Source organism: Cavia porcellus, unplaced genomic scaffold (assembly GCF_034190915.1).
Source record: "Cavia porcellus strain 051 isolate PalLab524CR breed Dunkin Hartley unplaced genomic scaffold, mCavPor4.1 scaffold_17, whole genome shotgun sequence".
NCBI lineage: Eukaryota > Metazoa > Chordata > Mammalia > Rodentia > Caviidae > Cavia > Cavia porcellus.
The window spans coordinates 73,989,444-74,234,145 of NW_026947500.1; the positions used below are offsets into that span (position 1 = coordinate 73,989,444).

The following is a 244,702-nucleotide window of genomic DNA, read 5'->3' on the forward strand; positions in this document are numbered from 1 at the left end:
TTCAGGGCCAGCCTGAATTACATAGCAAGAGCAGCCTAATCAATCAACCAATCAAGGGAGCGTGATTTCTCTGGCGGGCCCCACGAGCCTCGGAACTTTTGTGTTCTCACTCGTTATTCATCTGATTCTGTTGAGATCTCTGGTTCTGAAAGGCTGGAGAGCCCTTTGGCACGAGAGGAACGTTTGTCCAAAACGGATACAGAGACTACTGAGAATGAGAAAGCTCCTGCTGGGTCTGGGTTCTGTCCAAATCTAGGTCCAAACTCCATTACCCACACAAGGAAACGGAGAAACAGATAGGAAAAGACTCTAAGGGCTCCATGCAGGACTCTGACCCTGAAATGAAATCAGCCTCAGTTTCTCCGTCAACTCAATGGGACTAATGTTGCCTCTTGGCTTCGAACACCCATTCATAAAGCACAGCAGGGCTGGCCCTAGAAACTTAAATGCAACCAAGACTACAAAATCGCTCGGGCGGCTCCACCAACCTAAGAATAAATCCCCAACACCTACTCTACCGCTTCTCTAGGCCTCTAGTTCTGAAGGTCCCGCCTCCGATATGGGGCGGGAATGGAGTGGGGCGGGGCGTCATTACGAATGGCTGCAAACCCCGCCAATCGAATTTTTGCCTCCTCTTATTGGCCAGCGCCTCTCTCACTTCTGTTTCAATAGCACGCTCTTTTCCTCGTGCGTCATGGACGCTGCGCTGTTTATGTGCGCTTCCGCGTAGAAAGACAGTCCCTGCCGCTCTCCCATTTCTTCGCCGATAGATCTCCGCTGAGTGGGCGCACCCGTAGATTCTCGGCGCCTCAAGACTGAAAAGTACTCTACCCGGGGCTCGGGAGCCGGAGGCGTGAGTCCGAGCCTCTCAGGGCCTCGCGGACGTGGCGGAGGGATCCGCGACGCACGGCCGGGCGGGGCACGGAGGCGGTGCAGACTGATGGAGGCGGGGCCTGCGCGGGGCGGGGCCTTGCGGGCGGCGCGGGGCGGGGGGCGGAACATGTCTCCCGCCGCAGGAAGATGAGGCAGCGGCGGCGGTCGCGGGCGTAGCGGGCCGGAGCGGAGCCGGACCCGTCGCGGGCGGCGGGCACCGCGGGGAACCGCACGCCGCTGCCCCAGCACCCCGGCCGGCCGTGTTCAGAGTGGACAACGCGACGGCGGGGTAGGGGGGGGCCTGGCCACGAGCGCCGCCGCCCACGCGCGACCCTCGGGGACCCGGCCGCGACGCCCCTTTGTACGGGGGGGCCCCGTTCATGCCGCCGCCTCCCGCGCGCCGCGTGCCGGGCCGCACCGAGCAGGTAACGCACGGGGCCAGGGCCGGGGCGGGGACCGCGCCCTCGACCCCCCGCGCTTTGTGCGAAGTTGACCCCGGGCCCGCAAGGAGGAGCCGGGGCGGGCGGGCGCGGGGCGCGGGGCGCGGACGCGGGCGGCATTGTTCTCCAACTTTGCGCGCCGGAGGGGGGCGCCGACGTGGAGGGGCCCGCGCGCCCCCCGCCGCCCGCACTCGGGAAACTTTGCGCGGCGCGGGGGGCGCGCGCGAGGTCGCCCAACTTTTGCAGCGGGGGGTGGGATCCCCAGCGCCCTAGTGGGAGTCGAGGGTGTCCCCGGGGCGCCCCCTCCCCAGGGAGGAGCTCGGCCGGGGCTGGAGTTTGGAGCGGGAGCGAGGGAGGAGGAGAGGCCTTTTGTCTACGCGGGGAAGGCGCCGCTGCTGCCGCGCGCTCCGCAGGCGCGGGGTACAAGGCCGGGCCGGAGGAACCGGCGGGGAGCCGGGGGACCCCGGGCGGGGTCATCTGCTCCGCGTGAATGCGGGGCGCGGCGGCGTGGGGCCGAGGACACCGCGGGGGGCACGGCAAGCTTCAAAGGGCTCCCTGGACGCACCGGCTGCTGGGGAAAGAGGGGGGGTCTCCCCCAATTAAAGACACCTCAGGTTGGACCCGTAAAGTGGTTTCAGACCTGACTCAAGTTTGTTATCTCCTCCAAAGTTTTCATAATCCCCCAGAAATCTTTCAAAGACCATGCACCATTATGTTTTAACCCTCCCCTAGTCAGCCTGAAAATCGGTTTCAGCTACCCCACAAAAAAGTGCGGTTTCATACAACTCAGAAAAAAAAGTCAGTTTCACACGCCCTGCGAAAAGGAAGAAAAGAAAAAGTAGCAAGGTCGGAGGGGGAGTTGCACCGGGGCGTCTGTTTCACACCCTGGTGTTGGAATTGGCGAACGGGGCTTCCGATGCTTCTGAAGTTGGGCTCCCTCGCCCTCGGAACCCCCTCCCCTCCCCCAGCCGCTGCGGTTTCTCGGGCCGCCCCCGCCTGGGGAAGCCTGGAAAAGCTTTTCGGGAGGGAGGCCTCGCTTTTCTCCCTTTGCTGGGGTGGGATAGAGTTTGGCAGGTGGCTGTCCCCCTTCCCTGCTCTAGGATGGAGCGCCTCCGCCTCGACCTCCAGGGGAACCCCTGGACCCCCCACTCCTCCCAGGGGCGGGAAGAGGAGAGGAATGTTTTTCAAAGTTGTATAAAAATAATTCCCGGATATACCATGACAATAAAACAACCTCGCTTTTTTTTTTTTTTTTTTTTTTCCTGAACTCAGTCGGATATTTGGGGGGTGGGCAGGAGGAGGAGGGGCGGAAGACAGAGGGAAGTTTTTGCCGGGGAGGGGGGCAGCCAAGGCCTCTCCCCGCTCTTCTCAGTGAAGCCTGCCCTGGCAAGGGGGCTTTGCAACCCTTGGACCTGTGGATTTCTTTGACTTGGGATTTGGGGGTGTGGGCCTTCAGAGTGCTGTGACACACACCTGTTGGGGGTCCACCATATTTCCCTCAGGGCAGGCTCCGCGGCCAGCAGTCCCCTGGGAGTGGGTGGCTTTCTGGTCAGTTGGAACCCAGAGGTTGTGGGCCCCAGCTCGATGGTCGTTGTGAGCCAGGGTGGGGGAGCTGGTGTTTATATCTTAGAACTCCAACCTGGGCACCCCACCTTCCCTGTATCCTCCCAGGTCAGGAGGGGGCCTGGTTTGGGGAAGAGCCCCCAGGCCCCCACTTTTCCCAGACCCTCTGCCTCCCGCCTCCAGCCTTGTCCACTGGGGCCACATTCCTCAAATCCTTTTTTTTTTTTTTTTTTGTCTTTTTCCTTTTTATCGGTACCAGGGATCGAACTCACGACTGCCTGCTTGCAAGGCAGGTACTTATGCCGCTGAGCTCAATCCCCAGCCCCCTCAAATCCCTTTTTTCTCCCTGTTTTTGTAAGTGTGTCCCTGCCACATTACTGCATGTCCCCATGTGTGCCCTGTCCCTGTCACCATACAGGGCTGTGTCTAGGCCTGGGGGCCACCTTGGTTCCTGCCAGAGAATGAGTCAGCCCCAGAGGATGGCGGCCGTGGGCACTGACAAGGAGCTGAGTGACCTCCTGGACTTCAGCATGGTGAGCCCCCCCTTCATTCGTTCTCTCTCTCTCTCTCTCTCTCTCTGTCTGTCTGTCTGTCTGTCTGTCTTTCACTGTTTCCCCTTTGCCTCAGATGTCTTTGGTGTTAGGTATACACAACCATCGCTTTTGGCATAATTCCTCCTGTTGGTGAGGTAGTTTGATTCCTTTTATTTTTTTCCCATTTCCCTCTGGTTCCTTCGTTTTTTCTGTGTGTAATTTTTGGTACTGAGGATCAGACCTACGGCCTTCACACTCCACTGAATTCCCAGTTTTTGTTTATTTTGAGACAGGGCTCCCTGAGTTTGGTTAGGCTGGGCTGAAACTTGGGATCCTCCTGCCTCAGCCTCCCAGAGCCCTGGGATGACAGGTGTGCATCATCAGGCCTGTCTTTTTTACTTTTTTTTTTTTATTCTGGTTTGCGCATTCTAGGAAAGCAGGCCCCACTGTGCTACATGCCCCCCCAGCCTGCTGAGCAGGTTTTTAAGGGGAAAGCAGTGTCTTTCAGAAGCACCCCGTGGGGCTGGCAAGTCCTCAGCTTTGGGGATGGGAGGTCCCAGGGTAGGGTTGGGGGAGCTGGGCCATTTCTGTGGGAGTGTTCAAGAGCACAGTTTTGCTCGGCCGCAGAATGCGTCCTGGGACTTTACAGATGGGGAGATGGAGGCCTAGAAAAAGAGGAGCTACGCCCCGCTCTTCCAAGGGCCAAACCCCTGCCTGGCTGTGTGGACTCTGGCACCCCGACCCGCAGAACAAGTGCAGCTGGGGTCCCTCGGTGAGGGGCAGTGCGCCCTGCACTCTGGGCAGGGGTTGGAGGAGATGGGGTGATCCCGTGTGCCACGTGTGCTGGCAGCTGGGAGCTCAGATGGTAGGGGCCCTAGCCTGGAGACTGGCAGGCTGGGGGACGCTGGGCTGCCCCCTCCGTGATAGCCCCTGTCCCGCGTAGACATGGCTACCGTGTGTGCTGGCTCTCGGGAAGCTGAGACCCTGGAGCCCCCATGGGTGCCGGGCAGCTGGGGACTTGTGGATTCCCAGGCCCCTCAGTTTACCTGCCTGAGCCTTGGGGCCCTGGCCGTGGGATCCGTCCCTGAGAAACCCGAGAAGTGCAGTTTCCCTTCTGACTCAGACCGCCGATCTCTTCCATCCCATCCATGTGCCCTGGCCCAGCCGCTGGGGTCTGGGGCCCGGGCCACTTCCTGCCTGAGCAGGGCTGCCGCAGCCTGAGGCCCCCACCGAAACCCCACGAGCAGCACGGCGGCCAGCTCCGCACTCCGGAAGGGCCGCGCTGATATTTTTGAAGCCCCATTTTATTTTTGCCTCCCCGGCTGAGTAACCTGGGCACTGTTGGGGTGTTTTTTTTGTTAAACTGACAGTCACAGTCTACTGGGCCGGAACGAACCAGTTTAGGGGGCCGAGGAGTTCATCCTGCAGCTCCCACTGTCCCTCCCGGTCTGCCCAGAGGATCCTCTGCCATCCCAGACCCTGCCTGGGCCAGAGCTGGCAGCTCACTGCACCCAGGGGAAACTGAGGCCAGCACTTCCATGTGCCCTGCTCTGGGCTGTTACAAGGAGGAACCTTCCTGGCCAGGTCAGGGAGTAGGGGATGCCCCCCCTTTCTGCTCAGGTCCCCATCTGCCTGTCCTCTGCCCCCTGCCCCAGGGACAGTGGCCTGAGTTCCTTCATGGGATTGGTCCTTTGGTCTGAGGCGGCAGGATGGGAGAGGGGCCACGGAGGTTCAGGGCAGCCCCGGCAACTGAGTGAGACCTTGTCTCAAAATAGGAATAAAGGGCTGGGGGTTTAGCTCAGTGGCTTAAGCACCAGCCTGGCAGGTGTGAGATGTGAGTTCAATCCCTGGTACCAAAAATAAATAAGGAATAAAACCCCAAAAGCTGGGAGTGTCACGCAGCGTGGAGGCCTTAGGTTCCATTCCCACTGCCACCAAAGCTGGGCAGGGCCCACAGGTCATGGCCCAGCACCCCCGCCCCACCCCTACCCTCACCCTGCAACAAATGCCAGGTCAGCAGAGTGTCTGCCACCGTGGAGGACTCGGGGACCCATCCGCTTTCCTGAGGGCTCTGGGGGCTTCAGTTCGGACCCTCCCCAAAGCTGGCCCGAGGGTCTGCAGTGGGAGAGCAGGACTGGGGGACCTGGGCAGCTCCCACCTGACCCATGCACACTATCGGGTGCACGAGAGGGGACCACAGAACCAGCCTGGGGACCCAGAGCGGGCTTGTCCTCCCCTCCTGGAGAGGGTGGCACCCACCTCTGGGGCTTCCTGAGTCCTAGGGGAGGACATTGGGCCTGTCCTGTGTCTCAGGCAGCCCTCGCCCAAGCTGGCCCAGTGACCGCTGGGGCCCTGAGCACCTTGAGCCTCTGAAACCATCCCTGGGCCAGGCCGCCAGGTTTGTTTTTTCCTTGGTGTAAGGGTTTGTTGATGTGGGGACTTTCCGCTTAATGCCACTCTAAGCTGTTAATCTTCAGGGACTTAGCGCCCCAGGACGTGTGAGCCAGAGGGAGGGGGCAGGTGGCTGGTGCCAGGCCCACATCCTTAGCCACCAGGCGGGGTACCGCCCTCCTGGGTGCCGGGCTCCATCCCCAGCCCGCTGCCTTCAGTCTGGGGTCCCCGTATGTGTGACACACAGCCCGCCTCTGAGCTGGTGGGGTGCAGCTTGCATGCCAAAGCCCGCCCAGGACAGCTGACCTGTAACCATCTTCCTTGGGCCCCAGGGTCCCTGTCTGTACCCATCTTTGGACTTGGCACCTGCTCTCCTAAGCTGGGAAAGAAGAGGGTGGCCGCCTAGTGCCCCCCCCCCCCAATGGCCATGGAGAACCTCTGCACCTTCTTTTTTTCTCCCTGGATTTGGACTCAGGGCCTTGGGGCTGAGCTATACCCCTCACCCGATTTATTTTGGAGACAGAGTGTTGCTAAACTGTGCATATTGGGCTGAAACTCATAACCTTCCTGCCTCAGCTTCCCAGAGTGCTTGGGGTGACAGGTGTGTGCCACTGTGGCTGTCTCCCGCAGTCTCTTTGTTGTTGTTTTGAGACAGGGTCTCACGTGCATCCAGGCTTCCTGTAAACTCAGTGTCACCCAGTCTGGCATCAGTGCTGCCTCGGCCTCCAGAGTGCTGGGATGACAGGCATGGATGGCTGAGGCCACACTTGGTAGCTGTGGGTGGCTGGGGTGGACACACGGATCGTGTCCTAGAACCGTGGTGGCGTCCCTGGCTGGAGGATTTCCGGCATGTCAGTACCCCATTAGGGAAAGGCAGTCTGGGAGCCCAGGTAGAGTCTCAGCTGGGGTGTGCCCTGCCGTCCCCTCCGCCCCTGCTCACTGCTGTCCTGCTCTGTCCCCGCAGATGTTCCCGCTGCCTGTGGCTAACGGGAAGGGCCGGCCCACCTCCCTGGCTGGAGCCCAGTTTGGAGGTTCAGGTAGGACCGAGGGCCCTGGGCATCACGGTGTGCTGTGGAGGGGCTGGGCTCACAGGAGGTGGCCTGGTAGATGAGCCCCGCCGACGCAGTGTCTCCTCGTTCCGGTCTGGCCAGAGTAGCTTTCCTCTCAGAAGCCCTGCGGTTCCTGGCTTCCCTGAGACTCTGCCTGCCCCCCAATACTGGCAGTGGAACCCAGGGCCCTTGCACTGAGTTACAACTGCCTCCCGCGCCTGTTTTTTTTTTTGTTTGTTTGTTTTTTTTGTTTTTTTAATTTTAAGACAGGGTCTCACTAAGTTGCCAGGTCTAGGCTCAAACTTGCTACCCTCCTGCCTCAGCCTCCCAGGAGTACTGGGGTGACAGGGATGCATCACCGTGCCTCGCTTCCCTGGCTATTTAATTTTGTTTGCTTTTCCACTTTTTTGCACAGTAGTTTAGGCTGGCCCTGAACTGGTGTTGCTTCTCCTGCCTCAGCCTCCGGAATGCGGACATCCTGGCTGTCTTTTGTCAATGAGTGTGTAAGGTGCTTGTCCTGTGCAGGGCCCAGCCTGTGGGTGACCAGCCATCCCATTCCCACAGTTGAGGGGGCTTCCTGAGGCCCGGAGCTTGGAGCCCTGAAACAGGAAGCTTGCTGGGTGGACGCAGCATGTCAGTGAGCCCAGCTGCTGACCGGCAGTGGGCAGGGCTGAGGGCCAGAGAGCTGGTGACGGGATGGCAGGACTCACTCGTGCTGGGGAACAGGGGCTGCAGGCTGCTCAGGGCGGGCCTGGGGCAGGTCAAGGGAGCGGGCAGAGGCTGGCAGTTCCTGTGTGTGCGAGGGCAGGGTCCCCAGGCAGGGGAGCATGAGCGGGCCCGGGGCAGCCCGAGCCCGCAGGAGGGAGCCGCTGGCCTGGGAGGTGGGGAGCAGAGGGTGGGAAGCAGGCATCGGGGTGCAGGTGGAGGGGCGGGGACAGGTGTGTCCTGAGGCCTCAGTCCAGTCTCAGGCACTTTGGCCCCTTTGGGGCCTGAGCAGCTTCCTGGGGCTCGGCCTTCCCATCTCCAGGATGGGCTGGGAACCCCGACTGAGACTCCTGGGCTCACTGGAGGCCTCTGGTGGGAGGGCAGGTTTCCTGAGAGTGTAGAGGGGTCTTGTGCATTTGTACCCCCACCAGAGGGCTGTGGCAGTGCCAGCCCTTGCTGGCCTTCCGCTCTGGCTGAGGAAGTGGCCTCATGCTGGCCAGGCGCTCCCCAGGACATGGAAATCCCCGAGGCCCCTGCACCCCGGAAGTGGCCCTCGGGACAGAGGGACGATGCTTCCTGGTGAGGGCAGAGGGTCAGCTGGGGGCTTGGGGCTGCGCGCTGTCCTCCTCGTCCCCCGGCTGACTGCAGCTATCCCCGCTCCTCCCCTCTGGGCCTCCCACCAGTCACCAGCGGCCAGAGCCATAGGGTGGATGCTCAGGACGCCCTGGGAACCCTGCTGCCCGGCTCCCACTCAGCCTCTCCCAGATGCCTGTCGTGGCGTGGTCAGGGGCCCTGTGGACACATGTGGGCTGACCCGGTGGCTCCTGGCCTCGACCCTGTGGTGCAGCAGACCTGAGAGTCCAGGGACTCCCCTCCCGCCCCCGCTCCCCAATTCACCCTGTAGGCGACAGGAAACTTGGAGCCTTAAGACCTGAACTGAGCAGCACCCTCTCACCACTGTTCCCTGCCGGGTGACCCAAGTCACCTCGTCTAAAGGGGGTGTGGGTCCGGTCCCCAGGCTGAGCCCCGGTCCCCTTTCTGCCCTCAAGGAGCAAAGATTCCAAGTGGGGAGCGCTTGGGAGGGCGGGGCCTGGGGGTGGCCATTGTCCTCCGGGAGGTCCCTGGGCCGGTCCATTCCTGCAGCCGTGGTGCTCTGGTGAGCCTTCCCTCAGGGCGACATCTCCCCTCACCTCACTGCCCAGTCCACAGTGATGTCGAGGTCTCCGTACCCCGCCCAGCCCCGTGCAGGTGCCAGCAGGCAGGGCCGTGGCCCCTCACCCCACACCGCCACTGTCCCCTCCCTTGTCCATGCCGTCCGATCTGTCCTCCGTCTGCCACGTGGGTGGACTCAGGCCGGGGGGACACAGCTCAGTGGCACAGCGTCTGCCTGGCAACTCGAGGTCATGAGCTTGGTTCCCAGTGCCAGCAAAAAGACGGCACGTGTCCCCAGATCGCGCAGCCGACGCTCAGGGTGTGTCCCAGGAGAACCCAGGTCGAGTGCTGACTCAGTGCTGTGTTCCTTCCTGTTTGCTTTGCATTACTGCATATTGAAAATGACCTATGGGCTGATGGGTTGATTTTTGTGTGTGTGTCTAATATTGGGGTGGAGCCCAGGGGCCCTGCTCCACCCAGCTATCCCCTCAGCCCTTTGTACTTCTTATTTCCAGGCAGAGTTTTGCTCAGGTGCCTACACAGGGCTCAGATTGGAGATCCTCCTGCCTCAGCCTCCCGCACTGCTGGAGTGGCAGCCAGCAGGCATCCCTGTGACCAGCAGTTGGCTCCCTTTTGTTGTGGTGTGATCAGCTGTTTAACAACCATGAAATAGAGACCAGCAGGTCCACCGTGCGTCATGGAGTGTGTGCGCCTTCCGAGCAGGGGGTCTTGGCAGGAGGCTGAGGCAGGAGGGTTGCAAGTTCCAGCCAAACCCAAGCAATTTAGCAAAAACCAGTCTCAGAAGCAAAAGCAGGGGCCAGGGGTTTAGCTCAGTGGCTCGAGCGCTTGCCTCGAGCTTGCCTGGTAAGCACAAGGTCATGAGTTCGATCCTTGGTACCAAAAAAAAGCAAAAGCAGAACAACGTGAGTCAGCATTTCTCAGGCTGTGCCCGTCTCACGCCAGCCTCGTGAGTGACACAGGTGTGCGTGTCCCTGTCACGCTGGCAAGCTGACAGTTGTGCCTGTTGGTGGACTGGCACCCTTGGCAGGGGCATTCAGCTCTGTTCCTGGAGCTCTGTGGGTTTTGGTTCTTGTTTGCAGACAGAGACCTCAAACATGCAGTCCTCCTGCCTCAGCCTCCTCTGCAGCCGGGGTTACACGCGGGTGGCGTGGTGCGCAGCTCGTCTTGTTTGTCTTTTTGTCCTGGGGTCCTGGGGACGGGACCTGGGGCCGGTGTGTGTAGGGCCAGTGCTTCCCACTCAGCCCTCAGAGTCCTGCCGGGTGCCCAGTCTCGTGGTTTGTGGGTGTTGTGGTGGCTGCAGAGGTGTCTTTTGGCATTGATGTGGTGCCCAGTCAGGGCCTTCTGTCTACCTTGGGTGGCATCACAGTCCCCTGCATCCAGCCCCTGTGATTCTGAGGTGACTCTGGGACCCCTTCCTGGGTCCCCTGGCTTGCTGGCAGCTCTGCCAGGCCTTTCGCAAGCCCGGTGCGGGCTGTGGATGGCAGGTCAGCTTTCTGTCTGTTACCTCAGGCGGGCCAGCCGCGGACACAGCTGACACCCTGCACTCCCGGGTCCTGCAGACACCGCCTCCCGAGGACCTCTGTCGCCCCCTCTAGCATTTTCTTGTTTTGGTACCAGAAAGCAAACTCAAGAGCTCACACTTGGTGGCATGTGCTGTGCCACTACGCCATGTCCCCAGCCTCTGGCATTTTCTTAAGGTGCCAGCAGAACCTGAGCTCAAGCCTGGCGTGGCGGTGTGTACTGTCATCTTAGTTACTCAGGAGGCCGAGGCAGGAGGGTTGCAGGTTTGGGACCAACCTGAGCCAGCTTAGCAAGGTCCTGCTACAGAGAATGAGACAGAACTCATTCCTTTTAGCCACATTTGAGAACGCAGACGCGAACTCCTAGTCCGGGGAGGCTGGGCTGGGCGTCCGTGCCCTCCGTCCCTTTGCCCTTGGGGGCGGCCACCTGCGTTATCTGTTCTATTGATTTTCCTTGCCAGGACGCAGCCTGATTGGGGAACCGATATTTTTCCATTGACTGCCTGCCCTCCCTCTTCTGCTTTGATCTTAACCGCTCCTCCTCCTCCTCAGGTTTTTTTTCCATCCCCGATCCAGACTGAAATTGAAGACCTGGTTTTTTTTACTCTGTTCTCTTTTATTTAGTAAGTAGGGTGCCGAGGGTGACAAATTTTCCTCTTGAGTCCCAGTGGCCGGACCCCCTGGGTGTAGTGTGTGGTCTCCGTCTATGGTAGCTACTTAGGTAATTTAAAAATCTCTTTTCCCTGGAGTTGTTTTATTGGACATTTATGAATTCCACATTGCAGGCGGAGAGTTGGTTTCTTTGTTTGGTTTATTTTTTGAGACAGCTCAGGCTGGCCTTTCATGCAGCTCAGGCTGGCCTTGCACCCACTACGGGGCCCAGGCTGGCCTCCAGCTCACAGCGATCCTCCTGCCTCAGCCTCCCAGATAGCAGGGAAGGCAGCCATCTGCCTCGGGGCCTGGCGCTGCTCAGTGTTTCAGGAGGCATCATGGTGTGTGGTGGTGGCGTCGGCAGTGGTTGTAATCACTGCTGATTGGTCCCAGGATCCCCAGGGACACCAATGACTATGGGCGCCCCTGACCCCTGTGTAAAATGGCCTGGCATTTGTGTTGGAGCTGCCCCTTCACCCACAGCCCGTGAGTCCTCCTGGGGACCCCTTGGCCCTCGCCCGTGCGGCACTGGGTACACAGCTGCTGTGTGGATGCTACAGATGGCCCACTGAGGCGATTGTGGTCCCGGGTACTTGGGAGACTGAGGCAGAAGATCGAAGCTCCCAAGACCAAAGCCAGCCTGGGCAATTTTAGTGACCTTGGTTGGGGGTGTACTGGGGATCAAACGCATGACCTGGTGCTTGCTTGGCAGGCACTTGTGCTGCTGAGCTAAACCCCAGCTGTGACCTTGGTTGTTTTTTTTTGTTTGTTTTTTGTTTTTGAGGCAAGGACACACTGTGTAGATCAAGCTGATTTTTAACTATGTAGCCCACGCCGGCCTCAAGCTTGCAGTGATCCTCCTGCCTCAGCTTCCCTAGTGCTGGGATGGCAGGCCTGCACTGAGATGCCCAGCCCTGTCTCAACTTTTTAAAAAAGGGCCAGGGATGCAGCTCTGTAGTACAGACAGGGCCGGCTCAGGTGTCGGAGGGAGGAGGGAGTGGGGTGAGGGTCAGGTCTTCTGTTAAGAGCTTGGGGAGCCGTGGGGGGCTGCAGAGGGGAGGGCGCTTCAGGCTTCTGTGGGCAGCATCAGCGGGACCTGGCTGGAGGGCCAGTAGCTGTCAGAAGTTTGAGACTGGGTGTCCAGGTGGAAAGGACAGGGTGGGGCTGGAGGTGGCCGAGCGCAGTCCTGCTCCTCCATAGGGCACCGCAGCCTCCATGCCGAGGCTGCTGTCTCCCGACGGGCCCTACTGTTCATTTCATTGCGTGGTGGGGACATCTGCACAGTGACTCAGTTCCACCATTGTCTCAACTGCATGGGTCGCGGCCAGGAGCGCTGTCTCCCCTTCACTGTGCTGGGGTGGAACCCGGGTCATCACCCTGATTTGCGTCCTGTCCCCTTTTTGCTTTCTAAGTTTTGCCTTTGAGATGTGGTCCTGCTGATGCGCTGAGTGGCCCTGGCTAGGTTTGAACCGGTGCCGGTCCTCCTGCCTCAGCCTCTTAGGCCTACCGGGATGTCAGGTGTACCCCAGAAACCTGACAGGTGCACCCTGAACTGGTGGTTGCTGAGGGCTCTTTTAGGAAGGGGACATTGGCTGAGCTGGCTGGGATCACAGGAGGAGGCGACCCCGAGGGACACAGGGGAGCCTCCAGCTGCTGCAGCTAGTTCTCGTAGCCAGCTGGGCATGTGGGCAGCTCTATCCCCCTAGAACAGGGACCTGAGTCCTCGGGGTGAGCCAGGCCTCGGGTCCCCACACGAGGGCGGCTCTCTGAGCTGCCATCTTCACTTTCCCTGCACTTACCGGTACCCAGCCCGATGAGCTAGTCTGTCAGGGCACAGGACAGGTGGCCTGGTGAATGCTCATGGTGGGTTGGTTTTTAAAAAGTGTGCTCAATCAATGCGGGTTTAGTGTCTGAACTAGTGGGTGGGGGAGGGTCTCTCATTCTGTCCTTTTCAGAAGGGGGACAGGCTGGCCCAGGATCCTGTCAAAGGGCGTCTTAGGCCCTCTCAGAGGGGCAGCTCCTCCCGTGGCTGACCTGGGGGCTCCAGGCCCGGCCCGAGCCTCTGCCTTGCTCCAGGGTGTCCAAGGGGGCTGTGGCCAGCGGAGGGGGCGGGTCAGGAGTCTAAAGGGACACAAGAGTCACCCAGCCCATATGCCCCTGCCTCCCCAGGAACCTGAGAGGGGGTCTGGGGTCATGAGGCGCAGGTACCCCCAAACTGGATGCCAGAGGGCTGGTGGGTCCGGCTCCTGAGGGTCCCTGCTCTCAGGCAGGCTCCTAGTCCCCACCCGAAATCAGGCTGGAAATTTTGATTTGGAAACAGAAATCTAAAGGAGAGGTGAATATTCACTAGGCCTGGAGATTAATATGCATAATCATGCAAATCAGCCAGCAGTTAAACACTGGGTCTTCTGGGAGGATGACTAACTGGAGGGCTGGGGTGGTAGGTGTGAGGGGTGGGCAGTGAGGGAGCTTGGGGCAGTCGCCCGTCCTGTGAGGTCTGTTTACTGAGGGGCCTCTGGGTGCACTTGGGGGCCGCCGTGCTCCTGCCCTGCAGAGAACAGCACCCTCCGCCCCAAAAGGAGGGGGTGAGGGGGGGCGAGTGAGACAGCGGGCCTTGGGGGCTTTGGGGGCCCAGCCGTTGCCTGCGCTGCTGTGCCTGTTCCCCGAGATAAGGCCCCGCCCGCCCTGCCCTGCTCCTTGGGTCGACCTTGTCCCCTGGGGCGGGGTACAGCCACCCTGGGGCCTGCTTCTCTTTCCTTCCAGCTGTCTAGCGGGGTGGCCCTGTACTTCTGAAGACAACAGTGGGTTGGTGGGGGGAACAACACACCCTGCTTTCTCGTGACTGGAGTTCATTGTTCGTTCCCCATCCTTTGAAGCTCTTTTGAGCCTTTCTCGAAAGATCAACACAGCGTGCCTGAAAGACATGCCCCATCCCTGTGTGATCAGGGTCAGACCTGAGCGAGAATCCCAGTATGGGAGTAGGGCTGTCCGCAGGGTGGTCACAGTGGGTGGGACTTTGACAGGTGGATAAGAGTTGCCCTTAAATTCAGCTGGAGGGCAAGTTACTATGCCGCAGGCCTGCAGATATGATCTGGGATGTCTGGGACCCCGGTGTGGTACCAGCTGGCTCGGTCTTGCTGGGCTAGGGCTGCACAGGGCTTCAGGTGGCTCTCATGGTTCCTTTCGCCCTGCAGGTCTCGAGGACCGCCCCAGCTCAGGATCCTGGGGCCCCAGCGAGCAGAACAATTCCTCTTTCGACCCAAGCCGGGTGAGGAGTGGGCTCCCCTTCCTAGGAGGGGGTAGGAAGGTCGAGGAACCGTGGCCTGGGCCTGGCACTCACACCCCGCCGTCTCCCCAGTCCTACGGCGAAGGCACCCACTTCAGTGATTCGCACGGTGGCCTCTCAGCGTCGGCATTCCTGGGATCCGGGCTCGGAGGTGAGTGTGGCCCAGCTGTAGCAGGGTGCCGAGGTGCTGGCCATCTTTTGGGTGCCAGATACTTAGTCTTCCTGTCTGTGTGGGCCTGGTGAGGGCCCCGGCAGCCCAGGTGGCGGAGCTTCTAGTGGGTCAGCTCCTTGCCAAGTCAGCACTTGGCTCTGTCCACTTCCGAGCCTCAGTTTCCCCGCCTGTGGGATGGGATCCCCCGAATTTCCTAGTCCCCAGCATTACCACCCCACTTACCTACCCACAGAGTCACACAGCAGGTCACAGTGGCCCCGCTGAGGCTGATGGGAAGGGCCGCAGCCTGCACCTGCGTCCTCCTGCCAGGCCCCAAAGTGTGTCCTGGCGACACAGCCAAGGCCAAGAACCCTGAATGCACCACTGGGTTTAGCCACCGATGCTGGCCACGGACTATGTGTCAGTGGGGAAACTGAGGCCTGGGGGATCACTGGGGTAGCCTAAGCCTGACCAGCATCATGGCCCGAGTGCAAAGCGTTGCAGCGGGGAGCTTGGCCCTGCCCACCTGCCCTGGGTCAGCAGGGCCAGGAGAGGTGGCAGCAGCCGATTCCAGCCGTGTTGTTCTGGGCCTCTGGCGCTTTCAGAATAGCGATCCTTGGGGTTGGCCATGTGTTTTTAAACAGTCTTCTTTTTGAGGCAGAATCCTGTTAAATTGCCCAGGCTGGGCTGGGCTGAAGCTCTTCCCAGTTCCCCCTTTCCTTTCCCTGCTCTGGGGTGCAGCGGGCTCCCAGGTGAGCCGCGCCGTGGGCCGTTGCGCGTCTTCAGCTGAGCACTGCGTGCGCCTCGGATCGCACTTCAGGGTCCGGGCTATAAGTGGGGGGCCTGATTGTCCCGTGTGCCCCGTATGTTCCTGGCCGTAACCCTTCGTCTGAGGCCCAGCTGGCGAACACTTCTGTCCATAGCTGGGCAGTGTCCTCCCTCTGGTGGTGTTCTCTCTGGCCGTGTGGTAAGGTGCGGCCCTGTCGCTGACTTCGTGACGGCTCCTGCGCCGTTGGGGTCTGCTCTGCGGCCTTTGCCTACGCCAGTGTCTTCAGGAGTGCTGCCCGACCTGTCTGCCAGCAGAGCCAACGTTTCTGTTTAATACTGAGGTCTTCGATCCAGCTCCTGTTTAGTTCAGTGCACGGTGAAAGATAGGGGTCTGACTTTATTTTGTTTTATTGGTGCCAGGGATTGAACTCATGACCTTGCACTTGCCAGGCAGGGACCTGTGCCACTGCGCTAAACCCCCGGCCAGGGCCTAATGTTAACCTTGGGCCTGTGGAGACCCAGGTTTTCCCAGAGCCGTTCAGCTTTCTTCCAATGAACCTGTTCGGCACCTTTGTCAAAGAGAAGGCGGCAGAGTGTGTCTACATCTTCTGATCTGTTCCATTGAACCTTAGGTTGGGTTTAAACTTTCGATCCTCCTGCCTCAGCTTCCCAGCATGCGGGGCCCGGCTAAGAGCTCTAGTGTTTGTTCAAACGACAGGGTCTGCCGTCCAGCGCTCCACCCACGACAGGGCTTGTTTACCATCCAATTTTCCTTAAGCTTAATGTTACTGTTTTTTCTTTTAAATTTAAAAAATCTTGAGGTTTATGTATTTACTTTTTTCTTTTTCTTTTTGAGACTCACTGTACAGTTCGGGCTGGCCTTGAGCTCGCTTTGTAGCCCAAGCTGGTCTCGGACTCTCAACTATCCTCCTGCCTCAGCCTCCCAGAGCTGAGATGACAGATGTGCACCACCACGCCCAGCCTGTGCATTTTCTTTGGAGACAGGCCCTCACTGTGTAGTTCAGGCTGCCCCTGAACTACTCACAGCAAAGTCCAGGCTGCCCTTGAATTTGCAGCAGTCCTCCTGCCTCAGCCTCCCCCGGGTCTTGAGACTACGGGCCTGCACCACTCTGCCCTGTCCTAGTCCTAAGGAGGCTGATGGCTGAGGTACCAAGCAACCTAAGCACCTGTGCTGGATCCCAGCGTCCTGCAGTGACAGGGGTCTGTCCACACAGATGTCCCCCACAGCCACACACCTTGCCTGCTCCTCCTGCCCAGTGGTTGGAGGCACTACACAGGTGCCCGTGCTTACACGGGTGTGGGTCAGGTCACGGAGTGACTGCTGCCCTGGGAGTTGGGGTGCCGCGTCCCTCACCCAGGCCCTGGGCTGGGAGCGAGCTTGTGGGACAGGGGCTTGCGCACCCGGCCCCTGTGGGCACAGCGCAGGCTTCTAGGGTTCCGCTAGGGACTCGGGCCCCATCTCTGAGGCAGGAAGCAGACCAGGCGAGGGCAGGGCATGTTTCTGGGGTGCCCAGGCTTGCAGACAGTGCTGTGTCCAGCTGATCCCAATGACCGAGGGATGCCGGGGTCCCTGCCGCTCCAGGTGGCGGGAGGCTCCCGAGCAGGCAGGGCCGCGTGGCATCCATCCCTGTCTCCCATGTGTCGTGCGTGCCTGTTGCGCGGGCCCCTCTAGGTCTGCTTAGTGTCCTCTTCCTTCCCTCTAGGCAAGGGCAGCGAGCGGGGCGCGTACCCCACCTTCGGGAGAGAAGCAGGGCCCGGCCTGACGCAGGTGAGTGTGCTGCTAGCCCACGGGCACTCTACCCCACTTCCTATACCCCAGGATTGAACCCGGGGCCTGCTTGGAGACCTGTCCTGAGCCCTTCATATCTGCATTATGAGATGGGGTCTGAGTTGCCCCGGCCAGACTGGGCTGTGCCACCCCCCTGCCTCAGCCTCAGCGCTGGCCACTGCCAGGCTGGGCCGTTTCTGCCGTCCTTATGTAGACGACGGCGTGGCTTGAGCTCCATAGTGCTATGGATCCCAGAACAGGGCTGGCTTTGTGGAAGCTACGTCCCAGGCAGGCAGAAGGGACACCTTCGTCCAGTCACCTTGAGAAACGCCCAAGCACCCTGAGCTCTGCGGGCGGGGGGGTTATAAGCCAGTGGGTCAGCCGGCGCCCCATGACCTGTCCTCCCCCAGGCTGGCTTCCTGCCAGGAGAGCTGGCCCTGAGCAGCCCCGGGCCGCTGTCCCCCTCAGGCGTCAAGGGCAGCTCATCATATTACCCTGCCTTCCCCAGCAACCCCCGACGAAGGGCCGCGGACGGTGGCCTGGGTGAGTGGGGATCCTGGATGAGTGGGGCCAGGGCTGTGAGTCTTCCTGGTAGCCAAAGACACAGGGTGGGGTGGCCGCCCACATTGCCTTGTGGTCCTGGCTGGTCCCAGGCGGGAGGGACGGGAGCAGATACCACTCAACCTCGTGGTCCCCAGTGCCCCAACCTGTTGCTCCCGGGAGATCCTGGGTTGGGCACCTGGGAGCGGCTTTGCTGTCAGTGGCCCAGACACCGGCCCTAGCTCTGTGTCCCCGAACCCTGAGACTGGGCCAGCAGCACTGTCATATGTGGGGTCCCTGTCAGGGCCTGGCAGCCTCTTTGTGCCACTGAGGGGCTCTGCACCCTGGGCAGTTATAGCTGCGAGGTCCCCGAGGGAAAGTGAGGGACCCTGGATGGGTGCGGTCCAGCCTCATGACATCAGGCACTCACTGCCCTGCTGTGCCTGGCCCCGAGTGCTGGGGAGGGGGCTGCTGACGCCAGCTCAGGGTCACCAGTGTGCTGGGACCTCATGGACTGGCAGGGCCAGGGGTGACGTTGGGTGACTGCAGACCTGTCCCTGGGCCCCATTGGGAGGCTCCAGGCGTTCAGTAGTTGTGCCGCATGGCAGGTATGAGAGTTCCCGAGGGTAGCGCAGGGACCGCAGTGACCTTACCTCTTCTTCCTTCCACAGACTCGCAGCCCAAGAAGGGCCGCAAGGTCCCGCCCGGCCTTCCTTCCTCGGTGAGTGGGGGCCTGGGGACACCTGCACCGCACCCTCAGGGCCGGGCTGAGCCTCCCTGTGGAGGGCGCCCACCCAGGGCCCGACCCGGCCTTAGCTTGGGCCCGGCCTCCTCCTCACTGTGGCCACTCTGGATGGGGCCACGGGGCTCACAGGCCAGGTGTCCTGAGGACACCGCGGTGCGACCCCTCTGCCTCTGGCTAGAGCACTGTCCCCACCTTCCGCTGGGTCAGGTCAGGGTGGCGCCTGGGCTGATTTAGGACTCACCTTGTCATGACCCCAGCCGTCTCCCTGCCGCCCTCAGCTCTGCCGAGGCAGCCCATCTGGTGTAAAACCGTCTTCCAGCCTGGACTCCAGGTGGCGGCAGCCCCTCCAAGTTGGCCCTGACCAGGGGTGCCCTCTGACCCACCTTGGGCCAGCCACAGTCAGGCATTACTTCCGGGCTCTGCCTGAGACCCCAAGTCTGTGACTGGGGCTTGAGGCCAGGGGAGGATCTGAGCCAGGACAGTAAGGGAGAGCTGAGGGTATTGGAGCTGGGACTTTGATGGGTTTATAGCAGTTTGCCGGATGAAGGAAGAACAAGCCATTGTAGGTGGAAACCAGTATCAGAAGCCACAGATGCAGGAGGCTGGAACTGAAGGACGGGAGGCAGGAAGAAACGGGTGGAAAAGTCGGAGAGGGACACGGAAGCCAGCAGCACCTCTGTCTCGGGCGGGGGCTGGGGCAGGAAGGGCTGTAGACTGTCACTTGGTGGGGGCGGGGACATGGCGGGCACAGGGCTGGCTGTGGCCCCGCCTGAGAGCACCCCTGCCCACCTGCAGGTGTACCCCCCCAGCTCAGGTGATGACTACGGCAGGGATGCTGCCTACCCCTCTGATAAGACCCCTGGCAGCAGCTACCCCAGCCCCTTCTACATGGCGGACGGCAGCCTGCACCCCTCAGCAGAGCTCTGGAGCACCCCCGGCCAGGCAGGCTTCGGGCCCATGCTGGGCGGCGCCTCCTCCCCGCTGTCCCTAGCCCCCAGCTCGAGCAGCTCCGTGGGTGGCAGTGCATTTGGTGGCCTCCAGCAACCTGAGCGCATGGTAGGCTGGGTGGGGGCAGCTGGGGGGTTCTCGCTTCTGCTGCGTGATCCCCACTTCCTGACCAATCCCTGCCTGCACAGGGCTACCAGCTGCACGGGGCTGAGGGGAACGGTGCACTCCCCACTGTGACCACCTTCTCGGGTCCTGGAGCCGCCTACAGCAGTGTCCCCAGCCACACACCACCTGTCACTGGGGCCGACAGCCTCCTAGGTACGGACAGACGGATGGAGGGCTGGAGGAGGTGCTGGGCATGCACTGGGCCTCCCTGCTGTCACCTGAGGACCCCAACAGTCCCCAGTGCCTGGTTCCAGCAGCCACCAGAACTGGGCAGGCACCCCTCCCTGGTGCCGGCCCGGGCTGCTGTGTCCAGGCTGGGTCCCAACAGTGATCCTGCACGCAGGCAGCTCACCTCTGTCCACCCACAGGCTCCCGTGGGACCTCAGCCGGCAGCTCCGGGGATGCCCTTGGGAAGGCGCTGGCCTCGGTGAGGCAGGGTCCCGGGGGCTGCAGGGGGCTGTGACCCCTTGTACACTGGCCCTAACTACCACCCTGTGCCGCCCCCGTGCAGATCTACAGCCCGGACCACTCCAGCAGTAACTTCTCACCCAGCCCCTCTACCCCCACGGGCTCCCCACATGGCCTGACTGGTAAGTGGGCACCCGGGTCCTGTGCGGTGAGCTCAGGCCCTCCTGGGCCATGTGGGCAGGCTCTGGGGGAAGGCCGCCTGGGCTGTTCTCATCTGGCAGATCCCTGTGTCTGGGTTAAGAATGACCCTGGGGAGCCGGGCGTGGTGGCTCACGCCTGTCATCCCAGCACTTGTGAGGCTGAGGCAGGAGGATCGCTACGAGTTCCAGACCAGCCTGGGCTAGAGTGAGCTCAAGGCCAGCCTGAACTGCATAGAGACCCTGTTTCAAAAAAAGAAAAGAATGACCCTGGACACAAGCAGGGGTGTGGCCCACACCTATCCCCCAGCACTGAGCTGAGTCTGGAGGGTCCAGATCCCGTGCAGCTCTTGTAAACCCCTCCCTCCCTGCCTCTGTGCCCGCACCCCCTCCGCTCAGCCCCTCCTGCTTCCTCCAGGGACCTCACAGTGGCCTCGAGCAGGAGCCCCCGGTGCCTTATCGCCCAGCTACGACGGGGGACTCCATGGCCTGGTGAGCTGCTCTGCCCGATGGAGCCTGGGGGGTCCGAGGTGTCTGCCGCGCTCAGGAGGCCACCCTTTGGGCCCCATGACAGCAGAGTTGCCATGGGACAGGTGGCCTTTGACGGGATGACTAGAAAAGGTGGGGTACGCTTGCCATCTCAGCTCCCTGGACACTGAGGCAGGAGGACCCCGAGTTCAGGCGAGCGGCCATCCTGGCCCAGTTGAGGGGGAGCCATGCCAAGGAAGCTGGAAACCTTCGGCAGCCAGAGGTTGCCAGCTGTGTGCAGGGGGGCTGTGCGTGTGTGTGCGCCTGCATGAGGCCTTGGGCCCGGGCCTCACTGCCCGTCGTGCACCTGCAGAGCAAGATGGAGGACCACCTGGATGAGGCCATCCACGTGCTCCGCAGCCACGCCGTGGGCACCGCTGGCGACGTGCACAGCCTGCTGCCCAGCCACGGCGCTCTGGCCTCCAGCTTCGCCAGTCCCATGCCAGTGGGCGGGCGCCACACAGGCCTGGTGAGTGTTGGGGCCGAGGGGGCCGGAGGCTGGGCCACACCCGGCTCCGCCACCTCACAGCCCCCGCCCCTGCTCCCACAGGTTGGGAGCAGCCACCCTGAGGATGGGCTCTCGGGCGGTGCTGGCCTCCTGCACAGTCACGCGGCCATCCCCAGCCAGCCTGGGACCTTACCCGACCTCACTCGGCCGCCGGAGTCCTACAGCGGTGAGTCCCACGCCGCCAGCTTCCGCCCTCATGGAGCCTGCATGCTTGGAGCTACAGCAGGGGAGACTGAGGCACAGGAGCACAGCAGGGCGGGAAGGGCCAGCTCACCAGGGGAGCTGAGGCGAGGAACTGTAACTGTGTTCCCTTTTGGGGGTGCCAGTGACACAGATGGCAGTGTTCGGGGCGCAAGCAGACAGCAGGCCTGGCGTTCACCTCTTGAGCTCCCCGGGCTGTGCCTGTGCGCTCATCCTCTGCATGACGTGGCTCCGTGTGCTGGCACTGAGTGGGCACTGGGAAGTGAAAGGGGTAGGGGCTGGGCATGGCCGTGCCTTGTCATCCCCACACACTGCAAGGCTGAGGCTCGAGTGCCAGGTTTGAGCCAGCCTGGGCATTTAAGTGACTAAGCGAAGTTCTGTGTCAAAATAAAAAGGGCTGGGGGTACAGCTCAGTGTAAGGCCCTGTTGAAATGAGGGCAGGGGGGCAGGCTGCTTAGCTTTGGTGCTGTCTGGGTAACAAGGGAATGTTCGGCACAGCCTGGGAGGGGGTGAGAATGGACAGGTAGCAAGGGAAGAGTCCCAAGCAGTGAGCATGGCCTGTGCAAAGGCCCCGGGGCAGGACAGGCTGGTGTGCTAGGGACCTAGATAGCTGGAGCAGTGGGTGCAGTGGACGTGGAGAGGGGCTGTGCACTACAGGCGGGTCCTGCAGGGCTATGCAGGCTGCAGGGAGGTCACCAGCTTTGGCCCTGAAGGAGAGGAGAGCCTTGGAGGCTGCAGGTGGAAAAGCTGCCTCCTGGGTGCCCTCCAGCAGCTGTCTTGAATGCATGGGGATTGCTTGGAGACGTGCAGCTTCCAGCATGGAGGCTTAGAGGTCAGAGGCGCTGCCCACATCCCTGCAGTGTCCTGAGCAACTCAGCCCCAAATGCCAGCAGTAACAAAGAGTCTCGGGCCTTAGTCTGTACTCACGATGCCCCTGGCCCCTGCTTTGCCCCCTGCTGCTTGTCTATTGCAACCTGGGCTGGGCCCACGGCTGGCACATTGCAGACTGTGTCTGAGGGCTGGATTCAGTGTGGCCGAGTCTGCGGCCATACGCTTCCTACTTCGAGGGTGCTGTAAGCAATCGGGGCCTCCAGGGGCATGGGTGCACTGCCCTCGGCTTCCCTGGGCTCTGTGCTGGTGTGTGACCCCGGCCACCTGCAGGGTGTGCTCTGGGCGCAGGGGAAGGGGCCCTGAGCTGCACCTGAAGTGGCCAGGCCACTTCTGAGCCAGCTGTGGGCTTTGAAGCAGTTGTCCGCCGTGCCCTGCTTTGCGTTTCTCCGGTGTCTGGATGTGCCCAGGGTCTCTGCTCTCCGCGCAGCTTCCTTGGGGTGCCCCCCTCCGCCGCCCTGGGTTTTCTGTGAATCTGCTCTTGCACCCGTGTGAAGTCCTTTGCATATTCTCCATGTGAATCCCGGCCCAGGCTGGGCCACATACTGAATCCTACAGCATGGCTGGGGATTTAGCTCAGTGGCACAAGCGCCAGCCTGGCGAGCCCGAGGCCATGAGTTTGACCCCCCGGACCCCGGTACCAAAAAAAAAAAGAAAATGAATTTAAGGCTAGCTCCAACATACAATGAGACGCTGTCAACAAAACAAAACAAAAAAACCCATAAGCTCCGGGCTGTAGCTGAGTGCGGCGGTCCGGGTTCCGGTCGGCGGAGTACCGATGCCGCCAGGGTCTTACCAGGCCGGGCCGGGCGCTGTTCGCGGCGAGGAGTAGGCGGCGGCCCCTGACCCAGCGCTCCTTGCAGGCCTGGGCCGGGCGGGCGCCGTGGTGGGCGCGGGCGAGATCAAGCGGGAGGAGAAGGAGGACGAGGAGAACGCGGCTGCCGCCGCAGACCCAGCCGAGGAGGACAAGAAGGAGCTGAAGGCGCCGCGCGCGCGCACCAGGTGCCAGCCCCCCGCGCCCCCGCCTGCGCCCCGCACCCCCAGCCACCGCCCCGCCTCACTGTCTCCCTTGGCCCCCGGCCCCCCTCCCCCGTAGCCCAGACGAGGACGAGGACGACCTTCTCCCCCCAGAGCAGAAGGCCGAGAGGGAGAAGGAGCGCCGGGTGGCCAATAATGCCCGCGAGCGGCTGCGGGTGCGGGACATCAATGAGGCCTTTAAGGAGCTGGGGCGCATGTGCCAGCTGCACCTCAACAGCGAGAAGCCCCAGACCAAGCTGCTCATCCTGCACCAGGCCGTGTCGGTCATCCTGAGCCTCGAGCAGCAAGTGCGAGGTCAGTGGGCGCCGCTGGCGGCGTCCGCACCCCTGTTCTGCTGCCTCCCTGCTTCCCAGCCACCCCGTGACTGGCCCCGCCCACGGACGGACCGCACCCTGCCCACTGACTGGCCACGCCTCCTTGCGGGGCGGGGCTGCTGTGTTGACCACACCCCTAAAGCCCTCATGTTGGACTTTCCTGAAGTGACTCCTCCCAGTGACGGCTGCCTCTTTCTCCATGCGCATGCGCGCACAGGCGCATGGTCACTAGTGACAGTCCTGACCCGTGCCCCTACCACCCCTATCGTCCTCCCACCTGAGGACCGACTATTTCCTCCCTCACCACTGACGGTCAACCCTTCTCCCTTCCTGGCCTCAGGGATCCTTCCACTTGGCTTGCCTCACCTGCATCCCTGGACCCAGGTCCCTGCCCCCTGCTCCTGCTTCTTGGGTACTAGTGTTCCCAAGATCCCAGAGCGGCAAACTGCTGTCTGAGCTTCCTGGTCTGCGCTCCTTACTCAGTGTTCCCTGCAAGCGGGGGTTTTTGTTTCGTTCCGGGTTTTATCATTTTGCGGTGACAGGTTGGGACTCCGGCCTCGCGCATGCGCCCGGGTCTTCCCCCACCCCCCACCCCCGTACAGGGCCAGGTGGGGATGGACAGTGAGGCCCCGCCCTGGACTGGCTGCCCCTCCCTGCTGGCCACTGCTTTTTTAATCCGCTCCTGCGCGCCCCTTAACCTTTCTCTCCCACAGCCACTGCCACCCTGGCTTGGAGGTGACCGCGTCGCCTGTGCGGCACGTGTGTCCTGCCGCGTCCCCGCGCCTCCTCTCTGCTCTCTTCCTGTCGCTCCCTGCGCCGCCGCCTCCGCCTGCACGGCGGTCCCCCACCTCGCACTTGCTGCCAGGCTCCTCGGGGCCCCTCCCCCAGGTCCCCAGGCCTGGGGGGAAGGACAGCACCCGCACAGCCGGCCTCGGGGTCTCAGTTTGGTCTGCGCGCTTGTCCTGGGCTCCAGCCGTCCCGAGAGTAGGCTGGGCACACGGAGCGTGGGGTCGGTGGCCCTCGGCGCTGGGCGCCAGCTCTGCCCAGGGGGTAACCAAGGCAGGGGAACGAAACACTGGGGACTGTAAAACCCTGCGGCCGAGGTAGGGCCTGTGTCCCCGGGCAGGGAAGGACTGCACCTTGTTGCTGTTCCCCAAAGGGCAGGTCCAGCACCACGTGCTCTGTGGCCCCCTGGCTCTTGCAGGGGACGCCCTTAAGGCCCGGACAGTGAGGGTCCTGGATGTGAAGGGAGCCTCGCTCCCACCCAGGGCCCGGGGAGCGGAAGAACTCTCCCTGGCTAACCATCCCAGGCCGCCGGACCCGGGTTCAGAGACCCAGCTGCTTTCAGCAGGGCAGGTCATCTTGTACTGTCACCCGCACGCTCTGTCCCTCAGGGGTGCTCTGGAGAGGGAAGGTCGTCGCATAGGCGGGGCGCAGGTCCCCATGAGGTCACATCCTCCCTTCCCGGGGCGGGGAGCAGGCAGGCCGGGTCTGTCTCCCGAGCAGATGCCATCCCGCGGGTCTGGGTTCCCTGACCTCTGCGGGCCACGTCCAGAGCAAGTGTACGGTGGTCACCACGGGTCACAGTGCCATAACCACCAGCACCCACCGCGCCCCATGCTGCCACCATCTGTCTCTCACAGAGCCGCACACCAAATACCAGTTGCCACCCACACCCAGCGTCTCTCATAGTGCTGCACCCAACACTAGCTCTTGCCCACCCTGCCACCCACCCTGGTGTCACCCACGTCCGTGGACACCCTTCCATACCCCGCCCCGCCTGTCACTAACGGAGGCCCGGTGCTGTGACCCAGCAGTACGGAAGAGGTGCTGTCCTTGGAGGAGAAGGACCTGAGGGACCGGGAGAGGCGCATGGCCAATAACGCGCGGGAGCGGGTGCGCGTGCGCGACATAAACGAGGCCTTCCGGGAGCTGGGGCGCATGTGCCAGCTGCACCTCAAGTCCGACAAGGCGCAGACCAAGCTGCTGATCCTGCAGCAGGCTGTGCAGGTCATCCTGGGCCTGGAGCAGCAGGTGCGAGGTAGGGTCCCCGGCCAGCGCGGGCGGACGCCCCCATCCCGCGGCCCCAGGCTCTGCGCCAGCCCAGCAGCCGCGGGACCCGTGGACCAGAGCGGCCCCGCCGGCCCCTGCCCTCCTTGCGTGCCGCCCCTGGCGGGCTCCTTCCAGGGACCCAGCCCCACGCCACTCTCCCTTCCCCCCAGAGCGCAACCTGAACCCCAAAGCAGCCTGCCTGAAGCGACGAGAAGAGGAGAAGGTTTCGGGTGTGGTCGGGGACCCCCAAATGGTGCTTCCGGCTGCCCATCCGGGCCTCAACGACACCCACAATCCTGCCGGGCACATGTGACAGGGACGCAACGAGGGACCAGTCTCGCTCCAGGACCCCTGTGCTCGGATGTCGGCGGAAGGGTCCGCACAGAGGGCTGCCCGGCACTGACCAGCCCCCGAGGCGCCCGGAGACCGGCCTGAAGGGGACCGAGGGGTCCAGGCGACCTGACTCACCTCCACCAGCACTAGCCACTGGCCCTCGGAGCGTGACCTGCGTCTTGGCCCCGGGGACCAGGCTGGAAGGAGTGTTTTTCCTTTTTTTTTTTTTTTTTTGAAGGGGGGGGTGTTATAAAACCAGACCAGAAACCAACAAACATACCCTTTGTCAGAAGAAAATGCCTTAAGTATATAAAGAGGAGGACTCGATACATCACCCCGGAGGAGGGTGACCCTGCAAAGCTGGCATCTTTGAAAGCCGCCAGCAAATCGTGCCTAAGCGTATTTTTTTTAAGAAGAATAAAAAGAACATTAGTTACGAGGGTTTTTTTCTAATGTAGAAGAGAAAAAATTAGCAAAGATGTTGCCTTCGGTCTTTTTTTTTTTTAAGCTTTCTTTTGCATATGTTTTATAAGCAACAAACTTTTTGTATGAAAGTCTCGTGTCTCTTGCTGTTTCTAGAAGTCAGCGTGCATTTCATGGTCAGCCAGATTATTAAAAGTATTCAAAAGATCCAATGTCGGCCTCAGGCCCTCCTCCCGACGCTCGGTGCCCTGGAAGCTGCGCCAACAGCCCGGTGGCCGCGTCCCCTCCTGTGGGCCGAAGTGGCAGGGCTTTGCCCTCTTCCTTGTAGGCAGTGATGGCTGGGATTTCCCTGGGAGGCCCTCCCCAGCTTGTCCCTTTCTCAGGGATGGCACCCTCAAACGTTTCTGAACCCCTGACTTGGAAACAGGTCAAAGCCCCAACATCCCCGCAAAGCACCTGTCCCTCCTGGTCTCCCGCCCCAGGATACCGAACTAGTTCCCCCGTGAGCCTAGCATGGTGCCACAGCTCTGGCTCAAACTTGGGGCATGCATGGAGGAGCAGTGGCTCAAGAGACCAATGCAGGACACTGCCCCACCCACTTTGGAGGCTGAAGCAGGAGGATCCCCATGTCCAAAACTCAGCAGTGGAAATAGAACCCTGTCTGGGAGACAGGGTCCACTCCTGGAATGCCGCCTGGGACTGGGGATGGAGTGAGATGGACACTGCAGGGGGGCTGGGTCCTCTGCCCCAGGGCTGCAGAGCTCAGAAGTCTGCACTGTTGCCAGCCTCTGAGGTTCCCTGCTCTCTGCTGGAGCCTAAGTCTGGGCACGCTGCTCTGTACCAAACCACCCATGGCTCCCTTCCGCGGAGGGCGTCGCCTTCCTACTCCCAAGAAGTCTGCTAGGAACTGCTGCAAAACCACACCTCTGCTAACCCAGGGCACAGGTGCTGCTCGGGACCTGGGGTCTCCTGTATGCAGGAATCACAGCTGGGCTCGGGCTTGGCCTCCCCTTTCAGGAGTGGGATCATTCCTTGCTACTCAAAGTCAATGGTGCTGCTGCCAGGGGCAGATGGGGCCACGGGGCACCCTGGCCCTCCCCAACTCCTCATGTCTGAAGTAATGCTGGAAGCCAAGCCTGGGGATGCACGTGTCATTCACACACTCAGGCTGAGGCAGGGACAATGAAAGTTGGAGCTCAGGTAGCCGGGCGTGGTGGCCCAGCCTGTCATCCCAGCACTCGGGAGGCTGAGGCGGGAGGATTATTGGGAGTTTGAGACCAGCCTGGGCTACAAAGTGGGCTCAAGGGCAGCCTGAACTGCATGGGGAGACCTTGTCTCAAAAAGCCAAAATTGGAGTCCAGCCTGGAAAATTCAGTCATTTTAACGAAATCCTGTTTGAAAGAGGAAGAAGGAAAAAGGGCTGAGGATGTAGCTTAGTGTGAAGGCTCTGGACCCAACTCCTGTTAATGAATGAAATAACATAAGTGCTAGAAAATAATTCTCTTCCCTCAGTGACTCATAGCCACGTAGACAGAACATGATTGGTAGAAAGTGTTGTAGTTGCAAACAAAAAAATGAGATAGGGTTGCTGGGCGTGGTGCCACACACACACACAGCAGCATTGTGCAAAAGCACAAGCAACAGGGTCAGGGGGCTTCAGGAACTGCTGGATCCAGCCAGGGCCTTAAGCCTGTCCCCATCTCTCTTCTCCCTCCAGGAGACTTTTTCTCTCTTTTTTTTTTTTTTTTTTTTGTCTTTTCCCTTTTTATCAGTACCAGGGATCGAACTCACAACTGCCTGCTTGCAAGGCAGGTGCTTATGCCGCTGAGCTAAATCCCCAGCCCCTCTTTCTCTTCTTTATAGCCTTCGTGACACTTTCTGCATCCTGCTTTTAAAATTTCCACCAAGAGTTATCCCAAAGCCCCAACACCTCAGGACACCTAGAAAGATCTAGGGACAACATCCAGCATAGTAGCAGTAAGCAACCTTGGTACCCACACTGCTGCCTGTACACTGGGCATTGGCTAGGGACCACGCAGGTGGGACCCAGCTGACCCTGGAGCCCTGTAGAAGAGCTGTCACCACTGGAAAAGCAAACCTACTTCGCTATCCCTTACCACCAGGCCTACTTGTGATGCTACCCAAATCCTCTAGATAAAGACCCCACCTTCCACCTTTTATCTCCCATCCCCATATTGGGGGCTGAATTTAGGCCCTTTGCACTAGGCTACATTCCTAGCCTTTTTTTAATTTTTAAAAATATTTTGTTTGTTTTTGGAGACAGTTTTGCTATACAGTTCAGGCTGGCTTTGAACTGACTTTGTAGCCCAGGTAGACCTTGAATTCACAGCAATCCTCTTGCCTCAGCCTCCTGAGCGGTGAGTTTATGCGTGTGCCACCACATCTAGTTTCTAAATTTTGAGACAAGGTTTTGCCGACTTGCCCAGGCTGAGTTCTAACTGGTGACCTCCTACCTCTGCTTCTCACGCGAGTGCTGAGATGACAGGCACTCGCTGTGACCTTCAGCCCCGGAGGGCTGCCTGAGGGCGGTCCACTGGCTGGAAATGAAAATGCACACTGGTAGGCAGGCAGCTAGCCATCTGGAAGCTGGTCGCTCTTTTCAGCGCACACCTGCCGTGCGCGAGAGCTGAGGCTGGCAGCCGGGGCTTTACTGAGCTACATGACAAGCTCAGGAGATGGGAGGAGGCTTGGATGGACCAAGACGTGCCCCGCGCAGTAAGAGGAAGCCGCGATTTGAATTCCCAGGGATTTGGCAGGCGCGGGGCTCCCGAGAGGCCTGTCTCCCTCTGCTGCCGGCTGAGGGAATCGCCGGCGCTCTCTTACGAAAATGTGCAGATTTATATGACCGGGCCTTCAAGCACTCAGGGATGAGCTGACTGAGGCACCGCCGCTTGCCTACAATCCCGCGGCGAGTTCGTGATAAACCACGCCGCCTACCCTACACACACAAGTGGCTTCAAATTCCAGCCCTTGCCTTCCGCGTGATTCGGGACAAGTGCCTTCCCCATTTGCCTGCGTTCTCTTCGCTGAAGATAACGCTGGCATTAAGTGCTGAGATGACAGGCGGCGGCCACCGCAGCCAGCTAGACTGTCACCTTCCCATGCACGCTGCCCGGACGCCCAGCGGCTAAGCAACCCCGGAAGGCCGCCTGCACCCCCTGGGTGGCAAATGACTACAGTACAAAGTCACAGCTCAGTTGTTCTGGGTCATCCTGAGTTAGCTGCAGGCGACAGCGCAGGCGGGAGCACTCTGACACGCAGAAGAGACCCCAGCCTCCGCAACACGTGTTCGCCCCATCCACCCACCAACAACTCAACCACTAACGAGTTCCGGCCACGCCCGGAAATGACCGTCCATGCTTCCGGAACTGCGCGCGCAGCCGTCCGGCGGGAGCCGCGCAGGGCCTTTGATGCGCATGCGTGCGGCGTCTGCGCTTGCGCAGTGCGGCCGGGGCTCCGGACAGGGTGACCCCGGTTCGCGGACGGAGGTGCGATGTTGACCAGGTTCCTGGGCCCTCGCTACCAGCAGCTGGCTAAGAACTGGTGAGGACGCCGCCCGCAGCCCCATCCCCGCGCCGCCTCGGACGCCGGTCCGGGGTCCCCTCTTGGGCCCGCTGACGGAGGAAGACACAGGCGAACGCTCCGTTCCAATGCGCGCAGAGGTGGCGGACTCGAGGGTAGACCTGGCTCCCTCGCCCAGTGCCTTGGCCTCCGAGCCTCAGTTTCCCCATCAAGGCCCCGGCTCTCCCGGCACCTGAAACAACAAGCCCGACACCAGTTTGCACTGTTTTATGTTTAGTTTGAGACAAGGTCTCGCTGAGTTTTTGCAATCCTCTTGCCTCAGTCTCCTAGAGCACAGGGATTACAGATGTGTTCCACCACATCTGGTTGATTGTTCTGTTTTAATTTGCTTGAGACAGGATCTTGTGCTGTAATTCAAACTGGCCTTGAATTCACTGTGTAGTCCAGGCTGGCCTCAAACTCGTGACAATCCTCCTGCCTCAGTCTTCCTAGTGCTGGGAGGATAGGTGTGTGCTCCCACGCTGGGCATTAAATTGTCTTTAACAAGGTGCATGAAACCGATTCCCTTTTGGGAGCCAGGGTCAGATGCATGTGACCCTTCGTGGGAGCCAGGATGGGAGTGACCTCAGAGATCACCTACTGACCACACAGTATGCTAAGAAACCGGTGCTTATCCTGGAAGGGCAGTCGTGTCTGGCCAGTGGAGCTGGTCGGTGACCTTTGAGTTAGGCATTCCCAGAGAGCCGGCTGCAAGAGCCCAGAATCCCTGCCAGAGGAGATCTGGCTTTGGGGGGCCAGGAAGCAGGTCTTTGCAGGAGGCAGTGTGTGCTTGTGTCTGGGAACATGGAGGTGGGGTTTTGTTGGGTGGTCAGAGTGGCCTTTATTTGTGTCCTTCCTTGATACCTACTGGAGTCAGGGGAAGGCCAGTCGCCTTGGCATGTTCATGTAAAAGCAAATGATAAGTAACTGTTGCCTGATGGGCAAAGATGCCACTGTGTTGCCATGGCAGCAACCACGAGAGACTTGCGGGGGCCATAAGGGGTGAGCAGAGATCTCGCCTGTGCACAAGAGTTGCTGCAGCGAGGTGGCTGGGTCAGAGGTGATGCATCCCTTGTCACTCAGGGAGAAGTTTCTGACGTGCAGGCTTGCTTTGCTATGAGCCAGGGAGGTGGAGGCTGAGGCTGAGGATTGCCTCCCTGGGCACAGGGCAGCAGCTTCAAACAGGAATGCTTGCTGATGCTGTAGTGCACACGTATAATCCCAGCTATTGGGGAGGCTGAGGCTGGAGGATTGCAAATTCGAGGGCAGAACAGCCTGGTCAATTTAAGGAGATCCTGTCTCAAAATAGACCTGGGGATATAGCTGGTGTGAAGCCCCTGGCTCCTTAGTATTTTTTAAAGAGTTAAAAAGGCAGGGGGTGTCATTCAGTGGGTTCCACCCCCAGTTGTTCTTTTTTTTTTTTTTTTTTTTTTTTTTTTTTGTCTTTTTCTTCTTTATCGGTACTCACGACCACCTGTTTGCAAGGCAGGTGCTTATGCCGCTGAGCTAAATCCCCAGCCCCTCCACCCCCAGTTCTTAAGCAGAACCCCCAAAAGCAAGCAGATCAGGGTGGCGGGGCCTAGTGACCTACATGTGTTCAAAGCCCCCCAAGGCCGGGCAGCTTGGGTTAGAGGAGATGGTCACCCTCCCTGTTTCTATCCTGTATGTCCCTTGGCATTGGGCAGGGGCCAGGCCCACGTTGGTGTCTGACAGCTCAGGGTCAGGGCCTCGCAGGTGTGAGGACAGCACAGGGTCCTGGAATAATTGTCCGAGCAGGCCTGACTGTCACTGTCCTCCCAGGCTCCCGACAGCCAGCATGTGGGGCGCCGTGGGTGCCGTGGGGCTGGTGTGGGCCACCGACTGGCGGTTGATCCTGGACTGGGTACCATACATCAACGGCAAGTTTAAGAAGGATTAGCTGGCCGCCACTCTTGGACCCCTCGGTGAGTCTCGACGGGCTGGAGGCCCTGGGCCCAGTCTGGTGGCCTCAGTGGGGCCAGTGGTGGTGGCTGGAGGGAGAAGAGCAGGGGTCTGCAGGGTACAGGGATGGCTCACCCTGGGGAGTCTGGAAAGAGGTTGAACTCAGAGCCCGGCACCATGTGCACACCCGTCATCCTGGTTACTTGGGAGGCTGAGGCAGGAGAATCCCAAGTTGGAGCCCAGTTCAAGTCCTGCTCCATTTAGAAAAGATAAAAGGGCTGGGGTTATAAGTCAGTGGTGAGTGTTTGGTAACATCTGCAAGGCCCAGGGTAAAAGGTGGCACTCGGACACCTTCTGTTGTCCCCAAAGAGCTAGGTGCAAGGATGGGATGTGACTGGGCACCCCCAGAGTCCTAGAGCTAAGCAGTGCTTGCAGCCCTGTCTGGCAGGACCAGGATGCCCATTGTATAGCAGGGTAAGTCGAGCTGACCCTCGGCTGCTGGGCATTAGGGAAGACCCCAGGCTCCCCTCCAACCGTGTCCTAAGCTCATCACACTCGTGGAATTCCTGGATGGACCCCACTTCCATCCTGTCTAACAGAGGGGGACCTCAGCCCCATGCCCCTCATTTGAGGCCAGGCCACCGTCTGGCTCCTGGCCATCCACCTCTGCCCCCGCTGGCCAGTGCCCCTCTCTGTGGCTGTGGGCCCTGGCTGCTTGTGCGGGGACCCTCTGCTTACCCTGCCTTGTCCCCTCCCCAGGTGTCCAGTGGTATGAGGTCCCCCCACTGCGTGCAGAGAACCCCAAGGATGGACGCCACAAAAGCCCACGGCGCAGCCTGGGATGCTTTCTCATATTGAACAGTTTGGAGATTTTAATGCGCGGAGCATTAAACCTCACTTGCAAACCTGCCTGGATCTCCTTGATTGTGAAGCTTCAGCTTCCCTAGTGCTGCCAGCGAGGTTTGGGTGACCCCAGGCTCCCTTCAGCTTCCACAAGTTTGCAAACCAGGAGGGTTTTTCCACTGGCTGGCACAAATTGATTAAGGGTTTGAAATACTAACAGATGGGCCCGGTATGGTGGCGCACGCCTATCATCCTAGCACTGTGGGAGGCTGAGGCAGGGGGATCACAGGTTCTAGCCCAGCCTGGGCAACTGAGACTTTAGTGAAGCACTTAGGATGTAGATCAGCTGGGGTCACATCTGCAGTGGCACAGGCACAGGCAGATGGCAGGATGGCTGCAGCGTGTTCACCCACTTCTGAGTGACCGTGAGCCCACGTCTGCAGCCATGTTGCAGAGCAGATGGTCACCGTGTGAAGTTTCCCCTGGTCAGGGATTCGGAGGGAAGTGGCTGGTTTCAGCTCCAGGTCTCTCCGGAGGTGGTGTGGAGGGGACCGGTGGCTGTGCAGGGGCCCTGAGCCTCCTTGGGGAGGCACTGACCTCCCCACAGAGAGAGAAGAAGCCGAAGTGCTTTTATGGCCCAAGCCCGGAAGTCTCGTGACGTCATTTCCTTCCCATCGAAGTCCAGCCCACACTCAAAAGAGGAGGTCTGGGGTCTTTTTTCCTTTTGTAGTGCTGGGGATGGAACTCAGGGCCTCTCGCAGGCGAAAGCACACCCGGCCTTAGATACTTCGCAGTGTGGGTAGTGGAGCCCCAGCTGGCCAGGAGCCCCCCCCTGTGAACTGCACGTGTTCGCACGTGTCCTGGGGGCAGGGGTTCTTTTTGGTATTGAGGACTGAACCCAGGGCCTTTGCACTGATCTGTATCCTCAGCACCTGCCTGGCAAGTGTGAGGTCACGAGTTCAATTCCCAGTACCAAAAAAAAATTTTTTTTAAGACAGGCTCTTCCTAAGTCTGTAAATTGTTCAGGCTGGGTTTGAATTCCTGCTGCCTGGGCCTCAGCCTCTGGGAGTGCCGGACAGATGTGTACCATCACACGCAGCTTGCATTTATTTTTTATTGTGTAGTTCAGGCTAACCTGGCATTCACAGTGACCTTCCTGCTTCAGCCTCCCAAAGTAGTACAGGCACAGACTGCCACACCCAGCCTGGAAGGTGGCCAAACTGATCCAGAGCCTCAAAACCATCTGGGTGCTTAACGTAGAAGAGAATCAAACAAGCACTGGTGAGGACACGGGCGAAGAGCCCTGTGGCACTGGGGATAGGAGTGTTAGATGGTGACCGATCTTCAGGTGGCAGATGGTTACGCACAAGAGTTACCAAAGAATCCAGCAGTGTCAGGACCCTCCAGACCCCAAAGCTGACCCTAAGGCTGTGCTGCTCAAGGGTCGGAGCCGGGCACACCCTGCAGGTCGCACTCCTAGGACGGCCCAGTGTGGTCAGAACCACAAAGACAGACAGGAGGACAGTGGTGCCGGGCAGGGGAGCGGACAGAGCAGAAGGTCCTAGAGGTGAGTGGACCAAACGGCATGCGTGGCCAAGGGCGGTGCTTAAGTGCACACGCCACAACTGTGCAGTGAAAACCCCGCAGCTGAGCCCCTCTGCAGGCTCCCACAGCTCCAGCAGGGAGGGCCTTGCCGGCTGTTTCTGCACATAGACAGTCCTACACAGGAAGCACAGAGCTTGCTGTGTGACCCCTAAAATCCACAAGAACCCAGTGGCACTAGTGAGCCCAGCAGGTGGTGGGGTCAGAGGTCCCTTTCTATTTAGCCACAGCCTGGGCAGCCAGAGCTGCCCTCTCTCCACCAGTCTCCCACTCAGTAACTGGTCCATAGTCACAGCCACCGTTACCACCATTCTCCAGGGTGTAAACCATCTCTTCCATTATGTTGCTCTAATTGTCCTGTTTGGCCACCGGAGCCCCTTCCAGTGGGACCCGGCACCTGACTGAGGCACACCTCCATCATCTTTTAGAATTAATGTAAATTTCACATAACAGCCAGGTGTGGTCACGCATGGGGTCATCCCAGTATTCTGGGAGGCTGAGTCAGGAGGATCACAAATTTAATTGGTAGGGGCTGGGGATTTAGCTCAGTGGCACAAGCGCCTGCCTTGGAAGCAGGCAGTCGTGAGTTCAATCCCTGGTACTGATAAAAAGACAAAAAAAAAAAAAAAAAAAAACGTCTGATAAACAAATTTAATCGGTAGCTCAGTGTGAAGGCCTTGGGTTTTTTGTTTGTTTTTTGAAACAGGATCTCACTATTCAGGCTGGCCTTGAGCTCACTTTGAGGTCCAGGCTGGTCGTGAACTCTCAAAAATCCTCCTGCCTCAGCCTCCTAAATGCTGGGATTGCAGGCGTGCACCACCACACCCGACAGGCCCTGGGTTTAATCCCCAGTTCCCGTCCCCCCCAACTTCCCTTTCAGATAAGACAGATCCACGGCTCATCTCACCAAATTCCATGCCCTGCCCATCATTCACTGAGCAACCTCCTGCACCTGCTTATCTACTTCCAGCTTCTGGTGTCCAGAGTCTGGGGGTCAGCAGAATGGTGCCCCTCAAATGGCCCTTGCCCTGGTCCCCAGAACCTGGGGATGGCTCACCTTCCAGGGACCCAAAGGATTCTGCAGTCGGGATTAAGGACTCTGAGGCTGGGGATGATCTGGATTAGTGCTGAATCGAATGTGCAGATGGTCACTGGTTTAGACCGCACTCTCAGCACCAGGCCCACAGGCCAGAACAACATGGACTCAGGCTAACAGTTCCAGGGCACCACCGCGTGAAACCAGGTTTATCTGCTCAGTCATCAAAGGAGAGGGTTTTAGCTGGCTGCACAGGGAAATCCCCTCTGCTCCAAGCAGTCCAGGCAAAAGGAACTTTGAAATGACCGTCGTTTCTGCTTTCTCAAACCTTCTGCTGTGTACAAAGTCAGATTCTCTGTTCACCCCAAGGGACACCTTTTCTATCTGACAGAGGAGGTGATTGTAGCACGTAAAAACCAATTAAGATTTCACACCAAATGTGTTGTAATTTCGTCTTTGGCCCGTGGGGGGGAGGGGGGTGTCGGGCGCAGGGCTTCTTAAACCTGGGGACCACTGGGGTAGTGCTTCATGCTTGCCTGTTATCCCAGCACCCTGGGAGGCTGAGGCAGGAAAATCACAAATTAAGTCTAAATTAAGTGACTAAAAGTCACTTAGCAAAGACACTTGTCTCAGAATTAAAAGATAAGCCAGGCATGGTGGTGCACACGTGTAAACCTTGCACTCTGAAAGCTAAGGCAGGAGGATCCCTGCAAATTGCAGGCCAACCTGAGTTACAAAGTAGTTCGAGGGCAGCCTGAACTGCATGAGATCATATCTCCGAAAGACAAAAGTAAACAGTAACCCCACCCTGGGGCTGGAGGATCCACACCAAAGGCAGGCAATCTTGATTTTTTTTTTTTTTTTTTTTGTATTGGGGGTTGAAACCCAAGGCTTTGGCACCTAAGTACATTCTAGATCTTTTCATATTTTGAAACAGTTTCGCTAAATTGCCCATCCTGGGCTCAGACTTGGCGATCCTTCTGCCTCAGCCTCACAGCGTGGTGCTGGGCTGACAAGCGCACCCCAAGCCTGGCCGGATTCCAGGACTGAGATAGCAGCGCAGTGCTTGCCTAACGTGCGCGGTCACCTGGGTTGGATCTTCAGCGGCCTAAATAAAATTTTAAAAAATGTGTTGGTTAGGACTTAGGGCATGGCGGGCGGTGGCTGCCCACAGCCCACGGGGCTGGGATCCCAGGGGACAGGGCAATCGAGGTCTTGGCGCGGGACTGGGACCCCAGTGTCCTGTGGAAGAAGTGCCAAGCCAGGCACGTGGCGCAAGGATTCAAAAGCCAGGCGCACTCGCGGCAAGGACACCGGTCGCCGAAGGAGCCCTCAACCGGTGTGAGGAGACCTGGCAAGGAGCTGGGAGAGCCGCAGCAGCTGCTTCGCGGGCCACACTGTGCGGAGAGGACTCGGAAGCCCCGGCTGAGGAAGCCGGGTCCAGCCTGGCCAGCACGTGAAGGAGCAGAGCGCACGCGCACCCAGCCTGGGGGCCCCGCCCTCTTGGAACGCGGTGATTGGCGTTCCCGCCACTAGGGCGGGTCCTGCGCGCATGCGGGGGAGAGTCTTAAGCCGCGGCTGCGCAGATGGGGCCCCGCGCGGGCGGGTGGGCGGAGCGGCCCCCCGAGCGGGGGCTGGCGAGCGCGGGGAGGGGGCCGAGAGGGCGGCAAAGCCGGCGCGCGCCTGGCTGGGGGCGGAGGGCGGGGGTCCGAGGGCCGGAACAGCCGCGGTAAGTGGCGGTGACGGAGGCAGCTGAAGCGGCGGCGGTGGCAAGCGGGGGTCGCAGCGGCGGCGGCGGGCCCAGACCCGGGCCGAGGAGCCGGGCGCGATGGAGCGGAAGAGGTGGGAGTGCCCGGCGCTCCCGCAGGGCTGGGAGAGGGAAGAAGTGCCCAGAAGGTCGGGGCTGTCGGCCGGCCACAGGGATGTCTTTTACTATAGGTGAATGAGCGCGCCGGCCGCGCAGGGCCCCAACGGGTGCCTCCCAGCGGCCTCTGCGGTGGCCTGGGCGCCCCTGTCCCGGGCTGCGGCCTGGGCCGTGCGTCGTGCGTGCGAGTGTGCGTGGTGCGTGCGAGCGTGCCTGCCCTGCGCGCGGCGACTCAGTGCGCGTGCGCCGCGCATGGCACGCATCCGCAGCCCTGGTGCTGGCTGCTGCGGAGGTCTTTGTCCCGGCGCCCGCAAGGAACGCTCGCGCTGGGCTAGGGGCGCTCGGCTGCGGCCAGACGCTGCTGGGAGGCAGGGGTGGGGGCTGGACTCTCCCTTTGGTGTCCCAGTGGGGAACTTCCCGGATTGTGCGGGGTTTGGGGCGGGTGGCCAAGCTAGCGTTCGGGGGAGCAAGGCTCATTGCGGGGGACCGCAGAGGTCGACCTTAAAATGTGAACACCCAGGCCCATTACAGTCGTGGGAACGGGCTTATCAGGGTGTATTTTAAGGGACACCTCCTTCGTGGGTATGTTCCAACGACTCTGTCCCCTCGTTGGTCACCTGCCTCTAGACTGTCAGAGCCCCGTGAACATTAGCCTTTGCGTTGATGCTGTTGAGGCTTTCAGAGTCCGCCTTACCCCAAATTGGCTGGTCTTGGCTTAGGAAGAATGGCAAGGCGGAACAAAGAGTTGCCGGCTCGCGCGTCCCAGCCCAGACAGCCAGCCACCTGCTGTTTGTCACCCCACCTCCTTGTCAAAGTCCTCCCCCTCCCCATTGGTGCTGGCTATGGAACCCAGGGACTTTACGCTGGCCTCTGAGTGCCATCCTCAAGCCCTGAAGGTTCTTTTGATTCTGAGCCGGCTTCTCATTGCTTCATTGTGAGGGCACCTGCCCAGGGCTCGGGGTGCAGCCGAGACTGGGGGAGAAGGCGTGGGTCTGCGCACCGCTGTGGTCTTGGTTATTTGTTGTCCCGGTTTGGGGCGATAGAGTGAGAGCGGCTTCCTTTTGAAGTGTGGCTTGTCCAGCAGGCTCAGGTTTTGGTTAAGACAAACCCAGGAGCAGCGAGGGGAAGCAGTACTGATTGTCCCTAAAGCTGTGTTGGCCTGGATCCTGTCGGGTCCTTCGGTGAAGAGTGAGGCTGGAAGCACTTTGCCTTGAGGACACGCTGCTTTCCCTTCACTGCCCTGTGCCTCCCTCCCGGCGCTTCGGAAAGCTGACAGCTGACAGCTGGAGGCGCTGCCTTCCAGGCTGGAGTCTCAGAACCAGCCTCATCCTGGCTTCAGTCTTCCTTGTGGACCTGAGTCCTTTCTGTCACTCTGTCTATCCTTTATCAGTTTTCTTGTTTTGTGTTTTTGAGACAAGGTCTGTGTGGTTTATGTAGTTTAGGCTGGCCTTGAACTCACTGTGTAGCCCGAACTGGCCTTGAGCTCGAGGTGATCCTCCTGCTGCAGCCTCTTAATGATGGGATGTCTCACATGCACCCCCATGCCTGGCTTTTGTTTAATTAACAAGTCCCTCTACAGTGCTATATGCTGAGCTCAAGGCCAGCCTGAGCTGTGGGCACTGCTGGCACCGTGGCCGTTCAGTGGGTATTGAGAGTGTCCCTCTCCTGGAGACAGCAGCTGTCTCCCTGTGCATGGAGGGTGCTAGGATGGGGGACAATAACAGGGTGTCTGGCAAAGGAGATCTGGGAGTGCCCCTCTGGGGAGGTGACTTTGGAGCAGCAAGGAGCTGTCTGGGCAGTGGTACCTGCCTGTGCAGATATCCCGGGGAGGCTGAGGCTGCAGCCCAGAAGCAGAGTCAAGACCCAGATGGCTAAGGATCTGAGCTGTCATCCGCTCCTTGTCCCCACCTGCCCTGGACCTTCTCTCTCGGCTGTCAGGGCCCCCGGGGGGCTGGCAGTGGGAAAAATGCACCTGCAGCCCCACCCCCATAGGAGGAACCAGCTAGTCCCAAAGTGTCCTAGAGGTGGAGGCCTAGGATTCCTTATCAGGGCTTTGAATTCTGGGTGTCTGCATTCCTCAGGAGGTAGGAGAACTCCGGCTACAGCTAGTTGTATTAAATGTTACGTTTTTCACTCAATAAAATATGAGGGGGATCTTTTTGTGACAATACACCTTCATAACCCTTTTCAAAAGTTCAGATATGACCAGACATGAAGGAGTGGCACAACCCTTCAGTCCCAGCACCTAGGGGCTGAGGTAAGGGGATCACCACAAATTCGAGGCCAGCCTGGGCTATACAGTGAGTTCCAGGCCGGGCTGGACGACATAGTGAGAACATGTCTTGCAAACAAAACTGATATAATTAACGTTTCATAAATCATCCTTTTTTTGCGACCAACACGGTGGTTTTTCGTACATTCACACACCGTTATCGTTTTTTTGTTGTTGTTGTTGTTGTTTTTGTCTTTTTCCTTTTTATCGGTACCAGGGATTGAACTCACGACTGCTTGCTTGCAAGGCAGGCGCTTATGCTGTTGAGCTAAATCCCCAGGCCCCTCACCATTATCTTTTTCAGATGATCTCATCACCCCAAAACCCCTGTTGCTATGACCTGTCGCCCCCTGGCTCCCCCTGCTCCTTTTATCCAGCCACCATTAAAGTGTCTGGCAGTTAAGTTTGTTTTTTGTTCTTTTGAGGCAGGTTCTCACTGTGTAGCCCAGGCTGGGCTCATATGTGAAGCCATCCCGCGTCAGCCTCTGGAGTGCGGGATTACAGCTGTGCACACCAGCCCAGCTGGCATTTTTTAAAAAGACATTTTTACTGCTACATGTTCACTCACTTGACGTATACTGAACCGTGGTTTTTAGCATATTCTTGAATTATGAGATCTTTATTTACTCTTTGAGGCAGGGTCTCAACTATGTAGCTCAGGCTGACCTTGAGCTCAGCATGGAGCCCAGGCTGGTCTGGAATTTTCAGTGATCCTCCTGCCTCGGCCTCCTGAGTGCTGGAATGACAGGCGTGCACCACCTCACCCACGGTAGATTCTGTTTTAGAATATTCTTAAGTCCAGAAAGAAAACCTAGAGCCTTTTGTTTTTTTGAGTTGCCCAGGTGGGGGTCAAGACTGATCCCCACTCTCTCAGCTTGCTGGAGTACTAGGATGACAGGAAAGTGCCACTAAGCCAGCATCCCTGGCCCTTTACATCTCCTGTGTCCCCTCGGCTAAGCAAGTTTCGTGAGTGTGTGTGTGTGTGTGTGTGTGTGTGTGGCCTGTCTGTGTGTCTGTCTGACTGTGGACTGTGACAGGAGGGAAAGCCCTGCTGGCGAGTGTTCCAAGGTGTCCCTCCTCGTGCCTGTGTTGGGAGCCAAGTCAGGGCCTCTAGGTCCTTCCGGCACCCTGGGGGTGTGGCTGCCGTGTGCATGGGTGGTTTTGGTGTGCTAGATTGAGCCAGCATCTTCACACCGAGCTCCCCCAGCTGCTGTTGCTGCTGCTGCTTTTCTTCAATGTGACACTGCGGACGCGCACTCTGTAGGAGACATTTGGGAGCCAGGGTCTGTTTTCTCAGGCCTGTACTGAAATGTAAGCGAAGTCACAACCCAGGTTTGTGCACTGCGGAGCAGACCCCACCCTGTCCCACCTTGGTCACTGTGACCATCCAAAGAAGCATTTTTTTGATCCACAGGTCTGCATAACCCGGAAAAATATCCCCTCGGGCTCCCTACAGTCCCCTGGAGCAGCTGCACATCCCCCTGTTGTCACCTCACATGGGGCCAAAGCAGCCAAAGGTGTCAAAGGGTTTGGCTCAGTGGTGTCCAGGTCCGCAAGGACTCACCCCCCCCCAAGCACTTCGGGCCCTGACCCAGAGAGGCACCTGCCATTCGATTAATCCCTGGGGCCCTCAGTGTCCACCTCTGCAGCACTGGTGACAACCCCGATGGCCAGGCAGGAGTGGCAGTTCTTCCCCTAAAAATGCTGCCTAGGTTTTGGCACCTCCTGGATCCCCAGGGGTCAGTGGCACAGTTTGGCAGCCAGAGCTGTGTGGTGAGGAAGGCCATGGCCGGCTGTCCGCAGCTGCCTGCACCTGCGAGCCCATTTTTTATTTTGAGGCAGGGTCTTGCTAAGTTGCCCAAGCTGTGCTGGAGCTAGAAATTCTTCTGCCTCAGCCTTTCAGAGTGCAGAGATTACGCGTGTGCATTGTCACCCCCAGCTGATGGGCTCAGCACTGACATCAGTCTGGAGCCTGAAAGGGCGGAGGACTCTTCCAGAGCTCCCTCTGCCTTCGCAGCCTGGGCGCCAGCGCGGCAATGCACACCTGTGGTCCTCGGCACAGGAAAAACTTAGATTGTGGAGTAGCTTGTTTTGCGAGTGTTTCGCAAGACAGCAAACATTTCTAACAAACTTTAACTCGATAAAGGACCTACGTTTTGCAGTGCGAGTAGCACCTGATACCGAGAGTCACATGATCACAACTGAGCCCAAGGTCCGAGTTCCTGCCTTCCCACCCAGGTGCCACAGGTGGCGCGCACACACATGCACACGCTGCAGGACCGCAGGCCGTCGTCTATGCCCCGGTGCTCAGTCTTAGGTTTCGATGGTCTGCGGAAATTAGTGATTGTTTGAGAAAGTTAGAAGGGCCCACAGCTCACACAGGCGTGTGCTTTATTCCTTCAGAGCACCTATGGAGAGTCCTTGGAGTTTAGCAGCCAGGTGCGCTGGCTCTCACCTGTCATCCTGGCACGCAGGAGGATCGCTGTGAATTCAAAGCCAGCCTAGGGTACCTAGCCAGACCCTGTCTCAAAACCCAGGGGTTTTTCTTTGGAAAAGAGTAAGCTCAGGAATACTTTGCTTCCTGCAGATATAGACCTTTTGCTGCCTTATTTCCAGTTACATTAATAGGCCAGAGTTTATTAACCGTGCACTGCGGCCAGCGGGACATACGGTGCCCTCGTGCAGAAAGGCTGGGAAGGCCGTGAGGTGGCAGCGGCGGTGGAATTAAGGAAATCAAGAAAAAGTATGAACGAGCTGTGTGAGGGCTCATGCTGCCAGACACCAAGTCTGCTTGAGGCGTCCTAGAAGAAAGAAAGAAGGGGTTCCCCAATAGCAAAGCAGCAGCCATGTGCCCCAGAGGTGGAGGAAGTCACCCGTAGTTTGAATAAATGAGCAAAGAGCAGGTGACACCGTGACAGAGGGTGTGCGACTGTGAGGAGGCTGCCGGGTGCACAGGGCGCAGCAGGAGGGACGGCGGGCTTCTAGGCTTGCAGGATTTGTTTCCCTGGCATTGGGGGAGGGGGAGTGGCTTCCACACTGTGGGAGGCACTGGGAGGCCGCGCGTTTGGACACTGAGGTAGCTGAGGCGTTTGCTCCTGAGCTTGAGAAGCTCCCACTTCGTAAGTTTTACCTCCCAGAGCAAGGGATGGCTTTTTTGTTTGTTTGTTTTTGTTTCTTTTTTGGCACTGGGGATCGAACTCACCACCTTGCACTTGCCAAATAGGCGCTGTGCTGCTGAGCTAAATCCCCCAACTCCTGGCCCTGGAGCAAGTTTTTAACTGTGACGAGAGGGGCTTTTAGGAATAAGATGCCAAAGAGGACCCAGAGTACAGGAGGAGACACCAAAGCGCCTGGTCACCAGCCTGCGGAAGACCGTCTCGCCCTCATTTTATGCTACCGAAAGCGGGGATTTCAAAGCCAGGCCCCTGCCCAGGAATCCTCCCAAGAACCCACCGAGCATCTTGGATGCCAGGTGCAGCCGAGCCAGTTGAGCAGCACGCCACTGAGCCCTTGCGGGTTATAGATGATGCTCCTGCTCATGCCCCAGGCTTGCGGGATGACTTACTGGAGGACGTGAGTTCAGTGGGGTCGGGTTCCCCACCACCACCACCACCACACTGCCCTGGCCTCCAACCTGTGGAGCAGCGGGTCATTGGAAGCGTACAGAGCTTCACCCCAAAGTGCTATGTAGCCCTGCTTCGAGGAGGCCAGAAGAACAAACCTTATCCTCTGAGAGTTCTGGAAAAATCCTCACTGCACTGCACCACGAACTGCCTCGAAATCATCAGCAAAGCCTGGCGTGGGGGTCTCCAAGAGAACCCTCAGTTTCGCTTAGAGAAAATCATGGCCCGCTTGGGTATGACAGAGAGAGGCTTCTGATGGAGGAGACCTCAGGAGCTGGTGGAGGAGGGATCCCAGCACCAAGGGAGGCCAGGCAAGCATTACAAGTTGGATGCCAACCTGAACTGCACAGTGAGACCCTGTCTCAGAAAGACAGAAAAACTAAAACAACAGACTCACAAGATGTGGGAGATTTGATAGAGCTGGGCGTAGTGGCAAACACCTAGCACTCGGAGGCTGAGGCAGGAGGATCGCTGTGAGTTTGAGACCAGCCTGGGCTACAAAGTGAGCTCAAGGCCAGCCTGGACTGCATAGCCAGACCCTGTCTCAAAAAGACAAAAAAGATTTGGGAGATTCAGAAAATGTGGAAAACTGCAAAATTTTATAGAAATACCTGAATAAGGCTAGCAGTGTGAGCGAGGAATCTGTCGAATGCTAATCCAGTGTCGCATTTCCAGGAAACCCTTAAGAGGAGGTATAAGCAAGTGTCGCTGGCTAGGTAGGTCCCTTGTTAAGGCTGTACAGAAAGAGAAGGATTCCCGGGGCCGGATGTAGCTCAGCAGTACAGGTCTTGACTTTGGTTCCAGTACCGAAAATAAAGATCCCACTGAGCCAGTGGACAGCAGCGGTTCCCTTAGTGACGGTGGAAGTCACCTGCCTGTCTCTCCTCCTCACACCAGCCGGAAAGGTTCTCAGAGTAAGCGCCAGGGGGTTGGGGATCGCAGCTGCGTGGCACAGGGCCTGTGAGTTAGATACCTGGGACCCCCCCCCCAAAAAAAAGGCTCAGGTCAGTTAGTTGATTTTCCTTTATATTTTGTATTTTCTTATTTTACAGTATTGGTTTACAACATTTACTACTGTGTTACTTAGTTTTACAGTATTACCGTACTGCAATCATTTTACGAGTGTTTTTGGTTGTGGAAGGAATCGTCTGAGTTTTCATTGTTTCTTGTGGGTTAGCTTGTTTTGATACACCAGCGTTTCTGGATTACAAGCATCTTTCCACAAACCAAGGCAGTACTGAACTTGGGAGGCTGAGGCAGGAGGAGCCCTGCCTGTGCAAATGAGTCAAGACCTCCTCTCGGGGCTGTAGAACACTTGCTTAGCACCTGCGAGACCCCGGGCTCCATCCCCAGCACCACACCCCCCCCCACAAAAGCACCCCCACCAGCATGTTGCATTGTAGCACGCCTGTCCAGGTTCCCCCAAGCCTCGTACCCAGGTCTGCCCCAGCCAGGGTGTGAGGCGAGCACAGGGGCCAGCTGCCTGTGCCTAGCAGTGAGGCGCTTGGGGTCCTGGGCTCCCGAGTCCCTGCTAACTACCTACAGTGACATCACTGGGATGGTGCCGTGCGCCCCAGGGGAGGCCCGGCCTGGGGCTCCTGTCCGCGGGGTTCCCGCTGTGTGGCCTTGGGCGCGTGCTCGCAGCCTCTGCTGTCCTGGCTGTGCGGTGGCTGTGCGGTACGGGGCCAGGTTCGGGGAGGAGCGGAATCACCGGGCACACAGGGCGCCCACCCCCGTACCCGACCCACTGCCCCCTTGGCGGGGTCCCCAAGCTCTGGGGCGGGGAGTCGCGGGACGTGGGCGCCCCGCTGAGCCCCGCACCGACCCGCCTGCGCCCGCAGCCCCAGCGGGAAGAAGTTTCGCAGCAAGCCGCAGCTGGCGCGCTACCTGGGCGGCTCCATGGACCTGAGCACCTTCGACTTCCGCACCGGCAAGATGCTGATGAGCAAGATGAACAAGAGCCGCCAGCGCGTGCGCTACGACTCCTCCAACCAGGTCAAGGTGAGCGCTGACGTCGGCGGGGCCCGCCCAGGCGCGGCGGAGGCGGGCAGGTGGGCGGGGGTCCGCTCCCACCGGCGGCCATGGCGCGCACGCGGCCCCCGGGCCTCCCCGCGCCGCTGCTCTGCCCGCCCGGACCCCCAGCCGCGCCCTGCCCCACGCCCCACCCCGGCCCTCTGCTGGGGACCCCCGGCGCCCCGGCCCGCCGCAGCGCCTTGTTCCCGCAGGGCAAGCCCGACCTCAACACGGCGCTCCCGGTGCGGCAGACGGCGTCCATCTTCAAGCAGCCGGTCACCAAGATCACCAACCACCCCAGCAACAAGGTCAAGAGCGACCCGCAGAAGGCGGTGGACCAGCCGCGGCAGGTGAGTGCCCGCCCCGATCTTGAGGCTGTGCCTGGCTCAGCCACTCTGGGTGACTGATGGTCCCTGATATAAGTGCGAGGTGAAGCCCCCCCCCATCTGGAGCGGATGGTGGGGTTTGCAGACAGGTAGTTTAAATAAGGTGCAGCACTCGGAAGGCTGAGGCAGGAGGATCGCCACCAGCATAAGGCCAGCCTAGACGACATACAGAGACTCAGATATTCGGGGTTTGGGGGAATAAAAGTGGGTGCAGTGGGCCATGAGCCTGGCTCCCTACCCAGTATGCAGGAGATACTGGGTCCTGCTTTCAGCTCTGCCAAAAAAGAAAGTGTGGTGCACAGATGAATGGAACTCTGAGGGTCTCCAGGTGCGGTGGGTGCTGGGGCAGTGCCCGCCTCCCCACTGTGGGATGGGGGGAGGCGCTGCACAGTGGCCTGGAAGACCCCCGGTACCCTTGTCTGGCCGCAGCTGTTCTGGGAGAAGAAGCTAAGTGGACTGAGCGCCTTCGACATCGCAGAGGAGTTGGTCAGAACCATGGACCTGCCCAAGGGGCTGCAGGGTGAGTGTCCCCGTGGGCTTCTGCCCGGGGCGGAACCCGGAGGCCCCTAGGTGGAGTCACATGGCATATACTTGACCTTGGAGCAGAGAGCCCGAGGCGTGGGGCAGGTCTGGAGACCTTGAGGCTGGAGGAAGGGCCAGGCCCGGGCAGGGCTCAGTGTGGCTCCTGCCCGCCCGCTAGGGTGTTTGGTTTTGTTGCGGCCCAAATCCCTAGAGCTCCCCCAGAGCCCGGCTCCTGGCTTCCCTGTTGTGTAGCTAGGCTGGCGCCAAGCCCAGGCCCACAGGGAGAGGCAGGTCCCGGGAGCTGAGGCGGCCCCTGCCCGCAGGCGTGGGCCCCGGCTGCACCGACGAGACGCTGCTCTCCGCCATCGCCAGCGCGCTGCACACCAGCACCATGCCCATCACGGGCCAGCTCTCGGCCGCGGTGGAGAAGAACCCCGGCGTGTGGCTGAACACCACGCAGCCCCTGTGCAAGGCCTTCATGGTGACCGACGAGGACATCAGGTAGCCTGAGCTGTGGAAACGGACCCCGTAGGGCACGTGGGGCTGGGCTGGCCGCCAGGTACCTGGTCAGAAGACTCGGGGAGGTGTCCCATGGCCGCAGCAGGGGTCCAGCCTGCGGGCTCACGTGGTAGCCGGGATGTGGCCGTTGGCTGAAGTGCTCGGGAACGCACTGCCTGGCAGTGGCCCTCACAGCCATGGGCAGCCGGCGGGAGCCCTGGCTGGCCGGGCAGGAGGCTTGGCTCGGGAGACATGGGCGGATGTGGTGGGCCAGGTCTGCACCCGGGTCCCTCAGATGTCCCTGTGTCCCCAGGAAGCAGGAGGAGCTGGTACAGCAGGTACGGAAGCGGCTGGAGGAGGCGCTGATGGCCGACATGCTGGCGCATGTGGAGGAGCTGGCCCGTGACGAGGCACCCCCAGATAAGGCCTGCGCCGATGAGGACGACGAGGACGAGGAGGAGGAGGAGGACGAGGAGCCTGAGCCAGACCCGGAGCTGGAGCACGTCTAGAGCAGGTGCCGCGAGGACGGAGCCTGCCGGAGCATCTGCACTGTCCCCGCCTGGGGCTCACGGGGTCCCCTCTGCTCCTCTGCAGGTGCCTGCCCACCCCGCTCCGCCCCTGCACCTGGCCCTGTGCAGGGCGGCGAGGACTCAGCCGGGCTCCCCATCCGGGTGCCCTCCAGCCTCGGGGTGTGGCCGAGGTCACCGCCCCATGGACCTGGGCCTGTGGCATGTCCACCTCGGGCCAGCGGGACAGGAGGCCCTGCCACATAGGACTCGGGCCGAGGCGAGCAGGACAACGCCCATGGGCTCGCCCAATCCCCCATGCTGTGAGGCCGGCCCTGCCAAGCTGCCACGAACTGGAGAACATTCTGGAAACAGTAACCCAGCCCTGCGTCAAGGAACGCAGTCCCCAGCTAGCAGGCCAGCCCCTCGGGACCCCATTGCCACAGCCCCACAGAGGGCAGAGGTGGTGGCCCCCAAAAGGCACCTATGCCATGGACCCTGGAAGCGGATTTCTTTGAATAAACGGATGCCATGAGTGCGGCTGGCCCCTGGCATCACTGACCTTGGCACCCACGCCTCAGTCTCCCCCTGGACTTTGCAGCCTGCTCCACAATGCCAGGCGTCAGTCTCCCCTCTGGAGCCTCCAGTGTGCCCCTGGGTGGCAGCCCTGTCCTGGCCCACCTCTTGTCCCTGTGCCCAGGGACAGTACATCAGAGAACGCTGGGCCCTGGTGCTCAGCCTTCACTGCCACTGTCACCAGCAACAGACACAGGCCGGCCTTACCCCACACCCCCGACCCAGGGTGCTGGGCGTCCACCTCACTGCGCCTGGGTTCCTGCAGGATGGTTTGAGGACCCTTGCTGTGGCCCCAAGGAAGGCCTGAGTTCGGCCAGGCCCTCAGCCAGGTCACCCAGCCCCAGGCTCCGGGCTGCAGGACCCCACGTGATGGCACAAGGCGCCCTGGACTGCAGCGTGAGTGCCCGGCCAGCCCAGAATGTGGAGTAGGAGCCGGTACAGGGTGCGCGGAGGTGCAGGCCACCCTGCTGAGGGCGCCCTTGGGATGCAGTGCTCACACCAGTTCCAGACTGCAGCTCCAGGCTCGAAGGGCACTCCTGGCCACTCGCACGCCCCCTGCCCCACTGCCAAGCCCAGGGAAGGGGCCAGGCTGGCCACCACCCTGCTGTCCCCCCACCTGCCAGGCTTGGGGCTCCTGGACCCCTCTCATGACTGCCTACCCTGTGCCACAAGAGGCCCTGGGGTGTCACCTTGTCCTCAGAAGGTCCCTGTAGCCCTGAAACAAGGCTGACACCTCCCATCCCTTGCCAGGCAAGGGCCCAGTGGGCCTCAGTGACACCCTGGGAACACAGTGGGCTTGGCACAGGGACAAAGCCCTGGCTGGGATGGGCTCCAGCAGGCACAGAGGCCCCACGCCACACCTGCCCTGCCGGCTGGGACCCCAGGCACCCTCAGCCCTGCTGCAGCCAGTCCTGATGGCTCAGGGCAGTGACTACACCCCAGTTTCCCCTGCACCCCCCCCCATCCTCGGGGCTAAGACACAGGGAGACACTGGAGCACCCCTTCCCCTCAGCTGAGACTCCCAGCACCCCCGTCTCTGGGTCCAGCTTTACCTGCACCTACCCCCGACAAGTGGGAGCAGCTCCCCCGCCCCATGCCCTGTACCCCAGGTCCCCCAGGAGGGGCCTGCTTGTATCTTCTGCCTGATTTACTGTAGACATGGGATGCAGGCAGAGCTCCTCTGGAGTGTCACTCAGCCAGGGACCCTCAGGCTTTGGGTAGAGGGGTGGATAATCACCCCGGAAGACCCTGGTTAACATGGTCAAGATTCAAGGGGCTCCTCCCAGGCACAGTGACACATGCCTATAATTTCAGCCAGGGAGGCTGAGGCTGAGGCAGGAGGATCCTAAGTTTGATAATAAGCTGAGGGGCCAGGAGTATAGCTCAGTGGCACATCATCTGACTGGCAAGTTCAAGGTCATGAGTTAGATTCCTGGTATCAAAAAATTTAAAAAAATCCAAAAAAATTAAAACTCGTCAACTTAACAATTTACTAAGACCCTCAGGGGGAAAAAAGCCATCCCTGCTGTGGAATACTACTCAGCCAGGAAAACGAGCAAGGTTGTGTCACCACAGTGTGATGGATTTTGAGGACTCAGTGCTCAGTGAGACACGCCACACATAGGGAACACAGCGTGGGCTCCATGGATAGGAAACGTGCAGGACCGGGAGTGGACTTGGAGCCGCGAGGCTGGGGAGCAGAGGAGCGGGGCTTCCTTCTGGTGTGATAAAGATGGCCTAGCACTGATAGGGTGACTGCTTTGACTTTTTAAATTGTTTTATTGCAGGACCAGAGGGAAGTCAGGGCTGCCCATGCTGGCTGCCCACACACCCCTGGCCCGCACCACCCTGACAGTGGTGATGGCTGCACGGGTCTTGAGTGTCCTGCCCTGGCCAGGCACCAAGGTGCACACCTGCAATTGCAGCAGGGCCGGGGAGGCTGAGGCAGGAGGATCCCAAATTGGAGCACAGTCTCAGCAATTTAGCAAGACCAAGTCTCAAAAAAGGGCTGGCACTGTAGCTCAGTGGGAAGCGACAGTCTGGGTCCAGTCTCAGCTCTAAAAAGGAAGGGGGAGGAAGGGAAAAAGGACCCAGACCGTGGGAAAGTAAAAAGGGAAGGGGAGGAGAGAAAAGACAGAACAGCCTGGGAGCGGCCCCCAGGTGCCTGCCCCAAGCCAGCCAGCCTGGGTTCTGGAAGGAAAAGAAAAACCACTCACCACCACCGTGGCTACGACATCGGGGTAATTTTGAACCAAAAAAAGCAAGGGGGAGCCAGGTGTGGTGGCGCACGCCTGTCATCCCAGCACTCGGGAGGCTGAGGCAGGAGGATCATCGCGAGTTCGAAACCAGCCTGGGCTACAAAGCGAGCTCAAGGCCAGCCTGAACTGCACAGTAAGACCCCATCTCAAAAAAAAAAAAAAAAGTGTTGGGGGGAGCCAGGTGTGTGGTACACACCTGTAATTCTAGGATTTGCGAGGCTGAGGCAGGAGGACCTCCATGGGGCCTGAGGACAACCTGGGTTGGGAGTTCAAGGGCAGCCTTGACCCTATCACAAAAGATAAAAAGGTAATTTTTTATGTAAATGAGTCATTTACCCATGAACACAAGATATCGGGACAGAAAATCTGGGCTGGTGGCTAGTGGCACAGTTTGGAGGGAGGTGGAGCCCCCAGGAGGCCAAACGGAAGAGCAGCCCGGGTGCCCAGCAAGGGTGCCAGGGGGCCTTCGGGAAGGGGCGCGGCTATTCCCAGCGCAGGGGCCTCGGCTTTTGGGTCCAGTTCCGGTGGACGCAGTGGCAGGGACGCAGACTGATCTAGGCTGGATGCTGGAGGGGAGGGGCCTTCAGTCATCCCCAAGCCTCCTGGCCCAGGGGAAAGGCATGAGAAAGAATTCCAGATGCACTGGCCATGGTGGCTCATGGCTAGACCCAGGCACTCCAGGAGCCAGAGGCAGGAGGACCACAAGTTCAAGCCCGGCCTGGGCAACTTAGCAGTTCAGCGATACCCTGTCTCCGAATAAAAAGGGCCTGGACGAAGCTCAGTGTGAAGACGCTGAGTTTAATCCCCAGTACTGAAAAGAAGAAAATAAAAAGACCCAAGAGGCAAATGAGGCTGGATGTCCCTTGGGAGGCAATGTCAGGAAGGACATTTTGGGATGGGCCGGGCCCTGGGCAGAGAAACCAACCCAGGGACATATGAGGACCTTGTGACCATTACTCCTGGGGAGTCAGCTTGACTGGGGGTAAGAAACCCCTAGCAGAAATTGGCCGGCTGGGCATGGTGGCTCACCCCTGTCATCCCAGCACTCGGGAGGCTGAGGCAGGAGGACTGTTGGGAGTTTGAGAGCAGCCTGGGCTACACAGTGAGCTCAAGACCAGCCTGAAATGCATAGTGTCCCTGAACCTCTGTCTGGGGCTGGTTCCCTTCTCTGTTTCCGGGCTGCCCTATACTGAACCCTCTAACCTCTACCACACCCCTGGAGCTACCAACTATGGACTCAGTCCCCCAAGAACCAGGAGCCACACGGAAGTCTTATCCAATAAGCTGTCTAGATGCGACATCCCAGCCCGCAGAGAACTGGCCCGATATCACCTGGGCGGGACTCCTGGCAGTAATGGACAGCCCAGCTGTGGCTGACAGGCCAGAGGGAACGGAGGCTGGGGCTCCAGCAGGCCTGAGTCTGGCAGAGTAGATGGTAAGGGAATGCCACCGCCTCTGCGGCCCAACCTGAGCTGGTCTGAGTTTGCTCAGCCAGCCAGGGTGGGGTACGCCCTGCTCCATACCTGCAAAGGGCTCTGCGGGGGTAGTGGTACCCAGAGCTGCTGGGGCAAGTGGCTCTGGGGTGGACCCCAGGTCCCTTCCTGTGCACCCCAGAAGAGGGTAGGAAGCTGCCCACCCCAAGAAGCTTCACCCTGAAGCTGCACTGGGTTCTAGGTACACGGAGACCCCCCCAGCTCCCAAGTATGGGCTCAGGGGAAGAAGCCCTCACTGTACTTGTTTCTGGTACCCGGAATTCTAGTACTCAGGACCTTGTGCTTACCAGGCAAACGCTTGTGCCGCTGAGCTACATCCCCAAGCCCTGGACCCTGTTCGGGGTTTTGTTTTTTGTTTTTTGTTTTTTTTGTCTTTTTCGTTTTTATCGGTACCAGGGATCGAACCCACGACTGCCTGCTTGCAAGGCAGGCGCTTATGCCTCTGAGCTAAATCCCCAGCCCCATCGGTTGTTTTTTGAGACAAGGCCTTGTTCTGTCATTAACCTGTGGCAACCCTTCTGCCTCAGCCTCCTGAGTGTTGGGTTGACAGATGTGCCCACCATGCTCTGCTTGGGGGACCTCATTTTAAAGTCCAGCAAAATCACATTATCCGAGCAGAGGGACTCCAGGCCCAGTGCGCTCACAGAAGGGGGGTCCCTGGTGTAGGAAGGCCAGGGCAGGGTGGGGGACCCCAAACTCGGAGAGGGAGTCCCTGACACAGGAAGGCAGGGTCAGAGTGGAGACAGGGGCTGGCCTGGGCATCCCCAGGTCCGAGGAGCCTGAAGGGGGGAGGCCCCGGAGGCAAGGGCTGGGGGAGCGGGCACGATCGCGAGGGTGCTTGGGCCTGCAGGACTTTGGGGTCAGACTCCCTCTCCCACCCGCCTCAGGCCCTACTTTGAAGTTGGATGGGGGTTCCGCCATCAGGCTCTTTAATTGTCGCCAGGTGTCCCCGCCCCTCGCTATACTCACTGGCGCTGGGGTCCCTGGCAGCAAGGAATGGGGGAGGGGCTAACCTCGGAAGCCCCGCGCCATCGCGGTCGCTGTTCGCACAGAGGAACCGCGAGTCCAGGGCGCGAAAAGGGGCCTCCTCCGCCGGAGGATGTAGGGACACGTTCAGGGGCGCTCGGGCAGGGGGTCCCTAGGTCCCAGGGCGCACACACTGGGGATAGAGAGTCCCAATCCCAGCCTCCACGCAGCAGCCACTCGCGCCGCTCTCGCACGTGCAAATGCGCCGGGTCCGCGCCCACGGCGGGGTGGGGAGTGGCCACGTGACCCAGGCCCCGCCCCGGGCCGCCCCGCGCCTGCGCACTGCGGGCGCCCATTGTTGGCGGCGCTGACGTCGCGGGGCGGGGCCGGGGCGGGGCCGGCGGCCCGGGAGGCAGGCGGGCGGCAGGGCGGCGGGAGGGCACGAGCGTCCCGCGCCGCCGCCGCCCCCTCGGCCACCAGGAGTCGCCGCAGCCGCGGAGCAGCAGAGTAGCGGCCGCCCCCGGCCCGCCCGGCCCGAGCAGCCCCGCGCCGCCCCCGCCTGCCCCGCCCCGCCGCTGGATGCCGGCGGCCGGCGGCCGAGCTCGCAGAGGCGGAGGGCGGCGCGGGCCCGAGCGCTAGCGCCGGCCATGCCCGGCTCCCCCGGCCGCTCCGATGGCGGCGGCGGGGGCGCGGGCGGCGAGTCGGGGGCGGCGGCGGCGGCCACCGGCGGAGACCCTGCCACGCGCGCCCTGGGCCCGGGCGCCGAGGAGGCCGCGCCCCGGCCGTCGCCCGAGCCCGACGACGCGACCGCCGCGCTGCGCCTGGCGCTGGATCAGCTGTCGGCGCTCGGGCTCGGGCGCGCGGGGGCCCCGGGCCCCGACGGCCCGGACGGCGGGGAGCCTGAGCCCACGCCCCCCGACGGGCCCGAGGCGCCGCCGCAGCGCGTGGAGCCGGACGGGAGCCCCCCCGCGCCCCCGGCGCCGCCCGCGCCCGACGTGTTCGCCGGCTTCGCGCCGCACCCCGCCGCCCTGGGCGCCCCGGCGCTTCTCGCCGAGCCGCTGAGCGTGATCGGCAGCCGCAAGAAGAGCGTGAACATGACCGAGTGCGTGCCGGTGCCCAGCTCCGAGCACGTCGCCGAGATCGTGGGGCGCCAGGGTGAGTGGCCGCCGTCGGGGAGGGCGGGGCGCGCGCTCCGGGCCCCTCGCACCCCGCGACTGGGGCGCCCGGGCTGCCCCCGGTGCTAGCCGCGGCGGGACTCCGCGCGCGGGACCCCGGCCACGCCTCGCGTGGGCCCGGTTAGGCGGCCGCCTTTGTCCGGCCGCGGGAGAAAGTTGCGCGCCGCCCGCGCTCCGCCCCGCGAGCGCCGCCCGCCGTCGCCTTTGTCTGCGCCGAGGCTCCGGTTGTCCGGGTCCCCGTGGGGTTAGCGAGGACGCCCCAGAGAGGGAGCTGAACCTGGGGCACTGGCTGGGCGGCGGGCGCTCCACCCCCACAACAGGCATGGGCGGGGCGAGCTCAAGTTCGGGGGTGGCTTCGGGAGGGCGTCTGCGGGCTGAGGATCGAAGTCTGGGTTCGGGGAACACAAAGAGGGCGGGCGACAGTGCGCTGGTTCGTGGTCCCCATGGGTGGGGGGCACCCCGTGCCGTGCCCCAGCCAGGGGTCTGGGGCTGGTGGAAGCGATCCCTGCCGAAGCTGCTTTGGGGCGCACCCCTTGTCTCTCCATGACAACCGGCCCCAGGCTGACCCGGGGCGCGGGGGTCCCCGGCAGCGGCATTGTCAGAGTAGCCCCCGTGGCCCGCCCCATTGTTCTCTTTGTTAGAGAGCCAGGCTGAGATTCGTAGGGTGACATCAGGCTGGCCGATGCTCATTGGCCCTGGAGCTGCTGGGCGGGCGAGTGGGTGGTGGGCAATGCCCATCCCAGCACACACCCACCGCCCCGTTCACCCTGCAGCTCGCCCCGCGAGCCCCAACTTTCTTCTGCCCTCACCCCCGCCCCTCCCTGCCCCATCTCCGCTGACCACCTGTGATCTACAGGGCTCTAAAACTTGGGGTGGAGCCCGGGCAGGGCGGGAGGTGGAGCTGCAGAGACTCGGCTGGGGGAGGGGACCGGTCTCTGGACCCTCAGGAGCCTCGGAAGGAAGTACGTGGGGTATTGGAACCACCGCAAGGTCGCCTGTCACCCTGGAGGCAGGCAGGGATGCAGGTCTCACTGACACCCAGCTCCAGGTGGGTGGGGCAGTTGGCCAGCCCAGCCCTTGCTCTGCCAGTCCCTCATTTGTCCACGCAGGGGTCACAGGGAAGGCTGGCATCCTGCTGGCCTGGGAATGCACCCTGAGCAGCTGAAGTTGGCCCTCTTGACCCTGGTTCAGACAGCTCTCTCCCTCCACCACCCTCTTGCCGGCTTTCGGTTGGGTCCCCACCAGAGTGAAGCACAGGACAGCGGGCTGGGGGGCTGTGTACTGAAGCCGTGGGACCAGAGGCGCAGACCAAAGCTTGGGGTCTTTTCCCCAAAGTCCCCAGACCCAGGCTGTGGGTAGAAGAGTGGGTGGAGAGTGGGTTCCTTGGTTCCCTGAGTCCTGAGACCTGCAGCCCCCTGAGGTAGTGACAGGGGTCAGGGTGAGGGCCTGTGGCCTCCACTGAGTGTGGTCCCCTGGGTGTGTCTTTGCCACCACTTGGTTGGGTGACCAGCTGGAGTCTCCCAGGCCCCAGTGGCGCCATGATCCTGAGCAAGTGGCAGCCACTCTGAGGTGTGACAGCGTTTCCCTCTGGGTTGTTTTGAGGACACTCAAGATGCTGGCTTCAACCCCGGCTCCATGCATGGTACAGGGTGTTTGCTCCCGGGAGGGTAGGGGACATGCAGTTGTTCCCTCCCCCTCCAGCTGTGCACCCTAGCCCTGCTGCCGCCTTTCCTGTTCCTGGAGCCAGGAGTTCACCGGGGCCGCTTTCCCTTACACCCGTGGTTCTCCACCCAAGCGGCCTGGGGTGCTGCAGCCCCCATGAGTGCTCTCAAGCCAGGGAGGCCCATAGGTGCTGTGGCTGGGAACCTTCGCCCCTTCACCCTCTTGCTGGGTGTTTGGATTTTGGCTCAAGTGATGGAGCCGTGGCCAGTGCTCACTACCGCGTCTGTGTCTAGGTCTTTACTTTTTTGTTTGCTTCTTTGTTTTGGTTTTGATTTTTTGAGACAGGGTCTTGTGGCGTCATCCAGGTTGGCCTTGAGCTTTCCCCCATTCCCCAGCCCTCCTTCCCCTCATTGCCACCTCCAGGGGGTCCTAGGAGCTCAAAGGGTGACCTTGAGCTCCTTCCTCAGTTTATTTTATATTATTATTTGCCTTTTTTTGAGACAGGGTCTCGCTATGCAGTCCAGGCTGGCCTTGAGCTCCCTTTGTAGCCCAGGCTGGTCTCGAACTCCTGGTGATCCTCCTGCCTCAGCCTCCTGAGTGCTGGGATCACAGTGTGCACCATTCACTCTTGCCTATCTGGCAGGGCTGTTGCAGACTCACTTATGGAGCCCTGGTTACGTGGGCCAGGTGTCATCCTGGGACCCTAGACCCAGAAGTCCAAGCTGGGCTGACTTGGGGCTCACAGCTCAGCCCCCTCCCCAGTGCCCCCACCCCCCTTTGTCACCTCATTCAATTCAGGGGGTGGGAGGATCCCATGTCAGGACACCCCACCCTGGCAGCTTCTGCTGGCTGCTGGGCAGGTCATGGAGTGAGTGCTGGGGGGTTGGGTAACAGATGTCAGCTCCATCCAACACTGGAACCTCAAAACTGGGGAGGACTAGGGATATGGCGGGAACAGCCAGCTCCCCGAGAGGGCAGGAAGGTGCCACCTTGCTAAGACATGGGAGACTGTCAACCCAGCCCTGCTCAGAGCCCTCATTGAGAGGGTTCCTGGGGTGTCTGCCCTGCCTCTGTCGCCTACTGACCCTGTGCTGAGCCCTTGGGAGCATCCCGTCTTCCTGGTCCATGCTCCGTGACCTCTCCTCTGTCAAAAGTGCTGGTCAGTGAAGCTGGCTGTGGTGGTGCACATCTGTAATCCCAGCACTCTGGGAGGCTGAGGCAGGAGGATGAAAATTTTGAGCCCAACATGGGGAACTCAGCAACTTGGTGAGATCTTGTCTCAAAATGAAAAATAAACAAAAGAGCTGGGGTGTGGCTCTGGAGGCCCTGGGTTCTGGCGCCACTACTGCAGGGAAAATGCCCCTGCTGCTCTGTTTTCTGCCTCTGGAGACACCTGCGACATGTCAGCCTCTCACCCACTCTGCCCCGTGGGCGCAGAGCCCAGGTGCCGTTGGTGTTCGGTCCTCGGTCCCGAGGCCACGTGGATTCCTGGCGCAGCTCTGCCTGGGGATTGGGGACCAGGGTGGGCAGAGGCATGGGGCCCTTCCTACAGATCTGGCATCTTTGAGGGTCCCTGGCTCTGTCAGTCTGTCTGTCTGTCTTCTCCCACCCCACTTGGTGGTAGTGTGGGCTGAATCCAGGGTGCTCCTACATTTTCAGTCCTCTTTTAATTTTTTCTTTTATTTTATTATTTAATTTTTTACTTGATGGAGTCTGGCTAAATTGTCCAGGCTGGGCTCAAACTTCTGATCCTCCTGCCTCTGCCTCCCAGAGCACAGGAATGACAGTCCTGGGCCACCACACCAGCTAGATGGCCCCATTTGTGTGTCCTCACCCTGAGGAGTGGGGAAGCCACCCCGGGCGCCTGTCTTACCCGGGCACTGGTGGCATTCAAGAGGGCGCCGGCGCCTGTCTGACTTTCCCAAGACCTCAGCATTTACTCCTGTCACATCCGAGTCACTGCCTGCTTGGAACCCGGGGAGTCGGGGACCACATCCATGTCCTCTGACCGTAGTGGTCACGTCCTGAAGTTCCAGCTGGATGTGAATTGTGGGGCACCCACCCAGGGGCCCCGAGGCTTTGCTGTTCCTTGGGGTCCGGACAGTAAACTGAGACTCCGGGTAGGAGGAGAAGCAGCTGGGGTCTCTGGGCTGGGGGGCCCACTGGCCTGCAGCGGTCGTCCTGTCCCGGGCAGGGGGTCAGCGTGTCCCCCACCTTCCCCCCACAGGCTGCAAGATCAAAGCCCTGCGCGCCAAGACCAACACCTACATCAAGACGCCGGTGCGCGGGGAGGAGCCCGTGTTCATCGTGACGGGCCGCAAGGAGGACGTGGAGATGGCCAAGCGCGAGATCCTGTCCGCGGCCGAGCACTTTTCCCTTATCCGGGCCTCGCGGGGCAAGGCCGGGGGGCTGCCGGGCTCGGCCCCAGGCCCACCTAACCTGCCAGGCCAGACCACCATCCAGGTGCGCGTGCCCTACCGCGTGGTGGGGCTGGTGGTGGGGCCCAAGGGCGCCACCATCAAGCGCATCCAGCAGCGGACACACACGTACATCGTGACACCCGGGCGTGACAAGGAGCCCGTGTTCGCGGTGACCGGGATGCCCGAGAACGTGGACCGGGCGCGCGAGGAAATCGAGGCGCACATCACCCTGCGCACCGGCGCCTTCGCCGACTCGGGCCCCGACAGCGACTTCCACGCCAACGGCACCGACGTCTGCCTGGACCTGCTGGGCGCGGCCGCCGGACTCTGGGCCAAGGCCCCGCACCCGGGGCGCCGGCCACCCACCGCCTCGGCCGGTGCCAGCCTCCGCGGGGACAGCGCCCTGGGCGCCCCTGACTTCTTCGCCAGCAGCCGCGCCGGGCCCCCAGGGCCGGACCCGGGCCCCGCCAGCCCCTACGGCAGCACCGGCAACGGGGCCTTCACGTTTGGCGGGGACAGCACGGGGACACCGGCACCCGAGGACTGCGACTTCGGCTTCGACTTCCTGGCCCTGGACCTCTCCGTGCCCACCGCGGCCACCATCTGGGCGCCGTTCGAGCGCGCGGCGCCCCCGCTGCCCACCTTCGGCGGCGCGGTCAATGGGACTCCGGGGACGGCCGCGGGCGCCGCGCGCCGGGGCAGCGGGACGGCCACCCCGCGCCACTCGCCCACGCTGCCCGAGCCCGGCCCGGGCCCCGGCCTGGGCCTGGAGCTGCCCCTGGCCCGCAGGGCCGCCCCGGACCCGGCGGGCGCGCTGCCCTGGCGGCCCCCGCACGGCGCGCTGCCGCCCTTCCCCAGCGGCGCCGGCTTCCCCGCCGCCCCCGCGCTGGACACCGGCGCCCCCGACGGCACCCGCAAGGCCCCGGCCGCGGCCACCGCCTCCGCCTCCGCCTCCGCGCCCGCGGCCCCCGGGCCGCCCGCCGCCCTGGCGCGCGAGTGCGTGGTCTGCGCCGACGGCGAGGCCATGGCCGCGCTGGTGCCCTGCGGCCACAACCTCTTCTGCATGGACTGCGCCGTGCGCATCTGCGGCCGCAGCCAGCCCGAGTGCCCCGCCTGCCGCACGCCGGCCACGCAGGCCATCCATATCTTTTCCTAAGGCGGGGGGCGGGGGGGCAGCGGGCTGCGGGGTCACCGGGCCACCCGGGCCAGCAGAGTCGCAAAGGCTTTAACTCCGCAGCCAGGCGTGGGTATGGCCAGCCAGGAGCCGGGCGGCGACACCTGCGTTCCCGACCCATGACAGTGTTGAGCGAACAGATGACCGAGAGAGGGGGTCTCCTGCACTTTGTACTTGGGGCACCCCCGCCCCAGGGCGACCTGCAAAACGAGTAAAAAACAGAAAAAAAGTTTTTACAACTTTCCTGTCTTCCCTTTGTATGTGGCGGTTTTAGGTTTGGCAGTGTGTTCCTGGGGTCCCCAACGACCCGGACGGGCAAGTTTGGAAAGAGGATGGCATTTTTAACTTTTTTGGGGTTCACGGTTCTCGTTTTGTACACAGCCACCCGGCAGTCGCCACTGGGGGCGGGGGCGGGGTCATGGTCTCCGGCTCATTTTCTCCCTAATTATGGGGTCCCCCCCTCATTGTTTGGGTTCTTTTTTTAAGAAAATTTTTTTAAACCAGTTTTTTTTTTTTTTTTTTTTTTGGTTTTGTTTTTTTAAAAACATTTACTTTTTACCTCTTGTGTATATGTAGGGAATTTATAGGGAAATGTGTACTTTATGGAATAAATTTTAAGAACTAAAATATATTTTATTTTAAATAAAAGTAACGGACCTTTAATCTTCCACAGCTAAATTACTGATTATATATTTGCTGAGCTGATTTAAGGGTTAAAAAAATTGTATCAAGAGTTTTATTTTTTGACTTCAAAGCCTTCTTAATAAAGTCTTTTTACTACACGACAGCCCTCGGTGTCCCTGTGGGGTGGGGTGGGTGGCACTGGCTCGTTCCAGAGGAGGGGCCAGGGATGAGGGGTGCAGTGAGCACCCCGTTTTTCCCGGGGCCTGGGTACCCCTCACCCCAGTGGGCGTCCATCCCTAGGACAGCTGTGGCTCCCACAGTGGGAATGGAGGCCAGTTGTCCCAGGAGGAGTCTGCCCAGGCTCATGGTAGGTGTCACAGCCACTCCACTGCAGATGGGGAAACTGAGGCCTGGGACCCCCCCCCCTTCCAGATCGTCCCAAGGACAAGCCACAGCTCTACAGAGCCAGAGCTGCTAATCCCTGGGCGGGGGTGGGGGAAGATTCCAGGGTGGACACTGGCCCTCAGCCGCTGCTGCTGATTGCAAAGGACCAGGAGGACCAGGCCAGCCCGTGGGACAGGGCGTCTGGTGGCTCTAGGGGCTGGGCAGGCACCCACAGCCTGTGGAGAGGTCTGGGGAGCTGCCGAGGGCGGACCGGACACCACGCCACAGGAAGGACAAGTAGCCCGGGGCTGGAACCCAGCGCTGCCGGGGCCCTGGCCTGGCTCCATCTCCATCCAGGCTGGAGCTCTGGGGCACTTGGGGCTGCAGGGGTCAAATGGTGTCACCTGGAAGCCTGTAACTGGCCTAGGCCTTGAGCCTTGGGGATGATGTGGGGCTTACTGTGCGTCCGAGGACACTGGTGCTGGAGCCCACACCCTGCTCCAACTTGGAATTTGTAGCCTCTGTGTCCTGGGGAGTCCCCGGGAGGCAACCAGGGCTGGGCGCTATCAGCGAGAGACCCTGGATCCACCTGTGCCTGAAGGAGGATCTTCCTGGCTTTCCCACCAGGAGACCCAGCCACCACTGCTCTGTCCTCTGAAGCCCGGAAAGCTGAGGTAAGTGACCCGGATGTGTTTTCTAGAAGGGCTGGGCAGCAAACGCTAAGTGAGAGGCTGGTGCCACTGGCCTCTCTGGGTCTGGGCACAGCCAGGGGAGAAGGCTGAGGTCCGTCCTGAGGCCTCCACCCCGAGTCTCATCACCACTGACCCTTGTGGCCCAGGCACAGGGCACGTTGGTGACCCCAGTCCAGTGCCTGTGGGAACCTCCATTCTGATCCCATCAGTGGGAACCTGGCGTCTTAGGTGTGGGCTCCAGGAAGGGGGACACCACCTTGCCACCCGTGCAGGTCAGGGTCCCTCGAGACGGCAGCCCCTTGTCAGTGGCCCCAACTGCACCCAGCCACCCCCCTCCGCCTCAGCCTCCACACCCAGCACAGGGCTCGGCCTCGGGGAGGCTCGGGGGGCCACAGCAGCTGGGCGTAGAGCATGATACATGGGGCGCAGCGAACAGCAGAGCCCCCGGCCTCCGTCATGGCCCGCAGACGCCAGTGCTCCAGGTGGACGGGTGGTGGGTGGACGGACAGACAGATGGAGGGCAGATGGGTGGGTGGATGGGCAGATGGGTGTATGGACAGACGGGTGGGTGGGCAGATGGGCAGATGGATGGGAGGATGGACAGAGATGGACAGGTACGTGGATGGATGGATGGATGGACAAATGAAAGGCTGGACAGATGGGGGGATGGGTGAGGGGATGGGCAGGTGGGCACATGGCTGGTGGCAGGGTGGGTACACAGATGACACAGAGCCCGAGAGATGGGTTATGGCTGTTGATGAAAGTTCCTGCTTCGACCCCGCACACCTCACCACCCAACAACCACATCAGCCCCAGCTGACCTCGGGCCAACAGAATCTGAATCGGAGCCGACATCTTCACGTGGGGCTGGGCACTATCCTGCCGGCTCTTTCTAGAATCTTCTAGAACGTTCCAGCCCAGCAGCGCCCAACAAAACACAGGGATGGGCTGTGCCAACCACAGGCACCTCAGGCACACACAAGGGTCCAGCCCTCGGTGGGGACAGAACAACTGGGAAACTGAAATTTTTATTTTATTGAGCTTTAATTGAATTGTAAATAGCCAGAGAGAGAGAGAGACAGAGAGATAGAGAGACTGTTCTTGCTGTGCAGACTCCAAAAGACTTTTAAAGCAACTTGTAGTGGAGAGAATTTGAAAAGGAAGCCCATGCATGGTGACCCAGGCCTGTAATTCCAGCACACAGGAGGCTGAGGCAGGAGAACCACTGTGAGCTCAAGACCAGCCTGAACTGCATTAAAAAAAAAGAGAGCCTGCGTTAAAAAAAACAAACAACAACAACAACAACAACAAAAAAACCAACAGTGAAGTCAGGTGTTGTGACACATTTCTGTCATCACAGCACTGAGGGAGGCTGAGGCAGGAGGATCTCAAGTTGGAGCCCAACCAGGACAATTTATTGAGAAGCCCTGTCTCAAAATAGCAATACCAAGGGCCGGCTGGGGATGGCGCTCAGCCGGAAAGGTCCCTGGGTTCAGTCCCTGTGTGTTCCCAGAATTGCATGGAATATTCTTACTTTGTTATTCCTCTGAAATTCAAATGTAATGGGCCGTTGTATGTACCCTCTTCGATTTTTTGTGGAGCTGAGATTGAACCCAGATCTCACCAGGTTGCTCAGGCTGCTCTGGAGCTGGGGATCCTCCTGCTTCAGCCTCCTGAGCTGCTCAGATGACGGGCGTGTGGCCTCGCAGGCGCTCTGAGCGCTCAGAGTGACGTTTCTCCGGGAAGGGAGGTGGCCCAGGTTCCCGGGAACAGTTCGAGGTCACAGCGGTGGTTTGGGGGGACACATCAGGATCGCTCTTCCTGGTGCTTATCGGTACTGAGTGCCCCCGTTCTCCCAGCCCGCCCGGAGACCTAGAGGCCCCGCCACAGGGACAGCCGTGCTCTGTCGCCCCGGTGTGGCCAGAGCCGCGTATGACGCCCTGGGTGGAGCCGAGTGTGGGGGGTGATGGTGGTTTCATTGTGGAAAATGGAAACTGACATCCCTTTGCCCCCTCACACGAGGGACCATGCGCCTCCCCACAAGGGCACAAGGGGATCCCTCCTCCCCTTTCCCCTCCTTGGATGACTCTCGCCCAGCAGCTCAGTGCTGGAGGTACACAACAGCTGCTCTACAAGTACTTGGTGTTTAGTTTTGTTCCATTTTTGTTCTGAGATGGGGTCTTGCTATATCGTTCACTCTAGCTTCGAACTCATGATGTAGCCCAGGCTGGCCTTAACTCACTGTGATCCTCCTGCCTCAGCCTCCTAAGCGCTAGGATTCAGATGTGCACCACCGTCCCCAGTTCAGTGTTTGTTGATTGAATGACTCACTGGCATGACAAAGAACCAGGGCTCTTGGTTTTCCCAAAGCAGGTCAGGCTTCTCCCTGGCTGGGCCTGGTGCCTCACACCACACCCCACTCTGTGACAAGTGGGCCACCAACTCTAAGGGCAGAAAGGACCCCAGCTTCCAGGTTTTTGGAATTCACACCTTTGTCTCCTGAGTGGTGGGGAACATTTTGCCCCCTCCTGCAGCTGAGGATGCACAGTGAGCCACTAGAAAGCCGTGTGTGGTGTGCAATCCTGTCTCCTCACCACTCTGGGAGGCTGAGGCAGGAGGGTCCCAGCTTCAAACCCAGCCTGGGCTACGTAGTGAGATCCTGTCTCAAAAATAATAAGGGGCTGGGGATGTAGCTTAGTGCAAAGGCCCTGGGTACCACACACACATCAAAACCATCACCGTGGTGAATAAGAATGCAGCGATATTGATTCATATGGGAACAGACACAAGCTGTTCATAAGAGGGGAAACTGAGGACTTGGGGGCCCATAGCCGCTCTATTATCTACTGAGTTGTATAAATTTAAAAAAAAAAATTTTTTTTGAGACAGAGTCTCCCTGTGTAGCCTGGGCTGGCCTCAACTCTCTGGGATCCTCCTGCCTCAGCCTCCCAGAATGCTTGTGTGCTGGGCATGGGCTTTCATACCTGGTTTTCTTAATACATTTTTAAAGTTAAAAATATTTGAAAGTAAAAACCAAAATGACAGATGGAACATGGGCCACAGCACCCACATTGTGGCTACGATTAACTGGATCTGGTTTTCTGTGCTGAGAGCAGTTTTTCCTCGACTCCCGCAGGCCTCACTGGGGCGTGGGTGGCCTGGGTTTTACCACAGGCTGGACTGCACCCACCGTCTCTGAAGTTCTCTTTTTCTTTGTAGGGCTGGGGATGGAACCCAGGGCCTCACACGAGCTAGGCAGGCACTCATCTCTGAGCGCCAACCTCCGCCTTTGAATTTTTAAATATTTATTTACCAGGAACTGAACTCACGACCTTGCGCTTTCCAGGCGGGGGCTGCACTGCCGCCGGCTGTCTCCCCAGCCCTGGTTTTATTCTTTGAGACAGGGCCTCTCTAAGTTGCTCAGGCTGGACTCTGGAACAGGCGATTCTCCTGCCTCAGCCTCCCAAGTAGCCGAGCTCACCTCGATCTCGAGGCCACCACGATCAGCTGGGGTTTTTTAGTTTTGCCCATCGTGGGTGCCCTGGGAGCGGCTGGGCGTGGACTGACATGTGGGGGGCCCTGCAAAGGCTCGAGGTGGGGCCAGCTTGGCCTGTTGGAGGCGCGCCAGGTACCCCGGGACTCCCCGGGGACACGTCTGGGAAGCCTAGTGCATTCACTTGGCCTACACAGCTACCTCGACCTCCGCAGCGAAGCCCTTCTGCGCTCAGGGCCGGGCCACAGCCCCCTGCCCAGCTATTTAAGAGCGTGAGGCAGGAGGATCCCGAATGCAAGCCCGGCCTGTGCAGAAAAATAAAAAATAAAAAGGGTGGGGTGGGGCCGGTAGGGGGCGCCCGCCCAGCACCCGTGAGGGGCTGCCAATGGAGGGCCTCAGGCCGGCTCTGGGAGCGCAGTTCTGTCTTTTTTTTCTGTTACTTGGGTCAGTTGCAGGGACCCGGGCGCTGGGCACTCTGGGGGGGCCCGAGCGGCCTCTCCACCTCTGCCCAGACGCTGCCCGGCGCTTATCCCAGGGCATCCTCGGGGGAGGCTCAGTCCCCTCAGTGGGACCCCCCTCCATTAAGGGGAACCCCTCAGTCCCTCAACCCGCATTTTAGCCCGGAACTGCCCTGGTCCAACCTTTGCACGGAGCTCTATCACCGGTCCTATTTAGTTATTGATTTATTCGGTACCAGGAATTGAACTCAGGACCTTTCACTGCTGAGTTATATCCCTGGCCCCACCCTTTTTATCTTTAAATTTTTAAAAAAATTTTTCTTGGGGGTTTTTAAGGCAGGGTCCTACTATGCAGCCCAGGCTGGCCTTGAGCTCACAGCGATCCTCCTGTCTCAGCCTCCTGAGTGCTGGGATGACAGGCATGCGCCACCATACCCTGCAAACGCGTCTTTCTGAACCCTTCGGACTCTGAAGCTGATCCGTTGTATTAGGCTCATAAAGCTTAGGACAGAAAAGTGTTTCCAGCATTTGGAATAAATGACCATGGTACCAGCATACAATGAGGTCCTCTCCACACTGGGGTGTCACTTGGCCAGGACAGGAGTGAGGCTGTGATCCTGGCCACAGCATGGAGGGCCCTCGAGGACACCGTGCTTAGTGAGAGATGCCAGACACAGAGGACACAGGGCGTGGGCTTCATGGACAGGAGTGCCCAGGACAGGGGACTCAGAGACAAAGTGGCCCTGGGGGTGCGGGGCTGGGAGGGGAGGCTGACTGCTGATGGGATTTGATGTTTGCAGAATGTGATAAAATAGGAAACCATCGCAGCACAGCAGGAGGCTGAGGCCAGGAGGATTGCAAATTGCAGCCCAGCATGGGCAAAACCTAGTAACTTAGTGAGGCCCTGTCCCCAAAATAAGTGCAGGGGCCTTAGCTTCCAACCCTGCGTACAGGAAAAAACCCTAAAAGCCCTGATGGGGGTGGGGAGCCACGGATTTCCTGTTGGCAGCCTCAGTCTCCTTAGCCTTTCTTGTCACCTGTGTGCCCCCCACTTCCCCACACTTGACCACACCCCAAAAGGCAGGGTCAGGTATATTTTCTGGATCCTTAACTCAGGTTATCCCCCCAAGTTTTGTTTCTTTGAGACAGTCTCACTATGGGGTTCAGGCTGGCCGTGAATTCCGGTGACCTTCCTGCCTCAGCCTCCCCAAGCATGGAGCCTGCTTAGGCTCCTCCAACTCTACCCCTAAAAGGGGCAGAAGGCAGATTCCAGAGCCAGGCTGTCTGTAACGGGGAAGGCAAGGAGCCCTGGCCAGGCTTCCATGGGAGCTGTCAGGGCCTGAAAGACCACGGGAAACGGGAATTCTGAGACGCGATGTGTGCAGCAGAGCGCTGATTTATTTTATTTGAGATTTTCACACTTAAGTAAGAGCTGCCCCATGCTGGTGCCATCAGAGAGGAGGGTTCACCTCTACCCAGCACTTCCGAGTAGTTCACAGCTGCACGCGGTGACACACACGCCTGATTCCAGGTCCTCAGGAGGCCAAGGCAGGAAGCTTGCAAGCTGGAACCCAGCCCGGGTTGATTTAACAAGACCCTGTCTCCAAAGTCAAAAGTCTTTTTTAGGAAGCGCGGGGGTGCTGGTCCACGGGGAGCACCTGCCCAGCATGCAGGAGAGCACCGAGACCAGCACCGCAAGGATCAAAAGCAAAACCCAGAAGCCAAAGGGAGGGTGTGGGGAGGAGCAGGCCCTCGGGGTGCTGCCCCGAGCTGGGGTCTGGGGCAACCCTGGGAGCAGGCCAGGAGGTGGACAGAGGCTGTGGGAGGGAGGGCAGAGGGCTCGAGCTGCGGGGAACAGAGTCCCCTCAGTTTCCTGGGTCTCCTCCAGCTCGGCCTCCTGAGGAGCCCCTGGCACACCCAGAGGGTCTCGGCGAGGACAGGAAACCAAAGCCTGGGCTGGGCCAGGTCCCTACCCTCAGGGCCGGAGTCCAGGCACTGCGGAAACCTCCTGATGGCAGCCTCTACTTCCAGCCGTGGGCTCCCCTCAGGGTCTGGGGGGACAGAGCAATCTGGAGGGTCCATAGGCCTGGGTTCCCACCAAGATGACTCCTTCAACCAGCTCCTCTGGACTCCTGCACCCCACCTTCTAATTTTTTCTTTTGAGACAGGGTCTCACTGAATTGCATAGGCTGGGGGCCAGGGATTTATTTAGCTCAGTAGCTTAAGCGCCTGCCTGGCAAGCCCAAGGTTGTGAGTTTAGTCCCTGGTATCCCCCACCAGCAAAACCTACATAGACTGGGCTTGAACTTGTGATCCTCCTGCCTCAGCCTCCAGCCAGGAAATCTTTTTATTTTTATTTATTTTTTTGAGACAGAGTCTTGCTGCATAGTCCAGACTGGCCCTGACCACACTGTGTAGCCCAGTCTAGACTTGAACTTGCAGTGATCCTCCCGCCTCAGCCTCCTGAGTGGTAGGATCACAGGTGCGTGCCACCGCACACCCGCACATGGGGGACTTTAGAGGGTCTCTGTCCTCCCTTCACTCTCCCCACTGGTCCACTCCATAGGGTCTGGTTCCAGCCTCTCTGCTCCTGGGCCTGAGTTCTCTTTGGGGGTGAAGGGACCTGAAGGGGAACAGGTTTTTGGGACAGAGCCAGGGCCTCCTGCAGAGGGGAGGCACCCACCCCCCAGCCCCCCACTGCCAGTGCGGGGTGCACTACTTACGGGGAAGCCGGCATTCAGCGAGCAGCAGCCGGCCCACCTTCCGGAGGAGGCCATCCAGAGACGGGGGGACTGCAAAGTTGGGGGGACTGTGGCAGGAATGGGGTGGCAGGCGCTCTGGGGTGAAGCCCTTCCGAAAGAGATATTTGGGGTCGGCCCCTGCTCTGTGGGACCAGCTCCCCATCATCTGCTCTGCTGGACAGAAGGGGACCCAGGCCGCAGGCAGGCTAGGGCAGCCCACCTGGGTGAAGAAGGCGTCCTGGAGCAGCTGGTCCAGGGTGGGCCGTTCGGCCGGGTTGGGCGCCAGCAGGCGGGCAATGAGCTGGCGCGCGCTGGGCGACAGGTGGGCGGGCTCCGGGTAGCGGGCGGCACGGATGTTCTGGTACAGCTCGGAGAGGGGCGTCTCCGGGAAAGGGGGGCTGCCGGTGAGCGCCGTGTACCTGGGCAGCCGCGGGTGGCGGCGAAGTGCAGTGGGCATGCCAGGTTTGCTCGCCTTTCCCGCCCCGCCCGCCCGCAGGGCTCCCAGCCGCCCTCCTGCTGGCCGCACCTGGCCGCAGCACCTGGCCGCAGCACCTGGCCGCCCATCTGTGCCGCCCACCTGCGTCCGCCCAGGTGTGGCTGAGACACATGCTGAATGTTTGGATTTTCAAAATGGGTCACAGTAAAGGCCCTGTGGCCGTGAATCCTCCTCCAAATTCTCTCCCCCACGTCTGGCACCCTTAGCCCGTCACTGGCCGCTTTCTGAAGCAGCTCTGGAGAGCTCTTTCCTGAGTGTCTTCAGTTTTGTTGTCCTGGCTGCCTCTGTGTCCGAATGGATAAAAAACGTTTTCCCTTCCTGGTTATTTGGGCTTTGAGAGATGACCACAAGTCTCATGGCGCAGAATCCTGTGAGTAAGGGGATGGAGGCGGGGTCCTGTTTTTAGGAGCTGCCTTTCCACTGGATGGCGCTCCGCAGCGGAGTTCACCAGTTTTTGATCACACCTCTTATAAAGCAATAAGTCACAGATCCAGAGTCCCTATGGTGCAAGCGATCATTATGTATATTTAAGATGTACCAATAAGCTTACTTAATAATAATTTGTATTTTATTTTTATTTTTTGGTGTCAAGAATCAAAGGTGAGAATTTTTTTAAAAGATACTCAGTTGCCAGGGATGTAGCTCAGTGGTATAATCACCTGCCCGGCAAGTGCAAGATCGTGAGTTCAATTCCTGGTAGCAAAATAAATAAGTAAAAATTTAAAAAATAGGCCGGTGTGGTGGCGCATGCCTGTAATTCCAACACTTCGAGGCTGAGGCAGGAGGATCACTGAGAGTTTGAGACCAGCCGGGGCTACACAGTGAGCTCAAGGTCAGCCTGAACCGCATAGTGAGACCCTGTCTCAAAAAGACCAAAATAATAATAATAAATAAATTAAATAAAATAAAAAATATAAAAAATAATAAGACAAAAACAATTTAACAGACCCTCAGGAAAGAGGACTCCAGAGCTGCTGCAGAAAGCTGCCAGGGCCAGGGCTTATACACGCTGGAAGTGAGGATTTAATGGGAGTTCATAACCAGCTGTCTTTTCCTGTGACGCCTTTTAAACATTTAAATATGAACTGCACATTCCGGTCCCCACATGTCCTGCTCATCCCTGCCCATAACAGCTGTGTGTCTCCAGCTGCCGGCGCCTCCACACACCCGCCCCATCCGGGCTTCCCTGTGGGGGCTCCTGCCCCTACTGCCCCTGCCCTGAGTGCCAGGACTCCACTCACAGGGCACAGCCCAGGGCCCAGATGTCAGACTGGCACGTGTGCCCGTGCCGGGACACCACCTCCGGGGCCAGGAAGTTTGGGGTTCCGCAGAGTACCCTGGGAGGGAAAGAGTGAAGGTGTGGGAAAGCGCGGCCTTCGTCCCAAACCTGGCCCCCCCAGAGGGACCCCCAGAGCTCCACTCACCTGTGGCAGCGGCCCCCTGGCCCTACCCTGGCGGCCAGGCCCAGGTCTCCGATCTTCACCTCCATGTTGCTGTTTAGGAAGAAGTTACCTGTGGATGGGGGGGGCAGAGGGTGAGGAGGGTGGGACAGGCCTCCAGCTCCCTCGGGACCCCTCCCCTCCCCTCCCCCCCCCCGCCCCTGTCCTCCCCTCCCCCTCCAACTCACTGAGCTTCAGGTCCCGGTGCACAATGCGCTGCTGGTGCAGGTAGCGCAGGCCGCTGACCACGCCCCGCAGGTAATAGCGCACCTCGGGCTCCGTCAAGGTCTGCCTGGCTTTGAGCACGTGGGCCAGCGACTGCAGGTGGCACAGAGGAGAACCAGACCCCACAGGGACGGGCGAGAGCAGAGCCAGCCCAGGGGACCCAAGGGACCCACCCAAGGAGACAAGGTAAGAGCCAGTTGGCAGAAGTGGCACGGCTGGCTGTGGGTGGGGACCGGCGGGCTCGGGTGGGAATAGATACATTTCAGTGCAAAAAGCAAGTTCAAGGGGTCTCAGCTGGAGCAGCACAGTCCCACTGGGAAGCAGCAGGAGGGTCTCAGGTTAGCTGGGGAAGTTCAGGGAAGCCAGGTGCGGTGCCACACTGTGTCACCCCAGCACTCTGGGAAGCTGAGACAGGAGGATTGTAGGTCTGAGCCTAGCCTAGGCAACTTAGCAATTTAGTAATTTAGCAACACTGTCTCAGAATAAAAACTGCAGAGGACCTGAGGATGTAGCTCAGTGCAGAGGCCAGGGGTTCAACCCCCAGAACCACAAAAAAAAGAAAAAAAAAACGTTCAGAGGAGCCTGGTGGCCGCAGGTGACATGCTCTGACGCTGGGCAAGGGAGATGGGACTGGACCTGTGCCCCCATGCGCACCTGGCGGCCGCAGTACTCCAGCACCATGTACACGTGGTCGCGGTCGGCGAAGTGACCGTGGAGGGCCACGATGTTGCGGTGGCGGAGGCCGCTGTGCAGGGCGATCTCACGCTCCACCTGTGGGCACCGGCCACGCGTGGGGACACCAGGGAACCCGCAGGTGCAGACCCCCTTCTCCCCCAAGCTGCTCCCATGCACCGCACCCACCGCAGGGTGGGGACCAGGGCCTGGCCCTACCTTCCCCGAGGGGCGCAAACGCCCCACTCCGCCCCCGCCGCGCGGCACCACCTTGAGCGCAAACACGACGCTGGTGGACAGGTCGGTGAGCTTGTAGCAGCGGCTGAAGGCGCCCTGTGGAGACGATGGGAACACGCGGGTGTGCAGACGCGGGGCCTCGGGTGTGCAAGCCAGGGTGTGCACAGGGCCTGCCTCTTCACACCCATGTGGATGCACAAGCATGCACGGCTCACACTGGGAGACATACACCACACACACGACCTGACCGACAGACCACGGCACCGGGACACACGGCCTGTGGACCTCACAGCACTGGGCCGGGACACACACTGCCAGCCAGGGACTCGGCACACAGCCGCGCACACACGGGACACATCTGGACACAAATCATAAAAATACACACAACACCCAGGCACCAACAATGGACACACGGCCCAAGACAACACTCAGAAATGTGACCCGTAGACTCTCAGATACACAGCACAGGGCAGCACTGACCAGGACACACCCAACTCACTCCACGGGTGCCCGGTTACACAGCCCACGGTGGGAGCTCGAAAACCTCCCAGGGACACGGGACAGGCAGGGAGACCTCGCCAGGCCCAGAGGCAGGAGCATAGGGATCGGTGCAGGAGCTGGACACAGAATACCACGGGACACAGGGGGATCTGGACACAGGACACACCCCGGGCCATGTGTGTTCCAGACAAACGACCAGCACAGGACACAGAGCTGAAGTGGACACACGCGTGACAGGCACACACAGCGGGAGGGACCCACGAAAAAACGCGGGGCGCGTGTCACGCGCGCACACACACACACACACGCAGAGATCGCGCCCCACACATGGCTTCCCGCCACCCACCCGCGGACGCCCAGCCATGCAAACGCTGCGCTGGACTCCAAACTCTCAGGAACGCGCGACGTGCGCAGGGACGAAGCCAAGCGCACTGGCGCGCCACACTCGGCGCGGGTCACTGCGCGCACCCCCGGCCCCACCGCGCTCCGCCCCGGCCGGGACCCCTTGGGCCCTCCCGGCCCCTCTCGGGGGACTCCATCGGGGTGGGAGGACCCCACCTGGCCGATGAGCTTCCCGCGCCGGTAGACGCGCCCCGAGCCGGGGTCGCGCAGGAAGGCGGCCACCAGCTGGCGACTCCGGCTCTGGCGCCTGGCCGCGGGCTCCATCTGCGCTGCGCTCTGGGTCCCGCGCAGCAGCCGGGGTGCTTCTTATTGGTGTGGGGGGCGGAGGGAGGCGGAGAGAGGCGGAGCCCGGGCGCTCCAGGGACAGGAACGCGGGGAACAAGAATCTGGCGCGCAGGACGCCCTGGCCACAAGGTCTGGCAGTCGCAGACTGATAGTCCGGCGCCAGGGCACGCACACAAGGCCCGCGAGGTCGTTAAGTGCTGCACTCGGGGAGCTCACCGCGCCCATTCCACGGAGCAGGAAACTGAGGCTGGCGTCCTTGATTGGTTCTCTCCGAAGACCTCCCAGGGGACAGGGATACGTGTGGGGCACTCGTGGGGCTCTTCCCAGAGTAGGCCTAGGGATCAGAAAGTAACCGTGGATCCTCTCTGCCCCTGAGCCCTTAGCTTTCCTTGATTCCTTGGGGCCCTGAGGCGCCGTGGCAGGATGCAGCTGGAGAGAAGCCCAGAACTGCTCTGCTGTGGCCGGCAGAGCATGGAATGAGGGCTCACGCGGAAAACACCCAAGCAGGTCTGGGGTTGCGGGGACCCCAGGGGTCGGCGCGATGAAGAGTGCGGAGTCGGCAGTGATGGCACACACGTCACCCCATACCCTGGGAGGCCGAGGCAGGAGGATGGCAGTTTCTAGTCTCACCTGAACAACTTAGCAAGACTTCTCTCAGAGCTAAAATCACACCTTAAGAGGGGCTAGGGATGCAGCTCAGTGCCAAGGCCCTGGGTTCAGGCCCTAGCACTGCCAGAGGAACACAAAAGGGGACAGAAGAATGCACTGTGCGGGTGTAACCTGTGCCCCCGGGGGGGGGCAGGGTGATGTCCTTGCCTGAGTGACAGAGCGCTGGACCCCTTCCCCACCCCGTCCCATCCCCATTACAGGTGAGGCCCAGGGACCCCTGGATGGGACCCGGGCGGCCACTTCTGGACAGCTCAGGTTTAATCCCCGACTGTTACATAACACCGTGCGTGGGGAGGGGCTAGCAGGGCTCCTGTGGCAGGAATCAGGCCTTGGAATTTTCCAGAGACAGATTTCAGGGCCCAGCACCTGTGGCTCCAGGAGACACTGTTGTTGGGGTCACGCATCCACTTGGTGTGTCAGAGCAGGGCATTGGGGGTGTCAGGGATCCCCAGGCACAGTGCATTTGATGGAGCAAGATTGAGGTTCCTCCTCCTAGCTCAGTATGATGGCACAGGTCTATAGTCCTAACCCCAGCACTTAGGAGGCTGAGGCAGGAGGATCACCACAAGTTTGAGGCCGGCCCTGGCTACATAGAGAGTTCAAGGCTACCCTGAATTACACAGCAAGACCCTGTTTCAAGATTAAAAAACTAAAAGGGGAGGCATGAATTGGATCCCTGGTTCCAAAAAAGAAAGAAAATCAGTTTCACCTGTGCACTGCCCTCCCCTGTGGTGGCTGAGGTACTTATTAAGCGCCTACTGCATGCAGGCTCCTTTCAATCATTTGTGAAATGCCACGGTTTACACAAGGTATCTCAAGGAGATGGTGAAGATTCAGCCAAGTTGGGGCTCAGGGAAGTTGTGGGGGGCACCACCAGGTAGTCAGGCCCTTTCCAGACAGCAGCTGGCCCCTGAGTTTGCGTTATTCTTAGCCCCAAGTGACAAAGAGAAAGAACCAGGCTCAGAGGCCCTGTGAGCTCCTGGTCACCAGGCAGGACTGTCCGTGGCCAAACCCTGCTTGGGCCCTGGGTGAGGTGGCCTCGGATTCCTGTCCCTGCCATATGGTCCCCCTAGCTCCCTCCCAGGCAGCCCCAGGGAGTGTTGCCGGGCCTGGCCCTGGAGCTGGGCAGGTGGCCGAGAAGCATGGGGGTGATGGGACAGAAACCAGCAATCCTGGCTGGCAGTCCTGCAGCCGACTGTCAGCTGACACTGCACACAACCGGCTCCCCTGTCCCCTGGCCGCCCGCTGGGCTTCTCTGGCCCAGCCTCTGCCTCGCAGCGGGCCTCTGGGTGGCAGCCCCACCCCTGTGATCGGGGACCCTGGTCTCTTTGGCCAGCTGCCCATGGTCCTGTGCTCGCTGCCCGCTGCAGCCCGGCCAGGCCTTCAGGGTGCAGCTGGGGGTGGGTCCCCCAGGGAACCTTACTGAAGGCCTCCCGCAGGTCTCAGGAGCCGGGGGTGTCTGCTGCGGGCCCAGGGTACAGTACAGGTCCCAGGACGGCTCACAGGCAGGGGCCGCGGGGCAGGCTCGGGATGCAAATCTCTTCTCCCTTCAAGGAAAGAAGAAAATGGAACTGGAGGGCTGGACATGGGGTCCGGGAGAAGGTGTCCCGCAGACGGGCTCCCCAATGACCCCGGAAATGAAGCTCAGGCTGCCTGCACCTCCAAAAGAAAGAGGGGGTCACAGTGGGCACCACAGAGGGGAAACAGGCTGTTCAATTCTCTTCCTTTCTCTCTTTGCATTTTTATTTTTTTATTTTGAGCCAGGGTCTTGCTTAGACACTGAGTTGCCCAGGTTGCCCAGGCTCAGACTTACAATCCTCCTGCCTCAGCTTGCCCAGTAACTGGGGTAACAGGTGTGCACCGCCACCCCCAGATCATTTTCGTTTCTTGAAATCCATACTTGAGAATGAAGTAGACTTTATAACCAGTGAGCAACAGAGACCTTTACGTTATTGGCTGCTTTACGGCAGCCAAAAGTATAAACCCTGAGCAGGAAGAGCCCTGTGAGTTCGAGGCCAGCCTGGGCTACAAAGTGAGCTCAAGGGGCTGGGGATTTAGCTCAGCGGCATAAGCACCTGCCTTGCAAGCAGGCGGTCCTGAGTTCAATCCCCAGTACCGATAAAAAATAAAAATTAAAAAAAAAAAAGTTTAAAAAAAAAACAAAGTGAGCTCAAGGCCAGCCTGAACTGCAGAGCGAGACCCTGCCTCAAAAAGATGGACAGAGGGACACAGCAAGGTCATCCCCCGCCAGGACATCACTGAGTCAGGAGGCTGTGATCCTCCTCACTGCATGGAAGGACCTGGAGGACTCTGTGCTCAGTGGGAGACGCCAGACACAGAGGACACGGCTTGGGCTCCACACACAGGAAACGCCCAGGACGGGCGGCTCTGGAGACAGGAAGTGGAATTGGGTGCCGGGCTGGGAGGGGACGGGTGACTGCTGAGGGGCCTGATGGGGATGCTCTGGAAGTGGCCGGTGGTGATGGCTGCACAGCCATGTGAATCCTTTCCCTCTCTGCATCACCATGGAGCTCAGCTGGCCCCCCACTAGCAGCAATCCTCCTGCCTCAGCCTCCTGGGTGCTGAGATTACAGATATGCACCACCACGCGTGATCACTAAGACCCCAGTCTTACAGAAGGAGAAACTGAGGCAGATGGATGTGCTGGGTCCAGGGGTGCTGTTTGTAAAGGGTCAGGCTGGGCCTGAGGTGGGAGACTGTCTGACCCTACCTGTTCCCACTACTGCCCTGGGCCTGTGTGAGCCCAGGTTCCCCGGAACCTCCCTTCTCTCGCTGACCTGAGATGACTCCCCAGACTCAGCAGATTTCTGGGAAGCAGTGCCTGGAAGCTTGGCTCAAAATACCTGCGGCAGGTGGAGGCGGCTGCTGAGCCAGCGGGTACCGGGTCCCCCGAGGCCCGGAGGCTCACGGGGCCAGCATGGGGTCCCAGCACCTGCCTCCTCTCACAAGGCACCAGGACGGTGGCGTCAGCGACAGCTCCCCGGTCGGCACTGGTCTCCTGGCCTTTAGCAAGCACTCGTGATGCCCCAGGGCCAGGACTCGTGAGCCTCAACTGCCACCACTGTCCCCACGGAACAGCACCCCAGGAGCTGAGGAGCCCCAGCCCAGGGGCAGAGGGAACCCACCCTGGGACTGGCGGCCAGGTCCTCTGAGCTCCGGGGCCGAAGCTGCCCCTGCAGCTCAGCTTCTCAGCACCCTGGGTGCCAGCCCCTGTGAAAGTTTCGTCTTCTCCCATCCTCCCCATCTTGCGGCCAAGTCATCCAGTCCTCCTGAAAGCCCTCCTGTTCCCTAGCTGGCATGGTGACACACCTGTCAGAGCTCAGTCCTCCAGGAGGCCAAGGCAGGAGGCTTGCAAGTTGAAACTCAGGCCGGGGAATTTAACAATTGAACCACACAACTATCTCAGAATTTTTAAAGTAAGGCAGTGCAAAGGCCCTGGGTTCAATTTCCCGGGGGGAGGGGGGGAGCGGTGTCCTTCCGGTTCCCTTTCTGATACTGGGACTCCCCTTCTTCACTTCCTCTGGCCAACCTCATCCAGGCAGCTCACTAATTTAGCACCCACTGCAGGGATGTGGGTGCTGAGAGTGGGTTTGGAGAACAGGGTAGGGACTGGTGACCATCCGGCTCCTTGAAGCCCAACCCATCCTGAGATAACCATGCAGGCTGACCATGCTGTCACATCCCCCTGGGGGGGGACAGAGTGTGGCCCTCATGGCCTCCAGCCCACTCTTTCCTTTCCCACCCTGACTGCTGCAGCCTACTCCAAGCTGCTTCTACCTCAGGGTCTTTGCATGTGCTATCCTTCTTCTCAGAGTCCTCCTCGCCCCTGAGTACTTGCCTGCTGCTCCTGGTCACTTATTTTTATTATTATTTTTTTTTTAATTTTTGATCGGTACCAGGGATTGAACTCACGACCGCCTGCTTGCAAGACAGGTGCTTATGCCACTGAGCTAAATCCCCAGCTCCTCCTGGTCACTTATGAGGAATCAAGCAGACAGGAATCACTTTATTCCAGAGGCCACCCACGATGCCCTAGCTCTGTCTGACCTGTGTCTGTTTATGTCACAGTCCCATAAAATTTTGATTTTTTTCAAAATGATGTGCTGGTTTTTTGTCCTACTAGACTAGGAGGAGCTCTCTCTACTCTCTGTCACTATTGTGTCCCCAGCAGTCAAGCCTGAGCTGCCCAAGTCCCTGCTGACACAGCAGGCACCCTCACGGCCCGGTACCACCTTGACGACGTGGCCCCTGCAGGCACAGCTCCAGTGGGAGGATTCCTCTCCTGTGTCCTCTTTCCCCTTGGACCAGCACTGATCTCAGGTCAGGGACATTGACCAATTGTAGCAGCATCCGGGGGCTGCGTGGGCACCGGAACAATGCATCTTTCATTTGTGTGAGTCCTTTTAGTAATTACGACAGAAGGGACTCAGTGTAGTAGGGATCCTGAGTCAGGAAAGGACATCGGGTTTAAAAAACTGAAAAACCGTTGAAACCCAAACAAAACGTGGACTGAATAGTAACAAACAGCAACAATAACGACTACGGGTACTATTATCGCAGTGCTGGAGATGGAACCCAGGACCTTTGCAGTGACCTACACACCCAGCCCTTTTCAAAGGTTGCTAAGCAGAAAAAAAAAGAAAAGAAAAAAAAAGAAAAGAAAGAAAGAAGCCAAGGATTTTTTTTTAAGACAGGCTTTCATTGGGCCACCTGGGTCACGTGTTTATCTCCCAGCCTCCGACTGTGGCTGGGAGAGAGTTTTTGATTGGCTCCCCGGGGATCATTTGTTACACTGGAAAGGGCAGGCCACGCCCACTGACCACCCGGGACCTGACAGACCCTTAGGATTCAGCCTGGGGGGGCGGGTTTGTGGGGCAGCATTGGAGGCCTGAGGCAGACGGAGCGGGAGGAGCCGTCTCCGTGGCGAATTCTGGGTTTCCACGGGGTGGCCCTGGAGGTGGTGGATCCTCATTCCCGGGCTGCCCATGCTGTAAAATGGGGACCTAGTGGCCAAACCCAAAGGATTATGGGAGACAGTGGAGAGTTGCCGGCACAGATGCCACTGAGGGACCCCAGAGCTTTAAAAAATGTAACTAATTAACTAATTAATTTTCTGTGGTACCAAGGATGGAACCCGGGGCCTTCCCGCTGAGCTGCGTCTGCTCTCCTCCAGCCCTTCTGATTCATTTCTCTTCGTTTTCACACCAGGTCTCTGAGTGGCCTAAATGGCTATCAAACTTGCAACCCTCCTGCCTCAGCCTCCCTCACTGCTGAGCTTAGGGGTGTGTGTCACCGCGCCCGACTAAATTTAATTTACTGTTAAGCATGGCTTTACTGGGGCTCAGTGAGGAGCGCTTGCCTAAAAGGCACCAGGCCTGGGTTCATCCCCCACACAGCAAAAACTAAAAGCACAAACAGAAACACAAAGGAACATTAGTTTAAAAAATTTATGTGAAGGGACTGGGGATTTAGCTCAGCCGCATAAGCACCTGCCTTGCAAGCACGGTCATGAGATCGATCCCCGGTACCGATAAAAAAAAAAATTATGTGAGCAAAACTGAAGAATTGCACACCTACAGTGCATGCTGTGTGACGAGTGTGGACAGCCACCAAGTCTGTGTGGTGCCATAACCTGTCCACCAAAACCCAAACCTGTGTCTCTTTGGTTTTGTTGACTTGTGGTAAGCATTTTTACCATGGCCAGGCATGGTGGCGCACTCCTGTAATCCCAGCTGTGGGAAGGCTGAGGCAGGAGGATCGCTGTGAACACGGGGCCAGCCTGAGCGACACAACGCCAGCTCTTTTTTTGGTCAAACTCACAGCAATGCTCCTGCCTCAGCCTCCCGAGTGCTGCAATCAGAGGCACTGCTCACCGCACCCGGCTAGGTGAGCTGTTCGGAAGCCCCAGGCCCTGAGACGCAGAGGCAGCTCGAACCAGGCTGAATAACGGGCTGGGAGCTGAGCCAGGTCACACATCCCCTGCTCCCTCCTGGATGGCGGAGCTGGGGCAGGGTGAGGCTCAGAGTGAGGGCCCTGGCCTGGCTGAGCCCTGGGCTGGGGGGCTGGGGTGCTGGAGAAGGCGGGGTGCAACCACCCCTCCACTGCATCAGGTGTGCTTGCTGACCCTCGGCCTTCCCTTCCCACGGGACTGGGGTCCCCACTGGGAGGACCAGCCCTGGGAGGACCAGAGCACAGCTCACCCTGCACGAGCTAGGCCCCTACACGGGGTGCTGCGCCCCCTGCACACAGTGCTGCTGGAAGGACAGTACTTGTTCTTAGTTGTTCTGGTTGATGGGGGTACTGAGTCACCAGGCAACCGAGGGCAACAAGCTCTAGCTTGCGCAACCGATGCCAGACAGAACTGTGGCAGACAACACCTTCTCATCCAGACGTGTCCGGAACCGATTCTGCGCGCTGCAGAGCTGCTGGATTTCGGGTGTGATCCTGCAACTCCCAGGTGCTGGGCAGCTACCCTGCACCCCATGGGGCCTGCTGTGTGCCTTCCCGGCAGGCAGGGAGCAGGGGCCTAGGCCTGCAGGACTGGGGTGCATCTGGGGGAGACGGGACGGTCCACCTGACAGAGTTCACGTCTCAGTTATTCCCGAAGCTCCTGGGCGCCAAGCCGCAGGCCTGCACCCAGTTGATGCCCTATAAAGGGTCCCTACCTTGGCTGTCCGCAGGTCCTCTCCTCCCTGTCCCACCCCACCTGCCCCCGCGGTGGCGTTTGCCAAGGCCCAGGCAGAAGACCCCCCCAGACCGCCCCCGGGCTGGTTTAGGCCCCGCCCTGCCCCCACCTCCAGCCCCAGGCCCTCCCCCCCACCCGGCGCGGACTCCAGCCTCCCAGGCTCTGTCCGTGCGCCTTTCCTGTCCCAGGCTGCCCTTCTCTTTGACCTTTGTGACAGTCACCTCCACAGCGAGCGCCTCCTTGCCCCTTGCCCTGAGCAGGGAGGGCGGTGAGACACTACTAAATCCCTAAGCTGCCCAGGCTGGCTTGCATCTGGGATTGTCCTGCATCAGCCTCCCAGACTGCTGGGATGACAAGCGCGTGCCACCAAGCTGGGCTCAAGCTGGTCATCTGGAAACCGAGGGCAGGGAGGCGGAGCCTCGGGGGCTGGAGAAGCCCACCCCTGCGTGCCGCGTCTTCCAGGGGTCGCCTAAGGGCCGCCAGAAGCGGGTGGGTGCACCAGAGCGCCGACCCAGTCCCTCAGTGGGTGGGGGGCGGGGCTCAGACCTGGGCCCGGGACAGGGTGGGGTGGGGGAGGCTTAGGGTCGGGGTTCCCAGTCACTGTGCGTCGGTGCAAATCGCTGAAGCGCAGTGGGAAGATTCACTGTAGAGACCCCCGCCGACCCCATTGCGCAGATGGGGAAACTGAGGTCAGAGAAGGTGGGGGCCGCGAGGCGAGGACTTCGGGGACCTGGTCCGGCGGGCAGGCGGCTGGGCAGGGCGGGCGTAGGCGGGGTGGGGCGCGTCCCAGTGACAGCAGCGCCCGGGAATGCGGCTGGGAGGGTCTCTCCGCCCCCCACCCCTGTGCGCCGCCAGTGCGGGGCGCAGCCGCTCCCCAGGGCTCGGGGGGCCCTGCTGGGGGGCGGGGCGCGGGCCAGGGCGGGAAGCCTTGGGATCCTGGGGCGCCAGACCCGCGGCTGTGGCCTCCCGTCCGGGACAGCCCCGCGGGCAGGGGCTGCCGGAAGATCTGGACGAGGACCCCAGGGGCGCCCCCCCCCCCCCGACCTGGGCTCCGGGGACGCGCAGACCCGGGGCGTGGCGACCTGGGTCGCGCACATTCCCGGGCCCTGAGCTCCGCGCTCGGAATAGCAGCCCGGGGTGGCGGGTGGCGGCGCCCAGTCCCAAGGTCACCGGCACCCACGGGCGGGGACACCGCGCGGGGGCGCACGGGGGCCGCTCCGCTCCCCAGAGCGCTCCGCGCCCGCCGCTTCCGCTCGCTGGGGCGCCCAGAGCCCGCTGCCGGTAAGTCCCGCTTCCATCCGCCCCGCGGGCGACACGGGAGCCACCCCCAGCGTAGGAGTGAACTCCGTGCTCCGCCTTTCCGGGGGAAACTGAGGCCCGAGGGTAACTTGCCCTGAGCTAGCTCTGTCAGTCACAGGGTGCAGCCGGCATGGGGTGGGATCTCCTTGTCCACTGGGGAGCAAGTTTCTTTCTTGAAGTGCCAAGGACTGAACCCAGGGCCTTTGCACTGAGCGACATCCCCTCCCGTTTTGGGACAGGGTCTCCCTGAGTCACTAAATTGCCAGGCTGGGCTGAACCGTGGGATCCTCCTGACTCAGCCTCCCCGAGTGCTAGGATGCCAGGTGTGCCCACCATGACCAGCCTGGGGAGACCAGGCCTTCAGAGCAGTGGGAAGGGAAGTTCCCCATTTTCCACCACCCAGACCCCCCCACACCCCAGCACTTGGCGGCCTTTGGGGATTTGCTGTGAAGGTCACGCTCCCCCTCCCCCCCCCCCCCAGCTTAGGGCTCAGTTCAGGATTCAGTCCTCTTCCTGCTTCCTGGAGCCCAGAGGGGTGGAGATGCCGTGGTCACACAGCTGTGGTCACAGAGGGAGATTCCAGGCCTATTCCTGGACTGGCTCTGAGGGCCACCTCGGGGCCCAGGGTGCAGAGATCGGAATGTTAGGGCCAGATGGGCTGAGAGCTGGGGAAACTGAGGCTCAGAGGATGGGCTGTGTGTCCTCTTGGAGCCCAGGCCTGGAAGGGGCCAGAGAGGACTGTGTGTGACCTTGCTGCCTGTCAGGTCACAGGCAATGACCAGGAGGGCGGCATGCGTGGTGGCAAGTGACATCTTGCCCCTCCTGACAGACGGGGAACTGAGTCCCACTCCTGTATGGCCCCCCTCCCCTTTCCCCTGCAGCCCCCCTGGCTCTGCGCCACTCCCCTCGGATGAGGCCAGACGGCGCCAGTTGGATCCCAGCCAGGTCACCCCTCCCTGCTGCGCCCTGACTGGGGGGCTCCCTAGTGCTGGGAGGGTCTGGGAACTGAGAAGTCGGGATGCAGCTGAAGGGTCCCCCGGCTCCTGACCCGGCCCCCATGGCCACACCATCTGCAGGGTCTCATAGAATCATGGACTGAGCCTGGCTGGCCCTAGCAGCAGATGGGGAAACTGAGGCCTGGGAAAGTGGAGTGGCGGGCCTCTGGCTACACAGGAAGGTGGAAGCCATGACGACCTGGGAAGTGGTGAGGGGTCCTCAACCCTGGAGCCCCAAATAATCTCTCAATCACCAGACCCAGACATTTATTGAGCACCTACTATGTGCACCATATGCTAATGAGCAACCAGTAGCAATAACACATAGAAATGTGCGTGTGTGCGTGTGCCTGTGTGTATGTGTGTGTGCTGGCCCGGGGGATTGAACCTCACCCCAAACTACATCCCCAGCCCTTTTAATTAATTAATTAATTTATTTATGGATTTGAGACAGACTCTCCCTAAATCACTCAACTGCTTAGGCTAGACTCAAATTCATGACCCCCTGCCTCAGGCTCCCAGCGTGCTGGGATTACAGACCCGCACCAGCAGGCCTGCTTTAGAGGAGGTCTGGAGTGCCCTGGAGACCCGCCCTGATCGAACCATTCCTGAAATCTTCCCGGTGTGTGGAGTCCCAGGATTACTTCTGTGCCCCCGCCCCCCCACAGAGACCAGAAGGGCTCAGAGAGCTTGGATTCATCCCACGCCAAAGTCGCAGAGCCAGCTAGGGCAGCGATGGGGCTCAGCCCCTGTCCTGCGGGTGCCCGCTGCCTGGGCCTCCTCTGCTCCCCCAGACCCCGGCCCCTGCAGAATCTCCTGCTCTTGCTAGGGACCCTGCTGAGCTGCGGCTTGGGGGGCAGTGCTCAGGTAAGAGGGCCGGAGGGACTGCGAGGCGGCCGGCGGTGCAGCGTCCTCAGCTGCCCTCCAGGCTGACCCGACCCTGTCTCCCCAAGTAGGGTCCTGGAGAGTGGACGCCATGGGGGTCCTGGACCCTCTGCTCCAGCTCTTGCGGTCGGGGCGTCTCAGTGCGCAGCCGCCGCTGCATCCGGTGAGGGGGGGTTGGATGAGGAGGGGATGTGGGCGGGGCCAAACTGGCAGTCCGGACCTCCCTCCGGCCACGCCCAGTTCTGGCCACGCCTCCCGACCGCCCACACAGGCCGTGCCCTTTAATCCCGAGGATCCAGCTGGAATGCGGGTGGGGCTGTGGGGGCAGGGTGGACGGGATAGCGCAGGGAGGGAGTCCCTGGGTGTTCCGACCACACTCAGGTTGCCCACTTCCGGCCAGGTTTCCAGGGGAAGAACCATGCTCAGGGGACAGCCACGAATACCGCGTCTGCCAGCTGCCCGTAAGCTCTGACCCCGTCCATGAGTCTGCCCTGAAGCTCCTTGTCCTGCCTGAGGCCCCAAACGTGGGCAGCACACATGATGGGCAATGATGTCTGGGGTTCATTCATTGTCTCTGCCCTCAGGACTGCTCACCAGGAGCCGTGCCCTTCCGAGACCTTCAATGTGCCCTCTACAATGGCCGCCCTGTCCTGGGCACCCAGGAAACCTACCAATGGGTACCCTTCCATGGGGGTGAGTAGTGATCCAGATATACAGAACGCAACCCATTTCCTATGGAGAGAAGAACAGGACTTGGAAGATGTCACAGAGGAAGGGCATTAATGCCAGGGCTTTGACGGATATGTAAGAGTTTTGAAGTACCACATAAAGCAGTGGCAAAAGGAAGCAGGGTCCATTCTGCACAGGATAAAACCACAGGCTGATTGACTGTCTGTAGAGGGCCATGGTGCTCAAACTTATGCGAGTAACGGGAAATGTTGCTGCACTGAGCCGAAAATAGTGAGTTATATAATAACTGTGTGCCCGGGGCAGCACGCCTCCAGAGTTTAGGAAGACAGGCAGCCTCAGTCACCACGGCACTGTGAAGACACGCAGATAAAAACCTGAAGTGGTAAAAAAAAAAAAAAAAAGCCCTCTGTCAGCTTTGTGGGCTGGTTTGCTTGGTTTCTTTCTCCTAGTGGTAACTGCATCCCCACAGAGGCCCCCCTGAGGGCCAGCTTGGCTCTGTTCCAGGCAGGGTCTGCCGGCCAGACTGTGCAGGGATCCAGGGGGCCAGGACAGAGCTCAGGGATGTTTGCTTATAGTATGATCCGCTGATGCAGCCGAAGGGGAAACTGAGGCCCAGGGGACTCCATATTGGACATTTTTTTTTTGAGACACTATCTCATTATTAGTTTAACTGACCTTGAACTCAGTGTAATCCAGGCTGGACTCCAATTCGCGGACCCTCCTAAGTGCCAGGATCGTAGGCTGCATGCACCACCTTGCCCGGCTCCTACTGGACACTTTTTTTTTTTTTGGTACCAGGAATTGAACTCAGGCCTTGCACTTGCAAGGCAAGCGCTGTGCCGCTGAGCTGTATCCCCGGCCTATACCGGACACTTTTTATGGGGCCAGGAGCCGAGTGAGTTCAGCCTGGTACTGCAAACCCTGGCACTCAGTGGTTCTAGGAAATCATGAGTGCTTAAAGCCAGGGCTCTGGAAGACTGAGGCAGGAAGATTGCAAGTGTGAGCCCGGTCTGGACAACGCAGTGATTTAGCAAGGCCTTGTCTCAAAATAAAAATGAAGGGTCAGGACCAGAAATAAGTGCAAAACTCCTGAGTTTCATCCTCGGTACTGCAGGGAGGGAGACAAAGAAAATAAGACTACCTCAGTGAGTGTTTAGAATGCATGCAAGAAGGAAGGAAGGGGCGTGGGTCCTCATAGCAAGCATCAGCTTTGATGTCAGGCGCTGGCTCAATGCCAGGGCCCATCTAGCCGCAGGGATGGCCACCCCACTCACACACTGCAGGATGGGCTGAGCTCTCACCGAGGGCCCCAGCACTGTCTCTCCCTGTGCGTAGCGCCCAACCAGTGCGACCTCAACTGCCTGGCCGATGGGCAAGCCTTCTACCACAGCTTTGGCCGCGTACTGGACGGTACGCCCTGCAGCCCGGGAGCCCAGGGCCTCTGTGTGGCTGGCCGCTGCTTGGTGAGAACTTGCCAGGCCCCGCCCCTCTCAGGCCCTCCCCTAGCCCCAGGCTCCGCCCCTCCCAGGTCCCGCCTCGCCCATCCTCCTACAGCCGAGACCCAGGGCCCCTCCCCATTGTTTATTTCAGACCCGTCCCTCCGCCCAGGTTTGGGTTCCACCTCTTCTTAATCTCCACCCCAGTCACTTCCCTCCAGAGCCAGCTCTTTTTTTTTTTTTTTGTCTTTTTCCTTTTTATCGGTACCGGGGATCGAACTCTCGACTGCCTGCTTGCAAGGCAGGCGCTTATGCCGCTGAGCTAAATCCCCAGCCCCTAGAGCCAGCTCTTAATTCTCAGGCCCCGTCCCTGGGTCGCCATCACTTATTTCCAGCTGCCTCTCTGAGCCACACTAGCCCTCACGGGTCCCATCCCTGCTAGGCTGCGCCCAGCCTTCTCCCTCCAGGGCCCGCCCCGGCCGGGCCCCGCCCCTCTATCAGGCCCCGCCCATAGGCCGAGGCCACGCCTCCACAGGTCACCAACACACGAACACATACAGGCTCCTTCCTTGGTTGCTCCCTTTAACTCTCGCCCCCATCCCTAGGTCCTTACTTCAGACCCAACCTGTACCTTTAGGCTCCGCCCCTCTGAGATGCACCCCATCCTCCTTCCTCCAGGGCGTAACCTTTTACTCAGACCTGCCTTCAGGCCACGCCTCTCAAGCACCACCCTACTTAGGCTCCACCCCCTGGCTCCCTCCCGGGCCTTTTCCTCCAGGCCCCGCCCCCTAAGCTCCGCCCCAAGTCCCCCTACTCCAGTCCTACCGCCTCTTGCTTCCAGGCCCCGCCCTTTTGCCAGCCCGTGTCCCTCCCCGATCCGTAACTTCGCGCGTATCCATCACTCCTGTAGAGCGCTGGCTGTGACGGCGTGCTGGGCTCCGGCGCCCTCGAGGACCGCTGTGGCCGCTGCGGCGGCACCAACGACACATGTCTCTTCGTGCAGCGCGTGTTCCGTGACGCTGGTGACCACCCTCCCCGTCCTCCCTGCACGCATTTCTGGAACCGGGTCTTTAACTAACCGTAGACTCGGAGGCGAACCCCCATTCTGATTGGGCCATCTGCGGCCCAACCTCTCTAGCCCTTCATTCTGATTGGCCACTGGCAGATTGTCCCACCCTCCCCAAAACATGGGTTTTAACGCTTTCCTGTTGCACTTTCCAAACACTCTCGGAGCGATTTATTTTGTTTTGCTTTCCCCCACTGGGCACCAACACACTGATGGATTCCCTCCCCGCAGCATTTTATTTAATCCTCAAGTCACCACTCATGCACCCCCCGCCGGCACCCCAATACCTTCCTATCCTCCCGCCTAGGTGCCTTTGCTGGGTACTGGAACGTGACCCTGATTCCCGTGGGCGCCAGACACATTCGCGTGGTGCAGCGGAGCCGGAACCACCTGGGTACCAAGGGTCAGAGGGTGGAGGCGCCAGGCCAGCAGGAGTCCCACACTTCACAGCTGGGGAGCCTGAGGCGGGTGGGGAGCCTGCTCCAGGAGGGCAGTGGGCCGGCTCCGGGATCCCGGCTGAGCTTTCCTTTGCAGCGCTGATGGGCGGTGACGGGCGCTACGTGCTCAATGGGAACTGGGCGGTGAGCCCTCCGGGCACCTACGAGGCTGCAGGCACCCAAGTGGTCTACACCCGCGCCGCGGGGCTGGAGGAGACGCTGCAGGCGGCCGGGCCCACCACACGAGACCTACTCCTGCAGGTGTGCGCGGCTTCCGAGAGAGAGAGAGAGAGAGAGAGAGAGAGAGAGAGAGAGAGAGGCTGCAGGGGAGGCTGCAGGGGAGGCCGCAGGGGAGGCGGGGGCGGGGCAGACCCTGCTGCCCTGTAGCTCCCGTCCCCCTCCCCCCAGGTCCTCCTGCGGGAGCCCAACCCCGGCGTGCAGTTTGAGTTCTGGCTTCCTCGCGAGCGCTACGCCCCCTTCCAGGCGCAGGCGCAGGTCCTGGGCTGGGCCCTGCGGCAGCCGCAACCCCGGGAGGTGGAGCCTCTGCCGGCTCAGTCCCTTGAAGCCTCCGCGGCCCGCAGCCCGACCCGGGCCCCAGGTAAGGCAAACACGCCAGGATGGGGCGGGCGATGGCGAGGCCTGTGCCCCTCACAACACTGCCCCCCACAGAGCCCTGCCCACCCTGTCCTGACACCCGTGGTCGCGCCCACCGGTTGCTACACTACTGCGGAAGCGACTTTGGTGAGAACCAGCCCTAGGGCCGTTTGGGGGGAGGCGGAGAGACAGGGTCCCCCTAATATAGTTAGGGCCAGCCTTAAACTCACTGTGTAGTCTGACTGGCCTCAAACTGGCAGTGATCCTCCTGCCTCAGCCTTCCAAATGCTGGGATGACAGGTGCCCACCCTGACACCCGCTCCCAGAGCTTTCTTAGGTCCCACTGGGGCCTTGTTTTTCTCTTTCGGCAATGGCCGGTATGGGTAGGCACAGGCGGGGGTCTCCAGCGACCTCAGCGCCCACCCCACCTCCAGTGTTTCAGGCCCGAGTGCTCGGCAGCCACCGCCAGGCCCAGGAGATCCGCTATGAGGTGCGAATTCTGCTCATTTATAAGAACCGCTCGCCACTGCGCACGCGCGAGTATGTGTGGGCTGCCGGGCCCTGCCCCTGCCCACCTCTGGCTCCACATCGTGAGTACCTGCTGGCAGTCCGGCGCCTCGTCAGCCCTGATGGCACCCAGGACCGGCTGCTGCTGCCCCACGCTGGCTATGCCCGGCCCTGGAGCCCTGCAGAAGACAGCCGGGCCCGTCTGGTTGCCAGGCGCTGCCCTGTCTGAGTTCCTGGGAGAGGCACCTACCCTGCAAGACACACCTCACTGGGCTCAAACAGCGTATTTCTTCTCTCATCCTGGTGTCCAGGAAGCTCAAAAGTATCTCCCACTTGCAACTATGTGATTCCCTGTCCCACCATGGGCACCTCTGCATATAGTCGGATCCACTGTCAGGAGCAGGCAGGAGCAGGCAGGCACTGCTGAGGACACATAGAGACAGAGCAGATGCTGACGTGTATTTCCCCTCTCACCCTGGCTACCAGGAGGCTCATGGTTGTTTTCCACTCAGAAATTCTGTGTCTGCTTTCATTCATCTCACATTGCATTCACATGGTTAACAATACTGTCACAAAGAAGCATGTCCCAGAGGGACACATGCCTGGTGGAATATTGCAATGAGTCAGTTTCCCCTCTTTCCCTGGGTACCAGGAAGCTCCTCTGTGTTTACCTCCCTGACTCTATCTGTGCTCATCCTCAGTTTTTGTCACTCACAACCCACCCCCGTGTATTTAGAGACACTCACCAACAGGTATGTAACTTTGAAGAAATGCATAATTAGGCCCTATCAACTACTGATTTCCCCTTTTGCCTTGGTTACTAGGAAGCTCAAACCTCACACTGGTTGAGTTTCAGTTAACAGATTGCTGCCCATAACTGTTGTTATTCCTATTTAATTAATCTTTACAAGCACAAAAACAAAAAGAAAACAAGCCAGGTATGTTGGCACATGCCTGTCATTGCACCACTTGGGAGGCTGAGGCAGGAGGATCATCACGCATTCAAGGTCATAGTGAGTTCAAATCCAGCCTCAACTGCATAGTAAGACCCTGTCTGAAAACACCAAGCCAAAAGAATCTGAGTACCCAGTCACATACTCAGCCAGACTCGGGGACAATCTGGTAGAATCACATGGCCGTGGTCCTGAAGCCCCACTTACCCCCAGCATCTCTGGCTCTCTGGCAAGGGGTGAACAATTGAGGGCTGCAGAGTGGGCCCTGCCCCTCCCACCGCGCGTCCCCAGCTGCACCCACGGGCCGGCTCACTGGCCTGGACCGAGATTTATTGAGCAACTAGTGTATGACAAGGACCAGCCACTCAGTGGTCCCTGGAATGACCCTGGCAGGCCTAGCCTGGGGGTGGGGGAAGCCATGATCGCTTCCTGACTTTCTGTAATGGTCCTCGGTGACCTGTCCGCGCGGGAAAGCCCAGGACCCCCACACCTCCAGCAAGGTGAAGGTGGGGTGGGGAATGTGCAGGGATCGGGCGCCCCCTGGCGGTGATAGGGGTCGATGCACCCGGCCAACATCAGGATCCCCCTGGGGGCCTCTCTGGCGTACGCTGTTGTTCCCCCTTTTCTGGTACCCAAGACAGTGCCCTCTGCCCTGTGCCAGGTAGAGGGGGATGCGACGGGAGAGTCCACATGACACTTGGAGGGTCGCGTGTGGGGTCTGCTCTGGCTTGGACCCTGCATGGTGACTAGATGTCCATGACAGAGTAGAGTGCAGGGGCCACCCACACAGCCATCCCCACGCCAGGTGTGTGGGGACAAATGTCCCCAGGCCACATGGGTGGGGATTGCTGTACAGCCCTCAGGGCTGCTCCAGTAGCATTGGCTGGAATGGAGCCCAGGGCCACCCCCATGCCGGGCACATGCCACCCGAGCCCTCCCTTGGTGTTTATTTTGAGGCAGGATCACACTAAGCCACTGTGGTGCCCAGGTTGGGCTCCGACTTGGGATCCTCCCGCCTCAGCCTCCTGGGTGCTGGGATTACAGGTGTGTGCCACCATGCCTGGCTTGGAAATGTTAATTCTCTACGGACAGCACATGCCCTGTCACCTGCCTGGGGCTGACCCTCAGCCCTGACCTCCCACCCAAGCCCCAGGAAGCCGAGCCAGGGTGGACCCCAGGGCCCCAGCAGCGGGCCACAGCCAGCCTCTGGGCTGAGGGGCCCAGCAGGCAGGCAGGCCACAGGTGCTAAGGCTGGTGCATGTGCTGGCAGAAAGGTTGGAGCCAGTCCCAGTGGTACCCGTCTGTCAACCCAGGGCTCTGGGAGGCTGAGGCAGGAGGATCTCAACTTGGAGCCCAACTTGGGCAACTTAGACTCTGCCCCAAATAAAAACAAACAAAAACAATCCAAGCCACCTGGGATGTAGGGGCAGAGCCAGGCCTGCTTACCCAGGGAGTGGGTACTGAGGGTGGCACTGGGGTCACTCACACTAGGCAGGCACTCACTCCTGAGCATGTCTAAATTTAGGATCCTCTTGCCTCAGCCTCCTACACAGCGGGAATCACAAGCCAATGCCACACACAAGCCTTAGGGCAAAGGTGAGGGGTGCATGCGAGCCAGCTTGCCCTCCTCTCCCAGGGACCATGGCAGAAGCCTCCTCTACAACTGCTGGGCCAGGCAGCAACAGCTGGAGAGGCCAAGGACCCTGGGTGGGGCTCATTAGTGGTTACCCACAAGTCTTCCACACCCTCTGATAACACCTACTTCCTGGGTGAAAGCCCAAGTTCTCCCCAGCCCCCGAAGGGCACCGCCAGGACTCCCAGGACTCTGGCCTCCCTCCCAGTTCCTCCTCCCAGCTGCCTGCCCAATTCCCCAGACTAAGTCCTGCCCCAGGGCCTTTGAACTTTCAGTCCCTGGCTCTGCAGACCCAGACCCCAACTCCCAGCAGGTTCCCTGCTCCTCCGTGCTATTTCTGTACCCCTGACCTATTTATCACCTCAACTTTCCCCTCCCCAGCTGTGAGCCCGTGGCCAGGCCTGCAATCCCACTCAGGAGTAGGCTGAAGCAGGAGGAATTCAAATTTGAGGGCAGCCTGGGGAGCTTGGCAAGAACTTGTCTCAAAATAAAATTGTATTTTTAAAAGGGTTTGGATGGCTAGGTGTGGCGGCACACTCAGCAGTCCCAGCAGGGAAGCTGAGGCGGGAGGATCGCTGCAAGCTCCAGGCCAGCCTGGGCTACATAGCGAGTTTCAGGGCAGCCTGAACTGTCTCAGAAACAAAACAAAACAAGAAAAGCCAGGAAGCTGGGATGTAGCCTCAAACAAAGCAAAACCAAAAGCAAGTCGCAGCGTGCAGGAGACCCCGCCAGTGACCGCTGACAGCGTTGCAATGTTAGGGGGACCGGCGAGACTTGAGGGCTCCCGGCGGCAGACTCTGTTCAGACCCAGACCCAATTCGCACCACGGGGGCGTGGCCTGAATTAGATCCGCCCTCTACACTACCGGAGCGGAGCCTTAAGCCCCGCCCACAATGGACCACGGCCCCAGGCCACCTCTGGTAGAAGAGGTCTCAAGTGTCGCTGGCTTTGCTACGACCCCTACTGTGGCATCCTGATCTTTCCAGCTCCATCTCCGTTCCCTGCCAGAGTTTTCTGGGGTCCCCTTAAGGGCTCTCAAACTCCAGTGCTGTAGTTCTGTTCTACCTTCTGGGGGCCTCAGTGAGCTGAAAGGGATGGTCTCTTTTCCCTTTTCTGCAAGAGTTTTTTTTTTTTTTCCTTTTCTTTGTTTTGGTGAGGGGATGAACTCACAGCCTCGGGCTTACCAGGCAGGCGCTCGGGCCACTGAGCTAAATCCCCAGCCCTCTGCAAGACTTTGTTTTTTAAAAGAAAGGGGTTTGAGCCAGGCATGCTGACACACACCTGTCACCCAAGTACTCTGCCGGGCTGGAGATGCCACGCCCCAGGGGGTCGGGCGTGTCTCTCCACTCTCGCATTTCCAAAATAAAGGTTACTTATATTTTATACTTCTTATCTTTTCAGCCGCCGCCATCCTCCTCATCTTTCTCCCCTCTACAGTTCTATCAAAAAACAAGGCCTGGAGCGTGTCTGACCCCAAGGCCAGCAGAGGAGGGGGACTTGAGGGGGAGCGTCCTGCTTTGCCCTGGCCGGATGACTGCTCTCCGGGCCTCTGTTTCCCACTCTGGGAAGCCAAGCCAGGCTGGATGCTCACAGCCAGCACAGATGACTCGTGGGTCTGGGCGGCTGTTTTATTGTACATTCAACTGGCCCGGTGTTGCAGGGGGCCTGGGGGGCCAGAAGAAGAGAGGGCTCTAGCAGGCCAAGTGCTCCAGCAGCCAGCAGTGCCGTGGGCACCTCAGCCGAGGTCTGTAGCACGGCCAGCCGTAGGTGACCTCGGTGGGGAACTCGGACGGGGAGTCCAGGGAGGACTCTGAGGGGCTGGGGTCATTTGGCTCAGGCCCTGAGGAGCTGTCGGCTGGCTGCGTGGCCCCTGCCTCCTGGGGCTGACTGCTGGTTCCGGCGCCAGGGTTGCTGAGTTCACTGCGGGGCTGGGCCTGGCTGGGGGCACCACCAGGAGGCTGGGTGGGTGCAGGCTCCAGGATGGAGGTGGCTGGGGAAGAGGGCCTTGGAGGGGAATCAGACACCCCAGGGATTTTCCCAGCTTGGCTAGAGTGCCTGGCCTGGTTAGAGTTCCTGGCTTGGTTAGAGTTCCTGGCTTGGTTAGAGTTCCCGGCTTGGTTAGAGTTCCCAGCCTGGTTAGAGTTCCCGGCTTGGTTAGAGTTCCTGGCCTGGTTAGAGTTCCCGGCCTGGTTAGAGTTCCTGGCTTGGTTAGAGTTCCCGGCCTGGTTAGAGTTCCCGGCCTGGTTAGGCTGCCTGGCCTGGTTAGGCTGCCTGGCCAGGTAAGGGTACCTGGCCAGGTTAGGGTGCTTAGTCTGGTTAGTGTTGCCTGGCCCCCGAGCTGGGCCCTGGGCCTTCCTGGGCGGCTGGCGGCCCATGGCAGAGCGGGAAGCCAGCTGGCCCCGGAATGCCGGGCCTGGCCTGGTCAGAGACTTGGCTTGGCCTAAGGCTACATGGGACTCGGGCTTGACCAGGTTGGAGTGGCTGGGCTGGGCCCTTGTGGGGGAGGTGGTGGAGTCCTCCGCTGCAGACAGCTGGGAGCTGGTGGTGCGCCCCTTCTCACCAGCTGGGGTGTCTATGCTAGAGCTGGAGGTCATCTTCACTTGTTCTTCTGTGGGGGACTCAGGCTTGGAGGAGCTGTAGAGAGAGGGCAGGTGGCAGTGTGAGGCCGGTGGTCGCCGGAGCAGCTCTGGGACCCTGAGCAGCTGCGGAACGGGGTTTGAGCCACTGGGGCCGAGCACGGGTCAGCAGCAGGTGGGGTGGCATGAAGGACAGGGATCACCGTGCACATGAATGATTGCACACGTGTGCACATGTGCACGCTCACAGGGCATCCACACACATGGTGTCACATTTACACATACAAACAATCACATGCATACACATTCACACCTGTGCACGCACACCCTCAACCAGGCAACCCGACGTGTGCACTGCGCTCACACATGTATGCACACACACACAAACATGCTCACCTATGCAGTGCTCACACACAGGCACACATGGACATTACACACGGAGAACCACACCGAACAAGCACACATGCCCATTAGCGCACACATGCTGGAGTGTGCACCTGAAACACTCAGCACACAAGCGTGCACCTGACACACTCAGCACACAAGCGTGCAGGACCATGGCACTCAGAAAACACCCACTTGCAGGGAACAGACACACTGGCTAACACGTGAGCACCGCACACACGCGTGTGCACGCACCCAGCCCCAACCTCCCCCGTGTTTCGGACTACATACGGTCGCCTTCCAGGGCAGGGGGGACTTCAGTCACCACTGCCGGGGTGACGAGTGCCTGGCCGCGGGCCAGGGCCCTTAGCACTGGATCCCGAGAGCATGGGGGAAGAGAGGCGACAGTGAGAGGGAGACCGAGGGGGGCCACCGTGCCAGAGAAAGAGGGGTGACACTCAGCAGGGAAGTCAGGGGACAGAGGCGGGGACAGACAGAGAGACAGACAGCCGGGCGCCCTGCAGCACGCACCGTCCCTGGTGATTCCGGCTGCCGCGTCCAGGACCTGACCGCTGAGCCGACTCACGGCGCTGTCCACGGCCGCGTGGTGCTTTAGGAAGAGGGGACGCACGACCCGCCGGTACAGCAGCAGCGCCCCGTTCCAGGGCCCGGGGCTCATGCAGAACAACAGGAAGGCGCACTGCGGGGCGGGGCGCGGTCACCCCCGGGCCTCTCAGCCCCCCCCCAGTCCCCACCCGGCCGGCCCCGCCCACCTTCCCCGCGTAGTAGAAAGGGAACCAGGACAGGAGGAGGTCGCTGAAAAACTCCACTAGCCCGAACAGCGCGTAAACCACCCAGTAGGTCAGCCACACGGTGTCGTCTTCTTTGTTTGGGCTCTCGATAGCTTTGATTCTACGGGGGTGGGTATGGGGTGCACAGCAGGCTCAGGGACCATCTGGGCCCTGGTCCCCCAAGAGACCCCCTCCCCCATGGGGTAGATGGGGCGCACTCACGAAGCATATGCGGGGTATACAAATCCGATAAGATTGCAGAGGAGAGATGCCCCGTAGCCGAACAGAAGATACAGGGTTAGCACACTGACGGCTCCTGCAGGAGGAAGGGGCGCTGGGAAGGGGCCTGGCAACCCCTTGCTTGACGCAGTCGGCAACCTCAGCCTCCTTCCTGGAGCCTCCATGACACCTCTGGGAAGGGTGAGTTGCCCGGCCCTTTTCCCCTGTCTCTCGCCAGCGCCTCTGGCAGCTCATCTCCCACAGGGGCCTGTGAGGCTCCCCCAGGACTAGTGGAGACCTTGGCTTTCAGAGTTGGAGTGGGTACAAAGGACCTGTATGATAGTTTGTTGAATGAATAAGTGATAATCTGCAACCTATGCAGGGCCATGGAACAAAAGGCCACTGTTTGAATCTAAGGGATGGAGACAATGTAAAAGCCAATGGGTCATTAAGATTTGAGGACAGCAACAGTGTGTTCAGGTGTCAGCTGCACTCAGGGTCTCTCCCCTCAGCACTGCCAGCATTGGAGGCCAGTTCGCCTGGGTGGCAGAGTCCTGGGTACTGCAGAATCCATGGCTTCTGCCCAATTTGTGCCAGGCACACTCCCGATTATGACAACCACAAATGTCCCAAACAGCTAGGTGTGGTGACACATTGCTGTCACCCCAGCACTCTGGAAGGCTGAGGCAGGAAAATCTCAAGTTCATACCTAGCCTGGGCAATTTAGTGAGAACCTGTTTCAAAATATAGAAAATAAAAGGGCTTACAGTATAGCTCAGTGCAAAGGATCTGGGTTCGATTCCCAGTATTGAGGGGAAAAACAGCCCCAAACATCATCAAATATGGAATACAGCTCCTCTGTATTTTTTTTTTTTTTGTCTTTTTCATTTTTATCGGTACCAGGGATCGAACTTACGACTGCCTGCTTGCAAGGCAGGAGCTAAATCCCCAGCCCCTCGGCTACTCTGTATGAAAGGGAGGCATCAAAGCCTAGCATCTGGAGGGCTAAGACTCCCTAAGACTAAGAGGGCTGCTGGCTGTCACCCACAACTTGATAATGAAGCTGTCTCTGCAAGGAGCCTCAGTTTCCCCATCTATAAAGGTTCCTTAGTAGCTGTGTGTTATAGGACCTGTTCTAGTGTCTGGCCACTAGAACACGCCAGGCAATGCAGGTTCAGAACAAGAGGGTGTGGGGGGGCAGGAGCTCAGCCCCCATCTTGCACTAGACTCTGAACCAAGGGTAGGAAGTACTCCATCGAGGGCCTGCTTGTTTGGGGTTCAAGGCCCCCCATCTCATCCCACAGTGACCACAGACTCAGGGGTGGCACTTGTGGGTTGTTCGTTGTTCCAGGCCATGTGGGAAATCTTTGAACTTGGACAGCCCTCCCCGCTCCCCAGAGACTGTTATCTGCAAGGGAGATTTGGAAGCCACTTCTGGACCAAAGGGCAGAGCCCAGGTCACCCCGCCTTCCATCCACCTGGGGGCCTGAGCTCAGACGGAAGCAGCCCCGGGGGGGCCACCCAGCACTCCAGCACTTTATTCTCTGATTTGTGTCCTCTGTTCCCTGGGGGGAAGGCCAGGGCTTTGGCACAGTGGGGCAGGTGTGACCCAAGGGTCCCTGTATCAGCAGAACGAGAGATGGCTGGGTTGCCCCTTTGCTGGGATTGATGGTGAAGGAGGGGGAGGACTTAACCCCTCAATCCCTTTTAAACCTGCAGCCTCAGCAGAAGGTGATGACCTTGGACACAGGGGATACCACCCACAGACACCAGGAACAGATGGGATCGGGCGGGGACAAGGGGACACTTCAGACACCCGGGCAGCTTCCCACCCTGGCTCCCCATGCCTCAGTTTCTCCCCCTACGAACACCCTCCCCAGCCTCCCCAGCTGGCCCCTCCTAGTCACCTTTCTCCTGCTGCTCTGTGAATTAAATTCCCCACCCCCAGGTCCCAGCCGCGTGGAAAGTCAGGGCAGAGGTCGGGGGACTGTGGCCGGGGCGGGCACAGACTTTGGGCGATTCTTGGCTGGCTGGGAAATGGGGTGAAGGTGCATAAGGCAGAAACGGGCCATAGGTGTTCAGGGCACCTGGCAGGGGCCTCCTTGCAGAGCCCGTGCCCAGCTGTGTGGGCTCTTATGATCCGTTCACGGGGGTGGGGTGGGGGCTTCCTGGAAAGGCAGGGGACCTCCGCAGTGCAAAAATCAGACGGCTTTCGAGGGAGGCCTACACTACGTTGCCTAGAGAGTTTGAGAACCGAGCAGGGCCGCTCAGGTTCTTCTGTCACCGGGGAGGAAAAGACCCAAAATGGGATGACAATGAGGGCTCTGGGTTCTCCCTCCAGGGCCCCGTGCAGCTGTCAAACAGAGGGTGCTGGGGAGGGGAGCCAGGCGGGGGGTGGGAGGGTGTCCTTCCCCCCAGCCTCTCCTCGCTGCGAGCTGGGGTCCACGCTAGCACTGGGATCGTCCGTCCCCTGTGCCCTGTCCCCCGGGACTCGCTGGACAACTGGAAGAACCGGACTTGGGCCTGGCTGGCACCCAGGGTGATCACAGAGCAGACAAGGGACGGCGGGGACCAAGGCTGCAGCCCGGGGTGGCCCTCGATCGAGGTCGCACCGCGAGGGTGTGCGGGCGACCCCGGGCCCGGGTGCGGGACCCCTCCCGGATGGGTCGGGCCTCTCGGCGGGCAGTGGGGGCGGGCACCCGCCCGGTCTGGAGCCCTGGACGCAGCCCGGGAGAAGCGCCAGGTCCGCGAGCCCCGTGCTCGGGCACCGGCGAGCCCGTGGGTGCAAGGGGGCGAGCGCCCCGACGGCTCACCCGCGGCCAGATACCGCTTCTCGACTCCGGTCCTGGCTTCGAGCGCTCCGAGAGCTTCGGTGGCAAAGTTCCTCTGTTCTAGAAAGTGCTCGAAGCGCCGGCGCAGGCTGTCCATGGCCTCGCCTGCCCCGGGACTGGCTCCTCGCGGTCCCCAGCTGCCCCGCGCCCCGGCCCCGCCGCGCACGCGAGCTCGAGCCACTGGGCCCGCCGCCCGGCTCAGCCCCGGGGCCACCGGGCTCCGCCCCCGACTTGGGTTCCGCCTCCGACCCCCCGCTATGGCCAGTGGGAGGGCAGGGAGGGCACAGGAGGTGGGACCTGCCCCGTTTCCCCCGCCGCATTGCCCTCTTGCCGCCCACTGCCGCCTAGGCGGGGTGGTGGCTGGAAGGGGGCGGGGGCGCGGCAGGCGAGGGCACCTATTGGTTGAGAGAGAGTGAGACGTAGCTGATTGGAGGGGTGGTGTCAGGGTTGGTCATTATTGGCTGCGCTCTTGAGGGAGGGGTGGAGCTGGATGAGGGGAGGAGCGTCCTGAGGAGGGCGGTGCTTGTTCTTCTAAAGCCCCCTCCTCCACAAAAGCCATAATTGATTGGAAGAAAGGAAAGAAGGGGCGGGGCAGATCATAAAGGAGGCCGGGCTGAGTTGGAGGGGCGGGGACAAGGCGGGGCAAAACGGAGGGGGCGGGACTTACCCAAAGGAACAATTCTGGTTGGAGTTGATTCTTGGAGGAGGGGTGGGGCAACAGAGTGGGCGGGACCAAATGAAGGGTGGAGGGGCGCCCTAATAATGCGACGTACCCGTTCCTCTGAGCCAGGTTTGGGTTTGTACAAATGGAGAGATTGAGGTTCCAGAGAGTTTAGGTCTGTGGGCCTGAGTTCCCCCCTCGGCTTCTCTTGGGTCTTTCCGCCCCTCGTGGAGTAAAAGACCCGCCAGCCTCCCTAGAGTGGAAGCCCTCCAGGTTGCTATGGCGCCCGGGCGACTCGGCGGTTTGGCTGGCGGGAGGGGCTCCCTCAGGGCCCGCCCCCGCCTGTATGCGGCCCGCCCCGACTAAGCTCCGGTGGATCCTGGTCGTGACTCTGGGCCTGGACCTCGTCTGCCCTCTGGCTGAGGGCTGGACGTATGCCCGGGTCCCCGTCTATGTCAGCAGCTGGGCAGTGCGGGTGACCCAGGGTAGCCGGGAGGCCGAGCGCCTGGCACGCAAATTCGGCTTCGTCAACCTGGGCCAGGTGGGTGGCACTCGGGTGGATGATGGGAAGTGAGGGGACAGATGACCCTTGACCCTGATAGGTAGGACGCGGATCCCACTGCCCTCCTAAATATCAGGAAGCCAAGCCCACCTGGGCATGGTGGGCACGCCTACTACCTCAGTACTCAGAGAGGCTGAGGCAGGAAGATCTCAAGTTCCAGCCCAGTTTAGGCCACTTAGAGACTCAGTATGACTGTCTTTTAAAAAAAAAAGAGCCCTGGGGATGTAGCTCACAGCAAAGGGCCTGAGGTCCTGGGACTCCCAGGTTTGACCTGAAGCCCCACCAACCTGGTAGGAGGAGGGTCCAAGCAAGAGGGCATTGGTCTATCCTGAGGGTGGGGGGAGGCACATGGGGAGCCGGCCCCACCGCCCTGGCCGCCTCCCTGTCTTCCCAGATCTTCCCTGATGGACAGTATTTCCACCTGCGGCACCGGGGCGTGGCCCAGCTGTCCCTGAACCCTCACTGGGGCCACCGCCTGCGTCTGAAGAAAAACCCAAAGGTGAGCCTGTCCAGGTCATAGGGTGCAGGAGAGGCATGGGTTCAATTTACCCCTCGGGAAAATGGCCCTACGGTGTAGGAGGTGTGAACCTATCTACTGTGTTAGTGGCTGACATTTTGACAAGGATCCAGGTTCTCCATGCTCAGAGCTGAGGACCAAAAAAGGCAGGACAGATCAGATGTGGAGAACAGAGAGAGACAGGTATCCCCTGTACCACCCAGGAGACTGCCAGGATCTCCAAGATGGAGCAGAGGACATGGGCTCCTTTGGGGGTGGGAGATAAAGGTGGTAAGGAGGAAGCAGGAAAAATGTCCAAGGAAGAGTGGTCCAGGCTGACAGAACAGCATGTGCAAAGGTCCTGGAGTTGAGATGAATTCACTCATTCTTGAAACTTCAAGGTGGTCACCAGCTGTATTTAAGTGACCAAGAGAGAAGCTGATGGGGGCTGAACATTCAGGGCCTTGTGGGCTGTCGTCTAGAAGATGGAAAGCCAGGGAGGAGGAAAGCCAGGTGACCTTTGGAGAGAGGTGTCTTGGATGGGAAAGAGGAAGAAGCAGCTGTTTTGGCAGCTGATGTGGGAGGGATAGAAGGATCTAGAGTGGGGAGGGAGGAAGCAGGAGGATTGCTGAGAGTTTGAGGCCAGCCTAGACTACATAGTGAGCTCAAGGCAGCCTGAGCTACATAGTGAGATCCTGTCTAAAAAAAAAAAAAAAAAGCTCTAGCAAATCCAGGGTCCCCCGATGAGAGGCCCTTGGGGCTCCCCTCTCGCCCCGGGGGACAGTGCAGCTCTGTATCCCTCTCAGGTGCGGTGGTTTGAGCAGCAGACCGTGCGGCGGCGGGTGAAGCGATCCCTGGAGGTGCCCACAGATCCCTGGTTCTCAAAGCAGTGGTACATGGTGAGCGGCCAGGCTGGGGCAGGCAAGCACTTGAGGCGGCCACCACCTCACTGACGCTGGCACCCACTGCTTGGCGCAGAACAATGAGCTGCAGCCGGACCTGAACATCCTGCAGTCCTGGGACCGGGGCCTGACCGGCCAGGGTGTGGTGATCTCCATCCTGGACGACGGCATAGAGAGGGACCACCCAGACCTCGAGGCCAACTACGTGAGGCCTCGGGCAGTGGGGTAGGGGCTGTGCCTGGTCTCCCACCCCTGAACACCTCCCACCGTGCTCCTGTCCCGCCCGTCCCCAGGACCCCCTGGCCAGCTACGACTTCAATGACTATGACCCGGACCCCCAGCCTCGCTACACGCCCAGCAATGAGAACCGGTGAGCCTTGGGCTGTGGGGTGCGAGGGGAGTGCCCCAGTGTCCCCCGGAGATCAGGTGGGGGCTGTGACAGACAGGTGCCTCCTTCGGCCTGGCACCAGGCACGGGACACGCTGTGCTGGGGAGGTGGCAGCCATGGCCAACAACAATTTCTGCGGGGCAGGAGTGGCCTTCAATGCCCGGATCGGAGGTACTTGGGTCCCCCAGTGTCCTTCAGGGGACAGGGCCTGAGGTCACAGGGTGGAGGGTGACACTGCTACAGCTGAGAGGTGGGGCAGGGGAGGGGAGGGGAGGAAGGCTCTGGTGTCTGTCCCCTCCTTGGGGGCCCGGGACAAGGCCCCTGGGGAGAGGGCAGTGCGGGCCGGTGCCCAGGGAGGCCGGACGCCACCACGCAGGTGTGCGCATGCTGGACGGCACCATCACGGATGTGATCGAGGCCCAGTCGCTGAGCCTGCAGCCCCAGCACATCCACATCTACAGCGCCAGCTGGGGCCCAGAGGACGATGGCCGCACAGTGGACGGCCCGGGTCCCCTCACCCACGAGGCCTTCCGGCTGGGCGTGATCCAGGTAAACAAGCGCCCTGGGGGCCGCACAGGGGGCCAGGCGGCCAGGCCTGGCATGTGCCTGCGACCCACACCCTCTTCCGCCCTCTACCCCCAGGGCCGCGGCGGACTGGGCACCCTCTTCATCTGGGCCTCTGGCAACGGCGGCCTGCACTATGACAACTGCAACTGTGACGGCTACACCAACAGCATCTACACGCTGTCGGTGGGCAGCGCCACCCGCCAGGGCCACGTGCCCTGGTACAGCGAGGCCTGCGCCTCCATCCTCACCACCACCTTCAGCAGCGGCCTGGCCACCGACCCGCAGATCGTGAGTGCCACTTTGGCTTGGTACCGGCATGGAACCCGGGGCTTGCACAGCACACACACATGCACGCACGCACGCACGTTTATTTTTAAATTGTAAAACAGGGTCTCTGAAGTGCTAAATTCCCAAGTTCAAATTTGAGATCCTCCTGCCTTAGCCTTCCAGAGTACTGAGATTCCAAGAATGCGCCACATTAGCCAGGTGTGGTGGCTCACGCCTGTCATCCCAGCACTCGGGAGGCTGAGGCAGGAGGATGCTTGCAAGTTTAATACCAGCCTGGGCTCCAGAGTGAGCCCAAGGCCAACCTGAACTGCAAAGCAAGACCCTGTCTCAAAATAACAAAAGAACAAAAACTAAACAAGACTGCATTACTGTGCCCAGCTCTTAGTACTTTCTCAGCTTAGTCTTTGGTGCTTTTTGGACTCAGTGGGTAGTGCTGTGGCACCTCTGGTCATGAATTTCATTCTTTTTGTGTTTCTGGTTGCAAACTGAACTGGAGAAGAATGAGATCAAATTTCCCCATAAAGTCAACATTGAATCCTAATTGTGGGATTTGATTCCGCTTGTATCCAATTCTTTTTTTTTTTTTTTTTTTTTTTTGGTCTTTTTCGTTTTTATTGGTACCAGGGATCAAACTCACGACTGCCTGCTTGCAAGGCAGGCGCTTATGCCGCTGAGCTCAATCCCCAGCCCCATCCAATTCTGTTTGCAACCAGAAACATGAAAAGAATGTAAGTGCGCGGAGACACCACTGTGTTTTTCAAATTCAGTCCTTGATAAACTTTTGCACTTTAGTTCTTGGGAACTAAAGTGTACTGTGGGAATTGGTAGTGTTTTCTGTTTTGTTTTCATTTTGTTTTTGAGACAGGATCTCGCTACTTAGTGCACACTGGTCTTGTGCAAACTCATGGTGATCCTCCTGCCTCAGCCTCCCAAGTGCCGGGGTGACAGGCGTGCGCCATGCCCAGCTTCCTTGTACTTCTGAACTTGGTGTACAGTACTTTTTGAATCTAGTCTTTCATATATTGCTTGAACTCAGTCTTCAGTACTTTTCTTTTTTTAAAAAATATTTTTTGGGGCTAGGGATTTAGCTCAGTGGCATAAGTGCCTGCCTGGCAAGCCTGAGGTCGTGAGTTTGATCCCTGATACCGCAAAAAAAAAAAAAAAAAAAAAAAAAAAAAAAATATATATATATATATATATATATAATTTTTTTGTAGTACTCTTTAAGTTTAGTCTTTAGTCTTTTTATTTTTTGTTCCTATGTTTTTGAGGCAGGGTCTCACTGTACAGTTCAAACTGGCCCTAAACTCACTGTGTAGCCCAGGGCAGCCTGGAGTTTGCAGTGATCCTCCTGCCTCAGCCTCCCAAGTGCTGGGATCAATGACCCGTGCCACCATGCCCAGTTCCTGAGTACATTTTGAACTCGATACGTGGCACTTTCTGACCAAGGGCCGAGTCCCATGATACCAGGCCCCATCCCAGCCCTCTGTCCCCAGGTCACCACAGACCTACACCACCAGTGCACCGACAAGCACACAGGGACCTCAGCCTCGGCCCCCCTGGCTGCGGGCATGATTGCCCTGGCTCTGGAAGCCAAGTAGGTGCCGGCGGGGGTCCGGGTCCCCAGCCTCACCCTCAGGTTGCACCCTGTGGGGCTGGGAATCATGGCCGTGCCGCCCCGCCTCCAGCCCACTCCTGACCTGGAGGGACACTCAGCACCTCGTGGTCCGAGCCTCCAAGCCGGCGTACTTGCAGGCTGAGGACTGGAAGCCCAACGGCGTGGGGCGCCAAGGTGCGGTGGGGCCGGGCAGGGGTCTGGGGCAGCAGGGCTGCAGGGCCTGTGACGGCTGCCCCTCCACTCCACGCAGTGAGCCACCACTACGGCTATGGGCTGCTGGACTCTGCGCTGCTGGTGGACCTGGCCCGCACCTGGCTGCCCACGGAGCCCCAGAGGAAATGCGTTGAGGAGATTGTGCTGGACCCGCTGTAAGGGGACCCCCTCGCCAGATTCCCCCATCTGTACCCCCAGGGGTGGATTTCCCAGGGAAGGCAGGCCGCTGGCCTCAGTGTCCCGGTCCACCAAGAGAGAGGGTGGGCTGCATAACCGGTGAACCCAGACCCCACCAGCCAACAGGGGGCGCCCTCACCGCCCCCAGCCCCATCATGCCCCGGATGCGCGTGGAGAAGAACGCATCGGCCTGCGCCGGCAGCCACCACCACATCCGCTCCCTGGAGCACGTGCAGGTGCAGCTCACGCTGGCCTACAGCCGCCGCGGGGACCTGGAGATCTCCCTCACCAGCCCCATGGGCACCCGCTCCACACTGGTGGCCATAAGGTGTGCGGTGCGGGCGGGGACCCTGCGGCTCTGCGCCTGACCGTCCGCCCGGCCCGCTGGCACCTGAGGTCCCCTTTTTCCCCTCTCTGCTGCCCCCTCCCTCCAGACCTCTGGACAACAGTAGTCAGGGCTACAGTGACTGGACCTTCATGTCCACCCACTTCTGGGACGAGAACCCGCAGGGCTTGTGGGCCCTGGGCCTCTGGAACCGGGGCTATTACAACACAGGTACGGGCGGACCGGCTCAGGGGCTCCTCTGCTGCCTCTGGGCCATAGCAGCCCCAGGGGCAGCCCAGAGCCCAGCTGCTGGCAACCAGTGGGTGGCAGCTGGCGGCCTGGATCCATGCAATCCGGGGTGTGGTGGGCGCCCCCAGGAATAGCGTCCAGCTGCCATGGCCTTTCCCTCTCCCGTGACCCCGGCCCAGGGACGCTGTACCGCTGCACATTGCTGCTCTACGGGACAGCAGAGGACATGACAGCGCGGCCTCAAAGCCCCCAGGTGACCGGCAGTGCGCGTGCGCGGCGGGACACACAGGGGCTGTGTCAGGGTGAGTGGCCCGCAGTGGTGGTGGGGGCCGGCAGTGTGTGCGCATGCGCGTGTGTGTGCGTGGCCCCTGGAGGGCTGCAGGGACCCGCCTGGGGCTGAGCCTCAGCCTCACTCTCTCCCTGCACGTCCTTCCCTCCTCCCGTGTCTCTTGTGCAGAATGTGACAGTCCCACTTTTTCCCTGGGCCACCTCTGCCTCTTCGGATGTGGACCAGGACACTGAGGCCACAGCCAATGGACGGTGATCGTGGGCCCAGCTCCCCCCACCACACACACCCCAGCTGCCCGCCGCTCTGGGTGCCCCCAAGCTGCATGCGGGATGAACCCCGGGGCTGCTGCTCAGCCTGGGCCCAGGGTGAAGGTGACACTGCTGTTCCCATCCATTGCCCACTGGGACCTGCCCTGAAGACCCCAGCAAGCCGACGGGAACTCGGAGTGTGGGCGCCCAGCCCCGAAGGAGAGAGAGTCTCTTTCACTTCGGGGGGTCAGTTGAGGGTTGGATGGACAGAGGTCAGCTCGTGACCCCGCCCCTCCCCCACCCCAGCGTCTGTCCAGTCCTGGGCACCACATCCAACCTCCTAGTTTGCAAATAAAGGTTGAAAAGAAGGTGTCAGGCCTGCCATTTGTCGTGGAGCGGGGCAGGTCCCAGGCCCGCGGGCGAGGCCGAGTGTAGGGGGGATGTCAGGCCTAAAGAACCTGGAGAGCCATAAAGGAAGAGAGCCCAGGGTTTGGGGTGACTGTGGGGAATCACATGCTGCTGATTCAGTGTCTAGTTCTGCAACTGCGCCGGCCCCAGCTCAAGGCCGTGTTTTGAATGTCTGAAACTAGGTGGTAGTGATGTTTGGACAGCGCTGGACCCGCACAAATAAAAGCACAGAACTACTTGATTGATGAGTGAGTGATTGATTTTGGTATCAGGAATCGAACTCATGACCTCTTGCTGGCCCCAGAGGTTTTTTTTTTTTTTTTGAGCGAAGGTCTCTCTGTGCAGTTCAGGCTGGCCTGGAGCACACTGTGCAGCCCAGCCTGGTCTCTAACTCCCAAAGATCCTCCTGCCTCAGCCTCCCGAGTGCTGGGATTACAGGCCTGGGCCACCACACCCGGCCTGGGAGGTGCTTTTAAAACGCAGGACTCTTGGTCAGGTCTGGCAGGCAGGATGAGACATGCACCTCGCTGGTGATCAGGACATCGGGCACTGACTAAGCACCCATCCAGGGGGCTCGCCAGGGACAGTGATGCATTCAGCACAGCCATGGTGGTTGGCGCCTTGTCACCCTTTGGCACAAACCCAAGCCTCACGCACTTTGTTACCCATCCAGAGGGACTTGGTCTCGAACTGCGGCTCAGCCCTCGTCCTTGCAGCTCCACTGTCCAGGACCCCAGGGAATGTAACAGGCAAAAGGCTGAAAACCCTCGGGTCCAGTCGCGGCTCCTTTAAGAAGGGGCGGGACCTCGCGGTGAGCCGCGGGGGGCGGAGACCTGGCGAAGACCGGAAAGTGCCGGCACGTTTCCGGGCTCTGCCGCCGGAAGCGGAAGTGGTGGCGCTGCCTTAGGGTGGCTGGTACCAATCCAGGTAGGGAACAGTTAGCGGCAGTGGTTTTTATGGGGACACTGAGGCCCACGTCTAGCCAGACTCTGAAACCCTAAGCCAGAGGAGCGCTTCGCGGGGCGGCCGGGTGGGCTCTCCTGGAGGCGAGGCCGTGGCGGGTGCGTTCGAGTTCGGGCTGAAGAGGTGGAAGCCCTACCGCTCCCTTTCTCTGTCCCCAGAGATGGGCTCCAAGGCCAAGAAGCGGGTGGTGCTGCCCACCCGCCCCGCGCCCCCTACGGTGGAGCAGATCCTGGAGGACGTGAGGGGGGCATCGGCCCATGACCCAGTCTTCACCGCGTTGGCCCCGGAAGGTATCACAGGGGAAACCGTGAAACTGGGAATGGGTTGGAGCCGGGCGCCTGGGCAGGGTCTTCATCCGTTCTAAGCCTCCCTTTTCTCATCTGTAAAGTGAGGATCCCATTTTAGGGGTCCTCTAAACTGGGTTCATAGGTTACAGCCTACAGCCGTGTCCCTACCTGATTTTTGGAGCCCGTTTGTTTCGTGGGTTTTGTTTTTTTTTTTTTTTTAAGACAGGATCTTGCTATGTAGCCCAGGCTGGCTTCAAACTAGTGGCGATCCTCCTGCCTCAGCCTCCCGACTGCTGGGAGTGCAGATCTGCACTGCCACGCTGGGTCTGAGCTTGTTTTGTTTTGTTTTGTTTTTCAGGTTTTTTGAGATAGGACCTTGCTCCACAGTTCAGCCTGGTCTTGAACTCATTATGTAATACAGGCTGATCGGGAATTCACTGAGATGCTCCTGTCTCAGCCTCCCGAACACAGGGATTACAGGGGTGCGCCTCCACCCCCTGCTGAATGTGTGTTTGTACAAAACCCAGTTTTCACACTTTTAAGTGGGCGTGAGAATAATGCAGGGCACATGAAAACATACAAAGTGTACGTTTCAGGGTTCATCAGTAAAAGTACGGCCCTTCGCTGGTTTGCAGAGGCGGGGATCCGCTTCCTGGGTGCAGTAGAGGAGGCAGGGTCTGTCGCCGGCACTCAGGCGGCTTAAGGTGGGAGGATCACAAGTTGGAACCCGGCCTGGGCAACTTGCTTATCGAGACTCCTTCTGAGATTTAAGAGGGATGTAGCTGAGTGTGAGGGCCCAGCACACTGGCACACTTGCTCTCTCTCCCTTCTCCTCCCCTGCCCTCCCCCTCCCTTCCCCTGCCCTCCTCCTCCCCTCCCTCTCCCCCTCTCCCTTTCCCAGTCTCTCTCCCCCTCTCCCCTTCTCCCCCACAATTGCTGGTGGCTGGTGTATGTCATGTGTTGTGGGCAGGACCGCAGAGGTGGACATTTACATCTAGAAAGTTCATCCCTGCAGCAAGACTCCATAAGCATAGACTCTGAGCTGAGTGACACGGGGCACCTGAGGCCTCCATTTGAGAATTGTGGCCTGGCCCCTGCTGAGGGTGGGTTTGGGGTGCAGATGGCCTGCGCTGGACCCCAGGTACATCTCTTATGGGTCCTGTGCGCCCTTCCCTAAGAAGGCCATGCCAGGGGATTTTTAACCGAGCACTGGGGTGCCCCAGGCTGCCCCGGATGTGGGGCTGCCCAGGGGACCATGATGTGTCTCCTTGGGACCCCAAGCCCTGTGTTTTTCCAGTCCTGTGACTCCAGCTGGTGCCCTCTGCTGATGTGGGGGTAACCAGGAAGTGGGGCTCCACACCTGCCCCCAGTGCTGGCCTGCAGTATGGGGAGCTCACAGGCACTGGGATCTGGGGTCTGGCCTGTGACGCTGCTGTGTTCTGTCCCAAGATCCCCCAGCAGCCCCCAGGAACCCTGAGGACCCTGAGGCTGAGTGGGAGCGGCTGTACCAGCAGGGCCAGGCCTATGTGGCCACCAATCAGCAGCTGCAGCAGGCGGGGGACCAGCTGAGGCAGAAGTGCCAGGACCTGCGCCACGCCGGTGAGGAGCTGGAGCGGGACGTCAGCCAAGTGACACAGGCTGCGCTGCCGGGGACCTCGGCCACCTCGGGCTGACGGGGAGCCTTGCATCTCCACCTTGGAAGCTCCAGGTCCTCACGTCCTCCTGTGACACTGCCGGCTCCTGGCCCCACAGGCCTCCAGGGAGATGCCACATGGGCTCCCAGCTCTGCAGCACTTGGTGTCCCCTCGGTGAGGGGTGAGCTGGAGCCTTCAGGCCCCCCCTTTCCTGCAGGCAGCTGCAGGCTGGCAGGGCTTTTTGCGTAAACAAGTGGGATTCAGGCCTTGGCGATCCGGACAGCCAGTGCCTTCCTGACTCGGTCCTGCCAGGGGCAGGGACAGGATGACCACCTCACCCAGGGCCCCAAGCCCAGGGCCTGCTGTCCTTTCCTGTCCAGACCCAGCTCCCAAGAGACCAGCCTTCGTTTCTGGGACCTTAAAAATGTTTGTCAGGAAGGTGTAACAGCACACACCTGTCATCCCAGCACTCAGCAGGCTGAGGCAGGAGGAACTCCAGAAAGTCTCAAAACACAATTTTAGAAATAGGTGTTTGACTGAAATGGGGGTATTGTTTAAGCCTGTGAGAACCACCTTGAACTAAAAGCTGGATCCTGGGGGATCCAGCCTTAAACCTTCAAGGGCTTGCCCTGGTTTCCTACCCCAGAGCTTTGCTGCCATCTGGGGAGCTGCCCCTTAGCACCTCACTCTGCCTGTGTCCCTGGGCTAGCCTGTGCTCTCTGACATGCGGCCACCTCAGGTCCACTGTGTCGGTTTTGATCTCAGCAGATGGGCTTGTGTGGGACCCAGGGCCCCCAGCACGTACTTCCTGAGAGTTGGCGGCTGGGGCTGGCAGCCCCCCCCCCCAGGAGCCACAGGCCATCCTGGGTACCTTGGCTTCCCACCTGTCCTCACCCTAACTTGAAATCGGGCCCAGGAATAAAGCTTAGTGGCCTGGTGCCTGCCTGGCTAGTGTGAGGTTATGTGTTCCATTCCTGGTACAAAAAAAAAAAAAAAAAAAACCCGGGCAGGGCGATGCACGCCTGTCATCCCGGTACTCAGGAGGCTGAGGCAGGAGGATCCTTGTGAGCTCAAGGCCAGCCTGGACTGCACAGTGAGACCCTGTCTCAAAGAGTCAAGAAAAAAGAAAGGAGCAGCTGAGGCAGCGTTGACAGCTCGCTTTATTAAAGGTGCACAGGAAGCCAGATGCCTGGGCCGCACAGGTGCTTAGGGAGTGGGGTGGGTGCGCAGGGCCCTAACTATTTACACATCCGGTTAACACTGAGGAATCCTAGACAGAGATGGGTTGGTGGCTGGAAGAGCTGACAGACCGGGCAGGAACCAGGTGCAGGGGCCATAGCCCGTGTGACAGTTGGGTGGGGGGTGGGAGATGAGGTATGGGGCGGGGCCTTCTGCCCCAAGCCAGTGCCCAAGCGGGGCAGCATCTGTCAGCCTGAGGCTTGGGTCCTTGGTCTGCCTGGGCTGGTGCTGGCGGGGGTCAGGATCACCCGTAAGTCCTAAGGCTGGTGACCACTGGCTCAGCCCCGGGTCGAGTGGCCACACTGCCAGCTCCAGCCCTGAGTCCTGCCTGAGCCAGACGGCAAGCGTGGCTGCTGGAGGTGGCCGTGAAGCCACAGCCCCTTACATCACAGCTGGGGAGAGGGGAGGGTCACCCCAGTGAGCAGCACCGGGGGCCTCCCTCATCACAACAGGCTCCCCTCACCCAAGAGGTAGCTCTGGGAGTTCTCCCCGCGGCCCCCACATGGGGAAACTGAGGCACAAGGCGGCAGAGTACTGCCCAGGGTCTCATAGTGCATGGTCAGGTGAGCCACACTGGCCCGGGCCCTGCAGTCAGTAGGGTGGCGTCCACTGCCCGCCAACAGGCGCTGGGGGTGCAGCTGATCCAAGGTGAGTGTGGGCCAGTGGGCAGGCACCCAGCTGCCGAGTCTGTGTCCTGAGGTCACTGCAGATCCAGGCCTCTTTCCTTGCCGGTTGTCCCCGGCCAGCTCTGCCCCCCAAGTGCCCAGGCAACCCCGCGTGGAAGGAGAGAGTCCTGACTGGTTGGAGCCTCCTGGCCACCGTCCCTTGGCATGGTCGCCCAGCCCCAAGGATGCCTGTTTCAGACAGCAGCAGGGCAGGGTCAGTAGGACGCAGCCTCACCTCTCTCTGGGCTGGGGGCTCCCATCTCTGTGGGTCCTGGGACTGCAGAGCTAGGGCCCCAGGGAGGGGCCTAGAGTTGCCAGGGTAATTGCTTGTGGCGGCAGGTGCCACAGGGGTGAGAAAGGTTCTCTCCGGGGAAGCTCTGCCCCATTTCCCCAAGGAGGGACCTCGTGCCCAGGTCCCCATTCAGTGTCCACCACCTCACCTGGCACAACCCTCCCCCTCCAACCTGGTCCCGGGCGGGCCAGGGCTGCCCCTACCCAGGTCCTCCCTTCAGGCTGGCCTGGGGTTAGGGTTCAGGTGATGGGAGGGGCACGACCAACAGTGAGAGCAGCCTTTGGTGGGGATGATCCCCTAGAGACCAGCCACCACCTTACAGCCCAGGCCTTGGGATCCCAGCCCCTCAGGCTGGGCTTGAATTCCCCATGTAACCCAGGCTGGCAATCCTACCTCAGCCTCCCTGCTGCTGGGATGACAGGCGTGCGCCATCACACCAGCTCCTCCTACCCCAGTGTTCCACCCACCACAGTGGGGACAGTGGGTCGGACCGCGCCACCTGGCCCTGAACCCCCACCCCCGTCCCTGGGGCTTTCCCTGTAAGATGGAAAGGGTCTTACACTGGTCACTGTCCGCATCTGCCTGACCCCGACTTCGCCCACGGGACAAGTAACCTGGGGGTGCCCTTCCCGGGGAGGGTGGTATAGGCCCGGGCTCTCTGAAGAGCCTCCTTCCCTGGGGCGCAGCCCCTCCCCGCATCCCCCGCCTCCGCAGCTGGAGCCCGGAGGAGAAACAAAGCGCCTACGCCGACATTACCGCATTACCACGCCTAATTAGAGGCCGCCTCCCGCCCGCGGGCGCACGCGGTCGGCCCAGCTGGCAGGCGCAGCGCGCCGAACCCCCCAGCTGTCCTCCCCGCGCCTGAGCGCTGCGAGGGCTGCCCAGGCAGGGCAGGTGCTGACCAGAGGTGTCACCTCCCTCCGGATGCGCCCAGGTCAGCTGGGGCTGGTCCCCGCCCGAGCATCAGTGGATGGTCTCTGCGAGGAGAGGGGGCCGGGCCGAGGCACCTTTGGGTGCTCGGTGCTGGCGTCTCCCGAGCCCCGCGGTGGAGAAGCATTGACTTAGCCTCCCTGGGGCCAGGCTGATGGCACCCGGGGCAGGTGCCCGAGGGCCGGGCCTGCTGCAGCCTCTACGGGAAGGGCCCGCCGGGCAGCCGGGCCGGGCCTGGAGAGGGGCTACGGGGGGGCCGAGCTAGGCCGCTACTCCAGGAGGTGGGCCGGGGATGGGGCCGAGGCCGGCGCCTTCTCCGCCGCGGCAGAATCGCTGGTGGCCGCCGGCGCCGCCATGGGGCTGGGCACGTAGTTGAAGGGGGGGACGCGGGCGGCGCGGCTAGGGGATCCGTGCCGGCTGGCGGGGAAGCCCCCCACAGCGACGCCCAGGGCCTCGTGCACGAAGGGGGGGACGGCGGGGGCCTTGGTGGGGGCGGGGCCGTCGACGTCGCTGCCCAGGGGCGGGGCGGGGCCCCCGGGGGCCGGGGCGGGGGCCGCGGGCAGTGCGCGCGCCTCCTGGCTCGGGGAGGTGCTGGAGTTGGTCTTGGGCGCCGCCACCTCCTCCGTCTGCACCACGGCGTCGCTGGTCTTGCGCTGCGGACCTCCGGCCGGGCCTTCGTCGGGCGAGGGGCCCCGCAGCGGCAGGGCGGTGGCGGGCAGCGTGCTGCGCAGGATGTGCGGGACGTCCTCGTCGCGGATGCGCCGCCACGTGGTGCCGGGGGCCGCCACCCTGGGCAGCGGCCTGGCCTCGCCGTCGCTGCTGCGGCGAGCGGCGTCCGCGGGGACCCGGGCGGCGGCGGCGGCGGCCGTCCCCTCGGGCCTGCGGGCCACGCTGATGTGCGGCAGCGACGCGTAGCGCTTGACCGCTTCGGGCCGCGGCGCGGGCGCGCGCACGGGCAGGCGCGAGGGGCTCTCGGAGCTGGTGCGGCGGGGCGCGCGCGGGCCGGGCCCGGGACGCGACGTCGCCGGGCTCCGCTGTGGGGCGGGGGGCTGCTGGCGGGGCGCTCGCAGCTCGTCACAGCGCGAGGAGCAGAGGAAGACCGCGGGGAGGGCGGGCCGGCCGCGGCGTGAAGAGGCGCCCGGGGTGGTGGAGGCCGCGGCCTCAATGGAGGACAGCTCGGAGCGCCGGCGACGCAGCAAGCCCCCAGGGGACTCTTTGATAAAGGTCAGTTGTCGCCGGAAACCCGAGCGGTCGGAAGACTCGCTGCAGCTGGAGCGCGCCGAGGCCACGCGCACCAGGCCCAGGCGGTTCCCATGAACCCCGGGTCCCCCGTCGGGCCCCGTCCGGCCCCTGGGGACCGATTCTGGGGCACCCCTCGCCAGCGGCGGTGGCCCCCGCCTGGCAGGTCTTTGCATGAACGGGATGCGCACTGGCGACTTCTGTGTCTTGTGCTGCTTGGCCAGGAGAGCCCGAGCTGGCGTCTTGGGTACGGGGGAGTTCCCGGGGCCAGGGAGGGGTCCTGCGGTTGGGGTGGCCAGAGGGGACTTCCTGGGCAGGGGCTGGGAGGCAGGCGAGGTCTGGGAGGAGCTCGAGGATGGGGTCTTGGCGAGGCGGGCGGGAGGCGTGGCGCTCCTCGGGGGGTGGCTCAGGGTCGCCAGCTCTGAGATCTTGCCTGGTCTGTGTAAGCTGCGTGACCTCTGCTGTCCGGGGCTAGGAGTTTTGGCTGAGGTGTCTGGCTGTGGGGTCCCGGAAGCCCCCATTTTCTTATGTGTGGCACGGGGACCCGAGGTGCCTTTGGGCTGGGTCCGTGGCGTGGGGTTGGGCACGTAAATCACTGTGCGTCCCCGGAGCACTGCCGGCTCCCCGGATCTAGTCTTCTGCGTGCCCCGAGGTTTCTCTGGGCCTCCAGGTGAGCGGGTGCTCCCACTGCTCTTGGCTGGGGCTGGACACCGTTTCTCTGACCGATGAGTACCTCCTGCTTCAGCCCCTGTCCCGGCCTGTCGCCCCTTCCTGTGCTTGGATGACTGCAGCGGGGACCCCATGGACAGCCCAGACACTAAGGACAGGAGGGAGTCGGACTCTGATGAGGCCTCTACGTTGGCTGCAGCTGCTGCTTGGTGCAGCCATGTGACGATGGAGTTGGCACCTTCCTGGATGGCCTGCCATTCCACACTGTCCAGGTCAGAGGCCGGGTCGCAGCCCACCACGGGCTCCGCGCACTCTTGGGGCTCCTGCGCAGGCCGAGGGTCAGACCGGGCAGTTCGGGGCTTGCGTCGCCTCGAGCCCAAGGCCTGGGGCCGGCGCCTGGGCATGGCTGAGCCTATGCACCTCCGCAGCAGCTCCTCCTCCGTGCGTGGGCTTGGGGAGCTTTCCCGGCCACTGCCAGGGCCCAGATCCTTGGTGACCACTGGCTCACGGCCTCGAGTGCTGCAGGGGGCTGGCCGCTCAGAGGGCTCTGGCTCGCTGAGGGAGCTGGCTGAGGAGCTCAGGGAGTAGCAGGGTGGAGTCTCGTCCACAATCAGCCTGGGTGGGGCCCTGGCAGGTGGCACAGCCTTGGACAGGGTCTGGGTCTCCTTCGGGCCCTCGGGTCTTTCCCGCTTCTGGGCACGAGGAATTGCAGATGCCCGCCGTGGGGGTGGCACCTTGCTGGCTAGTGGCTCCTCCTCGGAGTCGTAGAAACAGTACACCGCCTCCTCAGTGGGCGTGGTGAGGCACAGGGACTGCAGACCCCCGTCCCCACGTGAGCGCCCCACTTGAGGGCCCTCCCTGTCGGGGCGAGTGCCCGGAGACTGGCTGAGGGGCAGCTCCAGGCCGGCCCTGCTCCTGCCACCTCCCCGGGTCTGTTCCACGCTCCTGCTAGCGCCCCCTGCCTTGGGCCAGTGTCCCGATGCCTGTCTGGATGGAGCTGCCTGTCCCCTTGGCCTCTGCCTGTCTGCCAGCGCTCGGGGCGGGTCCCGGGGGGGTCCCTGCAGTGTCTCATCACTCAACGAGGCTGCGCTGGAGAAGTTGACCGGCGTGCCCTCGGCAGAGTCGGTGCCAGAGTCATCGTCTTGGGCCGGGGCAGGCACCAGCATGTAGACCGGTACTGGCAGGGCACGGCGGCCAGACACCAGTGCCGAGGCCACTTTGCGAAGTCGGGCGGGCACGGTGGTTCCCAGACACTCACGCAGCAGCTCCAGTTCCTGGTCACCGGAGGAGCAGGTGCGAGAGCTGGATGGCTTGGGGCCCTCCAGGCGGCCACCAGCCTCATCCCCCCGGCGGTGTCCTCCTCCACCTCCACCTCCCTCTCGCTCTGGGCAGGCAGGCGGCTGCAGCCGCAGCTCAACATCCTGCTGCACGTATAGCTCATGCAGAGCCAGGGCACTGAGGCTGGAGGCGCAGGAGAAGTTCTCGTCTGGCTTCTCCACAGTGAATCGCACGCTGCCCGCGTCCAGTTCGGAAGGTGGCTGGCAGCGCTCACGGCAGTCTGCAATGTCCAGAAAGCGCTTGACGTAGCTCTCCCACTGCAGGCTGAACTGGCTGGTCTCTGGCTGGCCCTGTGGCGCTGGCGGTGTCTTGCTGCGGCTGGGCGGCATTGTCTGCCCAGGGCTGTCAGGCAGCTCGCTGGGGCTGACGGTGCCGCTGCCCAGCCCGCTGCATGGGTCGCTGGGGATGGAGCTGGCGATGGACGGGCTCTCGAAGCTGCCCAGAGAGCTCACCGAGCTGCAGCGGCTCAGAACAAGTGGTGTCTCCTGCACGCAGTTCTCTGAGGAGCTGGACGGTGTGGCATCCTCCACCCCCAGCCCCCGCCCATGTCCCCGGCGGGGTGCAGGGATGGCCACGGGCAGCGAGGTGGACCCAGACGCCCGCCAACCCCCATCCAGCTCTGCCTCCCCAGGACCGGTCTCCTCTAGCCCATCTAGAGAAGAGTCACTGTCATCCAGATTACCACCCTCACTGGGGCCAGCATGGCCAGCAGAGGATAGTGAGGACAGAGAGCTGCAGCGAGAGAGGGACAGTGGCCCATCCTGCACCGCCAGTTTCTGTAAGACCTTGCTGACCGCAGGCAACGGAGTGCCACCTGCCAGCTTCTCGGGCACCTTGCTGAGGTTGTCCGCCGGCATCCACGCCTGCTTCCGGGCCCCAGGCCCAGTGAGTGGCCGTGCCCCTGTACCCCCCTCTAGCAGGGGCACGTGCTGGTAGGTGGGTGACAGCTTGATGGTGCGCACCCCTGCGTCAGCAGTAGCTGCAGGGTCACGTGAGGGCGGCTTGGCCTGCCCACCGCGCAGGTCAAGGTCTAGCCGGCTGGGCCTTATCTGCCCACGAAGCGGGTCCTCTCGATGCTCGGCCAGCACAGCCAGTGGGCAGGGCTGCATGTGCTCCCGTGGGCAGTAGCCGTCGCTGGTGCTACCGCTGTTGAGGCTGTCGTTGGAGAGGCTGGCGTGTGCGGCTTTGAGACGCAGCAGCGGATGGGCCCGGCCGCCACCCTCCCTCCGTGTACCCTCGGAGCCCCGGCAGGGTGAGCAGGACTGAGCGCGGCCCTCCCTGGGCGCCTCCTGCCCAGGGTCCCCAGAACTGAGGCTGAAGCTGTCTTCGGACGAGGTGTGCAGAGCGGAGATGTCCTCCACCAGCCGGTCAATGCGAGCAACCGCCAGCGCCAGCTTGGCTTTGGCTTTGGCCGCCACGGCTGCGTCTCCCCCAGACTCCTTCTCAGCCTCCAGGGCACCATGGCGGGCAGGCTGGGAACGGGCCAGCGCCTGGCCCTGCAAGAAGGGGCTACCCAGGAACATGGACATCACAGCGGGACTGGCAGGCTCTGCGGTGGCGGCAGCAGCAGCCAGAGACGGTGCATCGTCGTCATCGAAGCAGCCCGAGTCGGAGGCGTAGTCCTGGGCCAGCCCGTCCAGGTGCCGCAGCGGGGGCAGCGGTTTCTTGGAGGTGGGCTCGGCCTCGGCCTCAGGCAGGCTCTGCTTCTCCAGGTGGCCCAGCGCCTGCGCCAGGTGCCGGGTGTCCAGCTCCGCCTCCAGCGCCCGCTGCTTACGCACATACAGGCTGGGCACGCAGGTGCCCGGGGAGATGGCCGTGGCCGCTGCCTGGTACTTGGCGGGCCGATGGGCCAGCAGGTTGCGCAGGGCAGCTGCGCTGCCCATCGCGATCATCTTGTGCTTGGAATGCACCAGATTACGCAGCATGCCCACTGCGCCCAGGTCCCACAGCAGCTCCTGGTCGCGAGGGCTGCGCGCAGACAGGTTCCAGAGGGTGCCGCAGGCGTTGCTCACGATGGTCAGGCTGTGCGACGTCAGGTGCTGCAGCAGGGTCTGCAGGCAGTTGTGGTCTCGAAGCACCTGCCTGAGGTGCAGGAGCGGTCAGGCCTGGCCAGGTCCCCAAAGCACCAACCACCTCCGCCCTACTGGGTCCGGCCCCCGCCATGGTCCTCTGAGCCACTCCCTGGCCACGCCCCCTAGTTGGCCACGCCTCCAGCCATTCCCAGACCTTCCCACCAAGCCGAGAGCTGTCAAAAAATCTCCATTGAATAGGGGCTGGGGATTTAGCTCAGTGGCATAAGCGTCTGCCTTGTAAGCAGGCAAGTTGTGAGTTTGATTCCTGGTACCAATAAAAAAAAACAAAACAAAAAAATCTCCAGTGAATGAACACAAAATCTCCAGTGAAGTGGGGTGTTATTTTGGTTTGGTTTGGTTTTTTTGGTGGTACGAGGGATTGAATTCAGGGCCTTGTGCGTGCCAGGAAAGCATTTTACCACTGAGCTATATCCCTAGCCCTCCAGCCAAGTTTGAATTTTATTTTTTTAGTTTAGTTTTGGTTTGGTTTGGTTTGATACTAGGAATTGAACTCATGATCTTGTGCTTGCCAGGCAGGCACAGTGCCACTGAGCTATATCCCCAACCTGAGGTTTGAATTTTAGAAAACAGAATTATTGGGCCCCAGGATTTAGCTCAGCAGCACAGCGCCTGCCTGGCAAGCACAAGGTCATGAGTTCAATTCCCGGTACCAAAAATAACAAGAAGGAAAGAAAATGGAATTTTTAATATGTATGTGCCGTGCACCTCATAAAATATGCTAAAACAAAGGCCTTTTGTAATGCATGGGGAGGCGCACCTATAGCCCCAGAACTTGGGAGGCCACAAGTTTGAGGCCAGCCCAGGCTACATAATGAAGTTAAAGACCAGTCGGAAGTACACAGCGAGATCCTGCCTGAAGAAACCAAAAAAACAGAGCTGGAGGTTTAGCTCAGAGGCACAATCACCGGCTGGGCAAGCTCAAGGCTGTGAGTTCAATGCCAGTAAAAAATAAATACATAGACACACACAAAAAGGGCCCTGGCTAAGCTTTGCCACCAGAGTTTAATCTCCCCTGCTAAAACACACGTACACTGTATCTAGTGTGAGTACTATATACTGAATATGTTTCTTAAGTAATTTTAGCACAAATTGATGAGATATTTGAGAAATCCTACACTAAAATGAATTTCTATGTTAATATTTAATAAGTAATTTGATATTTATATGAATGCTATTTAATCATACATTTGTACACTTTTTAAAATAACTTGTAATGTCTAAGTGCTTTGTTAGGTGCCTTTTATGTATCTATCTTCTTATTTATTTAGTCTTCTTGAGACAGGATCTCGCTAGGTAGCCCAAGCTGGCCTCAAACTTGCCATGATCTTCCTGCCTCAGCCTCTTGAGTGCTGGGATTGCAGGCATGTGCTACCATGCCCAGCATTTTGTATACCTTTTAATAAACCTTTTTCTCTTTTTCTTTTCAAGGTATGTTCCTACCATGTAGTCCAGTCTGGCCTGGAACTACCTGTGTAGCTCAGACTTGGCTGGAACATGTAAGCCTCCTGCCTCAGCCTCCTAATCAAGATTCCAAGTACACCTGACTAAATAACAATTTAGTATAAGTGTATCCTATGCGGTTTTTGAAATAACTCAAAATAAATTTTACTTCCATAAATCATAGGTATTATTTACTCTTTTTTTAAGACAGGGTCTAGTGTGTAATTCAAGCTGTAGCCTTGCCGGGCCTCAAAACAATGGTAATCTTTTTTTTTGTCTTTTTCCTTTTTTATCGGTACCAGGGATCGAACTCACAACTGCCTGCTTGCAAGGCAGGCGCTTATGCCGCTGAGCTAAATCCCCAGCCCCGACAAGGTATGTTTTATTGTTAAGTTTATTTAAGAAGTTTTTTTGTTCCTTTTGGTTTTGGGTTTTTTACTGTGACAACCCTCCTGCCTCAGCCTCCCCAGTGTTGGAATTACAAGCATGTGCTGCCATTCCTAAATTTAAGAAGCAGTTTTTTTTGGAGATGGGGACTCACACTGTCAATCAGGCTGGTCTTGAGCTATGTAGCTGAGGCCAGCCTCTGAATTTGCAGTGATCCTTCCAGCAGGCATCACCACGCCTGGCTTGGGCTGGAACTTTGAATCCTCCTGCCTCAGCCTCCCAGAGTGCCTGGGATGCCAGGTTTGTCAGCACACCTGGCTTCATGTAATGACTGTTCATTTAATAAGTGAGCATTTTGCTATAACAATAGCCCCGCCAAGTATTGGGGATACCATGAGACTGGAAAATTAGTTCCTGGGGACACTGGAGACCCTAATTCCCTGGAAGACCATGCTCAGCCCCGCTCTCCCTGTGCCGGTGCTGACCTGTAGTCCTCACGTGTGGCGATGAGGCTGGACACATTGCGCAGGATGCCGCCGCCACTCTCGATGACGGCCAGGGAGTTGCCCTGGCAGCGGTAGGTCAGGGTGCTCACCAGGAAGCCCAGCGCGCCGTCCACCTGGCAGATGGCCGCTTTGTTCTCCGTGCTGTGCGCCGACAGATTCCATAGGGCGCTGAGCACGCTCTTCAGGGTAGACTCCTGGGCACAGGGCGGTGGGGGTCAGTGCTGGGCGGGCTGCAATCCCCCCAATCCCCAGCCTTCCCCGGTGCCCACCTTGGTGGCCCGCAGGACGCACTGCATCAGGGCCGTCATACTGCCGACCTCCCTCAGCACCTTCTTGCTGTTGATGTCTGCCCTCCAGGACAGATTGCGCAGGATGCTGGACACCACCTGAGGGGTGATGGGGGGTGGGGCAATGATGTACTTAGGGTGGGCAGTGCCTTAAGTCGTTGCCAGGCTTGGGCTGGGTGGGCGTGGCTGGGTTATGGGGCGTGGCTAGGTTGAAAGGCCACTATTGGGTGTGGTGGGCATGGCTATGTTTAGGTGGGTGTGGAGACATGCGTGTGGGCGTGGCTACACGGAGGTAGGCCCTAACCAGGCTGAACCCACAGCCCTCCAGCTCTCCCTACCGCACTCCATCCACCCACATGACTAAAGGGACCCGGGCAGCTGGGCACAGTTGAGGGGAGGCCTCTGACCCTCGGGAGCTGGAGGGCTGTCTGCATCCTGCCCCACATACCTGGTGGAGCTCTTCACTCTCGGATGCTAGCTGGGCCACGATGGCCTCCATGCAGCCCCGGCGGGCACAGAGGGTGGCCTGCGGGGAGTGACAGGATAGTCATGCGCATGGCATGTGGGGCCAGCACATAAGGCAGACAAACCCTCCTCTTGCCAGATCCACATGCTAGAGTTCTAGTCTTGGGATCCCTCACTTGCTGCCACCTGGGTCACCCCGAAAGTCAGGGGAGAACACCAAAGCCAGCCCAACCCAGAGGTCCTGCTGTGTCAGGAAAGCTGTCTTCAGGCTGCTGCGGACTGGCCCAGAGGATGTTGGTCTGGTCAAGGAAGTCCAGCACAGTCCTGCCCTTCCCTGCCCTCTTTGGGCCTCAGTCTACCCACCTCTGGATTGGGAATGACTGTCCCCAATCTCAGCGCCCTTCTGAGATCGGGATGGAGTGGAAGGGAGCTAGCTCTCAGTCCCTGGGGCCCAGAACCTGCACCCACTGGCCCTGAGCACCTTGTTGGCCACGTCCCCGAAGGTGAGGTTGGTGAGGGTCATCCCTGCGTAGCGGCGCAGGGCGAGGTTCAGGGGGTCCCGGGTCATCTTGTGCATCTCGTAGTCCACCTGCAGCAGTTCTGCGACAGCTTGCAGGCCACCTGTGGGCCCCAGGAGGCTGCAGTGGGTGGGCAGCCCCACCCCCACCTGCCCTGTGGGCCACAGCTCTGCATCCCTCTGGGAGAACAGCCCGGCTCCCTGCCACCTCCTCACCCGCCTCCCCACGCCATCCGCAGCCCGGATGCCCGCTCGCTCCTGCTGCCAGGTCTTTGCCCGTGTTGTCACCTGCACCTGAATGCTCACTCCTGTCCTGCCTGGCAACAGCATCCCCTACCACTTCCTTGGGGGACCCCCGCCCCAAGACCATCTGACATTGAGCTGCATCTGCAGGGGACAGGAGCAGCAGAGAGTTGACTGCCATACCCACTATTATGTAACTCCTATGTAACTCACTATTATGAAACTCCTCTCCCCAGTGGGAGCAGTTTCTCACTTTACAAAAGAGTAAATGGACCCGGGGTAGCAGGCAACAGCTCCCCAGAGTGGAGCAAAACCTTGCATCTAAACCCAGAGCTGTTTCTCTGCTGGGTGAAGATGACAGGTACAGACTGATCATCCTTGGGGACAACAGTCACCATCTAGCGAAGTTAGCAACATGTATCAAAAGGTTCCGGGATGACAGAGCCAGGCCAGGTATGTGGCACAGACCCAAAACCCCAGGACCCCAGAAGCTGAGGCAGGAGGATTGCCTCAGGGCAGCCTAAACTACTTAATAAAGACCCTCTCTCAAAAAATAAAACAGGGGCTGGGGATTTAGCTCAGTGGCATAAGCGCCTGCCTTGCAAGCGGGCAGTCGTGAGTTCGATCCCTAGTACCGATAAAAAGGAAAAAGACAAAAAATAAAAAATAAAAATAAAACAACAATAACAAAAAACAATCTCCAAATGAGCCCGGCACAGTGGCATACATCTGTAAAGCCAACAGTCTGGGAGGCTGAGGCAGTAGGATCAGAAGTTTAAGTTCAGCCTAGGTAATTTAGCAAGACCAAGTCTCAAAAGATAAAAATAAGGACTGGGAAGGTGGCTCAGAGCCAGAGCCCTGGCTTCCATCCCAAGTACAAAAAAGACAAAAGAAAAAAGACCTAAAATGAGATGTGTCCACCCATGTGTACAAAAAATAAAAGGTTGATACAGCCAGGTGGTCCATGGCTGGACAGAAGGATGCACACAGCAAGGTCCATCCCCACACGGGACATTACTTGGCCAGAAGGAGGAGTGAGGCTCGATGCTCGCCACAGCACAGAGGGACCTTAAGGATGCTGAGCTCAGTGAGATGCCAGCTACAGAGGACTCACAGCGTAGGCTCCGCGGACAGGAAGTGCCCGGGACAATGGAACCCAGAGACAGGAAGTGGACTCCTGGGAGCCAGGGCTGTCGCGGGACAGAAGTCGGTGTTCCACGGGAGAGAGGTGCAGTTTAGAAAGATGAGAAAAGAGCTGGGCCCAGTGGTGCACAGCTGTCATCCCAGCACTTGGGAGGCTGAGGCAGGATGATCCTTGTGAATTTGAGACCAGCCTGGGCTACAAAGTGAGTTCGAGGCCAGCCTGAACTGCACAGCGAGACTCCGTCTCAAAAAGACAAGGACTGGGGATATAGCTCAGTAGTACAGTGCCTGCCAGGAAGCACGAGGTCATGAGTTTGACAAAAAAAAAAAAAAAAAAAAGTTTTTTTTGAGCCAGGCATGTGATCTGGAAGTTGAGGCAGGAGGATTGATGAGAGTTTGAGACCAACTTGGACTACACAGCAAGACCCTGTCTCGGGAAAAAAAAAATTGGGGTTGGGGATATAACTCAGTGGTATAAGCACCTGCCTGGCAAGCGCAAGGTCCTGAGTTCAATTCTTGGTACCAAAAAAAAATTTTTTTTGAACAGCCTAAATAGTTGATCATGCACTTTACAAACCCTCAATGTCTGTAGTACTAGGAATTAAAAGAAAGCTTCAAACCCCAGGTTATGCGGCACCGTGGTTTTTAGAGGGGAAGCGTCAGGAAAAGCCAATAAGCACATTCTTTTGCCAGAAAGAAGGGTGACATCAGTAACCACATTACTATCAAAACACTTGCGTACTATGGGCCTCTTTGGAGGACCTCAGGACCCTCCAGGGATCCTGTTCTGCGAACCGCTCTTTTACAATCTAAAAGGCAGGCCAACCCGAGATGCTCTCCTCCTGTGCCCTACGTCGGATCTTCTACCTGTGGCCTCCAGCACTCTCTGCCCCGAGCCGATGGACAGTTCCTGCCACAGGCAGCCCCGGGCAGGACGAGGCCCAGAACCTGGAGCTCAAAGGTGAGCGCCAAGAGGCCCTGCCCAACTCTCCAGGACACAGGAGGCCACGACAGGTGCCACGTGACACCTTGAGGCTCTGTCCCACTCTCGGCCTCGCTCCCCAGTCTCCGGTGAGCACACATGCGTGAGGAAGGCAGGAGAGGGCTCCCGGGAGGAGGCTGGGGACACTCACCCAGCTCATTCATGGCCCGGCGGTATTCCTCGTCAAAGGACAACTTCATCACGGCGCAGGTGGCCTGGCAGATCTGAGGCTCGATGGGGACAGGGGCTGTGGAGTGGGAGCCAGGTCAGAATCTCTGTCCCAGGGAAATATGCCAGGGTGACCCCAGAAGGTCACATCCCTGCCACGTCCGCCATGCTGGCCTGCAAGGATCCCATGAGCTACACAAGCCCTGGAGTTCCCGACCCTGGCAAAGCACTCTGGCTCCCTCTCAGCATGGCTCCGCTCTGCAACAAAGAGGCTGCACGCTCAAGAGGCCTGTGGGCAACGCCTCTCAGCCTTTGGCCTGTATGAGCTCTGCAGGCCGGGCGGGGTAGCACTCGCCTATCATCCCAGCACTCAGGAGGCTGATGCAGGAGGATCATCACCACTCTGAGGCCAGCATAGGCTACATAATAAGTTCAAGGCCAGCCTGAACCACATAGAAAGACTGTGTTTAAAAAAAAACAAAACAATACAAAAATATTTTCTGGGCTTTCAGGTGCAAACACAGGTGGTGGCTCTGGAGTTTTTATCACACTGGTATCTGGAATCCCCAAGGCTGCAGAGCAAGGGGTCCACGGGCAGCGCTAGTCGGGTTCTGACTGAAATGCTGCGCAGTCGCGGTGACCCAAACCCGGGTGACGGCGTCCACTGAGCCCACACTCACCGCCGCCCGCCTCGGGCCCGCCGTCGCGCACCTGCAGCCAGTCCCAGCAGGTCTCGCAGTAGGCGCGGATCTGCTCCAGCACGTGCAGCACGCGCATCTCCTTGCGTGCCAGGCCCTGATCGGGCTGTGAGAAGACGATGTTGTGCAGCGCGGCATTGGCCCGCATGCGCGCGTCCTTGGCCCCGGGGGCTCCCGGGTTCCCTGCACGACCCCCCGCCCCCGCCTCGGCTCCGTGAAGGATCTGTAAGAGCAGGGGTAGGCAGCCGGAGCGGCGCATGGCCACGCAGCTCTCCGGAGAGCTGGACATGGCCAGCAGCGTGCGCGCCGTGTCCTCCTGGTCACGCGTTGCCAGCATGGACAGCAGCCAGAAAACCACCTCCACCTGCGGGAAAGCGAGGAAGGGTTGGAGGGGGAATCCCGCCCCCTCACCTCCCTCCACTCCTGCGTGGCTCTGCTCCATGAGCGGGGTGGGACAGGGGAAGGAGTCAGTGGAAGCAGGGGTGCCCAGAGTGGGGGCACACTCCGGGAATCCTAGCATTCAGGTAGGCTGAGGCTGGAGGATCATAAATTTGAGCCCAGCCTGTTAAATGAATAAATAAAAGGTTGGGGGTGTAGCTCAGCGCAAAGGCCTTGGGTTCAATCCCTAGTACAGCCAATCAGTGAACAGGGAGAGTGCCTGTGAACAGGGATGCCAGGCCCCCTGGCCCCAGCCCCACTGCCTCCCCTCACTCACCTTGCTGTTGCCCGGTTGCGGGGTACCATCCTCGGGGTGCGTGGGAACCTCGACCTCAGGCTCCTCCTCCACTGGCACCGACTTCACGGCCAGTAGAGCCTGCGGGGAAAGTGGCAGGCCTGGGGGCTCGGTCTGAGAGCACCCCATCATTTGGATGTCCACTGCTCCCCTCTGACGGAGTGGGTGGGATCTGTGCAACCATTCCCGTACCCTTTGCCGGTCAGAGGCCCCTGCATTGTCTGGAGCCCATCACCACCCACTGGTACCTGGGGCTCAGTCTGCTGCACCCGGTCCTGCGCTTCCAAGAGCTCCTTGTCAATCTGCTCCAGGCGCGAAGCTCGGATCTGCGCGGGAGAAGCTCGCTGGGACTTGGCTGCAGTGCCTGACCACGCCACCGTTTTGACTCCGCCTTCTCCCGGATGTACCACGCCCCTAACTCTGTCTCCACATTCTTCCGGGTGTGTAACCCCGTCCGTGGCTCTAAATCCGCTGCCTTCTTCCTGGTAAGAAGCTGGGCTCTGACTGCACCTCCTGAGCCAGACTGGGCCCTCCCCAGAAATCTCCCCTAGAATGAGACCAGCGAGCCCCGCCCCACGCTAAACTGAAGCTCCGCCCCCAAGGAATCTCCGCTGATTCGCCCACCGGCTGATGGCCCCGCCTCAGCCACGCCCAGCGCCACACCTGCGCGCGCTGCACCATCTCATCCGAGGTGCCAAAGCGCTCCTCCATCAGCGAGCGGATGTGCTGGGCCTCGAATTCCAGCTGCTGCCGGATCAGGTCCATCTGCATGGAGAACTGCTGGGAAGGGCGGGCGGGCCGCGGTGAGGGGCGCCCGGGTCCTCCCCGGTGCCCCCTCCCTTCCCCTGGGCAGGACCAGGCAGCCCTGCGCGCTCACCGTCTCCACGTGCGGCAGTTCGTCCAGGCGCTTGGACAGGCCTTGCAACTGGGAGTAGTACCACAGCTTCTCCTTCTCCTCCTTCTCAATCTCGCTCAACAGGAAGCACCTGGGGGGACAGGCTAGCGGGGCGGCCTGGCGGGGGTGGGGGGGCGGGGAAGTGGGGGGGATTCCCTGCGCGTGCCGCATTGCCTGTCCGGTGCTTACTGGGTGTGCACCAAGATTTAACGCGTGCTGAGGTCTCGCCTTTGGTTCCCCCAACACTGGGGTAGGGGTGAGGGGTGGAATTAACTGGATGGGGCGCAGCAAATTACTTGAAAGAAAGTAATTCTTCTGTCAATTCTGGTCCTTGGAGAAAGGACCAGTGCTTCCTAGTCATCCAGTTTGTAGAGTAGGCTTCAGGCTAGGGGTGCAACAGATTCCCCCCTCCTTTCACTGTTCCTTTTTTCCCCCTCTAGTACTGGGGATTGAACCCAGGACTTCTGGATAAAGCTGTATCACCAGCCATTTTATTTTATTTTAAATTTTGATGAGTCTGACTCAATCCCCAGGTTGTCCAGGTTAGGCTGGAACTCTGGTCTGCCTCAGCCTCCTGCAGCGTTGGGATTACAGGTGTGCCCCATCCGGGTCCTGTTTCCGTTTTACAGAAGTTCCGGGAGGGGTTAGAGGACCTGATGGAGGTCACACAGCAGAACAGAGCCTGAACTCCAGGTTGCTCTGGAATCCTCCCTGACCTCACACAACCCGAGCCGAGCCAGACGCGGACCCTGCCTCTTGCCGCAGGCCAGAAATCTGCTGGCCCAGATTCTGCAATGTGTGTCCCTCTCTTTACAAAGACTGCCTTGAGCTTTTTCGGCGCTAGGCCAGATTCTGAGCCCTGGCATCGGACACAGCCCTGTCCCTAGCGACGCCAGGCTGCCGGGAACCCCCTGGGGACGCCTCCCAGGAGCCTTTGCCCCTGCCAGACGCCCCTCGCCCTTCTCCTTAGCAGAAGTCAGCCTAGGCCGGAGAGGGGTAGAAGGACCCACCGCAGGGGGTGTGGCCTGCCCGGTGGGCGGAGCCACCCGTCAGGGGTCAGGTCATTGGACGGGGACCTCTGGGGCGGAGCTAAGACCGGTCTCCAGGGTCTGTTTCCCACGCCCTCTCACCGCTCCCGGTCCAGTTCCTCTAGAAGCCGAATGGTCGCCCGGCTCAGCTCCCCAAAGCTGTCCTTGGAGGGCCCGGAGCCATGGCTTGGGCTTCCCTCGGGAGTCCGGGCAGTAGGCTCGGGGCCCAGGGCAGGTGGCTGGAACTTGAGGTTGTATAAACTAGTGATGTCCATCTGGAGAGCTGGGGGCCGAGAGAGTGGGGGTCAGCGCCCCGGCTTGTCCTCCAGCCCCCAGCCACCTGGGAAGCGGCCTCTCACCTTTCAGTTGCTCCAGCACCTCCGTCTGCCCCGAGGACACCAGCACGCGGGCCTCCTGCTCCAGCTTGCCCTGCAGGTGCTTCAGGACCTCCTGAGGGCCGGGAAGGACACAGAGCCATGGCCATTGCCTCCTCCCCGGGTCACCCCCCTGGGACGCCTTCCTGCCCTCCGCTGGGGTCCAGGGTCCCCTGTCCCCTGTTAATCACCCCACTTGTCCTCTATCACCGGCGCCACCCCCACCTTCATCCCGGAGGTCTCATTCTCCAGTTTGGACAGGTGGCTCGAGTTGTCCTGGAGCTCCTGCCTCAGGTGACTGTTCTCAGCCTTCAAGGCCTCCACCTGCCTCACCAGCTGCTCGTAGGAGGCCACCGAGCTCGTCATCTTCAGCTCCTGCAGCGCCTGGGGTCACAGGGGTAGAGCGTTCAGCCCAAGGCCTGGGAGGGTGCAGCTGGCAGCCAGGATCTCAGCTACGTGCCAGGCAGCAGCGCACAGCATCACGGCCATCCCTGGGCATTGCCCAGGGAATCCGAGAGGCAGACACGCATGGTGACAATTCAAGAGAAAGGCACAGGACCATCAGACCAGCGTTCAGATACAGAATCCCTGGCTGCGTGGTCGGTGTCTAGGAGGCCTGTCTCACCGCTGGCCTTCCGGTCACCTGTGTGACATCTAGGCGGACAGACAGATCTGAGACCCTTCCAGCCTAAATCAAGGCTAGACTGGTAGGCTGGGCCACCAGGCTCACAGCCACAGCCACAGCCACACACACAGAGGGCCACAGACAGACAAAGGCCTCCCCCAGAGGCTGATGGCCGGGAGAGGCCAGGTGGACAGATGACCAGCTAGCTTATGTGAAGATAAACACCGTGAAAATGGCCTCACAAAGCCATGGGCAGATACCACGGAGCCCCCTGTAATCTGGCAGTGCAAGACAGACCCGAGCCCACCGTGATCACCCCAAGGGGTGCACCTGGGTTCCTGCAGCCCCATGACCTGCTTCATCAGTGGTGGACACAGCAGCCTCCAGTCAGGCCTCGGCTTGTCACCCCCATCCTGGTGTCCCCGCCCCCAGCTCCCCGGTCCCTGCCAGCCCCAGCTGTGTTTTCTCACTAGGGTCCAGGCTCCTCTCTGCGTCCAGCTGGTGGACACCTCCTCTTCCCTCAGCTTGGCCCGCCGTCCAGTGTCGTGTCCCCCCACTGTTAGCCCCTTCCCTCTTTGTTCGCATCTGCACTCACCCCTCCCTCCGCCTTTGTCTGAGGCGCACCAATGGCAGCCAGCCCTTCCTCTGCCACCACTCTGGGAGCCCCCTCCCCAAATCAGCCCTGCCCCCCAGCCACGCTCTTCCGCTCCTGCTCCCTCTTACCCCAGATGCCCACCTCCCACCTCCCACCCTGCTGGCCCATCGCATTGGGGACTGGAGTGGGGGGCTCAGGCCGCCCCGACCTGCTCACCCTCTGCATTTTTTACGTCATGGCCCCATGTCCAGTGGACATCATTAGGCCGTTTCCGAGAGGAGAAACAGCCCTGGAAGGGAGCAGGCTCACACAGTGATGGATTAGGCATGACTGCAACCCAGACTGTCCCCGGAGGCACCCGGTGGGGCCACACAGCCTCAGGAGTGGGGCAAGAACCTCCTACTCCAGCCAGGGATGTAGCTCAGAGGCACAGCCCGAGCTGGCAAGCAGGAGGTGGTGAGTTCCATTCCTGGTACCAGGAAAAAAAGAACCTCTGGCTCTCCACATTGGTGGCCAGGCTGCCGGGTACACTGGCCAGGCAGGGGAGGCTGGCAGCCTGGCAGCCACGGCCTTCACCTCAATGCTAATCAAGCTGAGACTCAGCTGGGGTCACAGCTGTGGATCAGACCTGGAGTACGGGATCACACTGAGATTCACTTCCCTCAGGCATCCTGGCCAGGGTGGTGACCTCATGTTGGATGGTCACTCCTGTGTCCCCATTAAAGTGAGCCTGGCACCAAGGTTTCTCCTCGCTCCAGCCTGGCATCCCCATCTTGACATGGCCACCAGCTTCTGCTCCCACCCCAGGACCCCATCTTACCAGGTACTCTTGCCAGCCACTTTCTGGTCCCCTCACAAAGTCTACTCTCCTTGCACAGCCAGAAGGAGCCTTGAAAGCCACAAATCAGACCCTGGTGAGCTCAAACACCTCCCATGGCTCCTTAGTGCCCAAGGATAAGACCTGAGCCTCCAAACACAAGGACTGGCCAGGAAACTGGCCCCTGTCTTCCTCCAGGCCTCCCCATTTCCAGATTCCTCAGCCTACAATGCTTGTCCTGCCTTCCACCATCCCGCACCCTGTGACCTCCTCCAGGAAGCCCTCCTGTCTGTCCCTCAGCCCCAGCAGGCCTCTTGAGAGGTCACCAAAGGAAAAGTACCAATAACTTGAGGCAGGTAGGACTGAATTGGAGGTGCCGCCACCTTCACAGCTGTGGAAAGCCAGGCCCAAGGGGGGCTGTGTCCTTCCTCTAACCCAAACCCCCAGTAAAAGTGGTGCCCCAGGAGTCAGCAGGGCTCCCAAGACCCACAGTCTCTGCACCGAGCCGCCTGCCCGCCTGCCCGCCTGCCCGCCCTTCACCTCCTGGCTTCTGAGAGCTGCGGCAATGAAACTGGAGAGTGGGTGTGTGCGGGGCTAGCAGCAGTGACATACACCCACCTTTTTTCTGGGTTCAGTTTCCTTTCCAGCTCCCAGTCTGGGGTAACAGAGTCCACGCTGACAGATGAGGCAGAAAAAAAGGAGGGAGGCCCCGATGCTGCCCTTCACCCCGGGAACGCGCATCCACTTAATTTCAGCTGGGCTGACCGGGACAGGGTGGGGCACAGTGGGGTGGGGGACTGGGGCCTCCTCCCTCCAAGCAGCTTTGCGGATCCCGCCCGAAATCCCAGCCCTGGGTGGCCGCAGGTGCGGCCTCCAGGGCTTCGGGGTTTCGGTGGCGTGGGTGAGGGGCTCCGGTGTGGACAAAGCCCGATCCGGGCCTGGCCAGCCGGCACCGCCTCTCCTGGCACTGGGCGAGACCACCGAGAACGGGGGAGGATGCAGGATTCGGGATGCAGGCGCGGCGGCCAATGGCTGCGCAGGAAGATGGGCTGGTACCATGGCAACAGCCAATTGCGGTCCGGGGCGGGGACCAGCGGTAGCAGTGGGGCATCAGGCCTCAGCTCTAGCCTGGGGGACTTAGGGTGCCAGAGAAGGATGTGTGTGTGGGGGGGGGATAGGGTAGATGACGCCTTCCTAAGAAAAGGGGAATGCCCCGAGGGTCACGACCCCTTATCCTCCATCCCACTGCAGGGTAAAATGGCCTCTGAAACCTCCTGCAACTGGATTCGCACAATTCCAGTGAAACGCTACGTCTTGGATATTACATCAGAAGCCTTGCAGGAGTGGGGTGGGGGCAGAGACGGGTAGTAGCCCGGCCAAGTCTGCCCCTCCCCGTCCGGCCCAGCTTGAGCTGAGGGGTGTGCTGAGTGGCTGGGCCAGCACGCTGGGGGACCTCTGGGTGCCCCTCCTTTCTCCCGTCTGCTCACATCCTCACGTCTGACGCCGTCCGTCCCTCCTTGCGCCTCTCACTTCCTGTCTCTCAGTCTAGCTCCTTCTGCCTGCCCCTCCCCCACACTCTATCCACGGGGGGGGGGGGAAGGGTCCCAGACGGGTCTCCCCAGCTGTCCCTGGTCCCCAATGGGTCCTCAGAGAGCACTTGAGGGTTTAACTCCTGCAGCCCAGTTCCCCCCTGCTGCTGACACATGTCACAGCCTGGAACAGGAGGTCCCTGCGGGATGACACTGCCTGTGGCTTAACAGCAGGCGGTCAGAGAGAATCACTGACCACTGTCCTCTCCCCCTCACTTTCCCATCTGTAAAATGGGGATTGGGAAGCTCTGTGGAGCCCAGAGTGGGACCTATGCTCTTTCCTGTGGGGCTTGGAGCCCCCCACCAGTATCTATGCCAGCAATGAAAGGGCCTAAGGGGACCTAGGCCTCACCATCTGGGAGACCAGGGACCAGAGAGGCAAGGGCTTGGGGCCAAGATCAGAGAGAGCTCAGGAGGCAGAGTCTGTGGACCCTCAGGGTGGAGAAGTAGAGGGCACGGCAGGGCAGGCCACCAAGCAGGATGGAGGCTGGGCATGGTGTTGCACGCCCGGAATCCCAGCACTCTGGGAGGCTGAGGCAGAAGGATCATAACTTGGCGATTTAGCAAGACCCTGTCTCAACATACAAAACGGATGTGGCTGGAGCTAAGTGTGAAAACCTTTGGTTCAAGCCCTACAGCACGGTGGGTGGGGAGGTAGGCGAAAGAGGGCCCCCCTGGGGAGGCAGGGATGTGGAACCCCATCTCTGTGTGTGACCTTGGCCTTGCCTTAGTTTCCAGTTTCGTTGCATCCGCCCCTACCTCCCTCTCGTGGACTAAGTCCCGTTTCCTGTGTTTCCTGTGCTCTCTCAAGTGTCACTGCTCCCTGGGGCTCTCTCCCGCAGGGGAGTTTGAGGGCACAGTGTCCAATGGCCAATTCCACCCCGGTGCACAAGGGGAAACTGAGTCAGGACAAGGAAGAATATTTCTGGTATGTTTGGGTCCCTGGGGCTCCCTCTCCTTCCTCCGTGTGTTCCTGGAGGGCTGACGGTCCTAAAGCTGAGGGACCCTAAGGCAGGGTGCCCTTGGCCCTGCCTAGAACACCCGTGACATCACCCAATTCTTGGCATTGGATTCCAAGCCACAGTCAAGCTTGGGCATCACTGGACACTTCAGAAATTCGAGCACAGGAGAGGGAGTCCAGGCCCAGCTTCCAGGACCCAGCACGGCCCTTCCAGGACCCCTCCCTCTGCGCCCGCCTGCCCCCTGGATCCACCTCTGAGCTCCAGGGCTGGGGGTAACATGGGCTGTGCCCCCACTCCCCGACTGAGTCTGGGGCAGAGCAAGGCTCACAGACACCAGGTCAGGAAGCAAACGCAGGGATGCCGAGGGCTGGGTGACAGGGCAGAGCCCTGAGGGCGCGGAGGGGCCACCACTGCAGGGCACCACAGTGGCGGACCTCAGTTTCCCCAGCAGGGAGCAAGCAGCGCGGCCCGTCAGCACCATGGACAGCTCCCAGGTCCCCCGCCGCCGTGCTACCCATAGCTGCCCCTCCCCGCGCCCGAGCTCTGGGCTTGCACCAGGCCTGGTGACCTTGGGCTCTCGCTGCATCTCCAGCCTCAGTTTCCCTTTAATAGGGGTGTTATACTCTTGGACTCAGAAGGGGTCAGGCGAAGTGCTAGGGCTGGGTGGGGTCCACATAACAGGAATGTGTGCTTTGGGGAAGGGTGAAGCTGGCCCTAGGCAGGTGCCCAGATGGGGAAACTGAGGACGCCAGCGCTGCAGGGCGTAGCCCCACACCCCCACCCCGTGCAGGGCGGAACCTCCGCATCGCGCACCCCGCCGCAGTCTTCGTGCGCCTCGCTGCCCTCGCGTCGCGTCCCCACCGTAGGAAGCGCCTCCAGGGTCTCACGCCCCGGCAGAGGGCTGGGCCGGCCTAGTGCGCTTGCGCAGACCCGAGGGGTGGGGGTCGCAGCGACGCGGAGGAGGGGCTCTCAGCCCAACCCCGCCGACACCCCGCGGCGTTTTCCGTGGCAACCGTCTCCAAGGCTACCGAGCAAGACCCCCGACACTTGCAGTTTCAGTGCCCTGGGCTGTGCACCGCCTCCCCCCCCACCGCCGGGGCCACCATTCCCATGGCCTGGACCCCGACCCTGTCTGCCGCTCTTGGGGCCAGACCTTAATCCCCCCACACCAGGACACTCCCTACCTGGTCCCCGAAGAAGGCCGAGTGCAGCAGGCTCAGAAGCCCCAGGAGCCCCATGGAGCCGCGGCCGCCTTGGACAGCGCGCGCCCCGCCCCTCGGCTGTGGAGTGGGGGTGGGGGCCGCGGCCGGGGCACCCTGCGCATGCGCGGAGGCTGGGCGGGGAGGGGTCACTGAGAGGGGTCGGGGCGGGGCTCCCCTCGGAAAGGGGCGAAGGAATGGCCTGGGGGAAGTGGTGGGGTGTGGCATGAAGTCCAGAGAAAGCAAGAGCATTGGAGGCCATGAGTGCCGCAGCAAGGTGCAGGATTCCCAGAGGGCTGAGGGACGCAGGGTCAGCAAGGGGCGTGGAACAGGAGGCAGGGGTCTGGCAGCTCGGAAGGGCCCGAACGAGGCGCAGCCCTGGCGTGGTCTGCAGCACTCGCGGTCACCCATCCGGGCAGGAGCTTGGGTGTCTCCCGAATCCACAGGTGCACTGATTCATTAAGTCACTAAGAAAACATTTGGGGCGCACCCGCCTGTTTGCCATGCTCCAATGGCGGTGACACCGCTCGTAGGTTGTCACTTAGCACCTACCTGCTTAGCATGTACTAAGCACCTACTGAGTGCCCATACGAAGCGCGGTAAACTGGACAGCATGGGGGCCACTGAGAAGCCGAGCAGTAAAGGCCGGGTGGGGCAGTGGCGCCTGAGTGGACCTGTTGGTGTCTGGGGCGGAGCGACCAGGAAGGAGCCTGCACAGATCGCTAGGGCCCTGGGCTCTTTTTGGGTGGCCTCGAGATTGAACACAGGGCCTTCCTAACTTGCCCAGAACGGGGTGGAACTTGTGACCCTCCAGCCTCAGGATCCCAGAGCCGGGAATGGGGGAGTGCGGCAGCAGTGGGCGTGGCTTAACGCTCCACCAATGACGTATGCCGCAGCTCCACTGGAGGTCGACGGACGGGGCACAGCAGCGCCCTCTGCGGGGCTCGGGGAGAACAGGCCGTGGGAGCCAGATCAGGTAGAAAATGGAAAGGGGGCTTCAAGAAAGCAGAGAACTAGAAAGGATTGTGGGGACAGGGGCTGCACCAGAAGTGAGGGGCCGGGCCCAGGTAAAGGGTTCCAGGTCCCTGCGGGGCAGTGGGAGGTGGGGAGGGACCCTGGGACTGGGCACTCTGGACCAGCTGAGAGGACAAAGGATGAAAAATGTCCTTTCCAGCCCTTCTGCCTACCAAGATTCCCAGCCACCTATGAAGCTTGTTCATCCAAGTTAGTATTGAGCATGGCCTTTTGGTTTTGTGTCAGGAATCAAACTTAAGACCCTGAGCTTGGCAGGCAGGCGCTGTACCTCTGGGCTGCACTCTGGCCTGGTGATGGATCACTAGGAACAGCAGGGAATTTCTATCCTGTGCTGTCTCACACTGCAGGACCCAGACCAGGTGACAGCAAGGGACAGCCCGGGCCCAAGCCTGGGGAGGGCCGCGGACCTGAGGGAATGTCCACTAGGGTTCTGGGTGTCCAGAGGGGCAGCCTCAGGGGGGACTAGAGGCCTGGGCCTGTAGCCAGGAGGGGCCCCGCTCCTGGAATGGGGCTCCATGAAGCCGGACACAGTGCTCTGTACTGGGTGTGGATTCTCTTCCCTGGCTGTGAATGACTCCTTGTTATCAAACGCCACGGGGACAAGCAGTGAAGGCCTGAAAGGCTGTTTGTTACCCAGGAGCAGCTGGGGACACCCCCCCTCCCCCCGCACATTTGCAGTGCTTTGTGGGCAAGGCAGTGTCAGTCTGTCCATCGGATGTGGCCCAAAGAAGTGTGTGCTGTTTTGCTGCTCCCCAGGAGGGACCCTGGTCCACGTGGCCACCTGCTTTGGTTGGCTGTGTGAATGCTGCTCAGGTGGACACAGGACAGCCAGGACAATGGGAACACTGGGGAAACTGTTCCTGCTCTTCCACTGAGGCCCCAGCTCGGGCACCCCTGGCCAGGTCTAGAGACAGATGAGCGTGTCTGGGAGCTTTGCCTAAGCCTGCCCCCAACAACCCTCTCTGGGCAAGGTGACTCAAGGTCCCGGGCTCCCCAGAGCCAGCAGAGGGCCCAGCTACTCACCCTCCCGACTCACCTGCACCCAGGATAGGGCTGTGGGTGGTGAGAACAGTGTGGGGTCCACAGGGCAGCCAAGGCCTGTGATGAGGACACTGGCAGCCTGCAAGCTGCCCGAGCTCACGACCCAGTGTCCAACATGAGTTCCACGCAAGGTCCCTGCACCAGGCCCCTCTTGTCTGGGACCCACAGAAGGACAGGCCGCACACAGCAGGACTAGGGACAGAGGAGGCTTTATTGGCCAGGCGGCTACTTCAGGGGGATGAAGCGTGAGGAGTGGGTGGCCCCGATGCCAGGCCGGCCGTGCTTCACCGGCTTGTAGGTGATGGAGAACTCGCCCAGGTAGTGGCCGATCATCTCGGGCTGCAGAGATAACAGTAGGCTGGGTGAGGGGCTGTCCCCGACTGACCCTCCCACACGCGCCCTGACCACTTCCCTGACCACACGCACCTTGATCTCCACCTGGTTGAAGGTCTTGCCGTTGTAGACGCCCACCATGCTGCCCACCATCTCGGGCAGGATGATCATGTCGCGCAAGTGCGTCTTAACCACCTCGGGCTTCTCCATGGGCGGCGCCTCCTTCTTGGCCTTGCGCAGGCGCTTGAGCAGCGAGTGCTGCTTGCGCCGCAGTCCGCGGTTCAGCCGCCGCCGCTGCCGAGCACTGTAGAGCTGCATCAGCTGCTCGCTGCGGGGAGTTGGGGGACAGTGTGGGTGCCGAGGCCCCCAGCTCCCGGGGACACAGCCGAAGCCATACTGGACTGGCCACTGCCCCCTATAGGGCGCGACACAGGGACACACCAGCAGCACAGGGACAGCCAGGCTGGCCACTCAGGAACCTCCAGGAGGCCGTTCAGAGAGCACCAACCCCAGACTTGGGATCCTAAAGTCTCTCCAAGGCGGAAGCCTGCAAGTGGCTACCTCAGGCCAACGCTTCCAGAGGATTCAGGAAGTCAGGTTTGGGGACACCAGCACTCAGGAGGCTGAGGCAGGAGGATCGAAGCCTACACTACATGGTGAGTTTAAGGCCAGCCTCCAGGAGCTAGAGCCACACAACCACCTGTACTCACACGGGCCACCTCCTTTCCTGTTTTCATGGACACATCTGGGCTACTCACGCTCTCTGCACTCCCAAAAGGACAAAAGAGTCCCAAAATAAACAGGCGTCCACGTGAAACAAAAGCTCCGGGTCCCTAACGATTTCACCAGCACTAACCCTCACCCAACTCCCTTTTTTGCGGAGGCCACGACTACTTTTGCCCTTTAGTAAAAAGCCACACAAAATGCAAGTTACTTGCAGTGGGGTGCTTTACAGAAAATGCGAGCCAGGGACCAGGGATGTAATTCAGTGGCACGGAGCCTGCCTGGCAAACGCCAAGTCCCGTGTTCAGATTCCCCATTCAAAAAAACAAAAAAAAGCTGGGCATTGTGGTGCACGCCTGTCATCCCAGCACTCGGATCGTTGCAAGTTCGAGACCAGGCTGGGCTACAAAGTGAGCTCAAAGCCAGATCGAACTACATAGTAAGCAAGGAAGATCTCCAGTTTGAGCCCAGAGAGCATACTAAGACAGACGATCTCTAGTGGAGGGAGTGGGGACTCTGAAAAGGGGTAGGGGTGTAACTCAGTGCAAAGGGCCTGGGTTCAATTCCTGCCACTGCAAATAAACAAACCAGCCAGCCTGGCCCCACGGTGCTGCGCGGCCTGCCTCCTCCGGGGACCCCACTTCCTCCGCCGCCATCAGACCCCGCGCTCATCCCAGCCCAGACAGCGCCCACTTCTCGCACCGGGCCCCTTACTAGGACATGTCCAGTAGCTGGTCAAGGTCCACGCCGCGGTAGGTAAACTTGCGGAAGGTTCGCTTCTTCTTCTGCTCCACTTCCGCCTGCACAAGCGCGGGTCGGTGGTGAGTGGGAGCTGCAGACCCATCACGGGTAGCCCCACGGAAGCCCGTAGACACACTAACCCCAGGCCGCCCCGCGCAAGGACACGCGACTCCGGCTACGGGGATGCGGCTGGGACAGTTGGGTCCAGCAGGCCTTTCCCGTCCCCGGTGATCCCGAGAACCACCAGGCCCGCCCCATGGGCCCCATCTGCGGCCTCGGAGGTTTGAAGCGGACCGCTACGATTACAGGTCCCAGCGCCGGGCCACACAGAACGGCTGAAGCCCGGATGGAGCCGGATAGGCCTCCCTGAGAACCCCAGAAGCTCAGCACTCACCATCTTGCCAGGTCTTCGGAAAGGACCGCCCCTTCGCGCCTGCGCAGTTATCACGAGGCAGCCAAGGAGCACGGCCTCAACGAGGCGTGCACTTCCGCCTTCCTCTAGAAGACGCGCGCCCCCTGCTGCCCGGAGGGCAAAGCCCAGGCAGCGGGCCTCCAAACGGTCCGGCTGATCCTCGCGAAAACTGTCTTTGTCCCTGCTGCGTTGGAGCGTCAGGTGCACGCTCTGTAATCTACGCGATAGCACAGATCGAACGCTAGGGAGCACATAGCGTTCGTGAAAGGTGTGGTTCGAGGGTTTCGCACGCACTGAGAGGGGGATACTGAGATTCCGGGCCCGTGCCGCAAACTGTTAAATAAACTTAGAAACTGAGATAAGAGGTTGCTGGATTCAGAAGTCATCTATATCAACAGAATTAACCCGGTGCGCGGCGCTAGGGCCGGCTGCCGGGAGGCGAGGGAAAAGGATTGCTTGAGTCTGAGAGACTAACGGTGAGAACTGTATCCAGAAAAAAAATAATGATTTTGTCTTTGTGAGAGAGGGTCTCACCATGCAGTTCAGGCTGGCCTTGAACTCACAGAGATCCTCCTGCTTGAGCCTCCCATGCAGCACCCCACCCAGCTCGAAAGAGAGATTTGAATAGGTCTTTGTACACCCAAGTTCACAAGCGCCCCAAGCGGAAGCAAGCCAGCTGTCCATCAGTGGTTGGGCCCGCCCCCCACACACACCGGGACACCCCTTGGCCACCAGAGGGAGCCAGGCTGTGACACTCGCTTTAGTGGGAAGGGACCCTGAGGACCCCATACTCCATGAAGGAGGCAAATGGCACACAGCTTGGACTCCACGGGCAGGAAACGCTCAAGACAGGCGACGCCAGACAAGTGGACTCATGGGTGCGGGGATGGGAGTTTAGCGTTCCTTGGGGACAGACTTCGCATTTGGAGAACGGAAAAGCGCAGGTGGTGGTCGACATCCACGGCACGTGGGGCAGTTCTGATGGGTGACCTGAGGGTGGCGCACTTGGCTAGGGTGCTCAGGATTCTAAGGTCCACCACTGCCTGCAGAATGGAACTGAAGATGATCCCTCTGGCCCAATGGTGGCACTGTCAGTGGTCACGGAAGCAGAGGTCAGCAGCCCCACGGGGGGCTGTTCTGATTCAGGGTGCCTTAGTTTCCCCATTAGCCTGGGGAGAGGACCCCAGGAAAGCAGGCAGGATGTGGAACAGGGAGGCCCGAGTGGACGAGAGGCCTGGAGAGCACTCAGCATGAGCGGACAGTGCTGGTTCCTCCAGGGGCCTGGACCATCCTACAAGTGACTGCTGCTTCTGCAGTCACCATGGAGTGCAGGAGTTGCTGGCTGCATAACCCCAGCTCTCCTAAGTAGGGGGGCGAGGGAACAAAGGCACTGTTGGGCCAGCTTGGAGCGTGGGCTGTACCTCGGGTGTGGGTGACAACCCCAGTCATCCTACCCCAAGGCCCCAAGCCTTCCTGGCCCCCGTGTCCAGGGGCCGGCAGGTGCAGGCTGCTTACGCGCTGTCTGCCCTTGTGCAAGGCCACAGTCTTAAAGGCTGCTTTACTGTCCCATGCACCCAAGATCACAGGTGTCCACCATCCTGGCACTGCGTGACGTGAACCCAAGGCTGTGGACTGGGCTACGCCCCCAGCCCTTTTCTAAGTGACATGAGGTCTTAAGATGTAGCCCAGGCTGGCCTCAAACTTGCAGTGATCCTCCTGCCTCAGCCTCCTCGGTGCTCAGATGACAGTGTGTGCAACACCATGGTGGACTTTGGTTCTTGCTAAGGTGCCATGCCTAACCCAGCGAGCTTTTTTCTTTGCTGTGAACTCCAGGTTCGCCAGGTATGCTGTCGCACACTCATAATCCCAGCCAGCACTGAGGAGGCTGAGGCAGGAGGATCACTGTGATTTGCACTCCTCGTCTCAACAACCAAACCCAAAATCCTCCAGGCCAGCCCTGAGCGCCCCTTGCTTCCACCTAAGAGATGGCATTCAGGGTGTGCAACCAAGTCCGGCTGAGTCTTTCCCCTCTGGTGCTTTCAGAGTCTCACTGTGCAGCCCAGGCTGGCCTCAACTCAGTGGTCTTCCTGCCTCCGCCCCCAAGGTGCTAGGATTACGGGTTTGAGCACCGCACCCGGTCTTCCTTCCACAGCACAAGGCTCTGAAGACACCCTCCTGTCTGAACGCAAGGACACCATGCTAAATTAGGACACGGGCCTGAGAAGGGTGATGGTCCAAGAGCTAAGGGGCCCTCGAGGGCTTAGGCCAACCTCAAGTGCACCCCAAAGACAACTGGGGTGGAACTCAGCTGTCCCATGGTTCATTCCTGCAGAACTCCTGGTCCCCAGGCTGGGCGCCTCTGGCGTCCACGTCCTGCCCAGCATGTCACAGGATCACGAGAGAAAGAAGGACACCACGTGGGTCTCTAATCCAAACGCACTTGTCTTTATTCAAACCAGGGTCAAACTGGTCAATGGGAAGTGCCCCAACCACGTGCCTGAGGGAGGTGGCCTTCCAGCAAGGCCTCGCCCACTGCGCGGGGTCCATGCCACCTCAGCGTCAGCGCTGCTGCAGTGTGGGCCAGGTGGCCGGCAGGTGTCACCTGCCTCACAGATGCCACCAGGCAGCCGGCTGGCAAAAGCAAGGAGTAAACAAAAAACAAAAGCACTCAGTAGATTTCTTCTTCAGCTCCCAGAGTTTCTGGACCAACAAGTCCCAACCCCAAGCCAGGGGTGAGGGGATAAAAACGCCCCACCCCCACCAGTGCCAACCAAACCCCATTTTAAATTAAAAAATAAGCCAATATACATCGTAGAAAATTTCTCTTAAAAATCTCACAATTTGTAAAGGTATATTTTTTAACATAAAAGTTTACAATATACGGTAAAACAAAAGGCTCAGGAAAATAAATCTCAAAATCAAGGAAGGAAAAGAAAACCTGCAGTCTTGAATTAAAGCTGAAGACATTTTTAAACCCTGTTGTTGAACCAGTGACTTCTCTTTTATTGTGCTGATGGGTCAGAGAAAGAAACGCCCTAAAAACTGCGGCCCGGACACCCACAGCCGCCTTGCCTTGGCCTCCCCCCAGCTGAGTCGCGATTTCCCGACAGGTCTGATTGTCACAGTCCAGGTCCCGATGCTGCGCTCCGGCGCTGCACGGTGGGCGTCCTGGCGGTCCTAGCGTCGGTAGGGGTGGAAGCCTTGCACGTTGTGGTTCTGACCTCGTCCGAAGCCGCTGCCACCGGCGGGGGGACCCCCCGAGCCGGGAACGGAGGGGCCCCCGTAAGAGGGGGGCTGCTGGCTGGGGTCAGAGAAGCCCTGTCCAAAGCCACTCAAGTCCTGCCCGTAACCTGCTGGGGAGAGTGCGCATGAGTGCTGGGCCTTGGCAGCCTGCGCAGAGCCTGAGACCCTGGGGCGGGGGCTGCGGGGGACCCAGCCTGGTTGGTGCCACCACTGACACGAACCCTCTCGGGAGCACCCACATAGGGGAAGGGGGCTCCCCATGCTGAGTGGCCCAGGGCAGCTAGAAGGATGGGCCTAGGGGTGGGCTGGGGGCTAACAGGGCATGGAGGGCCTGCTGACCACGCAGTGCCACAGTTATGACACCGACCACACAGGCCCTCCGTCCCCGAACAGGACCCAGACACCCACGCTGACAGCCTCAGGCTGGGGACACTGCCAGGAAAGAGGGCAGCACATGGGGTGCTCAGGCCCTGTCCACCAGTCCCCTGGCAGAAACGGGCCCCTAGCCTGTGCCCTGGCCCAGCCCGGAAAATGCCCTGACTGGCAAAGTTAGCAAGGGGCAGGGTGAGCCCAAGGGGACCAGGCAGCCCCAGGAGGCAGAGGCAGACCCTATGGGGCACCCAGGGCTCAGCACAGGCCTTGGTGCTCTAGGAGGTTGAAGCAGGAAAACACACTGTGACACACTGACGGAGACCTTGTCTGAAAATAAAAATAAGCCAGGCGTGGTGGTGCACGCCTGTCATCCCAGGACTCGGGAGGCCGAGGCAGGAAGAGTCCTGTGAGCTGGAGGCCAGCCTGGGCTACAGAGTGAGCTCAAAACCAGGGTGGACTGTGCAGGGAGACCGTCTTGCCTCAAAAGCCCGTAAGTAGATGAATAAACGTTTAGAAGGCAGTAACAAGTAAGAAAGGACAGGGGACTTGTTCAGCTCAGGGCAGAGGCCCTGGGTTTCTCCAGTACCCCAGGGAAAAAGACCAGCTTCGCAAAGAAGGAGTCATGCCCAAGAAGCCGAGAACCAGCATAGCAGCGGCAGCGCCACCCTCTGCCCATGCCATGGGCACAGTCCTTCTGGCAGACGATAGGGGGTCTCTCCCGGGCCCCACCGCGCCCTGTCCCCAGTTCAGGGAGCTGGCGCTGTGCACTGGATGAGGCAGGCCCTGGGGCTGGGACCTGGGCAGGGCCAGAGACAGACAAGAAGAGATGGGGTCCTGACTTGGGCCCCCAGACCCCCCCAAGGCATGTGCAAGCCCCAGTCACATGGTGACGAGCTGCCCCCAGGGCCCCTGACGCCTGTCACCTAGCTAGGGCACGCTGCACCGCCTCCTACAGAGTGCAGCCTGTGCCACCCAGAGCACAACCCATGCCACCGAACACCCGCCAGAGGACAGCGGCGCCCACCCAGGTCCAGCACTCACCATACTGACTGTAGGGGAAGTCCGGCTGGGCGGTGGGGGGCTTGCTCAGGTCGGGGGCAGCCTGCGATGGGGGGGGCGGGAAGGCCAGAGGCGCCGCCCCAGGCGTGGCAGGTGGAGGGGGGACCCCAGGAGGGGCAAACTGATCCGGCGGAGGGGGTGGAGGCCCATAGCCAAAACCTGCAGACACAGGGGGGCAGGGCACGAGCTGCAGGCGCAGCCAGCAGGCCCAGCAGGGCTCCCCAGCCTGTGCCCGAGGTGCCGGCTGCAGTGCTGGGCTGCAGAGGCGGGGGATCTTGGGGCACTGTGTCCTCCTCGAACAGCAGCCCTCCCCGCCCCCAGTGCCACTGCAGCTACGGGAAGGGGGACCCTCAGCACCCCGTGAGATGCATGTATGGGGGGGGCTGGCAGCCTGAGGCCCTACACACAATGGGACACAGTGAGGGAGCCCTATTCCCCGCCAGCGCCAGGCTGCAGGCCTGAGGTGCCCGGTCCTGGCCCCTAGTGTCACTGGTGCTGACTACAGTGTGACCCAGGTGTGTGACACAGGCTTATGACAAAGGGCAGGCCGCATGACACCGGCACTGGCTCCAAGGTGCCCATGGTGACAGAATGGGGGTCTCCTGCTTCTTCACCTTTGAAATGGGCCCCAGAACCCTGGATGCTTGCATGCGGCCTGAGCTCCCATCCCCGCAGGACACTGCGATGCCAAGCAGGGGCACAGCACTGTGGGCGTGGCAGCTGGTTTACCCCGAGCATCCAATGGGCAAAGCACTCAGGAAAGCCAGCCAGGGCCGAGGTCCGCAGCGCCAGCTGCGGCACACACACCTACGATCTTGGGACTCAGGAGGGAGGCCGAGGCAGGAGCACTGGCCTTTTCACTGCTACAGTGAAACCTTACTTCCATCAAAAAGAGCCCAGGTCCCCTGTGCGGTTAAAAAATGAGGCCGGACATCCAGATCTGGTCTTGAGAGGACGTGGCCCAGGGAGCCCAGCCCTGGAGGCTGTGAACACCCGGGGTGTTAAGGGACACAGTAGGAGGCAACAGAAGCCATTCGCTCCGCCCCTATGGGGACATTCAGGTTGAGGACAGGGTGGCATAGGGACACGACAAGGCCATGTAACATCTCGACCTGGTGCGCGGTGTGTGCCCCGGCGTCCCGCAGCAGGCTGGGAGACTTACTGAACTGCGGCGGGGCGCCGTAGCCCTGTGGGAAGCCCTGAGGAGGGGGGAAGCCGCCGGGAGGTGTGGACACGATATAGGAGGCGAAGGGTGGCGGTGGCGGGGGGGCTCCTCTCCCCGCGGGGGGCGGTCCATAGCCACCTAGAACACAAGCAGGGAGAGGGGGTGGCAGGCGTGAGACACCACCAGCAGGGGAGGCGGCCTGTGCGCCCTCCTCCTCAGCACAGGAGGGAGGACGCCACCTCCAGGCCACCATGCACCACTGGCAGGGTCCCGACCGACCGCAGGCAGGGCCAGTGGAGCTTTGAGGACTGCAGCAGCCTCTCCTCCCCTTCTCTACAATCCAGGACTCACCAATTGCCTGTCCTGCTGGCACCCACATTCCTAGATGAAAAAACAGGAGAGAAGGATTGGTACCAGGCCCCCAGGACTGGGCACCAAGGAGTTGCAGCAGAGGTGGCAGCACTGGCCAGAGCCTGTCCTGGAGGGGACTCTGAGCCCTGCAGTGTGCCCTCTGTCCCGCAAGTCTTCGGGACAGCTCACACTTGGCAGACACTGTTCACTCACTGGGGACAAAGACGGCCTAGCTCCTAGGGGACCCCAACACCTCCCAAGCCCTAGGAATTGGGAACACAGGGCCAGGGAGGTAGGTCAGAGGCACAGTGACTGCCTGGCTACTGTATGATGCCGAGTTGGATTCCAGGTACAAAAGAAAAGCCTCGGGCACAGGGACAGGGTTCCCGGCCCCTGGGATGTCCGGGCGCAGAAACTTTTGCCAGGCTGCTGGGGCTGAGCAGCTGGGGACCCCTCCCCAGAACCCACACGCACATGCGTGCACATGTGTGCAGACACACAAGGACTTGTTGTTCAGACTCAAGCCCACCAGGGGCAATCCTGAGAAACCCGAAGGTCAGGCAGACCCCGTCCCCATGGGAGGTGCCCACGTGGCTCGAAGCAGCCCAGCAGGGCACACTCAGTGCAGTGGTGGGCAGCCCGCCTGGCAAAGCAAGCGTGAGCTCCACGCCCGCCAGGCCCTCACAGAGCCTTGGGCACGCCCACCACAGCTGGGCCAGCCGGCCACACTCGGCCTGAGTGCCTAGTCCAGCCCTGCAGTAGTGGAATCACTCAATCCCCAGGCTGCGCCCACCGCCCACCCGCCCACTCCCACTCCCACGGGCCTCACCTTGGGGGCCATAGCCCTGCTGCCACGTGGGTGGGGGCTGGCCTGCCCAGCCATTGGCGGCGCTGGGCACCACGCGGCTCCCCCACTGGCTGGCGCCCGGCTGCCCGGGCGCTTGGCTCTTGCTGTCCCGAGGCTCTGCCCGCTTAACCTCCACCTAGACAAACCGAGCGCAGGGTCAGGGGTGGCCGCGGCCGGCGCCCCCCCTGCAGACAGCCCTCGGTAACTTACGACTACACTTAGCAGCTTATGACTTAAGCCTAAGTACTTAACTATAAACCTTATTTAGGCCAGTACTTTTTTCTTAAAATTTTTTTTTTGCTCTTTAATTTTTTTCTTAAAAAATGTTTCTCAGGTACAACAGATACAAAGCTTAAGATACCCATGTCCCACTGCCGCGGGCGGCAGCGGAGCCAAGGACCCCGGAGGTCTGCGCTGCTCAGGGTCTCCCCACTACGGCAGCAGCGCCCTCCTGCAGCGGCCTCTCGGAGACGAGGGACGCAGGGACCAGCACCTCCCAGCTCAGCCCGCCTGGGCATCTGGAGCCCAAGGCCCTGCCCTTCACCGCATACCTGAGAAACACAGTTGGTTTAGACTTAAATTTATTTAAAATGTCTAATGGAAGATAAAGACTTACCTTCCCCAGGCTAACGCTTAAAGAATCTCAATTAACTCAAAGGAATGTCAGAGGGAATGGATGTGATAAGAGAATCTTACATTACATCTAACAAAAAAGTAAACAAACATGCAATAAAATGGACATTTAAATCAGTAAGCAATCTTCATACTGTGCTGGGGCGACCAGGCCCGCGCTCCCCTGCCAGCCAGCGGGGTTGCCCTGCCTGACCCACTCCCTCCAGGCGCGGGGCCACCTCGCCCTCTGCCTCCCTTCACACTGAGCAGGCTGCTGACAAAGGGACCCTCAGTTCCAGGGCTGCCTTGGCTGGAGGACTGTGCACCTTTCTTGTTTTTAGAATAAATGTTACTGAGGACAAGGAGACGAAGGCTCCACCTGGAGCTGGTCCGGGTCCGCACTGGGCTAAGAGGCACTGGGCATTCAGATTCGCGTAGGTGCTGCCTGTTCCAGAACAAACAGGAAGCCTGGCAGAGGTACAAAGTCCCCCACCTGCCCGACACCCCAAGGACACTGTATGATGGGAACAGAATCCTGTTAGCTCAGGGCAATGTGACAGCAGGACCAAGGGACTGGTTCAAAGGACTCAAATTAATGAGTCTTCACACGCGCTCCTTAGGGGAATCTGGTTCCTGCTTACACAGCAAAGCAGTCCTTGTAATCTCAAAGTAATTCCCTTACCCTTTCCCAGTACACAGGATGCAGCCACCTGGCATGGGAAGGGGGCTTTGTAAGCAGAAGCCCCCACTGAGGGTCCAGGGGTGACCAATGAAGGTCAGCTGGCGGGGGCAGGCTGGACTCCTGAGTTTCTCCCCCCAGGTCCCCTCAGCCAGGTCAGATCTGGCTGGGGGAGCCAGGGGAGGCGCCTGGGGACAGCATGGCTGCATACTACACAGCCCTGTCTGCATCCCACAGCGAAGCCACGCTTCCTCCAAATTTCTAGTGTCTCGGGACCCTGGGATACTGCAGGCAGCATCCTTTGAACTTAGCTCACAGCTGCCTGAGTCTTGCAATCTGCATGCTAATTTCAAGCTAAAGCTTCCAGCAATGTCAAGAAAGGTTTGTTTCCTGCTTGAGTCTTCAAAGGACACTAGGCCACCCACACGCAGGAAGGACCACACTCTTCACTACTAACCTCCAGTGAGGAGACTGCGGGCGCAGACCCTGGGGCAAGGGGTTGCAGTGTGGCTGCTGGAAATTTAAGGAGGACTGCACCGCCCAGGGCGCCAAGGGCGCTTCCAGAGCCAAGAGGCAGTCCTGCTCAGGTGGGGCCCTGAGCCTGGGCAGGGGATCCCTTTAGCTGACCCTCAGGAAGCCTGCCCTCAAGGGCCCCGCACTGTCCCTGCTCGGCTCTGTGGCAGCAACACAGTATGAAGATCAAACAACCAGAGGTCACTTGACTGCACGTGGTTAAGTACTATCGAGAGCATGTGGCTGGTCCCGGAGTTTCACAGTAAGTGACCCAATTCAGAAAACCAATCCTTCATGATGTTTTTCATTTCTCTAAGTTTTAAGAGGAGCCTCGGTGGCAGTGGCAGAGCCTCTACCGTCACATTACAAGGCGCCATTACACAAAGGGACTGGGCGGACATCTGAAGGAGTGGTCGTGGAAACCAAGCCTGAGGCAACACTGCGATCTCACTGGGGTACCCAATCCCGCCCAGGAGTGCCAGCCTTCGGGGTGCATGCCCCCCCCACCCTGCCCTGCGGAACCGGGTCCCACCTGGCTCAGCTGGAGCCGTGCGCACAGGGAGCTGAGCCGTCTGTCTGCTAAGGAAAGTTCCTTTCCAGTGAAATCCCTAAGTTGCCTAAGACTTGGTTTGATCTTAAGGTAAAATAAAACTACAACTACACACTTTTTTGCCCATGATGTCGTGAAAATGCATGTTGACAGCCTGGTCCACTGATTGTTCGTCCTCGAAAGTAATAAATCCAAAACCTAGCCAACGACGAAGAGTGAATCAAGGTAGCAGGGTGTTGTGACACAAAACAGGATGATGAACAGTATTAGGGACGGACCAAGGGATCGAGCCGGGGTTTCAGCTGAGCCTGTGTGCAGATGCTGAGCTCAGCAGGGGTCCTGGCTGGGCACCGTCCACTCAGTGGAGTGGCCAGGCTGTGCAGGCCATCTGCACCCCTACCCGAGCCACCGGGGCCTCTGCCAGGCCTGCAGTGGGCTTGGGAGCTGGGTCAGGGACACGTGTGGGAGCAGCCCGGGGACAGGTGTGTGGTGGGTGCAGCTCGGCTTCTCTGAAACCCCAGCTTCTCCCCCTTGGCTTGCATTTGCTTTGCAGCTAGTGCTGACAGCAGCCATATGTGGTCTAAGCACTAACCAGGTACAGGTCTACCAGTGAGCGCCTCGCTAAGCCTATCCAACGGCGTTGGGTAAGCCCGCGGAGTCCTAACGGAGTAACACACGTATGTCTATATGCGTACACATAATAGTAAATAGATAAACAGGTAAACACAAAGATACAGGCCACAACGGGTTCCAGCAGGTCAAATTCTGCTGTCAGCAGCAAGAGCAAGAGGCACCATGTCATTAAAAAAGAAAATTTTAAAGGAAAAAAAAATTTAGCATTTTCCAAACACAAGAAAGTGGCAGTATAAACGAAGTTTAGTTGGTCTGGGGTGACCGTGGCCACCCAGCTAACGGGGAGTGTCTCATCCTGCATGGGAGGTGGCCCGATGTGCAACAGTCCCTTCTGATGGCCCAGCTTGGGCACAAAGAAGCAGGCAGCGCAGGGCTGCCCAGGACCTTGGAAGAACGGATGATGAGGAAGAGCTGGGAGGAGCCGAGAGCAGGGCTGTCGGGGACGCCTGCGCTGCAGGGGCCACAGGGCACGCCACAAAGCATCACGCAGCAGAGGGCAGCACGATGCAGGCCACTGTGCACAGGACAGAGGCACGAGCTGGTGGCCACGGCCACAGGGAGGGAGCAGGGTTGGAGCAGGCGAGGGACCCCGGGAAGGAGCAACCTGTCCACAGGGCTCGTCAAGCTGATGAAACAGGGTGCTGGGGCTCCAACCAGCAGGGACCAGGTAGAATCTAGGGGCAGGAAAAGGATAGATGTGGGGAAGAGAGGGCGGCTCAGGAGTCTGAGGTGACAAAGATTCCCAGGGAAGGAACCAGGGCTCAAGCCTTCGGATCTGTTTCGTGCATACGCTGTATCTGAGCACGAGTGTGCACACGCACGGAGGTGGCACGGGACAGGAAGGAGGGAGAGTGGCACCGTGAAGGCGGAGCAATGGGAGCAGACAGAGGCCAGGAGGGAGGAGACCCGGGACCAGAGGAGTGAGAGTGAGCAGAGGCGGCAGGCTGGGGCGAGCGCGAGCTGGTCAGGGTGGGCTGCTGCAAGCGTGAGGCCTCACACACGACACGTTCCATGATGGAGACACCGGTGGGGTCCCAGGGACATGAACGCGTCCACTATCTTAGCCAACCAAGATGCAGGAAGAAAAGGGGGAAGGAGACAGGTCCATCTTAAAAGAGCCAGAGAAACCGAGAAGCGAGCTTGCTGTCCGGAAGGACCGTGATCTGCCCTCTGCTACCAGGCACCCTCTCCGGTCCTGAGGCTGAGGTCAGGGCCCACGGATCCGCGTGCCTGCCCTGAAACTCTCTACGGCAGCTCCTGCCACGCCACCACCAGCGTGGGCTCTGCGACCCTAGCTATATCCATCCCAGCCAGACGAGGACAGCTGGGAGAGCAGGCGGACAGCTGTGCCTGGCCACAGCGGGGCCAGGGGCACCCAAGAGCGGCCCTCGGCTTCCGCGCACCGAGGTTCCGCAAGATCGGAGGTGGTATGTGGAACACAACATAGGTGATGGCAGCATGTGAGAAGTTGGCATTTTCTCAACAGCAGGAGTGTCTGAAGCCACGGGTCTGGCTTGGTCCGGGAACAGTGCAAGAGGCGATGGGTCGTGGGGAAGGAGCCCGGGGCGGGCTGCCTAGAACGATCTGTCTGTCAAGAGGCAGCAGCGGGACAGAAACACACTGAAACTTCGTTTACACCCCACTGGAGCAAAGCCGCTCCCTCCTCTGACTGCGGGGCGGGCCTGTACCTGTGTGATATAATTTAGCACCTGGAGAAGAGAAATCTAAAAAGATATCGTTAATCACAAACAATTCAGAGAGAAAAAGCAAAACAGCTTACTTAACATTACTGTATTTTGCTATCAGACACTTAAGTACGTTACTAAGTACGTATGTCTATGTTAAATTAAGACTAAGACTTAACGGCTTAACCACACCAGTGAGAGTGCATTCCTTAACCAGAGCGAGAGGGTGGAGTTCAAATGGCAAACTATTCTCCAGCGTGCTGGCGTGCGCACACTGAGGGCCGAGGGCCGCCTCTGCTGACGGCAGCGGGGCGCACGAGGGCCACGAGGGCCACGGGACTCTGTGCCACCGCACACGGCTGGCTCAAAAGCAGCTGATGGCCCAAAAATGCGGGCAGCAACGAACAGCAGCAGCCACAAAAAAAGGGAAAGGAAGTGGGCCACGTCACTCTGGGTCCAAACCAGTGTGGATGCCCGGGGCGAGAGGCGCGGATGGTGCAGAGCCCAAAGGGGCGCCCCCCACCTTCCCTGTCCTCTGACCTAGAGAAAAACTAAACAAAACAAAGGGCGGGGAATGGGGAAAAACAGAGAGCGCAAAACGCGTGGGATGGAGTGAGGAGAGCCCAGGGTCCCAGCTGAGCCTGGCAGTGCAGCTGAGGGGCGAGCAGGACACCACATGGGCAAGGACGGGGACGGCACCAGGGGACAGAGCGCTCACTCTTCCCAGAGATGTGAAAAGAGGACCATGGAGGAACTCAGGTCTGGGTGTGGGCACTGTACAAGGCCAAAAACCATGTGACACCTGACCCGGAGAAGCAGAAGGCCGAGGGGCGGGCCGGGTGTGGGTGGCTTTTCTCCAATCGGACCTCACTGCGCAATGCCCTGCGGCCACATCCTACCGGGGTCTGGGGCGAGATAGTTTGCCATCTGAGGGGGAGGGGCACAGGTCAGGACAAACAAGATCTGTCGTTACCTCGAGGCCTCTGCTTTTCTGCATCATAGATCATGACCACTTCGGTGACCTGGAAGGAGAGGGTGGAGTGAGGCCCCAGCACTGCACGGGGACCAATGCCAAGGAGCCAGAGCTGAGTGACAATGCTGAGGACAGTGTGAGCCCGGGAGGTCCCAGGGCGATGCTGTCCTTACAGCTCTCCAGCCTGAAAAGAGGCAGGAGCCTGGTGCTCCCTGGGTGAGTGTAGTCATGGGGTCCAGCCTGCTGCCTGACCACAGGTTTGCTAAGGACCCTGCCTGCATGTCCCTGCAGGTGACAGGACCCAGAAGGCCCCAAAGGCACCCCTCTGCTCACACCCCAGAGGAAGGAGGCATGGCCTCTTTTCCCTGGCCCTCCCCACCTGTCTCCACCCAGGACCCCCTCTACCCAGTACACCCAACAGACACACTGAGCCCGAGCTGGCAACACAGCCCTCACAGGCCCGGGGAGACAAGTGTCTCCCTCTGGGACAGCATGTCACCTGCTCGTGTGCTTGCTGGCACCAAGTCCCAGTATGAGCTGAGCCAGGCTTTTCGCTGTCTACGCCACAGGGGCCTGAGCTGCTCTCTACGCCTCTGCCCATGCCAGAGGATCCTACCTTCTCCTGAAAACAGCTCCACGCTCAGCAGGAACCTGGCCAGGGCTGTAATGTGCCCAGAAGGAAACAGGCAGGCAGCACTAGGGGCCTGCTGGACAGGGGCCTCCCCTCCGGTATATGCTACTATACTGCTGGGTAGTATAGCAGCATATACCAGACCAAGCACGGCATCCATAGGGGCAGAGAAGAAAGCAGCCAACCCCTGCACACAGGTGGGTCAGGCTCAAGGACCTGACCCAGGACAGTCCCTCCAGTGACCAAGGGACAGCACAGTTCCAGGGGCACCGCCCACTGGTCCCAAAGCCAGGCCAAACCCTACACCTCGCCAGCATCACTCTGGCACTCACACTGCAAGCAGTTATAAGGCCCAGCTACAGGGCCACCTGCCCAACCCCTGCTTGCCGGCAAAGCCACAGAAACACTAGGGGAAAGCTGGGGTACAGGGTGCAGGGAACCCCAGAGTGCTCCCAGGGCCCAAGGACTTGTGCTGAGGCCCCCACCTCCAGGAGGCTGAGGGTGCAGGTGCTGTGACTGGTCACTGCCGCTGGCATGCAAACTCACCACTCCGAATTTCTTGAAGTACTCCCTGAGCTCGGTCTCTCCACAGTTGTGCGGAATCCCGCCGACAAAGATCTTGTTTGACTTACTGCTGTCGCTCCTGGGTCCTTTCTGCTATGCAAGGGAGAAGAAGGGGTCAGCGGGGAACGGTGCAACTGCAGCGCTTCTCACAGGCTGGGGGACAACTTCCCTGCCTCGGTATGAGTCAGCTAACGGGAAGCCCAACATGTTCCAGGAGCTGCCAGGTCCGAAACACTAGAGGACACTGAGCCGCTGCAGACTCGCCTCTCCGCAGCCTACGGCCGCACACCCACCCCTGCCTCAGCTGCCCTGAACCCCAACCACACACAGTGTCAAAGCCCGTGAACTGGAGACTGATGATGTGCCTGCAGTTCTGGCTACCAGGAAGGCTGAGGCAGGAGAGTCACTCAAGCTCAGCCTGGGCAGCACTGCAAGATCCCACAGTTCTGGCACATGAGGCTAAGGGTTTGAGAAGGGTAAGAAGAAAGCTGGCGTCTCTCACTGGCCTAGAGGAGCAGGTCCCAGAAAGACACTAGGAGCCGGTCACACAGCAGTCCTAAGAAAGTCCAGGCTCTTGGAAGAGGCTGGTGGGACATCTGTCATGCTCCACCTCCCTGATCCAGGTCCCAGCTGTCCCCTCGCTCCCTGCTCCTAACCACTCCTGTGTTTTCTATCCGAGGACCTGTGTCTTACATTATGTGGTCATGGCCACTACTTCGGTGATGGCTTTGCAGGTGCCTGTGTGGGTCAAGAGCCAACAGCTGACAGCTTACATCTGTAACATCTCTCTACTGGCAGGAAACTGAAGGGACTTAGCAAACAGCCAGGCGGTACATGGCCATAAGACAGAAATCCTGAGGAGGATTTTGAGGACCTGAGGGCCAGACATGTGATTCCTTACTGTAAGGAAGGTGAGTCCTGACTTTAACAGGGTACCAGCTAGTTAGGAGCGGCAGCTCTACAGAGATGGGCGTAAACACACAAGACATACTGGCAAAGTGTTAACCACGAACCTAGTGAGTATCTGACTATTTGCTGCATGAGTTGCCCAGTTTTTCTGTACTTGAAGTTTCTTATTTTTTGGTACTGGGGAGTGAACTCATGATCTCACACTTGCCATGCAGGTGCTTATGCCCCTGAGCTAAATTCCCAGCCCTGAAAAGTTTCTTATATGAAGCCAGAAAGCCAGGCGCAGCGGCAGATGCCTGTCATCCCTATTCTGGGAGGCCAAGGCAGGAAGCAGGAAGACTGAAAGTTCAGGCAGACCTGGGCAACGTAAGTGAGATTCTATCTCAAATTAAGCAGTGTTTTGGGGGCCAGGAATGTAGCTCACTGAAAAGGCCATGGGTTCCACCCCCACACAAACTGAACACTCTGCAAAAGCAAAGTGAAACTGCACCCAGGCTGCCCGGCCCGCCCAGAACTCGGTGCAGGGAGGCGGCAGCCCTCACCCATCCTTCCTTCGGCCGCGTCCGCTCCGGCTGCATCCCCCGGGGGGTGCATGGCTTCGGGTCGATCTGTAAAAGGTTCCAAATCAGCCTGGGTAAATGCCAGCTGTTTTCTCTAAAACATGCATCCCCAGCAGCAGCCGTCTGGACAGGACAGCAAGCTGCTCCCCACTGCGCTTTGTACCCCCACCTGGCCCCAGGGTCCATCTAACCCTTCCAGCCAACCCCCCACGGAAAGGGTCTCCAAGCTGACACCCGCGTTCAGCCACAAACTTGTGCTTAAGGGAAGCCAGGGCAGGGGATGCACTTACATTCCGGCCATCCAAGGTGTGTGGTCTGCTGGCCAGCACTGTCCCCACACAGTTCGGGTCTTTAAATTTGACAAACCCGAAGCCACGAGACTGGTTGGTGGTCTTATCCTTCATAATCACACAGTCCACAACTTCTCCATACTGGGAAAAGTAGCTGCGCAGAGTCTCTGCCCGGAGAGGGGAACACAAGCACAGACACACAGACACACAGCATGTTAAGCGCACACTCACTCGCTCTCTCCCAGCTTATCGCCCTCACCTGAAAAGGTCTGCAATGACCCTGTGTCAACGAGCTTAGCAACTACTGTAGATACGAGGAGGGGAGACGGGGGTGCACCCAAGGAGTCCCACAGAGACACACATGCCACTTCTGCGTGGATTAGGGAGGAGCTGGCCACCAGAACCATCCATGCAGGCGGCTCTGTAAACTCTACCTTGTGGGAGACAGGACGGCAGACAGGACGGCAAATAGGACAGCCTTCCTCAGCCACCCACAGCCTGGGACACAGATCTCACTACACACTGCCCTGCTGGGTTTCAGGAGCTCTGCTCTGCACAGGGGACAGCCCTGCCCCAGGCAGATAGCTGCACAGTATACATGACCGCTTCCCCAGCCCACAAGCTGCCAGACATAGCAAGGTATGGTGCTCCACCAGCCCAGGAGGGTCACCGAGAGAAGCCTCAGCCTCTAGCCCTGCCCCACCTACCTTGAGTTGTGCTCCAATCAAGACCGCCCACAAAGAGCTTCCTGCAAGTCACAGAAAACAGTGGGGATCAACTGGGCTGTCCCACAGAGGTGCCAAGTCCCACAGCCCAGAGGCTGCCCTCCCAGCACAGAAGCAATGCAGCAGACACACTGGGCTACAGGCCCTCTGCGGCACACGCAGCTCACAGGGATGGGACAGTGGCCTTGTCCATGCTGTTCACAGAGACAATGACTGGACTGCCAGGAGGATGACCTGGCCCAAGGCCTGCAACAGTGACCAGGGCTGACCACCTCCAACTGGGGCTCCTGCTCTCCTTTCCAGTCACTTGCCAGTGCTCTATGATCAGGAAGTCCAGCTTTGGGATCCTAAACCAAGCACAGGGCCACAGGCCTGCGATGCCAGCTACTCAGGTGGCCAAGACAAGAGGACTGCAAGTGCAAGGCCAGGGCTAGCAGGATGGCTCATTGGTAAAGTGCCTGCCCAGTGTGTAAAACGCCCTGGCTTTCACCCCTAGCACCACAAAGAAAAGAGGGTGACCACCCACAGTAAAACGGGAGACAGACCGCAGGACGCCCTCTCCATAGCTTGGAAAAGTGTAGGAAAGGGAATCCAGCTGCTGGCCCTGGGATCACGATGGCCTAGAGCCCAGCCTCCATGCCCGCATTCCGGCCCTAGGACAGTGCAGCTTTGCTGCCCCTCAGGAGCTGCTCAGACCAGGGCAGATCCAAGTGGTCATGCGCAATGCACTCTAGGCCTCAGTAGGGCCAAGCCCAGCAGAGACTACGTTTACCCTGTGCCGCCTGTGCCATCTACTGGGCAAAACTGAGACACACAACAGGACTTGGGGCTCATTCCCGCCCCCCCAAGGAACCTCCAATGTCATTGAGCCCTGTAGGAGGCAGCGCCGAGAGTGGCTGCATGCAGCTGTGACTTTCCAGTCCTACCTGCTTATCCTAAGGGATGGTCCCTCAGCTGAACACCAAGTCCACTACCATGCTCCCAAATGGACTGCCAGAGATTAGAGACACATCTGTCACACAGGAAGCCGTGGCCTGGCAGGAAACCCTAACTTCACCAGCAGCCACCGCACCACACTGGGGCCCCCGAGACAAAGGTCTGTCCCCTCCTAGTGCTCAGCACGAGGGAGCGGCCAGCCAGAACTCTGCCTGCTCTCCTGGGGGACCCCTGCTCCTGCCATAACACCTCACCGCCAGCCCTTTCAAGGTGCCTGCCCAGCAGGCTGGCAGAGCTCATTCCTACTCTCTCTCTACGGCAGGATAATTTCAACTTGGCATGAAAGAAAAATAATTTTCCCACCACCAGGAAGGCGCCCCTGCCACCTTCAAAGTGGGTAAGTGGCCCCTTCCCCCAGGGTCTGACAGAAGGCTCAGGAAGGCCAGGACCAGAGCTACTCGGGCTCCCAGGGACTGGTCTGCAGGTACGGCGTCAGGAGAAGCTGCCCAGCCCGCAGCAGTGGAGGCCGAGGGAGCACAGTGGCGGATATCGGGAGGTGAGGAGACACCAGCTAAAGCAGGGTGAGCCGGTCCTCCTCGATGGGACACACTAGCCTCCCAACAAACCCGAGGTGTGCGGGGCAGGGGTGCGGGCAGGCTGGGAGGCAGGAACCGGTCGGACCAGTCCAAGTTCCAGGCTTCAACTGCAAAACCCAGCAGGGAAGGGAGCCGCCGCAGGGGTTGGAGGAGAGTGGCTCCCCTTCTAGACGCCGCAGCGGCGCCAGGTTCAGTAGGGGCACTGCGCACAGCACAGGGTGCACGGCAGGGCACAGTCTCTCCAGCTGTGCCCAACACATCTGCAGGTGGCGATGGCAGGGCAACCCTGCAGGCGGCCTTGGTGGCACCCAGCCTGGGAATCCTTGTTCTCCCATGGTGACAGCTCTTCTGTAAGCTGCACTTTACCCTCCCGAGTTGGGAAAATTTCGTTACTCAGGAGCAGACAGAGTCCCAGCTTCTTCCCAAACACCTCTTCACTGGTAAGCTGAACCACCAAAAGCAGCCGTGTCCCTCTTCCCTGTCCCTCTTCCCGTCCTGAGGAGCAATGGCAGCCAAGGGCCTGTTTGAGAGGCTTCGCAGGCCGCTCCTGCCAGCGATGAGAACAGAAGGTTCTAGGTGTTGGGGGAGTTTCACCTCCTCGGCTGCAGGGTTCGGACACAAAGTCCCAACCTCGAGGCCCACGGCCTCAGCCCCACCAAGAACAAGAGAAGCCACAGGAGAGGCCCGCGGCCAACCACCGGGCCCCCAGCCTGAGCCCACAGGGCTGGCACGACCTCTGCATCAAACGCCCTCCCCCCCGCCCCCCAGTGTGCAGGCAGCTGCACCCTGGGGCCCACACAGCTCAAAAAGGCTCTAAGGGAACCCGTCTGCACGGGGCTCCCTCTTCTCTGTGCACTTGAGGGTGGCAACAGGGTGTAGGGGCTTCCCAGGGGGTCCTCACCTCTGCCTCCTGGACCCCGAGAATCCCCCACAGCTCATGGACTGAGCTCCAGGGCAAAGGGTCGGGCACAGACCAACCCTGGCTTCTGTCACAGAGTCCACAGGCCTCTTCTTGGCCCTAGGTTAACACTGCCATCGCGTCCTGTGCGAGAGCACCCCCACCCACATGCCCTGGCGGCCCCAAGCGCTTGTGGACAGTCCGCATGCGCCACTCACAGCTCTGGGGCGACTTGACAGGTATGGAAGATGTGCACAGCCACCGGTGACCTCTGAAAGGAATGGCAGTGCCAGAGGACAGAGCCTAGGTGGGCAGAAGGCCTCAGAGAGCCCCACAGCTGCAGCAGGGAGGAGCGCAGGGGCCTGGCAGTCCCTGAGCTGGGCCAGCAGGATCTGCCACAGTGGAGGCCCTGGGCACTCAGGAGAGCCCCGACCTCTGAGCCTCAGTCTTCACAAGAGGAAGAAGAGGGGCCATGCAGACCACAGTGCCCCCAGTGGGGCGGGGTCAGTACTGGGCGTTCCCTTTATGAGGAACAGCTGATCCCTTAACCATGGAAACCGAAGGGAGGCCAGCAGTCCGGCCCAGCTGCCTGGCTGGTATTACAGGGTTCAGGAAGTGGGTCCCCCAGCCGCAAGAGACAAACAGGCGTGCACTGGAACCAGGTGCTATGGGCAGACACAGCCCCAGGGGGCTGAGCGGGCCCTAGGGATGCTCCCTGTGCTCTTTTGAGAGAAGGGAAAAGATGTCCCCAAACCAGGTCACAGCTACAGCCTGCGAACTGTCCAGGCAATGTGTGGCTGACACCTCTGGGGGCGCTCCTGGCATGAAGGGGTAGAGTCCGGTGTTGCTCAGTACCCAGGACAGCGTTAGCTAGATGAGGACCCTGCCCTGCCCACGCGGGCCTCCCCAAAGACACCACATCCTCTCTGCCTGGGGCTGGGCTGACAGGGCCCAACTCTGGGTGCCTGCCTCCAGACCCACTTCACACTGTGGGACGCTGGGCCCTGCCCAGCACCCTGCCCTGACCCCACTGCAGGCGGTCAGAGGGGGTCCCCCAGGCAAGTGCCAAGACAAGGCACGGGGCCCGTGTGATTGTTCTGTGCCACTGTCACAGGAGTTACACATCCTCTAGCATGTGCCCAGTCACTGGGTACCACCTTCTGCCACCTTCTGACTCAGCAAGAAGGCCTCTGGCCACTGGGGCCTTCTGTCCTGGCCTTGCACCTGCAGAGATGGAGGAAACTAAGCTCTAGTCCCTACATCCACGCTCAGTAATTCTGTCACAGCAACATGGACAGACTGAGAGCCGCACCCCATCCCCCATGCCCAGCCTGCACAAGGCACGCACACTGCCACACCTTCTGCTTTGTGATCTCCCTTTCTCTATGATTCCTTCCTCAGAGACGGCCCAAAGCCCTGTATTAGCAGCCCTGAGTGGGGTGGGCAGTGGGCAGTGTGCCGGGTATGGTACACTCATCCACAAGCTCCTCCCACCCTACAGCACAGCCTGCTGGCTCAGAAACAAGCAGGACCAAGCGGCCTGGGCACTGCAGTGATCCAAGTCAGCCTCTCTGTCCATCTGCAGCACATGAGTGGGGAGTGGGTCCCCCGATGCCTGGGAACATCACCTCAGGTACCACACAGCTGCTCGTCCCTAGAACCTGGTGGCTTCCCTTAAGGTGTCAGGTTAAGAGTCTGCCCCTAGGCCAAGGCAGGTGCCACAGGCTCCCGTCCCATTCATCAGCCTCCACCCATCAGAGGCTCTCCTACTTGCAGCCTGCCCCTTCCAGCCACCCTGCCCCTAGGCTAACTGCAAAGGTGGGGGGAACCACCCCTAAACTCCAGACGCTCCCCACTCCTTCTGCTCTCCCACCAGGCTGCTTGCAGGCTTCTAGGCTCTTCCTTCAAAGACACAAACCCTAAAGAGGGGCTCACTTGCTTGGAGAACGAGCCAGCTCAGCTTCCTGGCAATGACCCTGGCGTCCACAACCTTCCTGGGATGTGTGGCCTGGGACTAAGCCCTGCTCATACTCATGTCTACCCAGACTTTGCTTCCTTCTGGAAGGGAAAGAGTGGTCACTGGCCTTCTGTCTGTGACCACCATGCCCTGGGGGCCTCCGGGTGGGATACTAGGAGTGAGCTAGTTCAAGGTCCCTGGAGGAAGTGTGTGTTGCAAAGACCACCAAGACAATCAAACCTAGTTACAGCCTCCCAGCCACCTACAAATGCAAAGCAGTCTCGATCTGTGGACAAAACACTCTCTGCCACCTCACCACATTCACAAACTGGTCTCCTCACAGGAAACTGCAGGAACCTGTCACCAGAGCTTAACAGGGTCACAAGCACTGCACTGACAATTAGGGCAACTTGCAGAGGATGAGTGGATCTTGGACTTCCATATAACACGGAAAGAAACGTGCATCAAATGGATGTTTGTCGGTGTTTTTTGGCAAGATATCTACTTTCAAAGTAGTAAAAATTTTTCTGGAATATCAAGATATCTACTTACAAAGTAGTAAAAATTTCGGGGGTACCAAAGTAGTAAGAACTTTCCTGGAGTGTATCTCAGCAGTAGAGCACCTCCACCCATTAGCCACTGGTTTCTATCCCTAGCACCACAAAAAGGGGGAAAAAACAGAACTCTGAAACTTGAGCCATTTAGATAGCCATGACAGGTAGAGAGAGGAACTCAGTAGTCACCAAGGCCTTTCCAAGAGCCCAAGTCTCCCCCCAGCTGCAGCAAACCCTCAGACCTGGGTGCCTCTCTGCACAGCTCCCTCTCTGCCAAAACCAGGGACACCAGGGACAAGCTGTCAGGGGACAGGACTCCAGCGGGCCAGCACCCTGAACCCAGGAACGCATCGCTCTCCCCATTCCTTTAAGCTAAGGAAAAGTCTGCGCTCTCCCAGGGAAGGAGGGGGGCACTCATACTCTTGGCAGCAGAAACTGGTTTCCCTGGACACGGGAGCCCAGCACAACAGCCATCAACCCCAGCACCAAGCAGAGGGCTCCTTCTCCCATGCTCCCACCTTGACCCTGAAATGCTGTGACCTGTCACCCACTCAGCACACGATTTGGCCAATGAGTGCCGAGTACAGTGTATGCTGCAACCAGGCTGAGAATAAACACTGTCGTCGGAGATCACTCTGTGATGAGGCCTCATGGCCCTCTCTAGCAGTCTGCATCCACACAGGCAGTGGAGCAGGTCTGCTTCCCCACCAAAACTAAAAGCAGAGGGACAAGTCACAGAAGACAGGAAAGAAACCCAGCCCCTGTTCCACTGTCTTCCTGGAAGAATTTGACAGTCAAAGCACAGGACACTGCAGGAGCAGGCGCAGCTTCTGGCAAGGGCACAAAGACAGCCGTGGCCCCTCACAGAATGAGGTCTCTAGCCCGGTGGGACTCTTCCCTTTGGACTTGGGCTGCTCATGTATTATCAAGATTGCAATTATAGGGAGACTCAGGGCCACAAGGATCTCCTCCAAGCTGCACAAGGGGAGAGCCCTGGGAGGAGGCACACAGCACTCACAGTCACTTGGCAGAAAACTCGAGGCTTCAGCACCAAAACAAATCCCAGGATGTGGGACCCTGCGGGTGGTCGCCCCAGGTGACCCTGGCCCTTTGGGCTTCAGGTACGCGCTTGTCCACGTCCCTAACACTTGGAGGGGTGAGGGGGAGCGGAGAGCTCCGTGGCCCCCAGTGCCAGGCGGGAGAAGCTGAACGGATGTAGAACCCAAATCCACAACTGGCCTCGCCACGTGCACGACCCGCCGAGTTCCGGCGCCGGCTGGGGGCGCCCGGGCTTCGAGAACACCATTCAGGGTCCTCGCGCGCAGAAAAGTCGGCAGGCGGCGGCGACTCTCTCCGCACGGGGTTTCTCAGACTGCCCAACTTCTTTTTAGGGACCCCCACCCCGGACACCTGAGCGACTGTTTGGGGTTCCTCTAACCCCTACACTCTGACTAGGGTTCTCAGACGCCCAGACTCCCATCTGGAGTCCCCGGATTCCCGAGCTCCCGCCTGGGATCCTGCCGACCCCCACGCTCTGATTTGGACTCTCAAGAAGCCCAAAGTCCGGCTTGGCGTCCCCTGAACCCTTGGGCTGCCATCTGGGGTCCCCTCGGTCCTCGCACACCCAGTTGAATCATAAAGACGCCAGGCTGCGGCCAGGGAGCCGCCAGCACCCTGAATGGGCTCCCTCGACTCCCCTCGGTCCAGTCTGGGGTCCCCTCACAGCCCTAGCTCCTATATGGTGGCCACCAGACCCAATATTCCCGCCCGAGGCCCTTTCGAGGCCACCCAGCGCCAGGTCGAGACAGGCCCGCGCCGCGACCGCCCCCCCTCAGGCCGGCGTGACCTTGACGGGGCGGCCCCCCGCCCGGCCCGCCCCGGGGGCGGCGTCTGGGGGCCGGCGGCGGGGCGGGGGCGCGGACCCCGGGCAGCGGTGCAGGCCGGCCCGCCAGTTCGTCCTCACCCGATCTCGTCAGCGCCTGAGTTGTTCATGGCGGCGGCGGCGCTCAGTGTCCCCAGGCCTCCAAACTCGCTCCCGCTTCCAGAAGGTCACCAGCTCCGTCGCCCTACCCGCAGCCGCGGCCTGGATCTGCGCAACGGCGGCGGCGGCGGCGGCGGCGACAGCGGCTGCTGCCTCCTCCCCTCAACGCCAACGGTCACCGCGCGTCCCCGCGCCGCCGCGCCGCCGCCCTGCGCATGCCCTGGCGCGCTCCCGCACGGGGCCTCCGGGGGCGGTGCCAGGGGTGCGCCGCGCGTGCGTGTGTAGGTGAGGTAGGGTTTGCGCCTGCGTATTCTCTGTGGCTGTGAGGCGCGCTTTGCCCCCTCAACCACTCCCGGCGCGCCGCGTGGTACCCTGGGAAATGGAGTTCCCGCGTCGATGCTGGCCCCGCTCCCGGAGCCATGAGGGAAAGAGCGCGCTCAGGCCAACCCACGTGCGTACGTGCGTGTGCGTGCGTGCGTGCGCGCGCGCGGGGCTTGGGCGGCTGGTGCGGTGCACGCAGACGTAGCTGCGCCGTCGTCCTGCTGGGCCTTCCGACATCTCGGGCGCGAGTGCGGCCGCGATAGTGAAGTTCAGCCTCTGCCTACAAGCGGCACAGAGCGCCACCCTTATGTTGAGGTGCGGAGCTGTGGGTCCTCTGTGCTCACTTCCCAGGAGACGTGATTGAGGGTCTCAGCGCCTGAGTTACTTCCCCAAGGTCACTCGGGGATTGGGCAGCATCAAAGCAAAAGTTAAGCAAACTCAAAGCCTGGAAAAAGTAGTGATGGTCCCTAATGACTATTCCTAGGACAGCAAATTCTGTTTTTTTCTCTCTGGTATCCACTAGCAATACTTCTCACTTTTATTTATCTTTTTGAGACAGGGTCTCACTTGCAGTCCAGGCCGGCCTTGAGCTCACTGTGTAGCCCAGACTGATCTCGAACTCACAATGATCCTCCTCCCTCAGCCTCCTAGTGCTGAGATGACAGGCCTGCCCCACCACACCTGCCTTCCGTTAGTAATTCCAAACAGAGATCCCCCCTCCCCCAGAAGTCCAGGACACTCGGCAATGTCTCAAACCGTTGGTGGTGGTCACACCTTGAAGGGGCCACGGCCTCGAGTGGGTCCGGGCCATGGAGGCTGCTGCACACCATCCAGGCACAGTGTGGCCAGGACTGTGCATCGCTGTGCAAGTAGATGGCCTGTGTGCTGTCCCCTTCCGGGCCCACTGATTAATGGATGATTTACTCATCATCTCGGAGTTAACCGACACTTAAATACATGGGGTGGGGAGAAGGCCAGAGATTTAGCTCAGCAGCAATAAGAGCACTGCCTGGCAAGCATGAGGTCCTGAGTTTGATTCCTGGTACAAGGAAAAAAAAAGAAAATCAGGCATAGTGGTGTATACCTGTGAACGCAGTGCTTGAGAGGTTGAGGCAGGAGAATCCCTGTGAACTCAAGGCTAGTTTGGGCCACATAGTGAATTCAGGGCCAACCTGGACTACATAATGAGACCTTGTTCAAAAAAGCAAGCAAACAAAAAACATTTAAAATATATGTCAAGCCAGACTGATGGTGCACTCCTGCAATCCAGCACTTGGGAGGCTGAGACAGGAGGATCATTGGGATTTTGAAACCAGCCTGGGCTTCATAGTTCAAGACCAGCATGAACTATATTACCCCGGACCCTGTTTCAAAAAACAGACAGAAATCATGGCACACGCCTGTAGTCCCAGCACTCTGGGAAGCTGAGGCTGGAGGATTGCTGTAAGTTGGAGGCCAGCCTGTGTAGGTGAATAGGGAGATCCCACTCAAATAAATAAGTAGATAAAATACTGAAAAATAGCTGAGGATGTAGCTCGGGGAGAGAGCCATGGCTTCAACCCCTGGTGACACGCACACACCAATAGAAATAAGTAAATAAACACAAGCATTTACAAAGGGAAAATTACACACAGCCATGGACCTGCCACTGAAACGAACATGTAACTGTACTGTGACATTCACTTCAAGGTCTTTTGTAAAATATGAAATTCAGGTGCCTGTTTTCTCTTTTCCTCCCTCCCCACCCCAGAGCAGATACTGAGAAAGACTCAAGTTTTAGACACTTCTCCTAATTCATTCTCCATGAGAATATATGCCATTCTGATACACTGTGGCTCTACTGTGTATTTATTATTTTGTGTGCATGGTTCTCAGAATGGAACCCAGGGCCTTCACAGTGAGCTACATCCCCACCTTTTTTTGTCTTTTTTTTTTTTTTTGAAAGAAGGCCTCAGTAAGTTGCCCAGATTGGGCTCAAACTTTAAATCGTCCTGCCTCAGCCTCCCAGAGTATTGGGCTGACAGATGAGCACCACAGTACCCAGCTACAATTTTTTTTTTTTTTTTTGGTCTTTTTCGTTTTTATCGGTACCAGGGATCGAACTCAGGACTGCCTGCTTGCAAGGCAGGCGCTTATGCCGCTGAGCTAAATCCCCAGACACCCCCCCCCCCAGCTACAATTTACCATCTTAAAATCTGTGGTGCAGGGGATGTTGAGACAGGGTCTCTCTATGCAGTTCAAGCTGGCCTTGAGCTCACTTGGTAGCCAAGGCTCGTCTTAAATGGCCAAGGATCCTCCTGCCTTAGCCTCCTAAAGTGCTAGGGTTACAGGTGTGCACCCTTCTTCACAGGGACACCCTCAGGAAGCCATTTGCCTTCTCTGAGTCTGTGTCTGTAGGCTGCAAAGTACAGAGGACGACATGCTGGGCTTGCGGGAGCAGGTGTGGTGAGCACTGCAGCTTTCTGGGTTGCACACACTGAGGGGGGCAGGACAGCACCGCCTCTAGAGAAAGCTGAAGCTGAAAGATAAAAGGCCTGGCTGTGTGGCCAAACCAAAGCCCTGAATTTCTGTGGAGCAGGAGGCCCCTTATCTTCAGGAACCCCAAGCCACAGGGAGCTGCCCCTGCCCAACTCCTAGGGCCCCATCTCCTCGGGCCATCATGCTCAGCAGTCCCACCTGGCCCTTGGTGGCCCCACTTGCTGATTTTCATGGCCATGAGGGATGCTGCCAAGACACCTGCCATCTGACCACAGGGCATGACCAGCCACGGAAAGGAGAGGCCACTTCTGTGGTTCCTCTGCCTGCCGATGCCTTAGTTACTTTTTTTGTTGCTGAGACAAAATACCCCCAACACTCACAAGTGAAGGGAAGAAAGGTTTATTTAGCTCACAGTTTGTGGAGGTTTCAATCCTTAACTGGCTATGCCCATGGTGGGGTAAGCATGACTGACAGGTGTCATAGAGGACAGTTTCTTCATTTGTTTTGTTTTTTGTACATGAGGGCCTCCTTATGTAGTGCAGGCTGGCCTTGAATTCACTATGCAACCCTGGCTGTGTGTGTAGTTCACAGTGATCCTCCTGCCTCAGCCTCCAGAGTGCTGGAATCACAGGTGTACACCCAGCTCTTTTTTTTTCTTTTTCCTTTTTTTCTTTTCTTTCTTTTTTCTTTCCTTTTCTTTTTTCTTTTTCTTTCTTTCTTTCTTTCTTTCTTTCTTTCTTTCTTTCTTTCTTTCGAGTCAACCCAGTGCCTGCACACTCCCCAACCCCCATGTTTTAAAATTCTGAGACAAGGTCTTAATAAGTCATTAAATTCCCCAGGCTGGGCTCAAAAAAAATTTCTTTTTTGTACCAGGGATCAAACTCATAACCTTGTACTTGCCAGACAGATGCTTATGCCACTGAGCTAAATCCCTGGCCTGAGCTCAAATTTGACATCATCCTGACCAAGGTTCTCAGGATGTTGAGGATTACAAGTGTGCACCACTGTGCCTGCCTTTTTTCTTTTCTTTTCCTTTTTTGTAATGCTGGGGAGCTCCTGTGTACCAGGTATGTGACCTACCACTGAGTCACCCCCTGCCCTAGAAGTCAGTCGAGGATGGAGGATTCTGCTTCACTTGGCTGTGAGCAGACTTCTGTCCCAGAGACACTGAAATGACAAGCCTGCATTGTTTTTCACTGCTATATTTGGGAGTCATTTGTTACATGGCAACCGCTAACTAATACAATGTGCCTTCTCTCTGGGACTTTCCAGGGTATCTCATGAGCTGATGTCATTGAATAATTACCACTTATTGACTTCTTTCTTATTTATTTTTGGTGCTGGAGATCAAACTCATGACCTCACACTTGCCAGGAAGACATTTATGCCACTCAGCTAAATCCCTGGCCCCCAATCTTTTTCTTTTCTTTTTTTTTTTTTTTTGTCTTGCAATAGTGGGGATAGAACCCCGAGCCTTTACACTGAGCTACATCCCTAGTCTTTCTCATGTATTTGTGGGATTATTTTGGTTTGTTTGTTTTTGTTTTGAGACAGGGTTTTGCTGGGTAGTTCAGATTGGCCTTAAACTCACTATGTAGCCCAGGTTGGCCTTGCACTTGTGGCAATCCTCTTGCCTTAGCCTCCCAAATGCTGACTTTACAGGGATACACCACCACGCCTGGCTTGCGTGTTTTTGAGACAGGATCTTGCTAACCCACTAAATGGCCCAGGCTGGATCTGAATCATCCTTTTTCAACCTCCCAGAGGACTGGGGTTATGGGAATGCACCATGCCCAGCTCCTCAGTATTTATCAAGCACTCTCAGTGTGCCAGGTTCAACAGGTGACCCTGTTAGAGGGACCACAGAACCATGGGGAAATGCTTTCAGGTAGTGGCATGCCCAGAGGAGGCAGAGAGTTTGTGCAAAAGGCTCAGGTGCTACAAGGCTCAGCTATGTGGTACCCAGGCTTGGTGTGAGCAGGGCCGTGACCTCAGCATAGAACCCTCCAGATGCAGGAAGAAGGCAGGCACCCAACTGCCTTTGAGGCTGTTTTCATGCCCTGGCTCTAAGCTTGCAAACTTCAGTCTCCCTTGGCCTCAGTTTCTCCCTGTGTTAAATGGGATTGAAAGCAGGCCCTCCCGGGAAGTAATGCAAAGAAAGCACTCAGCAGAGATGAGGTGCTCAGGGCTGGAGACCTGGCTCCAGGTTCCCATGGGAAAGAGGAAGTTACATTCCACAGCCAGGAGATAGACACCGTGCTGCTGACCCTGAGCAGCTGCCCTGGGCTGGGCCAGAGGCTCAAGACAGCTCATGCCCCTAGGAGAAGGGAACAAGACCCAGGTTCCTGAGTTTCCTTTTTTTTTTTTTTGGTTCCTGAGTTTCTGAAGAAGGACCTTTCTGGGATTGGCCCTGAGCCCCTGTCAAGGTTGTGGGGCTGCTGGGTGCACTGGTGCATATCTGTAATCCCAGAATTCAGGAGGCTGAAGCAGGAGGACCACCACACTCCAGATCCAGTCCAGCCTGGGGTACAAAGTAAGATCCTGTCTCAAAACAAAAAATCAGAACAAAAAATATCCTGAGTCTCAGGTGACCCCAGCAATCAGGGCTGTACCTAATATAATTCTTGTTTGTTTTGTTTTTTGAGGCAGGGTCTTGCTATATGGTGCAGGCTGGCCTTGATATCACTGATGTAACCCAGGCTAGTATTAAATTCATGGTGATTCTCCTCCCTCGACCTCCCAAATGCAGCATTACAGGCATGTACCGCCATGCCTGGCTCATAACACAGCTCTAAAGTGGAGACTGCCCTTTGTTTAACTCAGGAGGAAAGGAGGCCAGTCAGTGCCAAGGTATGGATTAGAGCGGACCGACGCAGGGTGGAGCAGCCAGGAGCGGGGACAGCCACGTACCGGGCAGCCAGGGCTTTCCAGGGAGATCTGGTGAGGACGCGCGCCGGGCTAGCCACGTGTCGCCGCCAGAGGTCACTGTGCCGCCATGCACGGAGCTCCGGCTTCCATCCCCGCCCACATACCGCCCCACCCACTCTAAGGCCCGCCCATCCTCCCCTATCCGAGAAAGGCCAGTCTGATGAGCGAAAGGCCGGGCCTTTCCTCAAGGTCCCGCCCCTTTTATATTTGCCTGTTTAGAAAGCCTCCGCTCGGCCACGCCCCAACAAGAGGTCTCAGCCCGACTCCGCCCCTTTCGGAAGGCCCTGGCCACGCCCCTGTCGCCCCTGCTTCCCACTGGAGGCTCCGGCTGCAGTTTCCGCCCCTCCCTGAGGCCACGCCCCGCCTCCGCCGGGGAGATCCTGCCCCGTGGCCCAGAAGTCCGCGCCGCCGCGAGCCCGTGTTCGCTGGCCAGCGACATGAGTATCCCCGGCGCCAGCCCGCTCTTCGCGCCCGGCGAGGACTGCGCCCCTGCGTGGCGCGCGGCTCCCGCGGTTTACGATGCGACCGACACACACCTGGAAATCCTGGGCAAGCCGGTGATGGAGCGCTGGGAGACGCCCTACATGCACTCGCTGGCGGCCGCCGCCTCCTCCAGAGGTAGTTCCCGCCTGCGCTGGCGCAGGGTAAACTGAGGCTGGGGCGGGCGTTACAACCCCAGCTCCAGCCCACGGACCGCTGTGTGCCTCGGTTTCCTCGCCTGGGTAATGGGCTGCTAGGGGGTAACCAAGGCAGTAAAGGAGAGAGATGCAGGCACGAGCTCCCCGCACACAGTGGGACTCCGAACTTATTCCTCCGGGGAGATGAGGGCCCCTGCCCAGGCTGGGTCCTAGGACGCGCAGCCCCGGGTGGAACTAGGCGTGTGACCCGGCCGGGGAATCTGGGGTGCTGGTCCTGGGTCAGGAGGCTTCCTCCCACCGCCCGGGAAGCCCCGCCCCGTTACATCTAAGAATAGTCCAGGAAAGCAGAGCTGGGGAGACAGCTGTCAGGTGGGGTTGCGCTGCACTGCTCAGGCGATTGAAGCCCAAGAGGTCTCCCAGCTCCAGACAAACCCATCCAGTACACGGACGTGTGGCCCTGGGGCTCTGTAATCCCACCTAGCAAATGGGCACGCACAGAGATTGCGAACCAGGCCATCCCCTCCCAGGTCTCTCAGGTTTCACCTTTGCAAACTGCAGAGAAGAAAGGGGACAGAAAAGCAGCCAACTAGAGTGATAAGAGCCACCAGCACAAATAGTGTGGGCCTGGGCACAAAGTCCAAGGCTCTGGCCTCCCCACCCCCCACCCCGCCCCCTGGGACCTGGGCACAAAACCAGCTATACAAGTCCTCCCTGGCTGGCCACTGGCCAGAGCCCACACCAGCCCTTCTCAGGATGGCAGTGTCCATCTGTCCAGTGGCAAATGTGACCCACAGGCAAGGGTCCTGCGTGTGACACCTGGGCTCCTCTGTCTGCCCAGGGGGCCGGGTGCTGGAGGTGGGCTTTGGGATGGCCATCGCAGCCTCGAAGGTCCAGGAGGCCCCCATCACCGAGCACTGGATCATTGAGTGTAATGATGGTGTCTTTCAGCGGCTGCAGGTCTGGGCCCAGCAGCAGCCCCACAAGGTGCGACCCCCCCCCCAGGGGCCCAGAGATGGAGGGTGGTTGTCACCCTTGGGGGTCCCTTTCTGAAGGTGGCTAGCTCTCAGGGGCCTCCCTGACCTCTGGCCTGTCTCTTCCCCTCACAAGGTTGTCCCTTTGAAAGGCCTGTGGGAGGATGTGGCGCCCACGCTGCCGGACTGTCACTTTGATGGTGAGGGGCTCTGGGGGCCGGCTAGGGAGGGCATGCAGTGGAGCACACCTGGGCGCTCCTGCTCCTCCGTGGCAGCCTTGGGCTGCAGCTGCACCCTGCAGCATACTCACAGGGGCGCTCAGGTGGGCAGGAATATGACAGGCGGGTGCAAAACTGGGGCACCTTCAGCTCAGGCAGACTGGGCTGGGGCTGCTGGAGGGCTGAGCAGCTGGTCCCCCCTGCAGGGATCCTGTATGACACGTACCCGCTGTCAGAGGACACCTGGCACACGCACCAGTTCAACTTCATCAAGGTAGGCCCGGGCACCTGGCCTTCCTGACCTTCTGGGGTGCGGAGGCCCACGGGGAGCCCCCATGCACACCTCAGCTGCTCTCTCGGGGCTGCTGTCCCCACAGAGCCATGCCTTCCGCCTGCTGAGGCCAGGGGGCATCCTCACCTACTGCAACCTCACCTCCTGGGGCGAGCTCATGAAATCCAAGTACTCAGACATCACCACCATGTTCGAGGTGCGCCCTTCCTTCCCCGGAGCTGGCAGTGATGTTGGGACAGCTGGGGTTGCCGTGTCCTGGGGAGGGGCCCTTCCTGCCACAGTGTGTGGCCTTCCATTTGTAAACTGGACAAGGCCGTCGCAGGCCCAAGCACCACCTGTGGCTGCCTGGTGCCCTCGGGATGCAGCCTGAGCCCTCCCACTGTGCCTGTGGTGACCCCTGCCCATGCCCGTGCCCCAGGAGACGCAGGTGCCAGCGCTGCAGGAGGCAGGCTTCCGACGGGAGAACATCCACACCGAGGTGATGGCGCTGGTGCCGCCGGCCAACTGCCGCTACTACACCTTTCCGCAGATGATCACCCCCCTAGTCACCAAGAAGTGAGCCGCCACTGTCCCAGCAGGAGACAGTGGGGGACAGGATGGCCTTCTGGGTGCGGCCATGGGAGCTGGGGTCTCCCTCAGTGTGCAGGGATGAAATAAACATGGGCCCTGGGCTGGGTGTGCAGCTGTGCGTTCCGTCCACCCACCTCTTGTCCCTGCCTGGGCAGCCGTGCCAGGCACCCCAGGCTGTAGCCCCGAGGCGGGGCATCTGGTGGAGTTAAGCTTATGAGCCACTACAGCCTGGCCCGTGTCCCCTAGGGCTATCAGCCTTGCCCCCAGCCAGTTCTGGATTGTTCTAGGTCCGTAGTGTACTTCTCCCTTTGGGGAGCCTCTTGCTAGGGACCCCCCAGTGGACTGTTCCTTCCACCTGGAACACCCTTCCCACTGTCCATGGTTTGGCCCTAGAAGCTGCCCTTGGTCAGGGCTGGGAACCAGCCCCATGTCCCAGGCCCCCATTCTGAGCTGATACAGGGTGACACATGCTGGGGGCCTGGCCACTGCATAGGTGCTGAACCAACGCTGTTAGATAAGGGTGTAGACTGGAGGTTGGGGCGCCATCTGAGGCTGGGGGGTCCCTGGGGGCTCACTGGGACTGTGCCCGTGTCTCCAGGCTAAGGGACACTGGGAAGGGGCCTGGCCCGGCTCTCCTTAGCCCATCCTTGGCCACGTGGGTCAGGGACTGGCCTTAGCCATGCAGCTGGCCAGAGGCCACTGCCCAACCCTGAGGTGGCTCTGTGAGGGTGGGGACAAAGGTAGGCATTGCTCCATGGAGCTGAGAGGGAGACGAGTCAGGGGACACCAACTTCCCGCTTCCCAAAGCCAGACTGTCCAGGCAGGGTCACAGCTGGGCCTCGGTGTTTCTGTCCATCAAAGAGGTGCCGAGGCCGGCCTCCCCACACTGCTGCACGGAGCACCAGCGGCATTGGGGGTGGGGGAGAGATTTATTTACAGTGTCGCTTCCGTCACAGCCTTGGGGCACGGGCACTAGCGGCGGTACCAGATGCGGAGCCTCTTCTCCCGCTTGATCTTGCGCTGCAGCTGCAGGATGCCGTAGAGCAGGGCCTCGGCCGTGGGCGGGCAGCCTGCAGGGAGCGGGCCTCAGTCTCCCCACCGTGCAGCCTCCCACCCTCCTCTGTGCAGGGCCAGCGGGGCGGCCTTGGGCAGAGCCCAGGACCAGAGAATGACCTCTCAGCTCCCAGCGCTGGGCAAACTGATTCTTCCGGGGAACTAACTGCACGCCACACGGGTGTCCCTGCCTTTGGGGAGGTGCCAAGAGCCGGGCCAGGGCCTGCTTCCGGGCTGCCCTTGGGGCCACTGCCGATTGGTGCACCTGTGCGGAGCCGGACGCCCATGGGACTGACCGCCAGTCACCTAAGCCGGTTTCAAACTCTCTGAGACCCTCCTGCCTCTGCTTCCTGAGCGCTGAGATCACAGTGTGTGCCACTGCACGGCTACTTGTGTTTTAAAATTATTATTATTCTGACATTCGAAGATAACTAACTGAGCATCCTGAACTTTTAAAAGAATTCTGAGGCCACAGAGATTAAAACCATGGCCTCACACGGAGCTACGTTCCCAGCTGGCCCCAATGTGGACCAGGGACATGTCCTGTCTGCGGGGAGCTTTTCTCGTCAGTTATGCTAACTAAATTCTTTGGGCTCTCTCTCTCAGAGTGGCACAAGGCTGTAGTAGGAACTGGCAAAGGTCAGCTGTTGCGGGCCCAGGCCGCCACCTGGAGCTTCCCCTCAGGGACACCGTATGACCAAGGGGGTGGCACTGCTCCTCGGGGAGCCCTACCTGCCTCCCCACAACATGGGGAGGTGTAGCCTAGGCGGGGCTGGGGCAGAGTGGCCGGGCTGCCTCACCTGGCACATAGATGTCCACGGGCACGATGCGGTCACAGCCCCTCACGACGGAGTAGGAGTAGTGGTAGTAGCCGCCTCCATTGGCACAGCTGGGGGAAAAGTGCCCTGAGGGGCCACCCTGGCACCTGTGGGCCCTCCCTGCCCCACCTGCCACCAGGCCCCAGGTAAGCACCAGACGCAACGTCACAGACAGGCAACCCAGAGAGCCAGAGCCCCCTGGGAATGTCCTGTAAGGCGGGGCGCACAGATGTGTGCTGGGAAACAGGACGTGTCCCCCCAAAAGATCAGAGCCAGGGCGAGGAGGGCATGGGAGCAGCACTGTCTTCTACCCAGCCCACCTTCGAGGTGCAGGCACCCTGGAGAGACCAGGAAAGCCAGATGCGGAGGACACAGGGACAGGAAGTGACTTCATTGGTGTTGGGAGGGGACAGGTGACCACTCATGGGGATGGATGGGGCTTCCTTTGGGGTGATGGGAGGTTTTGAAACCAGACAGTGACAATAGCCACACATGTCTGTGTAAATACGAGCCGCTGAATGTGCGCTCTCAGGGCTGCACGTACCCAGCATGCACTGGGTGAAAAGCGGGCCACCGGCCTCCTGGCCGGGCCAGCAGCCTGGGAGAGGGCAGTGGGCGCCCATGACAGGTGTCTGCTGGGCTACTGGAGCTCAGGGCCTCGCCTGTGCTACCAGACAGATGCAGGGCAGGGGTGAAGGTCCTCACCTCCCCATGGAAACGACGTAGCGTGGCTCCGGCATCTGGTCGTAGACCTGGGGGGGACGCAGGATCAGCACCCGGGCCCCTCAGACTGGGCCACAGGGGGCAGGGGCCAGGCCTACCTTGCGGAGTGCCGGGGCCATCTTGTTGGTGAGTGTGCCCGCCACAATCATCACGTCAGCCTGGCGCGGGCTGGCACGGAAGACCACGCCGAAGCGGTCCATATCATAGCGGGGCGCAGCCATGTGCATCATTTCCACAGCGCAGCAGGCCAGTCCGAAGGTCATGGGCCACAGCGAGCTCTGGGCAAGGGCCAGGCCAGTTGGTCATCGGCCAGGCAGGTCTCTGCTCTCCCTTTAGAATCAGCAGGGCCAGTAGCCAGGCCCTGGGCCCTGGGGCCGGGAGAGGACTAGAACCAGCACCGTCTTCATCCGACCTGCCTGGGTCCTGACCGACAACCCTGGATGCGTGTGGGGCCCTCCGGGAACCCCTGGTTCCCTTGGTATCCTCCAGCACTTGGGGTCTGGTTTCTCCCCAGCTCCCGGGCCTTCCACCCTGGGTCTGATAATCTAGAAGTGGCCCCTGTGATCATCAATAGATGCGTGGACATGGGTGGTGGCACATGGGGCTGCCGAGTGGGAATCAGGTCACCCTTGGCCTGGCTGGCCAGGGCCTCCTGGCTGGCACCTGCACTAGACAGACCTGGCCATGTCCCTTGCCTTCTGAGATCACAAAGGGCCCAATGGTGGGATGCTCCCTCCTGGCAGCTGTGGGCTCCCCGTGGAGGCTGCCCTGGGCACAGTGCCCGCCACAGGGGAGGGGGAGGGAGAGGAGGTGGCACCAAGAGTGCCATCAATGGGCCATTGTGAGACTCAGAATCACGGGGAGGCCAAGGCCGCCACCGCACCGGGCAGAGCTTCAGGGAGTGGCCAGCGGGTCATGGATGCATGCCGTGGATGCAGCGTGGGAGGGCGGCACAGACTTTACTGAGGACCTGCGATTGGCCAGTGAGGCTTTTTCAGGTTAAAAGTCACTTTCATGTTAGGAGAGAGAAGGCAAGAACTCTGGGCAAACTGAGGCCTTCGGGAGCAGTGGCTGCTCCATGGGCCCAGGGCAAGGAGGCAGGCAGGGAAGAGAGACGGGAAACCTGACACGGAATTAGGGGTGCCTAGGAGGGCCCAGCCTTGTCCCTGGGCTGGTAGGGCTCACCCGGCGAGCCCAGTTGACGAGGTCATCCAGCTTGGCCACCACGTATTCACCACGGCTCCTGGGCAGCATGGGGGACTTGGGGACCACGGCTCCAACCTTGGGCACAGCAGGCTGGGTGCTGGGCAAAGGGACACAGCCGGGGTGGTACCCATCAGGGTGGCTGCCCGGAGGTGGGGGTGAAAGGGCAGTGAAGGAAGGCTCTGGGGTCTGTCCTGAGGCCCAGGCCACAGGGCCTCCGGGGAGGAGGCTTGGGGCAGCCTCACCTGCTGGGGTGCGCAGTGGCTGGGGTCTGGTGGATGCCTCGTGCCTGCATGGCCACGCCCATGACAGAGCTGCAGGAGGTGCAGGGAGCTGGTAAGTGGCTGGGTAAGGGGCGCCCCTCCCTACCTTGGCCACCCACTCCTCTGCCCGGGGAAGGACGATCCTAGAACAGCTGGAGAGGGAAACTGAGCCCAGGCCCTCTGCTGGCCCTCAGGGACCCTGGCAGCTACTCTGCATGGTGGGGTTCACAGGGCTGCCCACATTACTTGGAGGTTGTCCTCCAGCCAGTCTCGCAGAGCACCCCGCTGGACAAACTGAGGCTGCCAGCTCTGCTGCTCTGTGACCGTCCCACAGAGGGCCCTGCTCACCTTTGCTGAGGACGACCCAGCCCCAGCCCACCCCTGAGCACAGGTGATCCCCCAAGGGCCCCCAGGGTGGGGGTGGGGTGAGGGCTGTGACACCCGCAGCCTAACTCCCTGGGTGACGGGCCAGCACTCACCGCAGCCCGAGGATCCGCACGCAGAGCGGGCCGGAAGCTGTGTGGGGAACGGGGTGGGCAGGGATGAGTGTAGTCCCCGTCATGCCCTCACTGTCCCCCTCCGGGCCCTCACAACCCTTGGGAAGCACTTGGGGAGAGAAGGTCTTCCAAAAAGCAACTGTGTCTCCCCGTTGTTAAAGACCCTGCAGCCCCTGGAGGCACAGCGAGACCCCACAGCGAGGCCACCTCACCATGCTCACTGTGGCCTCAGGGTCTTCTCTTGCTGTTCCCTCTGCTTTGAACACCCTGCCACACACACAGGCAGCTCCTTTGCCCGAGGCCTTCGGTCAGGCGCCCACCGGCCACTCTGGGGCTCCCTCTCTTTTGTCTCCCATGACACTGGGCTGCCCTGTCTTGGCCTTCCCAAGATGGCACTTGATAACTGGTGCCCTGGAGGCCAGGCTGGGGGAGCTGGGGTTTGAGGGTCTCAGGTCCTGCCCTGCACCCCAGAACGTGCAGCCTAGAGGATACACAGACTAACCCCAAACTCCTAGGTGGAAGCAATCCTCCTGCCTCAGCCTCCAAGCAGCAGCAGGCCAATGTGCCCAGCTTTGGAACAGGCATTTATAACAAGGATTCCCAAGAAGAGCTGACACGAAAAAAGCTGGGGAGGGACGCCCTGGGTGGAGGCATCCTTGGAGACGCTTTTGGAAAGGAACAGCCAGAAGCAGAGATGGGGGTGGTAGAGATGGGCAGAAATCCTAATGAACAGTGGGGCAGCCAGAGGGGAGGTCAGGGTTGAAGACCATCTGGGGCGGACCTGTGTCCCCCAAATGCACACAGTGAAGCCTTAGTGCTGGCACTTCAGAATGTGACCCTGTTTGGAGACCGGATCTCTACAGAGGTAATCAGGATAACAGATACAGGGCAAAGACCATGAGTGTCCCAGGGAGAGGACAGCAGCGACAAGCCAAGGCGAGACCTCAGGAGCAACCCAGCCTGTGCCACCTTAAGCATGAGACTGCCAGCCTACAGGGCTATGCAAGGTGAATTTCTGTCATTTAAACCACCTGAGCAGATCAATCCAGGGCTGAGGACTGGACTGGCCACCTGCTTGACCCACAAAGCCTCTCCCCCAAACCCCTTTTTGCATCAGCCTCAGCCGCACCCAGGGTGCTATTTTCTGCAGCCCCATGCAGGCTACAAGTCTCTCAAGGACATGATGGTGACCTTCTTGGCACGCCTGAGACTGGGCATAAAGACAGGTTAGCTGCCTCTCCCTGGGCCTTGGTTTACCCACTTAAAAACTTAGGGCCTTGGAAATACAGCAAATCAAACATCCCACTTTTTTTCTTTTTTGAGGTAGGAGTGTCATGATGGTGCCCAGACTAATCTAATCACAAACTCCCAAATGAAGCAATCTTCCTGCCTCAGCTCCAGGAAGCAGCGGGCCAATGCACCTAGCTCTGGAACAGGCATTTATAACAAAGGATTCCTGGTGAGAATTCAGAACTGTGAACCTGCACAGAAAAACCAAAAACCTCTTGACTATCACCAAAGTCTTCCTGAAAAATGAGTTTTTCATTCAGTTCTGAGCCCTGGCAAAGGAACACAGCAGTACTGGCAAAGCTTGTAGCTTTTCATCAGCAAAACCAGAGTCCTAACCGTGTCACAGAAGTAGCAGAAAACTTCAAGAACCAGCCAGTCCCTCTGCTCCATATTGGTCAGCTCTCCTAGCTAGACCTGTGCATTAACAAAACACATAGGTGACCAAGTCACTAATTAGGTTGTCTTTTTTTCTTTTTATGTTATTTTCTTTTTGAGACAGGATCTCACTATGGAGCCCAGGTTGGCCTTGAATTTGCAAGATTCTCCTGCCTCAGCCTCCACCGCAGCCAGCGCCCAATCGGGTTATCTGACAATCTGATAACTAGCTCTCTTGATCCCACGACTTTGTTCCATGTCACTGTTTGTTCAGTCATTCTATCCGAGGAGGGCGTTTACACACTACCCAGATGCCCAAAAGGGCTGTAGAAGAGAAACGGCTGAGCGCTGGGGCTGAAGGGAGCTGGAGGAGAACCCAGTGGGGGTGGGGTGGGGTGACCCCAGTGGCCCGGGCCCACTCTGAACCTCAGTTTGGTTCCTGGCGGCTGAGTGCAAGCCCCGCACCATCCTCGCGGACCTTTCGGGGGCAGTATCTCGCGCTCGGTCCGCGGCGCCCTCCAGAGGCTGGGGCGGGGTATGAGGGGAGCCTGCCTCGGTTTCCCCAACCGGAACTGGGTCTCAGAAACAAAACTCCTCATCACTGGCTGGGCGGGCATGAAGAAGCCGCACACACTGCGACCTTGACACAGGCCCACGACGCCCGCAGACACCCAGGCCCCGTCGGCCTAGGTCGCGGGGACGCCCCACGTTCCCACTCTAGGCCCTGGAACCCGACGCCCGCGCGGCCCCGGCACCCGGGCACCGCACTCACCCGCTAGCGCCGCCATCTTGCCCTCGGCCTTCAAGCAACCTCTACGGTCCGCGCTTTTAGTGCTCCGGGTCTTCAGAGCCGTCACCCAAAGCGGCTCGGGAGGTGTGCGGAAACCGGAACCTGGAGGCGGATTGTTCCGCTTGCTCTCCGTGTTCGTGTTCACGCTGCACGTCCCCAGACCTCTTGCTCCGGAAAACACGACGCTAGGATAAGGGTGCCATGGGAGAAGTCACTGTACACTCTTTCTTTTGATTTCGAGAAGCAAAAAATGCTACTCGTCCCTGGGTGGGCTCGAACCACCAACCTTTCGGTTAACAGCCGAACGCGCTAACCGATTGCGCCACAGAGACGCCGACGAACTTTCATTCCCCATATAGCCCTATGAGGAACATAGAGCGGGCGCGCATAAAGTGTGCCTGCGCGAGATGCTTGATTTTTTTTTTTTTTTTTTTGTCTCACTTTTGGGCGGAGTCTAGGTATGAGCAGGCTCTAAAGGCCGGCCGAAATAGCTCAGTTGGGAGAGCGTTAGACTGAAGATCTAAAGGTCCCTGGTTCGATCCCGGGTTTCGGCAGCGGGTTTGGGCTCGTGAATTTTTTTTTTTTTTTTTTTGTCTTTTTGAGGCAGTGTCTCTCTATGCAGTTTAGGCTGGCCTTGAGCTCACTTTGGAGCCCAGGCTGGTCTCGAACTCACAGTGATCCTCCTGCCTCAGCCTCCTGAGTGCTGGGATTACAAGCATGAGCCCCCACGCCTGGCTCGGTCCCGAGTTTTGATGTTGTCTATTTAACCAAAAATTTAGAATTTGAGTGTCCCACTCAAAGGTTTTATGATTTCAGTGAAAGCATCCTGTCCCTTTTTCTTTGCTTAATATTTCCAAAAAAAAATTTTTTTCAAACATTCCTTTAAGCTGGGGATTTAGCTCAGCGGCCTAAGTACCTGCCTGGCAAGTGTGAGGTCTTGAGTTTGATCCCTAGTGGGAAAAACAAAACAAAACAAAACAAAACAAAAAAATTCTTTAAAAAAATTGTTAATTTGCCCAGTAAGTACGAGATCGTAGTTTGATCCTCGGTACCCCCCCCCCAAAAAAATTACTTTGAGCTGGTGCAGTGGCACACATCTGTAATCCCAGCATTCAGGAGGCTGAGGCAGAAGGCTCACCGTGAGTTCGAGGCCAGCCTGAGTTCCAGGCCAGTCTGAGCTACGTAGCAAAAAAACCCTGTCTCAAAAAGAATAAAACTGAAAATCGTTATTTGTAGGGCTAGAAGTGGTAGGATATTTTTTAAATTGGTAGGTCTATAGCCAGTACTGATTGTCAAATGTAACACTAACTACCCTACTAGGGTTTGTAAAACTACTCCCTACTTGAGTGTTCTTTTCCTCTTCTGGTTCTGGTTTTGAACCTAAGGTTTTTGCACTGAGCCACATTCCTAGCCCGTTTTAAAATTTTTTTGAGACGAGATCTCCCTAAATTATGAAATTACCCAGGCTGAGCTCAAAATCCAGATCCTCCTGCCTCAGCCTCTCAGCGTCCCAGGATGATAGGTTTGGCTCAGGAATTCTAGAGTGATGCAAAACAGGCTCTTTTCACAGTGGGACCCCACCACAGTCCTGCGTGACATCTCCTCACCGGAAGGCTGCCAGGAGACCAGCAAGGCTAGGAACTGAACGGCCCGGTGGCTGCCTCCTGCTTGCATAGGAACCTCAGCTTCCCCGGACGCTGCGTGACTGCCACGGCCGGCTGGGCTGCTTCCTCCGAGGGGAGCCGTGCAGGCTGGTGCTGGGGGTGAGGGGACCCACATCCCCGCTCCCATCCGTGCAGCCTCCAGAGACAGACACCCTGAGCTCCTAACCACCCTCCTCCTGGGCCCTGAGCTACGGAAACCGCGAGGAGCAGCAGTGTTTCCTACAGCGAGGTTTTGGGCAGATTCGGCTCAGAGAAAGAGAGCGTGCTGGACTCCGAGTGGTGCCCGCATGGATGGAGGCGGGGCAGAGTTTGAGACCCTGAGGACCGCGGCTAGAGTGAGGCAGGCGCAGGTAAACGGGAAAGGGTGGAACGGGAGTGCAGGAAAGAACGGCGGGAAGGAGGAGAGAAGGGGGAGGCAGGGGAGGGGGAGGAGGGAGGGGAGGAGGGGGAGCAGGGGGACTGAGGTGCTGAGGGCTCCCAAGCAGGGTGGCTCCTGAGGGTGGCACTAAGGGACACCTAATTCTGGGAAACCCAAGTCCTCCTCTTCCGGGGACACGGAGACGGGTCCCCTGAGGGGTGGCGTTGCCTTGTGGGAGCTCCTGGTACCAACAGCACTTGCAGTACCGGGGATGCCCCGCAGAGAGCGCTCCAACCTCAGTGTGCACATCACTGAGCAGGGGACACGGGCTCAGGGGGACACGGGTCTATGGAGAACCCGGGGTCACCAGCAGGGGTGGTGCAGACACTCCCTGCCAGGAGGCAGCTGTGTGGGAGGATGGGGCGCTGCACCCCTTGTGGATGTGGATGAGCTGGGTCTGGCCCCTCTGTGCCTTGAAAGCAGCCAAGTCCCGCTGGCCACCCCTGGGGGGACCTCAGCTGGGCCTCGGGACAAGCTCTAGAACCTTCCTGAGGGGGTGCTGAATACTGAGGTGAATGCCCCGCGGAAGGGGGAGCAGGAGGGCCGCCCTCCAGCCCCTCCTGCGCTGGTCTGACCTGGCTCTGGTTTCCTTGACAGCTGGGGCTTTCTTGGTGACACTCACGCAGCGTCCCCCCAGTCTAGCCCCTGAGACCCGCCTGTGTCCCAGCCCACCGCTCTCCGTGCAGCACCCAGCTCTCCCCCAGCGAACAGAATGACTTGGGTTAAAGAAAGAAATCTTCTAAGTGCCATTTAATTCTAGCAGCAAGGGCTGGACGACCCCGTCCTCAGGACACGGAGGGGGTGGAACAGAAATACTTCCGGACACAGCTGGGTGCCGCGGTGTGTGTACCCACAGAATCCTAGCACTCTGGGAGGCTGAGGCAAGAAGGTCAGAAGTGCAAGCCCAGCTGAGCCTGTCCTATAAAAAAGATAAAGGGCTGGGGGTGCAGTTCAATGTGAAGGCGGCCCTGGGGTGAATCCTTGTGTGGGGGGGGGACAGACAGACAGACATTGTGACAGCCGTGATCACTCTCAGGGACTCTGCCGTGCCAGCCAGGGCATTATGGGCATTTCTGTGTGGCAGTGGCTACTGGGGCCCCGGCCCAGGTCCCTGAGGCCAAGGGTGTGAGGGAGGGAGGTGTCCCCGGCCCCTGAAGGACAGGGAGAGCTGATCAGAGCCCCTGCCCACATCACCAGACCCGCCAGCTGCGTGTCTGTTTCCTCCTTCTCCTTGGTGATCCCAGCCAAACCGAATACACTGAAATCGGCCAGTGGAACATTCTCAGGCCCCAGGCCAGGGCCCAGCTGTCACGTCCCTGCCCAATCTAGAGGGGGTGGTTGGGGTGTGTCACACTCACTAAGGAACAGTGACAGGGACCATGGCTCGCTCTGCATCCCTGGCACAGGGTGAGGGGACATTGATGCCACCACACAGCCTCTGTGCCCTGGCCTCCCACACCCGATGTCCCTGCGGCACGGGCCTCCAGTGCTGCAGGTCACAGGGATGGCAGGGTGGGACTGTGGACTCGGAAGTGGGGCTGGGGGTGACATGGAGGGGACTGGACACCACTGGACCAAAAGACCACAGATGCTCTGCCGCCACACAGTCACGCCAGACGCTTTCTAAAAAGTCCCATTTAATACTGGATGTGATAAGTGACATAAAACACATGTGCGACTTTTATCAAACTATACAGCCACGATGGACAGTGTACAATCACAGCGTCCAGCTCGAGACACCTGGCGGGAAACACGCATCCGGCAGGACACGAGTGCACAGGGCAGCCTTTGCCAGCCACCATGTGGCCTCCTTGGACTGTGAAGGTGACGGGCTGGGGTCCCCGCATCCCAGGGCAAGCGGCGGTGGCGGTGGCGGTGGGGTGGGGTGGGCATCACCGGTGACGCCGGCTTCTTTCCTCCAGGACCTGGTTATCAAATATTTGCTTTTCCCTGCAGAAGACAGAAGCAGACACGTCACACAAGTGACCGATCATGGGGCTCAGGGGAAAATGGAGCAGAGCACGGTGGCACAGGCGGGTCATCCCAGCACTCAGGAGGCTGAGGCAGGAGGATCGCTGTGCATTCAAGGCCAGCCAGGGCTATAAAGTGAGTTAGAAGGCCAGCCTGAACTGCAGCAGAAATGCTATCTCGAACAGAACAGAACAGAACAGAACGGGTGTGGCAGTGCTCGCCTCTCATCCCAGCACTTGGATCACCAAACTTTTATAGCTAGCACGCCCTACATTGTGAGACCCTGTCACACAAAAAAGAAAAAGATGGTCTGAGAATCTGGGCACAATCGTGCACATCTGAGCCCTGGCACCTGGGAAGCGGAGGCAGAAGCCGGAGTCTGAAGCCAGCCTGGGATATACAGTGAGTTTGAGCCTAGCCCACACCATGCAGCGTCACTCCAACGATTTTCTTTTTACTCCAAGAAAACATTAAGGTAGATGAAATACTGATTTTCTCTCGAGTCTCTTCACATGCTGGTCTTGAACTCCAGTGAACTAGGTGTGGGTCAAAAAGGCGTGGCTGCCTCGGAGCGCATGCGCATTGCACCAAGCAGCCCGGGGGTGGGGTGGGGGCAGGCAGGAGAGCCAGGGCGGGGCAAAGAGGGCGGGGGCAGAGCGGTGGGAGCCGTGGGCGCCCTGATCCGGGGCAATGTGAGGACCCGTATGTAGACCTTCCGGCGAGCTCCCGCGAGATGTGGGCGGCACCAACGGGAGCCGCCGCTGCGGAGAGCCCGCTGTGGTGACTCGGGCTGAACCAGTTACTTTCGGGGTTTTTTGTTTATTTTTTCTCCTTTGTTCGGCACAACTTCGCTGTGTGGGGCTAGTTTCTCCCGCACCTGTTTACCCCACACTTTTAAAATACAATTCCTAGCACCCTTGCTGGCGCGTCCAGATCCACTCTCTGTTCCAGGCAAAGAACCGGGATGCTCTGGCGAGAAGCTCCTTATGGTTAGAGCATGACAGTGAGTCAGGAGGGCCATCAGGGGAGCAAGAAACAAAAGGGCACGAGACCGCCACCGTGGATGGGTGCCGTGATGGTGGGCGGCGGGCAGCCGCCGCGTGACAAGGGGGACCCCATCCCCGCCAGCGTCCGCCTCGTTACGCTTAAGGGAGACACCGGACGGACGGCCCTGCTGTGCGTTCTCACGGGCAGCATGAGCTGCCAAGAGGAAGCCGGGGGGACCGAAAGCCTGGGCTGACACAGCACCCTCCTCCCACGGCTGCCACTGTCACATGTCAAGTGGGTCAGATCAGTGCTGCAAAGAAGCCCTGATAAAAATGCCAAGCATCTGCTTCCAAAGACGTTCCCAGTTGGGACTGAACGCAGGGCACTTCACACTGAGCTACATCCGCAGCTCCTTTTTGCTTTGAGGCAAGGTCTCCCCAGATTACAAGTTTCCCAAGCAGGGCTTGAACTTAGGACCTTCCTGCCTCAGTCTCCCAGAAAGCTGAGATCACAGGCATGTGCCACCACGAGCAGTGGCCCTTCTTGTTCTATTAATTCAGCAGGCAGGGTTGAAACTCCTGTAAATTAAGCTGAATTTAATCTCTTTTGGACCGTTTTGCAGTGACCTTCAGGCACTGAAACTAACGAGCCTGCCAGGGAGAACCCTGGGTTCCCAAGGGCACGGCAAGGCTCACACCAGCCCCTGCAGACAGTATGCCCGGAGGCAGAGGGGCCGGGCATGCAGCCAGGCTGGTGAGCCCTGTGGAGGACCCTGCCCTGCGACTCCTGATCCATCTTGTGCCTGTCACTGCCCTGCGGCCCTGCTGGCTCCCGCCAAGGCCTGGCAGTGTGCCCAGAGGCGGATTAGGGGCTGGGGGCCAGAGATCCGGGCGGCGGGATGTGCGGAAACATCTTGATCACAGCCTTCACTCCTGCCCAGAGCAGAGGCTGCTTCTTAATTTCACTCTTTTCTCCTCCAGCCACGAGGCTGGCGCAGCGGGGAGAAAACCCAGAACGTGCCCACCCCCACGCAGGAGATTAGGGAGCCGCAGTCAGGGATGCCGCCGAGCACGCGACCCGGTTGCCAGGCCGGGGGGACCTGGGGCCAGGGCGGGCTGCTCCCAGGCAAGGGCCTGGCTTGGGTCCAGCTTGCCTCCACAGGCCAGCTCAGAGCTCCTGGCCACTGCCTGCCAAGCCCCCCTAGGATGACGGGGACGTCTGCCACCAGGAACGCCAGCGGCCGGGTTAAAGGCACAGCCTACCGGTAGCCAAGCGATGGGCCCTTTATGTACTTCTCCTCGGCTGTCTTGTAGTCCACAGCGTCCACGGCAGAGATGGCACAGATGATGGCCTGTAAGAGGACATAGAGCACTGGACTGGGGCAGTGGCTCTGGCTGCACACCAGGCAGCTCTGTCTCCACTGAAATTCCCAAGCCGAACCCCAACACTTCCTTTTGGACTGGAGATGAGAGTTTGTGTCATTAATGGCAGGGAGTAAAAAGCACAGCTCGGGCTGGGGATTTAGCTCAGTGGTTAAGTGCCTGCTTTGCAAGTGAGCGATCATGAGTTTGATCCCTGGTACCCGTTAAAAAAAAAAAAACACAGCTCAATCTCACCAGGGCATTTTTGAAAACCTGAGAGCTTACTATTAAAAATAACCCAAAGCGGAATACATACTCATACACAAAAAAAACCCTACAAGATAGAGTAAGGGGCAGCTGAGCACTGCAGTGCGCGCCTGTAATTCTTGGAAGCTGGGACGGAAAGATTTCAAATTTCAGCCCAGCCTAGGTGCCTTAGCAGGACCCTGTACTCAAAAAAAACAATGCCTGTTATTCCCAGAACGAGAGGCTGAGGCAGGAGGACTGCAGCGTCAACCCGGCCTGGGTTACATAACAAGACACTGTCTCAAATAGAGAAAAACTGATGGCAACAAAGACACTGTGTACAGCACAGAGCAGGTGCCCACCCGGGTCCGGCACTGGGGAGCTGGGGCCAGGTCTCCTCTGGGGTGAGCTTCCTGGGCACTGCAGGGGCCAGGCAGCGTTCCTGACTGCACTGCTCCAGGCCAGGAGCTCCCAGAGGTGTGACAGCCATCGGTGTCCCCAAACACAGCCCAGGTCCAGCTTTACAGGACACTTAAGGGTAAAAAGAGTGGGAGGTTTTCCTGCTCCCCTAAAATAATGTGGGACACCAAGCAGAGCTGACTGCGCTAGGTTATTTTTGACCCCGCTGACGGATTCTGGGGTTGAGGATTTAGCTCAGGGGCACAGCACCTGCCTGGCAAGTGCGAGGTCGTGAGTTTGATTCCAGGTACAAAAGAAAAAGGTCCTGCCAACCCCAAGGCCCAGTGACTTTGCCAGTGCTCTCTGCTGATCCTAGTGTGCACCCCACATGCCCTCTCCTGAGCCCTGAGCCTGGCCCAAGGTCACAGCCATGCTCAAGGTCACAGCCAGAGCTGTAAGAACGGGGTAAGAACATTTTCTATGGCTCGAGTGAGGACTGAACCCCTCTACCACTGGGCTCTGCCCCTAAGCCCCGAGCCCAGTCCTTTTGTTACTTATTTGAAACAGGGTTTCCTAAGTGGCCCAGGCTGTGCTCAAACTTGGGATCCTCCTGCCTCCGCCTCCAAGCAGCTGGGATCACAGGTGGTGCCATGTGCCTGCCAGGAACCCTTCCTCCCGGGTGACCTAGCCAGAGCACGGCACTTGCCACACACTTGCCCTGAGGGTCAATGGTGAGGCTGAGACCCAGGAGCCCTGTCCCCTGACCCGCAATGCGGCCGAGCGGCCGAAGGGCAGGCAGGCTCTGGAGCGCCACAGGGCAGTGGGCCTGGCGTCCCCACCCACCCCGCCACTCACCTCGGGCAGCAGCACGTCGAGGATGAAGCGGATGCGGTCGCCCCTGGCGCGGGCCAGCTTGTCGCCATCCATGTCCTGGTAGACGCCCTGCAGGTACTTCACCACGCGCTCCAGCTGCTCCTCGTCCTCCAGGTAGGTCTCCATGCACGTCACATACTGGCCCGAGCTCAGGAACATCTTCAGCCACCTCGACGGCTTGCCGTTCTTCAGGATGGCGTGCAGGTGGCTCTCAGCACCCCGGGTCTTCACGATGTACTCCACCAGCTTCTGGTTGGCGCGGTCCCGGGCAGCCCGCGAGCGGTCAGGCAGTACCTTCTTGCAGGGCCGCTGCCACCCCAGGGGGCTGTTGCCCTCCGGTTCCTCGGGGTCCCCTCTGCTCAGCTGGGGGAACCTGGTACCCTTGGCGTCCTGCTGGATGGACTTCCGGACAGGGTAACCTGGGGGGAAGCGCTCAGCGTTGGATGTTGGCCGCCTGTACCCCACTCCTGAGTAAGCCAGGCTCACAGAGAAGCAGCTGGGCGAGAACCAGCAGAACTGGGGCAGGGGACAGGGACCAGATCGATGGTCGGACTCCTAAAGACCCCTCCTGTGCCGAGCTCGCCGGCACACACCTGTGATCCCTGCTGAGGCAGGAGGACTCAGAGTTCATGACCAGCCTGGGCTACATAGTGATTTCAAAGCCAGGCTGGATTATATATGAAGACCCTGTCTCAAAAACCAACACCAAAAAATAAAATAAAACAAAAAATTTAAAGATTTAAAAAAAAACACCAAACCAAGACCTTTCCCACTGACAGGATCCCTGATCTCTCGCTCCTAACACAGCCCTTTACGTTTACCAAATCAGAGAAATTACATAACAAGCCTGTCTCAAAAAAGATAAATAAATAAAACACGTAAACAAACTAAAAATAACGGGTTGGCTGTGCAAAGCCCTGGTGGACATTCTAGTATGCAGGCAGCACTCCTAAGCTGCCTGACCCCGTGGCCAGCCGTCACAGCAGAAAAACAGGACCCAGGTTTGTGGAGGACCTGGCGGTGGCAGCCCACAGGTCCCAGGCAGGCAAGGGCAGCTCACGGTCAGGGGCACTCGGGGTCACTGGGTTCAACTGGAATGCGGGTGGCACTGAGCCTGGCAAAGCCATCCCACAGCCGCAGCCTCGGAAGACCACAGCCTCTAGAGGGCTGAGAAGCAGCGAAGCCCACTCGGACTTACTGATGTCGGCAGCGAAGTATTCCAGGAAGGAGCCAGCGAAGGAGCCGCAGCCTGCAGAGCGGGGGAGGAGGGGCGACGCTCAGACCCGGGGCTGCAGGGCCTGCACCCGGCTCCCTCCCTCCTCTGCACCCCGTGTTCCCAAATGGCAGATTTAGCACACCTCATCCTCTAACCCGAGGTTATTCCCAGTTCATCTTTTTTGGGGGATACAGGGATCAAACAGGACCCTGAGCTTGCCAGCCAGGCGCTTTGCAGCAGAGCTAAAATCCCGGCCCCACTTCATCTTGGCTTGGGAGAGGTGCCTGCGAGCCGCAGGTCAGCCCCAGGGTTCTCTCTGCCCTCCGGGGGCACCCCACATACCTAACCGCACCCGGTAGTCGGTGATGAGAGACACACAGCAACCGATGGCCTGGTCGAAGTCCTCTCTGGCTTTGTCCTGCAAGCCCCAGATGGCGAGGCATCAGCAGGGGTCGAGCCACAGAGTTCTGGACCTCTGGGGGGCCTTGGGGGGCCCTCAAGTTCCCCAGCCTTGGGGTCCCATTCCTCTGAAGGGCCTGGTGTGGGCCCTAAACTGCTGGTCCACATCCACCCATAACCCTGTCGCTCCGGCAAGCCTCGGGAGAGGTTGATGTTGTCCCCAGACAGACACAGATGTCACAACAGCCATCGGAGGGAGTGATATGCCCATGTGTTGCAGGCTCACATTGCCAGGGACACGGCAAGGTCACCAGGGACGTGCTATCCTTGGAGAATAATGCCCACAACCCCATCCCACTCTGGCAGCTGAAAGGTAGCTCTACAGAGCCGGGTGGCATCATAGGGAACCTCAGGGTGGGATACCTGGCACCGTGACCTGTCTGTCTACAAATACAGTCACAATGGGGACAAGAAGGGTTTACTGCTGGCATTGGAGACCAGAGCAAGCGACTGCAACTCCAGGGGAGCACAGGAGACCAGGGAAGGGCCCCCCAGCCACTGCACAGGGCCCACCTGGTCACCCAGTGGGCTGAAACCCCCAGGCAGTGCCCAGCACCCGGCAGACGAACAGCCTTCCCATAACTGCCCCTCAGAGGCCTCAACCCTGACCACTTCAATATTTTCGGTACTGGGGCTCAAGCCTAAAGCCTCACATGAGTGACACAGAGTGACATGCCAGCCCCACGTGCTGAAGAGAGGACTGAAGTGTTTTCCCCAGGGGAAAGGATGCTAACCAACCGGGCGTGGCACCACCCGAAGGTCACCCCAGCTGCTTGGCAGGAGAACCACAGTTTTTTAGCTCAGCTCCAGCAGGTCAGCAAGACTGCCTTAAAAGAAGCTGTGGGTAACGGTGCACAGCTGTAACCCCAGCATTAAGGAAGCTAAGGCAGGAGGATAGTTGTGAGTTCAAGACCAGCCTGGGCTCCAAAAGTGAGCTCAAGGCCAGCCTGAACTGCATAGCAAGACCCTGTCTCAAAAAGACAAAAAGGCGCCGGGCGTGGTGGCGCACACCAGTAGTCCCAGCTACTCGGGAGGCTGAGGTGGGAGATCGCTTGAGTCCAGGAGTTCTGGGCTGCAGCGCGCTATGCTGATCAGGTGTCCGCACTAAGTTCGGCATCAATATGGTGACCTCCCGGGAGCGGGGGATCACCAGGTTGCCTAAGGAGGGGTGAACCGGCCCAGGTCGGAAACGGAGCAGGTCAAAACTCTGTGCTGAGATCGCGCCTGTGAATAGCCACTGCACTCCAGCCTGGGCAATATAGTGAGACCCTGTCTCTTAAAAAAAAAAAAAAGACAAAAAAGAAAAAAGGGGCTGGGGATTTAGCTCAATGGCATAAACACCTGCCTTGCAAGCAGGCAGTCGTGAGTTTGATCCCCGGTACCGATAAAAAGGAAAGAAGAAAAAAAAAAAAAACAGCAGAGGACATAGCTCAGTGGTAGAGGACCTTTGGGTTCGACCCCAACATCACAAAGAGAAAGCAAACACAAGGTACTGGCCACCAGACACTCTGTGCGTCAGGGTCACCTCACAGGTAAGGCCTGATTTTCTCAGCGCACAGATTTTGGGTGATAAATGTGCTCTGTGTGTGTGAGGTGCGTAAGCCTCAGGGAAGCAGACACTGCCCTCACCTGTGCCCACACCTCCTCCTGCTTTGGGGGCACTGTCCCAGGCCCCCGGAGCAGAACCAACACCTCCAGGATGAGCGCAGGGCCCTCAGGAGCCGCTGCCCCCGCCTCCTTTGTGTGTGGATCTGAAACAAGGGGAGCGCGCCAAAGCCCCGATGCCGCCCGCTGCCAACACCAAGACCAGCCCAGGGCTGCTCGGGGGCTCTGCAGTGGGCTGCGGTTCCAACTCACAGGAAGCAAGCGAAAGAGGGTCAGGCTCGGAACCTCAGGGACAGGCAGACCAGCCAGGGATCAAAGAACTGGAGCTCAGCAAACGGAAATAGGAGCATTACATGGTGACGCTCGCCATCACAAGTTTGAGCCCAGCCTGGGACTGCCGTGACTTACGGAGACCTTGTCACAAAATAAAACGTAAAAAAAAGAAAAAGAAGAAATGGGGAGCTGACTGTGTAGCTAGCGGTGAGCGCACACTTGGCACATAGGAGACCTTGGGGTTCATCCCCAACAAAGAGAGAAAGAAATCCACAGTGGTCACCATAAAGAGCCCCCTGCTCCGCAGGACACACCCGGCACCCACAGGCTCCACATGAAACTTCAGGTCCTCAGAGCAGCAGCCGTAAACCCCGAGGCCAGCACGGCCCTGGCTGAGCCGCCAAAAAGAGATAAAACGAAATGAAATGAATTTTTTTCCATTGCAAAGGAACCCAGGGCTTCCCCACCTCCAGCCGTCTTTTTTTTTTCTTTGATTTTGAGATAGGATCTTGCTGAACTGCCCAGGTAGGTGGGCCTTCAGTTTGCAAACCTCCTGCCTCAGCCTCCTGAGTACCCGGGATGTACAAGTGTGTGCCACGGCCCCTGGCTCAAAGGTATTTTCCCACTGGACAGCTTGACTGTGTCACACAAGCGTCTTCCGGGGGAAAACCTCCCCAGGGGTGCTGTGAGCAGCCAGCTCCACACCGACCCTCAAACCCAGCACAACAGCCTGGAACAGGGACTTGGCTTCCGAGCTCTCAGCTCCAGGGCTCTGTCCACTGAACCCATAAACAGCAGCCCTGCGCCTGGGCTCCCCACCCTGCCTGCCCGGGCCCCACTGTGGTCCCCTCTAAAACACAGAGACAGGGCCAGCAACTGCCCAGCTCGGCCAGGACTGACCACACCTACCAGGAGCGCTTGCTTCTCCTTACAGTCAAAGTGCTTCAGTCTCCGGAGCGACACAGTGATGCTGGGGAATGGACAGAGGGGACATTTAGCTGGCAGGGACTTCATCCTGGGCCCCCCACGTGGACTCTTCTAGTGGCTTGAGGGACTCCGTGGAGCCAGGCCTGGAGCTAATGGTGGCAGTGACTTTAGCAAACAATCACAGGTCCTTGGGGTTGGGGGTGACAGGGGCCCCAGTCCCTCGCCCATACCCCAGTGGCCATCAGAGGAAGCACCAAGAGCCAACAGAATTCAGCTCCACAGTGTCTGGCTGACAGCTGGGGGGGGGGGCGTGGCAGCTCTGGGCTTAGGCAGGGGACCGGAGCCGGCCACTAAGCTTTACTAAGGGGGACCCCGCAGAGACTGTTTAGGCTAGGAAATGGGAAAAAGAGACGGGGCGTCTCCTCCAGCTGCTGGGGGCTGACTGGAGCCCCTCCCCGTCCCACCGGGCTCACAACCCGCACCCAGGTCCCCCCATTACACAAAGGGCAGGGCTTTCTGTACCCGCGTCCTTTGGGGTTCATATCCCGCTCAATGAAGAGCACACTTGCTTTCTTCTCCCGCCGCTTCACACTTTTGACCTGGGGGGGGGGTCATCCCAGAAAACAGCGTCACAAGCACTCGTGGGGCCGGGCTGTGGATTTCAGGCACCCAGCCCCACCCCCACCGCCACATAATCTTGAGAAGGGGCACAGGGGACGTGACCAGGTCGGAGCGCTACATACAGCCTGGGGACCCGGGCTGCTTTGTGCAGTGTCGCACTGAAGCCAAACCCAGGGTTTCTGTTTAAGTCTCTTTTTTGGGGGGTCCTGAGGGTCTCCCCCCAAGGCCGGGCTGGCCTTGAACTCAACATCGAGCGTCCTGCCTCAGCCTTCCTACTGCAGGATGACAGGCATGCGCGACTGTGCCCAGCTCTCAGGCCCTGCGCAGGGCTGGCTCCAGCAGCCTGGCAAGGCACCATATCACAGTCTGTTTTCCACCCTGCTGCTGTTCATGGCGCTGGGGAGCCAACTCAGGGCCCTGTACATGCAAGGAAAGAGCTCGGCCACTGAGCCACATCCCCAACCCATCAGACCCGGGCACCCGAGTGACCACCAGGCCAGCAGGGACCCCAGATCTGGACTCGGCAGAAAGCTGCAGGGAGGCCAGGAGGGGTCATGCACACCGACTCCCTCCAGCCAGGCCGAGGGGCTCCCGGGAGTCCCCGCTCGGCTGCATGCATGGACCGAGCCCTGCCTTTTCTGTCACCTCAGCGGCCCGTGTGGGGGCGCCTTGGTGGTGTGGCTCAGGTCAGGGCCGGTAACACAGCATGAGCGTCACCTGCTGACCGCAGAACAAAAAAAACCTCCCGGACAGAAACGTCATGGCTTCTTGATGAAAAAAAATTATAAACAGCCCGGCCTGGGGGTCTGCTGAGCCAATAGCAGGTCCTGGGTGCATCCCCAGAACTGCAAAAAATAAAAAAGTTAAATTTAAAAGCAAAAAAAAAAAATTTAAATTAAAACTTCAATCACTGGGCCTGGAAATTAGTGCTGCAGCAGAGCGCCTGCCTGGCAAGGAAAAAGTGGTGAGTCTGATCACCAGTACCAAAAAAAGAAAAAGAAAAAGAAAAGATCCTTCAACAACTGCACCTCAAACAGTCAGAAAGGGAACATGAGGGGAAAAATATGAAAGAGGAAAAAAAGGGTCCTAGATGCAAAGGAAAAAAAAAAGGTCCTTAGAAAAAAAAAGGACCCAACACCCTTGGTCCCCCCAAAATAACCAGCACACAGACACATGGACAGAGCAAAGCTGAGCTGAGCCTTGCCTGGGCTCACTGAACCCACAAGCAAACTCCTACTTACCTGCAAGCACCTCTTCCTACAAGCCACAAAACCGGCCACCCGGGTGTGGCCACCTGGCCACAAAACCTACATTGGTCAGCTTTACTGGGGGGAAAAAGTTTTGAATTGCACAATATTTAACATGAGCAAAAGCTGACATTGTTTGACTTTTAGTGGTACTGAGGACTGGACCCCAGGGCTTATCCCTGACCTACACCCCGAGCCTTTGTCCGACAGGGTCTTGCCAAATTAAATTAGTAAGTTGCCTGGGCTAGGCTGGAACCTGGTGATCCCCCTGCCTCAGCTTCCACAAAGTGCTGGGATGCCAAGTACGTACCACTGTGCCCAGCATACTACGCTGTTTTTAAGGAGGTTTTCCTAGGTCCACCTGCTATGAATTTGGCCTGTGCACCTCACACTAAACTGCTCCCGAGTGTTCGAGCCCCTGTGTCAGGGAATTGGGTCCCTGGTCTTGCGTCCCGCCACTCCGCCAAGGTTCCCAGCAATCGCAAAAGCTGGACACCCACCCGCCCAGGGCAGAGGATGGGGGAGCCCTGGACACAGAGACCAGCTGCTGAGAGGGGACAGAGGTGACTCTTACCACTGCTGGCCAGAACGGGTATTTTTGGTATTTAAGCCACACCAGCATTCCTACTTCAAATGAACGTGGTTCTAGAATGAATGAATGAAAGAAAGAAAGAAAGAAAGAAAGAAAGAAAGAAAGAAAGACAAAAACAAAAAGAAAAAAGAGACAAGGCAAACCCTTATCAGGGAGTAAGCATAGCAACTTGAGAAAAAACCCAGTCCTCCGGACACTACCAACCCCGGTCTGAACACAAGTCACCCCCGAGGTCGCCAGCCTCTCTGAGGCAGCACCGTCACCCGTGTCCCCGGGGGCACTGCCAGTTGGGAGACCCCACGGCACACGACAGTGGCTCTGTGTGGTGCAATGCAGGTGCCCTGGCGGCGACCACAGGGCCGGGGTGGCGGGAGACGTCCAGAGCGGTAGAAGGGGCCCCGGCTCCTGTATTTGCAACTTCTGTAAACCTCAAACAAATGCGCAACAATACTCCGAAACACAACTTTTGTGTGTTTCACAGCTCCAAAAGCTGTGAAATGAAAGAGCGCAGGAGGACAGAGAAACTGGCTCTCGGCAACCGGTGAGCGCCAGGCCCAGGAGCGCCTTTGGAACATGCGTGCCTGAGAAAGGAGGTCTTCAGACGGGAGGGAAATCATTCAAGTCACAAAGGAATCAAAAATTTGTTTTACAAACAAAAACTTTCTCTCTACACACAATCCCACCGCCAGGCATCCCAGGAGGCTGAGGCAGGGCAGCTCCGCCTCACAAAACCAAAAAGAGTAACTGAAGAAATAAAAAAAAAAGACAAGAAACAAAAAGAAAAAGAAAATCCCCAGGATAAGTGAATTATCTAAAAATTTAAAACCCCCCAACAGGAAAACCACTAGAAAGCTGCAGCCATTCCTGAATCTATGGGGTCACGGCCATCTGACCGGGGAGCAGGGGAGGAAGCCAAGTATTTGGCTGTGAAGTAAAAACAGTAAAAATAAAAGCCGCACGGAAAGGGATGCCAGGCAGGAAAGGCTGTGACTCCAGCAGGGGATGTCCCCTTGCAAAGATGCCCCTTTGCAGAGACACTGGGCTTCCTCAAGCCCCAGGGGCTGGCACACACCCCAGCTGGGCTCAGGGCTCAGGGCCAGGCTCGCCCAGCGGGTGACATCCAAGACCCCCTGGGAACGGAGCCCGGATCTGGCACTAGTAGGAGAAACCATGGCAGTGCTGTGGGTGTGAGGCTGACCCGGGTCACCCCGACCCCGGCTGGTGGTAGCGGACGTCCTAGGGTCCTCCCAAGGCGATCACAGCCACGGGAGAATGGATCCGGGAGGCGACTCTCCAGAAGGCCACCGCAGGGGGACAGAAGCAGCCACCACTGTGGGAGGGGAGGGGACAGGCTGCTGAGGGAAGGCTGGGTACAGGGTGACCTGGCGACAAACAGGGAACCGGTCACCACTACAGACAACCGGACCATAGGGAAATGCAAAAAAAAAAGTCTGAGTCCGTGGTTCGTAAAGAACAAAAAAAAAACAAAGAAAACCAGAGAAAAAAAAGAGCTGCACGGGTGTTCCTGTGGAGGACGACACGCACCCAGCAGCTGAACAAAGGGCCAGCCACGAAGCAAACCCGGGCCCACGCGCACGCGCACTTGGGCTGCAGCCCTGCGGGTGCCCCCGGTGTAGAACACTGGCGATGGGTCCCCGGACACCCCGTACAGGCTTGGAACCTGTTGTTCTCGCCAGATGAGCGGCCACCGTCGCCCCAGGTAAAGCCAGATGCACCCACTGAGGCGCTCCGTTCCACCCTGGCTTCCCTGTCTGCCACTGAGCCTCTGCACCCCGATGGCCCTGTGGCAACATGGCTTTGGGGTGGGGGGTATAGGACAGCTAGCTGTCCCTGCACCGAGGCCACCATGGCCAGCTGCGGTGAGGCAGTGTACGGCCACGCCCAAAGGGGGGCAGGCCACAGAGCCCCTCTCTTCCTTGGCATCCTCTTCCCTAGAAAGGGGCACAGGAGGACCCGGGCTTCAGAGCTGCCGGCCAGCGCAGGGCGCTCTCTCTGGGAACCCCCTTTTCTTCTCTTTGTGTAGGACGAGAACACGGCCCCGCTCATCGACCCCCATGCCAGGGTAGCACACAGACACACTAGATGGTAGGGACCCCTCTGGGAGGCGCAGGTACGATCTTGGGGACAGCAGCCCATTTTCCCTGTATGCTAACTGTCCCCATCCACACTGCTGGCCCAGCCTGAGGCCCAGCCCCGTCCTCTCCTACCGTGATACAAGAGGATTCTCGGAGGCTCCTCCTCCTCCTCTTCCTCCACGGTGGGGTTGCTGGAATTAAACTCTGGGTGCTCCTGGGAAGCTTGAAGGTCTGCCAGAACAGGAGGGGACACTGTCACCGTGAGGCACTGTCCCCGGAGAGGCACCTGGGCTGTATCAACCTAACAGGAAAAGCCCCATACTCCCCCATCTGCACAGGGCACCCCGGATGGAGTACAGTGCCCGATTCTCTCCTCGGTGCTGTGAGTGGGACTCCGGTCCTTGTGCATAGAGGGCATTTTTGAGAAAAATAAGACATGGCCTAAACAGACAGGGACAGGGCCAACCTTTCATGTCCTAAGAGACAGAGGTCACCGTGGGGCAGCAGCCCTGGGTGGGGTTTCCTCCTTTCCTTCACAGCACAAAGCACTGAGGGGAACACAAGAGGGGGTCCCAGGGTCCCAGAGCTAACTGCAAAGGGGACAGGTCAAGTTGCTTCCCTGGCAAGGGAGAGGACAGGCTCCCTGCAGCTGTTGCAGGCACAGGGACACTGTCTCAAGCAAGAGGTCAGCAGACGCTGAGATCCCGTCCTGTGTCTGCCGCAGCCGCGGCCGAGGCCGGAGCAGCCAGACAGCAGGCTGGATGTCAGCATTAGCATTTCAAGGGAGCCACGGACACCGGTGAGGTTAAGCCAGGAAAAGCCAGCGTGCACGGGGCCGCCCGTGGGGGAGCTCCTGGAATTGGGCCTTTGCCACCCCTTTGGCCCACCCTGCCTCTCAGAGGGGACAGCATTCATGCCAAGCATGGTTTCAAAGAATAAACGGCAGCTCCTCGGGGCCTGGGACACAGTGCTCCCCCAGCCCCCCACTTCCTCAGCATCACCAGAGCAGCCTGCGCTGGGCTCCCCCACCCTCTAGTCCGAAACAAAAATTAAAACAAATATTTGGGAGAAGTTGGAAGGAATTATAGCTCAGCGGGGAGACAAACACAAAGGAATGAGAAATCTCTGCCCACGATCTATTCTGGTGATGGTTTCACTACAATCCGGTTAAAAATACCCCAGTGCCCGCCTGCCAGGCTGTGGAGCCCGGCTCCAGCTTCCCTTCCCGGGCTGGCAGATAGGGACGGTCACCCTGTGCCTGTTACCTTCCTCCAGCCTGTCGCTGCTGCCACCATCCTGGAGGCAAGGGGGCTGCGTGTCCTCTACCGCGGTGTCTGGGGAACAAGGGCCAGTGGCAGTGCTTCGCAGGGTCATGTTCGCCCTGGGCCGCAGCCCAAGGGACAGCTCCCGCTCCAGTGGGGTGACAGGTGGCCTCAGGCGCGGCCTCTTTGCAGGGGGCTCTGCAGCCCTCTCTGGAGCTGGGACCACCGTGAGGCTGCCGGATGGCAAACCGGGGTCGTGTCCTTCAGCTCGGGCGCATGGATCATCCTCCCGGGCTCGGGGCGGCGAGGTCTGGCCTGTGCCTGGCTCCTCACTCGGTGGCCCACAAAGGGCAGATGCCTCCTCCTGGCACCGACCCGATCTCTGGGCCAAATTCCTCCCTCTCCTCTTGGCAAGAGTGTGACCCGTGCGGTGGCCCCACTCGCTGCCATCCCGAGGGCTGGCTCCAGCTGGAGCCGCGGACAGGGTCCCTGGGGCCTCGCTTTTCCCCAGCCCTTTCTTGGGGTCCACTTTGAACTCAGGGTCTTTTTCCGCAGTGGACGGACGGGAACCGGCGGAGGCATCTTCCCGGAAGAAAGAGGGAGAGTTTCGGAGGGAGGAGGCGGCCTCGGTGGGCTGCTTCTCCCGGCGACATTCGTTGGACCCGCTTCTCCTCGCGGGGCTTTGCCGGCTCCAGCTGCTGTCCTCGTTCAGGACATCCAGGGCCACCCGCAGCGAGCGTCGGTAGGTCAGCTCCTCCAGGGGTGCGGCGGGGACCTCATGCTGCGAGGCTGCGGTGACAGGAAGGACAGGGCACCCAGTTAGGGCCAGGGACGCACGCGGACAACCGTCACAGCCTGGCCTCCAACGCTCCGCGCTGTGCAACTGTCACCACCAGCCCACGTCCGCGAGGGAGTGAAGGGCAGGCCTGACATCCCTCGCTCTCCCCTGAAAAGGGAACAAAGCTGCAGAACAGCCATTCATCCAGGGCTGGCGACCTTTTTTTTTTTTAAGTTTTTTTTTTTTTTTTAGATGTACTGACCTTAACCTGATTGGCTGAAAAGATAAATTCCTCCAAGTTACAAAACACCACTGTGAACAAAATGTATTCAAATGTTTTGCAAATCCTCTCTCTGCCTTACAATTTCAAATTCAATCAGGGTCAATAAAAACCAATGCCAACTAAATACAGGACGCTGCTGCCAGGGTATTGGGGGAGGGGGCGGCGGCAGGGGAAGGCTCCACCGGTCAGAAAAGACTCATTGTGGGCCGGGTGTTTCCTTCACTGCCCTGCAAGGGCGTTTCAAAGCCAGCAAAGCCCGCGCCGGGCCGCTGGCAGGGCCCATCCTCCCGCCGCAAGTTTTATTTATTCATTCCGACACACAGACACGGCGCTACTTATTTGAACAAGATGATGGATGTAATATCACAACTCAGCGGGCATAATGCCTCAATCCAAACAGTATTTTGCCCCTGTTTAATATTAAAAGCGCCAACGAGTCACCAGCCGGCCCCCTGCCCCCGCCCAGTCGGAACCCACGACAAGGACGCCATCGGGGACGTGGTCAGCGCCACCTGCGGCAGGCGGCGATGGAACTGGCTCCCAACAATGGCAATTTTTCCTGGGGACCCAGGGAACTGGGTCTAGCTTTATGAATGTCGTGGGAAAGAAGTCGGGTCTACCTTTTCACAAAACCCAACAGTTCCTGGCCGGCAGAACAGACCTGGTCACTATGAGAGAGACACAATTCTTCTGCATTTGGGTCTGTTGGGCCGAGACCCGAGCTGTGTGTGTGTGTGTGTGTGTGTGCATGCGTGTGTGCGTGCTGGTGTGACACAGCTCATGCAAAATCACTTCTCAGCTGTGAAATGCAAGAGTGAAGATGCTCGATTGCACACCATGGAGGAAGAAATGAAGAGCCGCTCCCCACTCGCCCAGCGTGGCGGCCCACGCCGCAGGCGCCCACCATGGCGCCAACACAGCCGCAGGCGATGCCAGCCACCCCCTGGGCACAGGGCCAACTGTCCTTGCTCCCCTGGGCTCCCCTCTGGAAGGTCAAACACAGCCTCAAAGTACAGGTGGGGAACAGACCAGCCAGGGGGCGACAGGGTCACCTTACCATCCCACTGTGGGTGGGCAGAGGGAAAGGAAGACCCTGCTCACAGGGGCGCTTCTGCAAGTCCTGTGAGCACAGCTGGCCACAGGGACAGAGATGGCCTTGAACTTGTATCAAATAGGACTAATGGCCAGGCACCAGGGTGCGTGCCCATCATCCTTCGTATTTGGGAAACTGAGGCAGGAGGCTCACAGGTGCAAGGGCAACCCGGGTAACTCAGCAAGACTTGTCTCAAAACAAAAATAAAAAGGGCTGGGGACGTAGCTCAGTGGTAAAGCGTTTGCTTGGCACAGGCCAGGCTTTGGGTTCCATCCCCAGCACTGCGAAAGAAAAAGCCACATGTGGTGATGTACACCTGTCATCCCAGCACCCAAGAGGCTGAGGCAGGAGGATCACCAGGAGTTCAAGGCCGGCCTGGACAACATAGTATGATTCTGTCTCAGGAAGAAAAAAAAAAACCCATCCACACAAAAAGAGTAAGACTGGTTCTCAGGCCACGTTTCAGAAATGCCTCTGGAAACAGATTCGTTTTCTTCACTCTCCTACAGGAACGGGCACCGGGCAATCTCTTACCTCCAGCGCTGAGTCCTCAAATTTTCACCCCCTCCCTCTCATCGCACTAGACCTAAGGGCCCCGGAAACAGGCTCTCACCCAGGCACGAGGCAATTTTCTCAATCTGAGACTTCTTCAGGGTCTCCACTTCTGTGCTTTTCACCTTAATTCTGCAGAGACAGAAAATGACCGTGACATACCACTAGCCAAGGCTGCCAAAGACATTTTCAAACATGTTTTTCTTTAGACAACAAAAGAATTAAATTCATTTTCCTCCTCAACCTTGCACTTACACCAAAAGTCCCAGCCAACTAGGAATTCGCCTGCCTGAGGTTAGAGACAACTAGGACCCTGATGGATGTGGGGGGAAGTTGGGGTTTTTTTTTCTTCTTCTCCTTTTTCTTTTTTTCCTCTTTTAAAACAGAAAAGGTTGGCTGGCGTTAAGAGTAAAAATGAATTCAAATTGTGACTTTTATGAGGCAAATCCGACTTTCAACTACACAAATAACTCCTTTGTTGGGTTTTCAGAGTAGCTGATAATGTCACTAAAAGCTGTTTACAGCCCAGCAGGCGTGTTTTAGTTTAAAAGGATGCGTTTTCCTTTTAAACTCAAGTATTCAATTACCTTCCCAGCCGCGGGGAGAAGCAAGCTGGGGCCAGGCGGGCTCAGGAGACGGGAGGAGTGAGCAGGGGAACCTCCAGACACAGAGGAAGGCGACAGAGACAGGGCCAGAGGCAGCCGGGGACAGCTCTTTCAGAAGTGGCCAATCTGACACTCGATGTGCCAAAGCCACAGTCCCATATCACTTGGGCACACTAACTGCCACCCGTCCAGATGGCCTGCAACTTCCCACTGCCAGGTAACGAAGGGCACAACTGATGTCAAAAGCCACCACATCCATGGGCTGGAAATTTTTGTTTATTGGGGCAAAAGCCTCGAACCCCAAATGTGTCAAAAATCACTGGGCCTGCCAGAGGGGTTTCGGAAACAAGCCACACTCATGAAAGAAATGTCCCCGTGTGGGCCCTGCATGTAATTTCTATCCACTCAAGTCTCGTACCCATGTCTCTGCCTGGGAAGCCGTGTTTCCATCTTTAGCCTCCAAACTAGCATAAAATAATGCCAGCACTGGCTTCATGTGGGTATCAAAGCGATACCACAAATGAGGGGCACTAACTGAAGAGCTAATAAGCTTTTAAAACAGGACTTCATGTGAGGGTGGGGCGGCATCAGAAAAAAAAATAGTACTTAAAAAAAACACAACACTTAACTTTTCATCTAGCGAGAGTATCTGCACATCTAGAAAGGTCTCCTTTTCTCCCTTATCGTTTGTTGAAGTCTTAGGTCCATCCAAAACCTACTTTTAAAACACAAACCAAAACAAATCCTTGTTACAAAGACAAAATGACTGACAAAAGAAACAGAGGCAACTCATGAATAAAAGTACAGCAAGTATTTCTTGGGGCAGACAACCACAGAATTTCAGGGACACCTTGTCGAATCTTCTTTAATTCTGATGGGGAAATCGAGGCATGGGGTGGGGAAAGGGCCAGCGATGATCCCTGTGCAGGACCTGGCCTTTCTCGATGTCCGGCCCAGCATTTCCTGTTGAATTGCTGGGAGGCGTCCCCAAAACACCACAGTTATTTACTATCTCAGAGGCTTCCTGCCAGAAATTCCCTTGAGTCACAGCCTTCCCGTGCCTTTTTATAGCTGACTGTTATTTTTTTCCTCCATCTTTTTTAGTGTGGCAAAGAAAAAAAAAAGATACTTCCAGAAGTAGACCTCATAAGCACCAGACCAAAACCCCATTAAGTGGGGGACACGATTCGGTGCCAACAGATCCCGAAGCCAACCGTTCAGGTTCAATTATTCCATCCAAGCCACTCCTAAGATTTCAGAGCCTGATAGAGATTTTACTTGTCACCTGAAAGTCATTTCTAATTCCCGAAATTACAGAATAATGGCTGTCACCTTTGCAGGCCATGATCGCTCTTCCCATCTGCAGAGGACGTACTTGGCATCCGTCATGATTTATACTCATGTGGCAAGTGGTAATGATTTGGCACAAACAAAGTGCTTCAAGGTCTGCCGCTGATGTGCCCTGCAACGAAATGCGAGCAGCGGTTTAGGAACTCTTTGCTGGGATTTCAGCGCCGCGGCTTCCCTCAAGGGCAAAGGTGAGCTTGGCTGCTTCTACTTCAGCTCAAGGTACACGTGTGCAAGCCCCCAAACAGACTGACAAATGCCCGGCCTCGATACCTGAGGAAGTGCTTGCATTTTTTGTTTTGTTTCTGAAGTAAAGCTGATTCCCTCCCCACGGTTCTTTCCAGATTAGTTTTAAAGGGCTCCTGAATAAATCATCTCCGTGCTAAAGGCCTGCCTGCCCCCAACCTGGGCACTGGGGGCATTTTAAACAATCGGAACTTACAACCTCCTCTCCTGGAGGGGTTCACAGTGACCATAGCCCGCAAAACCCAGAGAGGTCCACAACGGGGCTTCTGGCTGTCATGTCCCTTAAAGGATGGGGACAGCTGCAGACTGTGTACCACGTTCAGAGGAGACTCCCTTGGCTATGCGCAGAAATGGAAAGGGGTGTGTGTGGGTGTGGTGGGGTTCACAGCAGCAGCAAGAGGCGGATCGAGGTGCAGAAGCGGGGTTCACAGCAGCAAGGAAAAAGGGATGCGAAGCAGCAGGAGGGCGCTCCAAAGAGCCAGTTCAGGCAACGGTGGAGACTGAGGCAGCAGCAGTTGGAGGGCTCAGGCTGCAGCGATAGTGTTTGTGCAGCAAGCATGGGGATTCGGGCCAAGGAGATGGAGGTTCAGGGCGCAGGGGCGGGGCACTTGGGGGCTTGCAAAGACGGGAATCGAGGGGTGCAAGGATGCGGATCAGGCCGCAAGGACAGGGAACGGGCCGCAAAGAGAGGATCGGGCCGCAGGGACGGAATCCGGGCTACAAGTACCGGGGACTCGGGCCGCAGAAACGGGGTTTGCGCAGAGGCAGGGTTAGGGTCAGGAGGCACCAGGCGCCCGCCGGGAAGATTCTGTGGCAGGAGCCGCCCCTCCCCCAGGCCCGCCGGCCCGCGCGGCCTCCAAACCGCCCGGCGGAACCAAGAGGCGATCCGGGCCGGGCTCACCGGCGCCCAGGCAAACCCTAAGAGGCGCCCAAGTCTAGGCTGCAAGGCCGCGGCGGCCCCAACGGCGCCCGACAACCGCCGCCGCCCGCCCCCGCGCTCACCGCCTCCGCCGCCGCGCCGCTCCCCGCGGGCCGGGGGCGGAGCCTGCCTCGCGGCGGCGCCAAAGCCCACCTCTACCGTCACCCAATGAGACGCGTGCGCCGTCGCCCCGCCCTTGACCACGCCCCCGTACGTACGATGTCCCGCCCCCGTCGAACGCCGGTTACGCCCCTTCCACCATGTTCACCTTCCCGCACATGCGCAAGAAGCAGGCTTTTAAAGCCCTGCCGGACTAGGGCGTCCACCTTCCCACGCCTCCCCTCTTAGTCATCCGTTCACACGCCCGAGCTGGTCTCTCTTATCTCTGTGGGAAGAAGACAGACGCACATGCCTGACCCCGCAAAACCAGATTCCAACCTCAAAATGAGGGCGACTCCTCCCTGTGCACCGCAGGGGGTATCACCCCCCAAACCAGTCTGGGACCTGAACCCAGGGGCTTTGCCCTGCGCTACATCCCGACCCCTTTTTTAAATTTTTACTTTGAGACAAGTTCTCACTAAATTGCACAGGCTGGGCTGGGCCTAGAGATACTCCTACCTCAGCCTCCCAGGACTGTAGCTTCACGGTATTCAGTGAAAGAGAGGAATTAGGACCAGAGATGACAATCAGGGGTACGAAGCGGGCTTCCCGGGGGCTTCCAGGTCTCCACAGAGTCCCCCCGAGTCCTGGGCTAATGTGGCGGCAGGGAGAGAAGGAGAAGCATCCAGGGCCCCAGGAAAGTGGGAGAGACAGTGTGGCGCTTTGAGGAGGAGGTTACCATGGACCTGTAAAGCAAGGGACTGTCACAGGGTCACAGATCAGGAGGTCACATAACTGGTACCGGTGATGCCCCTTTTTTTTTTTTTTTAATTGTACCAAGAATTGAACTTAGGACCTTGTGCTTGCCAAGCAGGTGCTTATGCTGCTGAGCTATATCTCTGGCCTTTTTGTTCCTCTTCCTCTTTGAGACAGGGTTTCACTATGCAGTTCAGGCTGGTCTCCAGCTGACTTGGTAGCCCAGGCTGGTCTCAGACTTAGAATGATCCTCCTGACTCAGCATCCCAGGTTTTTTCTTTCTTTCTAAACAGGGTCTCCTAATCCCAGCCCTCAGGAGGCTGAGGCAGGAGAATGGTTGCGAGTTCGAGACCAGCCTGGGCTACAAAGTGAGCACAAGGCCAGCCTGAACTGCATAGCACAAGACTCTGTCTCAAAAAAGACAAAAAAAAAACCAAACAAATCAGGCTGGGGATTTAGGTCAGTGGTTGTGAGTTCGATTATGGTACCAAAAAAAAAAAAAAAAATACACCAGGGTCTCCCTGCAGTTCAGGCTGGTCTTGACCTCACTGTGCAACGCAATCCAGCCTCAAACTCACAGTGATCTTCCTGCCTCATCTTCCAGAGTACCCAGCAATGTCCCTGTCCTTCCCAGGTGAGGCAGACGAGGTGGTGACTAGGGCCAGAGCTTCAGAGCATGCCACAAGCCAGCTCTGGGCTCTGATTGGCCCCTAGCTCATAGCTCTGCTGGGTGGACACAAAGGAGCAGCCTTCCCCTCCTGTGCATGCCTCCCCAGTCAGGGCTGGTGACCTGCACAGAGCCATCGTTGACCATCTATGGAACTCGAGTGGGGACATAACCCACACATGCATTGTTAATAAGGTCAGGTGACACCCAGGTTCACGCCCCGTGGTCCCCTTATGACCTAACTAGGTCCTTGGATGGACAGGAGTTTCTCCCCTTTCTGAGGCGATTCTGATGCCCAGCTCAGCTGCTTTGGAAAACACAGACGCATTACTGCTCACCAGGCACATTGCTTGTAGGTGTTAATCTTTGATTTGGTTCATGGTTGAGTACCACGCTTAATACATTTCCTCCGCTCATCACGTTAACAGAAATGAGAGAAATCACCCCGATTGGCCCCCATGCAGGGAGCGCAGGGAATCATGGGGTTTCTGCATCCTCACAGTGCATGGGCCGTGTGCAAACCCTCTGAGCTAGCCATATCCCCATCCGAGCACTCGCCCCAAAGGATGTCCTCAGACAGGCAGGATACTTTTTGCATCATTACTATGGTGGAGGTTTTGTTGCCTACTGTTTTGTTTGTTTGTTTGAGACAGGGTCTCACTATGTAATCCAGCCTGGTCTCCAACTTGTGATCCTCCTGCCTCAGCCTCCTGAGTGCTGAGATTGCAGGTGTGCACCAACGTCACCATGCCCAGGTGTTATTATTATTATTACCATTATTGACCACAGAGGAGAGAGGACCCAAGACCCCTGCAATGAGCCACAGTACTCAGCCCTTTAAATGTTTATTTTTTGAAGACAGGGCCTCCGTAAGTTGCTAAGTTGCCTAATTGCTCAGGCCCGACTCAGACGTTCTGTCCTCCTGCCTCAGCCTCCCAAGTGTGAGGCATCAGGCCTGGCCATGACAGGCCACACTTTTTACATTATCATGTTCTTACTGGCTTGTCACAGTCTGTGTCACTTGTCACGTATTATAAATGATAGGAGAGAGAGAAAATTAATACACCAGCTGGCATCGGAATTCATTGTAGAGACTCACCGAGGCTTGTTTAGGAAAATACCTTAATTAGTCCTAGGGGTTGTGCAGCCGCCCCGAGGACATCCGATGAAAAGGACCCACAAAGACACCGCCAGCCTCCACTGCAGGAGAAAATAGCTTCAGTCTGCAGGGCAGAGCAGGAGGAGCTTCCGAGCAGTGGGGACATGTAGAGATCAAGAGACAGAGCTGCAGGGCGGGGAGACAAAGGCAGAACAGAACAGATGGGATATTGGGTGACTGCGAGTGTCACCTTCCGGACCCCTGGGATTGATGTGGAGACAGGGAGACCTTCTCCTCACCGAACCTGCTCAGCTAAAACAGAACAAAAGCCAAGAGTGGTGGCGCACACCTATGATCCCGGCACGAGGGAGGCCGAGGCAGGAGGGTTGCGGCAAGTTTGAAGCCCACCGGGGCTACATAGTGAATTCAGTGGCAGCCTGAACGGTGAGAGACCCTGTCTCAAAAACCATAAAAAATGAAATAAAAAATAAGGCCAAGGATATAGCTCCAAGGTATAAGCACCTATCTGGCAAGCACAAAGCCCTGAGTTTGATTTCTGGTAGCAATAAAATACAAATAAATAAAAAACAAAAATAAAACATAAGACAGGCACAGAAACAGGCAGGTCTCGCATTCCAGGCATATACCTGTGGCCGCTCAGCACGCACTTAATAACAACACTCTGGGAGGCTGAGGCAGGGGCATCTCACATTCCTGTCCACTTGGGCAGTTTAGAAACACTAAGACCCTGTTTCAAAAGATTTAAAATAAGAAAGGCTGGGGATGTGGCTCAGTGCAAAGGCCTGAGGGTCAGTCCTAAATACTGAAAAGAAAAAAAACGTAATGTTATAGTATGCACACCGATAAACCCTGGGGAGGCTGAGGCAGGGGATCACTGCTGATGGTTCCAGGCCAGGCTAGACTACAGTGAACTTAAAGTCATCCTGAACCCCAATAGCAGCAGGTTGTGGGTAGGGGCGCCCCAGGAGGCTGGGGTGGGAGGGGCTCTTTTCCATCATGCACCCAGTGTTTTACAGATTACCTTGGGGCTGTACTGCCTCTGTGTGTGTGTGTGTGTGTGTGTGTGTGTGTGTGTGTGTGTGAATTATTTTGTTTGCCTGTGGGTTTTGGGGGTGGTTTTTTGGTATCAGGGATCAAACTCGTGACCTCACACTTGCCAGGCAGGTGCTTATGCCACTGAGCTAAATCCCCTCCCCTGCTTGTGTTATTGTAAAAAAAAAAACATTTAAAATGAAGATAAAGCTATCTCTAAGCCTGGTGTGGTGATGCATGTCTGTCATTCCAGCACTCGGGAGGCTGAGGCAGGAGAATCGCTGTGAGGTCAAGCCAGCCTGGCCTACATGGTGAGTTGAAGTCCAGCCTGAACTGCATAGTGAGGCCTTGTCTAAAAGAATAAAAAGTTAAAAAATTATTGTTTCAAAGAAGAGTCAGTTTTACTGGAAATGAGATAACTTTATTTAAGATGGTTTTGAGTGGGGCTGAGGATTTAGCTCAGCGGCCTAAGCGCCTGCCTTGCAAGCAGGCAGTTGTGAGTTGTGAGATCGATCCCTGGTACCGATAAAAAGGAAAAAGACAAAAAAAAAAAAAAAAAAAAAGAGGGTTTTGAGCATCCTGACACACTTTTGAGATTCTAAAGCTGTCTCTATTGTGTGTGCCAGGAGCATCCCCAGTGTGACAGCCACAGAAGTCCTCAGACTCCAGCTAAGGTCTCACCTGGTCGGAAACTCCCGGGTTAAGGGTTCCCCTTGGCCCAGAGAAGCTCTTTCCCATGATCCTCCGCCCTGGCAAGACTGCAGGATGGGCCCACACTAACATCCAAACTCTCATCACTGCTGAGGGTTCCCAGGGGCAAAAGCGCCCCAGGTAATAATCAAGTTATGGACTAATTGCATCCCCAGCCACAGAGGTTCCTGGGAGTAGCAGGTCCCTGCGGGCTCCAAGTGACAAACACCTGGTACCTAAGCCCAACATGTGACCAATCACATGTGCGAGCACATGTGATTAATGGCAAGTGCCTGTTATCCTTGTGCGCTGGGAGGCGGAGGCAGGAGAATCTCAACTTTGAGCCCAGCCTGGACAACTTAGGAAAACCCTGTCTCAATTAAAAAAAAAAAAATGGGAGGTATAGATCCGTGCAAAGGCCCTGTGGTTCAATCCCCAGACCCAGAGAGACTCTGTCTCAAAAAACAAAACAGAACAGAACTGTGGAATGGGGAGTTGATGGCTGAGCAGGCCCCGGGAAGCTCCACACCTGGACCCCTGACCCTTATTTGCTGTCCCCTCCTTTATGCCAATGAGTCTCTTTCCTATTGTCACCACCCCCAGAAAAGCCTTGAGGAATAAGAAGTTCTAGAGGAGAATCCACCTGCAGGAAGGACTGTTTGGGGGAGGTTTGGTTTCCTTGCTTTTTGAGATGGGGTCTCACTCTGTAGCCCTGGCTGGCCTCAAACTCATGGTGATCTTCCTGCCTCAGTCTCCCAGATCCTGGAATGATAACTGAGCTGACACTGTCTTCTGTATTAGTCAGTGTCCCACTGGTGGCACAAGGAGAAAAGCTTTAGTATGGCTCAGGGTTTCAGAGGGTCTGGTCCATGGCTGGCTGACTGGCTCCCAGGCGGAAACACAGTGGCAGAAAAACACTGCTCCATTCAGGGCTTCTGGGAAGCAGACAGCAGACCAGAGAGGAGGAGCTGGGAGCCCGATCCAGCCCACACGAAGGCCCTTCGCTCAGTGCCCAACCCCAGGAAGCAAAAACTTAACAAACAGCCGGGCCCAGCTTTGCACGCCTGCAACCCCAGCTTCTCTAGAGGCTGAGGCAGGAGGATCCTCACCCTCAAGCCAGCGTGGGCAACTCAGCAAGATGTTGTTTCCAAATAAATAAAAAGGGCTGAAGTGTAGCACAGTGATAGAGCACCTGTGCGTTCAAAGCCCAGTGTTGGTTTTCAAAAATTATATCTAATATAAATATTGTTTTGTGCTAAAAAACACAACAAAACTAGTGAGTGCCCTAGCTCTTTCCTGGCTACCTCTCAGGACCGCTCCTTAGAGCTGTCTCCACTCTCACTTGTTTCCCCTGATACTCTTTGGAAACTCTGTGGGAGGCTGAGGCAGGAGGATCCCTGTGACTTTGAGGCCAGCCTGGGCTACACAGTGAGTTCAAGGCCAGTGTGAACTGCAAAGCGAGACCCTGTCTCAAAACAAAAACCAAGGGCCTGGGGATTTAGCTCAGCAGCATAAGTGCCTGCCTTGCAAGTGTATGGTCGTGAGTTCAATCCCCGGTATCGATAAAAAATGAAAAAGACACACACACACACATACACACACACAAAAAAAAGTGTACACTTCCTTGGATTTCAGCCTTGTCTCAAAATTGTAGAACTTATTCTTACAGATATAATTTTAGAACATTTTTGAGGCCAGGGATATAGCTCAGCAGCACGGTGCCTGCCTCACAAGCATGAGGTCTTGAGTTCGATTCCAGGGTCAAAAACTTATTACCCGCAAAAGAATCTCTGTCGGGCTGGGGACTTAGTCCTGGAGGGAGCATTTATCTAGCATCACGGGCCTCGGTTCTGTCCCCAGCAAAGGAGAAAATGAAAGAGGAGAAGCAGGGGAGCGGGGAGTGGAAGAAGAAGAAAGCAGCCCCTCCACGGCTTAGAACTGTCACCCCCAGCCCCAGCCCGCACAAGCCCACTTCCTGTCCCTGGAGTCACCTGTCCTGCTGTTCCCTATCCATGAAGGCCATGCTGTGAGTCCTCTGTGGCTGACATCTCTCACTGAGCCCAGTGTCCTCAAGGTCAGGCCATGCTGAGGCAAGTGGCACAACCATGTTCCTTTTCCTGGCTGAGTAATACTCCATTGTATAGCACCACACGATGAGTGACAGCCCCCCAGTCCACACCCTGATCCCTGGAACTGGTGAATGATACTTATTTTGCAGTACTGGGGTTTGAACCCAGCACCACATCCCCAGCCCTCATCTTTTTTATTTTGAGGCTAGGTCTTGTTAAATCACTGAGTTGTTCAGGCTGGGTTTCAACTTGTGATCCTCCTAGCTCGGCCTCCTAGAGGTGCTGAGATTGCAGGTGTTCCACTCTGTCCGTTCATCAATATTATGTATCAACATCATCATCATGATTATTGCACAGATTATCACAAATGCACTTTGAACTTGCTTTGAACATGTGGCAATCCTGGCCGGGCATGGTGGTCCACCCCTCTTGGGAGGGGTCCACCAGCACTTGGGAGGCTGAGGCAGGAGGATCTCTGTGAGTTGGAGACCAGCCTGGGCTACAGAGTGAGCTCAAGGCCAGCATGAACTGCACAGGGAGACCCTGTCTAAACACACACACACACAAAAAAAAAACCATGAGGACCCTCCTTCCTCAGCCCTCTGACGCTGGGACAACAGGCATGCACCGCCAAGCAGGGCCTCGTGAGTGTGAATGTTATTGTACAGGGTACAAACAGTAAATGGAAGGGGGAGAAGTTTGGGACCGAGACACACAGAAGACTTTGGGAGCCTTCGGAGGGAGCAGCCCGTCCACACACAGCCCCACAGGGGCCCCAGCCTCCTGTGTCCAGCCCCAGAACCTGAGGACGCACTGCGGTCCCTCCCGTCAGCCGCCCGGAGGACACCGCCTGGTCCTTGGGGGCCACAGCCGCCAGTCCTGGCCTCACCCGGCAGCCTGCGCCTTCTCCCCACCTGTCCTAGGGTCCCTGTCTCAAGGTCGTCCCCCCCAGCCTGCAAGGAGGACAAGATAAGCCGGGGACACTGTGGGCTTCTTGTCTCGGGGCCCTGAACCCTCCGAACCTACGTGGAGGCCGAAGAATTCATGTGGCATCAGAGCGACAGAGCAGGTGGCCCTGAGCATGGACAGGAACCACCCCAAGGCCACGGCCAGAGGAGGAACCAGGCCCAGTGTCTAGGAGCAGGGACCAGGCCACAGTGTCAGGTGCAGGCGCACCAGGGCTGGAGGACATTTGGGCAAAAATGGGGAACTGAGGGGCCCATGCAGGGCTCTGGGGGGCGGTTGGGCACCCCCATGGGGCTCATAGAGGGGATCGGGGACCAAGAGATCCGTGCAAAAAATAAGCTTAACCTTAAGAAGGATGCCTATTTCTAGTTTGGGTTTTGCAAGATATAAAGTTCTGGTCACATTGTGACACTGTCGAACCATACGCTTCAAACTGAGAAAGATGACACTAAAATTTTAGGTTCTGTATCTTTTACCACAATTTTCAAAAAACATGCCACCCAGTAATATAACACCAGGCCCACCCCTGCCATGCTGGGACTCTGGGAGGCTGAGGCAGGAAGACTGCAGGTTCCAGGCAGCCTGGGCAACTTGGGACTTAAACAGACCTTTCTCCCAGTGAGAAATAATAAAGGGCTGAGTGGGACTCAGGGTGAAGGCCCTGGGCCAAATAAACCAAAACCAAACCCAAAAAGACACACGTGCACCCCAAAACGCAACTGTGTGTGGGCCCAGGGCTCTCAGCTGCTCAGGAGGCTGAAGCAGGAAGACTAAAAGTTTAAGCCACCCTGGGAAACTTAGGGAGCGCTTTTGTCAAATGAAAAATAAAAAGGGCCTGGGAAGTAGCTCAGGGGTAAGTGCTTGTCTTGTATTTTGTGCAAGGCCCTGGGCCCCTCCCCAACCCTGACTCAGCAAAGCAAAGCTTGTGTCTGGACCAGACTTAACTGGACTTGAAGTTTTTGGTTTGTTTGTTTGTTTTGTTTGGTTTTTAAAGACAAGGTTTCACTGTGCAGGGAAGCTGGAATTGAACTCACTATGTCGCGCCTTGAACTCCCAGCGATCTTCCTGCCTCAGCCTCCCAAGGGCTGGGATGACAGGCACGGGCCACCACCCCAGCGCTGGCCTTGAAGATCTGAGGGGCTCAACAGCCAAGGCACCTCCAGAGAGTGCAAAAATGGTGGGAGACAAATTCTTCTTGGGAGCCTAGGAGGCCACCCAACCCCGCCCACACCTAGTTCTCAACCCAGGAGGAGGCCCAGGTTTGTTGCCTGATCTTCAGAATAATAAATGTGGGATAGTAAATAATGTATTGTCTTAAGCCATTCAAAAACATAATTATAGAGCTGGGGGTGGTGGTGCACCCTGTCATCCAGCACTCTGGGAGGCTGAGGCAGGAGGGTCTCAACTTTCTCTAGCCCAGCCTGGGCAATTTCGCCAGACCCTATCTCAAGATAGCATTTAAATAATTACACACGTGAACAAGGGAAGGAGAAGACAGCCAGCGTGCGCAGCCTGTGACCCGGCCATGTGGACCCACCCCCTCCCCTCCCCCTCCCCCGCCCCTCCCCCACACCCCTCCCCCGGCCTGAACTGAAGGGCGGCGTGAGACGCGAGCTTGCACAACCCGTGGCCGCGAGCCCAGCCTTTCTCCCGGCGTGGGCTGTCTCCTCACGCTCCGTGCCGCTGGCTGCGAGGATCAGAGGGGGACAGAGGGCTTGGGACGGGACGCGGGTTCCCAAAGTGACCCGGCGGTGCGCCCCGCTTTGAGCCCGCTGCGCCCCTGTGATCGCCGCGCACCCCAGTCCCCGTCCCCGGCCGGCGCGGCCGCCGCAGTCTCCTCCACAAAGAGTCAAGGATTAGGCCCCGTTGAGCTCCAGCCTGTCCGCCTTTGATTTGTTAAAAAAGCCTTTCATTCTCACCATTAGGCAGCGCGGGGCCGGCGGTGCAGCGCCATCTGCATATCAAAAGGCTCGGCCCGGGTTTGTTTTCGTTTCCCTGGGCTTCGCCGCTCCCCCAGACGTGGGTAACGACGACCGTCTTCCATTTGTTTTCCTCAAGGTCCCCTCTCCTAGCGTCTCGCATTGTCGCCGGGCTCCAACTTCCGTCTTTGTCTGAAACGCGAGCTCCTCCAGCCCCCCTCTGCCTCCCTCCCCGCTTCCCCGGAATCCTGAAGGCCTTCACTGCCTGCCGAACCCCGGTTCTCAGGCTCACCCCAACTCTTCTACACCTAGATGCATTGCCCTCTGACAAGGGTTTTGCTTTTTTTCTTTCTTTCTTTTTTGGTGACACTGAACCCAGGGCCTTTGCACTGAGCTACATCCTCAGCCGTTTGCTTTCTCTCTCTCTCTTTTTTTTTTAATTTTGAGACAGGATCTTGCTTAGCTGCTGGGTTGCTAAGTTGCCCACGCCCGGCTGGAACTTGCCATCCTCCCGCCTCAGCCTCCGAGAATGCTGGCATGACAGGCGTGTGCCACTCCACACCCCGTTTACTTTTCTGAAATTATTGTTATTAATTGCCAGAGTGGAACCCAGCATGCATGCTGGCGAAGGATTATCCCTGAGCTCTTTTCTAGCTCAGCTTAGACTTTAGGTTTCAGGCCTGGGGTTCAACTCAGTGGTATGAGCACCTGCCGGGCAAGCCTGAGGTTCTGAGATCGATTCCCAGTATCTCCCCACAAAAGATTTAGGTTTTCAGGAAAGGACAGAGATTGCCCACCTCACCCCTCATGGTATCACACCGTCCTAGCCGCAGTCCGATTCGCTGGGACAAAGTACCCAACACTTGAAACTTGAAGGAAGAGAGGTTTATGTTAGCTTGTTTATTTGGCTTCTTTCACTCCATAATCAGCCAGCGCAGCAGAGTTGTGCATGGTGATGCAGACCTGTAATCTAGGCACCCCCGGAGGCTGAGGCAGGAGGATCAAGAGTTTAAACCTAGCTTGGGAAACCTGATAGTGTACTAAGGCCCTGTCTCAAAATAAAAGTAAGTAACTGAAGTATGGCGGTACGCTCCTGTAATCCCAGCACTCCAGAGGCTGAAGCAGGAGTATCGCTGTGAGTTCGAGGCCAGCTTGGGCTACATAGGAGGTTCAAGGTCAGCGTGAATCACAAAATGTGTTAAAAATCAATCAATCAATCGGAGGTCCAGAATTCAATTTCCAGTATTGAAAAAAACAAACAAAAAATGCCTGGTGTAGAGTTGCATGCTGGTCATCCCAGCACTCAGGAGGCTGAGGCAGGAAGATCACTGTGAGTTCAAGGCCAGCCTGGACCATATAATGAAACCCTGTCTCAAACAAAAAAGAAGAAAGAGGAGGAGAAGGGGGAGGGAGAGGGGAAAAGAAGCGGGGGAGGACGAGGAAGAAGGAAGGCAAAGAAAAAGCTGTTCACACTACGGTGGCGGGAAGCAAAGAGAAGAGAAAGACAGCAAGGGGGCGAAACCTTTCGAAGCCACGCCCACCACGACCTCCATCATCCAGTCACCTTCCACCAGCCCACCGGAGCGCACGCGCCTTGTGGGAGCCATCCAGCTGGCAGCCCAAAGGCCCACCACTGTACCAACGCCCCAGGGGACAGGGAGGGCCCCGGGCTGTGACACGCTGGCCACCCTGCCCACCGGTGATAGTGGGGTGGCCTCGATCTTGAAGGTTCTATGGGTTTGACGGATCTATTGTATCAAGCATCCGGTCACTGCCCTAAGGTTTGGGGTACCAGCCACTCACCCCTCCCTCCCAACCCTGTTGGCATCGATTGTTTTGTTTTTTGTTTTTTTGGTACCAGAGATTGAACTCACAGCCTTGCGCTTGCCAGGCAAGCGCTTATGCTGCTGAGCTAAATCTCCGGCCCACTGATGTTGTTTTCTTGAGTTTTATTTGTGTGTGTGTGTGTGTGTGTGTGTGTGTGTGTGTGTTGCCAGGGGTGGAACACCGGGCTTGACCACTGAGCTCCATTCCCAGCCCCTCCGTATTTTTCATTTTGCGTCAGGCTCCTGCTAAATCACTAAGTTGCCCGGGCCGGGCTTGAATGTGGGATCCTCCTGCCTCAGCCTCCCAAGTGCTGGAACCGTGGTCTCCGCACCTGACCATAACAGGGGCAGCTTTCCAGCCTGGGTTCTGCTCTCTATGTTGATGGTACCCTGTGCTAGGGGTCTGTGATCTGGACAGCACAGTTAGTTCCCCCCGTATGGACAGAGTTAAGACAGGAAAGCCCCAAGCCCTTCCTGCCGGGACTCCTGTTTGCTGTGCTGTGGCTGTGGGGACGAGGTGACAGTGCCACTGGTGCGTTCAGGCTCTGCCCGCTTCCCCGGCTCTAGCCGGTTATCATCCCAGCCTTCCTGGAACATCGGACTAGGACACATGGGAAGCAAGGATTTCTCTTCCTATCTGGAATTGCATTCTGTGACTGTGAAACTGATAAGAAAAAGGCAGAAACAAACCCTTGGGGTGACGGCTGAAGGAGCAGGCAGGTCTCTGCGCCTGGAGGGGGGAGTCTGCCCAGCACCCCCTCCCAAGCCGTCGTTGTGATGTGTTTGTTGAGCGCCCCGCGCCCCTCATTAGGGACGGGTCCTCCTTGTGGCGTTTAGCACATCAAAGCGCCAGGGAGGCTTTTGATAGCGCGCACACTGTAAATGTTTTGGTAAACACTCTTGTTTTTTCCTTGGTTGTATGAAAATCCTCGACTCTGACACTGGTTTCAAATAGCATCAGACTGGAGCGAGGTGAGGGACACAGAAGAGAAAAAATAATAACGATCCACTTTGCTTTGTGGGCTTGGTTCCTTTGTGTCTCGTATCTCAGACTTGGGGACCGGCTGACAATGGTTTCCCTTGGGTGAGTGGCTCTCTTGGGGCCCCGGAGAACTCCACAGAGAAAGCATCATGGGGACCCCAGGAGGAGGCCAGATGGGCCCCACAGTGGTGCTGTGCAAGGTTGCACGCTGTGCAAGCCCCAGGCTGTGCAAGGTTGCAAGGCCCTTTTGTCTCCATGCATGTGACAGGACTGTGGGTGACATAGACAAAGACTCCAGCGGAGAAAAAGCTTTGGGTACTGTCCGGTCAGCTCCCCAATTTTTTTTATGTTTTTTTTTTTTCTTTTTGTGACAGGGTGTCCCTATGCAGTTCAGGCTGGCCTTGAGCTCACTTTGTAGCCCAGGCTGGTTTTCAAATTCTGTAGTGATCCTCTTGCCTCAGCCTTCCGACTGCTGGGATGAAAGGCATCTGCCTCCACACCTGTTTCTATGGGACTTCTTGGGTTTTGGGGTGTGTGTGTGTGCTGGAAATGAAACCCAGGTCTTTGTGGATGCTAAACACACACTCTGACCTTTAAGCCACACGTCAGTCCTCCTTAACTCAAGTATTTAATCACTTTGTGTTACGGTTTGGGTCTGGATGTCCCCCCACGGCCTCGAGTGGCCGTGGAGCCAGGCTTCTGGTTTGTGACTGACTCCTGGTCCAAGGCTGGGATTATGGCTGTGAGTGCTACGCTCGCCCTAGGGCAGGCGGCCTAATAAGATATAAGGGAAAGAGAAAGGCCTGCTCCTCCCTGCTGCACCGCCATGAGCTGTTTCTCCTCTGCTGTGAGCCACCTGCCTTGGAGCCGGCTGTGTATGCACTGAAACCTCCACAAACTGCGAGCTAAATAAACCTTCTCTTCCTTCATTTTGGGCCTTGGTATTTTGTCTCGGCAATGAGAGGAAAGCACCTAGGGCTCCATGGAATCTAATCAGAACAGGATCCAGTCAGTCCAGTAACCGGGTACTCGGTACTCCAGGACCTTCCGCGTCCTATGCTTACCTAGTATCTTTTCTTTGGGGGGGGGGTACTGGGGATCGAACTTAGGACCTTGTGCTTGCCAGGCGGGTGCTTGTGCCGCTGAGCTAAGTCACCAGCCCTTCTTCCAGAATCTGATTGCTCTAGTACCACGTTAAGTTCTATATTTAATTACTCTGACATGTAGTTGACCCAGTGCCTGCCTCTCCCCTCTCCTGCTTCTTCCGTGGGTCCTCCAGGACCATCTACCTGCGACCCCAGACCCTGGCGTCTGGGATGGCCCCAGGGTCCCCAGGTTGTGCTAGCATCACCTGGTTGCCCCAGGGCTAGGTACTGACCGCACAGTTGCTCTCGGGTCCGCATACTCTAGTCCAGTCACTGCTCTCCAGTCCTCCTGCTGGAGATGCTCACTGTTCAGAATGTAGTTACCTGAACATTCAGGGACCCGCTGTCCTGTTCCTTCCTTATATAAGACGCTACTGTACGTTTCTCTGTACCTTTCTGTGATTCTATAATTACTTCAAATAAAAAGTTTTAAAATACATTTTAAAAAATACAGCCAAGCTTGGTGGCACCCACACTGGTAATTTCAGTACTCAGGAGGATCGTTGTGAGTTCGAGACCAGCCTGGGCTACAAGTGAGCCCAAGGCCAGCCTGGACTGCATAGCGAGACCCTGTCTCAAAAAGACAAAAAATATATATATGTATCTGTGTAAAATATGAGACTAAGGATTGTTGGGAGGGGGAGGGATGTCAAAGAATTCAGCCGTGTTGTGTACCGTGCACCAACTCCCCTGGAGGACTGCAAACGGGTACTAAAATACAAAGGGTTAAAAAAAAGAAAGCAAGCCAGAGAAACCCCAGAAAAATAAGGGAAGGACGGGAACTCTCTGCTGCTTATGTGAAATTCAAATTTGGCCAGGACCAGAAGCGCCTCCTCTTATCGGCAGCCCTGTGGCCAGATGTGGCAGTGGCTGCTGTGGGTGGGTCACCCGGCCTCCAGGTGTTCTCCACAGAGAAGCAGATAGAGGGCTCCCAGCCGGAGCAGAGGCGGCCTCTGTGGCCACAGGAGCACACGTGTGTGGCCCCGTCCGAGAAACGGGGAGTGAAAGACACTGAAATTTGAATTTCATATCATGTCCACCTGCCACAAAATAGTGCTTTGCTTTTTTTCTCTCTCTTTCTTCAGGGCTGGGGTAGGTAGGACCCAGGCTTCCCGTGTGCCAGGCAATGAGCCAGTGCTTATTTTTTGTCTTAAAACATTTCTCCCTGGGGCTGGGGATTTAGCTCAGCAGCATAAGCGCCTGCCTTGCAAGCAGGCAGTCGTGAGTTCGATCCCCGGTACCAATAAAAAGGAAAAAGACAAAGAACAAAACAAAACAAAAAACACATTTCTTCCCTCACTCGTAGACTTCACCTCAAAAAGCAAGAAAAAAATGTAAAAAGTATTGTTTGCTTCAGATTTCTACAACAACCGGCAATGGCTGGTTTTACCCAAGGGCTGAAATTTGCCAAGGACCAGAAAGAGTGCCTGGAGAAGTGGGAATGCAGAGGATTCACTCAATTATTTTTGTTTTGTTTTGTTTTGTTTTGTTTTTGAGACAGCCTCTGGCTTGATAGCTCAGGCCGGGCTGGAATTCCCTGTGATCTTCCTGCCTCGGCCTCCTGAATGTTGGGATAAGGGGCGAGCACCACCCTGCTGGGCTGGAAAAGGTTTTGTTTTGTTTTGTTTTTTGAAGACGAGTTTTAACAAAATGTTTTTATTTTTATTTTTGTTTGCCCTTTTGAGACAGGGTCTCGCTATGTATAGTTCAGGTTGGTCTTGAGAGCTCCCTCTGTAGCCCAGGCTGGTCTCGAACTTGCAAGGATCCTCCTGCCTCAGCCTCCTGAGTGCTGGGATGACAGGCGTGGGCCACCACCCAGCCTGGCTCTGGAAGAGGCCTTTTAGAGAGAAACCAAGGCCCGGGGTCCTCTCAGGTGCAGCCAGAAGTAGACACAGGCCACTCTGCCTGGACCCAGCTTGGCCTCCAGGTGCTGACCATCAGAGAGATGGTGGGGCTGCAGGTGGCTTTCCTCATGAGGGAAAGCAGAAGGGGCTGGGCGGGGCCACCTCCCCTGGGATTGACAGCCAGGTGGCGGCAGCACACGGGGGCCCCAGACCTGAGTCCTGGCTGCCAACAGGGCTCACCCCTTGGCCGCCCAGCTCCCAGGTGGGCCCCAGATGCACCTCCTGGCAAGCACCCTGGCCTGGGGGGGCCCGCGGGGCTTGCATGCAATGCACATCTGGGGGGGGTCCACCTCAGGCAGTTAGAGCCATTGCTAAGAATCATTGATCCCAGGGGTCACCCGGCCCCCGGGACCACCTGATTATGCATTCGCGGTGAGAATGGAACCTAGCTCCTCTCTGAGCCTCCTGTTTGATTCGTGGACCTGGGTTCCTCGTGACCATTATGACTCATTAGCAGGAAAGCAGGGCCAACAGGAGCGGGGTGCAGAGTGCTAGCTCCCTGTGTCCCTGAGGGCTTCCGGGGGACTTTTTTAGTTTCCTGATTTATCCATTTGTCTTTTGGAGGCAGGGTTTCCCTGTGCAGTCCGGGCGGGCCTTCCACTCACTGTGGCCTCAAACTTGCAGAGACCCTCTTGCCTCAGCCCCCCAATGCTGGGATGACAGGCATGCAACCACCATGCCTGGCCTTCTTTATAGTTCAAAGTAAAGAGAGCTGGGAGACATGCCAGCACTCGGGAGGCTGAGGCAGGAGGATCATTGCGAGTTCGAGACCAGCCTGGACTACAAAATGAGCTCAAGGCCAGCCTGAGCTGCATAGTGAGACCCTGTCTCAAAAAAAAGAAGAAGAAAGACCAAAAAAAAAAAATAAAATAAAAGATAAAAAATAAAAAGGGATAAGGACGGAGCTCTTTCTCTCCAGTGCGAAGGTTCCAGGTTCCGTTCCCAGTCCTGAAGTAAAACAAAGCCAGACAAGCTGTCCAGCTTTGTGTGCCCCTTATCAGCCGACAGAGAGGCCAGGAACCTGATTCCAGGGATCCTCCACCCTCCTGGCCCCTCCAGCTACATTCCCAGCCCTTTTTATTTTTTTGTTATTTTGAGACTGGGTCTCCTTAAATCACTAAGTTGCCCAGGCTGGGTTCAAACTTGTGACACTCCTGCCTCAGCCTCCCAGAGTGCTAGCATGACAGGCATTTCCATCCCGCAGGGTCTGGCGACATTAATGTTATAGTTTGCAGGGGTTGTTCCACAAGGTCAGGGGAAGTAGAACGTTGCTTGGAGGAGCCTGATAAAAAGTGAAAGTGTAGCAAAGCATCCCAGCCCTCGGGAGGCTGAGGCAGGAGGATCGCCGCCAGGAGTCCAAGGCCAGCCTGGGCTACAGAGTGAGATCCTGTCACACACACACAAGGCCTGAAAGACCTGGGCCACCGCCCTGGCCAACAATGGGCTCTACCTTGCAGGGTCCAGGACAATGCCAGAACCTCAGACGGCAGTGCTGTTTGAGAGGTCACTTGACCGGTGCAGCCCCCCAATGAGACAGAGGATGCTCTTGTGGGTAACAGGAACTGCCGCTTTATTTACGCGGGCTCTGGTTTATATATTCGGCCGTGACCAATCACAGGCTGCCACGAGGAAGCAGGGCGGGAATGGGACGCAGGCTCTGGCTAATATATCTAGCTGTGGCCAATCGGGTTGCCACAGAGTCAGCACGGGGCGAATACGGAGTGAGCACGAGGTGCGCACGGGTTGGCTAGTTTAGAGAGGGACGTAACGCATTGCGGAAGCTGACGTGGTCTTATCGTCCCGGGCGGGGTGTGTTGAGCGCCTGCGCCCGACAGTCACTGTCAAAAGGCAGCCTCAAAGATTCAGTTATGAAACACCCCGCCTCTGGCTCCTCTCTCTCTCTCTGAGCCCCGACAGAAAATTCAGCCACACGGGGGGAAAGGAGACAAAGACCCCAGGTAGGAAATTAAACAGACAACTTACTGGGCAGCAGGAGCACCAGCGATCAAAATACCTAGGAAGAAAACCTCAATGTCGCTGATAATCGCACCCAGGTTAACATGACGGCCTAGCTCGTGGGGCTTTAAAATCAGCAGGAAAGGACAAAAAGAAAATCGTAGCTGGCACAGGCAGGCAGGGGCACTCCTGTATTCTGCAGGCCACTGGAACAATCAGGTGACACGTGTCCAAGCCTGGCTTGGAGCGTGGTGGAAGCTCCGGACACACACACGGTGTCCCCCGCTGCCAGGGTCGTAAGGGTCAGAAAGGGAAGCAGCTGAGGGTTCCCCCCAGGACCCCACCTTGGCACCCCACAGGAGGAGGATGCTGCAGCCTGCAGAGATCTGACTCAGGCAGAGTGCCCACCTGTCATCCCAGCACTCGGGAGGCTGAGGCAGGAGATCGCTCCAAGTTCAAGACCAGCCTGGGCTACACAGTGAGCTCAAGGCCAGCCTGAGCAAAAAAAAAATTCTCAGTGGTCCGGTCTCTGAAGGGCTTTTTTTTTTTGAGACACGCTTACAATGCAGTTCAGGCTGGACTTTCGGTTGTTTGATTTTCTTTCCTTCTTTTCTTTCTTTAAAGAAATTTTTTTTTTCACTTTTTGGAGACAGGGTCTGTATCCCAGTCTGGCCTTGAACTCATGGTAATCCTCCTGCCTCAGCCTCCCAGAGTGCTGGGATGACAGGCGTGTGCTACCTGCCTGGCTTTTATGGCTCTATTCTATTAATAACTCAAGGGGGGTTTTTTGTCTCGGAGACAGAGTCTCACCCAGCGGCTCGGCTGAACAGGTGCCTGACCCGGCTGGCTCAGCCCACGAGGAGCTGGGTCGGAAGGCGCTGGTCCCCACTCCCGGCTGAGCAGGGTGGGTTTGGATGTCTTTTTTATTTGGGGATCAGTTTAGATTCACAGTGAAGTCACTCAGACAGCAAATAGAGTTCCCAGCCCGCAGCCTCCTTGCCTATTGTTAGCATCTGACGCTGGGCTCAGGCCCGGAGAAGGAAGGCTCGGTGCATCCTGGCCCTGGGCAGCTCCTGCACGTCTTCTTCACGCTCCTGGACCTGGTCCAGGGCAGCACACGGCCCTGAGCCGCGCTCTCCCGGCCGGCTCATCGTCCCCGCTGCAGTGACACAGTTAAGTCTCATCTTTATTTTATTTCTGTATTCATTCACCATAATCCTTTCTCTTTTTTGTGCACCAAAAATTGAACTCACAGCTTCATAGCTTGCCAGGCAGGCGCTGTGCCACTCAGTGTCCCCCCGGCCCCCTTTATTTATTTATTTTATTTGGAGACAAGATCTCATGGTGATGTGTTCAGGCTGGCTTTGGACTCATGGCGATCCTCCTGCCTCAGCCTCCTGAGGGCTGGGATCACAGGTCTGTGCTACCACGCCTAGATTTTTTTCATCTTTAAAATGTGGATTTTCTGCCAAGAGGGGAAAATGTATTGCAATCGTGTGCTAATAAAATAAAATAAAATATTAATAAAAATTCAGATAAGAAATCCCCTGTCAGTCACAGGCAGCCTTGGAGACCTTGTGAGTGGTAACCTTGTGTCACCACTGTCAAGGTGCCCTGGGGCTGAGATTCAGACACAGATGACTGTGGACACCCCATCCTCCTGGGGGAGGGTGTGGCCAGCCTTTAGGCCTGTGGATAGGAGGATTTCCTTCCAAGTCCCTTCCTCCACCCTGAGCTGGAATATTACCCAGTCAGGAAAAGGAGCGTAGCTGACACTCACCACAGTGTGGAGGGACCTGGGGACCCCACGGGGCCCAGGACGACAGACACAGAGGACACACATCATGGGTTCCATGGACAGGAAGGAGTCTTACAGGCCCCAGGGCTAGAAGGGGACGGGTGACTGCTCCTGGGGACAGAGCTTCCTTTTGGGCTCATGGAGTATACACCTTTAAGCAAAGAGCCTCAGGTATTAACTTTTTGTCTTAACTTTTTTATCCTTCCTTTTGGGCTTTTGTTCTTTTCGTATTGGGATTAAATCCAGAGCCTTCCTACTCAGCTCCATCCTTGGCCTTCTTTAAATTTCAAGACAGAGTCTCACTAAGTTACTAAGTAGCCACAAGTGGGCTGGAATCTGAGATTTTCCTGCCTCAGCCTCCCAAGTGCTGGGATGACAGTGGTGCGTGCCTGAACCACCACACCTGGCGCTTTGCACTGGGCTGAGAGTGCAGGCCCGGTCCTCACAGGGTGGGGGCTCCAGGGCCAGGGCTTTGCAGAGCGGAGGCCATCTGGATGTCAAAGGCTTGGGTCGCCAAAGCAGAGGGCAGCTCATGTCCAGCCCTGGCCAGTGGCCACTGACGCATAATCCCATGCATGGGACTCCATCCATCCTGAGTGCCGGGTCCTCTCCACTGTGACCTCAGCATCAGGTCTCCCCAGGAATCTGTGGGCTCCGCCTGGGGACTCCTGTACCACCCTTGGGCCAGAGAGGACCAGATCCTTCCCCGAGGGCCTGCCTGCCCTTCCAGGAACCCCTAAAGCAATATGGGGTCCAAGTCCCCTTGCCACCCTGCTGCAGCCCTGTCCCCAAACCTCCAGCCTGTAGCTGGGCCTTCACATCTTCCAGAGAGGGGACTCTGTTCTCCTTCAGCTCCCATCTTTAAGCTGCTGTTGCCTTGGTAACCGTCTGCAGCTGACCTTTGTGCAGGAAAAAAAAAGGTGACCTTCCCAAAGCGGTCCCCTCCCGCCACCCCCCCTCCCCGCCCCCGCGGCGGAGCGGTTTGAAGGCATCTGCCTAAACAATGTATTATGGATTTCTCTGCGGGGCGCGCACGGGCCCGGAATTTCAATGCCTAAACTCGAGGTAGCGTCCAGGGAACCGGTGTAGGGTACATGGGCTCTGGAGCCCAGGGCTGGGAACTGGAGATGCCCGGATTCCCACCCATAGATTCAAGGTGGAGCCCAGCCTCAGTTTCCCCATCTGTTCCATGGAGGACACAGTGCTGACCTCCCCAGGCCAGTGTGGGAAAGGGTTGCTCCAGGCACTGCCACCAGCCCGGAGGGACCATGGGCTCCAGGGACAGACAAGAGGGAGGGCCATGGGCACCGGCCTGGGTGGGCCCTGGGCACTGGGTCTAACAAGGTCCCACAGGCTGGAGCAGCTGAGCAGTAGGAACCGGCACCTAGGACCCCAGACAGGCAGGCTCGGGCTCGGGAGGTAGCATTTGGTGTCAGGCTCTCCAAATTCTCGAGCCGTGATGAGGTAAAAAGAGAACAGAGAAAGAGGGGATGCAGGGTTTGATGGTGCACCTCTGCCATCCCAGCACTGGGGATGCTGAGGCAGGAAGGTTGGTCGTCTGAGTCCAGCCTGGGTCCCTTAGACCCTGTCTCAGAAGAAGAAATAAAAAGATTTATTTTTTGCAAAAATGTAGCTCTGTGACAAGGCCCTGGGTTCCGTCCCCAGGACCAGAATGAGACAGACAGACAGACCCATCAAGATTGGGACTGCACTGCAGGGAAAGGTTTCCCCAAAAACCCAGCGCTTTGGCAATTTCTACTCGAAGTGCCTCCCCCTCCGGGGAGCCCTCCCTGCTGTCCCTTCCTGGGGCACACTCTGCGTCCCTCCAGCTCTAAGCTCTGCTGTGCCCCAAATACAAATGCCACCTCCCCCCAAGAAGCCCTCCGCCTGCTCCCGTCTGAGGCCCACAACAGAAGAACAAACGGTTGGTTCCGGCTCCTGGAAGCACCAAGCCAGGCCCAGTGCGGTCTTTTGTGCTGTTTGACTCCATTCTATCTACAGACACTGAAGGCGGCTCGCCCTGCCACGCGCCCTTCTAACTCCCCGGCCCCCAAAGCCACTAAATACGCCCCTGCCCAGAGAGGGAAACTGAGGTCCAGGCTGCAGGTCTGTTTCTCTGATGACCCCCCAGCACCCAGAACATGCAGCTGGTGTGTGTGTGATACCAGTCAGCCAGCCGGGCACGGTGGTGCACGCCTGTCAACCCAGCGCTCGGGAGGCTGAGGCAGGAGGATTGTGGCGAGTCTGAGGGCAGCCTGGGCTACACAGTGAGACCCTGTCTCAAGAAACCAAAGTAAAGGCCGGGGATGTAGCTCAGGGGTGCAGCGCCTGCCTGGCAAGCGTGAGGTCCTGAGTTCAATTCCCGGTGTCCCCTCAAAACAAAACAAAGTAGTAACAGTGTTGCTGCCAGTGACATCAGTGCTACTGTCCTGGGGTGAGCATCCTAGGACTCCAATTACTCAAACCAAAATGACATGGGTGCCCCAGAACCTCCAGGATGAAGGCTTTCACTCCATAAAAAAGCCACGTCCTGTGCCTGGGAATGGTGAGCTGGGACCACGCTCCACGCCTGTCCTGGCCCAAAGCCAGCTGCAAGGTGGTGAGGCCCCCGTCTGCAAGAGCATGCAAGTGTGCATACAATGTCCCTGACAGGCACCTACACCTGTGTCCAGGTACCACACCATCCGGGTGTAGTGACGACCCAGGCATCTGGCACCACTGGACTCCCCAGAGAAACTGAGTCAGGGGCTGCAGGGGCACTTGCTGGAAGTGGCAGGGCAGCTTGGAGACTCAGGGGCTGCACCTTGAACCCCAGACATACAGCCATGGGCTGGGGAAGTCGGCCTTCTGATACTGGCCACAACCAAAAGAGCTATGCCGTACGTAGGTGTCTAAAGCTACTTTGAAACGCAGGATTCCGACTGGGCACAGTGCCACAGGAAGCCTTGCTGGGAGGTGAGCCTCCCGTGGTCAGAGGCATGTAAGCCCAGGTCAGAGGTGTCTCCATATGTGGTCCAGGCTGGCCTTGAGCTCACTGTGTAGCCCAGGCTGGTCTCGAACTTGCAACGATCCTCCTGCCTCAGCCTCAAGAGTGCTGGGATGACAGGCGTGAGCCAACATTCCTCGTTTTGAAATGGCTTGTTTTCCAGTCTGTACCAGCGCCTCAGCCCAGCACTGCACACACACACACACACACACACACACACACACACACACACACACACGTGTGTTCATACGCACATACGTGACTGTGCAGGGATTGTCCCCTTCTTTTCTCCAAGCAAGTGCCTGTCACAGCCGGGGCGTCCTGACACCGTGGATTTCATGGTGCTTTCATCACAGCCGCCTGGCGGCAGGGAGGGCCCAGCCGGGCTCACAAAGGCCGCTCTAAGCCCCGCCGCCCCGATTCGGGACGTGGGAGCCTCCCAGCTTCCTATTAACTTCAAAAGTCCCAATCCGATTAGGGTGGGGGGCGGAGAAACAGCCCAGTGGAGGGGGGCTCACATCCCACCCGGGCCGGGCCAGGGTCCTGGGGACCCCGCCAGGGGGTCGGGGTTGCTGCAGGTCTCAGAGGTCTCCCGCAATGACTGTCCGTGCCTCTCCCGAGCCGGGGAATACAGTGGGGCCTCTGAGCCGCCCGCAAGGCCTCTTCCATTTCCCACAGGGATGGAGTCCTGAGGATGGCGATGGTGATGGCGGTGGTGGTGATGATTCCGGGATGGAACCAGGGCTTCACATCCCTGGTCCTTTTATATTTTCTATTTTGAAGCCACATCTCACCAAGTTGCCCAAACTGGGCTGAATTTTCGATCCTCCTGCCTCAGCCTCCCAGAGTAGCTGGGATTCACAGACACACTGCCAAGCAGGGCCGATTTGCTTTTTAAGCTTCCTAAGGTTCTATGTGTCCACCTGGAAAACCACTTCCATTCTCCTGGCTCCTCTGCACTCCTGTCCTCCAGGGGAAGGGGATGCCCGCCCCTCCTCAGAGTGCAGGGGTGCAGCAGGGTCCCCTTCCAGCCCCTTGGGCAGATTAACCCCGAGGATGCCGGGGACCCATGGCAGGACACGGCAGGGGACAGCTGGTTATGTAGGACCAGGGGCAGGGGACAGGTACTGGCTGCAGTGGAGGGCAGGGATGGGACATCTTCACCCAGGGAGGACACAGACACAGCCCGTGCTGTGTGCTGGGCTCTGTCAGAGCCTGGGAAGAAAGGACAGAAGGACGGAAGGACAGAAGGACAGAAGGAGGGAGACAGGATAGAACTGTGCTCGTGACTCTTCCTGTTGCAGAGGAAGAGACAAAATAGCAGGCAGGGGTGGACGTCCACATGGTGGGACATCGTCCGGCCGTCAAGGGGCGAGGCTGGGACCCTCACCACAGTGTGGACAGATCCAGGAGATGCTGGCCACAGAGGACACACAGCCTGGGCTCCGTGGATAGGAAATGCCCAGGGTGGGAGACTCCAGAGACAGGACGTGGACTCCTGGGCATGGGCCAGGGAGGGGCCGGGTGACTGTTCATGGGGACGGGGCTGCCTTTGGGACCATGTGATGCTTTGGAGCCAGAGACACGGGGCACAGGTCTATAGGGACCCCGGAAGCCACCTCTGTGAAGGGGAGCTTCATAGAGCGTGATTTCCTCTCAATCGCGGTAAACAAGAGCTAGCAACACTTGGGAAGCTGAGACAGGACGAGCTCCAGGCCAGCCCGGAGCCACTCACATGTCTGCAGGGACCGTCGCTGTTTCATGCTATCCCCTGGCACAGGACCCTTTATCCTCTGTCCTTGGCAGTGACTTTCTTTTGGAGGAAAGGACCAACCTGCTCTGCACGGCTGTGTCACAGCTGATCTGCCTACAGCCAACAAGATCCAGCATGAGGCCTGGGGAGGGGACGTTTGGCCACTGGTGGGTGGGCAAGGGACAGGACGGGCAAAGGCCCTGGGGTACGGTGACAGTGATTTCTTTCTTTTTCATTGTTTGGTTTTATTTTGCTTTTAACACAGGGTCGTGCTATACAGTCCAGGCTGGCCTCAAACTCACTGTGCAGCCCTGGTTGACCTCAAGCCCACATCGATCCTCCTGCCTCAGCCTCCTCAGTGCTGGGATGACAGGCATGCACCACCCCACCTGGATGACCATTTGGTGTAAGGACAAGAACATCAGCTGTTCAGGACAGGGGCTGCAGAGTGAACAGGAGTCAGTTAGAGCCAGGTTCCCCATTCCCTGTGCCTTGAACCCACACAGGGACGGGAGGCCAGCCACAGATTGTGGCAGAGAAAGTGGCTCTGTAACGGCTCCTCTGGCCCGAGCCCAGGGAGGGCCCTTTGGGGGCCTGGGGAAGCGAGCTCTCCCCTGCCTGGCTTCCTGGGGTGGTGACACCTCCTCTGCTGGCCTGGAGGTCAGAAGCGCCCACAGTCAGTGTCCACTAAGTGACCCCTAAGTGAATGGATGGATGGATGGATGGATGGGTGGGTGGGTGGAAACTGCCCATCGGAGCCCAGTCTCCCAGGCCCCCCCAGCCCGGGTTTCAGCCCCTCCCTGCAGGTCCCCAGCCGGAAGCGGGGTGGGGTATCCCCCGTGCGGGCAGAGGCTCCGGGGCCGATCTGTGGTCTCTGCCCCAGCCCCCACTCGCAAGGGCCCGGCTCCCCGCGCGGGCCGCCTGCCTCAGTTTCCCCCGCCGCCTACTTGCTCCGCCACGGGGACGGCCCTTGCCGGGCGCGAGGATCGGGTCTCAGGCCGTCGTCTCCCGTCGCCCGGAGCCCGGCGCTGGCGCTGCCTCGGCCTCCACGGCCCGGAGCGCGATGGCGGCGCCGCGTCTCCGCCGGCCCCCTCGCTCCACCTAGCGGCCGCCGCGCCCGAGCGCGAGGCCCGGGTCTCCCCAGGCTCATCCAACAGGGAGGGCAGGGCCCGCAGGATCTGGTCACAGTCCGGGAAACTGAGGCACGGAAGGGTCACCCAGAGAGCAGCGAGGTCCGGCCAAATGCCAGGAACCTGTCCAGGTCCTTCCTCACCACCGGTGAGGCTTAGGGGGTGCGGGGTCTATGCCACCCTCGGGCTCCGAACCGAGCCGGGCACAGCTGCCCCCAGCTCTGTGACCCTGATCAGTAACCTCCCCTCCGGGGCCTCAGTTTCCCCTATAAATCGGGTATAATTAAGCCAGGCATGAAGGTGCACACCTGCAGTTTCAGCCACTGGGAGGCTGGGGCAGGAGGATCTCCAATTTGAGGCCAGCCTGAGCAACTCAGGCGATATTGTCTCCATAAAATGTTTTATTTTTTTCTTCTGGCTTTTGGGGACAAGGCCTTGGTATGTAATTCAGGTGGTCCTGGAACACGAGGGGATCCTCCTGCCTCAGCCTCCCGAGCGCAGGGATTACAGTTACACATCACCATCTCTTCTGGCTCTCTGCCCCAGCGCACACGCACAAGGGCCTGGCTCCCAGTGCTGGCTGCCTGCCTCAGTTTCCCCCCACCACCTACTGTGTTCCGACACAGAGACAGCCCTTGCCAGGAACGAGGATTGGGTCCCAGGCCCTCGCCTCCCAGGGCCATCATCAGTGGCTTGTCAGGCTCTGGAAGACTTGGCAAGCAGGGCTCACAGGCTCCTGGGTGCACAGTCAGCACCCAGTAAATTTTAGCTGGAGCCAGGCAGGCAGTGATTGCCTGCAACCCCAGCTACACAGGAGGCAGAGACAGGAGGATCCGGGGCTCAGGCTGGCCCGGGGAACTGGACAGGACATTTCTCTCAATCAATAAATGAATAATTGTTGTTGTGATGGATACTGAGTAATACCATCACTATAGGACACCCGCCCTCTCCTCCCCGCCCCCCCCAAAATGTTACCTGTCCAACCCAAGAGGCCTCCCCTCCCCCTCCTCCCTCCAGGGCCCGGGCTCCCTCCCACCTGGGGTCTCCCCACAGGCTGTCCCTCCCCGCCCCTTTCTCTGATTAATGGAGCCTGTGTACCTTGATTTGGGCCTACAGCAGGCAGGGGTTAGGAAATACCCGAGCTTGGTGACGGGAAGGCTTCTTTGCCTCTCCCTTCATTCCGCACCCGGAGAAACCGAGCCTGGCCGGCTGAGCACCTCACCCCCAGACTCTGGTCCTTTCTCGGGCCCGGTGGAGAAGGCTCAGCTAGCCACCACAGCTCCCGCCCCAGCCGGAGCCCCCAAGGAGACCTGGGCTGCAGAGGCAGAACCCCGGGCCAAATTGAAATTGATCGTGGGGAACAGCTCGGCAGGGTGGAACAGACACGCGGCCGCAGGGGAGCGCGGGGGCGCCGGAGCGTGCCCACGCCTCCCGCCCGTGCCTGCTGGGAGAAATCGCTTCATCTGCATGGAAGCTTCTGCCCGCCTGGCCTCCGTGGGCCCCGAAGGCAAAGCGGGGAGTTGAGGCCGGGGCAGAGGGAGGAAAGCCTCTCCATTACATCCATTCATTCTCTCCAAAGCACTCAGGGCCGGGCCACAGGGCCACAGGGTGTTAATCTTGCAGGTTCCTGTGCAGCAGCCGGCAGAGGCCGGCGCTGCCACCTCCAGGTCTTCATTTCCAAAGCAGCCTTTTGGGGAGCCTTTTGGGTTAGTAGTGCAGGCTGTCCTTGTACTCACTAGGTAGGCTGGGCTGGCCTCAAATTGAAGTAATCCTCCTGCCTCAGCCTCCCAAATCTGGGTTTACAGGTGTGCATCACCACGCCCAGCTACAACAGCAGGCTTTTGCTAAAAGTCACTAAATTACCCAGGCCGGGGTTTGAATTTGTGATCCTCCTGCCTCAGCCTCCCAGAATACTGAGGGGACAGGTGTGGCCTGCTTTGCTTCTGAGGCTTTTATCCAGGGGAGATAAAGTAGCCTGGAGAAGGCGGGCGCCACGGAGGAGTCCAGAGCAGGGGAGGCGGCCGGGATGGAAAGTTCCCTGCCCGAACCTCAGTGACGGTCTCCGGGGCACGGGGACCCGCAGCAGGTAGAAGCTGGCTGTCTGCTGTGCTGCCCCGGAGTCCCCATGTCGCCTGGAGTTGGCAGGGCCTGGACAGACCTGGGACGGTGGAGCTTCCCGCACCAGCCTCCCAGGGGTGGTGACCAGGCACGTGGCCGAGGGGACAGCCGTGTTCCCCGGAAGCTGCCGCGATGCTGACCCGGAAGCCCCCCCTTGGCGCCAGGGGCGGGGGTCGCGCCCCGGCTCTTCTCTTGGGACCCCTCTCTGCTGAGAGTCTCAACCCCGGGATTAGGGGGCCGGGGTCAGGGGTCAACAGCATTTACCTCGGCTCCATTCAGGCTGAGAGCGGATCCGTTCTCCCTGCCATCTCCAATTTCCTGGACAAAGCCTGGCGGAGCGACGGGCCCGGGACCCCTGGGAACTCGGGAGCAGCTGGACGGTCACGTCCACGTGGGATCCAGCCAGTGCTCCACCCGCCCATGCCGCAGACAGGGAAACTGAGGCCCGAAGAGGTCGGGGCTGGGGCCTTGAGGCCGGGTGGCTGCCGAGCTGTGGGCCACGGCCGAGTGGCCGGGCTGGAGCCGGGAGGCCGGGAGGACAGGAGGCGGTGGCCGTGACGGCGCGGACAAAGGCGGCAGCCAGCCCGCGGGGGCGCGTTCCGCTCGTCAGTCTCGGTTCCACTTGAGTCCACCCTGGACAGGCCGGCATAATCCCTCCCGCGGCCGCTGCTGGGCCGTGACGACTTTAAAGGGGGCCCCGGCGGGGCTGACTGACGGCAGGGTGGGGGGGGGCACGCTCAGAGTCCCCCACCTCCACCCCAGGGCCCGGGGACAGCCAGTGGCCAGTCTGTTCTGCTGAGCACAATGGGGAAACCGAGTCACGGGGCTCCAATGCACCACCGCGCCTGGGATTTGGAGGAACTGGGGGGCTGGGACTGGCTGGGGTGCAGAAATCTGTCATCTCCACATCTCCCCGCACACCTGGGCTCCGGCTTTGCACAGGTGACCAAGTCTGCATGGGCCGCCCCAAAGGTGCAGCCCGAGGCTGGTAGAAAGCACTGGTTCCTTTGTGCCTCAGTTTCTCCAGCCGTCCCGTGCTCCAGGGAGCAGCCCTGACCCTTACAGGTGGTGTGGACTGAAGTCTCCCTGGGCACTGGTGCTGGGCGGGGTTTCTGCAGGTGGGGACAGGGTCACCTGCGGAGAGGTGTCAGGAGGGACAGTGAACAGGTCCCGAAACGCAAGGACTGGCCACAGCCTGAGGGGGTCACAGTGGGGAAACTGAGTCGCAGGGGGAGGTGGAGCTACTGTGGAGGCTGAGGCAGGAGCAACACAAGTTTGGGACAGGCCAGGGCCACCTGGACAACAGCTTGTCTCATAGAAAATCAAAGGGCCGGCTGGGGGTGCAGATCAGTGCGGGGGCCCTGGCTTCCATCCCTAGTACCCGAAAAACAAATTCTCCTCCTGGGACTCAGCCAGAAAGCATAGGCGGGGACCCAGGATTAACAGGATTCCTGGACCCCAGGATCAGTATAGCCGGGGGGCCTCCTGCACCCCTGGGGTGTCCTCCTCAATGGCCGGAGCTGGGTCTGTGATGCCCACCCTTGTCCAGAGGAAGCGGCAGCCAGTGGCAGTCTTTTCCGGGAGCCCAGGGAGGGCCTGGAACTCCCGGCCTGTGCAGGCCTCAGTTTCCCCAGCTCTAAAATGGGTGCTGGCGTCTGCATTACAAAGCCTTGCGGGTTCTGGCCCAGGTCCCCTGGGGGCCACTGCCTGCCACCCTCCAGGGGCCCAGCTCTGCTAATCCTCCAGCCAGCCTGCGCCTCGGTTTCCCCTCCCGGAGGCCTAATCCTCGGATTGTCGGAGGCCGGTTTTACATACATTTATAAGCTTTTCATAAGAGATTTACCCGCTGCTCCGTAATTGAAAACCCCTCCCACACCCTCCGCCGCTCCCCTGAGCTCTGGGCGCAGGAAGGGGGCCGGGGACCCCTCAGCTTTGCAGCCCCTCGAGGCCTCCCGTGGGCTCTGAAGGGGTCTCCCCGGCACTAAAGGGCCTGCAGAGCCCTGGCCGTGTCCCACGCCCATCCCCTGGGACACTCCGGCCTGTCCTGGAAGAGCCACTGCTTCCTGTGTCCTGTGTGGTCCTCACCCTGTCTGGGACATCCTGGGCTGCCAGCGCCCCCCCAAAAAAGGGCTAGGAAGTCAGATCGCGGACCCCAATCTGGCTGCCTGAACCCCAGCCCTCGCCCAGGTCCTGGCAGGTGGGATCTAGTCGGGGACAGTCAAGGCCCGAGAGCCAGTGATGCTCTGGTCTCCTCCCAGCCCCCAGCCTCTGCTGCTGGGTCCCCAACCGGGCGACTTAATTCCGCCTGTCACCAGGATGTGGGCCGGGTTTATTTATCTGGTGTATATATGTATTTTAATTTAAAGATCTGCCAAGTAGCACAGCCGGCTCCCGCGGAGTTCCCGGCTGCCTCCTTCAGCTGAGAGAGGCCCTTCCCACCACCGCCCCCGCCCCCGGGGCCCTCTCGGAGGAGTGAACAATGGCGAATGAGGCCAGCATCTCCAGGCTTTCCCAGCTGGGGAGAAAGAGCACTTGACTTAACTTCACCCGAAACACACTCACTCAGTCATTCAACAAACGCTTGCCTTCCTTGAGGCTGGTTGACTTTGTTCAGGGCACTGGGTCTGTCGGGAGTAGAAGGAAAAAGGCAAAAGTCCTGCCCATTTTAGTCTGTAAGAATGCTCAGACTCTAGCTGGGCACAGTGGCATGCACCCGTGATTGAAGCACTGTGGGAAGCTGAGGCAGGAAGATGGCAAATTTGAGCCTAGCCTGGGCAATTTAGTGACTTAGACCTTTCTAAAATTAAAAAATAAAGAAATAAAAGCTGGGCTTATTGCCCAGTGGGAAGGGCCTGTGTTCTATCTCCAGCCGTTGCGTTGAAAAAGTGGGAAGCCCCCACTCCTGCCCTGGGCCATATGAGCCCATTTTCCAGAGGTGCAAACTGAGGCTCCAGGAACATCAGGAGTGGGAGAGGCTGGAGTTACCCACTGTCTGTGGCTCTACCCACCGGGAAAATGGCCGCTGTCTGCCTCTGTTCCTCGGTTTCCCCTACTGGCTGCAGCCTGCTCGTGCTCCAATGATGAAGGGCACTAACTTCACCCCTGTGCTCCCAAGGGGACCTAAGGCCCCGCAGTCACTAACTCGAGGCTGGAGGGAGTCGCGGTATTGCCAGCCGCAGCTCCGGTGGCCAGGGCTGGGCCAGCCGGTGTCCCCCCACCACGTCTGCAGGGCAGGGGCACCAGAGCCTGAATGACCTGCTGTTCCCCACCCACAGGCCCCATCGCCATGCTGCCGCCTCCCACACCCTACACTGGGCACAGAGCCAGGGGCAGTGCCCACGTGGGGTCCGGGGTTGGCCCCCCTGTGCCCTGGGCTTCTGCATCTGTAAAATGGGTCTTTTCTCTTCTGTGTTCCAGATGTGTAAACTGAGGCCCAGAGGGCACCCATTCCCCTCTATTCCGAAGGTCCTGCAGGGGCTGGGAGCCCTGGGAACCAACAGGAGAAGGCAGGCAACCAGGCTCCCCCTGCCAGCCTCTTCGGACACCGAAGTTCACGCCCGCATCCTGTGAGTGGGGAAACTGAGGGCCGGAGGGCGGAGGGGGGGCCTGAAGGGCTCTGAGCACAGGAGCTTGGGGAGCAGCCGAGGGGGCAGCACCGCCGCGGAAGCCAGAGAAGGAGGAAAGGCGGGCCTGGGGGAGGAGCTGAGGCCCAGAGGTGGGAGGGGCCTCGAAGAGACTGGCACTCCCCAGGGGGCGTGGCCTCTCGGAGGCGGGCCTTCGTGGGGCGTGGTTTAAAAGGCGGGCGGGTCGCGTTGAGGGGCGTGGCCCCTTATGGGCGTGGCCTCACTAATGAATGAGGCTGGCGGCAGGGGCGGGACACAGAGGGGGCGTGGTTCCCTGGAGCACTCTCGTGTGGGCGGGGCTCGGGGCGGGGCCTCGGTCCCAGGGAAGTAGGGAGCCAAGGCAAGGTTCTGCCCGGGGGGAAGCCTGTGGACCGGACTCTCCGTTCTCAGGCACGCCCGTCGCTGGGTCCAGGGTATCCCTGGTGAGGGAGAGGACCGAGCTTCCAAGAGGGCCAGGCAGTGTGGACCTCACACCTTGGGAGGGACCGGAAGGAGGAAAGAGCGCAGAGAGGAAGCCTGGACAGCACAGCCTCGGAATGGGACCCTCAGCTCAGACCCCCCTCCTCACCTTCGGTGCACCCCAGTGACCTGCGGATCAGTGGGGGTGTGCAGCCCCTGGAGGGCAGGCTCGCCTCCATCACTCTGCCCCTGCCAGCCAGCCAGCAGCTCTAGGGGGGAAACTGAGGAAGCGCGGCCGTCTGTCCCTCTCCTACCCACCCCCCTCTCCCTGCCAGCCATGCCAGCCAGGCTCGGCACTTAACTTCTGCTCTGTGTCATCTTGCGGGGGTCCTCGGGGACAGCCTGGGCTGTGTACTCAGAGTGTATATTTCCTTCTGTGGCCCTGTGGCCACCTGCAGCCCAGACCACCTTACCCAGCACTGCAGCTTCCACCCATCTGGGCCTGTAAGCTCCCCAGAGTGCTGAGATGACAGGCAGGCGTCACCCCACGCTCCCAGGAGGTGCGGTTGGTGTGTGATCTCTCTCCTTTCTAATTGTTCGGCTTCTACACACACACACACACACACACACACACACACACACACACAATTGTTTAGTCAGTCAATACGCATTTATCTGCTGCCTACTGTGTACCAGGCATGTCGTTGGTGACTGAGGCAGCCCAACCTGGGCCAAAAGCCTTGACCTCAGGGAGCAGAGGAGACAAGAAACAAAACAAAAGAGAGAGGAGGTGTCGAGCCTGAGGTGATAAATACTTGCAAGGGAGAAGAAACAGAAGGGTTTCAGCTCTTGGCTTCACCACAGGGATCAGGAGAGGAAACCACAGGAGACAGTGTGGGGTCTGGGCACAGAGCAGGGCACCCCAGGGAGTTGGGGACCCCTGGGAAACAGAGGGTGTGAGCCCGTGTGCTGACCACGTCTTAATCCTGTGGGAGATGGGGTTGCTGTGGGGCTTGTAGCCCTGTGGCAGCCCCCCAAGGGAAGAGTCCAGGAGCGTATCTCCAGCCAACAAAGGAGGGGCTGCCAGCCCCTTACTCCAGGACTAGGGGGTGTACACCCCCCCCATGAATGGGTATGGTCAAAGCCCTCCGGGAGGCTGAGGCAGGAAGATCCAAAATTCAAGACCAGCTGGGCCATTTAGTGAGACTCCTCCATCCCAAAATCTAAGAAGGGCTGGGGGGGGGGGTGCAGCTCAGTGCGAAGGCCCTAAATTCAATCCCTGATACCAAAAAAGAAAATAAAAGAGAGAGAGAAATATGAGCACAGCTCAGACAACCCTACCCTGGAAGCCGAGGGGTAAATCCGGCCCCACCCCCAGTGCCACTGTCACCAACGTCCTGGGGACCTCAGGACTCCTCTGCCCCCTGCGGCCTCTCCCACCCCCTGCCCACTGCGGGCACCGAGGCGGCAGTAACGGGCCGCGGGAGAGAAATTACTTCCCTCTGGAACCTCCGGGCCGGAAAAGGCTCCGCACAGGACCCGCATACCGATGGCCATGGCCACTGGCCACCCAGGTTCTGCAGATGCTTCAAGCCTGGATGTGACAGAGGAAGACAGAGACACGGGTCACCGAGGGGATCCGGACATAGCCCCTGGTGCTGGACACCCCATGTGAGAGGCTTCCAAATGGACGGGCACATGGCCTGCGTCCCCTGTGGCCTATGTGGATGTGGCTGGGGACAGTTCCTTGCAACTCCATGCTAGGACATCCACTATGGCCCTGAGAGCACGACAGACCCCGCCCTGCTGAGGACAGACAGGCAGACAACAGGACAGGATGGTGGGACCTGTGGCCTCAGGACAGTGTGGTGGCCCTCAGGGAAGGCATGCCAGGAAGGGAACCAGTGCTCACAAAGGTCCCGAGCTGGGGATGCAACATTCGCCATCACCTTTTGTGTTTAATTGTCCAAGACAATAAAGATACAAAACAATTCCCAGTAGCCAAAAAGCAGGAAAGGCCCAGCGTCTACAGATGGACGGCAGGGTCCTCTCCAGGCTGGACGCCACTCAGCCTGGACAGGAGTGCAGCTGTGACCCTGGCCACAGCGTGGAGGGACCTGAAGGACGCCGTGCTCAGTGAGAGACGCCAGACACAGAGGACACAGCGTGGGCTCCGTGGACAGGAAACGCCCAGGTTAGGCGACTCCAGAGGCTGGAAGTGGACTGGGGTGTGGGGCCGGGTGCCTGCTCATGGGGACGAGGATTCTTCTTTAAATAAAATTTTTTTTCACCACCATCGATTAAGCCAGGCGACATCCCCAGCTCGGGTCTGTTTTCACTTTCACACAGTGTCCTGCTAAGTTGCTAAGTCAAGCAGGCTGGGCTCCAGCACCTTCCTCCTGCCTCAGCCTCCCCGAGTGCTGGGCTGACAGGTGTGCCCCACCAGGCCTGGCTCAGGGGCTCCTTTTGGGGGGTGAAGGGATATTCTATGGCCGGACAGTGAGAAGGGTGCAGAGCTGGCGATGGCTATGAAACGGGAGGCCTGGGCCAGGCTGGATGGCAGAGGCTCCTACGGCAGTGAACCTGCCGTGCATCAGCGCCTCGAGCCCTCGTCTTCCTGTCCCTCCTCTGTGCCGCTGGAGCTGGGGGCTCTAGGATTCTCGGGATTGTCCTCTGCAGAGCAGCGGGACGCCGGGCCTCGTCCTGGGATTGAGCAGGCGGAGTCTGTGCCCGCTGTCCGCTGTCCGTCCATCCGTCCATCCACCCGCGGCCGGCAGGGGCGGGCGGGGCGCACACAGGGCCCTTTGTGTGGCTCCGTCCTCATTAGGAGGCAGCCCCTGTCGTCTGGGCCCGCAGCTGAATTAATGGATGGGCTGAGAGCGGTCCCTCTCGGCTAATTGTGCTGCCACAGTGTAGGCGCGGCGGGAGGGATCCGGCCAGGACCCCGGACCCTCTGCGGTCACCTGCTGGCCGGGGCCGGGCCACCCCCATCCCCAGCCTCTTTGTGTCTCCATCGGGGCCCGGCAGCACAGCCTCTTTTTCCCCAAACTCAAGACAAGGGAACAGAGGGACCACCACCAGCCCTGGGAACCCCTGCTTGTGGGTCCAGCCTGCCGAGCCCTAGCCCGGTGTCCCCAGGTGCCCCCGAGGCTGATGATGGGCACGAAGGACACGTGGTCTTGTGGAATGCTTGTTCCCAGGTCTGGCCCCTGAGGACACATTCAGGGCTGAGGGTCCCGTTAGTGCGGTACTGAGGCTAGAGCCCAGGGCCTTTGCACAAGAAGCCCCAGCCCCAGCCCTTTTGACTTTTAATTTGGAGAAAAGGTTTTGCTAAGTTGCCCTGGGTGGGTTTCAACTTGAGATTATCCTGCCTCAGCTTCCCAATTAGCCGGGATCACAGTCTTAATGGACCCCCATGCCCTGCATTAGGTTCCTTGGGGGCTCCAGTGGCCTCCCCATCACCCTGGGTGACCCCATACCTGAGCTGGGCCCAAAGCCCCAAGTACAGACAGCGTACCTTTGAAGTTTATGCATTTTATTATAAAAAAATACAGAATCCAAAGTTGATTGTGATGGGTGGGAGCCCCAGTGCCAGCCCCAGGCGTGGCCCCACGGCCCGCCCCACGGCCCCTACAAAAGCCCCCGACGCCCCGCACCCCATCAGGCATGGGCATCCCCCGGCGGCTGTACACAATATATATTTATATTATAATATATATAAAACACAGTCAGGAAAGGCGGGTAGAAATATGAAATCTGTATAAATGGGCTGTTTCCTTCATTAGGTTGTCTTCAGGGAGGGGTCGCTGTTTTCGGTAGCAGTCCCCCCTCCGTTTTTTTCTGTCCATTTTTTTTTCCCTTTAGAAACATTATTAGGCCAGAGAGTGGAGGGAGGGGGCTTCTGACAGACAAAACGAGCTTATTGCCAAGTGTTGCTTCTATTCTAAAAAGTAACCCTCCCATCCCCCCGCCAAAATAAAAGACCCTGACAAAGGGCTTTAAAAAAAAAAAAACCTTTCCAGTCCATCCTCAGGAATACATTAAAAATAAATCACAGTATATTATACTTGCTGGCTCTATTTACAGAAATATAATGTCTGTCTTCTCAGTTGGGCAGAGGGGCCGCGTGAGAGCCTGTTTGCACAGGCCGAGATGTTCGGAATGGCAGGCCACGGAGGCTAGAAGCAAACCGCCCAGGAGTGGGGAGGCTGAGGCCAGAGGATGCCGCCTCCTGGGACACCGGAGGGGTTGGCACCACACACCTGTCCCCGGGCACCTGAGGGTCCGCAGGGGGCTCCAGCCGGGACCTGCGAACTGGGAGCACAGAGCAGAGATGGGACTCGGCCTGAAGTCCTGGGCTCCCCTGACTGGAGGGGCCAGAAGACACCGACAAATTCCTTTCCAAAGTCGCTGGAGACCGCGGGGAATAAATTAAATTAAAAACTCAAGTCTTTCTGATCCAACCATGAAAAATACACTAAAAAACGACGAACAAACAAAATCCAAAAAAAACAAAAACAAAAACAAAAAAAAAAAACAAAAACAAAAAAACAAACCCAACACACGGAGTCACCCAGAGGGGCGGGCGCCTCCCGACACCCCGCCCGGCCGGGAGAGCAGCGTCTCTATTTGGTCTCGGAGGCGGCCACGGCGGGGTGGCGAGGGCCCAGGGCAGGCGTCCACTCGGGCCAGAACTAGGAGCCCAGGAGGGTCCACAGCACCGAGACGGCGCTCAGGAAGAGGCGGCAGCCGCCCAGGCCGCTGCACGAGTTATTGCTGGTGAAGATCGGTTCCGGGGCCTCGTACAGGGTCTCGTCTGGAGGGGGGCACAGAAGATGGACAGCGGTCAGGGAAACTGAGGCTGGGGGGGGCTGGGCGTCTGTGCGTCCTGAGGTGCTGTGCTCGGACTGTGCCGGGTCTCCCGGCCTCCCAGGGTTTCGGGGTCCCCCATCACCCCCCAGTACTCACTGGTCGGCCGCACGTACACCTTCAGCCGCAAGCAGGGCCAGTCCACGGCGTTAGGAGGCGTGGCGGCTGGAAGAGAGGGGACGGGCTCGTGGGAAGGGTCGTGGCCCGCGCACCCCGGCTCCTGGTCCTGCTGGGCCCCACACCACACCAGCAGGTGTGGTGGCGCATGCCTGTCATGATCTGGGCGCTCGGGAGGCCGAGACAGGAGGGTGGCACGTTGGCGCCCAGCCTGGGATGTAGGATGAGACCCCGGCGCGGCGCTCAGTGGACAGCGCTGCGGGTGCAGCTCAGGGCGAAGACCCCAGTTCAGCCCCTGGCCGCGGTCGGCAGGGCCAGATAAGGTCCTCGCCGGCCTGCTGGTCACCTCATAAAAGCCCCTCACACCGCGAGAGGAAGATAAAAAGCACGTCATAAAATAACATTCGCCACAGAGATAGGACGGATAATTGCAATAATTATCTTTATGAAAGTCCCTGTCTCGGAAAGAGAAATGTAATTTTTCTTATATCACGGGACTTAATTTAAACACCTGCCCCTTCCCCCACCCGTTTCTCTGAACTAAAAAGTGGAAAAAATTCAAACGGAGCCGAGAGTGGAGGAAATGGGAAATTTCACTTCGGTGGAAGCCGGGTGTGTGTGTGGGGGGTGCCCGGCCTGCCACTCACTGACCCCGAGATGGTGCGGGAGGGCAATGGACACCCGTGGGTACCTGTGACCGCACAGCACCTGTCATTCCCACATCAGACAGGCGACCCCAGGACCTGTGCTCCTGCCTCAGACCCTGCGGGCACCGGCCTGCAGTAGGGGGCAGCTGGGGACTCAGACCCAGGAAGACCCTGCTGAGGGCGGCACCTGTCCTGCGTCTGTCTGTCTGTCTGTCTCTGTTTTTTGTGATGCAAGGCAAACATTGTTCACCATTGCATACACCACAGCATTTTTGATTTTTATTTTTATTTTTTTGCAGCACAAGGGCTTCAAACCCAGGCCTTTGCGCTGGGTTACATCCTCAGGCCTTTTGGTTCATCTAATTTTTATTTTGTTTTATTTTATTTGGTACCGGGGAACCAAACTCACAACCTTGTGATTGCCAGGCAGGCGCTGGTGCCGGCCCTCAGGCTTGTGATCCTCCTGCCTCGGCCTCCCTGGCAGCTGGGGTGACAGGCCTGCCCCTCTGCCTCTTGCTAGTGATATTTTTCTGACCAAGGCCGCCCCAGTGTCGGCACAGCGTGGAGCCCCAGTGTCCCCGTAAAGGACAGGCAAGGACAAAGCCGGGGACAGCACGGGGTGCGCGGCCTCTTCCTGCCCGCCCCCCACCCCAGGCTTGGGGGTGCGGTGGGGGAGCTCCGAGCCCCCGAGACTGACTCACAGATGTAGTAGTACTCGTGGCCCGGGCGGAACTCAAAGCCCAGCGAGAAGGGCGTGAAGAGCTGGAACTTCTCGGAGAACTTGAGCGGCCCGCCGGGCGCGGCCGGCCGGTTGCACTCCCAGCGCTTGAAGCCGCGCTGCCGGTGGTCGCAGGACGCGTGGCCCTCGCCGTTGACCATGTAGAGGACGTAGTGCTCCATGCGCTCGGCGGGCGGTAGGGGCGCCCCGTAGTGTGGGCAGTAGATGTCCAGGTAGTCGTTGATGCTCACCTCCACCGTGTAGCCACTGCTGTCGCCCGGCGCGCCCATGTGGAACCTGCCCAGGCAGCGGCCAGCGGCCAGCGGGGTGGAAGACAGACGGGATGGGTTAGCGTGGGATCAGGGGGACAGGCTGGCACAGGGACAGCGAAGATGGCCAGGATGGGTCAGTTCGGAGCTGGGGCAAAGGGTGGCTCGGACACCAGGGGACGCTTGTGGGCCGGACAGTGCGCTGGGAGAGGCCTTGCATGGACAGCCAGCTCCCTGCCCGGCGACCCGGGGCTGCAGTGCCTCTGTCCACTATCCCTGCCTCCCACCTGGCCCAGTGTCCCCACCCCTGCGGGACCTATCACCCATGCAACACTGCAGGGAGGGCCGGGGCACCCCGGGCAGACGCTGGGATTCACTGTGCCCGGGGCTCCCGCAAGCCACACTGAACGGCCATGGCCCTGTCCCAGCCTCAGTTTCCCTTCCAGGGCTCAGGATCCCCGAGACTGGCCCTTGCCTTCGGGGCGGGGTGACCCCAGCGCCTCTCTGGCCCCTTCTGAGCCTCCCCCGAGTTCTGAGACCCAGTCCAGTTCTTGGAGGTCACGGAACCACCACGGCAGCTGCTCCCCAACCTCCTGGCCACCCAGCGGGCTCCCTGGGTCCCCGACGCCGCGGCCCTTTCCCATCTTCACCCTGGAGGTTGCCCCGGCTGCCCGCAGCCCGTGCCCCTGCCCCCGGGGAGGATGGAGGTCAGCCGAGGTTGGGTCGGCCGCTCGGTTCCACCACCGCCTGCGGCTACAGCGCAGAAGCCGCTCAGATCTCCCCGGCTCTGTCCCCCGGGCCCCTGTCATGAAAACGCGGCTGGCCGAGGGGGGCGCGAGGGGGGCCCTGCGAGGGCCTCATTAGCACATAAAAGCCACACGCAGGGCGGCTGCCTGCGGTTCCTCCTCCTCCTCCTCCTCCCCTGCATGGCGGGGGAAACTGAGGCTAGACCCTGCTTCTGGCCCCACCCAAGGGGGTGGGATAGGGCAGAGAGGAGTCCCCATTACTTGTGTCTCAGTTTCCCCACCAGTTACTGGGGATTCAGTATTAAGATCTGCAGCCCCTGCAGCTGAGGTCCAGTGCCTGAGAATTCAAGGCAGGAAGGCACAATGCATGGACGCGCCCCGTGCCCTTGCGTCCATTTGGGGACGGGGAGCTCACCCCAGCCGCAAGATCAGTGGTGCAGGATGTCTCTCTGAAGTGGGGGGCCCTGGGAGCCCGGGGCCTCAGGGGCCGAGCAATTCTAGGCTCAGGTGACAGTTCCCCCTAAGGTGCGTCTCAGGTGTGTAACACGGCGGATGCTGCAGAGATGGGGAATACCAGGGTCCCAGGAGGACAGCTGGGACCTGGGTCCACACGACACCTGCCGCGGGCTCCTAGCTTACAGTCCTCTTCACTTCCCGACCTCACAGCTTGTGAGTCAGTGGCACCAGCGCCCGGGACCCGCCTGGGGACCCAGGTCCCAGCCAGGACCTGTGAGGAGGCTGTCATGGGAACTGCAGGTAGGCAGGCAGACAGGCGCAGGTCTGACCGTCTTGGTGCCCGAGTCTTGGCCAAGGCCTTCTTGATCTGCTCTGTCTTTCTTGGGCACGGAACCCTGGGCCTCGCACAGAGCTACACTCACAGCCTTGTGTTTTATTTTTTTTGTCTTTTTGAGCCAGAGTCTCACTCTGTGGTTCAGGCAGGACTTGGGCTCACTTTGTAGCCAGGCTGGTCTCGAACTCGCAAGGATCCTTCTGCCTCAGCCTCCCGAGTGCTGGGATGACAGGTATGGGATGACCCTTCTTGAGGCGGGCTGGGAAGGGTGAGCACAGGACACCACCACGCCCATCTCTCTCTGCTGCCCCAGACGCCTGCCTCTGACCCCGCTGTGTTCTATGACCGGCAGAAACTGAGGTTGTCTGGCTGGCCAGAAGCTGGACTCCAGGGTTCTCCTGGACTACACGAAGGGCCCACTGGGCTCTTGGCTTCCCAAGGCCCATGGCTGGCTTTGTGGAGCAGACCCTGGGGGTGCTGCTGGCTGGAGCGTCTGTTTCTCCTCAACTCCAAGAATCCGAAGCAAGCTCCACCTGGACTGCCCCTGCCTCACCCCAGGGCCTTTGCATGTGTCATCTCTGCCTCCGATCGCTCCCTGTCTCCTCCTGCTGTTTTCATTTTCTCACCCCCACAAGGCTCCTGTCTTCCCCACCTGCACCCTGGGGCCACCAACCCCGCAGATTCGATACATGTTTGTTGATCGAAAAAGTGAGTTAGAAATGTCAAAGATTCAAGGATTCTGAGACGCTGGAATTGTGGGGAGCAGAGAGCAGGTCCCCAGGACTCAGGGGAATAAAGGTCTCAGCAGGTGGGTCCCTCCCAACCCAGTGCCATTTTGTTGCTTTCTGGCTGTAAATATCGAGGGTCTCCCTGCATTGGCATTCTGAGATCCAAGTTGGTGGTGGAGCGGCCGGGCCTGGTGACGCATGTAGGGTAGGGTGTAAGGGAGCTGTTACCCTAAAACCCAGCCTGGGGAGCCCAAGATGAAGCCCGTGCCGGCCCCATGAATGCTGAAACCCCTGCGGTGGGCCAGCGCCCTGTAGGAAAAGCAGACAGACAGGACCTCTCCTCGTGAAGGGCTTGACGACCTCGGGGATCCCTTCCCAGCCAGGGGTCTCACCATCCTGGGTGTCACCCCGCCGGTGCATCCCTCCCAGCCCCCGAGAAGCCCCTTCTGCACCCCAAGCTACCTCCACCCTGCCCAGTGCCCCTCCTGGCAAGCACCCGGCTGCAGCTAATGAACTCCAATCAGCCGCCTGTTAAGTCACGGACCCTCACAGCCAAGGGACTAATTACAAGTCTCTCCCAAAACTGGGGTGCGGGAGCTGGGCCGCCTCCCCAGACTAAACTGAGGCAGCCCGGCTCCATCTGCAGTTGGTTTTGGCATTGTCTCCTCTGCAGTCCATCAGTCTGTCTGCCTTTCCCTCCTTCCTTTCTATAGAAATGGAACACAGGGCTTCAGCCACTAAGCTGCATTCTCAGCCCTTCTTATTTTTATTTGGGGAAAGAATCTCACTAAGTTGCCACATTGCCTAGACTGGACTCAAACTTTTGACCCTCCTGCCTCGGCCTCCCAGAGCGCCAGGACCACAGGTCTGCGGCACTGCCGTCCCAGACTGACTATTGAATGCAGTTGCTCTAGGGCTGACTGGTGACTGGACGGATGGGACCCCAGGCCCCAGCACGGGGCATCCCCAGCCTCAGCCTTTGAGGGGCTGAAACGGGGCTCCTGCCTGCATCTCAGGTCTGGCCGGACCTTGAGATGAAATTCTGACAGCCTTCAGGGGCTGCAAGGTGACGCTGGAAAAAGATGATTTTGGTTTTGTGGGTGCAGAAAGAACTGCGGCAGGGGCTCCAGTGTGGGAGCAAAAGAAAAAAATCAGAGATGCAGGGGGGCGGGGGGGGCAGCCGTGAGGGGAGCACGGCGCTCTGGGCTCCAACCCCAGCACCAGAAGAGAGAGAGAGAAAGATCGGACAGGAAGGAGGGAGGGAGGGAGGGGGCCAAGGAGAAAGGAGGTGGCGGTGGCTGCAGCCGACCTCACCCGGCACTGTGGCCCAGCGGTGGCCAGGGCGTGCTGGCCCTTGTCACCTGTCCCGCATGCACCCCGGCCCTGTCTGGCCAGCTCAGACCTGGTGGCCTCTTGCAAGCATCCAGAAAGCCCTGAAGGTGGCCCCGGACTGGCTGCCCCGTCTCGAGGCTGCTTTTCCATGAAAGCAGGTCAAGGGATCCCCGGGCTGCTGGATTAGGATGGGCGGGGCGGGGACAGCCCCTCAAAGCCCAGATCCCAGGTCACCTGGGGAGACCAAGGCACACGGAGGCCACACAGGCCCGTGAGGGCGGGGGCAGGGGGGTGCATCCTGGCCAGCAGGGCTGCGGAGTTCAAACGTCTGGCGGAGGGTGAGACAGAAACGGCCGCCGGTCCACGCCTGGCTTTCAGCTGCGTGTCTGGAACACACGGCAGCCCTGTGAGGGGACAGCAGGGCCGGGAGATGGCTCTGTCCCCCCACCCCCGCACAGCCAGCTCAGGTAGGGAACAGAGCTGACGGTTCTCTGTGTGTGTGGCACCAGGAGAGGGCCTTGGGCCCCAGCAGCCACGGGTGACGGGGGTGGGGGTGGGGATGGGGGGGTGAGGGGGTGGGGGGGGGATGGGGGGTGTTGTTCCAGAGGAGGGAACCCAAGACAGGCACAGGAATCCTGGGCTTCAGGACCAGGCACCAGGCTGCCACTGGCTCACACGCAGAGGGGCAGGGAAGCTGTCAACTGCCAGATGCAGCCTCCCAGGCTCCAAGGCCGCCCCTGCAGGCTAGAAAGGTCCTCTGGCGACACTGTGACCCAGAAGGTCCCCCTCCACCCCTTGAGGGGACAGCGACCCAGCCATCCGAGTGCAGGAGGTCGGACCTCATGCCCTCTGCCTGGCTCCCAGCCTCACGCTGTGTCCACAGTTGCCACAGGGCCCAGGGACCCCAGCGTGGCACCCCAGGTCGGGGACACACAGAACATAGTCATCGAGGTACCCCAGGAAGGCCACAGAAGGAAAAAGGAACAGGGTTGTGGGGACACTGGCTGTCACCAGGGGCTGGGGGCTTGACCAGGGTTGGGTGCGGTAGTGGCCGAGGCTGTTTCTCTGGGCCACAGACTCTGGCTTGGTTTCCCTCCCCGTGAGGGTCCCTGGGCTCCTGGACCCTCCTTCGGCCTGTCCATGCATCCATCTGTCCGTCTGTATGTCTTCTTCAGACTTGGGGAGGGTATGACGCGTTCCCTGCTTCCTGGAGGAGGCAGAGGGGCTACTGACAACCACGCTGCCCACCAGACCTGGGGCCGGACCCCAGCTATACCCTACTCCCCAGCCGTGGCTCCCCAAGCCCCCCAAAACCGCAGTGTGACAACGCTTCTCACCCAACAAAAACCCCTCATGCAGCAAACAGGATATTGCCCCTTGTCAGCTGGCTGAGCCGGGAACAGGCACTGCCCACGCTGCCCTTTGCTGGCCCGGCTGTTGGGCAGGGGACTCATGGTGGCACATGACAAAGCAAGGGCCACTGGCCTGGGTTCCTGGAGATGATGCCAGCCCAAGAGCCCCTCAGCCTGGTCCCTAGGCGGCCTGTGTGACGCCGACCCCTGGCCATCCACACCTGGCCCCCGTCAGTGCTCAGAAAACGGGTGCAAACAGCAAGGTCGCCGCCCGGGCCAGGGGTCCTGGGTGACAGGGATGTTCCCAGTGTGGGCACAACCCCCCCACATGTGTGCACATGTGTGTCCTCCGCCCGCAGACACATGCACACACACACGAGCATCACCCACACAGGCGTGCGCCCCACCATGGCAGCCTTCTGCCTGACACACGCATGCAGATGTGACGCACACACGCGTGTGTCCTCCGCTCACAGACCTGCACACGCCAATGGCAGAGACAGTCGTGCAGGGATTCTAGCAGCACCCTGAAACACACACACACACACACACACACACACACACACACACACGCACACACACGCACACACACACTTGCCCCCTCCGGACCTGGGGCCACCATGCCTGTCCACAGCAGTCCAGCCGGCAGTGGACCAGCCCAGAGACACCCAGCAGGCTGGCTCAAGGCGCCCAGCCGGCCGGGTAGCAGACTGGCCGGCAGGGCCCCACCCTTTGGTGGCCCGAGAGAAGCAATGGCTCATGGAGAGAGGCATGGCTCCGTGATGACACTGGCCACCGTCACAGCAGGGGAGGCCACTGGGAAAATGGCTATGTCCTTATTATCACCCTGGTGCAAGACCCGGTGGGCGGGTAGCCAGCCCTACTGCAGTGCTGCCCACCCACGGGCTCCATGTCCCTTGAGGGCGCCTGTCCCCAGGCTCCTCCGTGGTCATCGCTCTCAGGGAACCCGCCCTCCCCACCGCCGTCCGCCCTGTGTGCCGTCCTCTCCTATGCCAGTACCCCGACCTGGGCTCTTCTGCGGCCCCCACCTCTCCATCTCTGTCCCTCCCCACCCTTCCTGGCCTCACCCCGAGTGCTGCCCCTGCCCCTCTCCCTGGGCCAATGCCCCACGTCCCCACTCACCCTGGTGCCCTCGGACAGCAGGGCCTGAGGCTGCTCCTCTCAGCCTGCCCGACATCATGGGTCACCTGAGATTGCGGGGCTGCCGAGGACCCCCCCTCCCACAGAGCACCTCAGTATAAATGACAAAGCCCCAAACTGGACAGAGCCTGGTGTCCTGAGCTAGCTGGTCACCCGGTCCTGGGCTCCAGTGCTGAATGGCAGGCATGGTCACCTGAACCGGGGCACCCGGGGCAGGAGCGGGGCGAGGAGGAGGGTTGGGTACTGCAGGCTCGGCTCTGGGACCACCTGGCTGTCGCCCCACGCACACGGGGGCAGTGGACAGGGCAGGTGGTGACACACACAGCAACAGGAGGTGACTGAGTGGCCGGCCAACGCTGGGCACTGCCAGGGAAGACCTCAACGCCCTGGCGGGAGGTGCGGCCAGCAGCAGCCTGTGGCCCCGCGGCAGGTGGGGACGGCGGGGCAGCTGCGAGCCCCCGATTTCCTTCCCCGTTCCCGGTTCCTGGAGTGGCTGCCAGAACAAAGGACCGGCCACGCTGGGGGACGGGGATTCCGGAGCTGAAACCAAAAACTTGGTCCAGGAAAGCGCTCTTCGCCGGGTTTCTCCGGCGGCCGGCGACAGGGAAGCGCCTTAATCAAACCCACATGTGACCAACCCCGCGGGCAGCGCAGGACCAACTCTGCGGTGGCCCGGCCCGCTCTCCGGAGAGGCCCGGGCGCCCACCCTCGGCCCTGGAGACCCGAAACTGCAGCCCCGCTCCGGTGGGGGCCACCTCGGGCACGCTCCCCACCCCCCTCGGTGGGACACTGGCCGCCCTTGTCCAGAGCCTGCCTCAAAAGCGGCCCTTTATGCAACTTTCCGCCTGGGGACCAGGATCGCAGGGGATCCGAGGGGACTGCTGCTCAGGAAGGCGCAGGGACTCGGAGGAGAGTGAGTGACCGGTGACCGAGGGCCAGCCAGCAAGGGCCCTCGTATGCAGGTCGAGAGACCCCGAGTTCCAGGCTGACCACCCGGAGTCCCAGGAGCTAGAGACCCTGCCTCACAGCGGGAGGATCTCCAGATCGCCTCTGCTTCTGAGACCCCCGAATGGCCCGGCGGGGTTCTGAGGACTCCGGGATGTGGTCAGTGGCCAGCAAACTTTTCTTACTCGGACTAGAGGGGGCCTTCTGTCGTCCCCCAAATTGTACTCTGTGTCCAGCACACACCCAGTGGGACAGAGGGACGTAGGCAGTGGGCGGCAGGGCCCCACAGCCGGGCGTGGCAGGCTGGGCACCAGGTCACCCAGGTCCCACCCCAGCTCTGCTGCTCTCCCCATGACCTTGAGGCAGCTCCTGGTCCCCCCGCACCTCAGTTTCCCCATCAGCGCCAAAAGGAGGGAAGCGAACACTGCCTGATTCCACCTCCCAGCTAGACCGCAGCCCCTCGGGTGCCCCCCGCTCTCCATCCCTGCAAACTGGGGGCAGGACCCCTGGAGTGGACGCGGGGGCGGGCAGGACCAGTCCAACTTCTCAAGTTCATCTGGGGACCTTCGCGCAGGACGTGCCACGAGATCCGGCTTTGGAGGGCCACCGTCCTCCACCTCGGGGGACGGCTCGGTCCCAAGATCTCCAGGGATCCCCGCCAACAACTCAGCCCTGAGGGAACCCCCTGAGAGGCTGGCGGATCAGGGAGCCCTCAAGTCCAGAGGGTAAACTCAGAGCGGGTCCAGCTTCTGAGGGTGTCAGCGGGGATCCCCAAACTCTGGAAGACATGGGCGCTCTGGGGAACGTGGGGCGCGCCTCTGCAAGGAAGTGGGGCGTCCTGGGAATACCGCACGCGAACTCCGGGGGGCCGGTCGTTCCCGGGGACGAAGATCCCCGGGTGCAGGGCGCCCACCCCGGCGGCGGAGCGCGGCGCCGGGGCTGGCGGAGGCCCCCGGCGGGGACGGGTCGGGGCGCCGTGCGCTCACCTGGGGTTGCTGCGGTTCCAGTAGACGGCGTAGCGGTCGGCGTTGGCGCGGGCGGCGTCCTCGGCGCGCGCGCAGGGTGGCGGCGGCGGCAGCGGCAGCAGGAGCAGCAGGAGCGGGAACCACGGGCGCTGCGCGGGCGCCATGGCCCCGGTCCGCCCGCCGCGCTCTCCGGCCGCCGCCTGCCCCGCGTCTCCGCCTCCTCCGCCGCCGCCGAGCGGGCGGAGCGCGCCGCGCGCTTGGAGATCCCCGCGCCCCGCCTCCGCCTCCGCGCGCCGGCGACCTCGGGCGGCGAGAAACCAGGCGGCGGCGGCAGTAGAGGCGGTAGCGGCGGGGCGCGGTGCCCCGGCGGCCCCGGGCACGGGACCCGGCCGCGCGCACTCTCGCGCTCAGCCTCCGGCCCTTTGTCCCGCCCGAGCAGAGGCAGGGCCGCGGGCGCCCCCTCCCGCCGCGCCCTGACCGAGGCACAGGGTGTGCGCGGGGTGGGCTGTGCTGGGCCGGGCCGGGGGGCTACAGCCTCACCCCGCCCCGGCCAGGCCCGGGCGCAGCGGCGGGCAGAGGGGTCCCCAGGGCGCGCCCCGCCCCGCCGCCCCTGCTCCGTGAGGCCGCGGGAAAGAAGGGGGGTCGCTGCGCCTCGGGGAGGGGCCGGGTCCTCTTGCACCGCCGCGCCCGTGCCCGGTGGGAGGGGCACCACTCACCCTCCCGCCGCCCCATCCAACGCCCTGGGTACGCAAAAGTCTGAATGAGCCCGGGCCCTGGAGTCCAGCAGGCCCGAAGCCTACGCCCTCCGAAGCCCCAGAGCCCCAAAGCGGATGCCTCTCTCCTGCCATCGGTCTCCACCCCCTACCCCTCCCCTCCCCTCCCGGGCTGTTCTGGGGCGCACAGTAAGCGGCCCGAAGCACGGTGAGTCTGAAAAACTCAGGCCCGTGCAGAAAGCCGGGCTGCAAATCCACGCCGGCCCAGGGATCCCGCAGGCGGGAGCAGACCGGAAAGAGGACACCGATTCGTGCTAAGTCTGGCCCCGGCCTGTTTTCTACTTCTGCCCTTATTCAAGCCACCAGCTCCCGCATCAGAACCAAGCTTGTGGAGGGTAGTGTCACCAGGGTCCAGCATGGGTCTGCCACTCACTCGCCACATCTGTGGGCACCCCTTCTGGGCTCGGGGCTTTGGGACTTGGGAAGGATGGATCACAGGAAGGGGCCATGGCACATGGGCCCTGTCCCGGAGCTCCCCCTCCCTGCCTCTCTGCAGATCACATCAGCAGGTCCTTGTCTCAGCCTGGATCTTTGCTTCCTGTTAAAATCCAACTTGTCCTTTGTGATCTGCTCCCCTGCCCCAAGACTGCCCCCATCAGGAGGAGGGGCTCTGTCTCCCTCCTACAGGGACTTCAACCTGTCTGTCCCAGGCTGCAAGCCAGGTCCCACAACTTCACCCCTATTTTTTTGGAGACTGTGTAGTGCAGAATGGCCCTGAACTCGCTGCAATCCTCCTGCCTCAGCCTCCCAAATGCTGGAATTATAGGCTTGTGTCACCACACCCCAACCAAATACCCAGTTTGCAGGCCCAGTGTTGTCCTGCAGTGATCCTTGGTAGCCCCTGGAATGAGGGCCGAGGCTGGCAATGGTCCACACTAAGGCAGGGTGGGTCCAGGGTTGCAGGACCTCTGTCCAGGGAAGGAAGCTGGGGTGGGGGCTGGCCTGGCTCCCAGAGGGAGAGGGCTGAGGGCACAGGTGGCATCCTCTGAACATGGGACCCCTGGAGTGGGGCCGTGGGGGTCTCCTTGCTCA

At 59.2% G+C, this 244,702-nt stretch overlaps 17 protein-coding genes and 2 non-coding genes across 62 annotated transcripts; 10 read left to right on the forward strand and 9 right to left on the reverse strand.

Annotated features, from left to right (window-relative positions):
* The first annotated feature begins 976 nt into the window (after positions 1–976).
* Positions 977–26,392, forward strand: Tcf3 (transcription factor 3). 13 transcript variants are annotated; one of them, XM_063228959.1, is made up of 18 exons: positions 979–1,298; positions 3,295–3,409; positions 6,765–6,837; positions 14,093–14,166; positions 14,257–14,335; positions 16,828–16,892; positions 17,303–17,435; positions 18,104–18,153; positions 18,973–19,233; positions 19,314–19,443; positions 19,659–19,717; positions 19,802–19,880; positions 20,314–20,387; positions 20,737–20,892; positions 20,974–21,097; positions 22,884–23,022; positions 23,117–23,352; positions 25,595–26,392. In XM_063228959.1, exons 2-18 carry the CDS (start codon positions 3,338–3,340, stop codon positions 25,735–25,737), a joined length of 1,947 nt encoding a protein of 648 aa, XP_063085029.1. In that variant the 5' UTR covers positions 979–1,298; positions 3,295–3,337; the 3' UTR covers positions 25,738–26,392. The 13 variants fall into 13 exon arrangements, 12 of the variants coding, with proteins under 12 accessions (XP_063085036.1, XP_063085032.1, XP_063085033.1 ...); XM_063228961.1 differs by lacking the exon at positions 23,117–23,352 and adding an exon at positions 25,190–25,413; XM_063228960.1 differs by lacking the exon at positions 23,117–23,352 and adding an exon at positions 25,187–25,413 and having other exon boundaries at positions 980–1,298.
* A 3,192-nt stretch (positions 26,393–29,584) lies between these two features.
* Positions 29,585–32,591, forward strand: LOC100733352 (cytochrome b-c1 complex subunit 10). The gene is made up of 3 exons (XM_003460971.5): positions 29,585–29,744; positions 31,563–31,705; positions 32,442–32,591. The coding sequence occupies exons 1-2, from the start codon at positions 29,695–29,697 to the stop codon at positions 31,678–31,680; spliced, it is 168 nt and encodes a 55-aa protein (XP_003461019.1). The 5' UTR covers positions 29,585–29,694; the 3' UTR covers positions 31,681–31,705; positions 32,442–32,591.
* A 4,253-nt stretch (positions 32,592–36,844) lies between these two features.
* On the forward strand, positions 36,845–47,416 carry Mbd3 (methyl-CpG binding domain protein 3). 2 transcript variants are annotated; one of them, XM_004999275.4, is made up of 6 exons: positions 36,845–37,005; positions 44,764–44,923; positions 45,148–45,285; positions 45,751–45,841; positions 46,167–46,344; positions 46,655–47,416. In XM_004999275.4, the coding sequence occupies exons 1-6, from the start codon at positions 36,992–36,994 to the stop codon at positions 46,848–46,850; spliced, it is 777 nt and encodes a 258-aa protein (XP_004999332.1). In that variant the 5' UTR covers positions 36,845–36,991; the 3' UTR covers positions 46,851–47,416. The 2 variants fall into 2 exon arrangements, with proteins under 2 accessions (XP_004999332.1, XP_003461030.2); XM_003460982.5 differs by having other exon boundaries at positions 36,856–37,101.
* A 5,117-nt stretch (positions 47,417–52,533) lies between these two features.
* Positions 52,534–59,353, forward strand: Mex3d (mex-3 RNA binding family member D). Its single transcript, XM_063228969.1, has 2 exons — positions 52,534–53,295; positions 57,205–59,353. Exons 1-2 carry the CDS (start codon positions 52,788–52,790, stop codon positions 58,551–58,553), a joined length of 1,857 nt encoding a protein of 618 aa, XP_063085039.1. The 5' UTR covers positions 52,534–52,787; the 3' UTR covers positions 58,554–59,353.
* Positions 59,354–65,585: 6,232 nt separating this feature from the next.
* On the reverse strand, positions 65,586–71,608 carry Plk5 (polo like kinase 5 (inactive)). The gene is made up of 10 exons (XM_013146851.3): positions 71,092–71,608; positions 70,015–70,128; positions 69,778–69,894; positions 69,087–69,216; positions 68,884–68,971; positions 68,701–68,796; positions 67,184–67,382; positions 66,946–67,072; positions 66,196–66,273; positions 65,586–65,819 (listed from the first exon to the last, which is right to left on the reverse strand). Exons 1-10 carry the CDS (start codon positions 71,197–71,199, stop codon positions 65,809–65,811), a joined length of 1,068 nt encoding a protein of 355 aa, XP_013002305.1. The 5' UTR covers positions 71,200–71,608; the 3' UTR covers positions 65,586–65,808.
* Positions 71,609–78,866: 7,258 nt separating this feature from the next.
* Positions 78,867–90,473, forward strand: Adamtsl5 (ADAMTS like 5). Of its 9 annotated transcripts, XM_063228980.1 has the most exons (14): positions 79,743–79,876; positions 80,776–80,839; positions 80,971–81,098; positions 81,558–81,756; positions 81,846–81,937; positions 82,175–82,235; positions 82,359–82,467; positions 83,800–83,927; positions 84,811–84,922; positions 85,274–85,360; positions 85,501–85,664; positions 85,812–86,001; positions 86,073–86,144; positions 86,432–90,473. In XM_063228980.1, exons 4-14 carry the CDS (start codon positions 81,625–81,627, stop codon positions 86,731–86,733), a joined length of 1,449 nt encoding a protein of 482 aa, XP_063085050.1. In that variant the 5' UTR covers positions 79,743–79,876; positions 80,776–80,839; positions 80,971–81,098; positions 81,558–81,624; the 3' UTR covers positions 86,734–90,473. The 9 variants fall into 9 exon arrangements, with proteins under 9 accessions (XP_063085049.1, XP_063085048.1, XP_063085055.1 ...); XM_063228983.1 differs by lacking the exon at positions 81,558–81,756; XM_063228979.1 differs by lacking the exons at positions 79,743–79,876; positions 80,776–80,839; positions 80,971–81,098 and adding an exon at positions 78,867–79,084 and having other exon boundaries at positions 85,887–86,001.
* A 655-nt stretch (positions 90,474–91,128) lies between these two features.
* On the reverse strand, positions 91,129–96,238 carry Reep6 (receptor accessory protein 6). Of its 3 annotated transcripts, XM_023562735.2 has the most exons (6): positions 95,874–96,093; positions 93,064–93,157; positions 92,824–92,962; positions 92,582–92,750; positions 92,342–92,422; positions 91,129–91,724 (listed from the first exon to the last, which is right to left on the reverse strand). In XM_023562735.2, exons 1-6 carry the CDS (start codon positions 95,986–95,988, stop codon positions 91,687–91,689), a joined length of 636 nt encoding a protein of 211 aa, XP_023418503.1. In that variant the 5' UTR covers positions 95,989–96,093; the 3' UTR covers positions 91,129–91,686. The 3 variants fall into 3 exon arrangements, with proteins under 3 accessions (XP_023418503.1, XP_063085066.1, XP_004999330.1); XM_063228996.1 differs by lacking the exon at positions 92,824–92,962 and having other exon boundaries at positions 95,874–96,238; XM_004999273.4 differs by lacking the exon at positions 92,342–92,422 and having other exon boundaries at positions 91,492–91,724; positions 95,874–96,087.
* Positions 96,239–96,657: 419 nt separating this feature from the next.
* Pcsk4 (proprotein convertase subtilisin/kexin type 4) lies at positions 96,658–103,242 on the forward strand. 4 transcript variants are annotated; one of them, XM_063228977.1, is made up of 15 exons: positions 96,658–97,093; positions 97,509–97,613; positions 98,417–98,509; positions 98,589–98,717; positions 98,806–98,882; positions 98,983–99,071; positions 99,277–99,449; positions 99,543–99,755; positions 101,252–101,352; positions 101,444–101,547; positions 101,624–101,741; positions 101,912–102,091; positions 102,198–102,319; positions 102,466–102,639; positions 102,795–103,242. In XM_063228977.1, the coding sequence occupies exons 1-15, from the start codon at positions 96,899–96,901 to the stop codon at positions 102,857–102,859; spliced, it is 1,938 nt and encodes a 645-aa protein (XP_063085047.1). In that variant the 5' UTR covers positions 96,658–96,898; the 3' UTR covers positions 102,860–103,242. The 4 variants fall into 4 exon arrangements, with proteins under 4 accessions (XP_063085047.1, XP_003461027.2, XP_023418497.1 ...); XM_003460979.5 differs by having other exon boundaries at positions 96,662–97,093; positions 102,517–102,639; XM_023562729.2 differs by having other exon boundaries at positions 96,666–97,093; positions 102,517–102,590.
* A 779-nt stretch (positions 103,243–104,021) lies between these two features.
* CUNH19orf25 (chromosome unknown C19orf25 homolog) lies at positions 104,022–107,117 on the forward strand. Its single transcript, XM_003460969.4, has 3 exons — positions 104,022–104,209; positions 104,404–104,535; positions 105,982–107,117. The coding sequence occupies exons 2-3, from the start codon at positions 104,406–104,408 to the stop codon at positions 106,203–106,205; spliced, it is 354 nt and encodes a 117-aa protein (XP_003461017.1). The 5' UTR covers positions 104,022–104,209; positions 104,404–104,405; the 3' UTR covers positions 106,206–107,117.
* Positions 107,118–107,308: 191 nt separating this feature from the next.
* Positions 107,309–130,415, reverse strand: Apc2 (APC regulator of WNT signaling pathway 2). 6 transcript variants are annotated; one of them, XM_063228971.1, is made up of 17 exons: positions 130,270–130,338; positions 127,153–127,209; positions 126,538–126,606; positions 124,723–124,881; positions 124,483–124,573; positions 124,226–124,406; positions 123,078–123,186; positions 122,864–122,977; positions 122,449–122,526; positions 122,183–122,281; positions 121,450–121,831; positions 120,753–120,848; positions 118,198–118,337; positions 117,700–117,777; positions 117,234–117,350; positions 116,944–117,158; positions 107,309–114,620 (listed from the first exon to the last, which is right to left on the reverse strand). In XM_063228971.1, the coding sequence occupies exons 1-17, from the start codon at positions 130,321–130,323 to the stop codon at positions 109,562–109,564; spliced, it is 7,098 nt and encodes a 2,365-aa protein (XP_063085041.1). In that variant the 5' UTR covers positions 130,324–130,338; the 3' UTR covers positions 107,309–109,561. The 6 variants fall into 6 exon arrangements, with proteins under 6 accessions (XP_063085041.1, XP_063085040.1, XP_063085043.1 ...); XM_063228970.1 differs by having other exon boundaries at positions 122,864–122,980; XM_063228973.1 differs by lacking the exon at positions 126,538–126,606 and having other exon boundaries at positions 122,864–122,980.
* Positions 130,416–132,553: 2,138 nt separating this feature from the next.
* Positions 132,554–134,649, reverse strand: Rps15 (ribosomal protein S15). Its single transcript, XM_003460968.5, has 4 exons — positions 134,552–134,649; positions 134,131–134,216; positions 132,787–133,021; positions 132,554–132,699 (listed from the first exon to the last, which is right to left on the reverse strand). The coding sequence occupies exons 1-4, from the start codon at positions 134,552–134,554 to the stop codon at positions 132,586–132,588; spliced, it is 438 nt and encodes a 145-aa protein (XP_003461016.1). The 5' UTR covers positions 134,555–134,649; the 3' UTR covers positions 132,554–132,585.
* Positions 134,650–136,993: 2,344 nt separating this feature from the next.
* Positions 136,994–158,020, reverse strand: Dazap1 (DAZ associated protein 1). Of its 10 annotated transcripts, XM_063228993.1 has the most exons (14): positions 157,835–157,975; positions 151,857–151,920; positions 150,913–150,953; positions 150,206–150,372; positions 149,898–149,963; positions 148,429–148,539; positions 147,252–147,300; positions 146,282–146,317; positions 144,076–144,158; positions 141,589–141,742; positions 140,760–140,789; positions 140,406–140,546; positions 139,226–139,402; positions 136,994–137,922 (listed from the first exon to the last, which is right to left on the reverse strand). In XM_063228993.1, the coding sequence occupies exons 4-14, from the start codon at positions 150,317–150,319 to the stop codon at positions 137,747–137,749; spliced, it is 1,137 nt and encodes a 378-aa protein (XP_063085063.1). In that variant the 5' UTR covers positions 150,320–150,372; positions 150,913–150,953; positions 151,857–151,920; positions 157,835–157,975; the 3' UTR covers positions 136,994–137,746. The 10 variants fall into 10 exon arrangements, with proteins under 10 accessions (XP_063085063.1, XP_063085058.1, XP_063085059.1 ...); XM_063228988.1 differs by lacking the exon at positions 151,857–151,920 and having other exon boundaries at positions 148,429–148,536; positions 157,835–158,020; XM_063228989.1 differs by lacking the exon at positions 151,857–151,920 and having other exon boundaries at positions 136,994–137,919; positions 157,835–158,020.
* A 5,804-nt stretch (positions 158,021–163,824) lies between these two features.
* On the forward strand, positions 163,825–166,368 carry Gamt (guanidinoacetate N-methyltransferase). Of its 2 annotated transcripts, XM_003460978.5 has the most exons (6): positions 163,836–164,197; positions 165,056–165,201; positions 165,325–165,388; positions 165,613–165,680; positions 165,784–165,894; positions 166,117–166,368. In XM_003460978.5, exons 1-6 carry the CDS (start codon positions 164,017–164,019, stop codon positions 166,255–166,257), a joined length of 711 nt encoding a protein of 236 aa, XP_003461026.1. In that variant the 5' UTR covers positions 163,836–164,016; the 3' UTR covers positions 166,258–166,368. The 2 variants fall into 2 exon arrangements, with proteins under 2 accessions (XP_004999329.1, XP_003461026.1); XM_004999272.4 differs by lacking the exon at positions 165,784–165,894 and having other exon boundaries at positions 163,825–164,197.
* Positions 166,369–167,178: 810 nt separating this feature from the next.
* Ndufs7 (NADH:ubiquinone oxidoreductase core subunit S7) lies at positions 167,179–173,672 on the reverse strand. Its single transcript, XM_003460966.3, has 8 exons — positions 173,263–173,672; positions 170,808–170,844; positions 170,311–170,379; positions 170,048–170,165; positions 168,961–169,140; positions 168,845–168,891; positions 168,122–168,210; positions 167,179–167,338 (listed from the first exon to the last, which is right to left on the reverse strand). Exons 1-8 carry the CDS (start codon positions 173,276–173,278, stop codon positions 167,241–167,243), a joined length of 654 nt encoding a protein of 217 aa, XP_003461014.1. The 5' UTR covers positions 173,279–173,672; the 3' UTR covers positions 167,179–167,240.
* Positions 173,539–173,612, reverse strand: Trnan-guu (transfer RNA asparagine (anticodon GUU)). The gene has a single exon. It is a non-coding gene; the product is annotated as a tRNA-Asn (tRNA).
* An 89-nt stretch (positions 173,673–173,761) lies between the features above and the next one.
* On the forward strand, positions 173,762–173,834 carry Trnaf-gaa (transfer RNA phenylalanine (anticodon GAA)). The gene has a single exon. It is a non-coding gene; the product is annotated as a tRNA-Phe (tRNA).
* A 3,148-nt stretch (positions 173,835–176,982) lies between these two features.
* Positions 176,983–206,842, reverse strand: Pwwp3a (PWWP domain containing 3A, DNA repair factor). Of its 3 annotated transcripts, none has more exons than XM_003460977.5 (14): positions 206,639–206,842; positions 196,141–196,270; positions 195,438–195,523; positions 194,265–194,335; positions 191,501–192,286; positions 190,368–190,466; positions 188,122–188,192; positions 186,202–186,278; positions 185,662–185,722; positions 182,758–182,833; positions 182,398–182,448; positions 181,182–181,618; positions 179,583–179,671; positions 176,983–177,312 (listed from the first exon to the last, which is right to left on the reverse strand). In XM_003460977.5, the coding sequence occupies exons 2-14, from the start codon at positions 196,195–196,197 to the stop codon at positions 177,255–177,257; spliced, it is 2,019 nt and encodes a 672-aa protein (XP_003461025.1). In that variant the 5' UTR covers positions 196,198–196,270; positions 206,639–206,842; the 3' UTR covers positions 176,983–177,254. The 3 variants fall into 3 exon arrangements, with proteins under 3 accessions (XP_003461025.1, XP_004999326.1, XP_004999327.1); XM_004999269.4 differs by lacking the exon at positions 206,639–206,842 and adding an exon at positions 197,404–197,530; XM_004999270.4 differs by lacking the exon at positions 206,639–206,842 and adding an exon at positions 197,129–197,293.
* On the forward strand, positions 196,752–197,492 carry LOC134471158 (protein FAM246C-like). Its single transcript, XM_063229141.1, has one exon. It carries the CDS (start codon positions 196,752–196,754, stop codon positions 197,490–197,492), a length of 741 nt encoding a protein of 246 aa, XP_063085211.1.
* A 24,983-nt stretch (positions 206,843–231,825) lies between the features above and the next one.
* Efna2 (ephrin A2) lies at positions 231,826–243,125 on the reverse strand. The gene is made up of 4 exons (XM_023562775.2): positions 242,919–243,125; positions 234,593–234,906; positions 233,227–233,292; positions 231,826–233,074 (listed from the first exon to the last, which is right to left on the reverse strand). Exons 1-4 carry the CDS (start codon positions 243,059–243,061, stop codon positions 232,953–232,955), a joined length of 645 nt encoding a protein of 214 aa, XP_023418543.2. The 5' UTR covers positions 243,062–243,125; the 3' UTR covers positions 231,826–232,952.
* Positions 243,126–244,702: the final 1,577 nt, after the last annotated feature.

What these genes read in the sequence shown, in the direction of transcription:
- LOC100733352 (XM_003460971.5), top strand. Translation starts at nt 29,695, where the DNA reads ATGTTGACCAGGTTCCTGGGCCCTCGCTACCAGCAGCTGGCTAAGAAC. An exon ending in CAGCAGCTGGCTAAGAACTG is followed by an intron (nt 29,745 to 31,562) that starts GTGAGGACGCCG and finishes CTGTCCTCCCAG; the next exon opens with GCTCCCGACAGCCAGCATGT.
- Plk5 (XM_013146851.3), bottom strand. Translation starts at nt 71,199, where the DNA reads ATGGAGCCCGCGGCCAGGCGCCAGAGCCGGAGTCGCCAGCTGGTGGCC. An exon ending in CCAGGGGGCCGCTGCCACAG is followed by an intron (nt 68,797 to 68,883) that starts GTGAGTGGAGCT and finishes TTTCCCTCCCAG; the next exon opens with GGTACTCTGCGGAACCCCAA. An exon ending in TGGGCCCTGGGCTGTGCCCT is followed by an intron (nt 67,383 to 68,700) that starts GTGAGTGGAGTC and finishes GCGGCTGCCCAG; the next exon opens with GTACACGGCGCTCACCGGCA.
- Mbd3 (XM_003460982.5), top strand. Translation starts at nt 36,992, where the DNA reads ATGGAGCGGAAGAGGTGGGAGTGCCCGGCGCTCCCGCAGGGCTGGGAG. An exon ending in ACTCCTCCAACCAGGTCAAG is followed by an intron (nt 44,924 to 45,147) that starts GTGAGCGCTGAC and finishes TTGTTCCCGCAG; the next exon opens with GGCAAGCCCGACCTCAACAC. An exon ending in GTGACCGACGAGGACATCAG is followed by an intron (nt 46,345 to 46,654) that starts GTAGCCTGAGCT and finishes CTGTGTCCCCAG; the next exon opens with GAAGCAGGAGGAGCTGGTAC.
- Adamtsl5 (XM_063228978.1), top strand. Translation starts at nt 78,945, where the DNA reads ATGACAAGCGCGTGCCACCAAGCTGGGCTCAAGCTGGTCATCTGGAAA. An exon ending in GCGCGTGTTCCGTGACGCTG is followed by an intron (nt 84,923 to 85,273) that starts GTGACCACCCTC and finishes CCTCCCGCCTAG; the next exon opens with GTGCCTTTGCTGGGTACTGG. An exon ending in GCGGAGCCGGAACCACCTGG is followed by an intron (nt 85,361 to 85,500) that starts GTACCAAGGGTC and finishes TTTCCTTTGCAG; the next exon opens with CGCTGATGGGCGGTGACGGG.
- Pwwp3a (XM_003460977.5), bottom strand. Translation starts at nt 196,197, where the DNA reads ATGACGGATGCCAAGTACGTCCTCTGCAGATGGGAAGAGCGATCATGG. An exon ending in ACCCGTTCTGGCCAGCAGTG is followed by an intron (nt 186,279 to 188,121) that starts GTAAGAGTCACC and finishes CCCCCCCCCCAG; the next exon opens with GTCAAAAGTGTGAAGCGGCG. An exon ending in TCGACGTGCTGCTGCCCGAG is followed by an intron (nt 179,672 to 181,181) that starts GTGAGTGGCGGG and finishes GTCCTCTTACAG; the next exon opens with GCCATCATCTGTGCCATCTC.
- LOC134471158 (XM_063229141.1), top strand. Translation starts at nt 196,752, where the DNA reads ATGGAAAGGGGTGTGTGTGGGTGTGGTGGGGTTCACAGCAGCAGCAAG.
- Ndufs7 (XM_003460966.3), bottom strand. An exon ending in TGGCCCCGGCACTCCGCAAG is followed by an intron (nt 168,892 to 168,960) that starts GTAGGCCTGGCC and finishes CGTCCCCCCCAG; the next exon opens with GTCTACGACCAGATGCCGGA. An exon ending in TACGTCGTTTCCATGGGGAG is followed by an intron (nt 168,211 to 168,844) that starts GTGAGGACCTTC and finishes CTTTTCCCCCAG; the next exon opens with CTGTGCCAATGGAGGCGGCT.
- Reep6 (XM_063228996.1), bottom strand. Translation starts at nt 96,211, where the DNA reads ATGCGGCGGGGGAAACGGGGCAGGTCCCACCTCCTGTGCCCTCCCTGC. An exon ending in AGCCGGAATCACCAGGGACG is followed by an intron (nt 92,423 to 92,581) that starts GTGCGTGCTGCA and finishes CTCGGGATCCAG; the next exon opens with TGCTAAGGGCCCTGGCCCGC. An exon ending in CCCTGCCCTGGAAGGCGACC is followed by an intron (nt 91,725 to 92,341) that starts GTATGTAGTCCG and finishes CTCTCTCTACAG; the next exon opens with CTCCTCCAAGCCTGAGTCCC.
- Mex3d (XM_063228969.1), top strand. Translation starts at nt 52,788, where the DNA reads ATGCCCGGCTCCCCCGGCCGCTCCGATGGCGGCGGCGGGGGCGCGGGC. An exon ending in CGAGATCGTGGGGCGCCAGG is followed by an intron (nt 53,296 to 57,204) that starts GTGAGTGGCCGC and finishes TTCCCCCCACAG; the next exon opens with GCTGCAAGATCAAAGCCCTG.
- CUNH19orf25 (XM_003460969.4), top strand. Translation starts at nt 104,406, where the DNA reads ATGGGCTCCAAGGCCAAGAAGCGGGTGGTGCTGCCCACCCGCCCCGCG. An exon ending in CACCGCGTTGGCCCCGGAAG is followed by an intron (nt 104,536 to 105,981) that starts GTATCACAGGGG and finishes TTCTGTCCCAAG; the next exon opens with ATCCCCCAGCAGCCCCCAGG.
- Pcsk4 (XM_063228977.1), top strand. Translation starts at nt 96,899, where the DNA reads ATGCGGCCCGCCCCGACTAAGCTCCGGTGGATCCTGGTCGTGACTCTG. An exon ending in CTTCAATGCCCGGATCGGAG is followed by an intron (nt 99,072 to 99,276) that starts GTACTTGGGTCC and finishes GCCACCACGCAG; the next exon opens with GTGTGCGCATGCTGGACGGC. An exon ending in CACACAGGGGCTGTGTCAGG is followed by an intron (nt 102,640 to 102,794) that starts GTGAGTGGCCCG and finishes TCTCTTGTGCAG; the next exon opens with AATGTGACAGTCCCACTTTT.
- Apc2 (XM_063228974.1), bottom strand. Translation starts at nt 127,593, where the DNA reads ATGGTACCAGCCCATCTTCCTGCGCAGCCATTGGCCGCCGCGCCTGCA. An exon ending in GAGGAACTGGACCGGGAGCG is followed by an intron (nt 123,187 to 124,225) that starts GTGAGAGGGCGT and finishes CTGTCCCCCCAG; the next exon opens with GTGCTTCCTGTTGAGCGAGA. An exon ending in AGAGTGAAGAGCTCCACCAG is followed by an intron (nt 117,351 to 117,699) that starts GTATGTGGGGCA and finishes ATCACCCCTCAG; the next exon opens with GTGGTGTCCAGCATCCTGCG.
- Tcf3 (XM_063228956.1), top strand. Translation starts at nt 3,338, where the DNA reads ATGAGTCAGCCCCAGAGGATGGCGGCCGTGGGCACTGACAAGGAGCTG. An exon ending in TGGGGCCGACAGCCTCCTAG is followed by an intron (nt 19,444 to 19,658) that starts GTACGGACAGAC and finishes GTCCACCCACAG; the next exon opens with GCTCCCGTGGGACCTCAGCC. An exon ending in CTCCCCACATGGCCTGACTG is followed by an intron (nt 19,881 to 20,313) that starts GTAAGTGGGCAC and finishes TGCTTCCTCCAG; the next exon opens with GGACCTCACAGTGGCCTCGA.
- Dazap1 (XM_063228987.1), bottom strand. Translation starts at nt 157,863, where the DNA reads ATGAACAACTCAGGCGCTGACGAGATCGG. An exon ending in TCAGGCGCTGACGAGATCGG is followed by an intron (nt 150,954 to 157,834) that starts GTGAGGACGAAC and finishes TGTGACTTGCAG; the next exon opens with GAAGCTCTTTGTGGGCGGTC. An exon ending in TGCTAAATTATATCACACAG is followed by an intron (nt 144,159 to 146,281) that starts GTACAGGCCCGC and finishes GTCGTTGGCTAG; the next exon opens with GTTTTGGATTTATTACTTTC.
- Efna2 (XM_023562775.2), bottom strand. Translation starts at nt 243,061, where the DNA reads ATGGCGCCCGCGCAGCGCCCGTGGTTCCCGCTCCTGCTGCTCCTGCTG. An exon ending in TGGAACCGCAGCAACCCCAG is followed by an intron (nt 234,907 to 242,918) that starts GTGAGCGCACGG and finishes CTGCCTGGGCAG; the next exon opens with GTTCCACATGGGCGCGCCGG. An exon ending in GGTGTACGTGCGGCCGACCA is followed by an intron (nt 233,075 to 233,226) that starts GTGAGTACTGGG and finishes GCCCCCCTCCAG; the next exon opens with ACGAGACCCTGTACGAGGCC.
- Rps15 (XM_003460968.5), bottom strand. An exon ending in CAGCTACTGGACATGTCCTA is followed by an intron (nt 133,022 to 134,130) that starts GTAAGGGGCCCG and finishes AACTCCCCGCAG; the next exon opens with CGAGCAGCTGATGCAGCTCT. An exon ending in TCAACCAGGTGGAGATCAAG is followed by an intron (nt 132,700 to 132,786) that starts GTGCGTGTGGTC and finishes TTATCTCTGCAG; the next exon opens with CCCGAGATGATCGGCCACTA.
- Gamt (XM_003460978.5), top strand. Translation starts at nt 164,017, where the DNA reads ATGAGTATCCCCGGCGCCAGCCCGCTCTTCGCGCCCGGCGAGGACTGC. An exon ending in GGCCGCCGCCTCCTCCAGAG is followed by an intron (nt 164,198 to 165,055) that starts GTAGTTCCCGCC and finishes CTGTCTGCCCAG; the next exon opens with GGGGCCGGGTGCTGGAGGTG. An exon ending in GCCGGACTGTCACTTTGATG is followed by an intron (nt 165,389 to 165,612) that starts GTGAGGGGCTCT and finishes TCCCCCCTGCAG; the next exon opens with GGATCCTGTATGACACGTAC.